This window comes from Bos taurus, chromosome 2 (genome assembly GCF_002263795.3).
Source record: "Bos taurus isolate L1 Dominette 01449 registration number 42190680 breed Hereford chromosome 2, ARS-UCD2.0, whole genome shotgun sequence".
Lineage (NCBI taxonomy): Eukaryota > Metazoa > Chordata > Mammalia > Artiodactyla > Bovidae > Bos > Bos taurus.
This window is the reverse complement of record NC_037329.1, coordinates 89268351-89513250: the sequence shown is the minus strand read 5'-3', so window position 1 is coordinate 89513250 and position 244900 is coordinate 89268351. Positions and strand designations below refer to the sequence as shown.

Genomic DNA, 244900 nt, shown 5'->3' with positions numbered 1-244900 from the left:
AGTTACTGTGAGAAATTTCTCCCTCACAAGCCAAACACTAACCTTAAATTTAGTGATCCTGATCCCATATAGAAATCTAGGTATTAACGATTTTAAAGCATTTTCAGAGAAAAGGCTTAAGAAATGCAAACCACCATAGGTTTTTTGGAATTCCTCTGTGTATTCATTTTCATCACTTTACCCTACAGTACTGCATCTGTAACGGGCAGGTTATCTACGTTGCTCTCCTGTGCAAAAAACACAAGTATGCTCCATCTTCATGCGTGATGATTTTATGTGTTTCACTAAGTTTAGAAGGAGTAACGTGAACTCTTTTTTCAAGTTGGAGGAGGGGCGGCGATCAGGATAGGCAGTTACTTTGTTCTCTCAAATTGCAGCTTGATTTCTGTTATTCAGAAGTTGTTTTCAGATAATTCGGTCTTCTTCTAATAACCTTCCATTTTCCCCTTTCAGCTTACTTCAACTTTTCACCTTAGAAACTTCACTTAACGCGGAAATGTTGCTTACCTGTGGACTCCCACTTCCTGTCTCCAGGCTCTTGCTCTCACATTTGGATTTTTAAAACCTCGGTAAAAATCTTTACAATCTAACCTCAGTGAGCGTGGGTCTCAGTCACGTAAGATTTAACTAGTTTTAAAAATGTCTCAGAACAAAAGCCCAAATCCAGACAATTCCTAATTTCGGGCTACTTGATGCAAATGGTGTAATCTTTCAGTTTAAGCGGTTGCAATCAGGACACACGCTACTTTGTACCCGCTTCCCCCACTTTTCTTCATTTCTAGTGTTCACGAACACAATTTTTAGTGAGGATGAACAAGTCTTTTCTACTCAACACAATGTTTTCTCAGAGAACAGAGAGCGGGCCAAAATGGCCGCTGACAAAGCCTTTCCTCGGTCCACCTATTGTCTCTAAGCTCCCTACCCAGCGCCTGCGCATAAGGCTCACCAGCTCAGCCCTACACGCGTGCACGCCCCGCCCCGCCCGGAGGCGGAGACGCGCTTGCCTAGTCATCTTGTTTTCCAAACGTCCAGACGCTGCGGTTGTTAGCTCCATACTGCCGTGGGAGCTTGTCGCAGCGAGCTGGTTTTTTTCCGTGGTTGTGTTGCAAGCATTGCCTCCTTAGGCTTGGACTCTTTGGCCAACACGGTAAGACGCAGGGAGAAGCGGGCTAGATGTCGGGACCCCCTTTTGTGTCTTGAGAACGCCCGTGAAGCTCTCCCACAGGCTTGTTGGCCGCCCGCAGTCTCTGGCGCGGTGATCTTTTCTTCTCCGCCGCCCGCTCCCCTCCCCTAGCTGCAGAAAGATGGTTCGCTCGTCTTCCAAGCTTTGTCCAGGCCGTCGCTGCGATTTTCTGTGTGATCCGCAACGAAGAGTTCGCTGGGCGGGCAGAGGTTCTCGAACGTTTGAGACAACGTTCAGAGGAAGAGGGGAGGGCCGAGCTCGGGCGTCCGCGGCCGCCATGTTGTCTGCGACGGCTGGCCTCGGACGGGCTCTAAGATGGCGGTGGGGTGGGGTGGGGGAAGTTGGCAATGACTTGGGTCCTGGAATGTGCCTCAGTCACGCTCTTCTGAGGATCTGTGTTCTTAAAGAAAAGAACACATTGACCCGATGTAAGGCGACTCGAGGGAAAATGGCGAGTGTCTGCCCTCAGTGGTGAAAGCAAAAGTTAGGTTTAGGAACTCAAGGAGACAGGAATAATATGGAGTAGTTGAAGGAGCCTGTGAGAAGTCGGGTGATCGGGCCTTTTAGGCGTGGTGTTCCTGCCGCCCCTTCTCGGAACAGTTGGAGCGTCTTGATTTCGACGCTTGTTTTTGTATGGAATCGAGCCCAGGTGTTAGTACGGGTATGATCGGTAGTTGATGAAAAGTCGTTTTGTATAACGTCTTTTTCAAGTTGTTAGGAATTTGTAGTTTCGGCAGGAAAGGATTTCCCTCATAGTTGAGTAATAATGACTTTTGAGCTTTGATTTAAAAGAACAATTGAAACGTCACAACTCGGATGAATTTTAGAGGACGAGTTTTATTAAAATGTTGACATGTGGGATACACCTTAACCGGGAAAACTTGTTTTTTATGTAGATGAGACACTCAAAAAGAAGTTACTGTCCTGATTGGGATGAAAAAGATTGGGATTATGGAAAATGGAAGAGCAGCAGCGGCAGTCATAAAAGAAAGAAGAGATCGCATAGCAGTGCACGGGAGAACAAGCGCTGCAGATACAATTACTCTAAAACATCTGATAGGTAAGGAGGGTTCTTAGGAAAATACTTTCATTACAATATTAACATGTCAGTTTGATTTCAGTAAAACTGGTGGGGAGTACATTTTCATTATTAAAACTAGAATTGACTTAAAATAACTGATGGATTGCCATTTTCAGCTATGGTTGTAAAATTGGAAGTCTTTTTTGGTGGGAAAAAAATTTTGATGAGTACTATTTTAAGAGATTTACTGAAAATTTGAGGATATTTGATGCTAATTCTTTTTCTAGCTATTACCTGGAAAGCAGATCCTTAAATGAGAAAGATTATCATAGTCGACGCTACATTGATGAATACAGAAATGACTACAGTCAAGGATGTGAACCTGGACATCGACATAAAGATTATGAAAGCAGATATCAGAACCATAGTAGCAAGTCCTCTGGTAGAAGTGGAAGAAGTAGTTATAAAAGCAAACACAGAATTCACGACAGCACTTCATATCATTGTTCACATGGGGTATGAGCTCTTTTAAATTTTTTGGAAATTTTATTTCCCATGTGGAACAGGAAAACTTGAAATTGTGTTTGATCATTTGAGAAAGTTCTATTTAAGATGAAGTCATCTCAGTTTTAACTTACAGGATTCTTTGTGCATTGGATAGGAAATTCCTGAAATACAGTACATGTTTAATTGTATGGTAACATTTTATTAATCATTGGCAACTAATTGTCATTCTTGTGAAATAGTGTAGATAATGTCTATTAGCTTATAGCAGGGATTACAAGATATTCTGAAAATATTTTTATGGTACTTTAAGAAATTTGATTTGCTTTGATAAATGAAAGTCTTATCTACAAGTATGGTTTTTATATTTGTATGATTGAGGATTATGCATTGCCTTTGTTCTGGCTAATCCTTTTATCACTAAAAAACAGATTTGAACATTATGGGTTGGTTATGTGTTAATTTGGAGCTCAAGCTCAGATGACATTTTAAATACTGTAGTGTTCTTGTATGCCAATTTTTTTTTCTCCCCAACATTAGAATTTTTATTTACTGTTTCGATATTTGTTTTCTTAGATTAGCTAGGAAATTATAATTTGGCCACAGTCTACTTTTGACAAGTAAATAATTACATTCTACAATTTTGCAACATTAAATTAGGACACTAGAAACTTAAGTTTTATGTTTCAGTGAATGCTACAACTAAGCATTTTTTTTTTTTTTTTAAGAAAAACAATTGTATTATGTTTTGTTACCTTGCCACTTTGAGTATCTTATCTGAAAATCTGTTCCTTGCCATGTTTTTCTCCTGTTAACATAAACTATGTGCCCTGTGAATTTCTGGGGACTGAATTTGAAATTGCTCCTGCCAACCGTTTGTGGCCTGGCGTGTATCTGAATGCCTGAATATCTCCCCGCTGAATGAATTTCGTATTCTGCCCTGAATTCACTCGGGTATATTGATTGGCTGGATGATCTTGGTGCCGCGCACTTGACGTTTCCAGAAGAGTCACCGAAGGAAAAGAACCAGGAGTGTAGAGGATGATGAGGAGGGTCACCTGATCTGTCAGAGTGGAGACGTACTAAGTGCAAGATGTATAGAATATTTTTCAACACTTATTAACTTTTCAGATAACATAATCTATTTATAGATTAAGATTTCAGGGATTTGGAAATCTTTTTTCTTTCTCTGTTTTTGTTTGTTTTGTTTTTTCCATTTCTTTTGGTGGGGGGGGTTGTGTTTTTGTTTTCTTTAGAAATTTAATGTTATACAGAACTTCCAAAACAGTAAATCAAAGTTAATGAAAGTAGCTTAAGAATGAAATTAGATCTAAAAATAGTTATATATGTTTTTTGGCAGTGTTGACCAATGAACTATCTAGTGATAAGGAAATTTGTAGCATCAACTAGAATAATCTGCATATGATAGCCTTTATTATAAGTAAACTCTTTTCATTTCTTGGTATAACTGAGTTTTATTTCTCTCTTTTAGATGAAATTGTTGATACTTTAGGTGAAGGAGCTTTTGGAAAAGTTGTGGAGTGCATTGATCATAAAGCGTAAGTTTCTTGATCTGGAATTGGACTTGGGAAGGTGAACAGTACAGAAAATACATTTAGTTTTAGGATATGATCTGACCATGAATCATTTGTTGTCATTATACCCTTTTAGCTTAGGGTTTTTTAATCTTAGATACAGGAAATGCTCAGTAAAGTTGCTAGCCCTTTGTGTTTAAGCAGTAGCTGTTTATAGTGCATGTAAGCTGCTTCTACAAGCTGAGAATAGATTTTTATTGTGTCAGAGGTATTTTTTTGTTGTCCCACTGGGCACAGTTCTGTGTTTTTTTCTAGATTAGTTTTTAGCCTTGGTTTCATGTTAGGAGTCTGGAGACTTCTTACCCCAGATATTGAACCAGTCTTCAGGAATCTGTGTTTTTAGAAAGTAACATATCTGATACTGATAACAAAAGCTAGGGCTAAAAACACTTTCTAGGTTAATGTCATGAGTTTATCCATGCCCTTCAAACAATTGATTGAAATACGGTAGAAATTTTCTTTTGTCTCTTGTTTGAGTTTCTTTCTCCTTAGGGGTGACAAAGCTTTTCTAAATGAATTATTAGGGGAGGCTTCCTGCTATTGGTTGGTAAGGTTCTAAGAACTAGCACTCTTTTATTTTACTGCCACTATTTCCCAACTTCTTTGGCAACCTGGTCCAAATGAAGATTAGGCAGTGACTGGTACTATAGGAAGAAAACTACTCCATGTATATTTGTTTTATGTCTTAATTGGAATGTCACAGTATTGTTAAATTAGAACTGTTGGTACATAGTTAAAAGACCCCCCCCAAAAAAAAAAGGTCACATGAGTTAGATGGGCTGATGAAAAAAAATTTGTCAGGCAACTTGTATCAACCCTATCGTATTTCCAGAGGTCATTTTGGTTGCTTACACTGAGTTGAAGTTGGACATATAATTAGACATAACTGTATGTCTGTAATTACATGTAATTAGACAACTGAATGCCAGACCATAAATTGGAAAAACAAAATACTGCTTCAGAATAGAAGTGGGACAGTTTGAAGAGTGGTAAAAAATGGAATTGGACATATCTTTATTTTTTTTTAATGTGGACTTAATTTTCTTAACAGGGGAGGTAGACATGTAGCAGTAAAAATAGTTAAAAATGTGGATAGATATTGTGAAGCAGCTCGCTCAGAAATACAAGTTCTGGAACACTTAAATACAACAGACCCTAGCAGTACATTGTAAGTATCAAAATAGAACTTAGGAAATGGCCTCAGGTGGATTGGAATTGTGAGAGGCTGAACTCAGTTGTTTTTTCCTATGTTTATAGCCGCTGTGTCCAGATGTTGGAGTGGTTTGAGCATCATGGTCATGTCTGCATTGTGTTTGAACTATTGGGACTTAGTACTTATGACTTTATTAAGGAAAATGGTTTTCTGCCCTTTCGACTGGATCATATCAGGAGGATGGCATACCAGATATGCAAGTCTGTGAACTGTAAGCGCTTAACATTCCAGAGTGAGACTGATTTTAATGACCAATTTGGATATTTGAAAAAAATCTAATGAACACTACTTGGTAGACTGCCTTAAGAGTAGGTAGGAGAAAGATACAGTTGCTAATAAGCTGTTGGTCAGTTTACTGCATACCATTCAGTAAATAAGTATATTGTCCAGCATATAATAACATGTTATCCTGTATAACACTGATTAGCCTTTCTGATTGCTAAAAATGATAATCTAGAACCACTGGGTTAAAAATAAAGGAATGACAAATCTCACCATCTTGACAACAGTATACTACTTCACTTTTTAAACAGTTGGTTTTCAGTGAACTAACTTTAGAAAGGTATAGTAGGTTTTAGTCCCTGATGGTTTTCTAACAGGCAATTGAATGTTGACCACTTCTTTGGACATACGAAAATCAGAGAATTTTTGTTGCAGAGCTTTGGAGTTTGATTTTTGGTTTTTATAATACAGGAACTTTTCTGTTTTCAGTTTTGCACAGTAATAAGTTGACTCACACAGACTTAAAACCTGAAAACATCTTATTTGTACAGTCTGACTACACAGAGGCATATAATCCCAAAATGGTAAGTCTTTGATATTCATACTTCGAAATTAATATTTTATGCCTCCTTAACATGCCTTCTTAACCATCATTTATGATTTTCAGAAACGTGATGAACGTACTTTAATAAATCCAGATATTAAAGTTGTAGACTTCGGAAGTGCAACATATGATGATGAACATCACAGTACATTGGTATCTACAAGACATTATAGGGCACCTGAAGTTATATTAGGTAAGAATTTCTTAACTATGCTTTGAGACCTGTTTTGAAGCCAACTTTAAAATTTACTGTTCTGGGTGTTCGTGGGACTCTTTCCATTTTAGGGTTAATATAATAAAACACATTAAGGATTTTAAATTTACTCCAAATAGTCAACTCTTTTAAGACTTTGAGAGATTTGTTAATTCTAATAGATTTCAGTTTTCACATTTATAATACATGATGGGATTTTTAAACATAATAATTTAGTGCCTGTTATATTCCATACAGTTTATGTTAGTGTTTGCATGGTATAGCTTGCTCCCATTTTACTAGCTAATAAATGGAGACTTTGACTAAAATTTTCTTCCCCAAGTCTGTTCCAAAAAAGTAAGCCTGATTTAGGGCTTGAAACCAGATGTCTCCAGAGCCGGGATTCTTAACATACTATGCTATTGTGTTATGTTTAAGCTTAGATTAAGTGATTGCTTTAGGATCTTTCCAGCTCAAATATCAAAGACAGTAAGAAATATTGAGAATTTTTTCATCAACAGTTTGCTTTTCTTTGCAGCTTTAGGATGGTCCCAGCCATGTGATGTCTGGAGTATAGGATGTATTCTTATTGAATATTACCTTGGATTTACAGTATTTCCAGTAAGTGACAATGATCTGTTTCAATAGCTTTGCCAAAGTAAATTGTCTGTTTATATGAATGGACACTTTAACACAAAGTATACGTGCATTTTAGGTAACACTTTTTCCTTTTTATGTGTAATTCTGACACTATTTCTTCCATAATTTGTTTTATTTAAAACTTTTCTAAGAATATTACAGATAATTATCTTTAAGAAATATATGGTGAATTTACTCTGTAGGCTTTTTTTTTTTTTTTTTCCGGTAAGTTATAACTTGCTATAAGTATATCTGATTTAGAGATCACATTCTTCGGTGACCTGTAATTATCCATTGACTAAAAATTGAGCAGCTCTGTTAAATAAGAGCAAAACACAATGTGCAAGTAGAGGTAGTTAATAACTTTTCTTTATTATTTTAGACGCATGATAGTAAGGAACATTTGGCAATGATGGAAAGGATTCTTGGGCCTTTACCAAAACATATGATACAGAAAACCAGGTATGTTTAAGAAAAGATGCCATCAGTCAGTCACCTTTGCTAGATGTTTTTTAAGTTTTCATTGTCAACATTATAAACATGAATGGATATCAATTTATTCTTAGGAAACGTAAATATTTCCATCATGATCGATTAGACTGGGATGAACATAGTTCTGCTGGCAGATACGTTTCAAGGCGTTGTAAACCTCTGAAGGTAAGCCTGGGTCTTTGCTTAAATGATCAAAACCTTGAGTTTCTTTCATGGTGGGTAAATAAAATAAATGGTAGTAGAAAAGGCTATTGACTGTATTTCTTCTCCTTTCAGGAATTTATGCTTTCCCAAGATGCTGAACATGAGCTTCTCTTTGACCTTATTCAGAAAATGTTGGAGTATGAACCAGCTAAAAGGATCACTCTTAAAGAAGCCTTAAAGCATCCTTTCTTTTACCCCCTTAAAAAAGCTACATAAATCTGTAATTGTACAGCTCCCTTGAGACCATATGGACTGTATCAGTCCCATTTTTAAATGTTAAGTTATTTTGTACAGCTTTTGTAAATTTCTTGCAATTTTGTATTGCTATGTTTATTTTGTTTGGATCATTTAAGTAAATAGTAAAGTAATGAATGTCCTTTTCAGTAATTAACTGTATAAAATGATTATTTAGAATAAATTTTCTTATATTTATGAAATTTATATGAAGCTGTAGAGTTCATTTTTAGCATCATATTCTGTTACTATAAGAATGGGTGTATATATCTTTCTGGAGTTTTCATTAAGTCTAGAAATGTTTGGCTTTGTTTGCATTTTAGGGATTGCCAGCATTGGAACTTACACCTTCCTTCTCTGAACCAAATGTAATGAAACCAAGTTATAGAATACCAAGAACTAGTGATTAGCCAAACAAAGAGTATACCACTTGCTTCACCCATAGGTAGCCTCTCCCCTGCTCTCCCATTATCCACGTCCCTCATGTGTTAAGCATTATAGGATATAAAGTGTTTTCATTGCTCTAAAAATCTGCTCTATTCCTCCTTAACCTTGCCCAACCACTATTTTTACTCGTTTATCTCCCAACCACTGCTATTTTTACTGTTTTGTTTAGAATGTGGAATCATTGGAATAGTTGGAATCACATACATAGTCTTTTCAAATGGGCTTTTGTAAAAAATATTTATGATAAAGACAACTATGAACCAGGCAAAGACACAGACTAAATACAAATATTTCAGAAGGAACTGGGGTAAAAATTACATAGTAATGCTGCTAAGTCTTTTTCAAGAGTTTTCAAGTTCACTTCTTTTGAGTTTGTAGCAGTGTACCTACACTGGGTGGTACCATGTAAATAGTAAAAGCTGCCATTCTCTGGTGGTTTTAGGGTACTTAACTCATTTTTCCTTTTCAGAAATCTCAGGTCCTTAAGTAGGCTAAAATCTACTCTGCTAGTGCTCTGTAAATGGAAGGAACAACGTAGCGTGGATGACAGCATATCTATTTACATGTTTACTGAAACTTTTAAGCCTGCTGTTGAGACCTGATTGCTCAGAAAAGATTCCTTTCAAAATAGTATTGTTAATTGACAATGCTTCCCAGGTGGTGCTAGTGGTAAAGAATCCACCTGCCAATGCAGTAGAAGTTTGATCCCTTGGTTGGGAAGATCCCCTGGAGGAGGGCGTGGCAACCCACTCCAGTATTCTTGCCTAGAGAATTCCATCGACAGAGGAGCCTGGTAGTCTATAGGGTCACAAAGAGTCAAGACAACATGAATCGATTTAGCACAATAGCAGAATTGACAACACAGCTAGGAGCGCTGAGGGGAAGATGGACAATGAAATTTAATGTTTTCATGCCTGCTAACAGCATCCGTTTTGCAGCCCATGTATCGAGTAATTTCAACTTAGTTCTTTTTATTATTTAAGAAGTAATAGGCTACAGCTGTCATAGTGATTCCTCTAATAGATCCTGGACAGTCAATTGGAAAAAAAACCTGTAAAAGGATTCACAATTCTGAATACTGTTAAGAACATTTGTGACTCATGGGAAGAGGTAAAAAAATCAAGAGTTAGACATTCCAATTCTGGAAGACTTTGAGGGACTCAAGACTTCAGTGGAGGAAATAACTGCAGATGTGGTGAAAATAGGGAATCAACTGGAGCCTGAAGAAGTGATTGAGTCGCTGCAGCCTCACATACAACTTGAATGGATGAGGAGGTGTTCCTTTTCAGTGAGCAGAGACTGATTTCTTGAGATGGAACGTAACTCTTGGTGGAGATGCTATTAATATAATAACAGGATATTAATATTACATAAATTTAGTTGTTGGAGTAGTAGAGTTTAAGAGGATTAATTCCAATTTTGAAAGAAGTTCTGGTAACACTGGGTAAAATACTATCTTAACTGCACTGGTTGATACAGAGAAATCCTTCATGAAAGGAAGGGTGAATTGATGTAGTAAACTTTCTTTTCTTGGTTTAAGAAATTGGCACAGCCACCTCAGTTCAGTTCAGTCACTCAGTCGTGTCCGACTCTGCGACCCCATGAATCGCAGCACACCAGGCCTCCCTGTCCATCACCATCTCCCGGAGTTCACTCAAACTCATGTCCGTCGAGTCAGTGATGCCATCCAGCCATCTCATCCTCTGTCATCCCCTTTTCCTCCTGCCAGCAATCCCTCCCAGCATCAGAGTCTTTTCCAATGAGTCAACTCTGAGGTGGCCAAAGTACTGGAGTTTCAGCTTTGGCATCATTCCTTCCAAAGAACACCCAGGGCTGATCTTTAGAATGGACTGGTTGGATCTCCTTGCACTCCAAAGGACTCTCAAGAGTCTTCTCCAACACCACAGTTCAAAGCATTAATTCTTCAGCGCTCAGCTTTCTTCACAGTCCAACTCTTGCATCCATACATGACCACTGGAAAAACCATAGCCTTGATTAGACGGACCTCTGTTGGCAAAATAATGTCTCTGCTTTTTAATGAGCTGTCTAGATTGGTCATAACTTTCCTTCCAAGGAGTAAGCGTCTTTTAACTTCATGGCTGCAGTCACCATCTGCAGTGATTTTGGAGCCCCCAAAAATAAAAGTCAGCCACTGTTTCCCCATCTATTTTCCATGAAGTGATGGGCCCAGGTGCCATAATCTTAAGTTTTCTGATTGTTGAGCTTTAAGCCAACTTTTTCACTCTCCTCTTTTACTTTCATCAAGAGGCTCTTTAGTTCTTCACTTTCTGCCATAAGGGTAGTGTCATCTGCATATCTGAGATTATTGATATTTCTCCCGGCAATCTTGATTCCAGCTTGTGCTTCATCCAGCCCAGCGTTTCTCATGATGTACTCTGCATACAAGTTAAATAAGCAAGGTGACAATATACAGCCTTATTTTTAGCAATAAAGTTATAAAATTAAGATACGTATGTTGCTTTGTAGGCATAATAATAATGAACACTTTAATAGACTATGGTGTAAACATAGTTTGTATGTGCACTGTTGGGAAACCAAAAGATTAGTGTGTGTTGCTTTATTATGGTACTCTCTTTATTGCAGTTGTCTAGACCCAAACCAGCAATATCTCCTAGGTATCCACATAGAGCAAAGACAGATCATCTTAATCCAATCCGATACTGAGCTGATTTGAAACTAGGCTTCAGTCTTTCTCAGGGCAAATCTATGTCCAGTCTACTGTGTTCTTGTTTCAATATCTTTTTTAAAAGTTGTTATTTAAAAAAATATTATTTACTTATTTTTGGCTGTTTTGGGACTTTGTTGCTGCACATGGGCTTTCTCTAGTTATGGCGAGTGAGGGTTACTCTAGTTGTGGTGCTCGGGCTTCTCATTGCGGTGGCTTCTCTTGTAGAGCACAGACTCCAGGGTGTGTGTGCTTCAGTAGTTGGCAGCTCCTGGGCTCTAAAGCAGAGGCTCAATAGTTGTGGCATAAGGACTTAGTTGCTCTGCAGCCTGTGGGAACTTCCCAGATCAGGGATCAAACCCCTATCTTCTATGTTGACAAGCAGATTTTTTAAATTTTATTTTTTATTGAAGGATAGTTGCTTTACAGAATTTTGTTTTTTGTCACGTCAACGTGAATCAGCCATAGGTATACGTATATCCCCTCCCTTTTGAACCTCCCTCCCATCTCCCTCCCCATCCCACCCCTCTAGTTTGATACAGAGCACCTGTTTGAGTTTCCTGAGCCATACAGCAAATACCTGTTGGCTATCTATTTTACATATGTAAGTTTCCATGTTACTCTTTCCATACATCTCACCTTCTTCTCCCCTCTCCCCATATCCATAAGTCTATTCTCTATGTCTGTTTTTCCACTGTTGCCTGTAAATAAATTCTTCAGTATCATTTTTCTAGATTCCGTATATATGTGTTAGAATACAATATTTATCTTTCTCTTTCTGACCTACTTCATTCTGTATAATAGGTTCTAGGTTCATTCCCCCCCTCCCCGCCCCCCGCCACCGCCCCATTAAAACTGATTCAAATATGTTCCTTTTTATGGCTGAGTAATATTCTATTCTATGCAGATGACACCACCCTTATGGCAGAAAGTGAAGAGGAACTAAAAAGCCTCTTGATGAAAGTGAAAGTGGAGAGTGAAAAAGTTGGCTTAAAGCTCAACATTCAGAAAACGAAGATCATGGCATCCGGTCCCATCACTTCATGGGAAATAGATGGGGAAACAGTGTCAGACTTTATTTTTGGGGGCTCCAAAATCACTGCAGATGGTGACTGCAGCCATGAAATTAAAAGAGGCTTACTCCTTGGAAGGAAAGTTATGACCAACCTAGATAGCATATTCAAAAGCAGACATTACTTTGCCAACAAAGGTCCGTCTAATCAAGGCTATGGTTTTTCCAGTGGTCATATATGGATGTGAGAGATGGACTGTGAAGAACGCTGAGCGCCGAAGAATTGATGCTTTTGAACTGTGGTGTTGGAGAAGACTCCTGAGAGTCCCTTGGACTGCAAAGAGATCAAACCCGTCCATTCTGAAGGAGATCAGCCCTGGGATTTCTTTGGAAGGAATGATGCTAAAGCTGAAACTCCAGTACTTTGGCCACCTCATGCGAAGAGTTGACTCATTGGAAAAGACTTTGATGCTGGGAAGGATTGCTGGCAGGAGGAGAAGGGGACGACAGAGGATGAGATGGCTGGATGGCATCACTGACTCAATGGACATGAGTCTGAGTAAACTCCGGGAGTTGGTGATGGACAGGGAGGCCTGGCGTGCTGCGATTCATGGGGTCGCAAAGAGTCGGACTCGACTGAGCGACTGAACTGAACTGAACTGAATATTCTATTGTGTATATATACTACAACTTCTTAATCCATTCATCTGTCGATGAACATCTAGGTTGCGTTCATGTTCTAGCTATTGTAAATAGTGCTGCAGTGAACATTGGGATACATGTTTGTGTCTTTTTCAGTTTTGGTTTTTTCGGGGTATATGCCTAGAAGTGGGATTGCTGGGTCATATGGTGGTTTTTATTCCTAGTTTTTAAAGGAATCTCCACGCCGTCTTCCATAGTGGCTGTATCAATTTACATTCCCACCAACAGTGCAAGAGAGTTCCCTTTTTTCCACACCCTCTCTAGCAGTTATGGTTTGTAGACTTTTTGATGATGGCCAGTCTGACTGGTGTGAGGTGATACCTCATTGTAGTTTTGGTTTGCATTTCTCTAATAATGAGTGATGTTGAGCATCTGTTTATGTGTTTGTTAGCCATCTGTATGTTTTTGCAGAAATGTCTGTTTAGGTCTTTTTCCCACTTTCTGATTGGGTTGTTTGTTTTTCTGGTATTGAGTTGTATGAGCTGCTTGTATATTTTGGAAATTAATCCTTTGTCAGTTTCATTTGCTATTATTTCCTTCCATTCCGAGGGTTGTCTTTTCACCTTGATTTGCTGTGCAAAAGCTTTTAAGTTTAATCAGGTCCCACTTGTTTACTTTTGTTTTTATTTCCCTTACTCTAGGAGGTGGGTCATAGAGGATCTTGCTTTGATTTATGTCATCGAGTGTTCTGCCTATGTTTTTCTCTAAGAGTTTTACAGTTTCTGGTCTTACATTTAGGTCTTTAATCCATTTTGAGTTTATCTTTGTGTATGGTGTTAGGAAGTGTTCTAATTTCATTCTTTTACATGTAGTTGTTTAGTTTTCCCAGCACCATTTATTGAAGAGGCTGTCTTTGCCCCATTGTATATTCTTGCCTCCTTTGCCAAAAATAAGGTCCCATATGTGCATGGGTTTATTTCAGGGCTTTCTATCTTGTTCCATTGGTCTATGTTTTTGTTTTTGTGCTAGTACCATACTGTCTTGATGACTGTAGCTTTGTAGCATAATCTGAAGTCAGGAAGGTTGATTCCTCTAGCTCCGTTCTTCTTTCTCAAGACTACTTTGGCTATTTGGGGTCTTTTGTGTTTCCATATGAATTGTAAAATTTTTTGTTCTAGTTCTGTGAAGAATGCCATTGGTAATTTGATAGGAATCACATTGAATCTGTAGATTGCATTTGGTAGTATAGTCATTTTTGCAATATTGATTCTTCCTACCCACAAACATGGACTATCTCTCCATTTATGTCATCTTTGATTTCTTTCATTAGTGTCTTATAATTTTCTGTGTACAGTTCTTTTGTCTCCTTAGATAGGTTTATTCCTAAATATTTAATTCTTTTTACTGCAATGGTGAATGGGATTGATTCCTTAATTTCTCTTTCTGATTTTCCATTGTTAATATATAGAAATGCAGGTGATTTCTGTGTATTGATTTTGTATCCTGCAACTTTGCTAAATTCACTGATTGGCTCTAGTAATTTTCTGGTACTATCTTTAGGGTTTTCTTATGTATAGTATCATGTCATCTGCAGTGAGAGCTTTTCTTCTTTTCTGATCTGGATTCTTTTTATTTCTTTTTCTTCTCTGATTGCTGTAGCTAGGATTTCCAGAACTATATTGAATAATAGTGGTGAAAATGGACACCCTTGTTTTGTTCCTGATCTTAGGGGGAATGCTTTTAATTTTTCACCATTGAGAATAATGTTTGCTGTAGGCTTATCATATATGGCCTTTACTGTGTTGAGGTAGGCTCCTTCTGTGCCCATTTTTTGAAGAGTTTTAATCATAAATGGGTGCTGAATTTTGTCAAACGCTTTTTCTGCATCTATTGAGATTTTCATATGGTTTTTTCTTTCATTTTGTTAATATGGTGTATCACATTGATTGATTTGTGTATATTGAAGAATCCTCTCATCCCTGGAATAAACCCAACTTGATCATGGTGTTTGAGCTTTTGGATATGTTGCTGAATTCTGTTTGCTAAGATTTTGTTAAGGATTTTTGCATCTATGTTCATCAGTGATATTGGCCTGTAGTTTTATTTTCTTGTGTTGTCTTTTTCTGATTTTGGTATCAGGGTGATGGTGCCTCGTAAAATGAGTTTGGAAGTGTTCCTTCCTCTGCAACTTTTTGAAAGAGTTTTAGAAGGATAGGTATTAGCTCTTCTCTAAATGTTTGATAGAATTCTCCTGTGAAGCCATCTGGTCCTGGGCTTTTGTTTTTTGTGAGATTTTTGATCACAGCTTTAATTTCAGTGCTTGTAATTGGGTTGTTCATAATTTCTGTTTCTTCCTGGTTCAGTCTTGGAAGATTGAACTTTTCTAAGAATCTGTCCACTTCTTCCAGGTTATCTATTTTATTGCCATATAGTTATTCATAATAGTCTCTTTTAATCCTTTGTATTTCTGCATTGTCATAACCTCTCCTTTTTCATTTCTAATTTTGTTGATTTGATTCTCCTCTTTTTCTTGATGAGTCTGGCTAAAAGCTTGTCAGTTTTGTTTATCTTCTCAGAGAACCAGCTTTTAGTTTTACTTTACTCTGGCTTCCCTGGTGGCTCAGAGGTTAAAGCGTCTGCCTGCATTATGGAAGACCTGGGTTTGATCCCTGGGTCAGGAAGATCCCCTGGAGAAGGAAATGGCAACCCATTCCAGTATTCTTGTCTGGAGAATCCCATGGATGGAGAAGCCTGGTGGGCTACAGTGCATGGTGTCACAAAGAGTTGGACACGACTGAGTGACTTAACTTTCTAACTTTACTCTTGTTTCTTTCATTTCTTTTTCATTTATTTCTACTCAAATCTTTATGATTTCTTTCCTTCTATTAATTTTGGGGTTTTTGGTTCTTCTTTTTCCAAAGTTGTTTTAGGTGTAAAGTTAGGTTGTCTATTCAATGTTTTCCTTGTTTCTTGAGGTAGGATTTTAGTGCTATAAACTTCCCTCTTAGAATTGCTTTTACTGCATCCCATAGGTTTTGAGTTGTTTTTTCATTGTCATTTGTTTCTAGAAAATTTTTTATTTCCCTTTTTATTTCTTCAGTAACCTGTTATTTAGAAACGTGTTGCTTAATCTCCATGTGTTTGTGTTTTTACCGTTTTTTGAAGATGCTTGATAGAATTTAAATTTACTGAGGTTTGATTTGTAACCCAAGATGTGGTCTGTCCTGGAGAATGTTCCATGTGCACTTGAGAAGAAGGTGTATTCTTCTGGCTTGGGATGGAGTGTCCTGAAGATATCAATGAGATCCATCTCATCTAATGTATCATTTAAGACTTGTGTTTCCTTATTAATTTTGTTTTGATGATCTGTCCATTGGTGTGAATGGGATGTTAAAATCTGCTATTATTGTGTTATGTCAATTTCTCCCTTTATGTCTGTTAGTGATTGTCTTATGTGTTGAGGTGCTCCTATGTTGGGTGCATAGATATGGATTGATCCCTTGATCATTATGTAGAGTTCTTCATGAGGATTGCTACTCCAGCTTTCTTTTGCTTTCCATTTGCATGGAATATATTTTTCCATCCTCTCACTTTCAGTCTGTATGTGTCTTTAGGTCTGAAGTGGGTTTCTTTTAGACAGCATATATACAGTCTTGTTTTTGTATCCATTCAGCCAGTCTGTGTCTTTTGGTTGGAGCATTTAATACATTTACATTTAAAGTAATTATTGATATATATGTTCCTATTGCCATTTCCTTAATTGTTTGGGGTTGATTTTGTATATCTTTTTCCTTCTCTTGTATTTCTTGACTATATAAATGCTTTTAACATTTGTTGTAAAGCTGGTTTGGTGGTACTGAATTCTGTTAACTTTTGCTTGTCTGAAAAGCTTTTTATTTCTCCATCAATTTGAATGAGATCCTTGCTGGGTACAGTAATCTTGGTTGTAGATTTTTCCCTTTCAGTACTTTAAATATATCCTACCATTCCCTTCTGGCCTCCAGAGTTTCTGCTGAAAGATCAGCTGTTAAACATATGGGGTTTACCTTGTATGTTATTTGTTGCTGCTCCCTTGCTGCTTTTAATATTCTTTCTTTGTGTTTAGTCTTTGTTAGTTTGATTAGAATGTGTCTTGGCGTGTTTCTCCTTGGTTTATCCTGAATGGGACTCTTTGTGCCTCTTGGACTTGACTGACTATTTCCTTTTCCATCTTGGGGAAATTTTCAACTATAATCTCTTCAAAAATTTTCTCATATACTTTCTTTCTCTCTTCTTCTTCTGGGACCCCTATGATTCAAATGTTGGTACATTTGATATTGTCCCCGAGGTCTTTGAGACTGTCCTCAGTTCTTTTAATTCTTTTTCTTTTGTTCTGCTCTTCAGAAGTTATTTTTACCATTTTATCTTCCAGCTCATTGATTTGTTCTTCTGCTTCAGATATTCTATTGATTCCTTCTAGAGTATTTTTAATTTCAGTAATTGTATTGTTCATCTTTGTATGTTTATTCTTTAATTCTTCTAGGTCTTTTTTAATTGATTCTTGCATTTTCTCCATTTTGTTTTCAAGGTTTTTGATCATCTTCACTATCATTATTCTGAATTGTTTTTCTGGTAGCTTGCCTATTCCTCTTCATTTATTTGGACTTCTGAGTTTTGTTCCTTCATTTGTGTAGTATTTCTCTGCCTTTTCATTATTTTTTTTTAACTTATTGTATTTAAAGTCTCCTTCTCCCAGGCTTCAAGGAAAGTTGAATTCTTTCCTTGAAGAAGGTTGAATTCTGTCTTCCTTTTGGTTTCTGCCCTTCTGAGGTTGGTCCAGTGGTTTTGTCAGCTTTGTATAGGGTGAGATTAGTGCTGAGTTTTTGTTTGTTTTTCTTTAAGGCTGAGTGAGGTGGTAATCCTGTCTGCTGATGATTGTGTTTGTATTTTTGTTTTGTTTGTTGTTTAGATCAGGTGTCCTGCACAGGGTGGTTGCGTGATGCCAGGGTCTTGTATTCCAGTGGTTTCCTTTGTGTGAGTTCTCACTATTTGATACTCCCTAGCGTTAGTTCTCTGGTAGTCTAGGGTCTTGGAGTCAGTGCTCCCACTCCAAAGGCTCAGGGCTTGATCTTGAGTTTTGCATGGTCCTATATATTCTTTTCCACTGGTCAGGTACTCCTGTCCACTCTCAGCTGGTGTTCTGCATGCACTTCTGTGTCTGAAGGTGTATTCCTGATGTATCCATGGAGAGAGATGTACTCCACGTCCACCTACTCCTCTGCCGTCTTGTTCTCTGGCAAGCAGATTCTTTACCACTGAGCCACCAGGGAAACCTAAAATAAATTATTAATATTTTTTCTTAATTGTTGGCTGAGTTGGGTCTTTGTTGCTATGCAAGGGCTTTCTCTAGTTGTAGTGAATGGGGGGGTACTCTAGTTGTGATGCATGGGCTTCCCATTGCAGTGACTTCTCGTTGCAGAGAATGGGCTCTAGAGTGGGCTTCAGTAATAGTGGTGAATGGATTTAGTTGCCCCTCAGCATGTGGGATCTTCCTGGAACAGGGCTCGAACCTGTGTTCCCTGCATTCTTAACCACTGGACCACCAGGGAAATCCCCAGTCTACTCTTACTTCTAAGGGTTTGTACTCAGGGAATCTCTTTTAGTTTGGTTCCCCCAACAAAATTTTTGCCTAAGACAAAAATTTGACCACAGAAAGTTTATTTGAGAGATGATGCCATCAATTATCAATTGTGGACTGGGGAAGTGGAGACAGGGAACAAAAAACAGCTAATATAACATATACTATCAAGCTGTTTTCTTGATAGTAGTTGTCAAGGAAACTACTTGTCACTGTGGGTAGTTGAAGTTTGATACCACTGAGGACCTTTGGGAACCAGTGTAGATAGAACATGTCTTAAAGTTATTCTACTTAAGGAACCAGAGATAGAAATATGTATACACCAACTCCTAACAGTGATTTAGGCTGCTCTGACTAAACATGGAGGTCAGCGAGTGGGCTTAATTCTTGGTACTTCTGGACTCTGCATTTAGACAGAGTGGGTGCTGGCTCAGGCAAAGCTCTCAGGCAAAGAAATGCAGGTGTTGGTAGGAGAAGGGGGGACCTGATATTTTTACTCTGTCCTGACACCGATTCCTCCAGATAGCGGCTGGTCATAATTCAAAACCAAACAAAAAACCTGACTGTAACAGGAGGTTGATTAGAATAAGCTATAAAGCCTACTAATTGGTGCTGAGGCCAGTATTATCACCCTCTCCTTTACCACACATTCTAGATTCACACTATGCTAGTTGAGAATGCTTGCTTCTGATGGGATGCCCATTCCTTCATCCCTTCTGAGGCAAATGAGTCCTTGCTTACCTTGCCTTCGTAAGGCCATGTTTGCTGCAGTTATGGACTTGTAATCATCAAGTCATACACCTACCAAGAGTGAGTCCTTAAAGTTCCAGACATGTTCTGCCTTGTTCTGTAGTGGCAACCCCATCTTCCGTCATAATCCAGCCCGTTTCCCTGTGATATACTAACACCTTTATTTGGCTGATGGTCAACCAACATAAAAAGTTCCAAATAATCAGGCAGCATTCAGCCCCTGACTTACGCACTGATTTATTTGCCCTGGTGCTCAAGAGTTCATAAGTATCCTTACAAGAGTTCATATATTCTTACATCAGGCCACTTTTGTCCCTAAAATATTTAATGACCAGGTATTAAATATTTTAGGGTGTGCAAAGAGCTCTGCCCACTGGAGGAATTTTTTCCCTCACCACTATATTTCAGAGCCACCTCTTGAGTCGGATTATAATGCAAGAGAGTCCATTTTCAGCTACACCAACTAGTGAGCTAACCCATCCATGACCAGCCTGCAATACCTACTTACCCCCTCCCTCCAACACCAAAACCAAGGGAGAAGAGCAGCTGCAACGTAGGTACATGATGGGAGTACCTGTACCCTCTGAACCTGCTTATAATGGATCCCGTCCATAGATTATTTTGGAAGACAGTGCTCCATGGGAACGTTCAAGCTTCTGCACAGTCTGGGCTTCCCAACTGTCACTCCGGGTTAAAGAATGGCTGAATGAGGGCTTCTCTGGCGGCTTGTTGGTAAAGAATCTGCCCACCAATGCAGGAGACATGGGTTCCATCCCTGGTCCAGGAAGATCCCACATGCCATACAGCAACTAAGCCTGGGCACCGCAACTATTGAGCTTGTGCTCTAGAACCTGCAAGCTGCAACTGCTGAAAACCGTGTACCCTAGAGCCTGTGCCACACAACAAGAGAAGCCACCACAGTGAGAAGCCTCCTCACCGCAACTACAGAGAAGCCTTTGCTCGCTGCAACTAGAGAAAGCTCATGCAAAGTAATGAAGACCCAGCACAGCAAAAATAAATGAATAAATTATTTTTTAAAAGACCGAATGACAAACATATCTTAGAAATTAGAGACAATGAATTGCTCTATGGGGTTTTAAAGACTCACCTGCCCTGGAGCCATTTGCTTCTGTTCTAAGAGCAATAAAAAAAACCAAAAACAACTTCCCTGCTGGCTCAAAAGATAAAGAGTCTGCCTGCAGTGTAGGGGACCTGGGTTCAATCCCTGTGTCAGGAGGGGACCTGGGTTCAATCCCTGTGTCAGGAAGGTCCCCTGGAGAAGGAAATGGCAACCCACTCCAATATTCTTGCCTGGAGAATTCCATGGACAGAGGAGCCTGGCGGGCTATATAGTCTATAGGGTCACAAAGAATTGGAAACGACTGAGTGACTTTCACTTACTCACTTAAGAGTAATAAAACCTCAGAACTTTCTTTTACCCAAATCAAACAGAGAGAGGGCACAGGTGTGCTCTCATCATGTATCAGCTCTGAGTTTCACGGTTCCAGGGTTCACACTTGCAGATATATCTGGCCCTCTCCCCGTCAACTTGTAGGGAGCTGCAGTGTGGGAACCAGCACAGATACTCTGTGAGTAAATGTTCTGTTCTCTAGTCCAGAGGTCTCACTGGGTGGGTGGGTGTGTGTGTGTAGAACTGTGGTGGTGTGGCAGCCTCACTGGATTATCCAGGAAGGATAATATCGCTGACTCTTCACAGTTGCAGCCTTCCTTGTTACCATCTGGTCTGTGAATGATCCAATCAGGAATCCCGTCTTGAGTGTTCCATCTTGTAGGATCATCTCTTGTCCCAGCTGCTTTAGTTTGGGATTTCCCCAGAAGCAGAAACTCTGAAACGTGATTTCAAATGCAAGTAGGCTCTTTGGGAGGTGATTCCAAAAAACACCAGTAAGAAAGTGAAGTGCGACAAGGAAGGAAAGGCAGTCGAAACAGGATGCGTCATCAAGAAGTTCCGTTGTGGATATACCTAGAACGTAACTCCTCTGTGGAAGTCTGGGGGCCAATGTAGAACATGAGCCTCAGAATATTCTCCCCAAGGGGCAATGTTGAGGACTCCTGGGGTGGGGAGACTCCGCCTTTCAGCCTGCCAAACACAGAGCAGCAGCTCACAGACAAAGCAATGCAAATGAGATGCCCACAGCTGGAAGGTAACCTCCATTCACTATGATGGAGGGAGGTCCGGGGGAAGTGGGCAGGCCACTGGTGGTGTATGCTGCAGGATCCTAAGTATCTAGGGTCCTCATGCTACGGAGGAGGCATGCTTCTGTGGTCCTCCGTGGCAGGCCTTCAACACTCTCCCCTACCCTCCTCATGCAACCACTTAAAATTCTGCTCAGCCTCTCAGCCACTGTTGGTAAATGCCTTAATATTTTGAGGTGTTCCCTCTTTGGACCTCCCTTTTCCCTTCTCAGGAATGTTAGTCCCCAAGACATCACTGATGGTAACTCCTCAGTGTTTCCAACTTATGTATTTTACATTTACATTTTATTCAGGTTTTCTAGTTGCTCTTAGTAAGAGAGTTTGTTTGGAATATGTTATCCTGCCATTGCCAGAAGCAGAAACCAACCAGCAAACAAAATACTTTATCCAAGACAGCAAAACTTGGGATTTTCACTTCCCATGTATCAATAGATTGGCAACTGAAGCATTTGTAAATCTATTGATTTACTGCCCACCATAAATGCTTGGTTTTTCTGCATCCTGTGAGATTACTCTACTGCTGGTAAGCCAGACATGGAATAACTCTTACTGGTCTGCTTTCACAAAGAACTTTGAACTGTAGGTTCTAGAAAGTCTCCCCTCATAGGGCTCAGATTCCTCTGAAACCCCTGTGTACTAACGTCTGATTCTTAATTGGTAGTATTATGTCATTATCAGTGTATCAGTGTATGACTGATAAGTTATATACATGTTGGCTTTGTCTTTTCTCTGGTAAACTGAAGGCATCCATAGATCGTATTATTTGTTAGAAACTGCTATTTTCAACTTTTATAATTTAGTACTGAAATAATACATGAACACTTCTCATTAGTAGAAGATGCAAACAGTACAAAATATAAAATAATGTAGATTAAAATAGATTAAAGTCCTGCTTCACTCGTCTTCCTCATCTTCATCCCCATCCCAGAGATGCATTTGCATCTGTACCTCAGTACACAGTGAAACAAAAATTTCATTTATTATCTATTAGGCTGTACCAAGTCTTAGTTGTGGGAACTTCAGTCTTCATTGTGGTATGCTGACTCTTAGTTGTGGCATGTGGGATCTAGTTCCCTGACCAGGGATCGCACCCAGGCTTCCTGCAGAGTCTGAGCCACTGGACTTCCAGGGAAGTTCTTATGTACAAATTTTTAAACTTTAGAAATGAGGTTGTACCTCTTGCTTTTTTTCTTATAGCAAAAGTCTTCCTGTAAGATAGGTGTGGCAGAATTTTTCCAAAAATATCTACAACAATCTCTCCCACTTCACATATTCTTTGGAACTGGTAACTGCTTCAAATAATAGAGCAGCAGTCACGCCAGGTCATAAAAGCCCATGAGGCTTCCTTCTTGTTTTCATTGAACACCAGCTCTCGGCAGCTCCCTCTTGGGGGACTACTTTTTGGAATCCAGCTCAATATATGGTGAATCTCCCATATACCTGTGCTGTCTCTACTCTTATTTGTGCTGTCACATCACAGACTACATCATTTGACATCATAAGTTCAACACTTTTATTATTGTTTATGTACTGGTATTATAATCAGATGGAGAAAAAAGAATTACAGACAAAAAATACATTTATACTTTCACATTTACCTATGTAGTGACATCTACCAACACTCTTTATTTATGTGGGTTTGAGTTACTGTCTAGTGTCCTTTCACTTCAGCCTGAAGGACTGTTCAGTACTTCTTGTAGGGCAGGTCTTCTATAACAGATTTTCTCAGTTTTTTTTCTGTGAATTTCTCAATTTTCCCTTCATTTTTGAAGCATAGATTTGCTGTCTACAGAATTCTTGATTGACATGCCTTTTTTTTTTTTTTAAGCACCTTGAATATGTCATCTCATTGCTTTCTGGCCTCTGCAGTGTCTCATGCATTCAGATGCAACCATTCCAAGCCACGTCCTTGTAGTAATCATTATGCAATAATGGCCAATAATGGCCAGTGCAGCAGGCACTCTCAAACACTTCACTTGAAGTGCTTCATCAACAATTTCATTAACTGTGATGCTATTTCATGCCATAGATTCCTAGAATTCTGTTTCTGCCAAAAAAGCTCCACAGCATGTTCAAGTACAAACCAGATCCCAAATACCCTCTTTCACAGTTTGTTTTTAAGGACCACTCCTGGTGCCAATTCTTTGCAGCCAGGAGACCAGTTTTAACAGAGATTTAATATAAAGTATTTTAAAGTAAGAACTAGGGAATTGAAAAGGCAGAGGTAGTAATTGCAAGAAGCAGCAATCCTGTCTGTGGCTGAAGGTAAAAAGGCAAGATGTTAGGATTATTAAAATTTAAAGGTTTAGAAGAGAACCCAAAGAACGAGGATTCACTTTGGGGAGGGGCACTTACTTGGGTGATACTACAGCCTTCAACTCAGAGAATGAACCCCATGGAGCTGAGGCAGATTTTTGAGAGAAAAATGCCAGCTGGCTGGTACTGGTATTTCTGAGAGTGACCGTAGTAAACCAGTGTGGAAAACTGCAGAATGGAGCCAAGTGCCTTAGCCAGGGTGAAGGGCCATTGCTGAAGGGACACTGACAGGAACAGGAAGCAAACAGGAAGCAGCAAGTCAGTCTCCTCCTTTATTATTCCAGTTTCCCTCTAAGACCCTCTATAGGCAGAGCCTAACTAGTAGCTCAAGACAGTAAAGCATCCGCCTGCAAGGCAGGAGACCCAGATTCGATCCCTGGGTTGGGAAGATCCCCTGGAGAAGGAAATGGCAACCCACTCCATTGTCGTTGCCTGGAGAATCCCATGGACAAAGGAGCCTGGCGGGCTACAGTCCATGGGGTTGCAAAGAATCAGACACAACTGAGCGACTAACACACACACATACACACACACACACACAACTGAGAACCAGATGGCATATAAAAAATGCAGTGTGCAGAGTTCCAGCCCCAACATCATGTAGGAAGAAAGGGTATGTTGAAGCTAAGAGACAACAGCTTCATAATTGGCACATTACCTCCTGACTTTTTTCCCTTATGATGATGGATCTATTTGGATTTCCTCTTTGAGTCTATTATGGCTATTTTGTTTGCTGTTTCACTTTATATTTCTAAAGAACCATTCAGGATTACATTCATCTGCATGGAATAGGATACCTGAAATAAAAATGATCTAAAGATTATCTGCAAGTAGTCCAGATGTAGGTTGTTCTGGGATATAATGTTGTTATGAACTCAGGATTTTCCTATTTTTTTGCTTTGCGATTCTCCACAAATAGTTCCTTATCTTTATGGTCCAAGAATCCTGTGTGAACTCCAGTCATCATGCCCATTTCCCAACTAGCAGGAAGGAAAAAGGGAAGGGAAAAGACATGGCCACTTTCTAAGGGCATCGTCTGTAGCTGAATCATATGGTCACTCTTACTTACAAGGGGGGCTAACAGATGTTCTATGAGCAGACATGTGTCCAGCTAAAAGTTGAGGAGTCTTAAGAATCAATACTGGGGACTACTGTAGCTCTGCTACACAGGGGTATTGTGCTAGGGATCCGCCCACTTTTGGGGAGTGGGAAGTGTGGAATTTTATTATGGTGTTCTTACCCTGTATGCCGTCAACTAGTCCATAGCCCCCCGTCATTTCTCCCCAATTTATACAGATGGTATACCCATTTTCTGCTGAATTGTGTAAGGGCAGTCAGTGGTGGCATAAATTGAGAAAGGATAGAGAAGGTGCTCTTACAGAGCCCAATAAATTCATCTATTTCCAGCTTTATTCCTTACCAGCATCCTTAAAATGAGCAGTCCTAACTTCTGAGATGTTCCTGGACCCTGCGGGGTCGATTTATTTCTCCTTGTTAGCTCTCTACTGTGCCACAAGATTAGAACAGAGAATGCTAAAACCAAGTCAGCTGGTCATCTGCTTTCCTTCTTCCAACAACTGAATATTTTTCATCTGCCATTAACTCTTCTCTTTGTGACTTCTAAAAAATATTAAAAAAATATTCACTTTTGGCTGTCCTGTGTCTTTGTTGCTGCACGTGGGCTTCCTCCACTTGCGGCAAGTGGGGGCTTACTCTCCAGTTGTGGTGCACAGGTTTCTCATTGCAGTGGCTTCTTCTGTTGTGGACATGGGCACACAAGAGTGCTGCTAAAGCAGGCAACGTGATGATGGTTGTGGAAACTTCCATTACCTTGTACCAATTCAAATCTAACAAGAGACCTCAATTCAGAGCTCTTAGTTCCCCATGAACTCCTTCCTTGCCAAACAAAAATAATAGCTGCTATTCACGTGATTATGTGACAAGTACTGCATCAAGCACCTCAATTTTCTTTAAATAGATCATTTCATTGTCAACTTCTCAACCACTTCATGAAATCAGCATCATTATCACAGTTCCTTCTTTTACAGATGCAGAAAAGAAGGCTCAGAGGTTGGATTATTTGCCCAATCATACAGCTCATAGACGAGCGTGATATCTTCATCCAAGATTGTTTCAAGAAGGCGTGCAGTTTTGATGCTGAGGGCTTACAAACCGTATTTCTTCTGGTGTGATGTTTCTTGTGGCATTAGATTATAGAAAGCCCTTGAAAGTGAACTCTCCAACTTGCTAGTACCTCAAATGTCTTTGTTTTGCACTCACCTCACTCTTGATTCGGAGAAGGCAATGGCACCCCACTCCAGTACTCTTGCCTGGAGAATCCCATGGACGGAGGAACCTGGTAGGGTGCAGTCTATGGGGTTGCAAAGAGTTGGACATGACTGAGCAACTTCACTTTCACTTTTCACTTTCATGCATTGGAGGAGGAAATGGCAACCCACTCCAGTGTTCTTGCCTGGAGAATCCCAGGGATGGGGGAGCCTGGTGGGCTGCTGTCTATGGGGTCGCACAGAGTCGGACACGACTGAAGTGACTTAGCAGCAGCAGCAGCACTCTTGATTACCTGCTCCGTTCCACAGGCCTGAATTTTGACACCCAGTCCTGCTCACCTCCATAGTCCTAAACTCAGCAAAGCATCTCTGCTGAATGAGACTCTAATCCTGGCCACATCAGTCACAGCAACCCTAACTACTGAAGAGAAATCTTGGATTAATCTTGTCAAATTCATGTAACAGAGTTAATTCTACATGTAAACATCCCCAGAAGTTCATTTTTTTATACACTCAACTTCAGTATTCTAATCTAGGAAACACCAGACTTATTCCTTCACATATTCAACTAAAATTTAATGCTTGCTGCTACTAAGCCACTTCAGTTGTGTCTGACTCTGTACGACCCCATAGACGGCAGCCCACCAGGCTCCCCTATCCCTGGGATTCTCCACGCAAGAACACTGGAGTGGGTTGCCATCTCCTTCAATGCATGAAAGTGAAAAGTGAAAGTGAAGTCGCTCTGTCACATCCGACCTTCAACGACCCCATGGACTGCAGCCTTCCAGGCTCCTCCGTCCATGGGATTTTCCAGGCAAGAGTACTGGAGTGGGGTGCCATTGCCTTCTCCGTAAGAGATGCTGATGGCTTCAATTCAGGTGATGGCTTTGGAGAGAAGTGATTTTGTAATTGGAATGGGCAGTATTTGATCTCTTAGATGTGAGAAGGAAAGAGAAGGGACCTGAAGCTTTCTGGAGAGGGTAGATGGCATTTTTTGAATGTGCACAGGTTTGGATGGGAGTTTGAAGTACATGTGAGTCAAACGAAAGCAAACATTATCTGGAGATAACTGTCTTCTGAGGGCACAAGCCTTTTGATGGTTTTTAAACACGAAGGCAAAACAGAAAGGACCAGGAAAAGGACCTAGTTTTCAACAACTCCAGCACTCAAAGGTTATTGACAACAACCAGTGCAAGTCATTGCTCTTCTTTTTACATTAGTAAGGAGTTCATGAAATTTTATTCAACTTCAAGGGTACAGGCAAGAAGCAAATTTCACAGTTAAACACAGAAATAATGCAGCAATGTAATTACTGGCTTGAACGGCTGTACTTGAGGTTGTTCAGAGTGTCAAGAACTATCTGGATTATCAGCTATCCCGTTTTCTCCATTCTTCAGCTGTTTGCCATGCCAGGATCCATTAATCCTAACTAGAATGGAAATAAAGTGTACTTACAGAGATAATATTTTATTCTTAAGATGCCAGAGAATGTAGAACACCTTTCTGAATAGAGTATTTTTCAGTCTGTATTTCCCCAATGTTTACCTCTAAGTCAACTTGAAGCACAGCCTTCAGGAGTTCAGCTTTAAAAAAAATGGTTTAAACTATTTTCATCCTAAGATATTTTAAAATGGTTATTACACTGACTGGAAATTCCCTGAAACAACTCAATTATATTTGATAACTTTGTAGCACCCCAAATTCATTATACATATTGAATGCATAGTTTGCAGACCTACACTAATACAACTATAAACATTCTAATTGTATCACAGTTTAATGAGATATTGGTCCCTCTCGATAAAGTCTACGAAGCAAAGGACTGAATAGATTTGTTGCCGCTGTCTCCTCTAGGGCACTAGAGTAGGCACAAGCAGTTGAAGCCTTTACTTAAAGGTTAATTGAGTTAATAACTTGACAGCAATTGAGTGAATTTGTAAAATATTCTCACCCTTTTTTCAATTCATTAAGAGGTGAAATTATAATCTTGGAATAAAGATAAAAGGATTATAAGTGCATTGGAAAATTAAAACGACTGGATTTGGTATGGTGGCTAATAGCCATAGTTATATAGAAAGAAAAAAAAATAGAGGGAAAGGGAGTTTGGAAATCTTTCTGATCCAAACCAAATTTCATACAATTATGCAAGATTGTGTTTAAGTACAAATCCACTGCAATTCAAGTTTTTTAGACAGAGGCCAATTATAAATTCATTATTTTGAAGTCAAAAGCACTTATTTTCTAGATTCCGCTTATATAAAGCCATCTAAAAACATATTTCTTAATAATTATATGTGAAACCATTAGGCCTCAGTAGGCTGGTGAACAGACATACTCTTTATCAATACTAGAGCACTAATATTTTACATGAAAGATCACAGCAAGGCAGTTTACTAGAATTGTCACAGAAATGCAATAGCCTGTTTAACATGGCACCTGTAAATAGCATCGGAGGAAATTTTTACAAAGGTAATTCAGTAGTCTAGGTATTAATAAAGTACACTAAAACTTTGGCATCTATGTTACATTTTCAACCAGCCAATAATAGTTCTATCAGTTCCTGCAAGCAGCTTACTTGGGTATGACTGTAGACTCACTGGTAAAATTTCAATGCCATTTATCAATGTGTTATACCTACTTTAATTAGATCATTCACCTAGGATTTTAACTGATTTTTATAGATGAGAAGGAACCTGAATGGTTCTAATTATGAATACATTTCCAAATCAAGCAAGAATCGATCAAGACGTCCAAAGCCAACGGGAAATGATTTGTCTCATGCCTGTGGCAGGAAGGGTGTAAAGCATAGCTGTTAAATGATGGTGACTGGCAGAAAACAATACTGCTTCAGGATTTGGACACACATAAAGGTATGTCTGCCAATGCAAACGTCTGCCACTAGGTGGTCCTCCCCTTAAAAAATACATTAGGGTGTGAGTTCTCAAATGGGGGCAGTGTCACTCCCAAACAGGACCTCCAAACCCCCCTTATTCTTTTCATGTAAAAAGCAGATACAATACATATACAGCATATATGTGATACTAAAATTCATTGGGGGAATTCCCTGGTGGTCCAGTGGTTAGGACTCCATGTTTTCAATGCTGAGGGCACACGTTCAAACCCTGGTTGGGGAACTGAGATCCTGCAAGCCACGTAGTATGGCCAAAAAAAATTCACTGGTGTACTGTTAAAGTTTAAAATGCTTTAGGGATAGGGTTGATGAGAAAAAAACCCTTAAAAACATTGAATTGGAAATAAATCTCAGTCATAAGCATTTCTTCTCCCCACCATCACTATGCTGTGTTAAAATATCCTGTGGCATTTGGAATTTTCTTAAGAATATAATAAATGTCTCTAGGACAATACTCCCAGAATAATTAAGAAATTTAATCAGCTCTAAGTACACATTTAATTATGGTATCTAAGAGGAGATTTATCCTTAGAAACTGACACCAAGTTAGGAAAATCAATGAACATTTATCGGATCATGATTACAAGTACAATCTTAACATCTATATTTACATATTTGAGGTTGGCACTGGCAGCTGAGACTCAAAATTGCCACTTAAAATTCAGAATGAAAATCTGCTAAGTCTTTTTAGAAAGCATTCCCTTTCTTTACACTACACTGTCATAGGTGACATCCATTTACTGTTAATATTGTAGTAAGTAAACACTACCTTGTCATTATGAAGGAAAAAACTGATCAAAGATCATAATGTAGTTTTCTGGAAAACTACATACACTTTCACTATACACAGTATATAATAAACAAGGTACACTCTGTACTGCAGCAACATGCAATGGTTTGGTTGTAGAAATGTTAATGTAATTTCTGCTACATCAGAATTCTGTGAAGTTGGGAGTCATAAGGATGAAAAGAGCAATTATTTAATGGTTACACAGTAGATACATCTGACACATAACATACAGTTACCACTAGGTATCAGCATGGAATTTACAAACAAAAACTAAAAAAAAAAAAAAAAAAGAAGACTGACCTATATAAACCTAAGTGTAAGGATGGACTTTATTTTTTAAAAAAAGTCTTTTGAGGACTACAAATTACAAAGTAAAAGCAGATCACTATGTAGAAACCTAGTGAATACATTTTGCCTGTGCATGAAAGCTTTATCAAAAGTCATTCATTTAACAACTTCACCCCCTTCACAATGGTATCAATTATAATGCTCTTCATAAGGTTATATCTTTATTTCAAACTATATTACATGTTATTCCCTCAAGATAAACTTCTAAACACAAATTCTTGGCTCATAAGAATGGCACCTTTGAAAAAGGCAATTCCCACCCAAGTCTCTTGTGGCATTATTCCAAGTTTGTTTCTTTCACCAGTCAAAAAACTTGCAAAGTGTTCACTTTCAACATGAAATCTTTCCAGCAAAAAGCGTGGCCACACTTTGTTTTCTAATGACTACATATAAAGACAGGTAGCAGCAAGAAAAGATGGAAAGTAAACAGGCAGCCATTAAAATAAATGGATCAACTGTATAGAAGAGATATTTGGCTCATGGCAATTAGAAAAACTGGCAACTAGGTTAACAGCCAGATAATTGAGTCATAAATGAACCTGTGAAGAGAATGAAGCTGGTCCACTATGACCAAGTAGGAATACATCATTATCACCTCACTTCACTCTTTACAACAAATACGCTAAGCCAACAGGCAATATTGAGTTGTATTTGGAGTCCCAGTTAGAACATGCTGATCATTTTTCTTTCAACAATTTTCTGGGTTTAGTACAGTCATTTGCTTTACTCGCACTATTTTCAGTCCTCTCTCATGAATCTAAGTGCAGGGTAAGTGTAAAATACTTTAAATGACAAGGCTTTTTCCAAGGTATATTTGAAAATGGCTTTGTGAAAAGAATATTCATTTGTTTTGTGTGGAAAGAAACAAACTGAATGCAGAAGTTTCTCAATGGGGAAAAGCTTAATTTTTCTCTTCCCACTACCTTTGCCACATACAATTTCCCAAATACCCCACTTTCAAGTTTGTTCTCCATGGCTTCATTTTAGGGAATGAAAATCAGAGAGCAGACAATTGAGCTCAAGTACATCTGGGGCTAAAAATGCCAAGAAAATGTTAACATGGAAGCAATGGTCCAGATACTCAAGATTCATGTTAATGAATTCAATTACTGTATATGATAGTTTTCATTGATGAGCAGGGCTTTGGGCATATCAAATTATCACACAAATCATTGCCTTCTGAGACATTGGATACTTTTACAGTTTAATTTGCAAACAGAATTTTTATAACAAATTATTTTTAACCAAATCATATCTTGAAAACTGTTTATATAGAAAACCCAGGGAATAAAGTGAACTGTTCATTGTGGAAGGCCTTAAATTACATTATTACAGTAGAAAATACAGGAGGTAGAAGATAACTGAAAAGACTAATGCAACATCAGATTCAAATCTATAGCTCCTGCAGCTACTTAAAACATGGTTTTAGAAACTAAATCCAACATTTCCAGTAACCATAGAAACAGTTAAAATAAAATTTGCCATGAAAGCCCTTATATCATGCTTGATATAGGGAGGTAGGAAGATGTAAGAACCAGGACACATGAGACATGACATTTTATCTACAACTCCTGTTTGCTTTACTGAGGGTGTAGTTTCAAAATTCAGTCACCTTCTTCAGCTTCAGACTCAGATTCTAGAAAAGGGGAAAAGTGCAATCAAGCATTACATGATATCAGAAAGTAAAAGTTCCATTTATTAACTTTACTTAAAAAAATTTTTATTAATAATGATCTACTCATGAGGATATCAAAAAGTATGCATCTGTGAATCTCAAAATTCATAAATATTTGGACTTCCCTGGTGGCTCAAATGATAAAGAAATCTGCAATGCAGGAAACCCGGGTTCAGTCCTGGGGTTGGGAAGATCCCCTGGAGGGCATGGCAACCCAACTCCAGTATTCTTGCCTGGAGAATTCCATGGACAGAGGAGTCTGGGAGGCTACAGCCCATGGGGTTCCAGAGTTGGACATGAGTGATTGACTAATACACACATTCTCAAAATTTTCAATTTTCCTAAGAATTTTAGTATTATGGCCAATTCATCAAAATACCTGAAGTCCAGTTTTCCTCCCCTGCCTTAAAGTAAATGAGTTTTTGGAGGTGTGTCATGAATGAACAAAAATCTGTACTTTAGGTACAAAATGGTATCTGAATGAAAGATGACATGTATGGACATATTCTTGTCCACATTAAAATAAGTTCTCAGGCTTTACCAAACAGACTGCACAAATGAAAAGACTTACCTTCTTCAGCATTTTTGAGCCACTCTACAAACTTTTTCATTTGCTCAAGGAAGACACTCTTCCCCTTGGCAACGTGTGCATCTTTATACCATTTTAGAATGGGTTCTTCACTCAGAACTTCAGCTGTAAAGAAGAGAACAACCTTTACATTTGTGGAGTATTCATACAGTACTTCCATAACTAAGGCAGAGTTAGAAACTCCCTAAGGTGCACATACCTCATTAGCAATTTTGTTTTTATTGAAATGTAGAGGAAAACCAATTATTTTTGTTGCTTACAAAAACAAATCTGTATTCAACACTCAACTAGTTTCTTCAACAAATTTTTTAAAGAAAAGTAGAAAAGATGAAATGAGAACCATATACTAAGAAACTTTTTATCAACTTGTAGAGTGATTCTCTCAACCAAAGGCAACCTGATCCCCTGGGGACATCAGACAATGTGTACAGACGCTGCTGGTTGTTGCACTGGGGAGATGTGCTACTGGTGCCTGCTGGCTGATGCCAGGGATGCTGATAAACACTCTATAATGCACGGGACAGCCATCTACAAAACAGCTTTCTGGCCCAAAACAGTAGTGTCAAGGCTGAGAAATCTTGTGATAAATGATTAGGGATATTTGATAGATAATTAAAAAGATTATTTTACGTGTGGTACTGTGATTTTACTTAAAAGTCCAGTGTTTTATCGATAAAATTAAAAGTTATTTATTAACTTTTCCAGAATTTTAAATGAGGATTTTAAAGACTTACTTCTAAATCTGGAGGAAGTAAGTGGAGGTATAGATACTTTAAGGAAACCTAACCACAAGTTGATAATCACCAAAGCACAGGGTGCTAAAAAAAAAAAAAAAATCTGGGGATGCAGGTGGGCCTCTAGGTTTAAAATATGGGAACCAAGAAAATCATTTGTCTGGGGAAGAGGACTGCAGCAGGTGAAGTCTGAGGCTCATCAAGAAGGCTTTAGAGATGTTTTAATGATAATGCACTAAAATGTATCCAATTATTTCAGACAACTCAGCCCTATGATTAGAGTGAAATACTTTAGGGTGCTGATGTTCAGAGAACTATTCATTAGAATTATTGAGTTTTCTAGGTTTTGCAATAAACATATTAACAAAATTCAAAATTTACCTTTATAAAAAAGCACCACTATTTTCTGGAAGGCTTTCATGAAATGAATGTTGTCATAGCAGTACTCCTGAATCTTCAGTAACAGAGTCAGCTCAGACTGACCTTGAGTTGTAAAGGCAGCAAGTAGAGGGCTGTATTGCTTTTAAAGGGAAAAGAGAAAAGATTTAGTCATTCAGTACAATGGATTTGTACTGAATGTACTGAATTGGGTACATTCAGTACAAACTCCTAAAAGACCACAACTCATCTTTTACAATCACTATATATTCTGTTAGTGGAAGTTTTTTGTTTTGTTTTGTTTTAAAAAGGCAGAAAAATCTCTTAAGCATTTAAATCAAAGAGGCAATACTAAACCAAGGATTCCAGATAACTCCAACTACAATCTTAATATTTTAAAGGGAAAAAAGAGAGAATCCTCCTATTTTTCAATATTCTTTCAAAAGCAAACACCAAATTATAGGTTTAAGCTACTTTTAAACATGTATTTGTTTTTATCCTGTGAGCAACAGAAAGCCCAAGTTAAGACTTTTTAAAAGATTATCACCAATATTTAATGTTATTTGTCTACTTACTGGTGGTTTACCCCCAGAAACCATAGGATTTGATAAATCCTTTTGGAAAAGTTCAGACAGTGCACTTATCCCCACTTACAAAAATAATGTTTTATCAGGCACAATTCTAATACCTTCAAGTGCTTGATGGCTTGCTCTGCTACAAGCTCCTCTTTTTTGTTCCATTCCACAGTGCTCATTACGCTGGACCACACTATTCCAATGACAACGGGTTCTGGGATGTTGTTTTTTTTCATTTCTTCCTTGACATACAAAATTATCTGCAAAGAATCCAAATTTCGTGCAGAAATAAGTATAATATTTAGTATAGAACTAAGTTTGATACTATACGTATCAAACTTACAAAAAGCATAAGACCTTTCCATGCAACTAGCAAAGACCCGGAGACCACATACAACCACATAACTTTTAAAACTAGAAGGTATAGACTTCTACTTCTAAACCTTATGTTACACATAAGCACACTACCTAAGAAAAGCCCATGATGGAAACAGAAAGGTCTGTCTATTGGCCTGCACCCTACAAAATCCCCAACTATTTGGATTTTGGGGCACATGTTAGGCACCAAATATGAAAAAGACTGAGGCAAAGCCCCAGCATAACATTCTACAGCTATTATTAAAACTCACCCTGGTGAAATACTTACATCCTTAAATGGATCACCACGGGACATCTGTTCTTGAAGTTCTTTCTGGAGTTCCTTACGAGCTCCTATGGTTTGCTGATTCCGAACATATTCTGAAAGCTCTTTCAAGCCTGCCTCAGTAAAATACTTTGTGAAGTGTTCAACGCTTTGTTTATTGGCAGGAAAAAGTTCCTGAAATGAGAATTTAATCTGGTTAAATGGTCTTCAAATCATTCAAAAAACACTTTCCCTCTTCTCACAGATTAAAAATGGGAAAGCTGCCGATCACATTTTCCTTAAGTGTTGTCAAGAAAGTGAAGAATGAAAAGTCACAAACCATCAGTCTGTTATCCATGCTCACTTTCCGAAGACTTGCAGCTACTGCATTGATATCTTTTTCATTTATCCATGATTTAAAGAGCTTTACAGCAAAAGCTGCTGAAACCCCTGTAGAAAAACAGAGCTTATTTAACAGAAGTACCTTCATGGATTTCAATGACTTTGTCTCCCCATGTCCTCTCTCTGAAGGTCCAGCACACAGGATTATTCACTTTATCCCCAAACCTACCCCTAAACCTCCCTCTGCCACTGTTTACCAACCCATTCCAATTCCTCTACTCTACCACTTGTTAGTTGTGTACTGTTAGTCAAGTTAGATTTTTATGATGTGTAAAATAAGAGTGACGATTCTTACATTTGACAGGGTTGTTCTGAGAATTACATTAAGGCATGTTAAATACTCAGTAATCAAAGCAGTAAAAAAAAAAATTAGCTTTTAAGTTACTGTACAGAACAATTTAACTATGGAAATCATAAAAGGGAACTTGTTTTTCTTTTCAGCTTGCCATTTCCCCCATTTCTCTATTCAAAATGTTCCCAAGTGTCCCAATTGGAATTAATCTCTCTGGGTTTCCACAGCATTTCTATTTTTACTTTACAATCAATCACATTTTGTCTAGACCCTGGATATTTGGTGTGTGTCTAAATGCTAAAGTTATACATTAAATGACTGAAATGAAATGAACCAATTAAATTCAAGGATACTAGTTAAAAAAACTATCACTATCACAAGTCGAATCTATACAAACTATATCCTAACTTTTATATCAGTTCATCTTTTATGCTCTTATCTACACCACTCTCAGCCAACTAGAGATTATCCATTTATGAAAGGTTGATTACCTTCTTTAACCAAATTCTCATTGTAAAGGCTATTAAGAATGGATGCATTAAGTGTTCCATTAGCCAGAAGAACACCAGTCAACATAGCCAGCTTGTTCCTTTCCGACTCTGAAAAACCCTTTAAGAACAGCAGCAGCTATAAAAGTAAATAGTCAAGGGTTAAAAGAAAGAGCAACTGTATTATATAAAGAGAAGCAGTAAAGCATATTATATTGGTTAAAACTATGGGCTCTGAGGTCTAACCACTCAAGTTTATATCTGTTATAATACTGAATAATCTTAGGCAAGTCACTTAACCTCTGGCGCAGTCTCATCTCGTTCATGTATTTTACACATGTAAATGTGTAAAATAAAACTTGCTACACAGGGCTTTTGAGAGTATTGAATGAGTTAAAATTAACTTTACCAAATTTTCTGTGCACTGATATGTATACTATCTGACTCTGACAGCAAGCATGGTAAATTTCTCTTTGTCAAGGTATTTAGCTCTGATCTGTTACTCTGACTTTTGAACAAACTCCACTTGGATTTTTACCCCTTTGCCACTTGTTTGAACACAGAACTAAGAAACAGTGTACAGCAAATTAAACTACATGATATACTCCAAACTTCATTTCAAAGACAGCCCACCTAAATATCTAAAATTATCTCAAATCCATGGCAGAATTAGGATTTAACATCCCCTTCTTTGGCCCCCAACCTTTTGTTTTCCACAAAGGATATTGCTGCTCATACCTTTTTAACTTCATCTTCAAAACCTTTCTCCAGGTATTTGTAGCGCCTGATTAACTTGTTAAAAACCTGTAAGAATTAATGAAGGAACTGAATAACTTCATATGTAGAAATGTCAGATACCCAAAAGATCTAAATCAGGGAAACTAAGACCTCTCCACAGTATCTCTAGAACAGCAAAGAAATGAGCCTTTCATTAGATGTTTAATCAGCTTAGGAAGTCTTGTCCTTTCCAAAATCCTACAATATACCAATAATGTTAACACTTTAATCACCAGCCCCAATAGACTTTTATTGCCAAAGTATCAAAGCACAAATTAATTACTGCTCAAATACAAGTCATTTACCTATCTGTAGGATATTAACAGATGATCATAAAATATAGTTCTACTTTCTGAATGACAAAGACAACAACCCTTAGGTTAGATATACTTGTATGAACTTTCAAATGAGATTTTGACTGATAAAGAAGCTAATCTGCCTATAACTCATTCAACTTTAAAAAGCTATATGTAGAGTAATTTAATGATGGAAATCATGATAGGGAACTGATTTTCCTTTTTCAGCTTGACTTTTTTCCTTAAAAAAAAAAAAAAATGAATTAATTCTAGAAAAACAAACAAGAAAAGGAAAAGTTAATTCAATTTTTTTCCTATTTTTTTTTTCTTCAATGCATTTTTAAGTTTCCAAATCATACTGTACACCAAGAACACCTCTAAACTTTCAGCTCAAATTCCTTCAACCTTCTACCACCAACCTCTTAAAAACAGACTATTCCTTAAACATTAGCCAAATGGATAACAGCTAACTGAATTATGTAAAGTTTAATTTACCTGAGCAAATGCTTGCATGGTCTCTAGGTCTTCTTGTGCTGCAAACACACAGACATCTGTACGCATCATGTCATCTGCCAGTGTACCACCTGGGGCTAAAGTATATTTCACAAAAAAAATTGCAATGACATTCATTTAAAATTAATAATTATTTCAACCTTTCTTTCTGATTTCACAGTTCCACCACTGAGCAACTGTTTGACTACATGCAAGCTATGGAAGACTCTCTAAGCCTCCATTCTTCATGTACATAAATAACAGTTCTCATTCCAGCAGGCTGGTATGAGGTTCAATACAATGTTACTGTGAAAACATTTTGGAATATTTTAGGGAGCCATGGAAATGACATTACCAGCATCAACTGAGGATATATAACTAAGTAGCACATTCTGTTAAGATATCCTGAGCTGCTGAGAGTGAAGGCAGGAGTAAATTAGCAGGGCTATGAGTAGAAATATAATGTGAGCCACATAATGTAATTCTAAATCTCCTAGCAGCCACATTAAAAATAAGAAGTGAAATTAATTTTGATATACTTTAACCCAACACATCAAAAATATTAACACTTTAGTATTCAAAGTATTATTGAGATGTCTTATTCTATTTAACATTGTCTTCAAAATCCAATGTGTACTCTCAATTTGTACTCGGCACATTCTAAGTGATTGATAATTAGCTAGTGACTAATACATAGAAGAATGCAGAATTAGGCTTCAGTTACTTGTTGTTCAATTGCTAAGCTGTGTCCAACTCCGCCACCCTATGGACTCAGGTATAGTACTGTCCTGAATTGACTCCAGGACTCTAGTGGACACCAAAATCTGTCAGTACTCAAGTCCCTTATATAAAAGGGAATGTGTGTGCTTAGTCACTCAGTTGTGTCCGACTCTTTGTGAACCAACCGACTGTAACCCACCAGGCTCCTTTGTCCCTGGGGATCCTCCAGGCCAGAATATTGGAGTGGGTTGCCATGCCCTCCTCCAGAGGATCTTCCCAACCCAAGGATAAAACCCAGGTCTCCTGCATTGCAGGCAGATTCCTTACTACCTGAGCCACCAGGGAAGCCCATGAATACTGGAGTGGGTAGCCTATCCCTTCTCCAGGGGATCTCCCCAACCCAGGAATTGAACCAGGGTTACCAGGGGCATAGTATTTGTATACAACCTGCATTTATCCTTCTGTATATTTTAACGGTCTCTAGGTTGTACGTAATATCAAATACAACGTAAATGCTAAAAAATAGTTGCTGGATACAGAAAATGCAAGTTTTACTTTTTGGAACTTTCTGCTCCTCCCCTCCCTGGAAAATTTTTGATCCACAGTTGAGTTGAATCCATGGATGTGGAACTTTGGATATGGAGGCTTGTCTGTATGAAGTATTTGGTAAGACAGAACAAGAGATACAGATTTCTTCATTAACTCAGAGTATGCAAACATGAGTTGGAAAAATCACTGATGACAGATGTTTTGGGACTTATGTATCCGACTGAAAAGTCTTCTCCAAATGTTATGGTTCTGTCATGGGTTTCAAATATAAAGCTATACAGAGCAAGGCGATCTGCAAATTTACTATAATTGGAGAAGGGAAAAAAAAAGTGAAAATCCATAGGGGGTAAAAAAAAAGAAAACAAACAGAAACAAAGCCATCCTGATTTGATATGTCTGTCAAACAGTTCATATGCTGGGTTTTACATAATCCCCATACAACACACTTCTCATAAGACCCGGACACTTACCCAGCATTCCGCCAGCCACCAGGATGTCAAAGAGTGTTTCTGCATATCGTCGGTAATCAAGTTTTGCTCCAGAAGCATCAAGAAACTTTGCTACTGCTTCCAAATCAGTACCAGTTTCAGTTAAGCCTTGAATAATGCAGTCTTGAAACTGAGTAGGGTCAAACCTCTCTTTTTCATCTGGAGGGAAAACCCCAAAACATTTAAGTTTTAAAAGGGCATGAAACCACTGCCCTATGAAGCTCTAACTACTGAGTAAGTTAACCACATTCATTACAATTTCACTTATTTCAATACCTGGAAAAAACAAACGCTACTTAATTGCCTAAGACCTGTAACACAAGCAAACACAACAGGGGACTAAATACACATCCTTTGCAAGTTGCACCTCTACGAGTGCAAGACAGGACTGCCTATCACAAGAAGTGTATGGCTTTTCTCTATTTTTTCACACAGGTCTCCTAAGTGACCTAAATGAGCTGGTGTGTTCCTACTGCTAGGAGACAATTTCCACCTGGAATGTGTCAAATTCAAGATATCTTCTATACCTCAGGTAAACTTTATTCCTGAGTGAAATTTTGTCTAAGTATGGACACCTCTTGATTTTCTTTAAATGACCATAACACTTTCTACTTAAAAAAAAAAATCACTCTAATACTTATTAAGGTAATTTCTAGAAAGTACATTTTTTGAGTATCCAATACATGACATGCAGCAGTTATGAGTAGGGGCTCTGGATTTAAACTGCCTGATTTAAACTGAGATCAGCACTTAGCTATCTGAAGTTGAGCAACTTAGTGCATTCTTCATGTCTGAATGTTCCTGAGGTAAATGGTGATTAAGAGTAGGATCCATCTCATGAAGTTGTTCTGAATATTAAACGACATAAATAAAATAGAAAGCACACTAAGCAGTGCCTTGGGTATATACCTAGCCTTTACTGTGCTGCTGTTACACACTCCAGGGTAGGGTTTGATTTCCCTATCTAGGTTAGATGATGTCTTAATTTCTACATAGCACCAGGGTGACCAAAGTTTGCCTAGGACTTTTCTTGTTTCAACACTGAAAGGCTTATGTCCTGGGAACTCTATTCAGTCCCAGGCAAATCAGGATCCAATTATCAAGAACTAAGAGACCATGAGTTATCTCAATCTGCAACTGGGAAAGTGACATATCTTCCTGATACTAACAACAATATTAAAACTACTTGATAATGTATTATACCAGATAACATATACAGGCTTTTCCATTATAGAATTGTTCTGGTTCCCAACTATTCTTCCTCTTGAGAAAATTTACTGGCCTAAAACTTAATGAATCTTCAAAGACTAGAATCAAAACACTCCTTGTTCCCTGCTGTAAGGTGGCAGGCTACAATTAGAAATTAGAAGATTATTTAATATACATCTCAAAGTGTCTGCCACTCAGGGTTGAAAAACATAATTTATAACCAGTAGCCAACCCAGTTCTTTATTTCCTAAAAGTTTCCTGTAAGATAAGGTCAATATGTACTTTTGAGCAATAACATTGAAAAGTTTAGGGGTAAAACATTAAAGCTAATAAAAAATATATCTGAGACCACATCTCATTTAACTTTATATCGTGAGTTGCTACAGTATTCAATATTCCCCAAAGTATATAATAAAACACAAGTAGTTAATGCAATTCTTGTGCTTTAAAACAAAAACCTAAGTCTGTGAGGAAATAGTTTCAAAAGACAGTGCAATGTGAACTCTGTTCCATAATTAACTTCCATGGGTTAAAGTCTGATTTTTCTCTCACAAATGTTCACATAGCTTGGATGAAACTAGTAATCACATTAGGAGTTCTCCTTTTATAAATTGACTTTTTCTCTCAACCAAAATCTTGCTTAAATGAAATTTAGCGAGTGAAAATGAAGCCCTGAAGTCCATACTTTTTTTTTCTGTTTAGAGTCACTATATGTTCACAATAAAGACCAGCTTGCTTAGATCTATGTTGATATCACAAATCTTAAAAGCAGAAGAAACAGTAAAGATATCTGACATGGCAGTCAACTACAAATTCAAGCTCCTTTCTGGCACTTTCTCTTTAAGTTTTAATACTAAGCAATAGCCTGCCAGAGGAACCAAAATATAAGTTATTCTGGAGGTCTGCAGAGAAGATATTAAAATATAAATATTTACCTCTTTTTCTGGTTTTAAAACGCTGGCCTGATAGCGTTGGCTTTTGCTGCTTTTGATTATTCATAAAAGACACCCTAAAGGGGGAAAATAAGGCCTTAAAAATATCAGTGCCATAACATCCATTTTAAAAACAAAGCATCAAACCTTGGCCTAGTCACGGATAAACTACATAGAACATACACTTTCAGCCTAGCAGTAGACCTGGGAAGGCATAAAGAATTACCTTTGCTTGATTAAATGTAAGTTCAAAACCTGCATTTCTCTCTACAATTTAAAGATGAAATGTGAAGGCCACTTTTAAATGACTTCACAGCGCCACTGCGACTAGTGGCAATTCACCCATCATAAGCACAGTCTCCTCCTTGTTCCTGTTTAAATTCGCCTTCATCTTCCACTACTCTGAGCACCACAGAGGGCTAACAGAAACGACCACCGTAATTAGCAGGTATCCAAAACATGTATGTTAATTTAAAGACGCTATCAGAAGGCTAATCCCTTCATCCGAGGGCAGCACCACCCTACCCTCAAGTCGTGCCCGGGACCGTAGCGGTGGCTTGCACCACTCCAGCCGGCAAAAGGTGGCTGAGAGCGGGCCTAGCCTCCTCCACCCCATACCTTACAAGGCAAGCCTCCTGCCGGGGCACGTGTCTCCCCATTCAACCCTTCCCGGGCCTCCAGCCCAGCGACGGATAATCCACCCCCGCCCAAGGGCTGCTCCTCGCCCGCAGCCCCTTCTCCACTGACCCCGTGGTCGGCGGTGGCGGCCGCCGCAACGAGCGGACCAAAGGCGCCGAGGCGCTTCGCGCCGGGGGCCCCGCCGCCCCGTACATCCGCCCGCCCTCCAGCGAAAGCAGCGGCGGTGGAGGCGGGCGCAGTGGTGGTGGCGGCCCCGCCGCCCCGCCCGCCGGAACCCCCACGCGTACATCACCCAACAGAGGCCGCGGCGGCTTTGTTACCCAGGCCGGGCAGGGCTGGACGAGGGCCTCCCTCGCCCACTGCCTCCGTCGGTAGAGCCGCGGGGCACACCCGCGCCCCGCGTTCCGGCCCGGGCAGCCGCCTCTCGACCTCCCCGCTGAAGCAGCCGCTCCGACCCCCGAATCCAAGCTCGAGATCTGGTCCGGCTTCATGCGGCGGCCTCCGCCCGGGCCCATCCAAATCCGGCCGCACAGGACCCACCGGCTCCCTCACCCTCTACCCAGCGACTAGGGGCCGCAATCTCGGCCCGAGATGAGCAAGCCCAGCGACTCACCGAATTTAAGGCGATGAGAAAAGAGCCAGAAACCCCGGAGGTGGCAGCAACTGCGGCGGTGTCTCCTCTGCTACCGGAACTAACGCCAGGAGGAGGAGGAGGAAAGAGGTGCCACCCCCGCCCCGGCCGGTCTCCTATCGCGAGATTTCTTCCCCCGGTGCCCTACCCACCCTTCTCCACCCCTCCTGGATCACCGCTCAGCGGCCTAGGGTGGGAAAGGAAGCGAACGTGATTTTCAAAGATTCTTTATTCTTTTATTGGGTTCCCGATTTCCCGGACTTAGACTAGACTAGCCCATCTTTCTTCCACCGCCGTGTCCTCCGGCCTCTTAGTTAGCACCTGGAGGGGGTTGGGAGAACGAATATCCCCCACCACCCCCGCCGGTGCCGAGGAAGTTGGATACGTCCGTCCCCAGTCCCTTCCGCACCGACCCTTCCACCCACTCCCCCTCCCACACCCTCCCCCTGCGCCGGAAGTTGAAGCCGGAAGTCTGGGGACGCCCAGGACGTTCGTGGGTAGGAGCGGAGTTTAGTAAGGAGGTTTTTTTCTGTCCTCTTCTCCGACTGAAGTTGGAAAGAGCTTGCACAGGCTAAGTCCGAAGCGGGGCAACGTTGCTCCGCGATGGTGGCTGGGTGGGGTCGTGTACTACCACTGCTAGGAGCGAGGAAAATCCAGGTAGGGATCAGAAGGAAGTTTGGTCCTCCGACTGCGGCCGCCATCCTTGCAGTGGTCTCCGTAGTTCCCTCCTGAGTATGATGCGCTGGAGGATTTGTTAAAACGCACTGCTGAGACTCACCTGAATCCCATCGGTGTGGAACCCAAGAATGTGCATTTCTAACAAGTTCCTTTTGATGCTTAATGCTGTCAGTCAAGGGACCATAAAGAAAGCTCAGCGCCTAAGAACTGATGCTTTTGAACTGTGTCCAGGTTTCTAACATCCACAGTGCTTTTTGCACACACTATCGAATTAGAGGATGTGTCATCAGAGAGCTGGGGAACAGTAAGATAGTGTGTGCGAAAAGCACTGTGGCAGTTACAAACCTGGACAAATAGGGACGCACAGTGTCTTCAGGATAGAGGTTTTATTTTTACTCCGTTTGTGCATTAGTTGTTTGCCTCTTCATCTGCTTCCTTAGTCTCCTACCAGTTCAGTTCAGTTGCTCAGTCCTGTCCAACTCTGTGACCCCATGGACTGCAGCATAGCATTGCCAGGCCTCCCTGTCCATCACCAGCTCCGAGAGCTTGCTCAGACTCATGTCCATCCAGTCGGTGATGCCATCCAACCATCTCATCCTCTGTCGTCCGCTTCTCGTGTCTTCAATCTTTCCCAGTATCAGGGTCTTTTCCACTGAGTCAATTCTTTGCATCAGGTGGCCAAAATATTGGAGCTTCAGTATCAGTCAGTGAATATTCAGGACTGATTTCCTTTAGGATGCACTGGTTGGATCTCCTTGCAGTTCAAGGGACTCTCAAGTCTTCTGCAACACCACAGTTCAAAAGCATCAGTTCCTCACCACTGAGCTTTCTTTATGGTCCATCTCTCACATCTGAACATGACTACTGGGAAAACTATAGTTTTGACCAGCCGGACCTTCGTTGGCAAATTAATGTCTCTGCTTTTTAATCTGCTCTCTAGGTTGGTCATAGCTTTTCTTTCAAGGAGCCAAGTGTCTTTTAATTTCATGGTTACAGTCACCATCTGCAGTGATTTTGGAGCCCAAGAAAATAGTCGGTCACTGTTTCCATTGTTTCCCACCTATTTGCCATGAAGTGATGATCTTAGTTTTTTGAATGTTCAGTTTTAAGCCAGCTTTTTCACTGTCCTTTCACTTTCATGAAGAGGCTCTTAAGTTCCTCTTCACTTTCTGCCATAAGGGTTGTGTCATCTTCGTATCTGAGGTTATTGAAATTTCTCCGGGCAATCTTGATTCCAGCTTGTGCTTCATCCAACCTGGTATTTTGCATGATGTACTCTGCATATAGGTTAAACAAGCAGGGTGACAATATACAGCCTTGATGTACTCCTTTCCCAATTTGAAACCAGTCTGTTGTTCCATGTCTGGTTCTACCTGTTGCTTCTTGGCCTGCATACAGATTTCTCAGGAGGCAGGTCAGGTGGTCTGGTATTCCCAACTCATGAAGAATTTTCAAGTTTGTTGTGATCCACAGTGACAAAGGCTTTGGTGTAGTTAATGAAGCAGGAATAGATATTTTTTTTGGAACTCTTTTGCTTTTACGATGATCCAGGGAATGTTGACAGTCTGATCTCTGGTTCCTCTGCCTTTTCAAAATCCAGCTTGAACATATGGAAGTTCTTGGTTCACGTACTGTTGAATCCTACCTTGAAGAATTTTGAGCATTACTTTGCTTGCGTGTGAGATGAGTGCAATTGTACAGTAGTTTGAACATTCTTTGGCATTGCCTTTCTCTGGGATTGGAATGAAAACTGACCTTTGGTCCTGTGGCCACTGCTGAGTTTTCCAAATTTGCTGGCATACTGAATGCAGCACTTTCACAGCATCATCTTTTAGGATTTGAAATAAAGTGAAGTCGCTCAGTCATGTCCAACTCTTTGCGACCCCGTGGACTGTAGCCCACCAGACTCCTCTGTCTATGGGATTCTCCAGGCAAGAATACTGGAGTGGGTTGCCATGCCCTCCTCCAGGGGATCTTCCCCACCCAGGGATCGAACTCGGGTCTCCTGCATTGCAGGCAGACAGTTTATACTCTGAGCCACCAGAGAAGCCCCAAGCTCAACTGGAATTCCATCCACTAACTTTGTAGTGATGTTTCCTAAGGCCCACTTGACTTTGCACTCCATGATGTCTGGCTGTAGATGGGTGATCACACCATCATGGTTACCCGGGTCATGAAGATCTTTTTTGTGTAGTTCTTCTGTGTATTCTTGCCACCTCTGTTAGGTCCATACCATTTCTGTCCTTTGTTGTGTCCCATCTTTGCATGAAATGTCTCCTGGGTATCTCTAATTTTCTTGAAGAGATCTCTAGTCTTTCCCATTCCGTTGTGTTCCTCTATATCTTTGCACTAATCACTCAGGAAAGTTTTCTTATCTCTCCTTGCTGTTCTTTGGAACTCCACATTCTGATGGGTATATCTTTCCTTTTCTCCTTTGCCTTTATCTTCTCTTCTTTTCTCAGCTATTTGTAAGGCCTCCTCAGACAACCATTTTGCCTTTTTTGCATTTCTTTTTCTTGGAGATGGTCTTGATCACTCAAAAAACAGTTTGTCCCTAAAATCACCTGTCTTGGATCCTACTTATTTTCCTTATCAAGCAGACTAAATTTTGGTAAATTAATCTGTTTTGGCTGATTTATTTTTCCTTAACAATCTGACCTTTGCCCCATGCCCCTTCCAACTTCATGGAAAATTACTTTTTTCAGGGTTCTTTCTCTAAATTATTGCCAAATACAGTGGTTCTTTCAATCTTGAGAATTTAAGGTGTTACCTGTCTCCTTAAAACCTCACTGCAATTATGACTGACTTGTATTGTTGTATGGCAGAAACCAACAGAATATTGTAAAAATTAAAAAACAAAAAAACAATTTCCCTCCAGCCCTCCTGGTTACCTCTGCATGCTCCTTTGTATTTGCTCGTTCATCTTTTTTGTGGTCACACCTTTTACCATCTTTCCTCAGATTTTCTCATGTGGCAGCATTGTACATTATCAGGGATTTAACTTTTATCTTCATTTAAAAGAGTTCCAAATTTATCTATTGAACAAATATTTGTTGAGTCCAGGCTCTGTGCCCTTTGAGGTTGAGGGAACAGCAGTGGAAAGATCTTGAGGTAGGAAAAAAATCTGACTCACTGGAGGAGCTGACAGAGGCTATTGTGACTAGCTGGTTGGAGATGAGAGAATGTGGGGAGCAGAGGGGAGTGGCAAGAGTCAGTCTTTGAAGGATAGCCCATCCTTTTTCTCAAGCCACCAATTCACCATATCCGATATCTTTACAAGAATACCAAAGTAAACCCTTGGTACTACTGATTACTTTTCTCCCAAAATCACGTTTCTCACTTCTGAAGTTCTGTTAAAAATACAACGTTTTACTAATAAAAATAATAGCTCCTTTAATACAGCAAGTGTGTGTTGTGCATTCTTCTAAGCACTTTCTTTGTGTGTGGGGCCTTTTGTTTATTTGTAAAAAAAAAAAAGCTGAAATTATGTTTTAAAGAAAGCTTTGTGAGTACCAAAGCTTTACATGATAGTTGTGTGTGTGCTCTTTTGTGTCTGACTCTCGGTGAGCCCACAGACTAGCCCACCAGGCTTCTCTATCCACGGGATTTTCCTGGCAAGAATACTGGAGTGGGTTGCCATTTCCTCCTGCAGGGGATCTTCCTGACCCAGGGATTGAACTCACATCGAACTCACATCTTCTGCATTGGCAAGCAGATTCTTTACCACTGAGTCATCTGGGAATCCCTCTTACAAGATTCTTAACCTTGATAATTGGGGTTCCAGATACGTTTGTATTGTTGTTATTGGTATCCTTGAACTGATTGAAATTCCTAGCAATATATTCTGCTCCTACTTGATAAATGCTGTGCTAATGTAACTGATGACCTTAAGGAGAGGAGGGATAAATCAGGTCTTTGAGGAAATGTCTCCTAAGACAAGGCCCAGGGCTACCTCAAGTTGGCTTTTGTTTTGTTAGTGCTATATAAAACTGTTATTCAGACTAAGTGCTCAGTTAAGAATTCTAAACTGGCTAAATTTGCAAACCCCCGCTGTTAATAATAAATGTTTTGGTAAAATATTAATAACATTCAAGACAGAATCTTATGATAAAAGTATTTTGGAACTTTTATCATTGATAGGCCAGATTGTCTTCCCTACTTTGAATGTCTTTTCAAAATATTTGATAGAATTCATTGGTGAAGCTACAAAAACAGGCTAGGGCTTTCATTTATGGGAATATTTTAGATTAGTATTTCAGTTCCTTTACTTGTTACAGGTCTGTTCAGATTTTCTCTTTCTTCATGAAGAAATCCATGACTTTTCCTGGCTGAGTTGTCAGGAAAAAGAGTTCTTATTCTTGGGCGCTGCTGTTGTCCCAGTCCATGAATGCTCCTCCTGCTGATTTCCCAACTCTGTTTAATTGGGGTTTCTGTTACTAATTTTTTACACTTCCCCCTTTTGATTAAGATCTTTCTCTGAAAGCATGGCAGATCAACAGTCAAGTTTTCCCTGAAAGTCCGTTAGATGTTCTTTAAGACCACAAACGGAGAAGGCAATGGCACCCAACTCCAGTACTCTTGCCTGGAAAATCCCATGGACGGAGGAGCCTGGTAGGCTGCAGTTCATGGGGTTGCTGGGAGTCGGGACACGACTGAGCGACTTCACTTTCACTTTTCACTTTCATGCATTGGAGAAGGAAATGGCAACCCACTCCAGTGTTCTTGCCTGGAGAATCCCAGGGACGGGGGAGCCTGGTGGGCTGCTGTCTATGGGGTCGCACAGAGTCGGACATGACTGAAGTGACTTAAGCAGTAGCAGCAGCAGCAAGACCACAAACAGACTGATCCCTTTTCACTTTAACTATTTTTAGGAATAAGACTTGTTGTTTTGAATTAGTATCTAAGAATTTACTACTGCATGCAGGAGATAAGAAAATGTTTAATTCATAACTTTTATATTAACCATTATAGTAAAATAATAAAGCTCACCCAAAACCCAACTTGCCTTTCCTTGAATGAATCCTGCTTTAGTAGAACAGTGAAAGAAAAAGAAAATCAATGGCACCCCACTCCAGTACTCTTGTCTGGAAAATCCCATGGACGGAGGAGCCTGGTAGGCTGCAGTCCTTGGTGTCGCTAAGAGTCGGGGACGACTGAGAGACTTCATTTTCACTTTTCACTTTCATGCATTGGAGAAAGAAATGGCAACCCACTCCAGTATTCTTGCCTGGAGAATCCCAGGGACAGAGGAGCCTAGTGGGCTGCCGTCTATGGGGTCGCACAGAGTTGGACACGACTGAAGTGACTTAGCAGCAGCAGTAGCAGTCTAATTTGTAAATGAATGAATATTGAAATAATACACACTATAGATTTATTTTGGAGGAGGGCATGACAATCCATTCCAGTATTCTTGCTTGGAGAAACCCATGGACAGAGGAGCCTGGCGGGCTACAGTCCATAGGGTCACACAGAACCAGACATGACTGAAGTGACTTAGCACGCACGCATGTACATGATATATTTTAAGGCCTTATGTAGTTTTTTTTTAAATTAATTTATTTGGCTGCACTGGGTCTTAGTTACAGCCTATGGAATCTTTAGTTGTGACATATGGGATCTAGTTCCCTGGCCAGGGATCGAACCCACGCCCCCTGCTTTGGGACGTGGAGTCTTAGCCACTGGACCACCAGGGAAGTCCTGAGGCCTTATGTAGTTTTAATTGTTCTGTTTGTTCTGTCGTTTTGTCTGAGACTATACAGTATGTGATTCTCTTCAGTTTATCAAGTATTGTGATTGCTTTGGTTCAGATGTGTCAATAGTGAAGTGAAAATATGCCCCTCAAAAAAAAAGTCAAGTTTTCCAGTTTCAATGGTTTTTTTGACTGTCAGTAACAAGAAGGGTCTTTCCTGGGTGTAGTATCTCATACTGGGGGGACAGTACACAGATTGGAGACCTATTGAGGTCATATTTGAGGGAGAACTCTTAAGCACATTTTAACCTTATGTCCATATGTTATCAAGATATAGATATTGGAGATTATTTGAAGTATTATGTCATCATCCAAGGTTTGGCAACAAAATTCCAACAAGCCTGATCTGTATATCTTGGGAAAACTCTCTCATTAGATGTCATCTGCTTCAATTCTGAAAAATCTTTGCTTTCAGGTCACCAGATGATAAGCAGTTTCAGTCAAGAGTTTAGTTGTTTCTTTACTGTGTCATAGGAATCTAAGAGTCTGTTCCCTTGAATTTCATAGCACAGAGGTTGGTCAATAGTACTTGAAAAGGCCTTTTCTGGTAAGATCTTCTGGAGGTATCTTTTTCAAAAGAAAAATCTCCAGGTTTTAAGGTGTGATGCTTAAGGTCTTTGTCTCCAGAGAGTGCCTGTGAAAAGATAGTTCTACCAAAGCATGGTTATTTTTGGTAGAGGCAATTAGGCCTTTGTGATATTGGAGTATCTCTCCTTTTATAAGTTGTGGGTCAAAAGAGGCAAGAGCCAAAGGCATTGGGCATCTGGTGACTTTAAGTTTATTAGTTCCAGAAGGTATGGATCTGAGATCTAGAAGGATCAACTGCAGTGCGTTTGGTCAAGGGATTTGTAGGGTTTCTACAAATTTTGTCAATTGAGTCTTAATAGTGCTGTTACTGTATATTACTAAACAAGGGGATGGAGGGTGGTTAATACAGTAAAAGTGTTGTGAAATGAACCAAATAGTGCAGCCTTGTCAAAGTACCTGAGCAGTGGGACTTCCCTGGTGGTCTAGTGGTTGAGACTGTGCTGCTACTACATGAGGCACAGGTTCCGTCCCTGGCTGGGGAACTAAGAGCCCACATGCCACACAGAACAGCGAAGGGAAAAGAAAAAAGAAATACTTGACCAGCAAAATGGGTTTCTCAATCATTGTGAAGTTTAAAACAAGTTCTCTAGGTTGGAGTACTTTTTTCAGAACTACTTTAGCCACAGAAGAGGCAATAGCCCGTTTCAAGAGAAGCCTCCAGTTCAGCATGATATGGACCATGACAAAAACATATCCATGAGATGAAGGAAATTATATGAAATCCATTAGTCAGACCTTAAATGGTCCATTAAGCAATTTAAAATGTCTAGGAACAATATGGATAAGAATCCCTGGGTTGTATTTCAGACAAGTGGAACAAGTGAGATAGGCACTTCTTGTGGCCTTGGTGGTGTTTCTGCACCAATACTGACATAAATGCCAGCATTTTGTCAGTAGACTAATGGTTTAAGTGCATGCACGATTGTTGGCCGTGGAAATTTTTAGAGTCTTCAGTAGGATTAGTTTGTTATTTGGTCAAAACTAGAGGTTTCTCTCCTTATTAAACCAATGCTTGTTGAATTTTAAATCTTGTTTTTCCTTTTTGTTGAGGCCAATCGTTGGGCTTCTGTAGTCAGTTTTTCTGTTATCATTTGGGGAAATATCCCTTTGAACCAAGTTAGAGGTTTGGTTGCTGTTGGTTCCTTTAAGAGCACCATTCCTTGTGGAAATGTCAGCAAGATGATTTCCCTTAGCTTCCAGAAAGTCAAGTTTAGAATGCTTCAGAAGCTGAATAGTAGGTAAAGTGGCAGGTAAAAGTATTGTATCCGATAATTCCTGAAACTAGGGGTCATTTTAAATTTCATTTTTGCTGGAGATACAGAAGTTGCTTCCCAACATTCCTAAATCATAAAAGTGCTTTAAAAGTATATATTCTATCAGTGTAAGTATTGGCATTTTTGCCATTGGCTAAAGTGCAAGTCTGTGTAAGAGTGTTTAATTCAACCTGTTGGGCTAATGTCATGGATAAAGATGCTGCCTCAACAACATCAAAAGGAGTTACAGTTGCATACCCAGCACATTCGCCACTGTCACCTTTCTTTTTTCACTGTACACTGTTTAATATAGCAAATATAGAAAATTAAGAAAAATAGAGAAGATATGAAAAGCACTAACTGTGGAAAATTCTGAAAGAGATGGAACTACCAGACCACCTGATCTGCCTCTTGGGAAATTTGTGTGCAGGTCAGGAAGCAACAGTTAGAACTGGACATGGAACAACAGACTGGTTCCAAATAGGAAAAGGAGTTTGTCAAGGCTGTATATTGTCACCCTGTTTATTTAACTTATATGCAGAGTACATCATGAGAAATGCTGGACTGGAAGAAACACGAACTGGAATCAAGATTGCCGGGAGAAATATCAATAACCTCAGATATGCAGATGACACCACCCTTATGGCAGAAAGTGAAGAGGAACTCAAAAGCCTCTTGATGAAAGTGAAAGTAGAGAGTGAAAAAGTTGGCTTAAAGCTCAACATTCAGAAAACGAAGATCATGGCATCCGGTCCCACCACTTCATGGGAAATAGATGGGGAAACAGTGGAAACAGTGTCAGACTTTATTTTTCTGGTCTCCAAAATCACTACAGATGGTGACTGCAGCCATGAAATTAAAAGACGCTTACTCCTTGGAAGGAAAGTTATGACCAACCTAGATAGCATATTGAAAAGCAGAGACATTACTTTGCCAACAAAGGTTCATCTAGTCAAGGCTATGGTTTTTCCTGTGGTCATGCATGGATGTGAGAGTTGGACTGTGAAGAAGGCTGAGTGCCGAAGAATTGATGCTTTTGAACTGTGGTGTTGGAGAAGGCTCTTGAGAGTCCCTTGGACTGCAAGGAGATCCAACCGGTCCATTCTGAAGGAGATCAGCCCTGGGATTTCTTTGGAAGGAATGATGCTGAAGCTGAAACTCCAGTACTTTGGCCACCTCATGCAAAGAGTTGACTCATTGGAAAAGAGTCTGATGCTGGGAGGGATTGGGGGCAGGAGGAGAAGGGGATGACAGAGGATGAGATGGCTGGATGGCATCACTGACTCGATGGACGTGAGTCTGAGTGAACTCAGGGAGTTGGTGATGGACAGGGAGGCCTGGCGTGCTGCAATTCATGGCGTCGCAAAGAGTCGGACATGACTGAGAGACTGATCTGATCTGATCTGATTAACAATTTAATGGACATATGTTCTCATAGTCAATGAACCGAAAATCCACAATCTTCTAAAAAATACATAAAACATTTACAGAAAACTGGCCATTGTTGCCTTTTAAGTAAGAACTGTCATTGAACCATGAGATGTCAATGCTACCTAAAGGTATTTCCTGCAGATCATCATGGGGAGTGTGGAGATGACCTGTCAGAAATAAGTTATGGTGAGGGTGAAGGACTTTGCCAGTGGTGGAGGGGAGAAGAATAACAGGGTTAAAGTTAGTACAAATAAACAGACGTGTGAGGAGCAATTAACAAACAGATTTCAAAGGAGGTGAATCAGTTGACTGAAAAATGTTGAATGTGATGAGAATTGAGGAGCACTTCTACTGTATGGGGTATAAAAGTAGATAAAGAGGATCCCATAATTATTTTCTCAGTGACCTTAACCAAAAGGCTGTAATGGCGCTAAGGCAAGGAGGGATATTCCCATACCACAGGGTTCTGTTTCTGGTTATAATATCTTATGAGTTAACCCTGTGTTTTGGGGTGAGTACCCCAAGGACATTCCCTTCCTTTTTATACACAAAAGGGAAAAGGTGAATCTGATCATTGGGAGGCCAAAACGGCAGGTGGGCTAATCAAACTCTTTTTTAAGGAGTTAAAAGCTATGTTGTTCGATTCTTGCCATAAAATTGGATCAGGATTGATGTGCTTTAGTGAAACATACAGAAGTTTGGCCGTAAAAGAGAAATTTAGAATCCAGTTTCAGCAATAACCAGCTAACCTGAGGAAAAACCTCACAATTGGTGCTTGTTTGGGAGTCTGGGAAACTTAGGACATCATGAAGTCTACCTGGATAGGTGTAGTCCTTATTCCGGTATCTGATGCCTTAAATATCAAACCTGGGTTTGGGCAAACTGCAGTTTTTCCTTGGTGACCTTATGTCCCTTTGAGGCTGAAAGCTTTAGCATGTGGATTCTGCCTTCCTGTGAAGAGGCTTGAGAAGGAGAACAAAGAAGCAAATCATTAACATATCACAACAAAGTGGAACCTCTAGGGAAATTATATCATCCAGAATGGCCTTCAGGATTTGTGAGAAATAAGGACTCTCAGTTAAACCCCTGAGGCATAGTGTCAGGCGACTTGGTTTTCTTCCCAGGTGAAGACAAAGTGGTATTGACTAGCTTAATCAGTCAGTGTTGATAAAGAATTTGCAAGAATTCACTATAGAAATCAGTAATAGTTGGTGGGAATGGGTATTAGTAATGTGTAAGGGTTAACCCATCTGAATGCAGAGTTCCAAAGAATAGCAAGGAGAGATAAGAAAGCCTTCCTCAGCAATCAATGCAAGGAAATAGAGGAAAACAACAGAATGGGAAAGACTAGAGATCTCTTCAAGAAAATTAGATAACAAGGGAACATTTCATACAAAGATGGGCACAGTAAAGGACAGAAATGGTATGGACCAAACAAGCAGAAGATATTAAGGAGAGGTGGCAAGAATACACAAAAGTTTACAAAAAAGATCTTAATGACTTGGATAATCACGATGATGTGATAATTCACCTAGAACCAGACATCCTGGAGTGTGAAGTCAAGTGAGCCTTAGGAAGCATCATGACAACAAAGCTAGTGGAGGCAATGAAATTCCAGTTGAGCTATTTCAAATCCTAAAAGATGATGCTGTTAAAGTGCTGCACTCAATATGCCAGCAAATTTGGAAAACTCAGCAGTGTCCACAGGACTGGAAAAGATCAGTTTTCATTCCAATCCCAAAGAAAGGCAATACCAAAGAATGTTTAAACTGCTACACAATTGCACTCATTTCACACACTAGCAAGATAATGCTCAGTATCCCTCAAGGTAGGGTTCAACAGTATGTGAATCGAGAACTTCCAGATGTTCAAGCTGGATTTAGAAAAGGCAGCAACCAGAGATCAAATTGCCAACAACTATTGGATCATCAAAAAAGCAAGAGCGTTCCAGAAAAACATCTATTTCTGCTTCATTGACTATGCTAAAGCCTTTGTGTGGATCACAGCAAACTGTGGAAAATTCTTCATGAGATGGGAATACCAGATCACCTGACCTTTCTCCTGAGAAACTTGTATGAAGATCAAGAAGCAATGGTTAGAACTGGACATGTAACTGGTTCCAAATTGGAAAAGGAGTACGTCAAGGCTGTGTATTGTCATCTTCCTTATTTAACTTATATACAGACTATATCATGCGAAATGCTAGGCTGGATAAAGCACAAGCTGGAATCAAGATTGCCAGGAGAAACATCAATAACCTCAGATATGCAGATGACACCACCCTTATGGCAGAAAGCCAAGAGGAACTAAAGAGCCTCTTGATGAAGGTGAAAGAGGAGAGTGAAAAAGCTGGCTTAAAACTGAACTTTCAAAAAACTAAGATCATGGCAACCGGTCCCATCACTTCATGGCAAATAGATGGGGAAACAATGGAAACAGTGACAGACTTTATTTTCTTGGGCTCCAAAATCACTGCAGATGGTGACTGAAGCCATGAAATTAAGACACTTGCTCCTTGAAAGAAAAGCTATGACCAACCTAGACAGCATATTAAAAAACAGAGACATTATTTTGCCAACAAAGGTCCGTCTAGTCAAAGGTATGGTTTTACCAGTAGTCATGTTTGGATGTGAGAGTTGGACTATGAAGAAGGCTGAGCACCAAAGAATTGATGCTTTTGAACTGTGGTGTTGAGAGTCTTTTGAGAGTCCCTTGAACTGCAATATCAAACTGGTAAATCCTAAAGGAAAGCAGTCCTGAATATTCATTGGTAGGACTGATACTGAACCTGAAGTTCCAATACTTTGGCCACCTGATGGAAGAGCCGACTCATTCGAAAAGACCCTGATGCTGGGAAAGATTGAAGATAGGAGGAGAAGGGGATGACAGGATAAGATGGTTGGATGGCTTCACTGACTTAGTGGACATGAGTTTGAGCAAGCTCTGGGAGATGGTGAAGGACAGGGAAGCCTGGTGTGCTGCAGTCCATTGGGGTGCAAAGAGTCGGATGTGACTGAGTGAACAACAACAACAAAAGGTTAGGAACAACAGGTGTAAAGAGATAACAATGTCGCTTATTGCTTGCATGTCCCAGACAGACCTCTACCCTCAGCCCTTAGGTTTTCTCACCAGTAAATGGGAGTGTTAGGTAGCTCAGTGGTAAAGAATCCACCTGCCAATGCAGAAGACACGGGATCTATCCCTTGTCAGGAAGATATCCTGGAGAGGGAAATGGCAACCCGCTCCAGTATTCTTGCCTGAGAAATCCCATGGACAGAGGAGCCTGGTGAGCTACAGTCCATGGAATTGCAAAGAATCTGACACAGCTTAGTGACTAGACAATAAACAAATGGGAGTGTTACAGAGACTTGCACAAAAGAAGGCCTTGAGTCTTGTAATTTTCTCTTATGGGCTCTGTGCATTGAAGAGGTTCTTTCCTTATAGAGTATTAATTAATTCTGTGAGGAGATTTTGGTGGCTCTATTTGAATCTTGATGGGAGGTATGCAGTGAATTTTGCCAATTTCAGCTGGAGATTTTGTCCATAAGGAGGATGGTAGCTCCTAATTCAATAGGGGCAAATGATCAGTGTTGCCAGAATCACTTCTAGTGCCATGAGAGATGGAGATGCCATAGAATCATTTAATACATCTGGTTGGCTGCTTTGATGACTCAAATTCTAGAATTATTTCCCCCTTTTGGGATCAAGAAATTCTGCCCATGATACTTCTCTAAGTTTCAGCCTAATAAATGGACACAGGAGGAGGAACTATGGAGAAAAGGATGTGTATGTTTCAAAGGGCCTAAATGAAGGAAATCAGTTCAGAAACAAGAATCTCTTGTGACTCAAGAGATCTCCCTGTTAGAACTCAAAGCAGGGGCTGCTTTATTGTAGTGGGGCTGAGCACTGAGAGTGTGACTCCAGTGTCAGTTAGGACTGGAAGAGATTCATCCCCAACCTGGAGAAATGTTTCTCCAAGCCAGTTCTGAGGGAGAATTGAGAAGAGCCCCTGTAGTTCCTTGGAGCCCCAACACTGAGAATTGGGAGAATGTTGGAAAGGCTGGTTAGAGGGCTGAAGGCACCAGAAGTGCTTGACTCTGTAGTTATCTTCTCCAGTGGCATAGCTCTTTGTAATAGTAGTAGAAACTAGGAGGGTTTTGGTTTTGTTTAGGGACCTTCAGTTGCTGGAGTTGAAGATTAAGAATTTTGGCAGTCTTCTCTTGAGGTGACTCATCTAAAGATCAAGAGAGTTAGTTTTCTAGATTGACTAAATCTAGTTAATGTGGACATAATTTTGCATTTCATTCTGGCCTCTTTTACTTGAAAGGTGCTGGTTCAGCCCATTAATAGAGTTAAAAGCCCCCTGGGTGGAATCAACATCTGAAGAAAAACCAGAGTTTTCTTTAAAAGTAATCTGAAGTCAATTACAATAGTCATGAACAGTTGTATCAGATTTTTCTGTGCACGTCTGAATTCTCTTCCAATCAATAGGCGTTGGAAATGTCCTAGGAACTGCTCAATGAAGTACCTTAGCGATTGCCTGTGCCTGATAATATAACGAGATAGTGGGCTGGTTTCCTGTTTGTAATCCTAGAAACCTTTCAGTTTTCATCTACTAGTGGCCTGGCCTTCATTGACAAGCATGTGAACTAGCTGATACAAGTCAGAGAAACCAGGTTGGTAAGTTTGAATGACTATAGTAAAATCCTCAGCAAATCTGTGATAGTGTTTGGTTACTTTGGGAAAATCTTTATGGCTCATGGTTCAGCGTTAGTCCAGGGAATGTAAGTAATTAAGGGTTTAGCCTCTGGATTCTCATCTGGCTTAATTTTAAAAGGATAAATTCTGATAAGTTCAGAGGAAGAGGGAGTGGAGAGAATTTCAGAGAAAAAGAGAAGTTCAGAGAAAGAATTGGTCTGGAGGAACTGAGGGCAGCAAAGGAAGGGGGAAGAAGGCATTGGAGGTGGAGCCTGAGACAAAGAAGACGAGGAAGAAGAGCCTGAGGATTTTAGAGCCATTTTTTTCTTAATTATTTGTTTATTCCTCTCAGTTAATGTTGAAATCTTATTTCGCAGAGAGGCACTTTTAGGTTCAGAAATCTCAAAATAACAATGCAAATAATCACTCCACTCAGTTCTGGAAATTTTAGAGCTATTGTAATGTAATTTGGTTTTCAGACTTCCCTGGTGATCCAATGGGTAAGACGCTATGGTCTCAATGTGGGGACCAGGGTTCGATCCCTGGTCAAGGAACTAGAACCCATAGGCTACAACTAAAGATCCTTCATGCCACAACTAAAACATATAGAGTGCAGCAACTAAGACCTGGCTCAGTCAAATAAATAAATATTAAAAATGAAACAAAACAAGAAAGAAAATTAAGTTTGGATTTCAAAACTTTCCCATGATGGCCATTGATATTCTAGTTTTTATGTTTTGGCTTCACTGCCCACCTTGCAGGATCTTAGTTTCTTGAGCCGAGATCTAATTTGGCCATGCAATAACAGTACTAACCACTGGGCTGCCAGGGAATCCCCATTATTTTAAATTGCTTTTGGTCAGGTCGGTCAGAAATATGCATGAAAAAATAACAATGGTTTTTAAACATGAAATTAGCCAGAGTTCCTCTCTAGGGTGGGGTATCCTCAAAACACTTAGATAACTGGGGTACCATTTCTCAGAAGTTTTTCTCCATAGTAAAAGAATAATTAAAAAAATTTTTTAAATTAAATATGTATTTATTGAAGTAAAGTTGATTACAATATATTAATTTCTGCTGTATAGCAAAGTGATTCGGTTATACATACACATGCTTTCTTTTTCATATTCTTTTCCATTATAATTTATCACAGTGTATTGTATCTAGTTCCCTGTGCTGTACAGTAACTGTGCAAAAGTTTGTAAGTTTGGTTAGGTCCTATTTGTTTTTTGTTTCCTTTTTCTTGGCCTTACTGAGTGGCTTGTGGGATCTCAATTCCTTGATGCCAGGGATTGAACTTGGTCCATGAAAGTGAATCCAGAATCCTACCCTTAGGCCACCAGAAAACTCCTCATTTGTTTATTTTTGTTTTTATTTCTATTGCCTTGGGAGACTGACCTCAGAAAACGTCAGTATGAATTATATCATAGAATGTTTTGTCTACGTCCTCTTCTAGGAGCTTTATGGTTGTTATGTCTTTAAGACACTTTGAGTTTATTTTTTGTGTGAGGATGTGTTCTAACTTCATTGATTTACATGTGGCTGTCCAACTTCCCAATATTACTTGCTAAAGAGACTGTCTTTTCTCCATTGTGTATCTTTGCCCCCTTTGTTGAAGATTAATTGATTGTAGGTATGTAGGTTTATTTCTGACCTCACTATTCTGTTCCATTGACCCTTATGTCTATTGTTATGCCAGTACCATGCTATTTTGATTATTGTAGCTTTGTAGTGTTCTCTGAAGTCTGGGAGGGTTATGCCTCCTGCTTTGTTCTTTTTCCTCAGGATTGCTTTTGTCTATTCTGAGTCTTTTATGGTTCGATAGAAATTTTAGGATTATTTGTTCTAGTTCTGTGAGAAATGTCAAGGGTAGTTTGATAAGGATCACATTAAATCTGTGGATTGCTTTGGGTAGTATGGCCATTTAAACAATATTAGTTCTTTCAATCCAAGAGCATATGATATCTTTCCATTTCTAAAAGAATAATTTGCAACAGCTTACAGCTCAAACAACTAATTTCAAACAGCTTAAATAGTTCAAATATCTCAACTTAATGGCTCAAACACCCTTCAGGCCTAATATTAGCCAGTTCTAAGGAAACAGGTTGGTTCCTGAGGGGCCAGACTGATGACTTCTTAGCCACTTCCCATGGAAGAGCCCCTATTCCAATGGAATAGTTATTCAGTCACTAAGTCTTGTACAGGTCTCTGCAAACCCCTGGACTGCAGCACACCAGAGTCCTCTGTCCTCCAGTATCTCCAAGAGTTCGCTCAAATTCACGTCCATTGATTCAGTGATGCTATCTAATCATCTCATCCTCTGCCGCTCCCTTCTTCTTTTGCCTTCAATCTTTCCCAGCATCAGGGTCTTTTCCAATGAGTTGGCTCTTCACATCAGGTGGCCAAGTATTGGAGCTTCAGCTTCAGCGTCAATCGTTCCAATGAGTATTCAGGGTTGATTTCCTTTAGGACTGACTGGTTTGATCTCCTTGCTATCTAAGGGACTCTCAAGAGTCTTCTCCAACACCACAGTTCAAAAGCATTAATTCTTTGATGCTGATGGCTTAATTGACAGTTTCAGTGAAACAGCTTCTGTTGCAGAAGTAATGGGCTGAAGGCTTCACATCCAGTTTCAGTTGAAAGAGTTTGATTTCAGAATCAGAATAAAGTGCCAAATGAGTACTCACATACAGAACAAGACCTTAACCAAGAATGACAAAACCTTAAAACTAATTCTGAGTTAAGTCCTGGAGAGCTTCTATTGCAAAGAGGCTAGAAGCCTGAGTCCAAAAGAAAGTCATACCTTCAAACTTAAGGGTCAGCAAGAAAAGCAGTGAGCTCACTGGGCATAATTGTGGGTAATTCACCTGTTGGCTCACCAGCCCCAGAACTGTTGAGGATCTTCTCTGGCCCCCATATGGGCTACAAAAACATTGACCTAAAACAGATAGACTGGCAGTTATTTCTCCAGCAAAAATGGATTTGTTTAGTATCAGCAAACACACTCTATTATTTAGATTTTTGAGGCTTAGGGATCCAAGAAACCTGGCATTCAATCTCTCCACATAGGAATGATGACAGGTGAAGGGGAAAACTCTTTGTTCTTGTAAAGTGTTTATTCAGAAAGTAGTTTGAGGTAACTTGCTAAGTAAGTAATATTTTGGATGACCACAATATCTACATTCTAAGTTATGCAACTTTCAAAGCATTCATTAAAAAACAAAACTGAACAAGGTTAACTGTGACAGCGTATGATATAATTGTTAGCTATTGAATTATTTAAGAAGGACTCTTTATTGCTCATTAAGTCACATCCTTTGGTATATTAAAATGCAAAGGAACTCTTTCTTGTTCAAAAGAAGAAATCTTACTGATGATGCAGATTTAAATGTTTCTGTGTTAGAAAATTATCTCAAATGTAGGTTAAACTGTTGCTTGGCATATTTACATGGCCATCTTTCTTTGATGTCTTTTTATAAAACAAATTTCACTTTTTAGAGTTCTCTGCATGTTGTAAAGTTATTTACCAAAAATAAAAAAGCAACCAAAAGAACAGCTTTACTATTATTATTATTATTAAAGTAGTAGCAGCAGCATACTACTACTCCTACTAGTACTAGTCACTACTACTGCTGCTACCACTTGGTGTGTTCTACTACTATTAACAGTGATACACTGGTCATAGTAGGCCTTACATTTACAGAGGGTGTTAATGTTTACAGAATATTTTCACATGCATTATATACTTTTCACAGAAACTTTGTAAGAAGGACTGCTTTATTTTCAAAGTAAGCTAACGATTATTAATTCTTCCAAAAGAAGGCAATGGACTACCATTGAATAAATTTAGTATCATTTTATCTGGTGAGAAAAAGTAGAAACTTTTTCTTAAGATGCATTTCAGTTTCTATCTTAAAATGCAGTATAAAACTGTCTTAGAGGATTTCCCAGGTCTTTCTGGGACAAAATATTTTTTTTATTTTAAAACATATCCTTTTCAGAACCTGACTAGTGCAGAAGGCTGTAGCCTCAGAGAATAGTACTTAATAAGGCTTACCCACAACAGAGATTCTTAGCACTTGGTAACTTGTTATAGGAAGTGTTAAAGTGAATTTCTCCATCAGTTCTCTACACCTATTTCTTTGAATTCATCTCACATTTTAAAATACATAAATGTCATGAAGAAGTTTTAGAAGCCAAGTAAAAAGGTTAAATAACAGTAAGAACTTTGATGTTTTCTAATTGAAAAGACACATGTGCCCCAATGTTCATAGCAGCACTATTTACAATCACCAAGATATAGAAGGAACCTAAGCATCCATCAATAGATGAATGGATAAAGAAGATATGAGAGGGCTTCCCTGGTTGGCTCAGTGGTAAAGAATCCATCTGCCAGTGCAGGAGACATTGGTTTGATCCCTGATCCCGGAAGATTCCGCATGCCTTGGAGTAACTAAGACTGTGCACTGAAACTCCTGAGCCAGTGCTCTAGAGCCTGGAGCCGCAACTACTGAGCCCACGAGTTACAACCACTGAAGCCCATGCACCCTAGAGCTCGTGCTCTGCAACAAGAGAAGCCATAGCAATGAGAAGCCCGGGCACTGCAACTAGAGAGCAGCCCGAGCAGCGACAAAGACCCAGCACAGCCTAAAATAAATAAATAAATAATTATTTTTTAAAAGGTATGAGAAATAAATATATATGTGTACATATACACACAATGGAATGTTAGCATATAAAAGAAAGAAGATCTGCCATTTGTTACAACATGGATGAACTTAGAGCATATTATACTTGTGAAATAAGGCAGACAAAAACAGAGGGTATTATGTTTAGTGAAATAAGGCTGAGTCTGTTATCACTCATATGTGGAATCTAAAAAATAAAATGAATTAATATAATAAAAACAGACTCACAGATACAGAGAACAAGCTAGAGGTTATCAGTTGGGAGAGCGAAGGCAGGGGAGGGGCAAGACAGGTCAGGGATTAGAAGATACAAATTAAATGTGTATAAAATAAATAAGCAACAAGGATATATAATATAGGGAAATATGGCCATTATTTTATGATAACTTTAAATAGAGTATAGCCTATAAAAATACAGAATCACTGTGTTGTATATCTGAAACTAATATAATATTGTAAATCAAGTATACTTCAATTTCTAAAAAATCATGTAAAAGTGAAGAAAAAAGGAACTTTGGTATTTAATGACATTTTGAGAATCAGTTGTTCTAGAAAGAAAGCAGAAATAACAAGTAACAGATTTGTCTATGAGAAATGTATTTGCTAGCACACATTAGGAAGGTCTCTGCTTTTTCAAGGCAGGTAAGATGTAACAACAATATGCTCTACGATCTCCATTTTTATTTCCCTTATTCAATAAATATCCAATAAATACCAGCCATATGTGTGGAGATCTGTAATGGAGATCTGAAGGCAGTAAATCGTGGTAGTTAGGGTGTGCGTTGTCCAATGAGGGACATAGGACAGGCACAATACCACTGTGAGTGTGCAGATGTCGAGGTTTGTACTGGATGCCATCAGAATACGGAGGAAGGAGAGACCAAATCCACCGTTGGGAAGGAAGGGATTCGCAAAGGATCCTGAATAGGAGGTATTTGAAGGAAGAGAATTTGGATAGATGGAGAAATACAGCCAAGAAGCAACACACGGAAAATCCTGAAAAGTGACCATAGCTGCCAGATTCTAAGAGTAGGAAGCAGCATGGTGTGTCTGGTATAGTGTGTGTGTGTGTGTGTGTGTGTGTGTGTGTGTGTGTGTGTGTCTGTGGGTATTGGGAGAAGGGTGGCAGAGATGAGGTGGGGATTGAGAAAAAGGTTGTGCTAAGAGTTTGGTCTTAATCTGTGTTCCATTTTCTGTATTTGCTTTGATATGCTTGAGAAATTTAGTATAAACTGTGATATATTTAAATATAATTAACTTTTATCTATAATTTTTTTGGTATATATACAAAATTTTATATAATCAATTTGTGTAGTAAATTTGCCTTTGAAGAATCCAAATCATGAATTTGCACTTCAAGATGAGTTCCCTGGGCGTTCTCTGGGGTCCAGTGGCTAAGACTCTTGAGTTCCCAGCGCGGGAGCCTGGGTTCAGTCCCTGGTCAGGAAACTAGATCCCACATGCTGCAACTAAAGATGCTTCATGTCCCAGTGAAGATGGAAGATCTCATGTGCCACAGCTAAGACCTGGTGAATCGGAAGAAAAAGCAAAGACTAGTTCCCTAAGTGTTCAAATAATTTTCTAAAACTCTCTCTTAAGGTTTTGTTAATTGGCATAGGGGATGTTAGAAATAAGATAATGTGGTTGTCTAGAAAGCTAACGTTGGCCATATGAAGAAGGTGGAGGGATTCAGCAGGCAGTGCTGGGAGCTCTATTGGTTCTGGGAGCCTTCTTAGAGGATGCTGTCCCTTGTCCGACTGGAAGGTAGATGATTCTGCCATCAGAGTGTTGTGCCCACTCAAAGTGAACCTGCCATGCTCGACCTATCTCAACTGGTGGAGGCTGCCAATATTTATTAAAAGAATCTGTCGAGTGCTATATTTGTCATTTCCCTAATTACTTTAGGTAAGTTTGTGATAATCTAATGCAGTGGAGATCACTGGAGATTATTAAAGAGAGTAAGCCACCAGCAGCATTTTAGAAAGACCTCTGGAAGAAAGAGGCCTGGTGGGCTGGAAGGTAAGACCCCCCCCCGCCCCATTGGATTCTATTTTAACTGAGTTGATATATGCTTTTTACAATGTGTTTTGTATACTTGCTCGTCTTCTTCATCCTGTAAATTTTTAAAGTACCTAGATTCTGGCAATATCCCTTTGGGGTGTTGTTTCAGAATAGGGTAGCTGTGGGCAGCCAGATAGGGGAATTTTGAAAAAGCTTTTTACAGGACTTCCCTGGTGGTCCAGTGGCTAAGACTCCCCTCTCCCAATGCAGAGGGCCCGGGTTCAATTCTGGTGAGGGAACTAGAACCAGGATGCCGCCACTAAATGATCTCACATGTGCAGCTAAGACCCAAATAAATAAATAAAGCTCCTTACATGGTTCTGATATGTCTACTCCTGCTTCCTCCAGGCATTTAATGGAGTGGAGAAAAGAGCTTCAGGGCAGGAGAGAGGACAGGGTTTTGATGTTGTTGTTTTGCTTATATGCACATCTTATCTCCTCACTATTTATGCATTGTGAGCAAACTTGAGAATAGGATATTGAAATAATAAGCTCTTGGAAAAGACCCTGATGCTGGGAAAGATTGAAGGCAGGAGGAGAAGGGGGTGACAGAGGATGAGATGGTTGGATGGCATCATCAAATCAATGGACATGAATTTCGGCAAACTCGGATACAGTGAAGGACAGGGAAGCCTGGTGTGCAGTCCATGGGGTCGAAAAGAGTTGGACACAACTGAGTGACTAAACAACAACAAACTTTGATTCATCTTGTCTTTGGGTAAAAATATAAAATAAATAAATAATTGTCATAATGGTGTTTGAAAGGCCTGGGGAGGGAAAAAGCAAGTACATTGCATTTTCTATGTACTAAGTTGGATAAGCCTTGGAGAACATTTATACTCCAAGCACTTTCTTGAGCCAGGCTTCCCTGGTAGCTCAGCGGTAAAGAATCTGCTTGCAGTGCAGGAGATGCAGGAGATGAGGATTTGATCCCTGAGTCAGGAAGATTCTGGAGAAGGGCATGGCAACCCACTCCAGTATTCTTACCAGGAAAATCTCATGGCCAGAGGAGCCTGGCGGGCTACGGTCCACGGAGCAGCAAAGAGTTGGCGCCAACTCAAGCGACTGATCACAGCACAGTACTTTCTTGAGCACAAGGAGCCAAGAGACTGAACAGGTGGAAGGAGATCTCACTTACATTACAGTTTCTGCTCTTGTAATATTTGTTAAAAAAGGAAGAAGCTCTTCCTTAGTTATACATTTAATGTTAATCACATTGGGCTTGTTCAAAGTTAACACAAAGTTCCTTGTATCTTCTCCCTGAAATGTAGTCATCTACTGGTTACAGTTAGTCAATAAATTATATTTGTTGTAGGATATGAAATTTATTCATTTAAATTGTAAATGAGCTGTCTTCATCAGATCCATTACTATATAAATTGCATAGGTTCTCCTGACATATAGAACAATTTCAGAGTCCTGTGTCTGTTTGTTTTTCCTTGCTAGCTATATGTCAGTGTCTAACTTTAAAAATGTTAAACCATGACTCATATCACACAATGTGTTGGGAGCAAGGTCAAAGATATAGTCAATGAGGGAGCCAAGAAGAAAATACATCTGGGAAGGAAGACATGAGGGACTGATACGGGGAAAAAAGAATGCCAGAATAAAAGGTATACAGTTAGGTTGAAAAACAAACAACTTCCAAAACAAAGCTGTTGCATGTCCTGCAGGGCAGAAACCTCCCTGAAGCCACTGGCATTATCTTTTCAGCTATACAGAATTCATTTGCACTTTGTCAGTGTTCTACTAGTTAACACCTGTATTAGTTTTCTCTTGCTGCTGTAACAAATCACCACAAACATGGTGGCTTAAAATAACACAGATTTATTATCTTACAGTTGGGAGGTCATGGGTCACAGTGGGCTTAAAATCTAAGTGTTAGTAAGGCTGTGTTCCTTCTGGAAGCTCTGAGGGTGAATCCATATCATTGCCTCTTCCAGTTTCTAGAGACGGCATACCTCAAGACCTAACTTTGGTCAGAGTGTAAACCCTAATACATAGTAGATACATGAAGTTTCATTTCCTTAGAGCAGTTCTGTCCAATATAACTTTCTGGGATGATGAATATGGTCTCTTCTGTGCTGTTCAGTATTATAACCACCAGCCACACATGGCTATTGAGTACTTGATAGGTAGCCAAGGCAGCTAGAGAACTGATTTTTAAATTTAATCAATTAAAATTAAATGCTAAGTGCTTCCTGGGTGGCACTAGTGGTAAAGAGCCCACCTGTCAATGCTGGAGACATAAGAGATGTGGGTTCCATCCCTGGGTGGGGAAGATCCCCTGGAGTAGGAAATGGCTACCCACTCCAGTATTCTTGCCTAGAAAACCCCATGGACAGAGGAGTCTGGTGGGCTACAGTCCATGCAGTTGCAGAGTTGGATACGACTGAAGTGACTTAGCTCGAACGTAGGCAAGCTCTAAATAGCCACGTGTGGCTTATAGTCACCACAAGGGCAGAGCATCCCTGGAGCATCAGGTTACTCATTAATGGGTTTGTTAGTTCTGGAGTATGACTTCAAAACATCCCACAGTATTTTTTCCCCTTATTTCCAAGTTTTGGGAAATTTTTGTTAGCATGTACAAGTAATATAAATAATGCATTCAAGAGATTAATTCAATAACAATGTAACCTGACTTCTTTGTCAAATAAATATATTTTTTTTCTTGTTACCTTCCTTAGATGAGTATCTGAGTTACACAGTATAGGTTTCACAAATACTTTCTGTTTGAGTAGAGCATATTTGCTTGCTCTTCCGTAGTCAAACATGTAAAGCATCAGTTTAAGATAGACCCTGTGGTAAAGGATGAGTAAAATATAGTCCCTGCCACCAGTAAGAATGTCTGTTGTCCAGAAAGGGAGGGCATATACATATGTAGACAAACAGATAGTGGGAGAGAAAGAAGAACCAAGTACAATAGGGAGTAAAGGAGGGAAGATCACTCTATCCCAAACTGTATCTGTTAGCCTTAGATTATTGGCGTAGTGAGGTGAATAGTGTCACTCCAAATTTATGTCTACCTGGAACCTCAGAATGTGACTTTGTTTGGAAATAGTGTCTTTGCAAATGTAATTAGTTAAGATGAGGTCATAATGGCACCCCACTCCAGTACTTTTGCCTGGAAAATCCCATGAATGGAGGAGCCTGGTAGGGTGCAGTCCATGGGGTCGCTAAGAGTCAGGCACGACTGAGTGACTTCACTTTCACTTTTCACTTTCATGCATTGGAAAAGGAAATGGCAACCCACTCCAGTGTTCTTGCCTGGAGAATCCCAGGGACGGGGAAGCCTGGTGGGCTGCCATCTATGGGGTTGCACAGAGTCGGACATGACTGAAGCGACTTAGCAGTAGCAGTAGCAGCAAATCCAGTGATTGACGTTTTAATAAGAAAACAGAGAGAGGTAGGCATAGACACACGGGGAAGAAGACTGTGTGATGATGGGGGCAGAGAGTGATGCAGCTGCAAGCCAAGGAATGCCAGGAGCCTCCAGAAGAGGCAAGGAGAGGGGCTCATCTCTAGAACCCAAGGCTTTGTCAACAGCTTGATTTCAAAATTCTAGCTTCCAGAAATGTGAGGAAATAAATATTTAAGACATTCAGTTTATGGTTATTTGTTGCAACAGCTCTAGGAAAGAACACCTTTTTTTCTTTTTTGGCCTTGTCATGCAATTTATGGGATCTTATTTCCCTGACCAGGGATTGAACCCTGGCTACAGCAGTGAAAGCACCAAGTCCTAACCACTGGACTGCCAGGGAATTCCACCCCTGCCTCCTGCCCTTTTTTTCTTTTTTTTTTAAGAAAGTAGTGCAATTGGAAAGGGTACCCTCTAGCTCACAGAGTTGAATGCTGGGCTGAAGAAGCCAGCCTTCAGATATGTAGGAATAGGGGCCCATCTGAGGATCTCAGTAAGTGGAGCTTGTGTGCTGTACGTGGCCCAGGGCCGTGAGATCCTTTACCCTTCTGTACCTCACTCCAGAGTCTGATTCTCATCGGAGAGACTCTTGACCCAGGTTATCCTGTGCCTTTCCCAGCAGCCTTCATGGTGGAGGACAGGTGACTTTCCAAAGGAAAAGACCCCCAGCAGATAAAAATGACAGATGACTACTCTGCCGATGTTTGGATAGACCTTTTTGGAAGAAGAAACTCTCCTGTTGCATGCTACTCATTTAGCAAGGGAGGGTGGATGGTTACAGATATTGAGAAAGATTGGCCTGGCAGCTCTGTGCCAAATGGTTTGGAGCAAAATTAGCAGTGATGTCGGTCAGTGTGGAGTTAAGAGAGGGTGGAGGCATCTGTCCTGCTACGGTGACTCTGCCAGGGAAACAGTGCTCTCGTTTTGCAATCCGTGGTTTCTTAATATTGACTCATTCAACCTGAGTAGGGAGACAGAAGATACCTTTATTTTCTGTCTCCAACTATTGCTGCCTTTTTTTTTTTTTTTTTTACTTTTTGGTATCTTGAAAATCAGAAGGCATAATTTTTGCTACTTGTCTACCCAGTTATGTGAGACTGATTAAGTGTTTTTCACAGTTTCCGGGGTTGAGCTGGGAGCAGACTATTTTTTCATTTACATGAGAGAAAACCCACCCAGAGAACCCAGGCTCTGAAGGCAAATATACAAATGCCTTCTGTGTACCCAGGACCCCGGGGGAAGAACTAGGAGGGTTCATAGAGTCCAGATGAGTGTCAAGGATTACAGTTTCTCACTGTTATGGGCACCAGGGTTCTTACATGGAAAAGGGGGTGGAATTGTCTAGACAGAGAAAGGGAACAGCATCTTGCTCAGTGGGTCCAGCAGGTATAATGGGCATGAGTGACTGGGCATTGTGGGACCAGCTATTTCTGAAGGAGACAAAAAAGTAAAAAGTAGCTAACAAAAATGGTTAACACTTAACACCCTGCACTTGTGTAAAAACTGGATGAGATGGTGATATTAGAATAAGTCTTTGCCCTGCACACCTTTGCATATATTTTTTTAACTGTGTGAATGTATTACTTATCCAAAAATTCTAGTTAAGTTTTAAGTTTTATCCTTTACCAAGCCTTATAGAGCTCAAGGAACTGGTTTTTAGGATGTGGTTTCAAATATGTCTTTTTAAAAAAGCACTTATATCCATGCCATCCAGATTTTAGTGCATAAACTTACATGAATAATTTTTATTCAGATTCCTCTGTTCTTGGTGCTTTATAGTTCTCAACCATGACAAATGAAAAATCCTTAGCCCTAATAGGCCAAAATTTTTTAAAAATTATGTTTATCATCATTTAAAATGACACAAATGATAAAAACACATGCATTTTTCACATTCATATTAGATTACACAGTTAAGGATTTTATTTTCAAGAGCCAAAACATTTTTTCTTTATTACTTTCAACTTATTTCACCCTGGCTACTCCCACTAAGTTCCCAGCTCTCCTGCTCCAGTGGGCAAGAGTCTTGTATCATTTATGCCCTGCCCATGACCCTTCTGCTCCTGTCTCCTTTTTCTCTGTGCTCCTGTCCCACTTCCTCCCTTGGGCTCCTGTGGCCCAGTGGGGCCTCCCACCACTGGACAGGCCTGTGGACAGCCACATCCCAGTCCCTCCAATAAGACGTGCTCATGGCCTTCAACGACCCTCAGAATAGACTACATGCCCAATCTTTGCCTTCTTTCCCCAGATACCCAGCACTCTCAGTTCAGCCTCCCCTCCTTCATTCACTCCAGGAGTCACTGCAGATGACTGTGAGCCTGATGGTATGACTTCTGGTTGACAGAACATCATTTTACCCTCTGACTTTTTGGTCAAATGAGGCCTAATTCATACGCTGGTTTCTCCTTCTCTGAAGGCCCCTAAAATGCAGGTCAGTGGAATCTGATGGATTCTGCATGTTTTAACTACAGCATAAAGGTGATTACAATTCAGGATTCTTTTCCTCTACGTTGTTTTCGTTGTAGTTCAGTCACCCAGTCGTCTCCGAATCCTTGCAACCCCATGGAGTATAGCACACCAGGCCTCCCTGTCCCTCCCATCTCTGGAAGTTTGCCCAAGTTCATGTCCATTGCATCGGTGATGCCATTCAGTCATCTCATTCTCTGTCACCCTCCTCTCCTTCTGCCCTCAATCTTTCCCAGCATCAAGGACTTTTCCAAGGAGTTGTCTGCATCAGATGAGCAAAATACTGGAGCTTCAGCTTCAGCATCAGTCCTTCCAATGAGTATTCATGGTTGATTTCTTTTAAGATTGATTGGTTTGATCTCCTTGCTTTCCAAGGGACTTTCAAGAGTCTTCTCCAGCACCACAGTTCAAAGGCATCAATTTTTTGGCATTCTACCTTCTTTATGGTCCAGCTCCATGGCACCTACTTCTATATATGGAAAACTGAGCAATTAAGCATTTCTGAAACTGATAACAGAGTGGATACTTTTTCATAACCAAGTTAAAAAAAAATAAAGGGTTTTGTGATAATATATTAAAAATGTTTTTACATTGTTTTTCCCCTCCAAATTCCAAAAGAATGTTAACCAGTTGCATAGCTGACCTACATGAGGAAAATATTCCTTTGCTGTCCAATGCTCATAGCTACTCCACAGTAAAAACAAAATGATACAAAACCTTTAGGACTTTTATGGTGTCCTTACAACTGAATCAAACACATCTCTGGGAAAACTAATCACATGTTCATCCGCTGAGAAGTATCTTTCATTGTAGAATTGTAACCTGGATTACTAGTTTAGTTAGATTGGATGGGTACACAAAGGGAAATTTTGCTTTCACAGCAATATTTACATGATATCTTCAGAAAAAATAAACGTTATGCTCCTTGCTGTGACAAGTGCAGTGTTTGATTGGTGGCCTTTAGGCTAGAAAGTCTAAGTCAACAATTTGGAAGTAATGATTCATCTTTTTAATATAATAAAACCTGAATAATATTTCTAAATTTTGTGTGTTCCACCCCCACACAACAGTACAAGAATATCAGTTTGGAGTCCAGTTAGCATTAACAAACCATCTTTTCACTTGTGAAAAACTGAAACTCCTGGGAAAAAAGAAAAGATAATAATTATAAAGGGGTACAAATCTCAACTTTGAAAAGAACAATAAGTAGTTGACAAAATGAACTGTAAGCTTCACAGATTTGAATAAGTACATTTAGGGAGTTATTTATTCTCTCTTGCCCTCCATATCTTCATTTATAAAATAAGAATCAGAGAGGTCATATAAAATGAGATCAGAGGTTTTTAAAAAAAGATTACTTATTTTTGGCTGTGCTGGATCTCCATGGCTGCTCTGGCTTTCTCTATTTGCGAAAAGTTGGGGTTGCTCTCTAATTGTGCTTGGGCTTCTCACTTCAGTGGCTTCTCTTGTTGTGGAATATGGGCCCCAAGGCAGGAAGGCTTCAGTAGTCGTGGCTCCCCGGCTGTAGAGCACAGGCTCAGTAGCTGTGACACATGGGCTTAGTTGGTCCAAGGCGGTTCCCTGACCAGGGATTAAACTCATGTCCCCTGCATTGGCAGGCGGATTCTTTTCCACTGAGCCATTAAGGAAATCTAGTTTTGATACTTTTTTAGCAGAGATTTAAAATGTTACGGGGAACACACACACATATATGATTTTAGTGTGGAATAAATTTAGTAAGGTCAATGTTCAGCACATAAAGCAAATACATATGCTACTCTGAAGAGTGCAAAAATTTGAAATTGCAGGTAAAGGAAGATAGTTAAAGACTCAGGGACTTCCCTGATGGGTCAGTGGCTAAGACTCCATGCTCCCAATGCAGGAGACCCAGGATCGATCCCTGGTCAGGGAACTAGATCTTGAATGCCACAACTAAAAGATTCTGCATGTTGCAGCTAAGACCCAGTGCAGCCAAATAAATATTGAAAATATTGGATAAGATTAAAAAAGAAACAACTATACTCCAATAAATATTAATTTTAAAAAAGGGGTTTAAAAAGGAAACTTGATTTACACACTTGTGCAATCCTAAGATATCACAGAACACAACTTGAAAACCACTGGACTAGCTGATCTTGTCATTTTGAGTAATTCTCTTTCAGCTTATTGATCTTACCTTTAAGGCAATGACAGCAGTGTTATGCTACTGTGATAGACCAGGGTTTAAATGTCTTAGGATCATCTCTTGGGATCTAAGAAAGAAAGTAAATTAAATACTAAACATCATAATACCTTTGTAATATTTCACCAGGAAAATGATATCAAATCTGTAGGTTTCGAAAGATGTTTCTGATGGGAAGCAGCAGGATTTTCCTGGGGAATGGGATTGTACCATTCCTTTCAAATGACAACTCTGAAAAGATAGGCGGTCAGTGCTGTCATCTCTGCTGATCATTACACTGCTAATTAAGAGGGTACACTCTAGTGGCTCAGACGGGAAAGAATCTGCCTGCAAGCAGAAGACCTCAGTTTGATCCCTGGCTTGAGAAGATCTCCTGGAGAAGGGAATGGCTATCCACTCCAGTATTCTTGCCTGGAGAATTCTATGGACAGAAGAGCCTGGCTGGATACAGTCCATGTGGTCACAAAGAGTTGCACGTGACTGAGCAACTGACACTTTGACTTTTTTGGATTTTTTACCTATCTTCTCTGCCTCTCAGATGTGAATCCCCAAAAGAATTATAAATCCAACGAAAAACTTTGTGGGAGGAGGATGGGAAGGGCAAATTGGTTAGGCTGACAGTTGCTTGTAGTTTACAGACCCAGACTCCTTTGCAGGGATCTGAGAAGAGCCCTGTCTACATGCCTAGCCAAGTGATTTGGCTCCAGTTAAACTCCAGCCCATTTCTCTATTCCGGGCTAGAAGCCCCAAGAATTTAACCTATTTGTCCTTCTTCCTTCTGGTCCGCAGCTCCCATCTGCAGAATTCTCTCTGCTGGGTTTGCCCCAAAGCAGAATAAACAGAATGTACATTCCCGCCTCCTCTGCATTCATGTTTTTGTTTAAAGAGTTGACTTTTAGTTACAAAAGTGTTAAAAACATAAAAAACTTTCTGTAAATAATGAAAAGTGATGAAGATTTCAGAAAGCTTGTCTCCTGATATTTATTTCACACACACACACAAAAAAAAACACAAAAAGAGGACAGAAAACCACAAACAAAAACACAGCCCAACTCCTAGCATGTCAGGATATCTTTACCAGCCCCATTCTTACTGTTTACTCTCAAACTGTATTGAAATGTAAACAGAGGGCTAGTTTGCCCTCCTGAGAGGGACTTCCCCGATTCTCTAACCTAACTGCTGCACTAGGATTTACTTGGCTGTCTTATTTAGGGTCAGCCTGTTCCACCTGGACTGGGCTGGATGCAGGACAAAGCTCCTCAGTCTCGTCTGAGGTAGATTCAGGTCAACTCTTCTGTTAAATTTTAGTCTCTCCAAAAACCTGTTTCCTATTCTTGTCACCAGACCTGGGTTCCTGGGGTACTCTTCTACTTTGGGACTCAGATCAGTACTCATTCTCTTGCTACCCCAGTCTTCTTGGGTCTCACCCACTCCCTAGCTTCTTGAGCAAGGACCCAATTTCCCTTTTTCCCTCAAGGATCTCAGCTCTGGGATGTAAACAGATCTTCGCTGGCCTTTCATGATCTTCTCTTTCACTTCTCTCTTGTTTAGGGCCATCATTCCCTTTCTCCCTCTTCCTCTTTCTCCCTGTTGGTTCTTGATAGCTATGACTAAGGCAATATATTGACTTTGGTGGTCAAGACTGATTCCACTTATAGCTAAACCTTCTGAAGTATATCTGTGCCCAGTCTCACTGGTTTCAGTGCCTAGTGTCATCAATCCAGGATTGTTCATCACCCTCATTGTGCAGGAAAGGATGAACTCAGGAGGCCTCCATTTTCCAAACGCTGCACATTCCGAAGAAAGGGTTAGCCTTTGACCAACTCCTGGGAGTAACACCCTAGCCCTTGGACTATCCTGCCTTGTAAGAGTGCCTTTGTTTACCTGAGGTCTTAATAATATCACTTGACTTCTGGAAGGGCTGGACACTGAGTGACTAAGGTCAGCTTTGCACACAACCTGTGCCTATGTGACTGATCCCTAATAAAACTCCTGGACACCAAGGCTCAGCCGAGCTTCCCTGGCTGGCAATACTTCGTGTATCTTCTTCTTCCACATTGTTGCTGGGGAAAGCAGGTGGCTCTCTGTGTGACTCCACTGGAAGAAGACACCTGAAAGCCTCACCTGGTCTCTCCTGGACTTTGCCCCATGTGCCTTTGCCTTTGAAGATGTTAATCTATACCCTTTCACTGTAATAAGCCATTACCACGAATAACAGCTTTCTGAGTTCTGTGAGTCCATCACTGAGTCATCAGAACTGAAGGTAGCCCTGGGGACTTCTGACCCAGTCATCATCATCATCAGTGTGTATTGACCATTTACCACGTGTGACAGCTGCTAAATGCTTTTCATGTGTTTTATTCAAACCTTTTAACAACGCTGTAAGGAAACTAGAGTTATTCTCTCCACGAACGTTTCCTGCCATTTTATAAAGAAATTAAATTATGAGTGGTTAAATGCATCATCAAAAGTAGGCTGGATGGCTGATTCATGTTGATGTATGGCAGAAATCAACACAATGTTGTAGAGCAATTACCCTTCAATTAAAAACAAATTAAAAAAAAAATTAGGGCTGGGATCACCACCCCAGTGCCTTTGACTCCAGGGCCATATCTTAATCACAACGCTAAGAAATTGCGTCATAACTCCTTTCCCTGACTGGGTAAGATGGCTGCCTTTTTCCTTTTTCCCATTCTGCATCCCTTATTCCCTCTCTTAATCTGAGGGATGCCTCCAGTTTTGCCAGACTAAAGGAGCAACCTTCCAGAGACCAGGTAGAATTTTTAGATGCAAAAATACATATTCACTAACAGTATCAGATCATCCCCTTCAGCAGTAAGAAAGGTCACTGTATGAAGTGTTACCACGTGTTGCCTCCTGGAACAAGCATGTTCAATGTCTTCCAAGACACCATGAGAGGCAGGGAGGAGGAGGAGGTGGTGAAGAATGGGCGAGTTCATGCCTGTCTGAATGTGTGAAGGTGTGTGTGTGTATGTGTGTGTGTGTGTGTGTGTGTGTGTATGTGTGTGTCCCACCTATCTGCCTGTGTGTGCCTCTCATGGGAGCAGGATCACAGGCTCAGTGTTCTGCGGAAGCTGTTGCAGTAGCCCAAGTCGTGCGATCTGTATCTGCGCTCTGTATCACAGAATCCATGTGACTGAGGCATGACTGTGCTGCTTTAAGGTCCTGCTGATCGTCTGTGGCTCAGCTTCCGGCAGAACAGGCTAGATACTGCATGTTTCCACACGTTGCTGGAGTAGGTTCCAAAACCATAAGGAAAGGGCATACAGGCTTGTAGGACTGGCAGTACATCTCCCCCTGCTCAGAGGAACGCAAGCCTGTGTGTGGGTAGGATATGGGGTTGAGGACTAGCATTTGGGGGCAAACCAGCTGAGAACAGTGCAAGTAAAGTAGGCTTGTCACAGCACAGGAAATGCTCACACGCCTTTCCTCTTTCATCGTCAGGAAGGGCTTCCTTTGCTGAGCTAAACAGGTGGCACTTTTAATGTTGCCAACTCTCACAGAGTGTGTGCACCTAGAAATGCAAAAGAAGCAGGGAGGGAAAATGAGACATGGGTCCTAATGAGGTAGAGGGAGAAGAGTAGGTGAAAGGAGGCTGTTTTAGGGTTTTTTTTTTTCTAGTTTTTTTCAAATCAAAGTATAAATTGATTTACAATATTTTATTAGTTTCACGTGTCCAACATAGTGATTCAATATTTTTATAGATTATACTCCATTTAAAGTTATTACAAAATAGTAACTATATTTCCCTGTGCTGTACAATATATTTTTGTTGCTTATTTATTTTATATTGGGTTGTTATTACGGGAAAACCCAAGTGAACTTTTTGGCCAACCCAATACATAGTAGCTTGTATCTTTAAAAAAAAATTTTTTGACTGTACCAGACAGCATGTGGGGTCTTTATTCCCTAATCAGGGATTGAACCCACACCTCCTGCATTTAGGATTGTGGAGTCTTAACCACTGGACCCCCAGGGAAGTCCAGTAGTTTTTTTGTATCTTTTAATTTTAATACTCCTCCCTCCTGCCCTCTCTGAACTGGTTATGTTTTAGGTTTTCAAAGTGGAGAAGGTAAAGGTCTTCAGAAAAAAGACATTTGCCAACTTTATAGAATTACAGGGCAGGACAAATTCTAGAAAGCATAATTTTTCTAATTTTTAAGATTGTGGCTTCCTTCATGTCTCTGAATCATAAAGTTGTTTTTTTAATGAAATTGTTTCTAAGGAAAGTCCTAATTTGAAAGTGTTGATTAGGCATTTTCTGTATACCTTTAAAGGAAATGTCCTCTTTTTTTCCTTGTCCTATTTTAAATGACTTTACAAAATACATTTCCCAAGAATTACAATTTTCTCTCTCCCATCACTAAAAAGGAAATTTTGTATAGGAATGATATTTCTGATGGTGTCTGTTTGAGCCAGGCTGCTCTGTTGAGCTCAGAGCAGAAACTAACACCAGCAACACTGTTCTGACCAGGAGGGAACCCCCTGAGAAAGGGCCCATGGATAAGAGCAACAATTAACTACTGTAAGCAAGGTAACCATACTCGTCATATACATTTTTTTTTGTCATACTGGTCAAAAAAATTTTTCATATGATTATTCAATTTGTAGAACTTTTTACAACAAAAATGCTCCAGGGACTTCCCTGGTGGTCCAGTGGTTAAGACTCCATGCTACCAATGCAGAGGGCATGGGTTTGATTCCTGGTCCAGGAACCAAGGTCCCTTTTGGCCGCTGGGTGCAGACGAAAGATTTTTAAAAAAAGCTCCAGGCTTCTTACCAATGCCTGCTTCTCACTGATGCTTAAAGCCAGTTATCCATGAAAGTGGCTGCTAAGTGTTAAGGGCTGTTTTTTTTTTTTTTCCTGCCCTCAGCAGGTCAGCTTGATTTAATGTGGAAAGTCTTTTTAAGCCTCTGGGAGAGGCATATTTTGAAAAAAGGTCATTAGCAGTTATGGATATTTGGTGGAGACCAGAACTGTAATATTTACGTAGTGACTTGTATTCACACAGTATTTTTACATGCATTATTTTACTTAATTCCAAAGGAAAAATACAGAATGTTTAACCATCATTTCTGTTGAAGAAGTAGCTATACACTGGTTTTTATTTACCTTGTGGTTATAAGAAAGTTATTAAAAGAAGAGATCTGGGACTTTCCAATGCTCATGTTCTAGTATACAGACCTTCCGACTGTCTCACCTTCTTACTTGTAGAACAAATTGTCTTTTGACAAAAGTATTCACAGACCAAATACAAAAAGTATCAGTATCTGTTTCTAAAAAAAATTGGTTTCATAGTACAGTGTTGTATGCCAGTGTGAATCCTTACATATGTCAACTAAAAAGCTACATTGTAGTTGGAGCAAATGTATTGGGTTGTCCAAAAATTTCGTTTGGTGACATCTCACAGAAAAACCCGAACAAACTTTTTGAAAAACCTGAAGAAACTTTTGGGCCATCTCAATAAATTCTAATGCAGGTTCAAATTTGCTCTACTGTGCCAAAAAAACTGGTCAAGAGCCAAGCTATAAGAATTTTAGGAGGCCTGCTGTGTGAATGAACAACAGTTTCTAAAGATCTAAAGCAGTAGATCTGCATTGTGATAGAGGCTAGTTGCTAGGAAACTGCTGACTGGATAAGAACTATTCAGGTTTCACCCAAAGATGTGAAGATAGAGTGGCTTGACCACATATTTCTATTTCTTTTATCTCTCTGCCATGGAAAACAACAGCTGCAGCCTTTCAGTTGTAAGTTTTTTGCTACCAGGGAGGCAAGATCAGAACTGCCCCAGGGCATTTGCACTGGCTATTCTCTGCCTGGAATACACCCTTACCAGCTTCATGCTTGTTCCTCCACTTCATTTAGGCCTCAGATCAAACATGAATACTCCAGAGAAAGCTTCTTTAATAATCTAAAATAATCTATCACATGCTAGCCGCCTACTCTTCTGTTTTGTGTGACAATATTTATCACCACCTGAAATTATTTTGTGTATTTCTTTACTTGTTGACTGTCTGGTTTTACCAATAGAATGTAGGATCCATGTGGCAGAGACTGACTATCTCAGTGTTTTTTTTAGTTCCGAGCAGTGCTTGGCACATGGAAAGGGCTGAGTAAGTATGCTAGATGAATGAATGGATTGTAGGATGAATGATCAAAGCTGGGCTTCATCTCTTACGCCTTTGACTGTAAGAAAAGGTTAAGGTTAAGTTACAAAAGTTTGTCCCATTGACACTCAGGGATAACCCAGAGTTGGGCAAGCACTTATACTTTACAGCAATTATCTTCCCTCTCTGCTATGCTGTAAACAGCTAGAGAGAGGTGCCTGTGAGTCTAGTTCACCACTATACTCCTGAACCTCAAACTGTGGAAGAAGGGAAATATCATTTAATTTCTTGAATTTAAATAAGACATGAAAGGTAAGGAGGGGGATTAGCTGAGTGAGGAAAAGCAAGAAGATGATTCCAAGCAGCAGGAAGAGCTGGTGGAGGCCTCTGTCCTTGACATGTGGAACAGACAGATGAAAGCAAGTGTAGCTGAGGTAGAGAGACAAGACGAGGTAGGGTACCTCGTGCGGCTGGAGAAGTGGGGGAGTGCTGGCCAGGCTGAACTCTGCAGGTTTATAGGCTTGGCAGGGCAACATAAACAGCTTTATCTTTATCGTAAGAGTGATGGGAAATTTCTCACCTTGTGTACATGCTAGGAGGACATGATCATGTTTGTCATACCACACATCTCTGGTGGCAGTGGGTGTAGGGAGACCAGTTACAAGGCTGCTTTGACCCAGGCTAGAGAGATGGAAGTTGGACTTAGAGTCTCTAGAAAGTAAGCTTCTTGAAGGTAGAGATCACTCTCTGTTTGATTCACTGCTGTATTCTCAGCACCTAGATTAATGCCAGGCATGTATTAGATCCTCAATAAATGTTTAATGCATGAATGACATAGTGGTTAGACATGAAGTCAATAGAAATGGAGGAAAATAAACTGACCTCATGTATACTTGAATCAATGGGAAGACAGCCCTTTTCAAATCCTTGACAAGACTTGGGTGATCCAACAGTTTCTCTGTTCTAGCCTACAGACCAGTTATGAGGTCTGTAACTGGTCTGCAACCTAGAAACCTGCAGAGTCCAGGGTGCAAAGCACTGACTCATTAGAAAAGACCCTGATGCTGGGAAAGATTGAGGGCAAGAGGAGAAGGGAGCAACACAGGATGAGATGGTTGGATGGCATCTGATGGCAGCTGACTCAATGGACATGAGTTCAAGCAAACTCAGGGAAAAAGTGAAGGACAGAGAGGCCTGGCATGCTGCAGTTCATGGGGTCACAAAAAGTTGGACATTATTTAGTGACTGAACAACAACAGGAACATGACTGATGGAAGAGATTGTTGGGGGCTCAAACTGACAGGGTGTGATGAGGGACTAGCTACTGAGTATGAGAAAGAGAAATGTTGAGCTAAGTCCAAGGTTTCCGGTTTGTGTTACTATATGGATGGAGGAATACTGACATTTCCTGGGACAGGAAGTGGCAGTAGAATCTATATTCGTGTGTTTCTTGTTCCCTTTGTTAAACTGAGAACCAGGACTTCCTCCTCGCTGTCTCTTTCAGGAGGCTCCACTCAAGTCTGGCTCTAATTGTTCTCTCTCTGCTGACCTACAGTTGAGGAGGTTTGTAGGCTAGAAGAGAGAAACCATTGGGTCACCCAAGTCTTGTCAAGAATTTGAAGAAGGCTGTATTCTCATTGATTCAGATATATGTGAGGTCAGTGGAATTGCTAGGAATATTGAGGGTTGGATAAGAATGAAAGATAAATGGTCTTTCTCAACATGTTCTAAGTAACCTTAATAACAGGAGGGTTGGTATTAAGAAGTTAAAACTTCTGCCCTGTTCCTGCCTCTAAAACTTGTTCCAGTGGCTATAAATAAAGATGATAAGTTTGGAGGATAAACAATTTTTGCCAGGTATTTTCTCTTTGGGTTTAAGCAACTATATTTTTTGAGTGACGTTGCATGGGAAAATGATCTTCTCAATCCAGATTTCTTGTGAATGCAGGCTCAACCGAGTCACTCCCCATTATACTATTCAAATATTTTAAAATATTTATATTAGGGATATCCCGATTTTGTAAAATGAGTATATAAATAGGATATATATATATACAAACCTATATGAATATGTATAACATTCACTTTGCTATACAGCAGAAACTGACAGAACATTGTAAGCAAACTAAACTACAATAAAACTTTAAATAAATAAAAAACCCTATATGATTTAAAATGTGGTTAAAAGTGTGCATATGTGTGTATTTATAAATATATATACACATAACCCAAATGGTTATGTTATGGTTATTATGGTTATTTTTGGTTAGCAGGATTAGGGCTGATTTTAACTTTAATCTTATTCTTTTCAGCATTTTCTAGTTTTTCCATAATGGACATATGTGACTTTTATGAAGATAAAAATACTTGTTATGCAAATGAGGTTTGTAATATGAAATATAGATTATAATATAAGGTGATATTTAGAATGAGTATTTTCCTGTGGTCATGTATGGATGTGAGAGTTGGACTATGAAGAAGGCTGAGCGCCAAAGAATTGATGCTTTTGAACTGTGGTGTTGGAGAAGACTCTTGTGAGTCCCTTGGACTGCAAGGAGATCCAACCAGTCCATTCTGAAGAAGATCAGCCCTGGGAGTTCTTTGGAAGGAATGATGCTAAAGCTGAAACTCCAGTACTTTGGCCACCTCATGCGAAGAGTTTACTCATTGGAAAAGACTCTGATGCTGGGAGGGATTGGGGGGGCAAGAGGAGAAGGGGACAACAGAGGATGAGATGGCTGGATGGCATCACCGACTCGATGGACGTGAGTCTGAGTGAACTCCGGGAGTTGGTGAGGGACAGGGAGGCCTGGCGTGCTGCGATTCATGGGGTCGCAAAGAGTCGGACACGACTGAGCGACTGATCTGATCTCTGATTTTAATACTCATTCTAAAATACTTATATTTTAGAAAATGAGAGGTCACTCTCACATTGACTGTGATCATTTAGTTGATGGGTGTACAAATCAGTACATGCTTTATATCCATGAAGACATTTATTAATCTTACCATGAAACCATCAGATTTGGGAGAAAATGTGGCCTCCTTACATGGGCCAGGTAGCTGACAGGCTGAGTTTCAAATGGTGAATGAAATTAAAGTGATTCACATTTTATCATTGCATGTGACGGAGTGACTGCCAGACAACTGGACTATTAAAAGCGGCCTGAAGTCTTGGAAATGAAGAAATTCATTTTCTAAAAGCTGGGACATTTGAAGGCTGAACATGTTCAACCATGCAAGAAAGGAAGATTAGTATCTTCTGTTGTGTTTTTTTGGTTACCCGAATCTGCCCCATTTCAGAAAAGGATATTTATTACTGCAAAAGGTGATGGAGGACTTCTGTTTAAGGGTCAGAAATGCTTGTGCTTTTGGGAGTGGAGGTCACATGATTCTGCAGTTTCGTGTCATTGGTGCTGTTGCGAATGGGCAGACATGGCTCTCCAGGCCTGAACAGCCCAGAGGAGTCCCTGCGGTGAAGGAGGGTGGGGTCTCTGGCCTTGACCATCTGAGCAGGGACTGGCCTGAGGCAGATGATTGGAATTCTTTCTGTGGACAGTGCAATTGGCTGAGGGTCAGCCTGAGGGGCAAAACCATCTCTGGGAGACGGAGGGAAATCCAGGATGGTCAGTATTATTGGAGTCCATGAAATGCTGAGTCAGATTTGGAGATGGGGAGAGGACTGGATCACGCAGGGGAAGGGAATGAGTAGTTATGAAACATTCCTTTAAGTAATATTCCTAAATCCTGAGTCACTTTGTTCTTTCACTCTATGGCTGGCTGTTTTAAGGAGGTCAGTTAAGTATTTGGGTTTCCTTTAATATAGTTATGAAAACACACATTTCTTTTAAGAAGTAGAGAATCAGTTCTTTTCTCTCTAGGAGGCAGTTATTACTTCTTTGGAGCCAGATGGTCTGGGCTTGAGTCTTGACCTTGGGTAAATTACTATACCTCAGTTTCCTCAATAGTAACATGAAGAAAATCATAGTAGTTACCTGATAGAGTTGTAGGAATGAGTAGTGAGATAATCTGTAAAATATCTAGTCAGTGTGAACTACCATTACTGTTGATGTAAGGAAGCTATGAGGAAATCAGTGCAGGGTGGAACCAATGACCCACCCACTACTGAGTGTCTGCCCCAGCCAGCAGGCTGGCGTTGCTGTGTGCACATGTGTATAGCAGATGGCTCCCAAATCCTCACCCCTGGGCTGGGAGGCACTGCTATGAAATGAAATGAAGTGGAGAAGCATCAGCGGGACATGAGACCACATGTTTCCTGAATAAAAGACAGACTGGGTGTACTCTGTGTTTGTACAGAGGACGTGGAAAGTGACATTATCAAATACTTCTCCTTGACCTGGGTTATTTTTTGTGTATTTGTTTTTGTTGAAGAATTGGATAGATTTGGTAGGATAGAGGGAGGGAATATTTAGAATGGTTTGGTGAAAATGGTCTGTTGTTTCATATTTAGCTATTTGTTTCTGAAGCACCATAAATTATCCTACTTAAAGATTGCCCATGGGGTGGGGTGGGAGGGAGGTTCAAGAGGGAGGGGACATATGTATACCTATGGCTGATTCATGTTGATGTATGGCAAAAACCAACACAATATTTAAAGCAATTATCCTTCAATTAAAAATAAATAAATTTAAAAACAGAAAAAAAAAAAGGTTGCCCAGATGATTAAGTTACATAACAGATAGGGAAATGCTTTTCATAAAGTTTAAATTACTACATATACTAAAAGGTATTTGTGTGATTATTTTTATCATCTTATACTTGATGAGCTTGTATCTTATAATGTGCTCTTATAATTTGATGATAATTTACCCAAGTAAATTATATATAATTTATAATATAACATATATTTTGTATCATAAATTTTTTATAATGTATATATAAGATTTATATATAATCTTATAATTTACCTGAGTAGTCTAAGATTCAAGATACAGAAAAATCACCTTTTAGGAAAATAAACAGTAATTCCATACCATTTCTGTGAACCGATCTGCACAGGCCATTCGAACCCATTCTGGAGTCGCTGGGCTCTTCACTGTGAAATCCTCAGCTATGTCTCTTTCTTTGCGAGCTGCAGCCACAGCATCAGTGATGGCAAAGAACACGGATGACCCCAGGAACATCCCAGACTCCCCCAGGCCCTGCAAGGAAGAACATTTGTTTTAGAGGCTTCTACACTAGACCATCAGCCACTGTAGGTGAAGGGCAGGTCTTTTTCACCAACTCCTAGCACAGCATCTTACATAAAATAATTTTCAATAATTGTTTGTTGACTGACTGACTGAGTGAAGCTTGCATACTCTTAGAAATTCTAGCATCACTTAAAATGTAAAAATCCTGTGTGGGTTAACTAGTTGTTCTACAGGAAAGGTAGTGTGTGTTTTTAAAAGCACATTGTGTAGTTGTAGGTTTGAATGCTTACCTTGGATGAATAGATGGTTAGTGGAGTTTGTGATGATGGCAACAAGGAGACATTAAATTCCTCTGGGACATCGCTGATGGTTGGAATTTTGTACTCATCTGGGCCTCGAGAGTACAGGACACCTTCTGGGGAATATTTCAGCTCTTCAGTGGTATAAAGGCCCATTCCCTGAATAAACGCACCTTCAATCTGAAGAGGGAAAATGCCAAGCTCTGATATTATGTGCTTTTCAGAAGGCCTTTACCGACCCCACAATGACTCTCAAAAAGAGGCATCCATCCAGGTGGGGCAGCACCTACCTGCCCAATATCGATGGCCGGATTTAGACTGCAGCAGGCATCCATGACGATGTCTGTTCTGATTTTCTGCCAAAATTAAAATTCAGTTCAGTTCAGTTGCTCAGTCATGTCTGACTCTTTGCAACCTCATGAACCGCAGCACGCCAGGCCTCCCTGTCCATCACCAACTCCTGGAGTCCACCCAAACCCATGTCCATCGAGTCAGTGATGCCATCCAACCGTCTCATCCTCTGTTGTCCCCTTCTCCTCCTGCCTTCAATCTTTCCCAGCATCAGGGTCTTTTCCAATGAGTCAGTTTTTCTCATCAGGTGGCCAAAGTATTGGAGTTGCAGCTTCAACATCAGTCCCTCCAATGAACACCCAGGACCAATTTCCTTTAGGATAGACTGGTTGGATCTCCTTGCAGTCCAAGGGACTCTCAAGAGTCTTCTCCAACACCACAGTTCAAAAGCATCAATTCTTCAGCACTCAGCTTTCTTCACAGTCCAACTCTCACATCCATATATGACCACTGGAAAAACCATAGCTTTGACTAGACGGACCTTTGTTGGCAAAGTAATGTCTCTGCTTTTGAATATGCTATCTAGGTTGGTCATAACTTTCTTTCCAAGGAGTAAGCGTCTTTTAATTTCATGGCTGCAATCACCATCTGCAGTGATTTTGGAGTCCCCAAAAATAAAGTCTGACATTGTTTCCACTGTTCCCCATCTATTTGCCATGAAGTGATGGGACTGGGATGCCATGATCTTAGTTTTCTGAATGTTGAGCTTTAAGCCAACTTTTTCACTCTCCTCTTTCACTTTCATCAAGAGGCTCTTTAGTTCTTCACTTTCTGCCATAAGGGTGGTGTCATCTGTATATCTGAGGTTACTGATATTTCTCCCGGCAATCTTGATTCCAGCTTGTGCTTCCTCCAGCCCAGCATGTCTCATGATGTGCTCTGCATGTAAGTTAAATAAGCAGGGTGACAATATACAGCCTTGATGTACTCCTTTTCCTATTTGGAACCAGTCTGTTGTTCCATGTCCAGTTCTAACTATTGCTTCCTGACTTGCATATAGGTTTCTCAAGAGGCCCTGACCCTAAAAACTTGAATTAAAAATACTATTTTAGGGTTTATTCAAATGGTTCCAATTTATTCCAGGACTCTTGCTAGTTGATTAGCACTACATGGAACCCCATCAACATTAGAGGTGGTAAGACATCTACTAAGCTCTTCAAATTTAGTGCTAGGAGGACTGTTGATGATCTCAGAAGGTCTTCCGTTTTCATAGTTTTGGTTTATCTTAAGTGACTTTAAAGTCCATGATATGTGGGTGTGTCTGGGTATCACTTAGTAAATAAATGAGCCCGATTATCCATCAGATTCTGAAGCTGGATTTGTAATTAAAATCATGAGCTCATCTAAGCCTCATAATGGTTTGCTATAGGTGGTATTGTTGCCATTTTACTGAGGAAATCATGTAGCCACAGTGGCATGTATGAATTTGGGGATTTGTAAGATCTTCCGTTTATTAAGGGTAACTGTTGAGACCAATTTACTTCCTTCCCTGAGAAACATCACACTAATCTGGCCCTTGTGTTGTGTTATTGGGCACGTGCACACAGATTGTGGAGACGCCACACAAAGCCCTGCGTGCCTGTGATCCATCTCAGGAATATCTCTGGTACTACTGATCTCAGTACTACCTTGGGATAATTGACTTTGGGGAGATATCACATCACTATATGCTTTTAAAGCATTTACTCAAGACAGTTTACTAAATTACCTAGTCAGATAGATAACTTGATATCAATAACCTCAGATATGCAGATGGCAGCTTGTACACACTTATGACAGCAAAAAGGAACTAAAGAGCCTCTTGATGAAATTGAAAGAGGAGAGTGAAAAAATGGCTTAAAACTCAACATTCAGAAAACTAAGATCATGGCATCCAGTCCCATTACTTCATGGCAAATAGATGGGAAAACAATGGAAGCAGTGGCAGACTTAATTTTTTTGGTCTCCAAAATCACTGCAGATGGTGACTGCAGCCATGAATTTAAAAGACACTTGCTCCTTGAAAGAAAAGCTATGACCAACCTGGACAGCATATTAAAAAGCAGAGACATTACTTTTCTGACAAAGGTCCATAGTCAAAGCTGTGGTTTTTCCTGTGGTCATGTATGGATGTGAGAGTTGGACCATAAAGAAAGCTGAGGGCCGAAGAATTGATGCTTTTGAACTGTGGTGTTGGAGAAGACTCTTGAGAGTCCCTTGGACTGCAAGGAGATCCAACCAGTCCATCCTAAAGGAAATCAGTCCTGAATATTCATTGAAAGGACTGATGCTGAAGCTGAAACTCCAATAATTTGGCCACCTGATGTGAAGAACTGACTCCTTGGAAAAGACCCTGATGCTGGGAAAGAGTGAAGGCAGGAGGAGAAGGGGATGACTGAGGATGAGATGGTTGGATGGCATCACCGACTCAATGAACATGAGTTTGAACAAGCTCTGGGAATTGGTGATGGACAGGCAAGCCTGGAGTGCTGCAGTCCACGGGGTTGCAAAGAGTAGGGCACGACTGAGCGACGCGACTAAACTGAACTGAAATAGATAAATTGACCTTCCTTTAGGAATAGATCCTTTTTTTCACAGAAAAAACAAAACAAAACCCCCAAACCCCACAAAACTTTGGAATGTAATTTTGTCTGAAATAGAATAAAAAATTTAATGCATTTTAGGCTGTCATGAGCAATTCTTTCTCAACTACCTCTTTTTGAGTGGAAATTTAGGATAAAGCTGAATCTCTCGACATTCCCGTGTAATTGAAAGAATCTTGTTCTTATTGTACAAGTATTACATAATGAAAGGGGGCTATTAATGTAAACACATTTTGTTGTTGTTGTCGTTCTAACTTGCCAAGAGGAAACCTGTCAAATGACTTACTTTGTGAGCTCCTGTCAGGCAGTCAATTTCAACCTCAGAACAGGCAGCTCCATAGACATAGTAGGGGAAAGGGTCTCCCTCTCCCTTCTCCCAGTCCATGAAGGCCTTGTAGCCCCTGATGGAAGAAATAAAGTCCTTTAGCTTGGGAGGGGGGTGCAAACAATATTGATTTGTTTTAAAAGTTACCAAAATTTTCATTAGCATTTTATTTGATTGATGTTGATTGTGACCGCCTTTTAAGCTCAATTAAACTGCTACCTGTGTTTGCAATCTAGCTTGTTACAGGAACCCTAACATTTGCCTCCATTTTTAAAGAGGAAATGCTTTGTGCTCAAGTTAGGATGCCAAAAAAGGAGAAACCAACAAACTATTTCACTTGCTCCGGACCTCACTGTATCTTGAGGAATTAAGATTTGAGTTTTAGATCTGCACACTGAAAACCTCAATTGATTTTATTAGGATTCCCAGAATCCGGGAAGTGACTGCTACGCTGCTAGGCCTTTTTAGTCGTGTCTGACTCTTTGTGAGGGACCCCTAGATTGTGCTAACTGAACTCATAAGGAACTGATGGTAATACAGGGCTGGTGAAAAAGGGCAGGTAATTCAATGTGTTGTTAATGGAAGATGGACCCAGCTAGAGGGCTGATCTACCCTTTTGTTGGGTAGATGAAATCAGGAATTTGGAACTCATTATGTACAGGGCATTGGGCTGGCTGTTACCTCCTTTCTTCATGAGATTTTCTGTGTGTGTGTGTGTGTGTTAGTTTGTTTCATTTGATTGTAAAACTAATGTCAATACTTCCTGCATTTGACAATCCGCTCTCCTCTGTGTGTGTGCTTCCCTGGTGGTTCAGCAGTAAAGAATCTGCCTGCAACGCAGGAGACACAGGAAATGCTGGTTGGATTCCTGGGTTGGAAAGATCTCCTGGAGGACGGCATGGCAACCCACTTCAGCATTCTTGCCTGGAGAATCTCATGGACTGAGAAACCTGGAGGGCTACTGTCCATAGGGTTGCAAAGAGTTGGACGTGACTGAAGCGACTGAGCACTCACATATGCTCCTTTTCGTGTTTTGTTTAATTAACATGCATCTACTGAGGGCCTTCACTGCCAGCCACTGCACCAATGATGAGTGGTGATCACCATCCTATCCGTCTCTCCATCTCTCTTGCTTTGTTACCAGTAATAGAGCCCATTCAAAATTTTTTCTCTTCAGCGGATACACTAACAATTTCCTTCTGATTGAGTTCAGAAGTCAAATTAAGCATCTTATCCATCTCTCTTGCCCAGAAAGGAGCTTCAAAATAGAAAGGTTTTATGATAAAGGGAAGGAGATTTGTAAAACTGAGTTGCAACTTATTTCTAATGGTATCTTCTTACTACTCATGGTAAGGAATAGTAAATAATGATTAGATGTTACAATTCATATTCGTTTATTTATTTTTACAAATTAGGGATATTTTTATTATCTACTATTTCTTTGAACATAGCTCAAAGGCCTATGTGAAATCATGGAATTTGGAGCCTAGAGGGAACCTTAAGGACCACAAAATAAAAATTTATTTTACAAATGAGGGAACTGAGGCCCAGAGTGATTTGATGGCCTCATATTTTCTTAGCCAGGTCAAGGCATTATTGTAATTTTTACCTGAAGTATCCAGTAGCTGAAAGACTGATTCTTTGTTCAAAAGCAGCTTCTATCTGCAGAATGGGCATATTTAGTCAGAATAAGATAAACATACCATCTGAGAGGGGAAAATGAAAATATTCTATACACCAAAATTGACATTTGAAAATTGTTACTGGTGCTTTGTTACCAATAATAGGACCTATCCTAATATTTTTGCTCCTCAGCTGGTATACTAACAATCTCCTTCTGACTGAGTTCAGAAATCTAAATTAAGCAAATAAAATGGAATCTTGCTGCACATCATGATATAGGGGCTTAGTTCTCAAGGTATTTACAGCTTCATTTCTAAGTGTTAGAACTCTAGCCAATGTGTGTGCCAGTGTGAGATAATTGTTTTAATGAAATAAGATATAGGACATTGTAAAGTTGGATGAAGCAAGTCATTTCCCCTGAGGCATATTCACAGTTAGGCTTTTTTGTTTTCTTCCTCCCTACTTAAAGCATCACCTTTTTATGGCTTAGGAAGGCTCAGTCTTTTCCTCTTTCTTATTTAGGAAGAGAGAGTAAGTCTCTGGTAATTCTTCACACACTTGTGTTCCTCCTCTCAGCAATGCTGTTTCCTGTGCTCTGACCCCACTAATGCCTGGGATAGTTCACAAAGCAGCCATCTCAGCCTGGTAATCCCACCCTCTCCCACATCCACCTGCTCCTAGGACTGAGTCTACATGGGGCAGCTATGCACTACCATAGCACTCTCAGCACTGGTGTGGACTACTTTCTCATTTGTAGTGACGGAGTGGAACACTTACCCATTCTTCCCAGGTACCTTCTGGATTTTTCTTAATGATGGGCTCAAGGCGTTTCAGAAGGATCTGACAAGCATTCTTAAAGGAGTAAAGAAGTGAATGCTCATTAGAGAAGACTGGAGGTTAGGATTTGAAAGAATATTGAAAGAATTTGAAAATAATTTGAAAGAATATTGGTGGATAATTGACCAGTTCAGTGAATGCTTATGAAGTGTTTGACACTGACACAGTGGGAACTCAGGGATGGTATCACACCACTCCTGACCTTGAGGAGAGTATCTTTTATAGAGAGTGCTTTCTCTTCCTCATTCATTTCCTGTGAAAATATGGGCTCAGTTGAATTTCTACTTTCAGATCCCCTTTCTAAGAATATTCATGTTCTTAATTCCTTCTCCGTTTTTTTCTAACCCTAACCTTCTTTCATATTTTTTAGCCATTACGATCAGTGGAACAAAATTATTTTCATTCAAATTTGTGCTTTTCAGTCTATAACAATGATATGCCAGTATCCCTCTGGGTCTGAAATATTGTTCAACTCTCTGTCTGTCCTTTTATCCCTCTGTCTGTTCATCCATCCACCACCAAACTACTTCAGTTAAGGCATTGGCTTTGAGTGTGAAGTGAGAAAATAAATTTGTTTTTGTAATAAGCTAGATCGACAAAGTTTCTGATTCTTGATACAGAAACCTAAAACCCTAGAAGACAAATGCATAGTTTGGGCTGACACCCACCATACACACTGAGCAGTTCTTGCTTTGTGTTTGATTCTACCTAAAATTGGATCTCATGAATTTGAGGTTTCCCAACTTGTTCTGAGCAAAATGAGTCTATTTTTTGAGTCTTGGAGATGTCTCCACAATGATAAGATGGATTTGAAAGTGGTCTCTTTTGGTAGCATAATTGCAGTGTCCTGGGAGTAAGGACATATGTCTCCCCTCAATGTCCCAGTGGAAAAAGTGGACAGTTTATAACAGAAACATGAAAAATAGATATTACTTCAAAAATATATGCAGTAAGATCTTTGAATTAAGAAATATGAAGTCATCATTCTATTCTGAATTAGTGAAGATTTATCTTTTTATACATCATTTAGTAAAATAAGTACAAAGAAAAAGGAAGTACTGAGGTAGAATTCTTACTGATGCAGAAACTTTAATTGCAGCATGTCTACCTGGCTGGGCTTCTGCTTGCCTACCTGCCTGTAAGAACTTGCTTACAGGAAACTTGCACAGGTCTGCATTATGCAGTACCCAGATTTCTTCTTTCTGTATCTCCCAGGGACAGAGACTGTTTGCCAACATCTACTCCTCCATAGAGCTGGGCCTATGGATCCCCACTGCTCTAAGTTTCCCCAGCCTCCCTTGTTGTTGGACTTTGCCTGAGGCTGTTCTGCTAATGCATGCTGAGGGGAAGTGACTTGTATTCCTCCCGGGTTTTCCCCCATGCTCTTTTCCTTCTCTGGCTCACTCCAGTGATGACACTCTGGGCAATCTTGAAAGCCACATGTTGAAGATGGAGGAACTGCCATCATTCTGGGTGCTCAAATGACCAAATATTCCTTCTGCAGTATTATACACACACAAAAAAAGAACTTTTGTTGTGTTGGAGTCATTATATTCTGGGTCTATTTGTCATCTCAGTTTGGGTCCAACTAACACACTCTCCAGGCATTTTGGTGATCCCAAGCCTACATTCTGTGACACAGATGACTTCTCTGAAGCCAACCACTGTGCCTGTATCCAGTTACGAAAACCAGAGATGTGGAGAAAGCACCCAGGGAAAGACAGACAGAAGGAAGCACCTGCACGGCTTTGCCATTGATATCTGCTCCGACGGATGCTGCTGTAGCGATTGTATTAGGCACCATGGCGGTACTTGTTTCACAGATGTGCAAGTGAGACATGGGTATTTTTAATTCACGGCTGGCCACCTATGAGAAAAAGAAATAATTTTAAACCTGGTAAGACCTTCTTTTTAAGACTTGAGTCATTCTTTTTCTTAGTTAAAATTTTATTTTTATTACATCCACAATATCCTCTAAAGCCTAACATAATGCATTTATAACAATTAAAACCACTTTTTAGTAAGACCTCATGCTAATTTTTGAAGCGTTTTCTTGGTAATATTCCACAGCAGTTCTTCAATTCAAATTTAGTGTACTTAGGATGTTAAGGATTTCCTATTTTCTAAATTTTGCATGTGTAGAGAATAGGCCAAGTTGAGATTATTCAGATTAACTTGGTGACGGTGGCAGGAAGAGAGATAGAAATTAAATTGATTGATTCAGAGTTTGGTCTTAAGTCTGTTGGTACCGGTATCAGATGAACTTGGAAGGACTGTGAGGGCCTGTCTCGCCCTAGTTCCCACCTTCAGTTCAGTGCTTTTAAAAAATATGTATTATTTCATTGTGGCACATCAGACCTTTGGTTGCAGCACGCAAACTCTTAGTAGCAGCATGTATGGAGTCTTAGCCACTGGACCACCGGGGAAGTGCCCCCAGTTTAACTTTAGCTTCCTCCTTCTTTTCTTCTGGGGCTCCCCAGGTGGTGCAGGGTTGAAGAATTCATCTGCTAATGCAGGAGATGCAAAAGACTCCAGTTCAATTCTTGGATTGGGAAGATCCTCTGGAGGAGGAAATGGCAACCCACTCCAGTATTCTTGCCTGGGAAATCCCATGGACAGAGGAGCCTGGGGGGCTACAGTCCATGGGGTCGCAAAGAGTCAGACAAGACTGAGCTCATATGTCATGTCACTCTTTTTTTCTATTTGTTTCCACCTGATTATACTCCTCTAGTGTGTGCTGTTCAGTCTTCCTTTTCTGTTATTTTCGTTCCAGTTTCTCTAGCGGACACATATGGCAATGAAGATGTTTAACCAAGAAGAAATGAGAAAGAAAGAGAGGTAAGGAAGAAAAAAACGTTATTTTGGCTGATATTATTTTTTAGTTTTTGCAAAAAGGCTTTTTCTAAATGTCTGCAGGTATGAACCTATTCATACTTGCTAATCTTCAAACTAATATTATTCAGGACTGAATTTTTCCAGAAAGATGCAAAATGAGAAAAAAAAGGGGACAATTTGATTAATTCTTGGTGATGAAAATCCAAAAGGAATTTATTGGTTCACACACCTGGGAAGGATGGAGGAGTTAGTGTCATGTATATCTGTGTCTAGGGGCTTTGTGGTCTCATTCAGTTCCCCTCACAGTCTTTCACAGTCTTTCTATGATAATGGCCATGTTATTTCCAACCGTAGATGAGTTTCATCTTTGGCACAGAATTGCCCCTAACAACTCCTGGCCTAAGCACAGTGGCTAAGCAACCACAAGGGAAAAATAGTTCCTTTCTCCTGGCATCTACACAGCACCCCAGGAAAGGATGCTGATTAGATTTGCTCGGCCATGTCTTTTTCCCAGACCGATCTCTGCAGCCAGCAGGGTTCAGGAACCATGCCTGGCCAGACCAGGGGCCTATGTCTATATCTGTGGCAGGTGTTGAGGCAAGGAGGGGGATGAGGTTAAAAGGTAACAGAATTGAGGTGTCCTTCAAAACTACATAGAGTTTGGGAGAGGTATTCCAAAGGAGCTGAGGGACTGAATGGTCAAAAGTTGCAGATGTGCACTATAACAATCTAGTAAATTATACATAAATCCCTATTAGCTCAGCTGGTAAAGAATCCGCCTGCAATGCACGAGACCCTGGTTCGATCCCCAGGTTAGAAAGATCTCCTGGAGAAAGGATAGGCTACCCACTCTAGTATTCTTGGGCTTCCCTGGTGACTCAGACAGTAAAGAATCTGCCTGCAATGCGGGACACCTGGGTTCTGAGTTCGATCCTTGAATAGGGAAGATCCTCTGGAGAAGGGAATAGCTACCCACTCCAGTATTCTTGCCTAGAAAATTCCAATGGACAGAGGAGCCTGGCATGCCACAGTCCATGGGATCGTGAAGAGTCTGAGACATGACTGACTGACTTTCAGTTTCACAGTTAAATTTATTCAATTTAAAGTATTATTTTTTCTTTCTTTTGGGGCTATGTCTTCCTACTTTGTATATATGTGTGTGTGTTACATATCTTTTAAAAATTATAGGATGATGACAGTTGATGAACTATTTGTCCCTGATGGTCAAAACAATATATTAGCCACCCAATATTATTGTCCAGACTTTAAAAATTATACATACTGGTCTCAAAATAGAAAAGTTGAGAAACCTCCCACTCTGGATAAACCTGCATGTGTACCCACAACAGTGCTGTCAATTCAGTTCAGTCGCTCAGTCATGTCCGACTCTTTGCGACCCCATGGACTGCAGCACGCCAGGCCTCCCTGTCCATCACCAACTCCTGGAGCTTGCTCAAACTCATGTCCATCGAGTCGGTGATGCCATCCAACCACCTCATCCTCTGTCGTCCCCTTCTCCTCCTGCCATCAATCTTTCCCAGCATCAGGGTCTTTTCCAAGGAGTCAGTTCTTCGCATCAGGTGGCCAAAGTACTGAGTGCTCTGCAGGCCCACCAATGGTGTTTTCACTAAGAACCACCTCCGTCCATAAACCCTGGCCAAGCTCCAGGAATGTTTGTACACGTGTTGATTTCTACCACCTCTGCCATTCTAGCTGGCATGTAAGAAGTTTTTCAACTCAATAGTCAAGATCTTAGGGTGCACGTACAGGGGGTTGTCATTAACTCTAAAATTAGTGCCAAAAGTCAGTCATGTCAACAGTGTATAGAGAGATGAATTTTATTTCCCTCACCTGCAGCATTTTGGTGTGAATACCTTGTCCCAGTTCGTTGCCTCCATGTGTGACCAATACAGACCCGTCAGTGTAAATATGAACCAGCGCAGCTGCCTAGAGAAACAACACAGAAGGTACAACTTAGTGCAAGTCAGCGTTTAGGGAGGTTCAGTGTCAGAACTGAGATGGTGAGACGCCAAGCTCACAGAGTGGCGAGGGTCAGAGAGATAGCTTTCCTGGTAGGACACTGAAGTGCTAAAGTCGCCCATAAAGAACATTCCTACTGAGCCTGGTTTCAGTGGGAGCCCCTTTGGATACCTTGGGAGTTGTGAGTATTGGTTCCAACTATTTGAAAGCCTCTTCTCCACTTCGATTCTCTGGCTGACCACTCAGCCAGCTTCTGAAACATTGCAGGTTTGCACAGATTACGTGCCAACCTGTGCTCAGCTCGGTGTGTAGAGATGAATAAGATGTGGTTCTTCCTCAAGTAGCTCACAGTGTAGTGGGAGGACAGGCTGGAGAGTGAGTCATTGTGAGCAATGTTCTGTGAGATAATGGACATGGCAGAGGGGCCCTGGGAGAGCAGATCCAGATGCTTCTGTGGAGCCTGGGAACATGCTGTGCTCATACTCAGTCACTCAGTTGCAACCCTATGGACTGTAGCCTGCTGGCTCCTCTGTCCATGGGGTTCTCCAGGCAAGAATACTGGAGTGAGTTGCTATGCCCTCTTCCAGAGCCTCTTCCCCACCCAAGGATCTAACCTGCATCTTCTGTGGCTTCTGCATTGACAGGCAGATTCCTTACCACTGAGCCCGGGAAGGGTGCCCCTAAATGACCACTGAATGGAATCAGAGGGAAGAGGGGTTCACCACTGGGTAAGGTGGGCAAAAGATCCCCACTGTGTGTCAGGGAAAACTGGCTCCTGACTACAGTATGAGGACCTTTGGGATTTGGTCTCTAGAACTTTCCCAGATTCAGCTCTGTCTTTTCCCTCCTTGTCTCCAAGCCTGACAACTGCTCCTTGCCGACCTGTGTTCTTGCTGATGTGGTTCTCTCTTCCTGGCCTCTTCCCTGGCCTTCAGACCTCCGGCCTGTTCTGTGAAAATGTCCCTGAACCCTTCTTATTCCCCCTGGGAAGGATCAGTCACCCCTCCTTGGCACTTCCTCTTATGGGGGTGCACTGGGTTGAATAGTGTCCCTGCCTATACCCCCAATTCATGTCCACCTGGAACCTCAGAATGTAACCTTGTTTGGAAACAGAGTCTGTAAAGGTGTAATTAGTCAAGATGAGGTCATACTGGATTAGAAAATGAAAAAAACGTGAAAGTGTTAGTCACTCAGTTATGTCCAACTCTTTGCAACTCCGTGGACTGTAGCCTGCCAGGCCCCTCTGTCCATGGAATTCTCCAGGCAAGAATATTGGAGTGGGTAGCCATTCCCTTCTCCAGGGGAATCTTCCCCACCCAGGGATTGAAACTGAGCTTCCCACATGGCAGGCAGATTCTTTACTGTCTGAGCCACTACAGACACCCATTCTGGATGAGGGTGGACCCTACATTCATTGAGTAGTGTCCTCATAAGAAGGTCACGTGAAGATGGAGGCAGAGACTGGAGTTCTGCAGCCACAAGCCAAGAAACTCCAGGAACCCCCAGAAGCTGGAGGAGGCAAGAAAGGAGTCTTCCCTGGAGCCTTCAGAAGGCCTTGCTGACACCTGGAGTTTGCAGTTCTAGCCCCTAGAACTGAGAGAACAAACGTGTCATTTTAAGCCACCAAGCTCGTGGTTCTTTGTTACAGCAGCCATGGGAAATGAACACTAGCATGACAGGCTCTTCTCTGAGTGTCTCTCAGAGAAGGGAGCCCTGGTCTGGCTCATCTCCGAGTGCTGTAGAGAACTCTGAGCAGGTCTGAATCACAGAGACGCTAAATGTTTATTTGTTAAACTGGACGAATGGAAATGTGGCATTTTCCTTTCCAGGAGGAGGAGGAATTGGGACTTTAATCTGTTCATGTCTGGAGATGCCCAGAGGCCCAGGGTGGCTTGGAGCAGCTCCAGAGCACTGAAGCTTGTGGGTGCTAATAATAGTACTTATTCACTGTGGGCCCATTGACTCTGAGGACAGTGCTTCTCATACCTAATTGAGAGAGTGAGTGTTCCAGCTTTGTGAGTCATCAGCTGACCTGGAATAACACACTTCAACTCCCAAGCAGATGATTCTCGGGTGCCTCAATTTAGAACTCTGTGGGGAAGCTGGAGGCCTTTCAAATGGAGACAGTCAGTGCTTGATTGAAAGCTGTTTTTTTTTTTTTGTAGCAAGATGAGAAATTTGCTTGCATGGATGATGGTAGAGAGTAGGATATGGGGGCCACACAAGTGAGAGGAGATGTAGTATAATAAAAAATAAATATGAAGCACAAGGATATATTATACAATATGGGGAATATAGCCAATATTTTATAGTAACTATAAATGGAGTGTAACTTTTCATATTGTGAATCATTATACTGTATACCTGTTAAGTATTGTGCAGCAACTATACTTCAAAAAAAAAAAAAAATAATCCCCCTCGCCCCAAAACTGTAGTCTTTGGCCCTGGTTCTTGGTACAGAACTCTTAAAACCCTTGGAATTTATTGTCTTCTATATGCTCATGGGATGATTCATGGAGGGAATCTAAATAATTTCAAAATGGGTGCTCATTACTACAAAAATCAACCACACACAGTCAGAGGGTGCCGTCTCTCAGCCTTGTCTCCCAGTCTCCAGGGAGGGGAGAGCAACTGGAGATTGAGTTCAGCCACCAATGGTCAATAATGTAATCAACCATACCTATGTAATGAATCCATTACCCTTCCTTGCCAAATGTCAGGGCTCTGGGAGCTTCTGGGTTGGTGAACACATCCACAAGCTGGAGGGGGCATGCCTGGACAGAGAGAGTATGTTCGCTTGGCCCTTGATCTTTGGGGTCTGTGCTAACTCTGGGTAGTTAGTGCCAGAACTGAATTGCTGGACACCCAGTTGGTGTCGGGGAATTGATGGAGAAAAGACAACACTTAGTGTCAGAGAGGAAAACCATACTGGCAGCTATCTAGGATCATTTATGCTCCATTGATTGATACAGTCCAGACTTGTAGATGTAACAGTTAGCCTCCTCCTGCCTCTTTGGACCTTGTGGGCTCCTGTACCCCTTTTCAAAAGTACAAATTTATTTTTTGGCTGCTGGGCATATGGTATCTTAGTTCCCCCACTGGGGATCAAACCTGGACCCCCTGCATTGGAAGCACAGAGTCTTAACCACCAGATTACAGGAATCACTTAGCCACAGGAAGTTCCTACTCCTGTTTCCTATTTGAATAGTGGGGGTTCAGTGGGGCCACTGCCCCATCTCGGCAGTTTTGCTGCTGTGGCTCTCATGCTTGCGGCTGCTGTTTTCTGCCATTGAGGTGTTTTTCTACTGTGCTGTGTTGAAAGTGCTTGCAGGTGGGGGACTGCTCACTTCTCCCAGGTGCTGGGGGAGGGGCTCAGTGGCCCAGGGAAATGTGACGCTCTCCCCAAGTCAGAGCCAAGTGTGTCCAACAGGAGGGTTACCACCCACACATACAAGCTTCACCTGATGATAGCTTGTTGCAGCAAAGCCGACTGAAAATTTCATGGGAATCACCGCAATGCCTCTTTTCTTCCAGTAGTTCTTCTTATTGAACTCTTCCACTTGCTTTCTTCTGTTGTGAAAGGAAGACACGTCCAGACATTCGTTCCAACATCTTATCAGGCTCTCAGGGTTGAACGCTTGTTTGTAGATGGCTTTATCAACTGTTCGGTACATGTTTTTCTCCCTAATCTGAAGTGAGTGAGAAATGGAATCATTAGCGGAGAAGGCAATGGCACCCTACTCCAGTACTCTTGCCTGGAGAATCCCATGGACAGAGGCTCCTGGTAGGCTGCAGTCCATGGGGTCACTAGGAGTCAGACACCACTGAGCAACTTCACTTTCACTTTCATGCATTGGAGAAGGAAATGGCAACCCACTCCAGTGTTCTTGCCTGGAGAATCCCAGGGACGGGGGAGCCTGGTGGGCTGCTATCTCTGGGGTCGCACAGAGTCGGACACGACTGAAGCGACTTAGCAGCAGCAGTTATGATAAGACAGAAAGTGATTGTGAAATAGAGATTTGAAAAGCCTCCCCACTAAAGCACTTCGGTGGGGGGAGAAGACAGGATTTTTGTTTCTTTTTCTTTGAGCTCAGTCTTTGTTTTTATAGAAATAATGAAGCATGATTTCTTCTCTTCAAGGCATCAATCAGGGTTTCTGTCTCCTTAAAGTGGAGAGTAGAGGTAGTGACTGATCTGTGAAGGGCAGTGGGATGAAGGGGCTGGAGGAGGAAGAGTATCCTTTTTTTTCACAGTTCAAAGGGTGGAGAAGAGTTAGTAGACAGTATGTTAAAGCAAGGATTTATTGTCATAACGAAGACTTGTTTTGCTAGAGAGGGAGAACAGTGTACCTACTGACAAATAGCAGATCTTTTCTAAGCCTTCCAATTGCCTTTGGAATGTGTGGTCAAATCTTTAAAAAATGTATTTAAATATGGGTGTGTCATGTCCTGGAAACTTGCAACATCTGACAAAGAAGCAGGGGAGCCCACTGAGATATGCTCAAGGTTTTTCATCATCCCCAATCACTCTAATGATAAAGGAGTTACGATTAATAGCAGTTACACTGGAATACTACCGGTTTATAGAAACAAATATTTTCATGAATGCTAACTCATTTAATTCTTGTGGGAGCTCTGTGAGGTCATATTGTCCTCATTTTGTAGATAAAGAAATGGAGCCACAATGAAGCTGCCTCTCATTGTTCAAGTGTTCCACTGGCCCAGATGACCTTTCATTCTCTGTGCTATTATTCTTCAAGGCCACCCCAGTGTCATCTTCTCCAGGAAGTTCTGCTCCATACCCCTCCACCAAGCCAGTGTGACGTTTGTCTCCTTTGTATCCACAGAACACTTTATGTGACTTCTCTTGGGATAACCATCATCTCTCTTGTTCAATATTTAGGCATTCCACTGTGCATAAGAAGTACCCCCAACAATTACAATTCACAGACCTGGTGGTCCTCCCTGTTGCATTTAAAGACAAAGAGGTTCAAAGCCATGGAGAGCCTTGCTGCAGCAGAGGGTCTCTATTGGGGGATACAGGGGATAGAAGTGGAAAAAGTAGGCTGGGATTTGCTTGGAATGCGTGAGGAGTTGGAAAAGTATTATCAACAATTATCTCACTTGTCAGTGGCTGCCTCTCTTTGGTCTGGCATATTGTACATATTATGAACACTTTAGGATCTTGCACAAAATAGTATTTTTGGAGGGCATTCTTTTGGCAGTATCTCTCACAAGTTTTCAAGTGCACCAGCAATTCCACTTCTCTAAGTTTATTGTACAGATATACACAACGAGGCAAAGATATAACCTTGGTACATTTGTACCAGTACCAATTAAATAGCAAAACTGGTTAAGAAACTGAATATGTACCAATAGTGCAGTGTCTAAATAAATTTAGATACATAATAGTACTATTCAGTCACGAAAAGGAATGAAGTAGTTCATTCTACTAGCATGGGAAGATGGCCAGGCGTACTGTCAAGTAGAAAAGGTAAGGGGCAGAATTCTGTGTTTATTATAGTCTCATTTTGAAAATAAGCATATAAGTGCAGCTATCCATCATATGTTAATGTTTATGTATGTAGAAATACAGATGGGTGGGTAAACAGAGAAAGAGCTAGGACAGTAAACACAGAACTGTTAACAATGGTCACCCTCAACCAATAGGGATGGGGATAAAAAAGAAGGATGTTTACTTTTCACTTTAATAACTTCAGTATGGCTTGAATTTTAAAAAGAGTAATTCCTTTTGTACAAATTAAAACAAGAAAGGAAGGAAATAAATTGTTGCAAAAAGAGGAAGGCCAATATGTGGAGGTGAACTCTTTTAGATAGCCCTTAATTTACCTTGAGTTCTGAGCCAGGTCTAATTTGTGTGGCTCTTCTGGGGTATTTCCTTGGGTAGCTGGTTTCCTACCTCATCTGATTCTTCAATAGCCTTGGTTATGACTTCGATTTCTACCTTACCTTTTCTGGCGGAAGGCCACATTTGGCTGCCACAGCTGTGATGCATGATTCTGTTACCAGGGTTCCTTGGGGGAAGCCAAATCCTCGAAAGGCCGTGTTGGATGGTAAATTTGTCAGGCATGCACGGCCCCGGAACCTGAGGTTGCGGATTTTATATGCATTTTCCAGCTTCAAGATAAGAAATTCTGTTACCTAAAGTAAAAGGAGATATTTACATATACCGGACAACATTTTTTCCTTGTCTCTAAAAGTCAGTTACAGTGTTGAACTGCTTGTGGAACGAGGTAAGTATTTGAAGAAACTGCTCCACAAAGACTCATATAGAAATTCTGCATTCTGTTCACAAACCAGGACAGTCCTGGTTTCTGATATACGTACCAGCTCTGAGTCATCCAACGTGCACCCTCCGTTAATGAAGCACTCGATGTCTAGAGCTTTGATTCGCCCGTTGTTCATGAATCCCACCTGTCACCAAATGATGGACATTTTACGATATGTTTGGAATTTAGTGCTAAGTTTGCTCCTCCATGGGCAGGACTGAAGACAGGCCACTCCCATTTGCTCTGTGGTGGACTACGTCTGGATAGTCTCTCGTTTTTCAGTGCTTGGCAGACAAAGACCTCCTCTGACCTGAATTTTGCTGAGCCCTTTTCTTTCACCGTGTAATTTTCTGGTTTCACAGTCAGTATGGAATTCTAAAATCCTTGCTTGTCTCCCAGCACTTAATTGCTACCCGCTTCTTCCTTGTTCTTGGAAGATTCTCCTCACTTTTTACTGATTTTCCTTCTAATTTAGTCTTTGGTTTTCCGCCTTGTGGAAAAGTCTCTGGGATTCCAGAGTGTGTCGGAAGGAATAGAAGTGCCTCTTGTTATGAGAAAGCCTTGGAGATTGGGGAATGGACACAGGAGGGACTGCCCTCATCTTACTGAACTGGTGAAGCACTTTGTCACTCTGGAAAGATGGCATGAATATGAGCTGCTGTTACTACCAGGACTCACTGAGTGCACCTCGTATTTTTCTGAAGTTGCCACTCCCTTCCTCCCACCTAGACCATTTTGTTTGCACAGCCCAGAATGAAAAGAAAAATTACCACTTCCTAATGTAGTTCCACCAAGAAAGAATTGGCCGTGGTTCCTTTGCCTTTTTGAAAACAGGGATAAATACGTCGATGGAACCATTAACCTATATGGGGCCACTTATATATTCATACTACAAGGGAAATTTTGGATAACAAATCAGAGAAGTTAGGAAATGGAGCAAAGTGTACAAGTTCAGAATTTATGGTAATTTTGACAAATGCTAGGCTGAAGTTTTCATGAAGGAAGGCTTGCTAAGCAAAGCAGTACCATAAGTGAGGGAGCAGAGGGATTCTGAAACTGTTCAGTATAAACTTTTCAAGGATTTTGGAAGGGCCTATGCACACATAGTCATCTATTATGCTAGTCTATGAATAGTTCTGAATAACCAAGCAAAACTTTGAGGATACATACACATACACATTATAATATTGGAAGCAAAATTATATTTAAAAATAAAACTTTTTTTCAAAAAGTCTGTTTTTTAAAATTATATTTTATATTACTATAATTACCAAAATATTTATAGTCTAGAACCCTCTTAATAAGTACTAGTACTAAAACAGTCTCATAACTATGGTATAATTGAAGCCTGATTTATAATCCAGCCCAAACCAAAGAACTCAACAGCTACCATAACACCAACTCCCACAATCCCAGAGGGTGCCTTCACATTGCTCTTGGGCCTAGAGGATAATAAGAGTTGTGAGTATTCATTTATTTTTTATTTGAAGGTGAAAAAAAAGGTTTAATGGCCAACTATGGTCTTTTCCTCTCTAATTATAAAAATTACTAATATCAGTGGAAGAAATAAAATTGTGCTGTGCTATGGAAAGCTGTGGTTTAGTCACAGGGAATAGAATAATTTAGTAATCTAAAGCAACAACAGAATCAGACAGAAAAATCTAGCTACGTGTATGCTGTGTGTGCTAAGTTGCTTCAGTTGTGTCTGACTCTTCGTGAAACTACAGACTATAGCCTGCCAGACTCCTCTGTTCACAGGATTCTCCAGGCAAGAATACTGGAATGGTTTGCCATGCTCTCTTTCAGGGGATCTTCCTGACCCAGCAATTGAACCTGTGTCTCCTATGTCTCCTGCAATGGCAGGTGGGTTCTTTACCACTAGCACCATCTGGGAAGCCCATGTGTATGCCATAAGCAATTCCCAAATAAAGCATGTTTGATATGGGAACAATTACATTAGATCTGTCCTAACAACTCAGCTACAAATTTGAAGTATTGTTGTCAACCAGATCCCAGCAATTATTTATCACAGTGTTTGTGCTATAGTTGCACAAAAATACAAAGGATGTAATTTGAGACAATTTTAAATTATTTCACTAGTTAGTGGATTCTTTTTCCTATTTGAAAAGAGCTTTTTGTGACACTCATAACCATTTGGTGGGACCACTTGTAAAAAATGATTTTGCAGTTAAATTGGTCAAATTATCTCCAAACATCTGTATTGTAAAATAATATTTTTATCATCAAGAAGCTTTGGTATAACAAATGTCTGAAGTTTTATTTATTTATTTATTTTTTGTCTTTGAGGAATCACTAACATAAATCCTGTTCCTTAAATAGTGTTTTTATCATTATTGGAAACTGTATTTTTTATCATTTAGCTTCTTCATAATTTTATAATAGATTTACTAAAAGCTCCTCACAAAACGTTATGAGTATTCAAATACACATTTTAATATTGTAGATGTTAAGATGATTGTTTTTAGAATTTGGCAAAATAAAAATAATAGGAAAGGGTAAAACCATTCAAATAAAATGAGGTACTTTAGTATTTTCCTCTTTAATACTTACTTTATATTTTCCAAATAATGGGTGTCTTCCCCCAGTTATTAACATATCATCTTCACGATCAAGAACAAGACGGATGGGGTGACCAGTTCTAAAGAAAACAAATTTTAGATTCGTCTTCCATCCCACCCATCCATTCATCCATCTACTCATCTACCATCCACCTACATATTTATCCATTCTCTCATTTAACTATCTACCCTCCCATCTATCCACCCTCCCACTCATATGTACAAGCATTCATTTAACCATCCACCCATCACTTATATATTCACTGAGTGCATACGGTGTGCTAGGCACTGATACGAATTGATGTATGACCAAATCACTATTACCTCTATGTTCTAGAACTCAGTGTTTGGAGATCTAGCCAAAAAAGATTAATGTCACATGTCAGTTAACTTGTGTTCTTATGCTTCCAATGTGACTCTCACCCAGATCTATTCTTTTTTCATATCCCTGCCACTAGTTACCGGAGAAGGCAATGGCACCCCACTCCAGTACTCTTGCCTGGAAAATCCCATGGACGGAGGAGCCTGGTGGGCTGCCATCCATGGGGTCGCTAAGAGTTGGACACGACTGAGCGACTTAGCAGCAGCAGCCACTAGTTACAAAGGAGAAAGAGTGTGAACATCTAGATCAAACTTAACAACACAACTGGAAAAACAAGAAGCACACAGCCTAGGAAGTCTGGGTTAGAATCTTCACTTTCAGTCATAAATCCTACTGTGTTGGCTAATTTGGGCTCTTGGGTAGCTAGGAGCTTCAGGCTTTCTGTTTACCTTGGCAGAGGTTCCCAGATTTTGAAGTGCAGAAGAATCATCTGGAGTGCTGGTGGATTCTGCAGCATCTGGGCCTAAGTGCAGATTCCTGGGCCTTACCACTAGGATTTGGGTGGGAGTGGCTCTAGACTCAACCTCTTTCTCAGTGATTCTGATGCAGGGGTCTTCAGGTACATGTTGAAAACCCACGATTCTACCAGAATTTCCTTTTTTCTTTAATGGTGAGGACCACCTGGAGCATCAGTGAAATGTAGTTTCCAGTATATCCCCCGGTCATCCTGATTCACTGGGTCTGGGGTGGGGAAGCAGGACTTTCTATGAACTTGGGAGACTCTTATTATCAATAGGTTGGGAACACTGCTCTGGGAAGTACTTAATGCACAGCAGGTATTGTAACTTAAGGCAATGGTTCTCGTACTTGGATGCACAGTGGAATTACTGGGGAATTTTTAAAATAGACTGATGCCAGGGTCAATGAGGGGTAGCCTAGGTATTGGGATTTAAATGCTCCCTAGATGATTCTAACATACAGTCATGTTTGAGAAGCCTTAAATGCACAAAGCCTGGTGGGAATACAATGAATTAATTATTCCTTGCTGAGTCCTTGGTGGGTGTGAATCGAGTTTCATTATGAAAAAACTGGGGATGCGATTCAGATTCTGCCTTCTCCCCACCTGTCATTGCAAAATGAGGCACATGTCTGAGTGCTTTGGGACCTCTGAATTACATGGAAACTGTCAAGGGAAGCGGGACCTTTGAAATTTGCAGGACAGTTGGGGCTTTGACATAGTAAAACAAGACAAGACAGCCATAAAAATGAACAAGGAATAGAAAAGTCAGCATGTGAACAGCATGAACAGTGCAGGAGCAAGACTTCTGGCTGGGGTTAGACCAGGAGCTCTGTTTGAGGATGTCTTGTGTCCACTGAACATCCATTGAATGAGCGTCGTCCCAGGAGCAGGAGACTTTTCTTTCTCACCCTGCTTTGTCTTCAGCTGGTGGTAGAAAGGAAAAGTGGGGGAGCAGCCTCTCCCTTGGCACTCCACTTGGGCAGGTGACTTGCCCCACCCCTAAATGGGTCATCTTCCATGAAGCTCAAGGATGGGGCAGTGTCAGCTCTGGAGGTGTTCAACTAATAGTACCACTTTTCCTTTATAGAGCAAATTAGCCTATTCAAACTTCTAAGTGCATTTGACTTTTCCAATAACTTTAGGAGGGTGGATAAAAGAGACAAGAGGCTGAGGTGCCCAAGGATACTCAGCTGGTGATGACAGCAGCCCAGGTGACCCTCGGGCTGCCGATATGCCCTCAGCTCTGTGCATTTCACGCCCTCCCATGTCCCTAGGTGCACTTACTTGAGAGCACCCACAGCTGCAATAGCCCCGAAGACAGCCGGTCTTCCTATCTTCCCGCCAAAACCTCCACCCACTCGCTTTACATGACAGGTGATCCTGTTGATGGGGATGTTTAAAGTGGAGGACACTGTTTTCTGTAAAAGGTAGGTAATGGGAAAGTTTTACAAGGGTAAAGTGGTAAAGAAGGTTTTTGCTTCCTAAAACACAACAGCAAAATTCATCCACCCCTACTGTTAGTAAAAACAAAGAAATAAACAGCTGAGACAGTCTGAATCTTTCAGCGTTCTACTGAGTTCATTAATGTTGCTAATCTCCATAAAACAAACTTTCCAGCAGAAAAGTGGTCTTTTCCAAAAGGGAAACTGTCAGAGTCCTGGATTCCTGTCAAAACCTGGATCCTAGCCAAATGCTTACACCTAAAGTCCCAGTAAGGTGAAAACCTGCAAACTCCTGACAATTTATTAAACAGGAAGAAATGTTTGCAACTAAAACTCGGAACACTTTATGACTGGGGAAATGATACTGTGTTATGAAGTGCTGTGTTTACTCCAAAGGTTGCCTGTAGTGATTATTTTAGGGAAAAATCAAGTACAGAAATAATTGTGTCATCCAATCACTGTCACATTTAAGCATGAAGCCAGTGAATGTTCACTTTAAATTGAAAATGGTTGTGGCTGTTCTTTCATTTACTTGACAAGACCGGAAAACATAAAAAATGGTTCCAGGGTCTTAGTTGCTCTGCTGATGTGTAATACTTAGATTCTAAGACTCTGCAGGTAAAATGGCAGCCGTTGTGAGGCTGTGGAGGCTGAAGGCCATGAGGGAACTGGAAAGTTGGGGAGGAGGTGGGGCAGATCCTGGACCTCACCTGCACGTGGGCTGGATCCTGTGTTGACACATAAATGTCCAGTTCTTTGTCCTCTGTCTTTGGAATAACAAGCACTCTCTGTGTTTCCATGTAAAAATGCTCCTGTCCTCCGACATGGACCTCTCCTGTTAAGGGCAAGTAAAGGAAAGTGCCTGAAGGTGTGTTCTGGTTGGGGAATTCAAAAGCAAGTGAGACATGGACTGGCTGGCTGGATTTGTCCTGATTGAGAAACTGATGGATCAGGTGTTTTGTCCTGTGACAACTGAGGTCATCTGTTTCAGAGACTGCGGTTCTGGATAAGAAGTTGAAAATCTCTGCTTTTGTTCTTCATTCTGTCCTTGACTAATCAAAGTCTTAGGAATTTTTTATTTATTCTATTGCTCCCTACCTGCCCCCCCTCCCCAACCCCAAGCAACACATGCACAATTTGAAAGGAAGCGAGAGAGGAGAACTTTGGTAAAATGCCACGACTTTAGGGGGTGGTCTTTCTGAAAGGAAATCACATGCTCTCCAGTCTGTTTCAGAAGAGAATTGCACAAATATTCTAGGAAACAATCCTGAGTCACTCACCTTCAACAATTTGATCAACTTTTTCAAATGCCTCCTCGATGTTTCCTTGTTCAAGTTTTTTTTCAGGGCACAGGAATGAGTTGTGTTTTATGGCATCCTGAGTGACAGGAAGAAAAAAAAGCTAATTCTTTTTGTCGTTTTCTTCCACTGGCAAATTTTTCTTACTCAAAAGCCGGCAAACTCCGACAATCGCCATCTGCTAGGACACGTGAAAGGAGTCAGGCCAGCAAAGGAGTGTGTCCTTGAGTAGCAGACTCCCCGCAGAGCCGAGATGCCATAGAAAATGCCTTCTCAGTTGCAGAGAAAACCAGCAAGGGTTAGAGAGACATTAAGATTTGAGATCTGGGGATACTATGATGGTCCAGGATAATAACTACTCATTTCTCCATTTCAATGTGGATGTCCAGGGCGCAGGTGATAGATCCAAATGCAGTAAGAGTGAGGCTCAGGGCCCTCCCCTTTTCCCCACTTCATGAATAAAAATACTTGTGTCAGACTTCATGTTGAAGGGGAGGACTCAAGTCCTAATGCACCTCTGGGGCAAGAAAACCCAACAGAGATATGGTAGGCAGTTTGTTCATTTCTTTGTGTATTTGGCATATCTCATAAGGGCTTCCTAGCCCTTTATGCTAGGGTTTTTTTTGGCAACAATATTATGAACTGACTGACACATGAATACTGGAAGCCATCCTGTCCTGCTGTTCTGTGGGTTGATCTATGGCAGTTGATTCTTGCTTAACCTTTATTTCCTTTTTTTAAAAAATTTAATTTACTTTATTCAACATAAGCACAAATATGTCTATTTGTCAAGAGTGTAGTGTTGAAGATCAACCCCCAACTAAAGAAACAAAATGCAAAGCAACTTCTCCCCCCTCCAGAAAACAGTTTTCCTCAAATTACTCACTAATTTAATAACAGAATTTTCCAAATGTTAAGAAATCTAGGATTATTACCCTGTAATGATAACACCTAATAACCTTTAGATACAGGTGTTTTCCATATTTCACAAGGACACCTGACTCTTGTATTCTTACTCCCTAATGATTTCAAGTCCGTGGCCTTTTTTGTTAATGACAATGTGAACAGTGAAAGCAGCTAATATTTATTGAGTGCATGCTTTGTGTCAAACACTGTACAATAGACAGTGTATTTACATGTATTCTCACATGAATTCTATTATTCTCTCCACTTTCCAGATGAAGAAGCTGGGCTTAAGGAGGTTAAAATAACTTTCCCAAAGTCATGCTTCAAATAAGTGATGGAGGCAGTTTTCAAGCCTGGCTGTTTTCAGAAACATCTTGCCTAATAATAAATGCTTGATTTCTCAAAGCAGTAGAAAATGAAGAATATAGCTGAAGTTTTCACTTTTTTGCTATACCAAGATCTCAGTATGTCAATCTAGTATGTGTGGAAGTATGTTTATTGTCATCTGTAAATATGTCCTAAGTTAGTATAATCTTATTATAATATATGCTATGTTTATATATAATATATGCTATAACTAGGTGCTAGCCACTGTTCTACATGCTTTCTGAATATTAACTCATTTAGTCTTACAACCTGATGAGGCAGGTTTTATTACTGTTCTCTTCTTTTTACAAAGGAGGAAACTATGGCACAGATATGTTAAGAAACTTGTCCAAGGTCACATAGCTAAGAAGTGGTGCAGCCAAGATTCAAGCCTGGCAGTTTGAATCACAGTTCTAGAACCAGTGTTTTTAGACAGAACTCTATATTGCTTCTTATATATATAGTTATGTGAATGAATGAATGGATGAATGAGCATTGGTATATATGACTGTTCTTTTACCTACTTTTCTTCACAGAAGAACTCTTTTTACTGATGGTGGAGAGTCCTATTCTGAGGGAACCCTAGATCTCTAAGTGTTCTGAGCTCCAGGATATTTCATGAGGATATCCTTTGGGTGCCATTTCCCCTCTTGAGGAAATGGGATTGGAATTGATATTTCAAAAACCCTTGTTAGGATCCTAGTACAACTCTAGAAAGGGGTGTGAGCCAAGAACAATGGCCTGAACTTCTTGCAAACCTGACAAAATGGGAATTTGGAATAGAGTTGATTTAATTTAGAAAGAACTAGAAACATGACCTTTTTAACACTCTGAATATTGAGCAAGTTGTACCTTTTAGGGACATTTTTAAAATGTTCAAATGGTTCACTAGGGCCTTTGAAAAAATTTTATTTCTTTCACAAGCAAAAATTAAGTACTCTTTTTTTTTCTATTTAATTGATATGAACTTATCTTTCATTGAATTAGAGCACACAAATGCCATAAATCTACATCTGATTTTTCTAATCTAAATTCATTATTTTTTGCTGGAAGTTGCATTTGTTTTCCATCATCTAGAACCAGAAGCGAGAATGGAAATTTCTATGGAATTCTATCATGAAGGTCCCACTGCTTTGGGGCTCCGTTTTGAAAAGATTATTACTCCTAATATCCATTCCCACCACTTTCCTCAAGTAATAGAACCCCCAGTTTCTAGTGAATACCTGGCCACCTAGAATAAAATGTATGTTTCCCAGACCCCCTTTCTAGGAGTATTGGTGTGGTACATGACTAGGTTCTAACCAAGGAGATGTAGAAAGATTATGTGCAGCTTCTGGAAAGTGTCTTTAAGGGGAGGGGATATACTCTTCATCATTGCCGCATTCTCTCTGCTGACAGAAGTGTGGACTCAAAGGTCAGTGTTCAGTAACTGTTGTGGACCGAAGTGTGATCTAGAGAATGGAAACCACGCAGGACAGAGCGACTATTAATAGATATAAGGAGCCCAGACCCTGACACTTAGAGTCACATGTAAGTTTGAAACTGACCATTTCTAGACTTTTTTGAATGTGCAGGACAAAGAAACTTCTATTTTTTTCCTGTTTCTTGGAACCAAAGCTAATTTTAATTCATGCAAGTAATGCCTTCCAGAAAAGTTGATTTTTCCAGAGTAAACCAGCGATGAAAAAGTAGTAGAACCCTGAATAAGTCTCACATTAAGAAGTTTACAAGGGACTTCTGATTCTACAACCTTATAGGAGAGCCCAGGCACTCTGCTTACCTTGATGGTGAAGATTATGGGCTCCAGCTCTTCATAAGTTATCTTTATCTTTTCAATAGCACGTTTTGCCTGTACATCTGTTTCTGCAACCACAGCACAGATGATCTGGCCCACGCAGAGTACCTGCAAAAAGTATAGGCATGAAGCCGGGGGGAAATTCTGGGTAAAAGTACTATCAGTCCAAACTTACCAGTGGCTGGTGCCTTAGTTACCATTATTGACCAAGAGTAACCAGACTGGAGTCACATCATGTGCTTGGCTAAAAAAAAATTCTTTAAACTTTTAATTTAAAAGTTAATTTAAATCATACATATGGTTTCATTAGCCATTTTACTCAATTGAATGTAAGCCTCAGAGTGGATGTGAATTTGGCTGGGACCGGAATTTGCTATGTCCTCTGTTGAGGGTGATTCATTCATGTGGGATGCCTTCATGGAGTCATTTTAAAGATAAGGGGAGTATATTTTGAACACTATGATTCCTGTGCCTCCCTCTACAGCCCCCAAACTGAAGCACTGACCCCCAGTGGGACTGTATTTGTAGATAAGGCCTTCAAAGAGGTAATGAAGGTGAAATGAGGTCCTAAGGTTGGAGCTCTAATTCAGTGTGACTGGTGTCCTTATAAGAAGACGTAGGGGGAGAAAAGGGAATTCCCTCATGGTCCAGTGATTAGGACTTCACGCTTCCACTGCAGGGTCACGGGTTCCATCCCTGGTGGGGAAACTAAAATCCTGGATGCCATGAGGCGTGGCCAAAAAAAAAGAGGTAGAAACACCAGGGAGGCTTATACACAGAGAAGAGGCCGTCTCCTATGAGGACACAGGAGAAGGGAGCCATCTTCAAACCGGCCAAAGTGACCTCAGGATAAACCTGCCAACACCTTGATCTTAGACTTCTAGCCTCTAGTAATTGTGAGAAAATACATTTTTGCTTTATAAGCTACCCATTATGTGGTATTTTGTTTTGGCAGCCTGAGAAGATAACATAGCTCCTAAGCAATAGCCAACTTCCTCATCTGGAGTTCAACCGAAAGAACAGTGGTCTATTTCATGGCTGGAGGAGAAACAGCCTGAAATGTGACAATAGTAGCTAACATCTACTGAGAGCCTTCACATGCCAAGCAATGCTGTAAACACTTCACATGTATCAGCTCATTTAAATTGCATAACAACACAATGAGTTGGGTTCCTCTGATTATTCCCATTTTACAGGTGATGATATTTTACAGGTTTCAAGACACCATTTCACAGGTGATGATACAGAGTGGCAGAGTGAGACCATGAACCAAGATAGTTTGGCTCCAAAAGCAAGTGCCCAGTGAATGATGGTAGAATTGAATTAAAGGTCAGGAATGATATGAGCAACTTTATTAAAAATGGAATATATGAAGGTCAGTGGGAGGTGGTAGGGAGAGGGTTGGTCCAGGAAGGAAGAGAGTTCAATGTAAATAATGGAGACTGGCTGTATATTGTATTCTCCTTTCTAGATTTTTTTCAAGGATTTTCCATCCTGATACATGCCAGTTCTTGCATTTATTCTTCAAATAAGAGTAAACTGACTCAACAGTACACAGTGGGAAAATGAGTATTTGTTGTTTTTCTGTAATAAATTTCCTTTTTGCAATGTTATTTCCTGATTCCAGAAGAGTAGGTCTATAAAGGCACTGAAAAGTGAAAGCGTGTCTGCTCAGTCGTGTCTGACTCTTTGTGACCAGGTCTATAGCCTGTAAGGCTCCTCTGTCCATGGGATTTTCTAGGCAAGAATACTGGAGTAGGTAGTCATTCCCTTCTCCAGGGGATCTTCCCAATCCAGGAACAGAACCCAGGTCTCCCTCATTGCAGGCAGATTCTTTACCCTTTGAGCCACCAGGGAAGCCCCACACAGAAGCATTAGAAGAGAGAGAGAGAAGCATTAGAGAGAAGCTGGAAGAACTGGCTTTCTGGCCCCTAGTGGCAGAGAGGGCTGGGAGGGCATGGAAAGCTGCCTGGAGGTGGTACCTTGGTGATCATCTGCGCCAAGTCACATGAGACAGCACGCTCTGTACCTCACCTCATCTACGGCCAACAGTTTGTCATCTTCGGTGCCATTGGTGCCTGGAATGTCCTTCGCTGTTATCACATCAACCACCCCAGGTATTTCAAGGGCCTCGGACAAATCAATTGATCTGAAAAAAGAGATATATTTGAGAAGTAGAAACCAGCAAGCTTTGAGGGAGGGAGGGATAGACCATGGATGAAAGTCAAAATATATGACAACTGGACTATAGGCCCTGACCAATCAGAGCTGAGCTGCCAGAGAGCAGGGTCCAGGAGCCTCCCTGCTGGGCCAGGGATAACACTGTAGTTGCTGGAAGGGGAGAGGAGGGGGGTGGCCATCGTGTCTGTGGCAAGGGGCATCCTAAGGACGTTTAGGACAGTGGCCATTTACCATTCAGCAATAACCTAGTTCAGGGTTTTATCACCAGCTGCATATTAGCCCTACTCAGAGTTACTCCTCTGAGCCATGCCTGAGGCTGCAGCAGGGAGATGAAAGCAAGAGCCCATAATTGTGAGTTTTTTTCTCCCTTTCATGATGATCATTTCTAGTGACATTCCTTTCCTCGTCTTAGGGCTGGTGACCTTTTAAACATTCTTTCCATTAGGTTCTTTGGGTTTATGACATTTCAAAAGAGCGGTCACATTGCTTCAGGGAATCCCCAAGTGTGCTTTAGAAAGAGTTTTTGGAAAGCTTTTCGTTTACTTACATGATTTTTGCATAGGCTCTGGTACTGGTCACTAAAGCCATGCAGAGTTCTTTATCCACCATGGGGATGTCATCACAAAACTCGGCCTCCCCGGTGGCGTGTTTGAGACCCGATAGGTGCATGACAGGGCGTCCGACTGGATCTTGGAGGGGCTGGTGAGAATCCACACTCTACAGAGAAAGACAAGAGCTTCCCTGGGAAACTTCCATCTTCAGAAGTGGCCTGGCCAATTGCCAACACTCCTGATTCAGGGTTGAGAAATCAGATGGTCACTCTCAGTCAACAAACACTGGAGTGGGTCAGATGAGCATGAGAGTTTAATGATGTAACTTGATTGGGGAGCTGTCATTTCAGCTCTGTGGCTATGCTTTAGATGGGGCCAATGTTTTAGCAAAATTGTGAAGTCAGTGAAGGGACACCCTGGCTTCTCCTTTTGGCGTCTTCTTTTCCCGAGTGGTGGCCCATATCCCTGACTTCTGGAATTCAGGGGTCTCCCTGTCCTGCTTTCTTACCTTTTTAAGGAGCAGCCTGTTTACACATAAAGCCATCATGATGATGAGGCTTGGAGTGATATAATTCCTGAGAGCGGGGCACCAAAATCTAAGCCAAAACCTGCTTATTGACAGGAGCAGGGCCTCTGGTGGGGGGGCTGGGGGGGCCAATGGCAATGGAGCCCATCCAGATCTGGTCTAAGCTGCCTTCTCTGCCCTTGCGAGTGGCAACAAAATATCCCTGGGAGTGTAGTAAGTGGAGGAAGTGTTTATTCTGGAACTCTTCTACCGGAAGATGTGTGTGGAGTATGGAGATTGGGTGGTGGGAGGGCTTGTGCTCCAGTGGAAAATTATAGATACTTTCTCCATTGTTCTTGGAGAGAAGGGATTCAGTTGCTTGCAGGCTCTCATTTTGCTGACTGGAGGTTAAGCATTTGCAATCAGGGGCTGGAGACTGACCCTTGCTACTCTCCTGCTCTGTCCTTACCCCACGCCCAGCCAAGCTACTCTTCAAACATTTGCCCAAAGAACGGCAGTTGGAAGAGACTCTCAGTTATTAGTTGGATGGTCAAGCTGCTTCAGATGACTTTGGCCTGAGGGCATCCAGCTTCAGTAGCTCGGGTCTGATCTTAGATCCAGGCTCTTCCTGCATAGGCCTGAAACAAAGGGCCAATGTCCTGGCAAAACTCAGAAAGTCAGAGGGAAATGTGCAACTCTGAAGTGCTTGCTTGTTCACACAGCTATCACTGTCTCGTAGTTTCTCGGTTTCCATTAGATTAAACTCACTGACCTGGTACCTTTGGACTCCCTGGGGAACCGTGCCCGGGAAGTCTTCTAGAGCGCTCAGGAATCGGTCTGAAATTTCAGGATAACGGCGGCTGTTCTGAGAGATGATTCAAAACAATAAAGATAAGCTGATTAGTCTATGATTCAACTGGGCTTTGATTTCTGTGAAAAGGATTTGGCGAAGGTCACCGAGAAACCATGAGTTCAGTTAGCAGGGATGATGCAAATTCACAACGCCTCCCAGACTCTCGCTTTGGCAAATGCTCCTTGCCCTCCCTCCCTTTCCACACTAGGAGGACCTGGACAGACTGGTTGAATCTGATCCTGGAGCCAAGCTAGCCCAAGGAGGGAGAGGCCCTCTGGCAGCAAGCTGGGCAGAGGCAGCAGGAGAATCAAGAAAACTAGGGGCTGGGGGAGCCATTCTAGAATGAGCTGGGGTGGTTCACTGCCCACACAAAACTCAAATTTAATTATTTTCCTCAGCTTTTCTGGGAGAGCAGTAAGACTGGGAAGGCTCTTTGGGTGTCACTGAAACATATCTAGTGTCTTGATTCGGAAATTCAAGGGTGGCAAGAGTTATTCAAGTAAATGTGGTTTGTGAGGGTCTTCGTCTTTCTTTCTTTCATTCCCCAACCAGGGATTGAACCCGTGTGCCCTGCAGAGGAAGTGTGGAGTCTTAACCATTGGATCACCAGGGAAGTCCTGTGAGAGTCTTCATCTGAATGAATAAAACCCAGACAGTTTAGGAACACGGGGCTGTTGGGGTGGGGTGTGGTTGGGGAACACGGGTGCAAGGTAGGGTGAGAGTTCTAGTCATAGTCTGGGGAGGAAAGATGGATTGAGCGGGGAAGAGAGAGAAAGAGAGAAAAAATGTTCTGTTTTGGTAACTTATTCCCGAAGTTCATAATCAGAAATTCTGAGAAGAAGCTACTTATATATTAGCATACAGGTGGTGCTCATGGTAAAGAACCCACCTGCCAACAGAGGAGACAAAAGAAACAGGGGTTCAGTCCCTGGATCAGGAAGATCCCTTGAAGGAGGGCACGGCAACCCACTCCAGTATTCCTGATATGGACAGAGGAGCCTAGGGGACTACTGTCCGTGGGGTTGCAAAGAGTCGGATGTGACTGAAGCAACTTAGCATGCACTCATAAATGTTTTGATTTTTTGAAAAATAAAATTTTATTTAACATTTCATATTGAATATAAAATCCCAAAATAGGCAAAACTAATCTACAGTGTCATTAAGCAGATCAGGGTTGCCTGGGGGCAGGGATGAGAGTGTTGAGAGCAGAGGGGCAAAAGGGCACTTTTGGGGATGATGGAAATACTTTTGTTTGAAGTGGTGGTTGCACTGGTTTACACATTTGCCGAAACCCTCTGAGTTTAAATAATAGGTGCATTTTGTTCTATGTAATTATACTTCAACAGAGTTGATTTTAAAAGAAAAACAATTGCACACGGAAGCAGGGGTCCCATCATGTTTCCCTGCTCAGGGCACTTGGTAAGCATCTGTGCACCAAAGACAGTCTGGCATCCTGAGCCTCACCCCACAGTAACCCTGAAGGGCTGAACCCAGGAAGAAGGAAAAGCTGGAACTGATAGTTTGCAAAAGGAGCGAGGAAGGTGGGAGCTTATGCTGCCAGGAGCGCATAAAAGCCAGAGCACTTACAGGCACAGGGAACGGCTTTATGAGCTTCTTCAGTTCCTGCAGAACTTGTAGGTAGAACTTGAAGAAGAAGCTGACTACCAGAGTCCTCTTGAATTCCACCCTCCCACCTGGAGCCCAGCCTGGGAGGGAGACTTCGTCCAGGAGCCGCCTGCAAGCTTCATCCAGCATCAGCTCATCCCACTGCCTGGGAGGGTTGGGGGCAGGAAGGAACCAGTGAGAAAAGGCAGTCTCCATGACCAGAGGTCTCTGTGACTAGGGGCCTGTGCTAGATGGTTCAAAGACCCCCAGGGTCTCACTTTACGAGTTGGATGGAAACTTAGAAATCACTTAAATAAGCTGTTCAGGGAAACCGAGGCCTGGGAGGCTGCACTAAGTAGCCTGGACATGCTAGAACCCAGGCATTAAATAAAGAGACCACCATGGCCAATCCCATGGTGAACTGAACAGGACTCAGACTTGGACACTGCCTTTGCTGAGAAGGAAACAGAGTGCCCCTGAGCAGCGGGAGCGATGGGGAGCGCTTGGAAGCTGCCTGGTGTGGGTTTGCCAGAGCATTGATGTGCATAGGAGCACCGGAGCTGAACACTTTCCTGGGCCATTTTCATTGTACACCTCACCCAAAGGGTGGTGCCTTATTAATCAAAGTCAAATGAGGTTAGAGTCATTTAGCAAAATTACAGAAAGAACAAGCAACGATTCTACATATAAGAGTTTCCATCTTTCCACTTTTTTTTAAATGTCAAGCTTCACCATCAGGGTACAGGGTGTGTCGCTTACCTCCCTAGGAGCTGCTGGCAGGACTTATGTGCACTGACTGTGGCAGCCCCGACCCCTCCATAGGTGATGCTCAGGTCCTCGATGATGTCTGTGCCCTCTTTGAAGAGGACTCGCATGCCGGCATTCACGTCGGGCAAGGCGTTTTGCTGGCACTGAGCCTGTCGGAAGGCTGACACGAATTCCCACTGTGGAGACAAAGACCATTTGGAGTTATTTGATATGTCAGAACTAAGAGCGAGCTTTCTGCTTCTTGGTGCCACTAATTAATCACTTAGACTCAATCAAAAGGGACGCAAAGGACACTTGGGACAATTTGGCTGCCTCTTTGTTCAAAGCGACTCTCAGTTAACAGGGTCACTGTGCGCTTTCCCGCTGGGGCCGGGATGTCTTTGCAAGGGATCCCTGTGTCATTTCCCCATGCTCTTATTTCCAGGTGCCATTTAGGCTAGTCCCCAGACCCTTTGTCCCCCATGAGGATGGAGGATCCCTCCAACACAGGTGTTTGGAAGGTGATTTGCTTAAAGTGTGAAAGAGATCCACTGGATTTCTTGCTTTGTAGATACTATCCCTTTTTCATTCTGTAAAGTTCATAAAGGTGCTGAATAGAACTTTCCAACAGTGGACTAGGGAATTTTCTAGCAGGGACAAGAGTCAGAAGGGTGATGGCTCCCCCCATGATCCTTGGCACCAGGACCACTGGTGCGGTGACTAAGTTAACAGAGATGGCCGCTGCCTTGCATGTGTTTCCATGTTTTTGGCCACCGGGGGCACTGTGTTTGGGTCGGCCTGCTTTTCTGTCTGGGTCTCTTACACTGATCCACACTGGACTGGGAACACACTTCAGAGTTTCCATTCCCAAGGAAAAAATAAATGAAGACCATACTTGGCTGAAAGCATGACTTAATATGAGACTTCCTGCATGACCCTGCTGGCTTTGGATCTCTCTGTGTATCTGTTGTGTTGCCCCTCTTGGGAAGACTGGTCTCTCAGATTCAGGTACACTTTGGGGGAGAAGCACCAGGAACAGGGAGTGAGGACAGAGGGTCCCCTCTGTAGCCGGCTGCGTGGCCATGTCTCCCCCAGAGATCATGTGTTAGGCGCTCCTGGTCTTCTGAACTGTTGGGGGTTAGCTCGAGTGGGCAGTCAGGAGGCCTAGCCCCAGCCTCTATCTCCTTGTGGGTCAGGCAGAGAAGCTCATTCCATAGCCAAAGAACTTTAATTTCCGCCTCCCAGATCTTGGACACGAGCGGGTGTGTGAGCATGACCGCAGGTTGGGCAGGCCCCACCCCACAGCTGAAACAACAACCCCAGCTCCATGCCTCCCAGAGCTGCTGGCCCGAGGGCGGCTGCGGGCCTTGGTGCCACGCCAGGCCACGAAGGACAGGAAACAGGTTTTCGGGGCAGACTTATTTTCCTTCCATCTGTTTTGAAACATCTAAAGATGACTGAACTCAGTTATAGAAAGAGAAAAACAACTCTCAAGTCTTACCTTTTGAGAGTGAGGAATATACACAGACTCCAAAATTTCTTCCGGCTTCAGGTCTGCACTTGCCAACCCAGCAAGAAAATGTTCACTTAGAGGAATCCGCCGTGTGCCTTCTGTTGAAGAAAATGACATTTCTGCACAGTTGCAACAAGGAATGCGAGATTATTCTATACTCTTAAATGTCAGCAGTGGAGAAGAAAAGGTCACCTTCCTCGCATGGAGCAGAGTGGGGGTCTGAGTGTGGTGGACCAGCCCCCAACCCGTCCTCCTCACAGGGAAGGGTGGTGGCAGCTTCGTGACATTTACTTTTTTGTTTGGTCGCTCCGTGGATCTTGTGGGATCTTAGTTCCCTGACCAGGGCTTAAACCCAGACCCCAGCACTGGAAGTACCAAGTCCTAACTCATGGACTGCTAGGGAATCCCTAGGACATGTACTCTTGTTAGCACACATGCTGTGTGAACTGGGCCTCTTCCTGTCCCCAAGGCCTACCAGACCTGTTTTCATCTTTCAGCAGAGACTGTTGAACTAAATCTAACTTGTTCAATACTATGATCAATGTTAGGGCATAGCTTAAGCTAAGGTTTGTTTCCACTATTAACAGAGCTCAGATTATTGGATTTGCTTTTTGTTCTTGCTGCTGCCGTTGGCTTCTAAACTGGATTATTGTTATTTAGTTGCCGAGCCATGTCCAACTCTTCTGCAACCCTGTGGACTGTAGCCGGGGCTTCCCTGGTAGCTCAGCTGGCAAAGAATCTGCCTGCAATGGGGGAGACCTGGGTTTGATCCCCGGGGTGGGAAGATCCCTTGGAGGAGGCCATGGCAATCCACTCCAATATTCTTGTCTGGAGAAACCCCATGGATAGAGGAGCCTTGCGGGCTACAGCCCATGGGGTCACAAGGAGTTGGACACGACTCAGCGATTAAGCACAGTGCAGGACTGTAAGCCTGACAGGCTCCTCTGTCCATAGGATTTTCCAGGCAAGGATACTGGAGTGGGTTGCCATTTCCTCCTTCAGGGTATCTTCCCAACCCAGGGATGGAACCCAAGTCTTCTGCATTGGCAGGCGGATTCTTTACCAGTGGACTCCCGGGAAGCTCTCTAAGCTGGATACCCATATCTTTAAAGCAATGTGAACAATTTACAAAACCTCCTTTCAGCCCCATTGTCACTACATGGTGGCGATAGTTAGAGCAGTCCCCTCTGGCTTTAAAAGTGGCTGTGGCTCCACGGGAAATGTGTGAGGAGACTGCAGCCCAGCAAATCTAACGTGTGTTCAGGTCCAGGAACAGCAGTGAGATGCTGATTGGAAGGTAGGTGTGGCCGAGACAGAGGAAGGTGGACCCCAGAGGGGCTCTTGTGTACCTGGGCCTCCCTCTTCGGGTGCCAGCTAGCTACTGGCCTCATTGGAGCTGGGCTGAGTGCAGATTGGAGGTGGCTTTGGCAGAGCTGGGAAAACAGAGACCTTGAGCCAAAGGTGACGACCAACATCCCAGCAGAGGAACACAGCTAGCACCGCTAGTCCTGAAGTAGAAGGCCCTGTGTCGGGGCCAGGCCGTCTTTGCTCTCCTGACGCCCCAGAGCCTTGGCATCCTCTCCCTTAGTCTTCAGGGTTCAAGATGGGGTGATTCTGGACTACAGGCCTGGTGGACCCAGCAAAACAGCTGACAGGGTCCTTCGGGGCTGAAGGATTTTCTCTCCTGGGCCCCACACAAAGCTGAATAGGAGTGTGAGGGCTTTTCCTTTGCCAGCAGGTCCCTCCCAACACTTCTCAGTTCCCACCCATCAGGGACCAGACTGTGTCAGCCAGCAATCCCCTGGGGAGGCTTATGATGCTGGTGAGATAATTCCTGGTTGGCCACACCCTGGAGTTCACATGGGGCAGTGTGACTGCTCCCTTGCACTCCAGTTTCCCGGGTCCAACTCAGCCCATTTGAGGGTATTTGATGGGGTGTGGGGGAGGGAGCGGGGGGAGAGATGGAAAGTGGGGAGTTAGAAGACCTGGGGAGGTGGCTGCTGGTGAAGAGGCGAGCACTCCTGTTGGGAAATCAAGGCAGACTGGATTCCCATCCCTCACCCCTTACTGCAAGCGACCTCAGTCGGGGGCGGGCGGCGGGGGTTGAACAAATTAGATGTGTTGTGTAAAGTATCCAGCAGAGCCTGGCACAGTCAGTGCGCACTGGATGGGAGTGTCAGCCTCTTTGGAGCAGCCAGAGCCAATGTGAGGGCTGAGCATCTCAGGGAGACAAGGGTGGAATACCCTGGAGCAGCCCTCAAGGACCGCCCTTCTTAGCCAGCATGGAAAATGTTGCTAGCCTTCCTCCTGCCCCCAGGGGCCCTACAGTGTCCCCAGCGTGTCCTCACTAGACTTGTGACTTCTTACACGGCAACTGGAGAGGGGACATGAGGAGGAGGAGGAAGTGGTCCTCTGGTCACAGAGAGGCTTCTAGTCAGCCTCTAGACAGCCCTGGCTGCCGCGGGCTGGCTGAGCTGTGGTTGGGGCTGGGTGTCGTGTGTATGTGGCGGGTGGTACAGAAGGTGCCATCCCCTGCATGAGAAGACTTCAGCCAGAATCCTGAGCTCCCCATGGTGGACTGAGAGCAAGAGACATGGGCTCTGACATAGCACCTCCTAAAACAGAGACAGAAACGCTGCAGGTGCTGTTCAAAGGGCTCTGGGTAGCTTACCTTCTGATGTCAGATTGAGGGTAGCGTTGCCCACAGCCAGAATTGGGTTCAGATCTGAGTAGCTATGTCGGCTTATAATATGACCCCCTAAAGACTAAGGAGAGAGAGTTATAGCCTTGGTCATTAGATCCCTCAAATTTGAGCCCCCCGCCCTTCCCGGCACCTGCTCACGGTCCTCCCTGGCAGGTGACAGGGTCTAGAGGAGTCTTGGCCTCCTCTGCAGATGAGACTCAGTTCAGATGCTGTGAGAGGTCCCCACCCACCCACAGCTTTGGATCGAGTGAGGAATGGATGGTAATGAGCACTGAATGGCATGTGGTGTGTTTCACCTGATGTCTCACTCCTTCATGCATATTTACTCACTCAGTCCTCACAACAGCTCAGTGAGATGAGGCCACTGTCCCCCTTTAAGAGATGAAGACACGGGGGCACAGAGGAATTATAAAACTTGATTAAGATCTCCCAGTGAGGAAGGGGCAGGACGGGGATGCAAAGGCAAGCACTGAGGTGCAGCGGCCAATTCTGAGCCACCCCTACTCAGGTGGCACAGATGGCCACGGTGCTGGCTACAAAAGTAGCCACGATGCTGCCTTGGGATCTCAGACTTATCTCATGACCTCTTGAATTGTTGGACTTCCCGGGGGCCAGGTTTGGGTGCTGGGCATCTATCACTGAGTCTCCCTTTTCCTCTTCTTGAGAGACTCCTCTTGGATCTGGTTAAGCTTATAGCATCTCAGAACATGTCAGGGAAATGACCGGCCATTCAGCTCAGTATTCTTCCCACACAGTGCCAGACTCTACAGTGACCACCCAGGTTGCGGGTGATCTGGGCTGGAACATGGGTGAGGGCACGGAACTCCCATTCCTCTATGAACAGCTTAATTTTAAAGTTCTTGTTTCCACTGAGCTGAAATCTACACCCCTGGATTCTCACTTATCGGTCATACTTCTACCCTTGGTGATCATATGAAATATATCACACCTCTTCTCAGGAGTAAGGCAGCTTTCACAATGCCCCACCACTGCTCTCTCTGTGGTGGTTTCCAACCCTTTACTCTCCTGTCACCGTCTCCTCACCAGGGTCCAGGGTATCAGACAGAACCCATGACAGGGAATCATTTGGAATCAATTGAAGAGCTTTTTCAGTAGAAACCTGTTCTCCCTCCATTCTTCGTATCCTAAGAATTTCTAATACATCATTCGGGGGTGTGTAAGGGAAGGGGTCATGTGTATTTTGAATATCTACATCTGCATTTGCCAGAGGTCAAATCAGCCGACCCTGAAGTCTGCCTCCCTGTTCTGAGCGTTATCGTCTAGCGGTGGTCTGAATAGTCTGGAGTAGGGGAGGCTACCCTCCTTGTTTTAGGTGTTTTACTTCTGCAGTCCATGGGGTTGCAAAGAGTAGGACACGACTTAGCAACAACAATGCAGCCTAAGATCAAATTAGTTTCTTTGAAGGTCTTATCATGAAATTAGCAAAACCATGACGTTCTTTTCCCACTTATATTGCTACTTAGCTATATGACTGAACTTGACTCAGAGTCTTCCTTTAAATATGTTATTAAATAATGGTTGCTATATTAAATGTATATTGTGCTGTTGTTTCAATCAGCTGAGACCCATGTGCACACTGATTCTGCCAATGCCTCTTTCAACATTTTGCTGAGATTAAGAGATAGGTGTAGCAGGCCTCGTGATGGGCCCAGAGGACATACAGCCATGTTCCGGATCTGCTGGCTGGCCAGACTCTTCAGGTGCTTCAGCAGCGCTCGGTACGTCTGGGTCTTCTCCTCCGGGAGCTCGGAGACCCTCTCAGCCAAGATGTCCTTGACCTGGGCCAGACTGCAGCCAGCACCTATTGTCAGTCCTGGAGAGCAGGAAGGACAGGAACAGCTAGCAGGAGGCAGACTCTACTAGAACGTTCCATGACCCCTTCCTGACTGACCACAGTGAAGCTATGCCAAGCTGTTTTGTGATTAAGGAGGATAAAACTGATAGCATTAAAAAAGTCAAAGGTCTTTCAATTGCCAAGGTCATTGTGTAAATCAACAATGCTTACACTGCTGATTTGACCCTCTATAGGTGGCTTCGACATTCAAAATCTTCAACACCAGTTCTAGGAGGGGGACCAGCCAATCAGAATGAATACAGTCCATACAAGGAGCTGCCTCGGGTATTACTTTGGGTGTTGTTGAGTGTGGGAGGGTGGGGTTCCCAGGGAGGGGCTAGGGAGTCAGGAGAAATGGGAGAGCATCCCGGGATCAGGGCAATACTACTTGGTTAGCCCCTGCAATAAAGCCTTTTCTCTTTGCAAAACAGAACAAAATGAAAACAAAACAAAACAAACAAAAGAAACTACTATTCGCTAATTCACTAGCTGGCAAGGAAATAACTCAGAATTTAAAAACTGTTGCAGGCTTTCCCTGCAACAGTGTATAAGAATCTGCCTGCCATTGCAGGGGACATGGGTTCCATCCCTGATCTGGGAAGATCCCACATGCTGTGGAGTAACTAAACCCCTGTGCCTCAACTACTGAGCCCATGCTGTAGAGCCCTCATGCCTAGAGCCATGCTCCACAGCAAGAAAAGCTGCTGCAATAAGAAGCCTGTGCACTGCAGCTGGAGAGTAGCCCCTACTTGTCACAACTAGACGAAAGCCTGTGCACAGCAAAGAAGACCTAGCGCAGTCAAAAGAAAAATAAATAATATCTAAAAAGAGAATGGCAAATATTTATATATAAAAAAACTGTTTCAGTCGTACTTGTGAGTATTGATATTGATAGTAGCATGGGCTCTGGGTTTCTCTGTAGTAGGGATGTAAAGGATTCAGCTCAATCTTTGAAAATGAAGAAGTCACCCAAACCATCAGGAGATGACTTAGTTGACCTTAAAAAATTAATCTTCAACTTCCCCTGGGGTTTGTGGAATGAGTCACTAACACACAGGGTATGATTTGGTCACTTCCAGGGCTGGCTTCTAACTGCTGTTAGTCTGTTTTTTTTGTTTTTCTTTAAGCAGGTTGCAGAGTGGGCTTTGATTTTTCTCTTATGGATTAACCTTGGAGAATATTTCACTCTCCCACATAACTTTATTTTCATTAATATTAAAAATGATCTCTTCGTTTCAAAGGCAAACCATTCAATATCACAGTAATCCAAGTCTATGCCCCAACTAGTAATGCTGAAGAAGAAGCTGAATGGTTCTATGAAGACCTACAAGACCTTCTAAAACTAACACCCCAAAAAGATGTCCTTTTCATTACAGGGGACTGGAATGCAAAAGTAGGAAGTCAAGAGATACCTGGAGTAACAGGCAAACTTGGCCTTGGAGTACAAAATGAAGGAGGACAAAGGCTAACAGAGTTTTGCCAAGAGAACACATTGCTCATAGAAAACATCCTCTTCCAACAACACAAGAGAAGACTCTACACATGGACATAACCAGATGGCCAATGCCAAAATCAGATTGATTATATTCTTTGCAGCCAAAGATAGAGAAGCTCTATACAGTTGGCAAAAACAAGACCGGGAGCTGACTGTGGCTCGGATCATGAACTCCTTATTGCCAAATTCAGACTTAAATTGAAGAAAGTAGGGAAAACCACTAGACCATTCAGGTATGACCTAAATCAAATCCTTTACGATTATACAGTGGAAGTGACAAATAGATTCAAGGGATTAAATCTGATAGACAGAGTGCCTGAAGAACTATGCACAGAGATTTGTGACCAAGACCATCTCCAGGAAAAAGAAATGCAAAAAGGCAAAATGGTTGTCTGAGGAGGACTTACAAATAGCTGAGAAAAAAAGAGAAGCAAAAGGCAAAGGAGAAAAGGAAAGATATACCCATTTGAATGCAGAGTTCCAAAGAATAGCAAGGAGAGATATAAGATATAGATATAAGATCTATATCTATATCTTATATAAGATATAAGATCTTATATATCTTATATATATATATCTCTATATATTATATATATATTGATCACTTATATATCTATATATATATATCAGATATAAGTGATCAATGCAAAGAAATAGAGGAAAACAATAGAATGGGAAAGACTAGAGATCTCTTCAAGAAAATTAGAAATACCAAGGGAATATTTCATGCAAAGATGGGCACAATAAAGGACAGAAATGGTATGGACCTAACAGAAGCAGAAGATATTAAGAAGAGGTGGCAAGAATACACAGAAGAACTGTAAAAAAAAAGTCTTCATGACCCAGATAACCACAATGGTGTGATCACTCATCTAGAGCCAGACATCCTGAAATGCCAAGTCAAGTGGGCCTTCATCACTACAAACAGAGCTAGTGGAGGTAATGGAATTCCAGTTGAACTATTTCAAATCCTAAAAGATGATGATCTTAAAGTGCTGCACTCAACATGCCAGCAAATCTGGAGAACGCAGCAGTGGCCACAGGACTGGAAAAGGTCAATATTCATTCCAATCCCAAAGAAAGGCAATGCCAAAGAATCCTTAAACTACTGCACAATTGCACTCATCTCACACGCTAGCAAAGTAATGCTCAAAATTCTCCAAGCCAGGCTTCAGAAATACTTGAACTGTGAACTTCCAGATGTTCAAGCTGGATTTAGAAAAGGCAGAGGAACCTGAGATCAAATTGCCAACACCCGCTGGATCATTGAAAAAGCAAGAGAGTTCCAGAAAAACATCTACTTCTGCTTTATTGACTACACCAAAGCTTCTGACTGTGTAGATCACAATAAACTGTGGAAAATTCTTAAAGAGATGGGAATATCAGACCACCTGACCTGCCTCCTGAGAAATCTGTATGCAGGTCAAGAAGCAACAGTTAGAACTAGACATGGAACAACAGACTGGTTCCAAATTGGGGAAGGAATATGTCAAGGCTGTATATTGTCACCCTGCTTATTTAACTTATATGCAGAGTACATCATGAGAAATGTTGGGCTGGATGAAGCACAAGCTGGAATCAAGATTGCCTGGAGAAATATCAATAACCTCAGATATACAGCTGTTATCACCCTTATGGCAGAAAGCAAAGAGGAACTAAAGAGCCTCTTGATGAAAGAGAAAGAGGAGAGTGAAAAAGCTGGTTTAAAATTCATCATTCAAAAACTAAGATCATGGCATCCAGTCCCATCACTTCATGGCAAATAGATGGGGAAACAATGGAAACAGTGACAGACTTTATTTTGGGGGGTTCCAAAATCACTGCACATGGTGACTGTAGCCATGAAATTAAAAGATGCTTGCTCCTTGAAAGAAAAGCTATGACTAACCTAAACAGCATATTAAAAAGCAGAGACATTACTTTGCCAACAAAGGTCTGTCTAGTCAAAGCTATGGTTTTTCCAATAGTTATGTATGGATGTGAGAGTTGGACTATAAAGAAAGCTGAGTGCCGAAGAATTGCTGCTTTTGAACTGTGGTGTTGGAGAAGACTCTTGAGTGTCCCTTGGACTGCAAGGAGATCCAACCAGTCCATTCTGAAGGAGATCAGCCCTGAATATTCTTTGATAGGACTGATGCTGAAGCTGAAACTCCAATACTTTGGCCACCTCGTGCAAAGAACTGACTCACTGGAAAAGACCCTGATGCTGGGAAAGATTGAAGACGGGAGGAGAAGGGGCCAACGGAGGATGAGGTGGTTGGATGGCATCACCAACTTGATGAACATGAGTTTGAGCAAGCTCCAGGATTTGGTGATGGACAGGGAAACCTGGAGCACTGCAGTCCATGGTACCGCAAAGAGCTGGACACGACTGAATGACTGAACTGAAAAATGTACTTGGTGCAATACTTTCCCAGTCCTACCAACATACCCACATAACTAACACCGCCTGTTGTTTCAGTGATCATAGTTAACCTAATTGATTAACAAAACTACTAGCTGCTTCTTATTATCTGTATGCTAAGCAAATCTTGAAAGTGAAAGTGTTAGTCACTCCGTCGTGTCCGACTCTTTGCGACCCCATGGACTGCAGCGCACCAGGCTACTCTGTCCATAAGATTCTCCAGGCAAGAATACTGGAGTCGATTGCCATTTCCTCCTGCAGTGGATCGCCATTTCCTCCTCCAGTGGATCTTCCCGACCAAGTGATCAAATGCGGATCTCTTGCGTTGCAGGTGGATTCTTTACCATCTGAGCCATCAGGGAAGCCCATAAGCAAATCACGCCTTAAAGTAACTATACTGCTCCTCTGCCTGGAATGTCTCTCAGCCTAGAATCCTCACCCTGTTTCTGCATCAGTATCTCATAAAAGGCACACGGGATCTGGTCCCATCGGTGATTGTCTATTGCTTCCCATCACAAGTTCCAGTAAAGCTTTAACTTCCTCAAAATCTTGCCTTCCTTTTACCTGCAGGAGCACTGGGCAGACCATGCTTATTTCCTACCATACAATTCCTCCTGTCATATAGATCCAGAGCCGTATTAGTAGGGAAGAAATTAGAGGCAAAGATTTTTATCTGGTTATGGTCAGCAGCATTACACAGTCTAGCACGACCATCTGTTGTTTGACGTAGATAGAAAAGAGAAGTTCAGGGACTTCTCTGGTGGTCCGGTTGTTAAAACTCCCTACTTTCACTGCAGGGTTTGATCCCTGGTCAGGGAACTAAGATCCTACATGTTGCGTGCCCAAAAATAATAAATAAAAAATAAAGTAATTAACTTAAATAAAAAAAAGGCAGGCAATGCAGTTCAGTCCCAGGGGAGAGTATGTCAGCTGTCTTCCCTATTGCCTAGGTCCTCATAAGTATGGGTTTCGGATTCAGGCTGAGGCGAGACAATCCATTTTAGAGACTTCTGTTTGATTCTTTCCATCGCTCACAGTAGCCCCTCACTTTGTGTCAGGCATGACACAACTGTACTGAGAAAATTCTATTTACTGAACTTCTATTCATGTTTTATTCCACCTTTGGTCACAAAACCTAGCTTGCATTTCAGTGGTGTTGAAAAGATCTTTATCTTTATATGATTCTCAGAACATGGGGTTTATTTTAACTCCATGCTTTTCAGAGTTTGAGGGTCTATGGGTTTAAGATGCACTGACTTCCTGTAGCACTTACTGTACTAAACATTTTGAAGGTGAGTGGGGGGTATATCCAGCCAAACAAGTAGGTGACATGGATTAGCACACAAAATGTAAACAAACGCAAGCTGTCACAGATATTTATTTCCTGGGGTTGCTGGTGGTGGTGGTGGGTACAGCTGGCTCCAGTGTAACCCTCCCCTACAAGTGTTCTTCACTCCTCTGGGCCTCAGGAAAAGCTTGGGCATCCTGAGAAAGGTCCCTGGAGGCTTCTAGAGGTGACTCACACTTAAAGTTTAAGGGGCCCCAAGGAAAACACATGGTTAAGATTTTAGAATCTGCCTCTATCTTGCCTGCTGAGTCTAAACTGACAAAAAGCCAGTTGGACAGCCAGTGGGTTGGGCCTGGGGGGACAGGGAATGGCAGTAAAGATGGGCGTTCTGGACTGGACATGGGAGACGTGTGCCTTGGTGACCGGCCACCAGCCAGTTTGCAGACCTTGGGCCAGATCTCTTTCCTTTTGTCCTGGCCCTGTTGGAGGAAATATAGGGGGCTTGGTGGGATGGAGAAAGTCTTCCCCCTCCTTCAAACAGAGGAGCTTATTTTCATCTATTAGGATTTGTTTGAGGACTGAGTTGTGATGCTTAAACAAGTTTGAAAATCATGGGCTAAACCATGGGCCTGGGGTGAAGATGAGGAAAAGGGTTGTCCTGTCTTGACTGTCTGCTTAAAACATTTGACAGACTTTGTTGGTGGTCCAGTGGCTAAGACTGCTCTGCCAAAGCAGGGGGCCTGGGTTTGATCCCTGGTCAGGGAACTAGGTCCCATAGGCCACAGTGATGATTGAGGATCCTGCGAGTCGTAACTAAGACCTGGTGCAGCCAAATAAATAAATGTTAAAAAAAAAGGGTACTTGATTATACCCCCAAACCACCCATTTTACTCTTCTCTCTTCCTCTTCTCTCCAACTCCAAGATTTCAGATATATCTAAGATATACACTCCCCTCATTTTCTGAGTGGTGTGTGGATGTGCTACTTAAACACAAGGCTGAAGCTGTGAGGCTGTGGTGCAAAACCAGGAAGGGTCCCTTTCCTTGCAAATGGGTGGGTCAGGGTCAGGGAAGGCAGGCTTGCTGGTCTGCAGCACAGTCTAAGTTTGGCTGATAATGGTTGAGGCCGGGAAGGTAGGACTCCGGGATGGCAGTGATACTGCCAAGGTGGGTCCCTTCTCCTGCCCACCACGGATCTCCAAAAACACGTGATGGCCTACAAGTCAGTCTGGACTAAAGCTTTCAGTTCAGCCAACCTCCCTGTTGCCCGAGTTAAGGAAATCATTATTACTACTGCATTCCAAATTCAAGTTCCTGGCTCACTCATTCATTTAGTCTTTTTTTCTTTCCATTAAGTCATTTAGTACATATACACATGTACCTTAGACAAGCACATGTATGCTAAGAGACCTGCTGGATGAGAGAAGGAGTAAAATAAAAGTCCTTTCGTTAAAGGGGTTGCTGTGCATCTTGAAGGCAAAGTCTTGGATATTTTCTTCCTGCTCTGTGGGTGCCACCTTGCCTGATGAAGAGTCTGCACTTAGTGGGCCCTTAAGGATGTTGCAAATGACCAGGGGTGCTACCCTGGGCAGGTTTCTGTCTTACTTGGCCTTTTGCCATTGCCCCTAAGAGACACATAGCATCTGAATGCCAGACACTAAGTTAAATGCCTCCTGCAAACCTGCCTCCCTCCCTGGAACTGACCATCCAACTGATAGATAGTACTTCTCTCTTGCTGTCTTCTCCTTAAACTGACACTGCAAGTTTATTGCCTTTGTGTCGCCATGCCTTTTTTTTTTTTGACTACACTGAGAGGCAGACATGTGGGGTCTTAGTCCCCAGGCCAGGGATAAAAGCTGCGCTTCCTGCATTAGAAGCGTGGTCTTAACCACTGGACCACCAAGGAAGTTCCATCATGGCTCTTTATAGGCAAGAATCCTACAGGTGACTACAAGGTCTTGAATGATATCATCCAAATACCCCATATTCTGTACAAAGCTTTTGATAGTAAAATTTCACAGTGGGAATATAATATCACATCAGAAAAATGTCAAAGAGTTGGAAACAAGTCAGACAAGATAAATGTATGATGAGGTTCTAAACTATTTAGTGTTTAGTTAGTGCAAGTGTTTAGTGCAGGGATTGGTTCATGGATATTTTACAAAGAAAACCTGGTACTCACCATCATTTGTTTTAGACACCACATTCAGCTCAGAAATCCTAGCAGGAGAGAGGAGAATTGGGTGCAAACATCCTTTAGATCTCATGGCAGGTCCTGAAAGTAAATGCAGTATATATCTTAAGAGAGGGAGAGTTAGGAAAAAGAAAATGCAATTTTTTTGGCATTGAAAGTTTCTCATTAAAATATTCAGATGCTAATTTTAAACACTGGCAATAAATGCATATATATGTGACAGCATCGGCCATACACCCTGCCAAGTAATTTTATAGCACATGTGCTTCCAGTATATGTATTTATCTATAGTCATTATGTGAATGGAGAAGGCACTGGCAACCCACTCCAGTACTCCTGCCTGGAAACTCCCATGGACGAAGGAGCCTGCTAGGCTGCAGTCCGTGAGGTCGCTAAGAGTCGGACACGACTGAGCGACTTCCCTTTCATTTTCCACTTTCATGCATTGGAGAAGGAAATGGCAACCCATTCCAGTGTTCTTGCCTGGAGAATCCCAGGGACAGGGGAGCCTGATGGGCTGCTGTCTATGGGGTCACACAGAGTCGGACACAACTGAAGCGACTTAGCAGTTAGCAGTAGCATTATGTGAATATAAAAATAGGAAATAAAATGGATGAGAGATTCTTAGAAGACTCTTAGGAGATGTGTATAGAGGTATCTGAAAGAGCCAAGACTTTGAAAACATGCCATGGCCTTGAGCAATGGAATGGAAGTGTGAACTGTGTCCTCGGCACAGGATGGAATTAGCACACTTATGTGCAACCATGTGGGCAGGTCCCAGCTCAAGAATGTTAAATGCACAAAGCAAACTGTAGAGGAGTAATACTGTGTCCATCTACTTGAGTGAAGTTCAAAAATATGCAAAACTAAGCAACACATTGCTTAGGAACTCAAATATACGGGTATAACATGTAAAAAACAGAGAAGAGATGGACCAACACCATATTCAGTCCAATGAGCACCCCTGAGCGGAAGGGGAGGTGGGGGACTATCGTCTCGGGGGGCCCATGGGGCAAACTTCTTGGTAAAGCTCTGGTTCTCAAAGTGAGGGTGGTGATAACTGGGTGTAGATTGTTAATATATCCACCGTATTTCATAAAATTCTATTTAATTTACTCAATACCTAATGGAAACAAAATTTAAAAGGACAAGGTAAATTAAATAATTAACAGTCCTTTAATACTGCTGCACACCTCAAGGGGTTACACTGCATACTTCCAGGGTCTGTGTATATTGAATTTTGGAGGCTATTTTATTATATGATAATACTATCATATTTGTATTATCTTTTAATATTATTTATGTAATGTATATATAAAAGTATATGCAGTATATTATGTTTTTTGCTCAGTTGTGTCCGACACTTTGCAACCCCATGGACTGTAGCACATCAGGCTCTTCTGTCCATGGGATTCTCCAGGCAAGAATACTGGAGTGGGTTGCTATGCCCTCCTCCAGGGAATCTTCCTGACCCAGGGATCGAACCTGGGTCTCCTGCATTGCAGGCAGATTCCTTACCATCTGAGCCACCAGGAAATATATATATATATACTAATATTTATATATAGTATACATAAAAGGTAATGTATAAATAATTATTATATAATATACAATATAAGAGTACATTTTATAATACATTATTTTACTATAACACTTTTATTAAAAACAATGATGTCTTTATCTTTAAAAAGTAGTTTTTTAGACTAGGAGACAGGAAGTCCCGTTCGGCACTGAGGCCTGGTGGTGGTGTGAGAACTGTTGTAATCACTCACCCAGTGATGTGTTGCCCAGGATGAGCGGGGCTTCTGGGTGTTTTGCTTTCAGCTCCAGGAGGTCTTTGAAGGTCCCAGGGGAGATCCAAGTAACCCTCTCTCCGTGAAAGGTCAGGGTTCGTTTTTCTGGGTTCTCTGTCATTCTCTAAGTGCAAATAACAAAGGTGTGTGCACGTGGGCACATCTGTATTCCTGGGTTATGATAGACTCCGGGTGGAGGTATGTTTCTCTAGAGAGATTTCAAAAGTTCTGGATTTCCCCTGACCAAAAAGATACTCACTATACCATTGGCTAATGCTTGAATTTCCATAATTAGATATTTATTCCTTTTAGCTTAAGACTTGTTCGTGTGTAGTGCTTTGGAGGAAAGTGACAATATGAGCTGGCATGTGTCATTGACTCTTCAGTATAGATTAACTTAGCATAATTTAGTATCATGGCCTTAAAAAATCATAATTATACTGATACTCCTAAATTAGAATCTTCAGTTTTACCTCTGAAATCCAAGCTCACATACCTGAATGAGTGCTCAGTGTCTCTTCTTAGATGTATAATAGGCATCTCAAATTTAACATGTCCAAAACTGAGTTCTTCATGCCCCATCCTCCTCCAAGCCCCCTCAGAAAGGATTCCCTAAGGGAAAAATCCCCTGCTCCTCCAGAGGTCTTCCCCTTCTCAGTAAATGGCCACTCCCCTTTCCAGCTGCCCAAAGCCCTGGAGTCAGCCTTGACTCCTTTCTCTCCCCACACACCACATCACATTCATCAGGAAATCTTGTTGGCTCTTCCAAAAGTGTATCCAGACTCCACTGGCTCCTCACCAGGCGCATGCTGGCTGCCTGGCCCAGCACCACCATCCTCAGGAGGGCACAGCTGCCCTGACGGGCTCACTGATCCTTCTCTCACCCATCCCCAGGCTATTCCTGTCCCAGCAGCCCAAACCACCCCAGATCCCACCCATTACAAGGTTAACAGGAGCGTACTCCTCTTATGTCCAACCTCTCTGATAGCTTCTCATCTGATGCAGAGTAAAAGCCAAGCAGTCTAAGTCCAGGATGGTCTGCCCCCAGCCCTGCAGCTTTCTGACTTCTCTGGTTCCCTGAGTTCCTGCCAGGCTGGCCCCTGCTCTGTCCTTGATCAGGACAGGAGTTCTCCTCTCCTTGGTATCTCTGCACTTGCTGCCCTGCTGCCTGGATTGCTCTTCCCCACCATGACCAGTTCCTTCACCTACTTCAGCACTTTCATCAAATACTACCTTTTCAGAGATGTCTTCTCTGGCCAGATATTGAAAATTGCAACCCCCTGCATCCTATCCCCCTTCACTGTTTTATTTTGTTCTCCTTATCACTTGCTGACACGCTATATAACTTATCTATTATCTGTCTATTTATCTATTTAAACTTTTTATTTTATATTAGAGTATAGCCAATTAACAATGTTGATAGTTTCAGGTACATGGCAGAGTGACTCAGCCATACACACACATGTATCCACTCTCCCCCAAACTCCCCTCCCATCCAGGCTGCCACATAACATTGAGCGGAGTTCCCTGTGCTATACAGTAGGTCCTTGTTGGTTATTCATTTAAAATATAGCAGTGTGTACATGTCCATCCCAAACTCCCTAACTATCCCTTTCCCACACACTTCCCCACTGGTAACTGTAAGTTCCTTCTCTAAGTCTGTGAGTCTGTTTCTGTATTATAAATAAATTCATTTGTATCATTTTTTAAAAGATTATTTGTATAAGGGATATCATCTATTGTCTTGTTCATTATGTGTCTCTCCAATCAAATTACAGTCTCCTTGGGGGCAGGTCCTTGGGTGAGTTTTGTTCCCTGTTGTGTATTCAGTACCTAGAACAGTGCCTGGCATGTTACTGAATGATTAGTATTTGTTGAATGTATGAATGAACATATCAGAACCCCTTCAGAAATATGTTATCGAATGGAACAACTGGATGTTAGAGAGGGAAGATAGAAATGCTGACAGAGGGAAGAACTGGGAGGCCCTGGAAGTGCCACTTGAGGTCAGTATCTGGGAAGGGCTGGAAAGATCGAGTTAGAAGTTGAGAAAAACTGGATTGATTGGGACAGTCAATAGGGATACAGTGCAGATGACGATGATGGAAGTAATAACAAAAATGGTTAAAATATAGCCTCAGTTGAGGCTTTGGGGAATGTGTACAGGGCATCAGCCAGGGCTGGGTGAGCCAGGCGGGGACAAGCATTCTGATTTGGTCAAGAATTTCTACAATTTGATAATTTCACAGGATGGAAAAAGTGGTTTTTAAAAACTGAGCTTATAACCAGTGACATTTCAATAAGCACATAAAACACCCAACTCCTCTTACCAAGAGTTCCGGGGGAAATATGAGCTCCTGGGTAGGGTCCAAGGGCTGGAACTCCTCTTTCACAAATAACTCTGTGCAAATCTTTATAAGGGCAGAAAAAGGTGGTTCCATCAGTCGGGGTCAATTGGAAACAGCATCATAATTCTTTACATTAATAAGGCAAAATGAACACAATAATAGCTCCGACTCTCCTTGTATGGAAAATAGTTCAAACCAAATAGTTTTAAATAAGAATTGTGTTGACACTAAAGAAAAGGATATCCTATGAACCAGTTCAAATAGTATCCTGCAAAATACAAAGACTGTCTATGAAAAACAATCAGAGGTCAATTAGTTTGGGAAATCCTCTTCACTGTGTCCGAGCCACTACTCCCTCATCTGTCAAGTTAAGATTCAAAATGCGAAAAGCTCTGAGAAGTCCTGTAATTTAAGTAAAACACGACTCTGAACATATATGCTCTTGTGTAAGCACATACACACACCCCACTTGCTTTAATAACACTAGTTGGCATTTATGGAGTGCTTACATTCCATGTGCTTTCTACACATATTAATAATTTACTTAATCCTCCCCAACAATTGTACAAAGAAAGTAAATTGCCATCTCTATTTCATCTATTAGGAAACCAAAGCACAGTGAAAAGTTACCCAAACTGCAATCCTCTCTAAATTAAGTCTGTTTTAGTTTTGGAAACACTTATTCTCAAGACATTTTCTAAAGAGTAAGGCAAATCAGGAGAGAACTGTGGGGTGTGGGGCTGGAAGGATATATAATGGGGAAACCCATGGAAGATGGGCTGGCCGAGCACGGCGGTGGGTGGGGCTGGTGGGGTGGGGGAGACAGATTTGAGTTCATTATCAGCTCTGCCACAACTTGGCTCTCGGACCCTCTCAATAGAAATGTACTCAATCTTTCTAAAGATTAAATAGAAATAATACCTATTTTAAAAAACTGAAGTATAGTTGATTTACAATGTTATACCAATCTCTGCTGTACAGCAAAGTGACTCAGTTTTACACGTATTTACATTCTTTTTAAAATATTCTTTTCCATTATGGTTTATCCTAGGGAATTAGATATAGTTCCCTGTGCTATACAGTGGGACCTTGTTGTCTATGCATTCTAAATGTAACAGTCTGTAAATACCAACCCCAAATTCCCAGTGAAATAAGGACTATTTTGAAGGGTAATTGTGACATGTAGATGAAATGACCTGACATTTGTCCAACACTCCCCTGCTTTTCCCTCTGTCTCTGTAAGGTCTTCCCAGATTCTGGAAGGAAAACTTGCATTATTCCTTGTGTAGGTCCTTAGTAGGATCCCAGACTGAGACATACCTGCCAGCATCTGAAGGACCAGTTTTTGCCTTAGCTGGAATTAGAAGTGTAGGCAGTACCTGGGGGCAATAATGTGGTGTGTATCTATAACCTAGAAGTAAGATAGTGTCTGAGAATTAAAATGGAAAACAATGGATCTGAGCTGAGGAATTAAAATTCCCCTGAACAGGAGCTAGGCCAAGACTTCACAGTTACCCCATGGAAGACAGTAGCACAGCTTCAAGAGATGGGAGTGTCATGGGGCAGACATGTGCCATCTAGTAGGTCTACCTGATGGGTGGAGAGGGGTCTTCCCTGCTGTTCCCCTTATGATTATCAATGGCTCTGCACCCATGCTCACCAAGCAATCTTCCCCTTATATTGTGACATCCTGTGCGTGCTTTCCTACAGCAAAGGATGTGGCTCAGTGCCCATAAGATCCACCTTAAAATTGTGTTTCTCTTTATAAATGAATATTGCGGCACAGTCCAGTTTAAATATGTTCTTTTGAGTTTGGTTAGAGTGATTCAGGTGGTTGCCAGAGCCCAGTCATGTGTGCTGTGTGCTTAGTCACTCAGTTGTGTCTGACTCTTTGTGATCCCATGGATTAGCCCGCCAGGCTCCTCTGTCCATGGGGATTCTCCAGGTAAGTGGAGTTGCCATGCCCTCCTCCCAACCCAGGGATCAAACCCAGATCTCCCATATTGCAGGCAGATTCTTTACCACTGAGCTACCAGGGACAGATTGAATTCCGGAGGCTACAAAATCCAGACTTTAGAATATTTTTAGCCCTCCAGGGGGCACTGATCCTCCGTGAAGTGGTTGTCCGTGGTGTAGCCTGCCTTCCTGAGGAACACCCCTCTCTTCCATTGCACAGCTTCCCCGGACAGAAATAAAGTGACAGGGGAGGCCAAGAATGGAAATAAGGTAGGTGTTAAGGGTAAAAACAAAACCAGCAGGGAATGACGGGCTCAGTTTTGTGTAAGGGCAGCTCTGTTCGTTTAGCTTTCCATGTCTACAGGGAGCAGACTCTATTTTTCCTGTCTTCTCACTAGGAATTTTCTCTAAATAATTCCTGTAAGAACTTGGCAGTGGGTCTTTTTTGGGAAACTAGCATCTGTCAGAGAGCAAAGCCAGAGACTGGGGTGTTTCAGGCTGGATGTCCCAGCTGTGGGGGCCGTGAACTCGCTGTCTGAGTGTGGACGGGCTCCCCAGCCTCCCTGAAGCAGCAGTGCCCTCTCTCTGCAGAGGGGGAGACAGTGCGAGAAGACAGGGCGGCAGGAGCCGGGTTAGGCAAGGACAGGACTCGCAGAGCTGGGGCAAGTCTTTGTTCTCTGACCTAAACCGGCTTAGGTTTTACTGTTTCAACCTTCCAGAGAGTGAAGAGGGAAATCAGAGCACGAGCTTTCAATCACCTCTTTACCCTGCTCCCAAATGGAAAGTGCTTTATTCATGCCTCCACTTTGGACGTTTGTAGAAGCAGAGAATGACCATCAGAGCACACAAGCACAGTTTCAGTACTGTTGGTGTTAAGTGATACTCTTGGGGAGAAGACAAAGCAAAGGGACTCACGTCACTTTTCCTGCCAAGCGAGGAAGAATCATTTTCTCCCAGATCCAGGCAGCATTTTCCTGTTCCTTTCTGTTGACAGCCATTTGACTCCTAGGACAGTGAAATGCCTTGAGATGAAAAACTTAAAAACAGATATCTATTTAAAAAAGATGAAATTTTGAGTACACTCGCTTTCCTGGAGTATAATTATGTTAGCTTGTGCTATACAACAACAACGTGAATCAACTCAATTATACATATACATATATCTCTTCCCTCTTGAGCCTCCCTCTCACCACCTGCCTCTCCTATGAAAAACTTTCTGACATGTAAATCAGTGTGTGCCTTAAAGGGCTTGGCAATTTAAATGAGGCTCCAAGCTTTTTAAGTCGCTTTCGGTGGTTTCTATTGGAATAGGGATAATCAGAAGATCTTTCCTTTTTGCTTTATTTTAAAAATATGATTCAGATACATAATATATAATATAGATAAATAATATAGATAGAATATATAATATATTCACAATATGTAATAAATAGCATAAACAATAATAAAGAATATGAAGAAATATAAAAGAAACTATCATTACTGATAAACATTTTTATATAATATATATTTGTACTATATTTATAGTTAGTACAATATGCCTTTTATTTTGACTTTTTGTTCATTTATTTACTGTCATTAAAGTCTTTAAAATATATTTTTGTTGATGGCATATTAATCTATCTTCTGGCTATTCCATAAATATATTTGTAAAATTTGCCATTGATGTATACTTAATTTTTTCCCTATATTTTATAACTACAAATAACATAAACACTTCGTTCATTGCAGGTATAGTTTTGTGTACATCTGTGAATTTTTTTTAAGGTGAATTCCTAGTTGTAGAATCACTTGATAAGATGTTTTTCAGAGCAATAACCATTGCTAGTATCCATTCTCTGCAAGATTTGACAACATTGACTATTATCATTTATATAGGGACCTAAAAAAGAGAAAATAAAAAGAAAGACAAAGAAAGAAAGCAGTTTTGGAGCCAGGTCTCCCCACCATCTGCAATCTGTATGGCACTGACTGGGAATGAAAGGACAATCAGTGAATTTTAAAGCCGGTTTCCATTCGCTGGTTCTTTCATTTCCCATTTCTCCAACCTTACTTCTTGTATTTTATTCCTCAAATAGTCTCTCCTAAGTCTCTAGTAAAATACTTTCTTCCAGATACTTGAATTCGTTGTCTCTGCACAAATGTCTCAGGCTGGCAGCTTCCTAGTTGTGCCCAAGAAGCAAAACCAGCTGAGCCAAACCAGTAGCACTTCCTCTCTCACTCAAAACTCTGAGCTCTCATGACAGACCATGAGTGAGTGGTAACAGAGGAAGCCAGTCTCCGCTTGCTTAGCAGATAAGAGCCTTGGGTATTCCTGCTTTGGGACTCGCTTCCTTTCACCCGTTAAGGTTCCTGGGGCCTGTTGGCTGCACAGTGGGTCTCTGACTACAATTTTTCCTTTACCCCCAAAGGCTGTGCTTGGAAAGGTGGATAACATCCATGTTCCAGAGGGAGAGAGGTTGCCTTTAACTTCCTTCATTTGTATTTCACAAGTGTTTTTCCGTTTACACCAGTAATTTGATGGCTTTACAAGCCATACATTTTATTTCTCAGCTTGTCAACCACTGGCTCCCCCGTGTGGCAATAGAAGATGGGACAGGCATGGGGGATGGGCCTGGCTCTGGGGAGCGGGACACACCTGCTGGTTCATTTCTAGGCCCTTGTCCACTCTTCATGGAGCTGAGGCAAGAGCACAGATGGAGGCCCTGGCCTGGGGCTTGCTGCTCTTCCCTCCTCACCCTGGCTCTAGGTCTGTACTGTGAAGGGCCTCACACACCTGTAAACCAGCCTGCAAATCCAGATTCTGTCTACTTCCTCCCCGAATAGCCAGTGTTTGGCTTCTGGTGCACATGCTGGCTGTTATGATCTTCTCGAGGAAGATGGACTGGGGGAAGAGGCCTGTTCCTGGGAATGGGGTCAAGACCATGTCTGGAGCATAGTCCAGAAAAGGGTGAAGGCTTGAAGTGAACAAGTCACTTTGGCCCTGTGGCCTCCTGAGATTGGCTGTAAGGGGACCGGAGAGGGGTTCTCTGAAGTTTGGGATCCTCCTTGCTTGGGTCTAAGGGTGGTACTGCCTATGTCCTTCCTGCCCTCTGCAGAGGGTGATCAGATGTGTTTGATCTCCCTGGCAAACACTATTTGTAGTGTCGAGGGCATCCTCGATACAGTAGTAAATACGTGCTGAGTTTTAAGTGAGTCTTGAGTTCAAGACTTTGCTACGTGCCTTCAATTTCTCATTTGATTTTCACAGCAGCCCAGTGAGGTGTCACTATTTGGTGGGGGAATCTCTCTGCACTCTGGTAGTTGGGGTGAAGTTTGGATTCTACTATGCCATTTTGGCTTCTTTATTTGCTCACACTTTCCCAGCTGGTCTGGATTCCTGGCACTAACCTTGCCTCCCCCAGGCAAACTCCGTGTCTTTGCTTGTCTCCTTGGGTTTGCTGGAGACCTCCTCCCTGTCCTGTCCCGATGCCTTGCTGAAATCGTCATGGAAGATGTCTAGCTGGCTGGCTAGATCACCTGGCTTTCTGGTGGTGTGATGTCGAGGGTGAAAAGTAGTATAACACCCACCCTTCCCTCAACAAAGAGCTCAGACTCCTGTGAGTTAGATGGAGCTATTGATAACTCAGTCAGTCTTCCTTACGATCTATTTGCATGGTCTAAAAACGCGACTCCTGTGTTCCCAGACTAGACCGTCTGTCACCGTCATTCTTGCTCTGTGGGTGCCCCCGCAGCCCCCTACTCACCAAACAAAAGGTCTTCCCGCTTGCGAGAATTGGCCGATATCCAGTGCAGCGGCACAGGTTACCTAATCAGAGAAAAAGCAAAGTTATCAGTATGTTTTATTTTTAGTGATTTTTACTTTATTTTTCTTTAGAAAGTTGAAGACAGGTGTTTGTTTTTGAGGATATTTGAATATCTGCTAGGCTGTTCACTGCTTTTTCCTTCCTCTTAGATAATACCCTTCCCGTCACCTCAATTCTAGTTTTATTCTGTTTGAAAGAAGACGATAGTCTATCTGGTGAGCTCAGTTGCATCCATCTATTAAATTATTCATTCATTCAACGTGTATCTGTTGACAACAACTATATTTCAGATACTATGTAAGATGTAAGTGATCCTAAAACAGGAAAATATGCATTGTTTCTAAGGCTGTATATGAGCGAGGTATCATGCCTTGACAGCTTGTTAGTAGAGCCCCTCAGTGGACATTAGGTCACTGCTTCAGAATTTCCTAGGGTATTTGTTTAAAATGCAAATCTCTGGCCTTTCTCCAATTCTAAATCAGAATGTCTGGGGACAAGCCCAGGAATCTGCGTTTAAGAGGTCTGTGGTGATTCTATTGCATGGGAAAGTACGAGAGCCTCAGGTTTCCAAGGGATGAAGGTGCGGGGGAGGCTGCGGTGGAGGAAGGTTAGTGTGGAATCGAGGTCATCTGGAGAGGCTTCACAAAGAAGCTCATGCTGAAGGATGAGAAAGAAATGGATTGATGGAGAGCACGGGAGGGGCACTCGGGGTTCACGGAACAGTGCAGGCAAAAGTGGAAACGTGCAGAGGATGGAGGGCTGAGAGGAGACTGGCCAGTAGGGAGTCACACAGCTGAGGAGGAAGAATGAGTTCGGGAGGCCAGCTGTTGGGCTTCTCTGAATGCCGGGGGAAGGCGGGTGGGTGTGGTCATGTGAGGGATGAGGACTTGTTGAAGGACCTCACGTAGTGGAAGGACCTAAGGAAGGCAGGATTTTAGATGACTTGTTTGGATGTCCTGTAACGGAGCAGAGAGAGTAAAGGAAGTCCACTATAACTGGAAGACTAGGAGAGTGTGTGGGGCTTAGACTTCAGGCCTCAAACTAAGGATTTATGTGTCTAACAGATGTATTATTTAGTGATGGTTGATGACCCAGTGTGAGGTTTGTTGAGAGGAAGCAGAAGATGCTGTGTATGTGAATACACGCGTGCATGCGTGCATGCACAGTTGCGTCCAACTCTTTGTGACCCCATAGACTGTAGCCCTCCAGGCTTCTTTGTCCATGGAATTTCCCAAGAATATTGGAGTGGGTTGCCATTTCCTACCCCAAAGGATCTTCCTGACCCCAGGATCAAACCTGCGTCTCTTCCATTGGCAGGTGGGTATTTACCACTAGCGCCACCTGGGAAACCCATGAGGTTTCCTGCAAAAAGGATATGTCTATGAACTCCTCTTTAGTAACTTAAACCCATTGTAAATTTGAAAAGATCCTTTCAATATGTGAAGAGCTGTGTTATGGGTTGAATCGTGTCCCCAGAGATGTGCTAAGATATCTTTGGAACCTGTGAATGTGACCTTATTTGAAATTCTGCAGAGCTGCAGATGTAATCAGGTGAAGAGGAAGCCCTACTCATCTTAGGGTAGGCCTTAATCCAGTGGCTGGACTAGAAAAAGAGGGAAATCTGGACATAGATACACAGGGGAGAAGGCCATAAGTAGATGGAAGAAGAGATTGGAGTGATGAATCTGTAAATCAAGGAGGGCCAGGACTGCTGTCAGCCACTAGAAGCTGGAAAGACGAAAGGAAAAGTCTCTTCTAGGGCCTTGATTTCAGACTCTTTGCCTCCAGAACCATAAGAGAAGAAATTCCTGTTGTTTTCTTTTCCCAAGTTTGTGGTGCTTTGTTATGACAGCCCAAATGAAGGCAGCCAGGTAAAGTCACTGGGTAGGGAAGAGAAAGCAGGGTGTTAAGATGGGGGTGTGGGCCACTTGTTTGCGGAGCAAGTGCTTTGGTGAGCAGCTGCTAAGCTTGACATTCTCTGCTCCTGGTGAAAACAGTTACTTCAGAAACAATTGAGGGGGTCCCTGAGTGGGGCTGGGGTGGCATGGTAGGGGGAAGCACAGCGTGACACATGCCCCCGCCTAGCCTCAGGTCAGACCTACCCCCCAGGGCTTCCAGCAGTTGCTCCTCAGAGGGCTGTGGGTGGTTCCTCAGCAGCGTGTACATGGACATCACCATCCCAGGGGTGCAGAAGCCGCACTGGGTACCGTGGCTCTTGGCAATCCTCTCCTGGAAGGACACAGGCATGGTCACAGGCCCTGACTTCCCACTGTCACCTCCTCCCACCAGGGTCCACGTCAAGAGTCTCCCTTGTCACAGTGGGACCTCCTCCCTGAGCAGTGCACCCTCACCTCGGGCAGAGTCGGCCAGCATCCCCTTTCCTTGGCTGCTCCCAGGGGAGGTGAGCCGGCAGCCGTGTCCTAGCATTACAGTTGCTTTTCAAGCTCAAATGTCCAGATCCTTCTAACAGGAAATTATTGGTGCACAACCTCCATTCCCAGAGTGAGAATTCTCCAGAAATCAGTAATGACAAGGAATGTGTGTGTAATTAAAAAACAGTTTTATCGAGCACCTCCACGTCTTTCCCGGCTTGGTTCTGAGCAGGGGTCACGTCTTTCTGAGTAACTGAGAGACCCTCCACTATGGAGCTTATATTACTCTCTTCTCCAAATTCTTCTGTGTGGATCAAAAGGAGCTCTGCTTTCCAAGGTCCAAGATTCGGGTCTGTGTTCTAGGTCCTGGCTGTTTAGAGTGCAGTCGGGTCTGTGTTCTAGGTCCTGGCTGTTTAGAGTGCAGTCGGGTCTGTGTTCTAGGTCCTGGCTGTTTAGAGTGCAGTCGGGTCTGTGTTCTAGGTCCTGGCTGTTTAGAGTGCAGTCGGGTCTGTGTTCTAGGTCCTGGCTATTTAGAGTGCAGTCGGGTCTGTGTTCTAGGTCCTGGCTATTTAGAGTGCAGTCCGTGGACTGGCGGTGTTGTTGTTGGTCCCACCTGTGATCTTGTAGGAAATGTGGAACCTCAGGTCTCTGTTTTAAACCTTCTGAATCAGGATCTGCATTTTTAGAAAGCTCCTGGCTGATTGGTTTTTAGGCATATTAAAGCTTGAGAAGGCTTGCTCTGGATGCAGATCTTAGTGTAATCCTAGGATTTGGGCTTATCGGTCTCGGGGTAAGCATCCTCTCTGACATTCTCAGAGACTCTAGTAAACTCTGCTGGGTCTTTTGCCTTTGCTGACATTCCTGGAATTGATTCTTATGATTAAATTCAGTTGACTCCTGCCTGGTCGTACTTGCAGCGTTAGTGTGTCTGAATGTATGACTTCCCGAACCCCTGTGCCGATGACTGAGAGATTGGTGTGTTTCTGCCCATACGTGTCACAGTACTCTTAAAACTCCATACCAGAGGGAATAAACTTAAACTTTACCCTGTCATCCTCAAGATATTTTATTCTATGCATAGTACCCTCTGTGTAATATTTATTCTGCATTGCAGTCTAATATGCATTAATTAATATTTTGATCATGCTGTTACTATTCAAGCAGACAAAATAAGAAGAAAGATGATCAGCTAATGAAATATGGATGTATTTCTAGCTTTGTTTTAAGTCATTTAACAGATATTATTATCTGGATCAGGGTGTATCTAAAGCTTCTACTTTCTGGACCACAACGTAGAAGCCCTAGGAGGCACAGTCAACACAGCTTTGATTACAAAGATAGGGTTAAGAAGTGAGAAAATTGGGATGTGCTCTTACCTGCACGGGGTGAAGCCTGGTTTTCATGCTTCCAACACCTTCCACAGTGGTGACAGCAGCCCCATACAGAGAGCAGATGGGCACCAGGCAGGCGGTGACAGAGAAGTGTCTTAATGTGAGAAGCACAGGGAAAATCAACAGGAGTAACACAGTTCTGCCTGGTGGGAATGTGGGAACGAAGAAGCGTAGCAGAACCCCTCCCCTCAACCAGCCTGTCATTCAGTCTAGAGGGGGGCGAACTGGAGAGGTGACCAGGAGGGAGAATGAGAGTCCTCTCTGCTGACTCTCTATCATCTGTAATAATTGGGGTTCTTAGGGGGAATATGGGCATTCTGAACCTCAGAAACCCTTTCCAAGCCCAGAACAGACCCAGCTGGATTTGGATGCAGTGGGTATGGACTTGTCTCATCAGGAATAATTTGGATGTCAATTATTACTCATTACAGCATTGATCCCATAACAGGCAAAAGGCCCACCTTGTCTTTTAACCATATTTGAGAATTTTTTTGACTGTTTATCTTAAACTCTGTATAAGGTTATTTAGAAAAGTTGGAAAGCCTGTGTCCTGAGGCCATTTTTTGCAATCTTGGGCCAGCAGATTTGGGAGCAGTCCAAGTACTGGAATCCGGCCCTTAATGAAATGCTGAAATCATGGGCCGGGTTCAGTTCAACAGTAAAAACAGCCAGAAAATGTGGGCCTGAGTTCTTGTTCTATGGCTTACTAATTGTATGACTGAACAAGTCACTTCATCTTTCTGAACCTCAATTTCCTCACCTGTCAAATGAATGTTTGGCCTAAATTGGAGTTTCTTTTTTTTTTTGGCCACACCACACAGCATGAGGGATCTGCAGCATGCCAGATCTTCCTCCAACAGGGATCAAACCTGTGTCCCTTGCAGTGGAAGCACAGAGTCTTAACTGCTAGATCACCAGGGAGGTCCCTAAGTTGGGGTTTCTTAACTGGGATGCATCAATGGGCCTTGGGAGATCCATGGCCCCCTGGAAACTGTGTAAAACATTATTAGTTTCTTTTTGTGATTAATTTTGATTGGAGTATAGTTGTTTTACAGTGTTGTGCATTAGTAGTTTTTGTAAAAGCACAAGCTTTTATCAGATTTTCAGAGAGGTCTAAGACCTAGAGAGAGTTAGAATCACAAAGCTGGAAGGCCTTTGAGATCGTCCTCAGCTGTGAGAGGAGATTGCGAGCCTGACCTCCGGGCATCTGTGTGGATACCTTATCTCCTGGGACGTGGGGTCTCGCTTAGACACCATCACGGTGCAGGCACCGCAGCCTCCTCTTCCGCAGGCGTACTTGGTTCCGGTGAGGCGCACTGGGAGGGCCGGTCAAGGAAAGCCTCCTGGTGGACATGTCGCCGCCATTAGAGCTTCCTCCCTAGGGTGTTGCTAGTGAGGAAAGTCTCCTTCGTGGAGTGAGATGCAGGTCTGAGAAGACATTTCCCTGCCTCCAAGCCTCAGTTAAGACCAGTCTGTGTCTTACTAGCTGTGTGACGCTGCACACACAAACCTCTCCCTACCTGTTTCCTCACTAGCAATGAGGGAAAAGCACTATCTACTTGATCTTCACAGGCTTATCATAAGCATCTTGTCAGATAACAGAAGTAAAAGCCCTTAGAAAAATCCTATTTCATTATAGGTAGTCTTCTGGGTTCCAATTAATGTAATTGGAAGAGAAGTACTTATTTTTATCAGGTTAATGTATTGCTAGATCTTCTCAGTTATTTGTATTGCATTTGAAACCCAGTCAGTGAGCCTTCAGAGAAACTCGCATCCTTATTTTCGTGCCCCACCTGGAGTACCTTTCTGCTCCCTCTTGGTCCAGGTCCAATCCCAAGGCCCAGCCTCTGCTCCTCTCTTAAGTCATCTTTCTCCCTGATTGTGGTTCATTTCCACATAGTTTATGGATTGGATAAACTAGTAATTAACTAGACTGGCTAAGAAGACTTTGGAATCACTGGCTTTTTAAAAAAAAGCCATATGGCTTGTTCATCTAAATTAAGTCATAACCAGAAATGCTTATCAGAGAGTATGTGAATGAGTTGGAGTGGGCTGAGTGTACCTGGAGAGCTTGGGCTCCCTTTTAGATGGAGGATGACAGACAAGCCCCACTCAGCTCTAAGCAAGATTGCTGCCAGGTAAGAATGACTGTTTTTCATGAGAAACTCCTATTTCTTTTTTTAATGAGATTTCCTAATTTTCAAACATTTGACAGTGAGTGATAACCATGTGGGCTTTTAAACAAAACTTGTAATGTCTCTTTTTAAAAAATTTGGCTTCTTCGAAAGATCCACTAGATTTATCAATTAAAATGTGTTAGCCATTATGAAAATCTAAATTTCAGAATATAGAAAGTTGAGGGAAAACCTCTTGTGAGAAAATAGATGTTGAGAAAGGTAATCTTCTCCTATGACACGTGCTCTCCCTAAATCTGGAGAATTTGGTTTTCCTCCAGGGTAAGGTACCTGCAAAACAAACCTCTCTTATATAACCACCCTCTTGGGAAGCTGGAAGGCCCTTAAAGGAATAATTAGTGCTGAAGGAAAGAGCTTAGCTTCTATTTCATGGCTATTAAATCAAGATATAAGAAACTCTGGGGAGACTTCATCCTTTTCAAATAGCTCAATTAACTTAATATCCTTAGAACCATTGCCAAGAGCAAAAAGAGAATGAGGGCCAAGGGGCTTGGCTGTTTGCAGATAGGGAAGTTTGATTAATTTTCATAATCACAGCTAGCCTAAGCTTTAAGGCAAACACAGACCTGGCCAAGACTCTGGCCAAAAGGATCCAGTTCTTTCTTAGGAAGCTCAAGAGAGTGACTTCTGGGTCTGCATTCCTTTCAATCACCTGCATTGGAAACAGAGAGGAGACTATTATGGGGATTGAATGGATGACCCAGTGAGACTCAGGAGACATAGAGACAAAAACTTGATCTCGGGGTTGGGAAGATCCCCTGAAGGAGGGCATGGCAACCCACTCCAGTATTCTTGCCTGGAGAATCCCATGGACAGAGGAGACTGGTGGGCTACAGTCCAAGAGGTCACAAAGAGTCAGACACAACTGAAGTGACCTAGCACACATGCACATATCAACTAATTCTGTATAATGGAAACTGAACAGAAAAATTAAGTTCATAAATAGAAAAATAAAGAATGCTCCACTTCTTATCCTCCTGAATTTGAGAATCAAAATACATTGCTAGAATAGAGTGCTTCTGGTGTATTGGGCCCAGCGCTGAGGTCCTCTATAAGCATTTTAGAGGTTTCTAATCAATGAAAGAAGCATCTCTCTTTCGATCTCTACAATAGTCATAAAGACGGGCACCCTGAGACTCAGGGAAGTGAAGTGACTTGTAGAAGGTTGTGCAGTAAACGGTGGAGCTGGATTGGAACCCAGGCCAGGTGACATGAGGCACGTGTCTTTACCCCCAGTGCTCTATCACCTCTCCCACTCCCTGGTGGAATGTAGAACAGGCCGAAGTAGACTGGTTCCCAGTCTCTGGCTTCTTGTCCCTGATTGGAGGGGGTCTCAACCCAAACAGGTCACATGTGCTTCCCTCAGGCTAGAAGTTTCCTGCTGACTCTGCAAACTGTGGTGGTGATACCCAACACTTACCTTCCTCCCGTTCACAAAGAAAACCAGCTCATCCGATCTCGACGGGCAAGGCATTGCGCCTGGAGATGAAGTTTCGCCTTACAGCTCTAGGGGGAGTGCTCTCTGGAGCCAGCCTTAGAAACGAGCAGACAAGATTTAGGTCCAAGCAACTGAAATCTCTCCTGGTGTGGAAGCAGACAGTGTGGAGCCCCAGGGAGCAGAGCAAGGGGGTGGAGACTACCTGGCTTCATGGCCTTTTAAGTCGAGGGCATCTCTGTGGCCCAGCCTCCCAACTCTGCCTCACTTGGCCTTCCACCAATCCTGGCTTCCCCCAGGCTTGGGCTGGAAGGCATGCTTCCAGCCCATGCCTCTTCTTGCATCCTTGGAAGTTGGAGGGCTTCACTGTGAAAACTATAAACAACTGTCTAAACTCAAAGCCCCTCTGCGTGCTAACTCAGCTCCAGGAACAAGTCCTGGATGGATTTTCTCCTCTGAGAGAGCTAGCAGTGGGCTTTCTGAGACCTCCCACTTTCCCCAACCTTTTTCTAATTCTAGCTGCAGAAATGTCTCCTCATAGGGAATCATGTGAACCAGTCCAGTCTGTGCCCTGACATGGAGGTGTGGGATATCTCATCCACTTAGCTCCTTGATGCCCTTCCTCTCCACCTACAGGATTATTCCACTGGAAAAGAGTGTCTAGTTTAGTCAGCCACTCAACAGATAAATAAACTGGGGCCCAGATAGGTGATGGCATTCCCTGGTGGCCCAGATGGTAAAGAATCTGCCCTGCAATGCAGGAGACCTGGGTTTGATCCCTGGATTAGGAAGATCCCTTGGAAAAGGGAATGGCTTACCCACTCCAGTATTCTTGCCTGGAGAATTCCACGAACAGAGGAGCCTAGTAGGCTGTAGTCGATGGGGTTGCAAAGAGTTGGACATGACCAAGCCACTGAACTCAAGTGACATCAGTAACTCAGGGTCATGCAAGAGTAAATGGCAAAATGGGAACTAAAACCAAGCTCTCTGGCTTAAAACATCTGACAGATTCATTACTTAAAAAAAAAATATCCTTTTTGATCTGTTTGAAGAACTCCAGTTAGATATCTATGGATAAAATCAAGCAGTTCTTATTCTTTCAATGAAATGAATGCCCAGGGTTGGCCTCATGGATGGATGAAGCAGGTCCTTCGTGCCTGTGTGGTCTGGTTTCAGGAGAGAAGGCAAGACCTCTCTGTTCGCTAGCCCTTCCTGGCTCACCGATGTTATCAACCCCTTGTCTTAAGGTGAACTCAATGTGTGCCGATGCCTCAGGCCAGGGATAGTGAAGACCTGGCAACCTCCTGACCTGGCTGATTGAGGAAGATCCTTTTTCCCACTTCCTGGTGGCTCAGCAGTAGAGTCTGCCTGCCATGCAGGAGCTGCAGGAAACACAGGTTTGATCCCTGGGTTGGTAAGATCGCCCGGAGGAGGGCATGGCAACCCACTCCAGTATTCTTGGCTGGAGAATCCTATGGACAGAGAAGCCTGGCAGGCTACAGTCCATGGGGTCACAAAGAGTCAGATATGACTGAAGTGACTTAGCACGCATGCATGCTCTTTCCCAGTTGATCTGGATGTGGCTTCAGATTCTTTCCAGCAGAGCTAGTCCAGAAAACACTTCCTGGTTGAAGGGAGCTGACAGCTTCCAACTGTCTTCACAGCTCTAATTCCTGGGTCGCAGGCATGCCTGCTTCATACACCTGTGGAGACAAGTGTTCACACCCATGTGTACGTGTATGGGTATGTATGTGGTGTTTCACATGTGTTAGAAAGTTGTTGAATAAATGCACAACAGGGCCATGGGAGAAGTTGGAGATCACACTGCGAACTAGGTAAGACCTTCAGGTCAGCCCTTTTTAAAAAATAATTTTATTTATTGATTTATTTTGATTGTGCTGGGTCTTTGTTGCCATGAGGGCTTTTTTGTGGGCTACTCTGTAGTTGCGGTGCTCAGGTTTCTTATTGCAGCGGCTTCTCTTGTTGTGGGGCATGCACTCTAGGGAGTTCAGGCTTCAGTAACTGCAGCATGTGGGCTCAGTAGCTGGGGCTCCCAGGGTCTAGAGCACAGACTCAGTAATTGTGGTGCATGGGCTTAGTTGCTCCACAGCATGCGGGATCTTCCCGGATCAGGGATTGAACCCTTGTCTCCTGCATTGGCAGGTGAATTCTTTACCACTGAGCCACCAAGGAAGCCCCCAGGTCAGCCTTTTTGATCCTGACATTTTCTGCTACAAATACCCCAGTAGCCCTCTGAGGCCTGGAGCCTATGGAGCATAAGGTCCAAACTCCTCAGCCTAGTGTCCAAAGCCTTCTACCATCTGTCCTTGTTTCAGGCTTCAGACTCTCTTTCTCTTCAGAAAAGTCTCCTGCTCCAGCCAAACTATCCCCTCATCATCATTCCTCCGCTTAACCTTGGCATTTCTCTCTTGGGAAGCTTCCAGTGGTCCCCACTGCACTTAGCAAAACCTCACAGGCTTTCTGAGGAGGCCCGTGGGACGGGCCCATACCCTCTCTGAGACCAGCTTCACCGCTTCCTCCCTTGGTTGTCGTCTCTGCTACACTGGCCTTCCCCTGCTTCTTGAACGTACGGAGTTCTTTCCTGTCCTAGGCTTTGGTGCGTGTGACCCTTTCCACCTCGACTCCTCTTCTCTCTGATGTTGGCCTGGCAGTGCCTTCTTGCTACTTGGGTCTGAGCTCTTACCTGAACTTCTCGTCTGAAGGAGCACTCTCCTAACCACTGTTTCATATTCTTCATGGTACTTCATCCACTAACGTGGATGCTTCTTTACCTGTTATTTGCTTTCTCCACTGGAAGGTGAGCTCCCTGAGGGCACCACTGTCTCTCGGGCCTGGAATGGTGCTGACCACAGAGTAATTGCCTATTGAACAACTGTTGAGTGACTGAAGAAGGCACTTCTATGTCTGTAGGGACAGCAACCCTGCTCCTGCCTCCCTGTGATTGTTTGTCTTCCTACCCTCCCCCTTCTCTGTTTATCATCAAGAAGAGAAGCAAACCTCCCTTCTCTCCTTTCTCTCAATTCCTTTAAAATCATCTGCATTTCCAACCCATTGCTTCTTTACTTTCCACTGAATAAACTGGGAACCAGGAAACTAGTCTCTAATCTGTTACTAATAGTCTGTTGTCTTATTAGTGTCTGTATCTCATTTTTCCAATTATGTAATACTCTCCTGGAGGTTAAATAGCTGGCTGTGTTCCCCACGATGCTCAGCATGGATGATGACTTGTTCATTGCAGGGCTTCGTCAATGCCTGACTGATTACTCCAGATACTTTAACTGAAGGAGGCGTCAGTGATCATTCATTCATTTGGGTTGGTCAAAAAGTTCATTTGGGTTTTTCATAACATTTATGGAAAATCCCGAACAAAGTGTTTGGCCAACCCAGTATTAAGCACAATGGGGAACAAGATCTACTGGTTTTCCTTCTCCAGAGACTTTATGGTTCATATGAGAAACAATTTACACGTAACTGAAATCAACCATTGTGAGAAGCATAGAACAGGGAGATTAGCTTTGTTTGGGGAGAGGAATCAGAGAAGGCCTCCCTGAGGAAGGGACTAGGAGCTGATTCCATGAGAAATGGGAATGGAGCGGAGCAAAGAGAGGGAAAGGGGCATGTGGAGAAGCCCTTCCTCTGGCTGCTTCCGCTGAGGGCAAGACTGACACAGGCATTGTTATGGGTCCACAGTGGGTTCACTATCTTACCCTGTCCTTGTCATTTGTTATTTTTTGGCCTGGACTTCTAGCAGTAGAAGCATGGAGTCCTCACCACTGGATTGTTAGGGAATTCCCTTACTCTGCTCTTTAAAACAGGGTAGCCAGTGCTTGCAAAGAGCACATGGTTCCCATTTACAGGAGCATGGCCACTGCCAACAAAAAGCATGTTGCTTGAACATATTTATAAGAACGCTTCCCTGGTGGTTCAATGGCTAAGACTCTGCACATCCGGTGCAGGGGGCCGGGGTTCGATCCCTGGTTGGGGAACTAGATCCCATCTGCTGCAAATAAGAGTTTGCATGCTGCAACTAAAGATCCTGCATGCCACATGAATCAACAAATAATTTTAAAAAGGAACAAGTATTCATAAAAAAATATTTATAGGAATAACTCCTTCAGCATCAACAGAAGGCACAAGCATTAAATGGAGAAGATCAGTGTTAGAATACTGAAGTCAGATTACAGTGTTAGAGTTGGAAGGTCTAATTTCTTTGGATTAAGCAACCAAATTCATTAATTTCTGGGAATCTGGAAACCTATCTTGAAATGCTTTAGAGAAGTATTTTTCCAAACATGTTTCAGCCGGGGAAAGTTTTGTTTGAATGATATCCTGAGAAGTGTAAACAAATTTTAAAAAGTCACTGTGTAGCCTGGAGGGCTGGGGTGAGGCCTAAAGTCCTCACATTTTCTCTCCTTCAGAAGCTCTTGGGGCTCTGGGGAGCTGAGTCAAAAGATCACTCAGGGCAGAGTGACCAAAGGCTGTTCCCCGTAGAAAGGCAAGAGGATGTCTGCCAAGTTTTTCTGATTCTCAGATCTTATTCAAAACAGTGGGGGGAAAAGCAACCACTGATTTTTTTTTTAATTTAATGAAAGGGGGAGATTGAATTTCATTACTTTCAAATAGATTGTTCTTGTGAGTGAGAAAAGTGCCACGTCTATTGACCCAGGTACTTGTATGTTTGTTATAAAAAAAGGTCTTAGGAGTTAACATCAAAGAATTCCTGTTACCCAATGAAAGGATTACTGTTGGAAATGATACTGCCCTCCCCAACAATTCAAACACACCTGTTTCTGGGGAAAAAGCTGTAACAAGTGTTGCCTGCTGATGTATATGGGAAAGTACTGGCCACTACTTTTGGGGTGTCCCTTCTGTGTGAGCTCTTTGAAACCCAGAGATGGAACATGGGCAAGCAGACTGACAGTGGTCACTTTGAAGACCCCCTAGGTTGGTCATTAAATGACCTTGGATTGGTCATTACATGTCCATATTCCAGACCCCCCCCATTCTCAGCCTGTTTGGCTGTGAGACCCCTTCTCTGCCCCTCCCAGCTAGGCTTGTGGGAAGTAAGGCCTGGGGCTGTGTGGGGGAGGAGTGCTAGGCTGGGGAAGAACCTGGAAATCTTTATCTTGAAGACCATGAATCTGGAGGACAGCTGGTCCTCTGGGTTGTGGGTGAAGCATGGAGAGGATATTTGACTTTGGTGTGAATAGGAGATCAGGGGCCACATGGGCTGTCTGAGCCCTTCCTTCCCATGTGTCTGGGCAATTATGAGGGGAATCAAGGGGCTGTAGGGCTGTGTGGCCTCCTCTAGTCTCCTAAGCAGGGCACTGGCCCTGCTTCTGTCCTACCAGCCCATGGGGTGGATCAGGAACATGTTGGCTTCTAAAATCTGTTGCCTCTTAGGTATCCCAGTAACTAGGTGGGAGCCCAGTGAGCTGACAAATAAAATTTTAAGGAGGCCAGTTGGGGACTGAGCTGCGTGCATTTCCCAATTGTGATCTTATTTGGAAACAGTGTCTTCATAGATGTAATTAAATGAAGATGGGTCACACTGGACTAGGGTGGGCTCTAAATCCAGTGACTGGTGTCCTTATAAGGAGAGGTAGATTTGGAGACAGACATACAGGGAGGGAAACAGACGTCTGAGGATGAAGGCAGAGACTGATGTGTCCTTAGGCCAGGGAACACTGAGGACCGCAGGCAGCCACCACAACCTAGAGAGGCAAGAAAGACTGTCTCTCAGCATTCAGGGGAAGAATGGCCCTTTTGACACTGTGATTTCAGACTTACAGCCTTCAGAACAGTGAGAAGATGAATATCTGTTGTTTTAAGCCAGCCAGTGTACGGTATTTTGTTAGAGCAGCCCTTGGGAATTCATACATACCCGAGAGTTAGAGAGAGGATCATTCAAAACAGAACATACTATTGTCATCTCCAATGGACTAAGACAACCCCTGCCCTCAAGACTTTCTCAAGGGAAAAAACCAACCAACCAACTAACAATTCAGTCGATGGAGGCAGATTGGAGCGATGTGTCTACAAGCCAGGGAACACCAAGGAATGCTGGCAGCCACCACCAGCTTGGGAGAGACAAGGAAACCCACATTAGTGACTTGGAAAACAAAGTGCAATACATAAACCCGAGCACAGAGTAAAGACATGCAGAAGAAGCAATCGTAAAGAAAGAAATGAGACCTGGAGCCTAGATGGGAGAGATAAAGCCTGAAGAACAGGACAGCTAAAGGAGTAAAAGGAAGAGGTGGAGGAGAAGCAACCATGAACACTTGAAGACACTTTCTGTGAGCTGAGAGAGATCTGAGTCTAGAGATTGGACATTCTCCTCAAGTTCCACGCTAGGTTAAAGAAAAAGACACACACCTGACATCCGCTGACAGCATCTTGGAACTCTGAGGATAAAAAGAATTTCTTACAAGGTATTAGGTTGAAAGAAATCAGTTGATAAAGAATCCTCCTGCAGTGCAGGAGACCCTGGTTCAATTCCTGGGTTGGGAAGATCCCCTGGAGAAAGGAACGGCTACTAACGCCAGTATTCTGGCCTGGAGAATTCCATGGACTCTATAGTCCATGGGGTCACGAAGAGTCAGACACGACAGAGCGACTTTCACTGCACTTCAGGTTGAAAGATCAAGTTTTCTATGAAGGAAAAAGACTCAGTCTGGCATCGAAGTGCTTGCTGCCACATTGGACGCTAGAGGGCAGGAGACTAGCAGCTGTAGGTTGGTTTCTGAGAGGAGAGAAGGGCACTGGAGACCCTGTTGGTGGAAATAAGTATTCCTGCCTGGGTAACAACCGCCTTACCTGAGGAGAAGGATCACACAAAAAATAACCCTGATAAGAAAGGTGAAGGGGAGTGCAAGTCTGAATAATAAAAACATAGGACATTAATTATATAACTTGTTATTTATTATATGTATAAATAAATAGAAAAATTGAACACTTGAAACAATTATAAGGCACAAATGAAATGGATTACCATTTTAAAATGATGACTAGAAATTTGATGAGAAAAATTACCCCAAACCTAGCATATACTATTTATATGTACATGCCACATGTATATGTATACGTATATATATACACTAAGATATATATAGATATACAGGGCTTCTGAAGTGGCACTAGTAGTAAAGAACCTGCCTGCCAATACAGGAGACATAAAAGATATAGTTTTGATCCCTGGGCTGGGCAGATCCCCTGAAGAAGGGAATGGCAACCCGCTCCAGTATTCTTGCCTGGAGAGTCTCCATGGACAGAGGAGCCTGGTGGGCTACATACAGTCCATGAAGTTGCAAAGAGTCAGACATGACTGAAGTGACTTAGCATGCATACATGTATATATGTATGTATTTATATATGTGTGTAAGTGTGTGTACTAAGAAACATGTTTAAAGTGAAAAAGGAAATGATTAAATATAGATGGGTGAAAGACATATCAGGCAAATGTTAACAACAAAATTTGTCTTTTCTTATTAATATAATACTTCTGCTCTTATACCTGTCAACCAGGGCTCAGAGTTGTAGAGCTCTGCAGGAAATTGTACCTTCTTGAACACTTCTACCCAGTCATTTACTGATTCAGAGCAAATTAATTTTCTTGACTTAGTATCAATTTCTAGATAATAAAATTTAGGTTAGAGTTTTAAAAAGGCTTCCCTGTGGCTCAGCGGTAAAGAATTCACCGCAATGCAGGAGACCTGGATTCAATCCCTGGGTCGGGAAGATCCCCTGGAGAAGGAAATGGCAACTCACTCCAGTATTCTTGCTTGGAAAATCCCATGGACAGAGGAGCCTGGCAGGCTACAATGGGGTGGCAATAGAAGCAGACAAGACTTAGTGGCTACACAACAACAATGAGTTTTCAAACCTCATATTTTTTCCCTGAGGTTTTATTTGTAATGAATAACATCATCTGGTACAGTGTGATAATAACTGAATTTAATCAAATTCAACTGAATAAGTAAGGAAAGCATATAGCAAACAAATGATATGAAATTTCTGGGGCAAGTACTGACTTAAAATATTGAAATGTTATATATACATAAATTGTGTATTTCTTTGAAGGTAGAATTTGATTCAGTTCAGTCACTCAGTCGTGTCTGACTCTTTGTGACCCCATGAACTGCAGCACGCCAGGCTTCCCTGGCCATCTCCAACTCCTGGAGCCTAGTCAAACTCATGTCCATCGTGTTGGTGATGCCATCAAACCATCTCATCCTCTGTTGTCCCCTTCTCCTCCCATCTTCAATCTTCCCAGCATCAGGGTCTTTTCCAAAGAGTTGGTTCTTCATATTAGGTACCCAAAGTATTGGAGTTTCAGCTTCAGCATCAGTCCTTCCAATGACTATTCAGGACTGATTTCCTTTAGGATGGACTGGTTGGATCTCCTTGCAGTCCAAGGGACTCTCAAGAGTCTTCTCCAACACCACAGTTCAAAAGTATCAGAATTATTCTTTTTTGTAAAGGTAATTAATCCAATGTATAACTGTGAGTTACAACGTACACCTATGTAGAATTTGCATGTTAATAAACTCATGAATCAGGGAGGATCACTTTGGGAGATGTGTGTGGTAGACTGGAGGTGAGATTCTCAGTTCCCCTTCCTGGAAGGACCTGCCACCCGGCTGTAGGGAGTGTTGTTGGAGTGTGGTCTCCAGCTGTCAGTGCCCTCAGGGTCTCCTTAGAGCAGAGGAGTTTCTTTGTTCAAGGTTAAGCTTTTCCAGGGCAGGCCTGTAGTCAGTGAACCAGTCACTAGGAGATATACAGGCCTGTCCATTTCAGCCTGAGCAGGACTGCTCCATGGGTCAGTGCTCGGTCCAGGGCTCCCTGCTAGGGTCCTGATGCTTAGAGGGACCTGTATCAGTTAGACTTCTCCCTCTGCCCAGTTCTGCTTCCTCAGCCTTTCCTTCCCAGGCTGTTGTTCAGTCGTTCAGTCGTGTCTGACTCTTCGTGACCCCATGGACTGCAGCACGCCAGGCCTCCCTGTCCTTCACCATCTCCCAGAGTTTGCTCAAACTCATGTCCATCAAGTCGGTGATGCCATCCAACCATCTCATCTTCTTTCGTCCTCTTCTCCTCCAGCCTTCAATCTTTCCCAGTGTCAGGGTCTTTTCTAATAAGTCAGCTCTTCACATCAGTTGGCCAAAGTATTGAGCCCTAAGAAACATCGCGCTCCCTAAACTCTGTCTCAGCACTTTCTTTCAGAAAAGTCAACTTGTGATCCCCTGGCTCTGATAGTGTTAAGAATATGGCTAATTTACACCATAAAAAGTATAAAGCGAGGAGGAGTTAAAGATCTTCCCTTGAAAGAAACAATGTAGATATCCAAGCATTCTTATATCCAAGCATTTACTCTCTCCCTCTTTTTGACCTCCCCCATTTCTAAAAGCCAAGATCATGCCCGGTGCTGCAGGGTCAAGATACTGAAATGAAATCAAATCCTTCCCAGCCACTATTCACTCAATTCCATTTCTCTAGTATTTTGTAAGGTTGCACAAAACTGTTCTATCATAAACTTTCGGTCCAGGAGAAGTAAGACAGTTGGGCCCTGTGTGTCTTTTAAGTTGAAAGGAAAAAGGCAGCAAGCATAGTGTCTGCCACATAATATTATTTCTGTTCTGACAAACTTTTATTGAGCTTACAGTTAAGCAGTAGTAAAGGTAAGTTTCTATGAGTGACAAGCACTAGCAGCTTTGCCCAGAATTAATAATGATCATGTACTCTATCACTCAGAGTATGCTTGACTGTTTACTGAGTCCTCTGGCTGAAAGCTTGTATTTTACATTTCTCATACAACTATCACTGTAATAACATCTAAAATTAGACACAAAATAACAGATATTCATCTAAATTAGTAATATAGATTGTTTATAATATAAACTGTCAAATTTTAAAGGCATCAATATAGCAATCTTATATTTGAAACTTGCTATCCATTAAACTGTACTATTTTTATAAATTCTTCCTCCCCAACTCTAGTTCTTCTACTTAACTAAATACTACTGAAGTGATCAGATTTATTTTGTAAAAATCCAGTTTCTGTTATCAGAAGTCTTGTTCACACAGTCTAGGAAGTATAACACTCTTAAAATTATGTTTGTGATGAATGTGTCTTTCCTATTTTACTGCTAGAAAAATATATCAGCTACCTTATTTTTACTGTTCTGCCTGGGACAATGAGTTTTTGTGGGCTGGGTTCCAGGTAATTTAGATTACTAGGTGAATTAATGGAGAAGGCAATGGCACCCCACTCCAGTACTCTTGCCTGGAAAATCCCATGGACCGAGGAGCCTGGTAGGCTGCAGTCCATGGGGTCGCTAAGAGTCGGGCACGACTGAGCGACTTCACTTTCACTTTTCACTTTCATGCATTGGAGAGGGAAATGGCAACCCACTCCAGTGTTCTTGCCTGGAGAATCCCAGGGACAGAGGAGCCTAGTGGGCTGCTGTCTATGGGGTCACACAGAGTCAGACACGACTGAAGTGACTTAGCAGGTGAATTAAAAGACAGTTAAAAACACATGTACACACACATACACACACACCCCTACTCCTCACAGAATAAGAGGCTGACTGGTGAGCCTTTCCTTTCTATTTGCCAACCTTCTCTTCTTCCAGTCTAGTTTTACACACACACAAAGAGTTGCTACAAACTTATTCTTCCACCACAAAATTACTATTAATAAATGCAGAGCTTTTTTTTTTATTGGAATATAATTGCTTTACAATGTTGTGTTGGTTCTGTTGTACAGCAAGATGAATCAGCTATGTGTATACGTATATCCTGTCCCTCTTGAGCCTCCCTCCCAGCACCCCCATCCCATCCCTCCAGGTCACCACAGAGCATTGAGTTGAGCTCTGTGTGCTATACAGCAGCCTCCCACTAGCTAGCCATTTTACACATGATATTGTATATAGGTCAATGCTACTGTCTCAATTCATCCCACCCTCTCCTTCCATCCATGTCCATTCTCTACGTAAACGCAGAGCTTTAATACCTAGCACACAGATCCCAACAAATGATTTAGTTTATTCGTGTTTTCAAACTTCACAGGAGACTGAACATCTTCTCTGGCATAAGACTACATTTCCTCAGGAAAATGCAATGTAAAATAGCTAAGAAATAACTGAAAGAGAACCCTGAGGATTTTGTGGCCCTTTGATGGCAAAAGGAAGGGGGCTCTGATTTCACCTTTTAGACACTAAGCCAAAAGAAGGGACACCAGGGTGATCTGAGAGAGCCGTTTTCCTCTGTGCTGTTTCCCAGGTAAGGAAGACATGGTGCCATGTGCGTGGCTCATGGCAGACGAGGACCCGCTGGAGGCTCTGGATAGTTTGCCTCTCTGAGCCCCATCTACATGGGCTGCATGGGAGGAATGGCAGAAACCAAGGATTGTGCTGGGCTTTCAAGTTGGAGATCATGAGCAGGTTTCAAGCATCTCTTCCAACTCTGCCTTCAGAGACCTCTTGTCTGTGGTTTGGAGTTGGCTGACGTGGGGTATTTACAACGTGGGAATTGGCAAATAAAACAAATCATTGATTTTTCGAGAGGGACTGGCTACTACCAGCACACCATTGGCTTCGGGGAATCCCAAGAGTTTTGGGGGTGAATGATTTTGGGGGTGAGCAAACTTGTGTAGAACAAAGTACGAGCAGTCTCTATTGAGTTGTTGGGTAATGAAAACTCCACCACTGTTGAAAATTCTCATGCTGTTGATATTCATGATAATACAAATGAAGAGAAGAATTTTTGACTCTAAACTTCCTTATACATTTTGGTGAAAATGTGAATCCTAAAACATAATCATACAGTGGTCTAAACCACAGAGAATAATGAAAAGATGCTAAAATTACCCTCGAAAATTTGGGGGCCAACCTACATTTTGCTTGGGTTTGAAAAATTTAAGGTCAAACATGTATTCTTGCAATTTTTGAGGAAAAGACGTTTTCTGAGGATTAAGACACATGGATGGACCAAGGTGTAAATGTTGATGGATCATCTCTGGGAATCTAAAGAAGATCAAAAGAAAAAATTATTAATAAAATATTATTATATGAAATAAGTTGTAATTCAGAAGACAAATTTTTTTTTTAAAAGAAAAGTCAATATCCATTTTATTCTTATCAAAATTAGATAATTTTCATATTTCTTTCAATCCTTGAGTTTTAAATCTCCTTATTCTCATATACTTCTTATGTTTGGGATAAGATGCATCTTATTTAGAAGCCCTGTAATTTCAAAGGCATGAAGTGCAATCTAATTCTTAAAAAGGTTTTAATTGGAGGATAATTGCTTTACAATGTTGTGTTGGTTTTTGCTATATAGCAACATGAATCAGCTGTAAGTATGCATGTATCTCCTCCATCTTGAGGCAATCTAATTTTACACCAGAGACTCATGTAGGGCTGCAGTAAGCAGTTCAGTATAGAAACAGTCTCTGATGATAGTTGTAGATGTATTTTTAGCAGCTGGAAAATGGACCTATGATCTATTAGTGTGTGATTACAGGGCATATCAAAGTGTGCCCAGTGACTTGATGTGCATGCATGCTAAGTCACTTCAGTCGTGTCTGATTCTCTGCGACCCTATGGACTGTAACTTGCTAGTCTCTGTCCATGGGATTCTCCAGGCAAGAATACTGGCGTGTTGCCATGCCCTCCTCCAGGGGATCTTCCCAACCCAGGGATGGAAGCCGTGCCTCTTGAGTCTCTTGCACTGGCAGGCAGGCTCTTCACCACTAGTGCCACCTGGGAAGCCCTGTGACTTGATAGTTTCGTTTAAATTATTTTTATTAGTTTGCTTAACAGATATTTTCAGAATAATTGACCAGATCTGATGTCTATTTAATCTAATTTAGTTATTAAGGCAATGAAAATAGCACATCAATTTCATCTTACAAAATGTTTAAAGTAACCTAGCATGTCCATTTGATATGAGCACTGGGTCAGTTGTGTGCTTTTATTTCGCATCTGAAACTTTAAACCATCATTTGAAGAGGGTCGCTCACTTTGCAGCTGTATTTGCAGTTTGAAGCATATAAGAAGTAGTAAGTGAAGCCAGAATGAGAATTTTCAATGGAAAAGATGAACTTGCCCTGTAATTTTTACATGGTTGTCAGATCCATACCAAGAACCTGAAAGTTCACATAAGGGGTGATTCTAACAGGGAGCTCTCCTCACCAGCCTTACCATGTCAGTGAACTGATCCACACAAGTCATTCTAATCAATTCAGGGGTTGCTGGGCTACTCAGGGTGAAAGTCTTGGTCAGCCCCCTCTCTCTGCGGGCAGCAGCCACGGCATCATATATGGCGAACAACACGGAGGATCCCAGGAACATTCCAGCCTCACCTAACCCCTGAGAAGGAGGGTAAAAGGCTATCAGAATTGCATGGTTCTTTTAAGACTAATTTATGTACACACGCACACACACACATACACACTCACTCTTCCTGACTTTACAACCCTCTGAATGTATTGCATCAGAATTACCAGAATCGAATTCCCACCCTACCCCGCTGCTTCCCACCCTCCCCACTCCCGCCATCACTCCCCCACCTGCTGATTTGTGTGTGGGGGGTCCTCCTCAGAGTGGCTCCTGGAAATGTCCCAGGGGCATCAGGACAGTGGACAGCTAAAATGTGTTTCTCCCTGCCCCCCACCGCACCTCCCCCCACCCAGGTAAAGTTCTGGAGACAGAAGCCCTCAGGGCCCTCTAGGATATTCCAACTGCAGCTCCAGAGTATTTTTACTGAACTCAAGACCACAACAAAACAACAATAATATTTGTAGCTGAGCTTGAAAGACAGTGAGATGGTTGCCCTGGAGGGGGTACTGTGGAAGTCTTTGTATGTGTTAACTTCCTTGACTGTGTGTTGGGTGCTTTTGAATGAATGATGTGGTGGCATTACATGCTGAATAATTCAGCAATGCTTCTTTTTACTAATTTTTCTTCTTTCTTTCTTCAGCATGTTCTGGTCCTTGGTCTGTGTCCAGGGCCTTAGTGGAGAGATGGGTCCAAGGGCCCAAGCAGATAAAGGCTATCCCAGTCTGTGGTGTTCTCTCTGAAGCAAATGTAGGGGAGAAAGGGAGAGGAGGAGCTGGCAGAAGGAGGGTTTTCCTCTGAGGAGAGGGGAGGCAGGGAGAGCAGGCAGTAGACCGGGCAGAGAGGTGGCTAGGTCCTGAGGGCCCGGGCTGTGCCCTGTGTCAGGATGGTCTTTAGCGATGTCCCTGGTCAATGTCTGGCGAAGTGGAGGTAGAGATCATTTGGACAGGAAGTCTCACCTTCCTCCCAACCTGACCTACTCCTAATAAAGAAAGCAAATTCTCTGAAAGCCTGAGGTTAAAGTTGCCATCTGTCTGGCCAGATGTGGTCAGAGAACAGAACTTCCATTGGAGAAGTTGTGTGTTTTCTACACGTGTTTGAGGACCTTGACCTAAGTCTTTATGAGCCAGTGAGAGCTCGTTGGCTCTATGGAGCCTGGGGTCAACACCTCCTGTATTTGTGGCATTAACACCTCAGAGTAAACTGTCAGTGAGAAGCTTGTGTGAAAGTTTATCCTGACTTGGGGAGAGCGAGGGGAGAGGCAGTGTAGATAAGAAAGACTTGAGTCTGGAGGGCATGGAAAGGTTGCAGAAAAGAAGGTCCAGGGCCAGTGAAATATGTCTACTTCAGTTTAATCTCATGGTGGCACTTAGCCTAATGACCCAAGATGTCTGCTTACTCCTTGGCCCTTCTTGTCTGATTCAAACTCATTTTATAATCTCTCCTGAGAGCAACTGAACAACAGCCCGAGAGTGAATACTCTACTTGGGCTTCTGAAGTCAGTGAATGTTTGCTTTTTTTCCCTTCTTTTGGGATTTGCAATTGCAAGGGTTAAGTGAATTCACGGGACTGCTTATATTTCTTTTTCTAAAAAAATTATTTTTATTTATTTGGCTGGGCTGGACCTTAGTCATGGTCCACAGGATCTTTAGTTGTAGCATGTGAATCCTCCCAGTTGCTGCATCGGGGATCTGGTTCCCTGACCAGGGGTCAAACCCTGGCTCCCTGCATTGGGAGCACAGAGTCTTAGCCACAGGCCCACCAGGGAAGTCCCTATTTTACTATTTATTGACAGAGTAGGTTGTTATGGGATGAATTGTGCCTCCTCAAATTCAGATGCTGAAGTCTTAACCCTGACTACCTCAGACTGTGACCATATTTGGAGATAAGGTCTTTAGAGAGATAATTAAGTTTAAGATAATTAAATCTAAGATAATTATGTTTAAGATAATTAAGGAATGAGGTTTTTGGGGTAGACCCCAATCCAGTATGACTGGTGTCCTTTTAAGAAAAAAAATGTTATGACACAGAGACACATTTAGTATATGATAAACCCATGATCATATAAAGGCACGGGGAGAAGGTGTACATCTGCCAGCCAAATAGAGGCTTCAAAACAAATTACACCTTCATCTTGGACCCCAACGTCCAGAACCGTGAGAAAATGTATCTCCATTGTTTAAGCAACCCAGTCTGTAGTGTTTTGTTAAGGCAGCCCTAACAAACTCACATAGAGGTCTTGGGTTCTTACCTTGGACGAGTAGATGGCGATGGGATTTTGGGAATGCACCAAAGTGACATTGAACTCTTCAGGTATTTCAGTGACGGTGGGGATTTTGTAGTCATCTGGACCTCGAGAGTAAAGCACGCCTTCTGGAGAGTATTTCAGCTCTTCTATGGTATAGAATCCCATGCCTTGGACAAATGCTCCTTCAATCTACCAGCAAAAATTCCAGTTCGTAAGTATGTGATATTGGTTGAATAAGTGTTTCAATGTGACTGAAAATGGAGCTCTGCACTATAGTAAGCCACTCTTGAAGGCACTGTGGTAGCTTTATGAATGGTCCCCAGGATCTGGAGCCTGCCATCCAGAGGTAGCCTGGTCTCATTCCCAGCTCTTCTCACCAGAGACCCCACCCTCCAGGGACCTGACACTTCTCAAATTCTGGGTAACGTGCCAAATCCACCAGATTCATTCAGATCTCCAAGTCTTGATGGTTTTTGTGTGTGTGTATATTTTTTTGGCCACGCTCATGAGGCTTTGGGATCTTAGTTTCCCAACCAGGAATTGAACCCAGGTCAGGAGAGTGAAAGCACCAAGTTCTAACCACTGGACCACCAGGAATTCCCAGGACCTCCAAGTCTTTGTAAAGCAGTTTACTCTCTTCATTGTTCACCACTCCGCTTGTCCACCTGGCAAATGCCTATTCATCCTCCAAGTCCAGTCAAAGAACAACTGCCTCTTTGGAGACTTTTGGGTCCTCCAACCATCCAAGTCCATCCTGGGTGGACTTAGGAACTGCCTCATCCAGGTTCACAGCATCTTGAACAAGTTACCCTATCAAGGTGGGATCAGAGGGCATTTTTTCTGTATACTCTCTGTTCTGGTTTTGCTCTTGCTTCACTCTCACTAGCTTGTAAGTACACCGGGGCCTGACCTTCCTGTATTCTGTCTTATTCATGGTGCCTGGTACATGGATTTTCAGTAAAATGTCTGTTGAATTACTTGTAAAAGAAGCTACTCTCTTAACTTGTCCCACCTTCTCCCCCTCTCAGGTTCACAAGTCTGTTCTCTGTGTCTGCCTCTCTATTCCTGCCCTCCAAAGAGGTTTATCAGTACCATTTTTCTAGATTCCATATATATGGGTGAACATATGATATTTGTTTTTCTCTTTCAGACTTACTTCACTCTGTATAACAGACTACTCTAGGTTCAATGAATTGAGAGAGTAGCATTGAAACAGACATTACTGTATGTAAAGTAGGTATCTAAAGGGAAGTTGTTGTATAACACAGAACACCCAACCTGGTATTCTGTGACAACCTGGAGGGGTGGGATAGGGTGGGGGTGGAAGAGAGGCTCAAGAGGGAGGGGGATGTATGTATACTTATGGCTGATCCACCTTGTTGTACGGCGGAAATCAACACAACATTGTACAGCAATTGTCCTCCAATTAAAAAAAAGCAGTTAAAAGCAATTAAAAAAAATAAAGAAGCTAACATTAAAGGAACATGAACTAGAATAAATGGAACCATGACATTGTATTTATTATAATTTCTGCACTTCATTATTTCCTTTTATAAATTACTATGGAGAGTAGATCAGTGTTAAACAAGGTGGGCTGGAAGAAATATTTTTATTAAATTAAATATTTTAAAATTAAAGCCATGCTGTGTCCTGTTTACAAATGACTGTGTTCTTAGGAAAAGGAAGGTCTCGTTTAAAAGGAGTATTTTCCTGGAGGTTAAAAATTGAAGTAGAGTTTGCATTTTATTGAAATGTAAAATTACAGAATAAGATAAACAAATTTAAACACTAAATTTGAATATTTCCAAATGCTTGTCCCTAAGGAAAAGATCAAATTCCAAGAGTTGCAGTTTAACCCACTTGTGGTTTTCTTTCCTTTTCCAATGGAAAAAATGCAAGATTTTCCTGATCATGACCTCTCCCTTTTTGCCTCTGCTTAAGCAATGAAGAGGCAGGAATGAGCTGGGAGGAAGGGAAGAAAAGGGAATGGGAGGTGGGGCTTGTGGTTCCTAAGCCTTACCCGCTTGCAGTGAATTTCAGGTTAAAAGTGCTTTTGTACTATGAAGTAAACTATAAGCAAGGTGAAAAGACAACCTTCAGGACGGGAGAAAATAATAGCAAATGAAGCAACTGACAAAGAATTAATCTCAAAGATGTACAAACAGCTCATGCAGCTTAATTCCAAATGGGCCAAAGAACTAAACATAACATTTCTCCAAAGAAGACATACAGATGGCTAACAAACACATGAAAAAATGTGCAACATCACTCATTATCAGAGAAATGCAAATCAAAACCACAATGAGATACCATCTCACGCCGGTCAGAATGGCTGCTATACAAAAGTCTACAAACAATAAATGCTGGAGAGGGTGTGGAGAAAAGAGAACCCTCTTACACTGTTGGTGGGAATGCAAATTAGTACAGCCACTATGGAGAACAGTGTGGAGATTCCTTAAAAAACTGGAAATAGAACTGCCATATAACCCAGCAATCCCACTGCTGGGCATACACACCAAGGAAACCAGAATTGAAAGAGACACGTGTACCCCAATGTTCATTGCAGCACTGTTTATAATAGCCAGGACATGGAAGCAACCTAGATGTCCATCAGCAGACGAGTGGATAAGAAAGCTGTGGTACATATACACAATGGAGTATTACTCAGCCATTAAAAAGAATACATTTGAATCAGTTCTAATGAGGTGGGTGAAACTGGAGCCTATTATACAGAGTGAAGTAAGTCAGAAAGAGAAACACCAATGCAGTATATTAACATATATACATGGAATTTAGAAAGGTGGTAATGACAACCGTATATGTGAGACAGCAAAAAAGATACAAAGAACAGACTTTTGGACTCTGTGGAAGAAGGCGAGGGTGGGATGATTTAAGAGAATAGCACTGAAATATGTATATTACCATATGTGAAATAGATGACCAGTCCAGGTTCGATGCATGAAATGGCACTCAAAGCCGACGCACTGGGACAACCCAGAGGGATGGGATGGGGAGGGGAGTGGGAGGGGGTTTGGGATGGGGGACACATGTACAGAAGTGGCTGATTCATGTCAATGTGTGGCAAAAACCACCACAATATTGTAAAGTAATTAGCCTCCAATTATAATAAATAATTAAAAAAAAAAGTGGGGAATCCAGTCCCAGCCTAGCAAAGTTATGATGGAGCTAGTCTGGGCCTGGGTGGGCCAGGGATCCTCATTTCCAATAAACTCTACAGATCTTCTGTTGCAGACTCTGAGGATCACATTTTGAGAAATACCGAGTGGCCCATCTGTTCCTTATAAAGTACATCAATCTATACAAACCAGGACTATATAAACCTAGGACTTAGGACAGCGGGAAGCTGTTTGCATACTAAAGCACCACAGGTCTGTCGGGTGTGAAGCCAAGCTGCTCAGCGGGTGTAGACTGTTCCTCAGGTGTGGAATGGCACTAGCTGACTCCCTGTCACGGGGCTGATCGGTAGGTTTCAGGTGGGCTGATGCTGCTGGTTTGTGGGAACCCACTGTGAGTTAGAGGCTAGAAAAAAAGCAAAGTATGCCAACAGCTGGAAAGGTTTTAACTCTAAATTTAAAAAGCCTTTGGTCATGTTCATTTTATTTGTGAGATAAAAATCAGAAATTCAGCAAGAGGGGAAAAACTTTAAGCATTTCTTTTTCCCTTCTATTTTGCTACATTGTGGTCTACTTAAAACCAATATTACTATGAATACTGTTGTAACTTTCTATTAGGTATTTATATAATGTTCCCTAATTATGAACATATTAATGTCCACTGAGGACTCAGATCATGAACTCCTTATTGCAAAATTCAGACTTAAATTGAAGAAAGTAGCAAAGACTACTAGACCATTCAGGTGTAACCTAAATCAAATCCCTTATGATTATACAGTGGAAGGGACAAATAGATTCAAGGGATTAGATCCGATAGAATGCCTGAAGAACTACAGACGGAGGTTCATAACATTGTACAGGAGACGGTGATCAAAACTATCCCCAAGAAAAAGAAATGCAAAGGCAAAGTGGTTGTCTGAGGAGGCCTTACATATAGCTGAGAAAAAGAGAAGCTAAAGGCAAAGGAGAAAAGGAAAGATATATCCATCTGAATGCAGACTTCCAAAGAATAGCAAGGAGAGATAAGAAAGTCTTCTTAAGTGATCAATGCAAAGAAATAGAGGAAAATAACAGAATGGGAAAGACTAGAGATGTCTTCAGGGAGAAGGAAATGGCAACCCACTCCAGTATTCTTGCCTGGAGAATTCCGTGGACAGAGGAGCCTGGTGGGCTGCTGTCTATGGGGTCGCACAGAGTCAGACACGACTGAAGCGACTTAGCAGCAGCAGAGATCTCTTCAAGAAAATTAGAGTTACCAAGGGAACATTTCATGCAAAGACGGGCACAATTAAGGACAGAAACAGTATGGACCTAACAGAAGCAGAAGATATTAAGAAGAGGTGGCAAGAATATACAGAAGAACTATACAAAAAAGATCTTAATGACCCAGATAACCATGATGGTGTGATCACTCACCTAGAACCAGACATCCTGGAATGCAAAGTCAAGTGGGCCTTAAGAAGCATTGCTATGAACAAAGCTAGTAGAGGTAATGGAACTCCTACTAAGCTGTTTCAAATCCTAAAAGATGATGCTGTGAAAGTGCTGCACTCAATATGCCAGCAAATCTGGAAAACTCAGCAGTGGCCACAGGACTGGAAAAGGTCAGTATTCATCCCAATTCCAAAGAAAGGCAATGTCAAAGAATGTTTAAACTACCACACAATTGCACTCATCTCACATGCTAGCAAAGTAATGCTCAAAATTCTCCAAGCTAGGCTGCAACAGTACATGAACCAAAAACTTCTAGATGTTCAAGCTGGATTTGGAAAAGGCAGAGAAACCAGAGATCAAATTGCCAACTTCTTTTGGATCATCAAAAAAGCAAGAGAATTCCAGAAAAACATTTACTTCTTGAAACTGTGTGGATCACAACAAACTGGAAAATTCTTCAAAAGATGGGAATACCACACCACCTCACCTGCCTTGGAAATATGTATGCAGATCAAGAAGCAACAGTTAAAATTGGACATGGAACAATGGACTGGTTCCAAATTGGGAAAGAAGTATGTTAAGACTGTATACTGTACCTTTCTTATTTGACTTATATGCAGACTACATCATGAGAAATGCCAGGCTGGATGAAGCACAAGCTGGAATCAAGATTGCTGGGAGAAATATCAATAACCTCAGATATGCAGATGACACCACCTTTAGGACAGAAAGTGAAGAGGAACTAAAGAGCCTCTTGATGAAAGTGAAAGAGGAAAGGGAAAAAGCTGGCTTAAAACTCAACATTCAAAAAGCAAAGATCATGGCATCTGGTCCCATCACTTCATGGAAACAATGGAAACAGTGACAGACTCTTGAAGTTGGTGACTGCAGCCATGAAAGTAAAAGACACTTTCTCCTTGGAAGAAAAGCTATGACCAACCTAGACAGCATATTAAAAAGCAGAGATACTACTTTGCTGACAAAGGTCCATATAATCAAAGCTACGGTTTTTCTAGTAGTCATGTATGGATGTGAGAGTTGGACCATAAAGAAAGCTGAGCGCTGAAGAATTGATCCTTTTGAACTGTGATGATGGATAAGACTCTTGAGAGTCCCTTGGACTGCAAGGAGATCAAGCCAGTCTATCCTAAAGGAAATCAGTCCTGAATATTCATCAGAAAGACTGATGCTGAAGCTGAAACTCCAATACACTGGCCACCTGATGTGAAGAACTGACTCATTTGAAAAGACCCTGATGCTGGGAAAGATTGAAGACAGGAGGAGAAGGGGATGACAGAGGATGAGATGGTTGGATGGCATCACCAACTTGATGGACATTAGTTTGATGGACATGAGTTTGAGCAAGCTCTGGGAGTAGGTGATGGACAGGGAAGCCTGGTGTGCTGCAGTCCATGGGGTCACGAAGAGTCGGACACAACTGAGCAACTAAACTGAATGGAACTGAGGCTAAATCAGAAAGCTAAATTAGAAATCATACATATTCCTGCCATAAAGGCAACCACTGAAGAAAAGACAACTTTTCCTTGAATATTCTTCCAATATCTTATCTATTTGTGTGTGCAGTGTATACTATATATTGTAGAATTCTTGTGTCAGGCATAAACAACATTTAGAGGACTCTGGGAAAGAATTTTCTAGAGGGAACTGACCAAAAGCCCCTGTGGCGGCAGTTCGGGTATCACGCACCTGTCCAATGTCCACAGCTGGGTTTATGCTGAAAGCAGCATCCATGAAGATGTCAGTCCTAAGGAGCTGAAAACACATGAGAGAAAATGCACAATGGGAAACACTGTTTACTTAAAATAGATCTGGACTCCAATTATGTATCTGTCCCTGGTGCTTCCACTGGGAGAACATTTACAGCACAGAAAACAATGTTTGTGAAGATGGTGAACACAAACGCCGCTCTTTACCTTATGAGCCCCTGTGAGACAGTCGACTTCAACCTCGGAACAGGATGCTCCATAAACAAAATATGGGAAAGCGTTACCTTCCCCCTTCTTCCAGTCCATATTTGTCTGGTAGCCTCTGAGAAGAGAAGTCAGGAGTGAAAAGAAAAGGCATTTTCCCCACTAGTGGACTGAACGCCCGCTGAGCTCTGGGTCCTGGAGATGAAGAGAGCACCCACCCTGTGGCTGATGCTTCTCTTCCCATTTCCTGAGAGTGGGGTGGTAGTGATCAGAGTTGCAAGAGAACCACCGCAGACGTGGGGAGAAGGTCCACTGGTGTCCCACCCCTGCCCTCCACTGCACAGTTGCTGGGATGGTCAGAGTGGCATGTACGGAGCTATGGCGTCCCTTCTGGTTGGTTAATAGCATGGCGGACCCTGGGAGTCCTTGGTCCTCCCCCACCTCCCTTCGCACCCCATGACCCAGGGCTGAGGGTTGACAAGGGGCCCAGAAGAGCTCCAGGGCTCTCAGGGCACTTGGTCAGATAGCTGAGTGCACACCATCCTTGCCTAAGTGTAATCTAAGCCAAAACAAGAATGTCCTTTACTTGAAATATCCAGTAGTGGAGAGACTGATGGATTCTTTGTAGGCTTCTGAAATCTGGAAGAGATGATTGGTTACAAAGAAATAAAAGTTTGGGGAAAGCAAGAGAAAGGCCTTCCATGAGGGGCTTGCTTCCTCTAGTTTGCACTGAGCTCTGTATCTAGGTTCCCCTGGAGTGAGATTCACGGCCATACAAGCCACAGGTCAGGCTTTCCAAGGGAGGCGCTTAAAGGCAGCTGCTGGCTGTACTCCAGGACTCTCTATTTTTTGAGATTGTAGTATGAAGTTTATTATTTTTTCACCCTTTTTGGCTTTTTTTTTAAATTTTATTTTATTTTTAAACTTTACAAATTGTATTAGTTTTGCCAAATATCAAAATGAATCTGCTACAGGTATACATGTGTTCCCCATCCTGAACCCTCCTCCCTCCTCCCTCCCCATACCATCCCTCTGGGTCGTCCCAGTGCACTAGCCCCAAGCATCCAGTATCATGCATCGAACCTGGACTGGCAACTCGTTTCATACATGATAGTATACATGTTTCAATGCCATTCTCCCAAATCTTCCCACCCTCTCCCTCTGCAACAGAGTCCATAAGACTGTTCTATGCATCAGTGTCTCTTTTTGGCTTTTTAAATTAGAAAACGGGCTAGGCCGCATTCATGCACTTATGTACATTAGGTATGCACACAGGTATGTATATCTATTTTTATACACACATATATGTATATGTGTATATGCATGTATGTATTCTTTTTTTTTTCATGTATGTATTCTTACCCTGACTTTTTCCCAAATAATTTGAATGGCTGTCTCAGTGTATTATGTCAGCTTCCCTGCTGGAATAAACTGGGTGGGGCTGGGAATAATTCTACTAATGGCTATAATAATAAAAACAAAATAATTAATCATTATATTAATTAAATATAGCTTATTATATTTAATATAATTATATTAATTAAATAATTATTATAAAGTTATTAAAATAGAATAATCTTTTGATATTAGGACTGCTGTTATCTCTGTTGCTCTGGTGAGAAAACCGAGGCCTTGAGGCACCAGGGCACAGGCCCAGGGGGCCTGGGCAGTGACAGGGCAGCGCAGCAATACTGGGTGTGTTTCTGTTTAGACCCTCTGCTGTCATCAGGGCTTCCTTGGTGGCTCAGATGGTAAAGAATCTGACTGCAAGGCAGGAAACCTGGGTTCCATCTCTGGGTAGGGAAGATCCCTTGGAGAAGGAAATAGCAACTCACTCCAGTATTCTGGCCTGGAGAATTCCATGGACAGAGGAACCTGGTGGGCTACAGTCCATGGGGTTACAAAGAGTTAGACACAACTGAGTGACTAACACTTATTACATATGCTGTCATCATGCTCTGTGTGAGACTGGGCTCTGAAATAAAGTCACATTGCAGGGAACACAGACATCTCTCTTACTCTTTTGGAAAAGCAGAAGTAATGTTAAGAAATGTTTTGTTCTTGAAAGGGCACCACAAATTGGTCCATGTACGCAGGATTTGACCCACCTGGGTGTATCTGCCCTTTTCCGGGCAAGGGTGATAAAGAAAACACTTACCCACGCCTCCCACGTTCCCCTGGGGTTTTTCCTGATGACTGGCTCAAGACGGGCCTTAAGAATTTGGCAGGCATTCTAAAAAGAAATATTTGAAATATCAGAAATGAAGGCCTCAGGGAACAGCAAAATACTTAAATCAATTCAAATATAGATGATCAGTTTTGTGAACCTGCTTCCTAGTCCTCTGGGCAGGGCTTCTTAAATGTGAGTCACGGATGGAACCCCTCTAAGGGAGATAGACATCCTGTGGCTCCTGAGGTGTTGACTGAAAATTATTTTTATTATCATCTTGTTTAAATATGTGTTAACATAAAGTTAGATAAAGTCTGTTTATAGTTATAGCTCTTTGATAACTCTAAAGCAAAAACAAAACGACAAAGCATGCAAACCAATCTATAGACCAATAAAATTCTGAATAACATTAATTTAGTGGGTTGCTGATGTTGTTTTCCTGAAGCCTAACTGCTGCTTGGAATGAAGAACGGTCTGGAGTGCTGAGGCATACATACTTCGGAGTTGATGTGCCTAGCGTGTGCCAATTGATGGATCAATTTTCTCTCTTATTTAAATTGCTATGGATTTTTATTTTGCACTTTGTACTTTGCCATCATTTGCTATTCACTGGGCAAGGAAACATCATTCATGTATCAAGTCCATCTCTGCTATTGTCACCTTGACACAAAGTATACTTCTTGGTCCCAAATGTGGACAAAGAGATCTCTTGGCAACACTCCACTTATAAAGTGGTCATTCTGATGATGCAAAACATGCCTGCTTTAATTTTCAAAGATTTTCATTGAAATGAAGATAAAAATTATTGAGATGAAATCTCAGACCCTTAAGATTACCCCTACTGATCCCCAGGTGTTGGTGGGCCTCAGCTTGGCTTCCACTCAATTCAAATACAAATCTATTTACTTGTCTGCCCTTAGTTACTCCTCTCAGACTCAGACCCCCCCCCCACCCCACACACACCCTCTCTTGGTTTCTATTTCTTCTATTCTGTCTTCTTGTCTTTGGGAAATGGCCTCTCGCTTCTCATGTATCAGGGAGATCCTTGTTTTCATAAATCCGCCTTTGCTGGCTCATTGGATTTTTCAATACTGACCTCATTACCAACAGGTACCTTCTATAAGGGTGCCACATTCAAGACAAACTTGAGTCAGAGTTCCCGCCTGTCTGAAGCTCAGCTGTTCTTCCCCTTACTGGCACCCTGACCACATGCTCCTGTGCAAAGCTTTACACTCAACAGTGCGAGGGGCTCCTGAGGTAAGTTTTCCCTTAAGAAAGTGAGATGTTGTAGAGAATTTTGCCATCTTGTATAACCTCCTGAATGCCTTTTCTTCCTACATAGGATTCTCTCACTTTACGTTCTCCGATAAGGTCACCTCCTCCTATTGAAGCTCCAAATGTCAGATACTAATGTTTATGGCTTCCTTTGCATTATAGAAAAATTTGAAATACACCAAAGTAAGGACGGTAGTACAATATTCTCCACTTACAACCTTATCCAGCTTTGACAGTGAGCAGGTACAGCCCGCCTCCGCCCTCAATTCTCTGTCTCACCTCTCCTGCCTGCCTCCTACTCTGCTTCCTCCTAGCTGTTCAGGTACCAGGCTCAGGGTCAGCACCTGCCTGACTTCCCTGCCGCCTAAGATGGCACCCTCAACACTTCCACTTGCTCTTTTCATAACTTCCTGATTCATGACACCTGACATTGCCTTTCTTTTTTTCTTTCTTTCTTATTATTTAATAATTTGTTGTTTACTGACAGGATGTTAAAAGGCTTTGCTAACTCATTTTAGGCTAAGGACCCACAAGAATGAGACTGGTAGCTGACAAACAGCCCCTCATTCCAAATCGAGGTGCTCTACCTCCTATGCAGGTCATGCAGAGAAAGGGTGGCTGCACACACACTCCCTCACCCGCCTCAGTGGGATCAGAGGGCTGAAGCCAGGAGACTAGAAACTTGTAATGAGGGAGAGGGTGTCACAAGGAGAAGGATGTTGGTGCCCTGGGGTCTCCGTCTCTTCAGGGAGGAGGGGCAGGCAGAGCTTTCCTCATGCTGAGCCCAGGGAGAGGTGCTTCAGAGTTACTCCAAGACCTTGATATGCATTCCCCAGAGCTCGGGTCCCTGAAGACCGGAGTCTGCTTCTGAATCAAGTCTGCAGGTAAGAGGCTGCCGGTGGCAGGCTGGGGCCCTGGAGAGCCAGCTCTGGGAGGCAACATCCCCCCATTCACCACCAGTCCCCAGAGGTACACATGTTCTGGGTGGTGTCTGTGCTGTCGATGCCGCCCTGGGTGATATTTTTTTTCTCTGTATTTAACCATTCCATTTTAAGACAAAATTCAGAAGACAAAATCAAAATGAAAGCAGTCTTCTCTGCTTGCTGCTTTCTATGCTTTGTGGTATTTAATACTTCGTCAATCTCTACTTCTGTAGGCCTAAATGTACTAATGTGTATTGATTTACCTCATCCTCTTACTGATGCTTTTAATTTGAAATTATTCAGGACTTCTCTGCAAGGCATTTTTTTCTTTTTTATAGCTATTTCCTATACTTTACTCCCATATAAATGACTTGAGATTTAAAAAAGAATTCTGGGGTTCTGAAATTAACAACTTCACTTTCCTCAGCCAACGGACAGCCTATGTACACAGGGCTAGAGCCACTGTCTCCTTTGCAGCCAATGAAGCCCCAGCTTCTGCTCCACGTGGTTCTTTTGAAAATCTGGTATGATGGTTGGCTGACAAAGAGTCTAGAGCCTTGGGAAGCTGTGAACCTCAAAAGCTCTTCGTAATTAACCCACCATGGAAACCCACTGCAAAGCTGTGGGAGGCCTGATGGCAACTGGGTGACCAAATTCTCCTCCTTTCCTCCCAAGTAGCTCTCTCTGGATCTGCCAGACACAGCTCTGTCCAAATCAGACAGCGGAAGCCAGTGTGTAGGAAGGCTTCGTTTTGAGATCTCCTACATTTTTAGACTTCAGGTGAAGGATTTTATTTTGTCTCAAAGGTGGCCCAGCAATATCCACATAGTTCTATTAATAAACGAAGTTTCCATGTTGTAAGCTGTACTTTGCCCACTGATTTTTGAAAGCAATCTTATTCTTGTATGTATTTTTTGGTGACTCTATAACTGTTATGACATAATTTCTGTTGCCCTGCCTCCCAGCTCTGGCTAACCTCTAATCTCTAGATTTAAAAGGACCCCCTGTATCAGAGCTTCCCTTGTGGCTCAGCTGGTAAAGAATCCGTCTATAGTGCGGGAGACCTGGGTTCGATCCCTGGGTTGGGAAGATCCCCTGGAGAAACGAAAGGCTACCCACTCCAGTATTCTGGCCTGGAGAATTCCATGGGCTGTATAGGCCATGGGGTCACAAAGAGTCAGACACAACTGAGTGACTTTCACTTTTACTTTCCTGTATCAGAGCTTCCTGAAAGTGGGGAGGCCCCTCAGTAGAAAGAGGAGGCAGCTGGCCTGGGGCTCAGGGTGGGGCTGGGGCAGGTCACAAGTGGCTAAAGCCATAGAGAGGCATGGCCCAGGTTAAAGCTGCCTGGAAGGGGCTCTCTAGGGAGCTCACGATGGCACCCACGAGGGGAGGAATCAGACGTGGCACAGTCAGATTACTCTGATGCCAGCCAAGTAAGACCTGTTCTGCCTCTCACCTCTGTGCTCGCTCTTCCTTGGACTTTATAAGGGTCTGAAATGTAGGTGAGGAGGATGGTGGCAGGGGGAGAAAGGGTAGGGAGAGAAATGGAGAGAAGCCATGCCTGCCCCTTTACGCCTGCAGGCCCAAGCTGGGAAGTAGCAAAGACAGTGGAATTTGAAGTACATTTTGGAATTTTGGATTGGACATTTAAATTACTGAAATGAGATAAAAGAGACCAATGGGGGACTTTCCTGGTGGCCCAGTGGTTAGGACTCTGTGCTTCTACTGAAAGGGCATATGGGTTCAATCCCTAGTTGAAATAAGATCTTGCATGCCATGTGGCAAGGCCCCCCAAAATGGATTTTAAGTGATCTTAGAGTTATTAGAACAATTAGAGGTAGACTTGCCTGGAGAATCCCAGGGACAGGGGAGCCTGGTGGGCTGCCGTCTGTGGGGTCGCACAGAGTCGGACACTACTGAAGCGACTTAGCAGCAGCAGCGGCAGCAGAGGTAGATTTTATTCAAGGGAGAGAAGCCCACAGAGGGAGCTGGAACCACTTGGAGTCTTGGTTCTGCCAGTGATTAGCTGAGAGATCTAGAACCACCTGCTTGACCCCTCTTGGCCTCAGTTTCATGTTCCATAAAAGAAGGGATGGGACAAGGTCCCTTCCAGCACGGTCACCTGGGTGACTGAGAAATGAAAAAAAAAGTCACCTGCACAGCCTTCCCGTTGATGTCTGTCCCCATTGAGCCAGCTGTGAAGGTCGCATTGGAAACCGTGGTAGTGTTCGTCTCAGACAGGTGTATATACGACTCAGGGATGTTCAGTTCACGACTCGCCACCTGTCAGGAGCAGAAGAAAAATACTGTTTATTTCATTGACTTTACCCTCCCCACAAGTTAAAAACCTTTTAATTCTTTTTTGAACTGAGTATAAAACCTGGCTACCCTGTACTGATGAACATTTAAGGGAACATTGGTGATTTCATATGTTGATTATATAATTCAGAAGATTTTAAATGGCACTGTGAAGCATACGCGGTTTTCTTTGTGGCCAACCGAAGAATCTGTTTGTGTTTTCTTTTATGCCTCTTTCACAGTAGCTGCACAGCAGTACAGTCACTCTAGGACATCTAGTTTAGGACAGCATATGCAGACAAGGTTGAGGTCCAGCTACGCTCTTCCACAGTGGAGAAAAGGAATACATATCTCACCTGGATCATTTTGGTGTGAAGACCTTGTCCTAGTTCACAGCCACTGTGACTCACCAAGACGGAGCCATCGAGATAGATGTGGACAAGAGCAGCAGCCTGGGGATAATAATTATAATACCAGTTTGGACGCTGATGTGGCCAAATGTTGCCATGAGTTTAGCTGAGGTTACCCGACGAATGGCTTTGCTTCAGTGAGCCAACCTCTCATTGTTTATACTGGAGAGGAAAGCCTTTACAGATAGCTACAGACAAGCCCTGTCAATAAGCCCCAGACTTGCAAACACAAGTGCAGAGGCATGCAGTGTGGCTCAGCCACACTCCCACAAGTGTCCTGCCCACTGCAGGCATTGTGTGGTTGGCTTGCGTGTTGCCTCTCCAAAGCCCCAACCTGCACAAAACTCTATTGTTTGTTCCTCCTTAAACAGGAAGATTAATTTGAAAACAAATGGAACTTGGATAGGTCAATTTCCAGGCACAACCTGCCCTGGATACTAGAGGAGCTGGAAGAAAGTCAGGATGTTGTAATAATTTCCAAATGCTACTGACCTTAAGAATCATGGTTGGGGAGTGGTGTGGGTCCCATTATGGAAATTCCAATTCAGTAGAAGGTTGAACTTGGAGTTCAAATACCCATTTTTAAAGAAACTCCCAGGTGATTTGGATAATTGGCCATGTTTGGGATACAAAATGCCTCATGCAGTGGCAGCAGAGCCATCATCATTTTGTAAGTGAGAATTTAATTTAGAAAAGCAATATAATTTACCACATTAAGTTAATGTTACTGTTCTGAACATTATTGGCATTTATCAGTACTGTTTTTATTAATTTTCCAAATTTGTATTTTATAAAGGCATAAGAGCTATAAGAAGCTTATTATTTGTTCTGTGGTTACACACAGTTAAAAATATTAAAAAAAATAAGCACCCATTGACAGTCCACAAGAATACATTTGTTTTCCTTTAAAGGAGAACTGTTATTCTGGCTTGAGAAATACTACCTGGGGGAAAGACTGAACATCTGCTCCAAACTCTCCTGACCTTCCCTCCCTCCTTCTTACTTGCCTTTCTACCTTGTTAGTAGACTCTGAGGAAGAGTGTATATTAAAGCTAGTTTTAATAAAAGACAGCTTGGCCAAAACTCATTCACACCAGTAAGGGCACCTGTCTTTGTATGGGTTTGGGTATGAGAATATTTCAGAGATTGATGGGAATAGAAGCCAAAAAAAAAAAAAAATCAGAAATAAGAACTCTGCGAAAAACTGTTTAAGATGGAATTAAAAAGGAGGCATAGTAGTCACTGAGCCTCAGTATAGAAATTCCAAGTTCTGTATGGATAGGAGAGCTCTATTCTCGTGTGTTTTTGAAATCTCTTACTTTCAAATGACTATGGCCACTGAGAAATTAGAAAAGAGAGGAAGGGATCTTTATTTCCTCCAGTTCTCTCATGGATTTGAAATTTGATGCCATACTACAATAATCACTTTTGGGGCCCAGTCCAAGGCCTAACCCCCTGAGCTGGACTTTATCTGTTGATTGTTTCTAAGGTCCCTGGGACTGCATTGCCCCAGGTCTGCTCCAATACCTGTGGTTTCCAACGTTTGCCTAAATCCACTGTGTTTCCTGCTATAGGAAAGTGCCCCATTTCTTTTTCTCCCTGGAGGGGGCCATCCCTCCTCACACATGATTGTGAGAGACAATCATGTCTCTCTGCCAGAGACGCCCGCCTTGACCTCACCTGATTGTAGAAGGCTGTGGGCATCCCAACTGTAAATTTCATGGGGACCGCAGCAAGCCCCCTCTTCTTCCAGTAGTTCTTTTTGTTAAATTCCTCGGCAGCCAGTTTCCTAGCAGAGAAGGAAGATTTCTCCAGACATTCTTTCCAGCATCTTCTCAAGGGCTCAGGATTAAATGTCTGCTTATGGGCTGTTCTGCTAGTTCTCTTATACATGTTTATTTCTTTAACCTGAAAGACAGGGAAATAAAGTGAATTTCAAGGCTATATGTTTATTGTTGGCGTGAGGCTAGCATTTTTGCTATATACCTGATATGAAGAAAGTCTTTCTGAAAAACAAAACAATTATTGAAATGGCTATGGATATGTAAGTACAAACATACATGTATAAACTTAACAATAATAACAATAGAAACCACTATTGAACACTTCATATGCTCCAGGTTGTAGGTTAAGTGCATTTCCTCAGTTAACTTTACCACTCTGAACAATAGTAGGTACTGTTATTATGAACTCTGTCCCAAGATTTGTTTGTGCTGAGACAAAATTCTCCTGATCCCACAGCCTTTTACTCATACACAGTTTTTCTTTATTCTTAATCATTCTCAGATTAATTCCTCAAAATCTTGAACTGTGCTAGAATGCTTGTATACATGGCCATAATACTCCACTTTCTCTATTCATGCCCTTGGATGCTTCATACCAACTCTGGGATTGGCCATGAGACTTCTTTGGCCAATGGGACAATATAAGCAGAGACTTGAAAAGTGTTTGTGCATTAGAGCTTGCCACATTCTTGCTACTCATTCTCTGAGCCACCTTGAGAACTGATCTGGGCTAGCCTCCTCAAGGGTGAGAAACTGCGTGAAGCAAAGACAGCCTTCCCAGCTGAGACATCCCCTAGACTAATCAGCCCAAGGACCACTAACATGCCAGCTTAGACCATCTTTTAGACTATAAAACTCTAGTTGAGCTGGTCTAGACCAGAAGAGCTACCCAGCTGATCCACAAAATCAGAAGTGCTATTTGTTGTTTTGGTTAATAAGTTTTATGATTGACTTGGTACACAGGAATGAAACCACGTCTCCTGCACTGGCAGGCGGGTTCTTTAGCACCAGACACCTCAAGACTGGAAGCTGACATCATCTATTAATATACATAGATATTCAACTTATATTTGAGCCAGCGATGTCGGAATTTTGTTAGGGTGTTCTGACTGATGACTTACCTGTTCAGGGGTTAAGTCACACTGAGAAGCCACAGCAGTTATATAAGCTTCACCGACCACTATGCCCTGGGGGAAGCCAAATCCTCGGAAAGCAGTGTTGGATGGCAAATTTGTTTTGCAAGGTCTACCCCGACACCGGAAATTAGGAATATAATATGCATTTTCACTTCTCAGCACCATGAACTCCATCACCTGAGTTAAAGCAGAACAACACAAACCTTCATATCTATCAAGTATTCAAAACCACTTATCCAAATGTCATCTCTAACTCAAATGCTTCACAGAATTTGTCTAATTTGTATGATGATTATTCATAAGAAGAACAGTGCAATGGTAACTTAAGGGAAAGGTGTATTTCTTATTTACCAACTCAGACTCATCAGGACTGCATCCGCCATTGATATAATATTCAATATCAGCAGCTTTGATCACACCATTGTTCATGAATCCAATCTGCAAAGTGATAGAACAAGTAAATCGTTTTCTCAATAGTCCTTTACAACCAGACCATGCTGTACACAAACACATCTGATCACAGCTGTCGATCTGTACCCAGCTTATGCTCATGGTTTGATGTGAAAGTCACCAGAGGAACACTGAAGATGGTGCCCAAGTAGACCATGAACCCAATAGGAAATTCTGATTAGTTTTAGGCGCATCCCAATGTCCTTTCAAGTGGCACAGAACTTAGTAAATTGTCTGTACTATACGTTGGTTATCACTGGACAGTGTTTTAAGCAGTCCCCTGAAATTGTTGCTGTCACTCACTTTGTATTTTCCGAGCAGTGGGTGGCGGCCAGCAGTTATCAACATGTCATCACCACGTTCCAGAATGAACCGTATTGGGCGGCCAGTCCTGTAGGAGATGACTCTGTTAACCTGCTGATGTTTCATGATGGGGGGGCGGGGGGATGCACTAAAATAAAGAAGGCTTAAGATAATCCAGTTTTGTGGTTTCTCAATGCGGGGTTGGGGGTAGTTGCAGGCCTTAACATTCTGAAAATTTGTGCGGGTATTAAAATGTGGGAAAAGAACCCCTATTACTGTAATCATTTTGGTTTAGTCACATCTGAGAATTCAGATATTGAAATAACATATTATTTAGTTATGTTTCCTTCCTTTTTATTTCTTTTTATGTTACATCAAGGAATTGTATGATTATTTTGCAATTATATGTTAACCAGGTTATACTATTATTAATTTCATCTAGGGACATTAAAAGGGGGATAATATATTTGTTATAAGTGGGATGTGGAGGCTGAAAGGGTTGAGAAACAATCGTTTGTCAACCTCCCCTGGCTGCATTCAGAATTTTCATGTTTCAGACTCTTCATGTTTCAGACTCTTCCTTCTTCAAGTGCCTAGTGAACACTCCTCCCGCTTCTGCGGGAGTGCTCCCAAGGCCTACACACCTGTACTTACTGGATAGTCTTCTCTATTGTTGGGAAGTGCCAACAAGCTGGAACATTCATAGTCTTTCTTTTTGGAGCAGTAACCAGGGGTAAATTAGGTTTATCCTGAATATACTTAGTGAAATTTAGTAGTTACAAGGTTAATTCACAGAAGTTGGGGTTATTCCTGGAGTCTGGTTATTCCATCCAGAACATGCAGAGGCTAAGAGAACATTCCCAGGCAGCAACAGACCTGATTTATTTCATGAAAAAACATGCCCCTCATTAGGCTGGGATTTTGACCCTCCCTCCACTCAGCCAACCTCAGCTTGATATATTTTAATGATTTGAAACATAAACATTTAAACGAGTGAAAGTCAATGCAACTCATAAAAGTAACCCCAAGTTACATCTGTGCAGTGAGTCAAAATTTATAGTGATTACATTTATTTCACACAACCACCTTGGGAAACAGGTAGCTATTACTTTCACTACTTTACTGGTGAGGAAACCAAGGTGACTTGCCCAAGATGACCCCGTGAATGAGTGGGCAGAGCAGGGCTTACACCCAGGCCCTCTGGCTCTAGGTCCAGTGTTTCTGCAGCCACTTGTTAACCACACCCTTTGGAAATGAAGGGCCATGAGCAGTGGGATGAAAGCTGGGGTGTGGGGCTGGGGGGACAGAGGTGGCGTCTGCCCTGCCGCCACTGTAACTCTTACTTTTTGGCAGCCACGGCACTGACAGCTCCTAGCAGAGCAGGCTTGCTCACTTTCCCCCCGAATGCTCCTCCAGCTCTTTTCGTGTGACAGGCGATTCTGTTCCTTGGGATGCTTAGTGCTGCAGCCACATATTCCTGAAAGAGGTAAGTTCCCAAAGTCACATAAGTGCAACTTACTGGTTTATTGTACATCACTCATGTACTTCCTCTCTACCTAGTAAGAGAAATTCAGTAATTGAGCAAAAACAACATTCACATAATTATGCAACCATCTTTGTAATCTAATTTTAGAATATTTTAAGCATCTCCAAAGAACACTTATATCTATTAAGAGTCACTCCTAATGAAAATATTTGTTGTTATTTAGTTGCTAAGTCATGTCCGACTCTTTTGCAACCTCATGGATTATAGTCAGCCAGGCTCCTCTGTCCCTGGAAAATTTTCCAGGCAAACATACTGGAGTGGGTTGCCATTTCCTTCTCCAGGGGATCTTCCTGATTCAGGGATCAAATCCGCATCTCCTGCATTGGTAGGTGGGTTCTTTATCACTGAGCCACCTGGGAAGTCCACTTTGGACAGATACTTAGTTGTGAAATTGCTGGGTTATATGATCACTGTATCTTTAACATCTTGAGAAACGGCCAAGCTGTTTCCAAAGTGGCTCTGCCATTTTTCATGTTCTGTTGTGCGAATAAATGTTCTAATTTCTCCACATTCTCACTTGTTACTGTTTGTCCTCTGTTTGTCTAGTGAACTGCTATTATTGTGTTTTTCATTTGCATTTTTCTAGTGGGCTTCCCTGGTGGCTCAGACAGTAAAGAACTTGCCTGCAATGCAGAAGACCTGGGTTCGATCCCTGGGTTGGGAAAATCCCCTGGAGAAGGGCATAGCAACCCAGTTTAGTATTCTAGTCTGGAGAATCCCATGGACAGAGGAGCCTGGTGGGCTACAGTCCATGGGGTCACAAAGAGTCAGACACGACTGAGCGACTATGCACACACAGTGATTTAATGATGCTGAGCTTCTCAGGTGGCACCAGTGATAAAAAAAAAAACCAGCCTGCCAATGCAGGAAATGTTAAGAGATGCGGGTTCAAGCCCTGGGTCAGTAAGATCCGCTGGAGAAGGGTATGGCAACTCATTCCAGTATTTTTGCCTGGAGAATCCCATTGACAGAGGAACCTTGCGAGCTACAACAGTCCATAGGTTCCCAAAGAGTTGGACATGACTGAAGTGACTTACGTGCACACACACACACACACACTCACACAAGGCTTGTGGGATCTTAGTTTCCCAACCAGGAATTGAACCCAAGGAGCCTGGTGGGTTGCAGTCCATAGGGTTGCACAGAGTTGGACATGACTGAAGAGACTTAATATTCAGGCACGCATGAGCATCTTTTCATGTGCTTATTAGTCATTCATAGACTTTCTTTGGAGAAATATCTATTCAAATTCTTTACTGGGCCTGCCTTTGATGCTGCCCAGGTTATGGGCTTTGGGCTGTGAGTACCCAGTGCCCCCATTATCCCTGGGAAATGCCTGCTGTCATGACTGATTGCACCTCAGAAGGTGTTGATGGAAAATAACTATGGACCTTGGGACATACATATTATTCCTCTGGACCCCAGAGTGACATACGGTCTTCCAAAAGAGATCTCAGGGGTGATCTTTATCAAATTCCTCGATTTACAGAAGATATTGATATCCAGCTGCTTGTCAGAGATCATGTAGCAGATTAGCATCAAAGCCTATATTTCCATCTCTGTCCACTCCAAAATTTGCAACAGTGGAGGCCACAGCTACATCTCAGCTCAGCATCAGCATCTTCTCAAGGGCTCTGGATTAAGTATCTGCTGATAGGCTGTTTTGCTAGTTCTGTTATACATGTTTATTTCTTTGAATGGCAGCTGGGAGCTTCTTCCACCTACTGAGGCTCGCCATCCTTCAGGACCTCAAGCTACCCACTCACTGTGCTCCACCAGGAAGCCCCCAGCTCCTTCCTTCAGTGAGGCTGGCATTACTCCCCCTCCCAGAAGAACTGGCCAAGTATCCCCTATGCCCTCCACTGCTTTAGGACCTACAGCTCCACTTTTCAGAAGAGGGGAATGTCAGAGGATTTTCTTTACTTGCCTCAGTGAGGTTAAATCTCAACCACCAGAACAGGATTGGAATTCACATGCTGCTGCGCTGGGCTGAAAATGTCTTGAAGATGCAATCACTTTACCCATATGCCACCGATTTATAAAAACATTCACACAGAGATGCAACTCAGAAGAACCACAAAGGGAAATGTAAATGCAATATTAAGGCTTTGACCTCCCTGAGATTAGGTTTTACACTATAAGTTGTTAGAAGGGAAAGATAGACTCTGCTCTCTGTTTTGGGAAGGCAGCACAGTTTTCAGATCTCTGAAAGGTCTGCCCTTTAAGGAAAATATCTGCCCCGTTTCCTTCATTCTGGACTTCTGCTAATAGCAAGTGTGCAGGGAGTGTAGGCATCAAAAGGCCCCTAGAGTGGAAAGCCTGGTTGTAAGGGCCTCTGTCACACAGCCGTTTGGAGCCTCGTTTTCCAAAAACACTCTGTTACCTGCACATGGGTCTGAAACTGTGTCCCAAGGTGTAGCACCATTTCTTTATCTTCCTCTTGGGGGATAGCCAGGATAGTTTGTGTTTCCATGTAAAAATGTTCCTGTCCTTCCACATGGACCTTACCTATAAAGCATAAACACAGGACAAGGTTTACTTGAAAGTTCCAACCTGGGGACTCTTGGTGGTGTTTACTTTGTAAAGAACACGTTGCTTCAGTTTATAGAGTTTGACGTTGCATCATTTGGTTAAACCATATTTTCCATTTATCTTCATTGTGCCTCACCAGCTGCCTGATTCTGGCTGGCTCATTCCCCTCTCTTGGCCTGTCCAGTGGGTGGTGAGATCTGTGATGTGTTGGACTTGAGTACATAGGCCAATATGACCACATTTCTTAGCTCTGTTATATCCTCACTCAGTGAGTTTGGCCAAATTAGTAAATCCTCATTTCCTCATCTGGAAAATTGGAGGCAATAAGAGTATGTACCCTAATTAGGTGATGTCAGGATTATTGGGTCACAAAGAGGGTACCTACTGTAAAACCAGCCTGCTCTTGTTGATTTAGCTGAGATTTTTGGCTTGTTCAGTACATCCTTATTTTATTTATTTATTTATTTATTTTTCCGTTTTTTAAAAAAAATTTTATTTTATTTTTAAACTTTACAATATTGTATTAGTTTTGCCAAATACCGAAATGAATCCGCCACAGGTATACCTGTGTTCCCCATCTTGAACCCTCTTCCCTCCTCCCTCCCCATACCATCCCTCTGGGTCGTCCCTGTGCACCAGCCCCAAGCATCCAGTATCGTGCATCAAACCTGGACTGGCGACTCGTTTCATACATGATATTATACATGTTTCAGTGCCATTCTCCCAAATCTCCCCACCCTCTCCCTCTCCCACAGAGTCCATAAGACTGATCTATACATCAGTGTCTCTTTTGCTGTCTCGTACACAGGGTTATTGTTACCATCTTTCTAAATTCCATATGTATGCATTAGTATACTGTATTGGTGTTTTTCTTTCTGGCTCACATCCTTATTATTATTATTTTTAAAGCTTTTATTTCATTTTGGAGCATAGCCAATTAACAATGTTGTGATGGTTTCAGGTGAACAGCAAAGGGACTCAGTCATACATATACATCTATCTATTCTCCCCCAAACGCTCCTCCCATCCAGGCTGCCACATAACATTGAGGAGACTTTCCTGTGTTATACCGTAGGTCCTTGTTGGTTATCCATTTTAAATATAGCAGTGTGTACATGTCCATCTCAAACTCCCTAACTATCCATTCTCCCCATCCTTCCCTCCTGGCAACCTTGTTTGTTTTCTAAGTTTGTGAATCTGTATCTGTTTTGTAAATAAGTTCCTCATCCTTATTATTTTGTAGGTTGTACTAGAGACGCATTTAGCCCTTATTTAAGTATTTGAAAGGTAGTATATTTAATTTAAAACTAACCAAAGGAAACCTGCGCAGTTAAAAATAAGTGAATTGCTTTGCCAGAAAACAAAGGATTTCATAAAATAAAATTGGAAGAATAAAAAAAAAAAAAAAAGGAAAAAAAAAAACAAAGGATTTCTTGAATTACTTCTTGGGATAATAGAATGCGAGCCATGTAAAAAGGCACCCTTTCCCCTACAAAAAAAGTTTGCTTTCAGCATGTATATACTGATTTTAATCTAAATTCAAATTTATTTAATAATTAAACAGTTTTTACATATGATAGATATTATTCTGAGGCCTAGAACTTTATAGATAATAAATTTATGCAATCTCTGTACCAATCCTATGAGGCAGGTATTATTAGGAATTTGAGACATAGAAAGGTTTAGTAAGCTTCCCAAGGTCACACAGCCAGTAAAGAGCAGAGCTGGGATCCAAACCCAGGCAGCCTGACCCCAGGATCCATGCTCTAAACTATTACATTATATTCTCAATAACTCCTAGTTGTGTTGTTTTTCAGTTGCTTAGTCGTATCCGACTCTTTGTGACCCCATGGACTGGAGCAGGCTGCCGGAAGCCGGCATATTGCATATTGAGTGCATATTGCATATTGAGTGCAGCACTTTCCACAGCATCATCTTTCAGGATCTGGAATAGCTCAACTGGAATTCTATCACTGCCGGGAGCCAGCGTGAGGAACTCCGCCCATGACAAAGGTCATGAGGAAGGAGGCTCGGCATACACAAAGGCGGGATCGAGCTTCAGGAGTCCCCCTGGAAATTCTCGAGCATTTACACCCAAAACCAGAGTCTGCCTACTTTCTGCTTTGTGCCTTCACCTACACCTCTGACTTTACGGGGGGCTGTCCCCCACTACCTCTCTGAAAAAAGAGTTAGCTTACAGCTCCAGTTAATAATTCCTGGGTGTGACAGTGTTTCAACCTACAAACTCCTTTGGAAATCCTCTAGCCTGCCTGAATAGGTTTTTCTGGTCACATGTGATTGTTCAGAGCCTCCCAACTGTGAGAGGCAGGAGATGTTCTAAACTGTCTAAACACAGATTCTTTTGAGTAGTTAAAAGATTGATTAGAAATTGTATTGGTGAAGGGATTTTCACTTGTTGGGCCAATGTTTGCTGCTAAGTTTCTATATCCCTTACCTGCTGTGTCCCTGGCAGTGTATTGATTAATATAATTGGTGTAAGTAGTAGCTTTAATGTTTGTAACCTGGGACCCTTGAGTTAATTTTTTCTTGTTATAGCCCACCACACCTTTGCTCTGTAGGAATGCAACTTTATCTAATGCTTTTGGAGGGTGGCTCCTGACCAATCACCTTTAGAGAAAAATAAGTTTTCTGAAGAAAAGGTCTTAAAATGTTAACAGGCCTCCGGGCCAGAAGATGATGCAAATCACCTAAGCTTTTGCATATGATAAGTTTGCAGGAAGAAAGCCTGGCTTGCTGCAAGACTCTACCCCTTCCCCCATTATCCTCTATGCATAACTTAAGGTATAAAAACTACTTTGGAAAATAAAGTGCGGGCCTTGTTCACCGAAACTTGGTCTCACCATGTCGTTCTTTCTCTTACCTTCTGGCTGAATTATTCAGCCTCTTTTCTCCACTGAATTTCCTCACTGAGCTATCCTTATTTCAGCCTCTTTTCTCCACTGAATTTCCTCACTGAGCTATCCTTATTTCAGCCTCTTTTCTCCACTGAATTTCCTCACTGAGCTATCCTCATTCTATTACTCTTTATATCCTTAATTAACGTTTAATTAAGCAATTGTTTTCTGATCTTCGCCTACACCGTCTCTCCTTCGAATACCCTGGATCAGCCGGGGCTGGTCCCCGGCAGCAGGCCAGGCTTCCCTTCCTTCACTATCTCCTGGAGTTTGCTCAAATTCATGTCCATTGAGTCAGTGAAGTCATCCAACCATCTCATCCTCTGTCATCCCCTTCTCCTCTTGCCCTCAATCTTTCCCAGCATCAGGGTCTTTTCCAATGAGTCGGCTCTTATCATCAGGTGGCCAAAGAATGGGAGCTTCACCTTCAGCATCAGTCCTTCCAATGAATATTCAGGGTTGACTTCCTTTAGGATTGACTGGTTTGATCTCCTTGGAGTCCAAGGGACTCTCAAGAGTCTTCAATTTTTCGTCATTTCTGCCCAAATTTTAAATTCCCTTTGTCTTTCAAACTTCCCACTTGAACTCCCACTATGGCCAGAATCCTGAATGACAAATAGCTACCTAGCATCTTGTCATTCTGTTATCCTCAGTGAGAACAGAAATTCAAAGAAAATATACTACTATGGTTAACAGCAAGGGCCTAGGGCTCAGCCAATTCTGGGCTCCAGTCCTGGTTCTACTGCTAACGGGTTATGAGATCTCAACCAGTTACTTAACTTTTCAAAGCCTCAGTTTCATCATCTGTAAAATGCAACTACTGATATGTTCTTTCTTAGCAGTGTTCTACTTACATATTAAATAGTAAGCAGTAATACTTAGGAACTTAAACTAGACTTAATAATAATATTACTCATTTCTTAGGGTTGTTGTCAGGATTAAATAACATAAAACATGTAAAATGCTTGGCATGGTGCCTGGCACAATGAGTACCTGATAAATGTTAACTGATATTATTATCATAACTAAATAACCATTAGCTTAAATTTATAGTCTTTGTAAAATCTCATTTAGTTTCTTCTATAAAATATATTATGGAGTAATGAGTGTTTGACACAAGAGTAGATGCTGTCAAATCTCTGAGCATCTTTCTTAGCTTTCCTGCTTGTATTTAACTATTCTTCTGAGGTAGTAAATTGTTTTTATGATTGGGAATTAGTCTACATTTTCTGCTTAAACAGAATGATGCTGGGAAACAAGCATTCTGAAGGCATTTCAGTAAAAAATATAGCACTTGCCATTCCACTTATTTAGAAGTAGGTAAAAATTACTGTAAAAATCACTATTTTCTCTTACTTAAGACTTGTAGCAATTCTCTTAGTAAAGACAACTGCAGCTTTCAACTCTGGCTACAAATTAGACTCACCCACATGGAGATCTTTTATAAAATACAGATGCTCTCTGACCTTATACTCCAAGGTTCTGATTTCACAAGTCTGAGGTGGGATCTGGATATTTGTATTTTAAAAAACTGTACTAAGTCTTACCCAGTGCAGCAATTCAAAACAAGCAAGCAAGCAAGCAAACAATATAGTATCAAGATTAGGAAAGATAAATAAAACTGTTAAGAAACAACTTTATACACAGAAAATTCAAGAGACTCTGTAAGACTATTAAAATAGTGAGGGAATTTAGTGAAACTCCTGGCTATAAGATCAATATACAAAAACCAACTGTCTTTATATACTAGACATAAATAAGTAGAAAATTAAATAAAAATATAACTTACAATAGCATTACAATAACATTATAAAGTATCAAGTACTAGAAAGAAATATTAAGAAGGGTGTACAAGAACTAAACTAAAAAGACTGATGATAATAAACAAACAATGGAACTTTTACAATTGTTATTAGGAATAAAATAGGAAAAACATTTTTTAATGTTTGGCACTAACTAAAAGTAAAAGATATTAAAACACTATTATTTGGCATTTTTACTGCTGAGTATATTTTATTGAAAATGAGTGCTTATGCTTACCACAGACATGTATAATAACAGTGTTTACAGGAACTATTCATAAAAGCCCCAAGTTGAAAAAACTCAAATGCATATCAATGGTAGAATAGATAAATAAGTTATGGGTATAATTACAGATATAATGGATATATAAATATTTATACCACGAAATACTCCTGAATAATGAAAAAGAATTATGGATCTATGCAACAACATGGATGAGCCCTCCATACACAATATTGAATAAAAAAAGTAGGCACAAAAGTTATACTATAAGGTTCCATTTATATGAAGGTCAAGAGGTAAAACTAATCTACAGTGGTAAAGGTTAGAATAAAATCTTTGGGGACTTTCTTGGTGGTCCAGTGGTTAAGAATCTACCTGCCAATTCAGGCAGCACTGGTTTGATCCCTGGTTTGGGAAGATTCCATGTGCTGAGGGGCAACTAAGCCCATATGCCACGACTACTGAGGGCTGAGAGCCCTAGAACCCATGCTCTTCAATAAAAGAAGCCTGCACACTCCAACTAGAGAAAGCCCTTGCACAGCAACAAAGACTCAGCACGGCCAAATAAGTAAAATTAAAACAAAAATCTTTGGGAGGTTTACTAACTGAGAAGGGGCACAAGGAAGCTTTCAGGGTGCTGGAAATATTCTATATCTTGGTGTGGGTAGTATTTACATAGGCCTATTGTTGTTCTTATTTGGTCACTAAGTTGTGTCCAGTTCTTTGCGACCCCATGGACTGTAGCACGCCAGGCTTCCCTGTCCTTCACTATCTCCCGGAGTTTGCTCAGATTCATGTCCACTGAGTTGATGATGTTATCTAACCATCCCATCCATAGACTTATACATATGTAAAATTTCATTGAGCTTAGTAAGTTTATTATTTGTGCATTTAAAATTGTGATTCAAAAATCACACTAGGGTTGAGAAACTCTGCCTGAGAGCTCTAGTATTTCTCAAGCCAGATGACTCAATTAAGTCTTCAACTGCAAAGGCTTTACCTTTTTGGCTCAAGGTCACTTACCTTCAATGATTTGGTCAACATATTTAAAGGCTTGCTCTACATCTCCTTGCTCAATTTTTTTCTCAGCAGAAAGAAATGAATTGTGCTCTAGGGCTTGCTGCAGACCAAAACAAACAAGAAAAAGGTGTTGTTTTTTTAAAAGCATTCTAATAAGCCATTCACCCACCATCAAAACCCCAGGCTCCTGCTCAATCAGATCTTCACACACAAAGACAATCCAAGCAGTAAGGAGAGACAGCAGATGCTGTGTTGAAATGGATTACAGGCATTGGTATTGCCTTAGTTTCGTTCAGGGCTCTGAGGAAGACCTGAGAGGGAGACAAGGATAGATATATACAATGTGGTCCTACAGGGAGGGCCTGAGGCAGTTTGGTGTTAAGGTGCCAACTTTGTGGTGAGGGGGGCAAATAACAGAATAAAGAGAGGACAAGAGGAGGAGGTTGGTGGGGCCAGGAACGCTCAGGGGTGACGTTGTGTAGGTGATGAAAGTTAGGTGCTGAATTGAATGGGATTAGGACAGCTAGAGAAGAGAGGGAGAATCATTTACAGTCAAAAGCGCCTCATGAAGCAATAGTTTGAGGTTGAAACCAAGCTGAGGGGCCAAAATGAGAACAAGCCAACTGGAAGGGTGGGGATTTTCTATCAAGAAACAGTAGATTGGACTAGAAAGGTGCCTTGAGGTTGGATTAAGAAAGATCCTGAGGACTTACCTGGCGGTCCTGGTTGGGAGACTGCCTGCCAATGCAGGGGACATGGATTCAATCCCTGATCTGGGCAGATTCCACAAGCCACAGGGCGACTGAGCCCATGCACCACAGCTACTGAGCCCACATGCCGCCATGACTGAGCCCATGCACTGCAGCTACTGAAGCCTGCATGCCCTAGAGCGCGTGCTCTGCAACAAGAGTAGCCCCTGTTCGCCACAACTAGAGAAAGCTTGTGCACAGCAATGAAGACCAGAAGAGCCCCCCACCCCCACCACAAGATCCTGAGTTCCATACTAAGAACTTCATCTAAGGGGATGTTGCTGTGTGGAAGAAGTGATCTGATGAACTTTGAGGCTTAGAAAGTTAATGTGATGGACAGATAGGTTGAAACAGAGTACAAAACTCCTTTTAAAGCAGTTATGATAATTAATCTGACAACAGGTGATGAGGATCTGGCCAAACCATGAGATGGGAGACAAAATGAGAATAGAAAGAAAGGGACAGAATTAAGAGGCATTCAGAGGATAATTGGGAAATACTTGACCTCGGTAACCATTGGGAAGAACAGAGGAGAATCACAGAAAATGATGGAGACTGCCTCCCATTGGCTGGGATTCACATTGCTTATGGACTCATCTATCCTTCCATCACACATGTTTATTGAGCACCTACTATGGGTTTAGTGCTTCACTAGGCACTGGGGTTATAAAGCACTGAGAATATGTTCTTGTCCTTGTTAACAAAAACAGCTGAAACAAAATGACAGCTAACATTTATTGAATGGGTCCCATGTCCCAAGTGCTGTTCCAGGCATTTGAATTCTTCCATTTAAACCTCACAGTGAAAAAGAAAAAAATAAAAAAATAAACCTCACAGTGACCTTTTGGTGTAGGTACTTTCATGGTTCCCATCTTACAGTAGAGGAAACTGAGGTATGAGGAGTTGAAACAACTTGTCAATGCTTTCATTGCTATTAAGGTCCCACTAGACAATAGAGTCTGGAGAAGGCAATGGCACCCCACTCCAGTACTCTTGCCTGGAAAATCCCATGGACAGAGGAGCCTGGTGGGCTGCAGTCCATGCGGTCGCTAAGAGTCGAACACGACTGAGCGACTTCCCTTTCACTTTTCATTTTCATGCATTGGAGAAGGAAATGGCAACCCACTCCAGTGTTCTTGCCTGCAGAATCCCAGGGATGGGGGAGCCTGGTGGGCTGCCGTCTCTGGGGTTGCACAGAGTCGGACACGACTGAAGTGACTTAGCAGCAGCAGACAATAGAGTCAGACTGTCAGTCAGAGTACTATCTCCAGGGCTTGTGTTTAAGCAGGAAGTAGGCAGGGAGACAGAGGACCCAAGCTGTAATATAGTAAATGTTACAACTGTTCTGAGTTTCACATGCTCTGGATTTCCCAATGACTAGTTTTGTATGTGAGGTTGTAGAACATCCCCCTGGTATCCCTTATCTGTATTCTGTGGCCATGCCTTAGCAAGAGATCAAGGGAGGAGAAATGGACACAAGAAGGGAGAGAGCTCCAGGCAGGAAAATTCTCTGTATTATGTTTCGAGGTGCAGATTGCTGGAGCCTTCTCTCTAAAACTATGGACAGCTCTAAACCCAGTATAGGTGAGCCCTAAATTGTTTTGTGACCCCATGGGTTGAATTCTGTCAAAATTATACCACCCTAGTCATTCTAGAAGACATGGAATGGCCTGCGTACCTCTATTGTTATAATCCTGGGCTCTAGGTCTTCATAAACAATCCTCACTTTTTTAGCAGCTTCTTTTGCATGAGCATAGGTATCAGCAGCCACAGTGCAGACGATCTGACCCACGCAAATTACCTGGCAAAAAGCCACATGTTGTATTATTTTCAACCTATGAGAATAAATCTAAAACAGTAACTTGAATGGGGTTCAGGGGATACATAGGTTGGAGGAAGAATTTAAGGACCTGGCCTGTGACTGTCTTCAGCCACATTCCTTCCCACTCCCATATCACAGCCAGTAATCCGGTTGTCCTGAAATAATGCTGGTTCCTTTAATGTCCTATGCTCTGTATTGCTTCTACCACTTGATGGTTTTTTAGAAGCCTTCCCTGAGAAGGCTTATGGCTTTTAACAGAATCTCAAAAGGGTCCACCATTCAAGAGAGAATTTGAGGGGGAGTCACTGGTTCCCTGCAGGTCTTTGTGATGTGAACATGGGCCCATGACCAATAATCATTTTGGCATTTCCAGCAAAGCATTTGAATGATAAGCGGCACACAAATCACACACCTCATTTTGTGCGTAGAAAATCTCTCCCTGATAGCTATTATCTCCTGGAACATCCTCTGCTGTTATCACATCAACAACACCAGGAAGGGCCAGGGCTGCTGAAGTATCAATTAATCTAGGAAGGAAATTTTGAAAGCACACACTGAAGTTACAGAGGTAAGCTCAGGGTAATACAAGTGATTCCTAAACACCAGGAAAAATTGGTGACCACATAACAAGTCATGGGCAGTATTCCATGTGGAAAGTGCCAGCAGTTAGTAGGTGTTCTTACTTTTGGTCATAGATTTTTTTTTTCTTAACTATATTTAAAAAATGACTGATTCCCATCCAAAAGAGGAAATTATTCTTATTTGACCCAAATATATAATAAATTTTCAATTCTAATATGAAATTGTGAATGCATTCCAGTAACTTATAGGGATGTTTTGTTTTCTTACATTATCTTTGCATGAGCTCTGGTGCTGGTGACTACAGCCAGGAAGAGTTCTTGGGAGATGGGGGGCATGTCATCAACAAACACAGCTTCCCCTGTGGTGTGTTTAATGGCTGACTGGTGCATGACTGGGTGGCCAACTGGATCTTGTGGGGGTTGGTGGGGATCCACGCACTGTTCACGAACAAAGCAAGTTATTTTATTACCAGGCATCCTCAAGCACTGAAACCTGGGAATATATATATAGCTTGGTATATATAGATAGATATATATCTATATCTATCTATATATATATATATATAGATATAGCTTGGCTTACCTCAAAGTCAAAAAAAACTATAAGCAATTGGGTATCCATATCTGTGAGTCAACATTAATAAAGATCCATACAATAAAGGATAAATTCTGATTACAACCACCCCCTCACCCCAAAAAAGGAAGACTTTTTTAATTTGCCCTCAAAGACTCTACAACCTTGTTGAAGTATCAGAATACACAGTAACACATTAACATAATGTGATCAACTTTGTATAGCAATAAAGAACAGTTGACATCAACTAATTTGGTGCAAGAAATATACACAAATTTCTGGGAGATTTAGGATGATTATAAGAAAGCAGGGGCTTCCCTCATAACTCAGTTGGTAAAGAATTTGCCTGCAGTGCAGGAGACCCTGGTTTGATTCCTGGGATGGGAAGATCCTCTGGAAAAGGGATAGGCTACCCACTCCAGTATTCTTGGGCTTCCCGTGTGGCTCAGCTGATAAAGAATCCACCTGCAATGCAGGAGACCTGGGTTTGATCCCTGGGTTGGGAAGATCCTCTGGAGAAGGGAAAGGCTACCCACTCCAGTATTCTGGCCTGGAGAATTCCATGGACTGTATAGTCCATGGAGTCACAAAGAGTCAGACAGGACTGAGAAACTTTCAATTATAAGAAAGCTGGGAAGTCTCTATAGAAGCAGTAAATGCTAAGTCAGAGTTTAAAGAAAGGACAGACACTGGCCAAGAAAAGGAGGAAATTTTAAGCAGCAAAACTGAAAATAGAAGGTAAAGGAGATACAAAATCTAATTCTTTGTGTAGCCTTTAGTAAAAGCATAGAAGCTAAACCAAGAAAGCCATGTGTGGGTGACAATGTTACCCATCAACTGGCTTTAGCAGACTTTGTCTGTACAAGTAATAAAAATAAAAAATAAGTTCTTGAAAAGAAGGAAGATATATGCATAATGGCATACACTTACATGCACAGACAGATTAAAAAGCAAAACACCCCAGCCACCAACCTGGAACATCTGAATGCCTTGGGGTGTTTCTATAGGGAAATCTTCTAGCGCACTCACGAACTTTTCTGGAATATCAGGAAACTTGTGGGGGTCCTGAAAAGAAGATTTTTTTCACATTTAATTTTATAATCTGAGTGACTAACTTGGAAAAACACATGTCAGAAATAGGCTATTCTATTTATTCTTCCAGACATGAGATACCAGTTCTGCTGGGAGAGAGCCCTGAGCTTTGAATTCCCTGGGCTAGCACTGTTGTTTGAAGAAGTACATAATAAAATACTAATAATGGTTATGTACAGGTATATGGGATTATAGATGATTTTCTCTTCCTTTTTGTCTTATTCATATTTTTAAAATATTAAAATAGGTCTTACTTTAAGGAAAATATTATAGTTTGCTCACTGAAGGCTCTTCACTACTATAAATCAACTTGACACTGCATATTAGCCTCTGTCATACAAATTATAAAGCAAATGGAATAACAAGGTCATCCATCCCCTTCTCAGCTCAGGAGTGAAGGAGGGTGAGGGAAGGAGAGAAACAAAAAGGGTGAGGAGGAAGCTGTTGGAGGCGGGGAAGCGCCACTGGAAGGCCCCACCCTCGACACGCTCTGTGTATTATTAAAACCAGGCCATGGAGGCCCTTCATGTGCAGGCTCATGTCCAGGAGGCCAGGGGGCCCAGAGACCCAGAGAAGTAGTCCTTACCATTTTGTTCAGCCCTCGCCTCACTTTGAGGTAGAATTTGAAGAGTAAGCTGATGATGAGGGTTCGCCTATACTCTACCATGCCACCTTCAGCGTCTGGAGGGATGTAAATCTCATCCAGAACCAATCGGCAAGCATCACTCAGCATCTGGTCGTTCCATTTCCTAGCAGGAAAGAGTGTGAACATTTCACAGAAGAGGCAGAGACAAACACTAATCCAGCAGAGTACGAAAAGATGGAGAGCAGTATGTATCCGTCTTTGAAGTCTACACAAAAGACTCTCAAATCCCTCACTAGCTTTCTTTAGAATCTGGGGCAGTGGCTCCCAAATTTTCTTACAAAGTCCTCCTTTCAAAAATATTATTGAAAAAATTTTAATTTTTAATTGAGGTGTAATTGACATGACATTATGTGAGTTTCAGGGGTACAACGTAATGATTTGATATTTATATATATTGTGAAATTATCACCACAATAAGTCTAGTTAATATTCGTCACCATATGTTGTTACAAATTTTTTTTCTTAGGACAAGAGCGTTTAAGATCTAGTTTTGTTTTTAGCCATTTTCAAATATACAATATAGTATTATTATGTATAGTCACCATGCTGTACATTACATCCCAATGACATTTATTTTGTAACTAGAAATGTGTACTTTTTTAACCCCATCCATCCATTTTGCACTCCATCCTCCACCCCACCACATCTATGCAGCCACCGAACTGTTCTCTGTATCTACAAGCTCAGTTTTTGCTTTGTTTTAGATTCCACATATAAGATCGTACAGTATTTGTTTTTCTCTGCATCATACTTAGCATAATGCCCTCAAAGTCCATCTATGTTGCCACAGATGGCAAGGTTTCCTTCTTTTATTATAATGGAATAATATTCCATTATATATATATATATATATATATCCTTTATACATTGATCATCAATGACCACTTAGGTTGCTGCCATTATCTCGGCTATTGTAAATAATGCTGCAAGCCGCATGGAATTGCTTATGTATTTTGAGTAGATGTTTCCATCTTCTTTGTAGGATCATATGGTAGTCCTATTTTTAATTTTTTGAGGAACCTCTATACTGTTTTCTACAGTGGCTGCACCAATTTGTATTCCCACCAACAGTGCATAAGGGTTTCCTATTCTCCATTCATGTTATTTCTTGTCTTTTATATAATACTCATTCTAACACGTGAGATGATAGTTCATGGTGGTTTTGACTTGCATTGTGATTAGTGATGTTGAGTATCTTTTCATACACTTGTTGGCCATCTGTATGTCTTCTTTGGAAAAATGTCCATTCAAATCCTCTGCCTATTTTTTAATCAGATGGTTTTTATTATTTTTAATGTCATGGCCTGGGAATGTTGATTTACCTCAAATAGCTTGGATGAAAAAAGTACTCAAATCAAGCTTCCCAGGATCTGGGACTTTGTTTTGTTCGTGGCTGTGTCTCCAACAATGACACCACACCTGCCCAAGCGCATGCATGCTCAGTTGCTCAGTCGTGTTTGACTCTGTGACGCCATGGACTGTAGCCCACAAGCTCCTCTGTCCATGGAATTTTCCAGGCAAGAATACTGGAGTGGGTTGCCATTTCCTCTTCTAGGGGATCTTCCTGACTAAAGACTAGTAAATGACTGAATTATTGATGATACTTGCAACATTTTTCATGGCTGAAAGTTATTATATAAGTGCTTTGCGAACACTTATTTTAGTTATTTCAGTATCAGAAAAAACTTGCTTTAAGTTCTAATTGTTGACAAAAAACATGATGGGTGGGTGAAAATTACTATAAAATTACTGGTTAGAAGAACTTCAAAAATTTGCTGTCCAAATGCTAGAAATAATGCAAATGACAGGAGGAAGGCCAATTCATCTTTTGGACTATTTCATCTTCTTTAAGCTCTTTAAGGACATTTTCAGTTGTCTTAGGACACAGTATTAGAAACATTTACTTATTTTTCAGGTTAATTTGTAGTGGAATTTTGGAGATACTATCTTCTTAGATTATCTTAGATTAATTTGTGAATTATTATTATAGAAACTACAACAAAAGAATCATTGTATCTTGAAGGTGGTTGGTTTTTGGGTGATTTTTATTTTCTTTGTACTTTTCTGCAGTGATTAAATTTTCAACACATTATATGCATGTGTATATATATATGTATATTATGATCAGAAAAAATTTTCCAAGTGCTATTTTCATTGAAATATTAAAATGGCAAGGCCTGGGTTGCATGCTTCAGATGTGTTATGACATACCTCCCAATGAGCTGCTGGCAGGTTTTGCTTGCAGACACAACAGTGGGGCCAACACTTCCGTAGAACATCTGAAGTTCCTTGATGGTGTCTGTGCCATCCTCAAACTTCACGCTCATCCCAGCATTGACAATGGCAAAGGCGTTCTCCTGACGCTGGGCTATCCGGAGTCCTGACACAAAGTGCCACTAGAGACAGAAAAACAACGTGTAGTGCTTAGCTTCACTGTCTGATGTACAGCAACAATGACGTTTGGTATTGATCCTGAAAAAGATCTTGTGAATGATATAAGTTCTCACACAGGCGTGGTTATGGAGTATGGAACTGACTGTGGAGTATATACTGCCCGTGTGCTTTGTATTTATTGTTATGTATTACATTAAGTATTAATTATTCTGTATTATATTATGTGTTAATATCTAATCCTCACAACAACTCTGCTCACGTCCACTTTCCCGATGAGGAAACTGCGAGGCTGGGTCGCCTGCACAAGGTCACACAGGAAGCGGCAGTGCCGGCTCTGGGGTCTGTGCTCATCTACCCTCCTCTGTGAATCCATGTGTGGCCTTGGGCAGGGGACTTAAACTGTTCCAGTTTTACTTCTCTTTAAAACGACAAGGTTTAATTTGATCAGATGGCACCTTGGTGACTGCTGAGAGGGCTGAGTGGAGGATGAGGAGGTGGGGTGCCTCTCACAGGGAACTTCCTCACTTCCACTTGTAGCAGTTTTAGTTTGGTGTTCTATGTAAATCTCATCTGAATAAAGAATTCTACTGTAGGAAAAAACCTTGGAACCCACAGGACAAACAGTCTCCAAAGTGCTTGCCAAGTTTAAATCTGTCATTCTAGGTTGAGTTTCATTACTAGTTTGAAACATTGGAGCCACAAAGCGTGAAAGCCTCTTTGCGTGGCCAGCATCTTGGTAGGGGGCAGGGGAGAGATTAGACCCTACCATCATGGACCCTGACAAGAAGCACACATTTTTGATCTAGAAAGTAAGGTGATAAAGAAGTGTTTGAGAGACACTGGTTTTTCCTGCTGTACTGCACTGACTGGTGGGGACTTGCCTCTCATTCCTCATCACCTTCCCTTGCCTGAACTATTGCATTAGCCTCCTAACTGGCCATTCGACTTTTAGGCTATCCTCCAATCAACTTATCCTCTATCTTTCTAGTGATCAATGTTTCTCAAAAGCGCCTTTCATTAAGATTGGATCTTCTTTAAAGCCTTCAGAGGTGACTGTTTGCTAGGACCCATACAGACTCCTTAACAGAGCAATAGATATGCTTGGTGATGGAGCCCCAACCTCCTTTCCAGACTCATCTCTCAGGTTGCTCCACACAACCTGCCCAGCCATCTGGCCTTCAGCCTGCCATGCCCCCCAGCCCCCATCCCCGTGAGACTATTAACTCTTTGACTATTTGTTTCATAGAATAAAAAAAAGTTGAATGATTATGTGGCAGCCTGGATGGGAGGGGAGTCTGCGGGAGAATGGATATATGTTTGCGTATGGCTAAGTCCCTTTACTATTCACCTGAAACTATCACAACATTGTTAATTAGTTATACCCCAGTACAAAACTAAAAAAAAGATTTTAAATTAAATAAAAATCCTGGAAAGACCACCCCCTTCTCTACACTGACCTATGCTGATCTCAACTGCCTTCCTTCATGGTTAACAACACCAGGGCAGGGTTCTCCCCATCACCGAAACTACCTCAATTCTTTGTCCGCTCATTTCCTGTCTGAGATTAGTTTTTTCCTATTTCAAGCCCTTCCCCATAGGTGTAGAGACCTTTAAAGACTGAACGCTGTGTCTTGTAGTCTTCGGAGTTTAGCACTGTGCCAGGCATGTAAAGTAGTAGATAGTTAATAAATAGAAAATTGTACTTAAAATATCTGGTTAATAAATATCTGGTTGACTTGGTAGTAAATTTATGGTAATGAACTTTCAGTTTACCAGAAACTTGCTGTAGTCAACAGACTATTACTCAATCTTGGCTAAGTTTCATCTTTGTCTGAAACTCCCAGTTCAGCTCTTCACACAAAGGGCTCTCTTTTTTACAGGGCTAATGTTCCCTGCAGGCAGAGAGATAAGGCTCATGGAAATGTTTTCATTTCTTTTAAAATCAAAAGGAAAAATGAATATAATGATAATGAATATATAACACTGAAGGTAGCCTGGATCATATATATCTTTATACTGACACAGTCATATATATTTTTTACTTTATCTTTTATGGAGGAAAGGACTAACAGAAGGCAAAGCACCCAGGGCCCCTGAGTTCATACCGTGGCTCTGATAAGAAAGCAAATCCGATGGTCACCTGGGAATGCACCCCTCCTGTGAGCAGCCCCAAAGGCGCCCTGCAGCAGCTGGTTGGAAAGGAGAGGACACCTCTCCCTCGGAAGCCCATATGTGGCCTGCTGCTCAGGGTGAAGCTGGGCTTCCCTGGGGTGGGCGGCGGGTCAGGGAGCCCTTACCTGAGTAGAGTGCGGAATATACACAGATAACACAGTCTCTTCTGACTTGAGGTTGGCTTCAGGTGACTTCTCAAGGAAACGGCCATCTAAAGGAATCTGCCGTTTTCCTTCTATTAGAGAAAATGACCTTGATTAGGATGAAGTTATCAAATTGGAGAATATGCCCAAAGGGACAGATATGATGCACTGGTGGAAAGAGAGTGCAGTTGGGAGCCAGAGATGTGGGTTCTTTGTCTAGCTCCCGGGCTGGGTTGGCTGAGGCAGGTCCTGGAACCTTGGGCTTCTGGTTTCTCATGCATGATGGCAGGGTTGGACCCAGTACACTAACATGTCCTTTCTTGTTCTTATTGCCCATTGTACACCACTCACAACATTTGGGCTTTGAAGAACTTTAAAGCTATTTGGAAACTACCTAGTACAAAGTGAAAGTGAAGTCGCTCAGTCGTGGTTGCAAAGAGTAAGGCCTAGTATAAAGGAGGTTCACAAATGGGTAATGGGTACACTGGTTCCAGTGTATTTCATAGATGGGAAAACTGAGGCCCTGAGTCAAGAAAGGATAGATGACCTGTCCAAAGAGATAGAGATGGGATGAATGGCAGGGGTGGGATGCCTGATATATACTTTCCCCCCCTTAAACAGTTTACCATACTCTCTCTTTTGCTCCACCATAGTTTTAAAAATCTGATTTTAATCAAAGAGAAGGTATCTTATATCAATAGACCTGTGAATAACACACATTTGTCTTTATTTTTATTTCTTTAAGTTTAAATCATTTTCCCTTGGCAAAGTTTAAGCTATCTTTGACTAAAGAGAGAAGAAATGAGTAATATGCCCCACAAATTTGATTTTGTTTAAAATGAAAAGTACTATAAGGAAAAATTTCACCTTTATGAAACTGTGAAATAAAATATGCCATAAAACTTTAAAATCACATACATACACCTCATTAAATTTTCCTTTATCTGCCTTGATAGTACAATTTGGACTACGCATAAATACAGCCAACTAGTTCAGAAAAACTGTCAGGAGCAGTAACTTATGTGATCTACAAGATATAGAACATATGGAAAACAAGGTGATTGATCTCAGTTTCATCCTTATGTTTGAGGTAATGTAGATACAACCAGATATATTTGGTGAGTCTAAGTGAGATATATTTGGGTTCCTTGTTCATAGTTTGCAAAGGAGCTACGTAACTGATGTGATAATTATAAAATCAAATGCTTAAAGCTTGGTCTCTTACCTTTAGATATCAGATTGATGGTAGCATTTCCTGCTGCTAAGATGGGATTCAGGTCAGAATAGTTAGGCCTGCTCACCACATGCCCGCCTAAAGTCTAGATTAAAAAGAAAAGATGGCATTTTTAAAGCTACACTCAGTCATTTGAAAAATAAGGAATTATGTATACAGGGATCTTGTGTAAGCTTTAAAAATTCTCTTCTTTGTTTCAGAGAAAGATCTGGCAAACTTGAGGGGGGGGGGGGCGTGCAGCTAAATACAGTCAGACAACACAGTGTGCATGAGTCCCACTCCTCTGACGCCAATTCGAACTTATAGCTTGAGAAAATATTGCCTTTCCATGTGCCATGAGGAAAAAAACCTCTTTCAGAACTGACCCTAGCACGTGTCCAATAACATGGCGAAGTGAGGAGAATGGAGCCTGAGGAAACTCTAAATTCAGATATGCACTGTGCTGCTGTCAATACAATTCTCATTGTCCCAAAACCGTCTCTAAAGCCGCTCTGACACAGTCTTATCTCATATGACACTAGAGAACATACCGCCATGTTCCTAATCTGGGCTCCAGCAAGTGTTCTCAGGTGCTTCAGGAGAGCGTGGTAGGTCTTGGTCTTCTCCTTTGGTTGTTCAGAAACAATAAAACGTAAGGCATCATTCAACTGGGCCAGGCTGTATCCTGCGCCTATCGTCACCCCTGAAAGTAAGGTATGGAATTTAAACTTAAAGTGGAAGGTAACAAGATGCATGGGCTGCTTGGAAACACTCTTTCAAATATATCTTCTCTTTTCATATAAACTTAGAAGGACAGAAACAAAGATAAAGATATTTTGGCAATTTGCTTTATTCTCAAATATTAAGTACCAAAGATTTTTCTCTTTCATGTACACAGTTGTATCTGCCTTAGATTTTAGGACACCTCAACCATAGATATCTGAAACTCACTACTCTGTTTATTCCCAGTGTAGTGCTGTCCTGAATAGACGGATCAAGTGTGAAAATTTCAACCAAGATCCTGTAAGATTTTTACAAGATCATTACACTTGAGTGGAAGTTGACTTCCAAATCTGCATTGCTCATTTGCCCTTTTTCCAAACCATCTCTTCCTGTTGTTCCTTCATCATAACAAGAAGAGACACCTGCTGGAAACTTGGCTTAGTTCTATCTGCCTGTGAGCTTACAGGGAGTGTTTTGAGTAGTGATGTCTTCTACTTCATGCATTCTCAATGGGGGCAATACTGCCACCAAGGCAGTGAAAAAAATCTTATTCTTTTTATTTATAAAGCCCTGATACCCATACAGATATATGGTCTATCTGTGATGTTAAAATTTTATGGAGGATGATGAGAGAAAAAACGTCCATCACTCCTTAGAGTGAGAAATGATGAAAAGGTTGAGAAATACTGACTTAATTTTCCAGGTTCTAACATCCAGTCCCTCCATCTCTACCACACCCTAACCACATCCCTTCCTTCTAGCCCTTCTCCATACAGCCTGACCTTTCCTTGCTCCATCTCCTTCTGTGGCTCCATTAATATGGACTTTCCAACAAGAAAAAAAATAAGAAAAGAATGAGCAGACTAAGATGGGAAGATCAGAGGGGAAAGCAGATAATTCTCCATTTGATTTCTATTTACGTATCTGAGATTTACTCAGACGTATGATTTTTATCAAGACCATCCCCAAGAAAAAGAAATGCAAAAAAGCAAAATGGCTGTCTGAGGAGGCCTTACAAATGGCTGTGAAAAGAAGAGAAGTGAAAAGCAAAGGAGAAAAGGAAAGATACTCCCATTTGAATGCAGAGTTCCAAAGAATAGCAAGGAGAGATAAGAAAGCCTTCTCAGTGATTAATGCAAAGAAATAGAGGAAAACAATAGAATGGGAAGGACTATAGGTCTATTCAAGAAAATGAGAGATACCAAGGGAACATTTCATGCAAAGATGGGCTCCATAAAGGACAGAAATGGTATGGACCTAACAGAAGCAGAAGATATTAAGAAGAGGTGGCAACAATACACAGAAGAACTGCACAGAAAAGGTCTTCGCGACCCAGATAATCGCAATGGTGTGATCACTCACACTCACCTAGAGAATGGTATGGACCTAACAGAAGCAGAAGATATTAAGAAGAGGTGGCAAGAATACACAGAAGAACTGTACAGAAAAGGTCTTCACGACCCAGATAATCGCAATGGTGTGATCACTCACACTCACCTAGAGCCAGACATCCTGGAATGTGAAGTCAAGTGGGCCTTAGGAAGCATCACTATGAACAAAGCTAGTGGAGGTGATGGAATTCCAGTTGAGCTATTTCAAATCCTGAAAGATGATGCTGTGAAAGTGCTGCACTCAATATGTCAGCAAATTTGGAAAACTCAGCAGTGGCCACAGGACTAGAAAAGGTCAGTTTTCATTCCAATCCCAAAGAAAGGCGATGCCAAAGAATGCTCAAACTACTGCACAATTGCACTCATCTCACACGCTAGTAAAGTAATGCTCAAAATTCTCCAAGCTAGGCTTCAGCAATATGTGAACTGTGAACTTCCTGATGTTCAAGCTCATTTTAGAAAAGGCAGAAGAACCAGAGATCAAATTGCCAACATCCACTGGATCATGGAAAAAGCAAGAGAGTTCCAGAAAAACATCTATTTCTGCTTTATTGACTATGCCAAAGCCTTTGACTGTGTGGATCACAATAAACTGTGGAAAATTCTGAAAGAGATGGGAATACCAGACCACCTGACCTGCTTTTGAGAAACCTATATGCAGGTCAGGAAGCAACAGTTAGAACTGGACATGGAACAACAGACTGGTTCCAAATAGGAAAAGGAGTATGTGAAGGCTGTATATTGTCACCCTGCTTATTTAACTTCTATGCAGAGTACATCATGAGAAACGCTGGGCTGGAAGAAGCACAAGCTGGAATCAAGATTGCTGGGAGAAACATCAATAACCTCAGATATGCATATGATACCACCCTCATGGCAGAAAGTAAAGAAGAACTAAAGAGCCTCTTCATGAACGTGAAAGAGGAGAGTGAAAAAGTTGGCTTAAAGCTCAACATTCAGAAAACTAAGATCATGGCATCTGGTCCCATCACTTCATGGCAAATAGATGGGAGACAGTGGGAACAGTGGCTGACTTTATTTTTCTGGACTCCAAAATCACTGCAGATGGTGATTGCAGCTGTGAAATTAAAAGATGCTTAATCCTTGGAAGGAAAGTTATGACCTACCTAGACAGCATATTAAAAAGCAGAGACATTTCTTTGTCAACAAAGGTCCATCTAGTAAAGGCTAAGATTTTTCCAGTAGTCATGTATGGATGTGAGAGTTGGATATAAAGGAAGCTGAGTGCTGAAGAATTGATGCTTTTGAACTGTGGTGTTGGAGAAGACTCTTGAGAGTCTCTTGTACTGCAAGGAGATCCGGCCAGTCCGTTCTAAAGGAGATCAGTCTTGAATGTTCATTGGAAGGACATGTTGAAGCTGAAACTCCAATACTTTGGCCACCTGATGTGAAGAGCTGACTCATTTGATAAGACCCTGATGCCGGGGAAGATTGAGGGCAGGAGGAGAAGGAATGACAGAAGATGAGATGGTTGGATGGCATCACCGACTCAATGGACATGGGTTTAGGTAGACTCTGGGAGCTGGTGATGAACAGGGAGGCCTGGCATGCTGCGGTTCATGGGGTCGCCAAGAGTCGGACACGACTGAGCAACTGAACTGAACTGATGATTTTTATCCATTCACATGCTGAGTTTGGATAGTAGACAGTGGTACACGTGTCTCAGATAGCCTTATTTGGTGCATGATGAAGAAGGAATACTTGACTTGGAGTAAGAAGACTTAGGATCTAGTCCTGACTTGGCCATGTGTTAGCCGTGTGAAGTTCAGCAGTTACTTAAGCCTTTTGATCCTGTATGTTCTTTAGGAGAATGGGGATTTCAAGACAACCTGCTCTGTCTACCTCCCAGGGTTGTCATGAGAATCAAAACAAATAAGAGATGTGAGAACCCTTAGTAAATTGTGAAGACTGTAAAAATAAATAAGGTTGTTGTTTATAGTTAAATTTTCAAATCTTATGGCCCAGATCTTTTCTCTTTTTGGTGAGTGTGCATGTATATAGGATATGCCTCAAGCAAATTTGTGAATCAGGGAGTAATCAGGGAGTAGGCAAGAACCTTTCCTACTGGCCAAATAATGTCTTGCTGCTGCTGCTGCTAAGTCACTTTAGTAGTGTCCGACTCTGTGTGACCCCATAGACGGCAGCGCACCAGGCTCCCCGTCCCTGGGATTCTCCAGGCAAGAACACTGCAGTGGGTTGCCATTTCCTTCTCCAATAATGTCTTAAGTTTTCTTATTCAGTCACTCTCTCTATACTTGGCTGAGCTGTGTGCCATCCTCCTGCCATTATGGCTTCTATGACAATGTAGTCCATGGTGACACAGCTGGGTAGGCAGTTTGATAAAGCTCATAGAAGACTCACATAGGTGCTCAATAAATATTTCTGAAAGAGTAAATGAGGTCAGCTATTCTATGAAGATCTCAAATTAGTCCAGTTTTTGTAATTGATTAACAGCCCACTAGCAATGGCACCCCACTCCAGTACTCTTGCCTGGAAAATCCCATGGACAGAGGAGCCTGGTAGGCTATGGTCCATGGGGTCGAGAAGAGTTGGACACGACTGAGCGACTTCACTTTCACTTTTCACTTTCATGCATTGGAGAAGGAAATGGCAACCCACTCCATTGTTCTTGCCTGGAGAATCCCAGGGATGGGGAGCCTAGTGGGCTGTTGTCTATGGGGTCGCACAGAGTTGGACACGACTGAAGCGACTTAGCAGCAGCAGCAGCCAATGGTTACATCTTATTTGAAAAAAAAAAAAAAAGGTACGTACCATCATCTGTGCTATCCACGAAATATAGTTCTTGAAGCCCAAGTGGAGATATAAAAACCGGATGGAATTCATCTCTGAATTTAATGCTGGGTCCTTAAGGAGAAAAATATGTAAAACAATTAGAAAAGAAAGACAGTGATGTGTGGCTTGCTGATAATTCAAAGTGGAAATTACACAGCAACTCACTTGCAAAAGGAAACAACACAACATTCTAAAGGATCATAGGCACTCACTAATAAAAGTAAATTGCATTTGTGCAGAGTTTTAAAAGAGACACGTTTGACTTACCCCCAATCTAGACTAAAAAAACATGCCCCTAGACCACCTACCCACTGCAGTGTTCCCCATGATGATGGGGGCTTCAGGGAAACTGGTTTTCAGCTCCAGAAGGTCATTCAAGTTTACAGGAGTGATCCAGGTGGTCCTCTTCCCTCGGAACGTCAGCCTCCTTTTGTTCGGGTCTTCTGCCATTCTCTACAGGGAAGCAAAGCCAATAGACTTCCAAATAATGCTCTGGGTGTCTAAGTAGCCTGCTGTTTATTTTAGCTTTTTGAGACAACCTAACTTCTGGGTATCAGGAGAAGGTGGCCTTGTTTGAAGCTACCTAGATTGAGAAGATGTGTCTTAGCACCACGGAATAACTCTCATAATAGGTGTCTGGACATCAATAGCTGCATATAGAGTAGAGCAAACTCTGCATTTGTGAAGTGACTACACAGAGAGGAGGCAGCATGGCAGCTTGAAGGTATCTTAGCCTGGAATTAAAGGGCTAGGCTTCTTGCTCTAATTCTGCCGTAATGGTGACTCAGAGGGGCCCCTCCTTTGGAGATTAGATTCTTTGGAAATTAGATTCTTCGGTAGGACAGAAATTGCTTATTAGCAATATTATCCTTGGGTAAAAAAATCCCTTAAATCATTCATCTGGTAGAGTATAAATGGATACTTTTACAACTTTGTACATATATATAATATTAAAATATATATCAAATATACTGCTGCTGCTACTGCTAAGTCACTTCAGTTGTGTCCAACTCTGTGCGACCCCATAGACAGCTCACCAGGCTCTGCCGTCCTTGGGATTCTCCAGGCAAGAACACTGGAGTGGGTTGCCATTTCCTTCTCCAATGCATGAAAGTGAAAAGTAAAAGTGAAGTCGTTCAGTCGTGTCCGACTCTGTGCAACCCCATAGACGGCAGCCCACCAGGCTCCCCCGTCCTTGGGATTCGCCAGGCAAGAACACTGGAGTGGGTTGCCATTTCCTTCTCCAATGCATGAAAATGCATTGAAAAGTGAAAGTGAAGTCGCTCAATTGTGTCCAACTCTTAGTGACCCCATGGACTGCAGCCTACCAGGCTCCTCCATCCATGGGATTTTCAAGGCAAGAGTACTGGAGTGGGGTGCCGTTGCCTTCTCTGATCAAATATACTAATATATTTAAAATATCTATCTTTATCTACATATCTACATGTACAAATAATCATTAAACACGAGGTGTGTCCAGGTTCTCACGCTTTGAGGGGTGTGTGTGTGAGACAGGCGGGGACCTGGGACCTTTTGCTCGAATACTGTAATGCTTGCCCCTTGAGTAAGGAGTTATCTCTCCTTGAGTAACAAAATACAAGGAAACTGCATGGGTCAAAAATAACTACGTGCATGCGCAACTGAGGCAAATTCTGAACAAATAATACAAAGAGACCCAAAAACCCAGCTGCCGCTTTTGAAGAGCCCAGAGAAAAAGCAGGGTACTGCGCACACCCCCTGCACACGACATCACCTAAGGGGTGGGCAAACCACTTAAACCATCCCTTCGGGTTGACCCCTGGACACACCCCTACCCTCACACCATATAAGGAACAAGCTCATCACCCCCTCAGGGAGCAAGCAAGCAGAGAGGGGACCTGTTGTGTGTTTTGACTCCCCCATGCTGCAGCAGGGGCCCTAGTAAAGGTTTACCTGAATTTCTTGTCTGGCCTCTGATAGGTTTCTACTGATTAAGGAGGCCAAGAACCCTGGTTGGTAACATAGGGACTGAAGCCTTCTGAGAAGCCAGTAGAATCATAGCCTTCACCTCATGCTCTCTTCAGGACAGAGGCATGGAATAGAAAGATGGGCATATCACACTATTTGTGTTATTCTCTCTCTCTCCCCACTGAGTTGAGAACACAGAGGTTAAGAGTAGGAATAATGAAATCCCATTATAATAAGTATCATCTGATTTTTACTTTACTAGTTTTACAAAATGTCTTTGACGCATCTCACTGTGTAGCTGTGTGATCTTGGTTAAGTCACCTACACTCTCTGAGCTCAGGATCTTCAATGGAGGGGTGGACCCAAGCACCCCTGTGGTCCCGGCAGCACCGCTTTCCTAAGCTGTCTGTTTTATACTATTCACAGTGGAGCTGAACATGTTTCTAAAAATGGGTTATCATGTTGGACACACTTCCAACTTTTAGGATCTAAAACTCAGTAGTCTCATAGTATAAGGCAAAATGCTTAAACCACATCATGTTATAAGACAACAAAAGTAAAGTATCTTACTATCAGTTCAGGAGGGAATATAGGTTCCTGGGTTGGATCGAAGGGCTGGAATTCATCTTCGTTGTACAGCTTGGTACACATCTCAACAAAACAAAACACAAATGGAACTTCAGAGATGCTGAGAGATGTACAGGAGTCTCTCAGTGTGAAACTTCAGAGTCAGAGCCTGCATCTGACATTCTGTATATAAAATAGAAGCCCCAGAGCCACAGGGCAGCCCTGGCAGAATTCCTCCCTGCCTCAGCGGACACTGATGGTTTCCCTGGCAGATCTGCTGGGCTCTGGGCTTCCTCTTTTGGTGTCAGGAATTAGATTTTAACTTCTGTCTGGGTCTCAGGTATCACTGGCAGGTGTTTATCTGCCATAGGCATGAAGACATGTCCCTGCTTTCATCCCTTGTAGTGCTTGCTGGGGGGGTGACAGAGTGGGTAAGCCCAGATTAAGGCACAGAAATTTGTAGTGCTTCTGAAGGAAAATAGTCTTCTGTGGTGACTAGCCTCATGAAAGTCTGTGCACGTATGCTCAGTCATGTCCGACTCTGTGCAACCCCATAGATTGTAGCCCACCAGGTTCCTCTGTCCATGGAATTTTCTAGGCAAGAATACTGGAGTGGGTTGCCATTTCCTCCTCCAGGGGATCTTCCTGACCCAGGGACTGAACCCACGTCTCTTACGTCTCCTGCACTGCAGGCGGATTCTTTTACCACTGTGCCACCTGGGAAGCCCCTCATGAAAGTCATGGGCTTGCTAATCTGGGGGACTTGTAAAAGCTGTTTATGCCTTGAATTCACTAACTTTACATTTTATTCACTGAAAAGACTAGAATAATAAATTTGGATTGATGTGGGCATGTTTCAGTCAATTCCAACTTAAGTAGAATAATAGATACTTACTTTTTCCTGTCTACTTGTGAAAGACTTCTCTTCTTGATCCATGCAACATTTTCCTGATCCTTTCATTTGACAAACAGTTGATTCCTTAGGAAGTAATACAGTTTATAACAAATCCATTGGTTGATTTTTAAACACAAACCTGAGCACCCAGCAGTGCCCAGGCCCCAGAGGAGCTATGGAAGAAGTAACAGAGCCCATCCTGGCCCTCAGTGAAGCGAAAGTCACTCAGCCGTGTCTGACTCTTTGCGAACCTATGGACTGCAGTCCATGGAATTCTCCAGGCCAGAATATTGGAGTGGGTAGCTCTTCCCTTCTTCAGGGGATCTTCCCAACCCAGGGATTGAACCCAGGTCTTCCACATTGCAGGCAGATTCTTTACCAGCTGAGCCACAAGGGAAGCCCAAGAATACTGGAGTAGGTAGCCTATCCCTTCCCCAGGGGGTCTTCCCAACCTAGGAATTGAACTGGGGCCTCCTACACTGTAGGCAGATTCTATACCATCTTAGCTACCAGGGAAGCTCAGGGACTCTGTAATGGAGTGGGACAGAGTATAAGCTATTCCATAACTGAAGGATCAGACAAAATGCATGGAGTGTGCAACCATGTTCCTGCTAGGGTCTTATAAATGGTTCTGCTTGAGTTTCAGGGGAAGATGAAGGCGGTTAGAGGAAGGTGGGTCAGTCAGCTAAGGCTTCCTACTGGAAGTGAGGTCAAAGGAGTATAGTTACAAGGTGGTAATTAGAAAGACAAACAGCTGGCTTTTCATCAGAAGGGTGATGCATGTGTATTTTTTAATGAAGTCCTGGGAAGACAAACTGCCTTTAAGATGTCCTGTATATAAATATAAATAGACTGAAAAACCTGAGTTTCTTTGAATGTTTTTGGAGCTATTCCGAAGTATTTGGAGAACGCAAGTCCCAAAACATTTTGCCTTAATTTTCAGGACATTTCATGTAGAGTCAAAGTAGTGTTTTTGGCCTGAATTCACCTGTCAGTTCCTGCAACTCTCAAACAAATCATCATTCCTGTTTGCCGTTTTCACATGTAGACACAGCCTAAGGGTCTGTGGTGGTCTGGAGACCTATGGTTTGGCTTTATACGTGGAGTCAAAGAGACCTGGGTTCTAGTTCCTGCTTTAACACATACTAGCTGGATTGAATTCGTTAAATTAGGAAAATAAAACCCGCCCCAAGAGGTCAGATTTAAATATGTGACAGGTGTGCGCAGTATCTGACACACAGGAAGCACTGCAGGAATGGTGGTGGGTATTTTCACTCATAAGGTAACTGTCCAGAGTTGAGAAGGGATTTGGACTTTGTGACAACATCATGCACAATAAAGGGACCAACTAGTGGCTGAATGTGGGGACCCTGAGTGAGTGTGACAAAATGTCTACTTTTGTATGTATTTATACAGCACAACATAAAAAATATCTTACTCAGGATTTAAAATAAACTAGCCTGTAGTTTGGAAATTTTTTTGAAATTCTTTGTTTCTGGTCTACACAAAGATTTCTTTTAGATGTTTTAGTATTTGGAATGAACTTGCAGCCTTTGAGTTGGTTTTGGTCAATCAAAATTATATAAAAATAATTTTTTACATAAAAATGGGTGATGAAAAACACAACTGAATACTTGTCATGATGATGTCTAGTCTTGATATTTAACTTTATGAAAACTAAATCTATCTCAAGACATCACCCCCCTCCAGGCCATATACTAAATCATTCTTTTACAGCTTCCTTCAACCTATTTGATTCTTTGATCTCTCAGTTTGGAAGCTGATTTGGATTTCTTTCTCACTGCCTCCTTTATCATCTAGAGGTTATGATTCTGGCAATCCTCTTCCTGAAAGTTATCATTTTGGGCCCATATCTACCACACTGGTTTAGGTCCTCATTCCCTCATTCACGGGATATTGCACTAGTCCTTGCCCTCATCCCCATCCTCTCTTTCCAGGCTTATTTTTCTTATAGACAGGTGCCAAGAATTTTGAAATATTGTTCTTGTGTGACTTCTAGCTTGAGAATAAACAATGACTATATAGTAGGTATCAGCTTTGAGCCTAAATTCCTTAATGCTTCAGCCACATCAATTTCTTAGTTGAACTTTGGACATCCTTTCTTTTTTTCTACTTCCATACATTTTCTTACTGGAAATTTTTTAATGGCCTCTCTTTACCCATCCGTTAATATCACTTCCTTTAAGACCTGGCTCATAACTCTCATTCTCCAATAAGTCTCCTCTGTATCTTCCCTCCCCACTCATTGATTCTGTTTAATCCGTATTCCTCTAAAATTTATTTACAAGGTAGAGAGGCTATGCTGGTGTGCTGTGCTGCACTCAGTCGTGTCTGACTCTTTGTGACTCAATGGACTATAGCACACCAGGTCCTCTGTCCATGGGATTTTCCTGGCAAGAACACTGCAGTTAGTAGCCATTTTTCTACTCCAGGGGGTCTTCCCAACCTAGGGATGGAGCCCAAGTCTCCTAAATCTCCTGCATTGGTAGGCAGATGCCTTACCACTGTGCCACCTGGGAAGCCCGCTAGAGAGGATATATTGAGCTTTTAATATCTTGCTTTTCAACTATGTGTTTATTGTTTTTTAATCTATATATTTAATTTTCTTCTATAGGCTTTGCATTTCTTGAAGTCATGGACCACATACTTTACTTCTAAAGACAGTGCCTAATTTAGGGCTGTAAACAAGATAGATATTAAAGATTTATTTTTAAAAACAACAATAGTGGCATTTAATAACTTTCAGTGGATAGAAAGCACAACATTTTAGAGATAACTGAATGCAATAGACAGTTTTACACAAAGGATTTTTAATATGTTAAATTAACTGAAAAAATATTTTTTATCATTACTTACCGCACAGAAAGTTTTTCCACTTTCTACAATTGGTCGGTATCCAGTACAGCGGCACAAATTACCTGAAGAAGAAATTGGTGTTTAAGGAATGATAGAGATATATTGCATAGTTGTGCTTTTTTTCATTGGAATAGCTATATTAGTAGTTTTTCGGTTTCTACTTTTTGTTTCTCAAACCAGCAAAATGGTTCTTTGAAACAGAAATGCCCTTCAAAAATTAGAATATACTTGTGATTACAGTTTTATCCTGAAATATCACAGAGATCTCTATAGTTTTTTCCCTTCCTACCTTATTTCCCACCCCTGTGCTAACTCATGTAACATGTGACCACCGTCCCCCATAACATCTCACACGGGCCCCTTTGTTAAGCTTCTCTCATGTAGTCTCTTCTGCCTCAAAGGTCCTCTTGGGGAGATTGTGTCCATTTATCAGGGCCACAGCCCCCCTCCTCCATGGAATCTGCTCTAACACCCCAGCCAGAGCCGTACATTCATTGTCTGGATCCTTCCCCAGGTCTATCGCTGACCATGTTGGAGTAGGGTCATTTATGTGCATGCTTCATTTCCTTCATTGGCTCTTAAGCTCATGGAGAAAGCAAAGACAGTCTTAGATGTTCTTGAATCCTCCCAGTACAGCATAGTAGGTGTTCAATAAGGACCTGGTATTGTTTTAATTAGTCATTTCAAAATATGGTAGAAACAGTGATGAAACCACTGTCCTTTAAAAAAAGTATATTCACAGCCATTAAAAAGAATACATTTGAATCAGTTCTAATGAGGTGGATGAAACTGGAGCCTATTATACAGAGTGAAGTAAGCCAGAAAGAAAAACACCAATACAGTATACTAACGCATATATATGGAATTTAGAAAGATGGTAACAATAACCCTGTATACAAGACAGCAAAAGAGACACTGATGTATAGAACAGTCTTTTGGACTCTGTGGGAGAGGGAGAGGGTGGGATGATTTGGGAGAATGACATTGAAACATGTATAATATTGTATATGAAACGAGTCACCAGTCCAGGTTCGATGCATGATACTGGATGCTTGGGGCTGGTGCACTGGGACGACCCAGAGGGATGGTATGGGGAGGGAAGAGGGAGGAGGGTTCAGGATGGGGAACACATGTATACCTGTGGCGGATTCATGTTGCAAAACCAATACAATATTGTAAAGTTTAAAAAATAAAATAAAATATTAAAAAAAATTTAAAAAGTATATTCAAATTTGAAGCCAGTATAAATGATATTTATAAAGAGGTTTTAGTAATATGGGAAAATTCTTATGTTGTATAGTTAAAAATTGTATATGTACTATGCAATTGCATACATGATAGTCACAAGTATTTAAAATAAGCCTTACAAAAACTATGTACAGAAGAGACTGAAAGAGAAGCATCTTGACTGTGGTTGTCTTCTAGTAGCAGGAATATGAATGAGTTTTTCCTTATCTTTTCATTTTTTTTTCATTTTTCATAATAGAAATACATCATTTTTATGTTAAAAATAAATTTAAGATTATTATGTTCAAATACAGTTTAAAAATTTCAGAAGCAATGTATATATGTGAACTGGGCAGCTTTAGTTAGCTAGAAGCAAAGTGTTATTTGGAAACTTGTTGCCAGTGAGTCATGTGGAAAAACTGGATAATAGGTTTACTTCTCTTTTTTTATTTGAGCAAAAATTGTTTAGAAAGAAACTACATGCACAAGGATGGATTTAGATTCCATATTTTATCTTTCCTTTTGCTTAAGAAGAAAGAATACAGGAGTTTGTGAGTTATAAATCTCTCTTTGGCATAGAAAAAAGGAGTTGAAATACCTAGAACATAGCTGTAGGGCATGAGATTGAACTATTTAAGAGGCAAAGGACAATTTCTCATTGATAAACAGCGAGAAAGCATTAAAAGCTAGATAGAGCTATATCAAAGCTTTCAGTTTTGTTTGCCACATAATCAGAAGCGCTAGTAAAAGCCCACCAAGGGAAACTAATAGCACCCATTACAGAAAATTTTCTGATTCTAAGGGAGAAAAATATGGAAATTCAAAATTTTTCTTTTCTTAGTCTTGAAGAAAAAAACAAGATTAAATGAAGTGGTCATTTGTATCAGCTGATCATTATAGAAGGTATGTGTCATGTCTAATTGCATTCCTTTTGAGTTTTTATTTGATCAGTTTTCTTAAAACATGAACATAAAGGTTATCAGTGTGCCTAGCATTTATAATTCTAGAAAGAGATCAAGTAAATGAAGTGTGAAACAAAAAATACTCTCGAAGTTATCCTTGCCTAGAATAAAGTTATCTTTATAATTTAGCCAAACTTTACAGCCGTCTCCTGGTGGTTAAGTGAGTTATAGGCATAGAATCTGGGAGGAAATAATTCATGTTTATAAGGCTGTCTGTGCGTATTCAAAGACACATACAAAAAGTAAGGCAAATCACAAGAACTTTACTTTTCAAAGCTCTAAATATCTCGTTAGTGTGGGTTATTTTATAAAACAAAGATTATCTATTATTCAAATTTATTCAGGTTTAGTTAAAATTATAATTGAAACCATTGGCCAAAATTCTTATAATACTTAATGAGAAACTGAAAAATGTTGAATGTAGAAGTTGATGAGAGATAAGGGAAAATATTAGTGAATATTTATATTCTAGTTATCATGCAACTTAAGTTGAAATTTTACTTTGTTTTAGTCTGTATCTTTTCATCATAAAACTGAATTTTTGTGTAGGTTTGTTTACCGAAAGGGACAGAGAGTTTTCTTACAACGTTTCGAGGTTTTCTTCCACAGCTTTCTTCAAAGAACTAGTAACTGCTTACCTTGAACCTAGTATGTTAATTGAAGGAAACTACATTTGATAAAATGCTTTTTTTTGGTACTAAATTCACTTAAATTCGATAGCTCTTTTGTCATAGGAGATTGAGTTGCTCACCAAGCTTATCTGTGATAACTAATTCCTGTTTATGGGCTTCTTGATCTTGTAATGAACCCAACCAGAACAGAAAAAGGTAAAGTTTCTGAAATCTATTCTCTTTGTAAAATTAATTTTAGTAAGTAAAGTTAATGAATGATTCTAACAGAATGATTTAAAAATAAACCAAAAAATCTCATTCTTGTACACTACCCAGATTTCCACATTTGGAAACTATTGTATTAAAAATGTTAGAAACAGTCTGTTTGAATGCTTTTGCAGAGTGACTACAGGCTCCATTAAAGGAGAAAGGTTTGTAATGAAACAGTATTGCCCCAATTCTTGGCACCAATGCTGACCAATGAGGGCGGCCCTTCCTAGAGAGGACTGAGGTCAAGATGAGGGCTAATGAGGCCTACTTGTTGACCAGGTGCCTGGAACCCCAAAGCTTCTCTCCACCAGCTGGGGCCTTCTTCCCTCCTTCCTTGGGCACCTCCCTCTAGAAGTCCTGCCTGCTGAGGGCTGAGAAATCTTACCTCCAAGAGCTTCGGTTATCTGCTCAGGGGTGGGCTCCGGGTGGTTCCTCAGCAGCGTGTAGATGGACATCACCATTCCTGGGCTGCAGAAGCCACACTGTGTCCCATGACACTTGGCAAGTCTTTCCTGGGGAAAAATGGTACATTACTTCTACTTTAAACCTCCCATTTCCCTTCCTTGTATACCAGATAGGAGCAAAGCTTATATATTTAGCTTTCTAGAGATAACTGCAGGGTGAAAAATGTCATTCTGGAAGAATATTTCTATTTCTTGAAATCATGTTTCGCCTACCCACTCAAGAAAAGCCTATTGGCATGTATTAAGTTATTTTACTCTCTAGACTCTCTGGTTTCTTTTCCTGTGAAATAAGAATATAGTTTAAGTAGTGAGTAAAATGCTTTGAAGTCATGTTCATGTGGGTTTAGGTCCTTCCTGTATTCATTAATTGTGGGTCTCTGGATGATTTATTTTACTTTATTCCTTTCTTCATCTTTTTCACTTCCTTTTAAAAAGACTTTTTTTTTTTTTTAATTGGAGTATAATTGCTTTTGGGGCTTCCTTGGTGGCTCAGTGGTAAAGAATCTGTCAATGCAGGAGATGCATTTTGATCCTTGGGTCAGGAATATTCCCCGGAGAAGTAAATGGCAACTTGCTCCAGTATCCTTGGCTGGGAAATCCTATGGACAGAGGATCCTGGGGCGCTGCAGTCCACAGGATAGCAAAAGAGTTGGACACAGCTTAGTGACTAAACAACATTATATTGCTTTACAATGTTGTGTTATTAATAGTTTGTGCTGTGCAACAACGTGAGTCAGTATACATACATCCCCTCCCTCATATGCCTCTCTCCCAACCCACCCCACATCCCATCACTCTAGGTCACCACAGAGATGCAGCTGAGCTCCCTGTCTTATACAGCAGCTTCCCACTAGTTATCTACTTTACACATTGTTGTCATTTTAGTTGCTAAATCATGTCCAACTCCTTTGTAATCCCATGGACAGAGGAGCCTGGCAGGCTCCACATGGTGGTGTATATATGTCAATAATATTCTCTCAATTCATCCTACCCTCTCCTTCCCACCCTGTGTCCACAAGTTATTCCCATCTTTTAAATTAGAATAATAATGGTATCTATGGCACAAGATAACTGAGAATAAATAAATGAGTATATACAATCATTTAACAGTCTCTGGCAAGTAAGTTTTATCTTCTTCATTTATATTCTGTAATGTTTTATGGATTAAATGACAATCTATATACATGCTTTGAAAATTGTGAAGTATAATTTAGTAGTGTTGTACCATTTACATAATTTATGCACTTTCAACTTTATGCATTTAAATATAACAAAACAATAAAAAAAAGAGAGTGCAAAACAGAAACAGAATGCGAAATGACAATTTACTTTGTCCATTCTATACAAAGACCCCATCCATGAATGAATGGGAAACATGACTCTGTGGGTCCCACTGTGTGTCTCTGTCCCATGTCTTTCTCAATGAGTTGAGGATACTTCAGTTCACTGGCCTGAATGTGATTCATATGTTTTTAAATAAACATTTTTCAAACAGCATGACCCTTAAGATGGAAGCCAAATACTTCATCTGTGGTTCAACTGAAAGGAAAGACATTGTTCTAGTGCTAGAGGAAAATATGGCTGTGTTGGGTTTACTGCTAGAAGGCAAGTTGTTTCAGATGTGTCATATAGACAGACACAGCACATGTGCTGGTAAATATTTAACAACTGGATCTCTGGGAAGACAGTCCTTATTTGTAGCTTCTACTATTTTTGGTAATATAAATATTTCCATGGAGGCTGAGGTTAAACTTCTGATGTGATGTCATTGAATGTGGATACACTTACAAGGTACTTCCACTGTGTAGCTACAATAGACATAAATGTCCTCAAAAGCATAGGTGATAGAAAAATGTAGTAAAATGATTGGGATACAGTAAAAGTTACTATTTATTAACTTTGTTTTTAATATCATTTACCTACTTTTAAGTTTGTATAGTTTAGTTTTTAGTAACAGCTGTGCTTAAAGCCTGGCTCACAAAATCCCTAACATTTACCAAGCGGCTCTCAGTTCAGTTCAGTTCAGTCGCTCAGTCATGTCCGACTCTTTTTGACCCCATGAACCACAGCACACCAGGCCTCCCTGTCCATCACCAACTCCTGGAGATTACCCAAACTTATGTCCATTGAGTCGGTGATGCCATCCAACCATCTCATCCTCTGTTGTCGGCGTCTCCTCCTGCCCTTAATCTTTCCCAGAAGTAATCCAAGTCTATGCCCCAACCAGTAACACTGAAGAAGCTGAAGTTAAACGGTTCTATGAAGACCTACAAGACCTTTTAGAACTAACACCCAAAAAAGTTGTCCTTTTCATTATAGGGGACTGGAATGCAAAAGTAGGAAGTCAATAAACACCTGGAGTAACAGGCAAATTTGGCCTTGGAGTACAGAATGAAGCAGGGCAAAGGCTAATAGAGTTTTGCCAAGAGAACACACTGGTCATAGCAATCACCCTCTTCCAACAACACAAGAGAAGCGGCTCTCACATGCCAGTAAAAGCCTGTTTGGGACACTCCTGAACTATCAAGTATTGTCAGAATTTGGGAGGAAGAAATCTGATAAGCTGCAGCATTAGGTTGTTTCCATAACTGTTAAGATGGTGAGCCAAGTGTGGAGTAAGAGCTTAATAAGGTCAAAAAGTCATTAAGTTTACAGTTGAAAGACAAGCACTACCAAAAGTGCTCATAAATGCAACATATCAACAGAGGAAGCTCTGTGCCTCCATGTTCTAACACAACCTTCTAGGGGAAGAAATTTCCAAGGAGATTACAGCAATCCATAATTTTCTTTCTACACCCTGCTTTTAAAACTTAACCTCCGAAGAAACTCTTGTTCAATAGTACATAAAAGTAATATTGCAGTTTCTTTTAAAAAGTCCCCTGAACATAGTATCAATAAATACTTCGTCATTTTAGTTCTGCTTTATTGTAGCATGGTGTTCAGCTTCTCATGAGACATTTGGGGAGTATTTGTATACAAGATTAGCTTCTTATTCACAGTTTAGTAATTTTGAAATGTGGTAGACAAGTAGTATCTTCTATAAACTTCTAGTTTCCTATCTCATTTTCTTCTCTTATCAGACTGGGTTGTCCTTGTTTTAGTTTAGGGCAAGGATGAGACTGAGAAGTTAAGATATATTAAAATTATGAAGATGAAGAAATCTCGGTTTATACACAAATCTCTCTCTCTTTTTAAAAAATTTTATTTTATTTTGGGCATCTTATTTTGGGATCTTAGTTCCCCCATCAGAGATGGAACCTATGCCCCCTTCAGTGGAAGACTACAGAATCTTAACCACTGGCCCACCATGGAAGTCCCTATACACCAATCTCTGAAAAGATCCCTAGCTATGAAGCACTAAATCCCACAAAATGAGAATTTAAAAGCACAAAAAAATCTCAAAATTGATGACCTAACTGGAGTCCATTAGATTATGGAGGGTGCCGATACCAGTGCTGGGTCCCCACCACATTGTACTCTTACCTGCACGGGGTGAATCCTAGTTTTGATGCTTCCTACACCTTCCACAGTGGTGACAGCAGCCCCATGCAGAGAGCAGATGGGCACCAGGCACGCTGTAACTGGATAATGGCTGTGATGGGATTTTGTAAAGAGAACACATTGGAATCACACTCAGGGGGTAACATAATTCAGGGAGTTATTTCTAGAAAGGGTCTTGAGACTATATTTCCCTGAGAACAGAGAACACTAGATAAAAAACCATAACTTTTTGGAAGTGTTCAAGAAAGGACTTAACATATGGCTGGAGTAGAATGGTAGAGAGAAATGGAAAAAAAGAAAAATGAGTTTTGTGTAGAACCTCCAAGAGACCCTCATTTTTTGTTTATTTTTCTTATTCAGAGAAAAAAGGCTTTTTCTCATCATAAAATGATATACTGACTCATGTAAACCATCATGGGATAATTTACCCCAGTGATTCTCAACTGTGGGAAGTTTCTAAACATACAAAAGCTCTGGTTGCATGCTAGCCTAATTATTATTATTAATTTTTGGTCATGCCACATAGTATGTGGGATCTTAGTTCCCTGGCTAGGGATCAAACCCTGGCCCCCTACATTGGAAGCACAGAGTCTTAACCACTGGACTGCCAGCGAAGTCCAAGGTTAGCCTAATTAAACCAGAATCTTTGGGATGCAATCACTCCATTACTTTTCAAAGCTCCTTAGCTGATTCCAGTGTATGGGCAAGTATGAAAGCCATGGGTTTATGCCCCTGTCTTGACCATCTCTCTCACACTAGAGTCTCTATTATTGACACAGCAGATGTGGTTTCATCAGATTCTCATCCCACTGGTTGGGAATGGGGTCCAGGCTTCATTAGTCCAGTTTAGTTTCTCGGAAGAGTGCTTGGTATACAGAGCAAAAGTGAACCCTGGGTTATTGTGCATTTTTTTTTTTTTTTGTCCTCCAGCTGCCCTCCTCCATTAAGTTTAGTTTCTCTTAATGTTATCTCCCTCTTCCTTTTCTCTCAATTTTCCCAGGGCTCATTGCTTTCCCGTCTTAGCCTTATGCCTCATCCAGGAAATAGAGGCATATTCTCCTGTCACTGCCCAGCCCACACTTACTCATCTCTAGCTACAGTCAGCCTCACCCCCAGTCCAAGCCTGGAGGGTGAGGACACCCCACCCCTCCTCCTCCCCTGTGCCCTGAATCCTTTCTATTCTTGTCTTCCCAAGGACTTGCTTCATTATCAATTGCCCTTCTAACTTCTTCCTTTCTAGGGTCTCATTTCTCTAAATTCCCTTGAATTTAGAAGTTCAAGTGTTTTTTTGTGCTAACAATAAATCCCCAGGCCAATGTCTCTCTCCAGCCCATCTTTCTCCCCTTCTTAGTCAAGTTTCTTCAAAAGCTATCTATGCCTTCCTGGCCCTCCAGTCACTCCTGCGTATCTGTACCTCATCTTCCAGCCCCACAAGTCTGCTGACAGTGCTCTGGGAGCAATCTAATGGCTCTGAGCCATGTCCTGGTGTTTCATACTATTGCACTTCTACCACCTTGGAACTTTCTCTTCTGGATGCCCCTCCTTCATCCCTGGCTACCCCCTCTTGGTCTCCTTTGGGGGGTGTCTTTCTTTGCCCATCTCCCTGTCTCTTGTTCTGCAGTGTCCTGAGCTTGGAAGCTCTCCTGTGATTCCCGCTACATTCTAAATGACTATGGTTGAAAACCTGCTTTTACCACTAACTGGTCCTCATAACCTTGACAAGTTAGTTAACCCTCTTTGCCTCCATTCCCTCTTTTTTCAATATGAGTGACAGTTGAGTCTGTCTTAAAGTTGTTTTGGGGACTAAATATGATAACATGATGTAAACTATTTTGAACAGTGCCTAGCATTCAATAAACATTAGCTATTTCTATTGTCATTGTTAGTATCTATGTTGATAACTTTCAACAAATTAGTTCCAGATGAGACCTCTCCTCTGAGTAGTAGACCTGTCTATGTAGATACCTGTGGACAATTCCTCTCGCATGTCCCATAGTAATTGCTGTGCTATTCATCCAAAGCTAAACTCACCCCTTTCCTTTCTTTTGCTTCTCCTCTTCCTAATTTGTGAACAGCATAACCCAGAGACTTAAGACAAAAAACTTCGGAATCATGCTTGACAACTCTGCTACCGCATGCAATCAGTGAGCAAATTTACACTTTAGGTCAAGGTGACGTTAGCTCAGTCACACAGCATGATGGGAGGTCTCAGCCCTTCAAGGGAATAACTTTCGTAATGTATGTTGACCTAAACCTTCTTCCAGGACAATGCATCACTTCTTTGTGTGTAAACCCATTCTTGCCTGGCCCTCAGTCTGAGATCTGCTCAAAAGCAAAGTAAATATCTGTACAGCAAGAGACAGAGTGGCCCTGAGAGACTGGAATCCAGGACAGATACACCCTGATGGGAAGAAAGTCCATAGGAAAGATCTGGAGCATGGGAAGTCACAGGAGAGTAGGTCCAGAGGCCATGTGAGTGCAATGGACACCTTGAGAGAGGAGAGGGGACACAGGGACAGGAAGTGGAGGTTCTGCATTCTTTTCAGAAGTGCTTGGGCCAATGCAAAGGATACTGGATCTTCTTGGTCTTTGGGTCGTATCTGGACACCATGACAGTGCAGGCACCGCAGCCTCCGCTCCCACAGCTGTATTTGGTGCCGGTGAGGTGGACTGGAAGGAAGGGGGTCAAGGAAAAGAAGGACCCAGGCTGCTATGCTTTCTATACTTTTCTTCCTCAGATACTGATAACAAGTGAGTCATTTTCTGGAGAAAAGATTCCCTGCTTAAGAGAGCTGTTCCACTTTTTGCACATAAGTGAGCTAATTGATGACAGGTGAGAAGATATCCCTACACACCTACATCACAGGGCTTTATCTGAAATCCCCGATGCATTTGTGAATGTGGCATTTTCTTGATTTTAGAAAGACAGTATGGTAGCTCTCCAGTGGGGTGAGGGCAGCACCTTATAATCAAAAGCTCATGCTTCTAAAGTGAGTTCTCTGGATATTCACACTGAGTGGGACAGGTGAAGACTACAAAGAGCCTCATGCCAGTTAGATGATAGTCTTCATCCACATGAATAGGGAAAAGCCTGTTGAATTCAGAGTTGGGGACAATGGATTCTACACTCATATTGTTGCTGTGGAGGTGCTGGGAGGTGGTGCATATGTAAAACTTAGAAACCCCCACCAGGAAGTTTAACTTTTCCTGGTTCAGCAATGTAATGCTTTTATTTTCTTATAGGATTACAAGATTAGAGAATATGAATTGATAACTTGGTTCCTGAACCAGTAATATCAACAAACTCTTTCGTACCTCTTCCCTGTAAGATACTGGCATGTTTCCACAAAGAAAGAACAAATAATGTATGTGATCCCTTTGCTTCAGGTGCTATTAGAGTCTACTAGAATTTGCTTGGGACCTTTCCAGGTGAGGTTTAAGAAAGATTTCATGGGTGCATATTATCATTGGCTTGGGTGGAGGCTGAGAATAATTTCATCTTAGAAATTTCTGCCCATGAAGAGGTAATAACAGGTCAGGACACCGCAGAGTAGGAAGCTGAGATTCTCTGCAGAGGTTCAGAGTGGGTGGCACCCCACTTCCTCTGTTCCCTCGTCTGAGCCCACTCAGGCAAGTCAAGCTTGCTTTCTTCAGGCAGAGTCTCATGGGTGATGCCTTAGAGTGTTCCATTGACCTGAATGGAAAAGTCAGAGAAACCCCTTCTCTTTGCCTTTGGTGACCTGATATTTTCAAGCAAAGGAATCCAGGAGCCGTCTGACTCAAAGAAGAGTCAAATTTTGACTGTTCACTCTGTCAGACCTTAAAGCAGCTCTCTGCTTCTTGTGTTAACATTGCCTTGAGTGAAAAGTGAAAGGTTGATTCAACCAGCTGCTTTGCCCTCTGGTTACCACACAAGTAGTTTGATGCCTCCTTCCTCCAGTCCCACCAGAAGTGCCTGATTCAGGCAGTTTCTTCCATGTTCTGTTGACTCATCCTAAAGCTCTTTGCTAGGTAGGGTGACCAGACAAAATATAGGACACCCAGTTAAATCTGAATTTCAGATAAAAAATGAATTATATTTTAGTGTAAGTATGTCCCATGCATTCAAATTCAAATTTACCTGGGCATACTATATTTCTATATGCTAAAGCTGACAACCCCACATAAGTCAAATACAAACAATAATATATCAGAAGTTTATTTTTTGGTCCTTTAAGAAAAGAGCTTTCTCAGGGCACCAAGGTATACAACACTATGGGCATATACAGAAGTTACCCTGAGACTAAATGCTCACGGCCAGCGTGTGCAGTTGACCCTGGAATTTCCACTGACCTCTGGTCATTCATCAGTGAGTGATTGTGTCTTGCATGCCAAACTTGACTCTTTGCCTCAAGGATCTCACTCCTCATTCATCTCTTGCTATACCTCCCCCCAAAGCTGTACATCCATTGGAATAAACTGCTTTGGGTTCCTCTAAAGCAATATATTCTCTTGCCTCTGCACCACCCCATCCCCCCCACACCACCACCAAGTATACCCTTTTCCCCAAGAATTCCCCTTTCCCAGCAACTCCTACACAACCCTTCTCTCTCCCTTCCTTCTTCAAGCCTGGTGGGAGTGCCCTGTCCATGTTCCCATAACATGGCACTCATCACACCTGCTATCTCTCTCTTCATTCTCTAGACTGAGGGCGGAGGCTGTGTCTTCTAGCTTACTTCTGCACACGTGGTGCTTGGTAAAATTCATCTACTGAATGACGAGTTGTTTCAAGAACTGCAAGAAGTGATAGGGCTGGGTATGTGAAGAGTGAGGGAAAATGAGGATAAGCGTTTCCAGTTTTATCCTAGAGCCAGGATCTCACAGTTGCATTAAAGCAACTCCCTAATGACACATCCTTGCCGGGATCCAGCACGGGAGTTCCCACCCATGACAAGGTCATGCAGGAGAGCCCTGACGGGCAAGGCGAGTCAGGGCTCAAGGGCTCCATCCCTGGTCTGCCTGAGTGTCTACCCCAAAACCAGAATCTGTCTGTTTTACCATTTCACGACTTTCACCAACTCTTCTGACATTAACGGGGGGCTATCCCCTACCACCTTTCTCTGAAGAAAATCAATTTAGAGCTCTAGTTAATAAATCTTCTGGGCATAATAGGAGTGTTTCAATTCAAACCCCTCTGATGACTTTCTAGCTTGCCTGACAGGTTTGTTCAGATTCACAGCCTCCCAACCACGTGAGGCATGGGAAGCTTAAGATATTCTAACAATGCAGAGCTTCTCAGAGAGTTAAAATTGTTAGAAAAGAACTAGTAGAGGATTTCTTTGTTGAGCTAATGCTTGCTGCCAAGTTTCCATATCCCTTACCTGTTGTGTCCCTGGGAGTGTATTGATTAATATAGTTGGTGTATAGAAATGTAAGTAATAGCTTTAATGTTTGTAACCTTGGACCCTTGAGTTAATTCTTTTCTTGTTATAGCCCACCACACTTTTGCCCTATAGGAATGCAACTTTATCTAATGCTTTCGGAGGGTGGCACCTGACTTTAGAATAATCACCTTTAGAGAAAAATAAGTTTTCTGAAGAAAGGGTCATAGAAGGTTAACAGAAGATGATGTAAATCACCTAAAACTTTTGCATATGATAAGTTTGCAGAAAGAAGGCCTGGCTTCGATAAGGATCAAGGACTGCTGACCTTGCATGACTCTACCCCTTCCCCCATTATCCTCTATGCACAACTTACGGTATAAAAACTATTTTGGAAAATAAAGTGCAGGCCTTGCTCACGGAAGCTTGGTCTCCCCATGTCGTTCTTTCTCTTTCCTTTTCCTATTCAGGCTGATTCCATGGAGCACAGGGGCTCTCTGCGTTCACTTTCCTGCCTGGGCTTCTAAGACCCACTCGAGAAGGTGCCTAAGGTGGGGCACCTTCCGCGATTCAAGAGGGCGCCTGCGGCCTACGTGAACAGAGCAAGTCCAGTGCTGGGGCCTTATTGGCTTTCTGCGTAAACCAAGGAATATCAGCTTCTTTTCTCTCCTCTATTTTCTCAACTGCAAAATTCTTTCCTTATCTCTTTCTCTATTTCTATCCTTTTCGCCAATGCCATCCTCCCAAGGGAATCCCTGGCTCCAACTGGGGCTGGACCCTGGCACATCCTCTTTAATCCATGTAGCTGTGGGACATCAACTCTTGCTGGTGCAGTATCTTGCTTTTACAGGTCAGATTGCTTAACAGCAGGCCAGGATCTGTCATGCAGAAGGAGAGGTAACATGAGGTTGCGCCCCAGCAGGTCTGGGCAGCGTAGGTGAGTTGCCATTTCTTTCTCCAGGGGATCTTCCCGATCCAGGGATCAAACCCAGGTCTCCTGAACTGCAAGCAGACTCTTTACTGTGTGAGCCACCAGGGGAATGGGAGGCTGGGGATGATTCTGTCTAGGGCTCTATCAGCCTTGCTTACCTGGGAGCCCATGAATTTTCAGCTTGTTCCTAATATAGAGCTTCTTCACTTTGGGAGTCTAGAGAAAGCTTGGTAAAGTGTGGCACAGATGTAGATAGGTAAGAAAAGGGAAGTGATAGGGTATGCTGACTAACACAGATTTTAAAGCTGGGTAAATGGGAGGTGGCAAAACCAAGGAGGAAGGATTTGGCCTGTTTGGTTTTTTTGTTTTGTTTCAACTGTAATCCCAATTCCCTGAATAGTGAGTGCAATGGGGACACTGGGGGGCTATACTGGCTAGAGTAGTAGAATAATGGGGGTAGGAAACCAGGTTGAAATGTTAAATAGTGAGAGATGGAGTCAGCAGAGAAATGAGACATTAGGTACACACAGTTATTAGATAAGTCTGGCAAGGAAAGGTCAGGGAGAAAGGAAGTCATGCTTCATGTTTTTAGATGTGCGTGTTGGGAGGCCAAGAGCCAGAAGCAGAAGGAAACGAAGATTCTGGAGAGAGGATTGTCTGGCACACCACTGATTCCTCAGAGCTTAATACAGTGCCTTGTTCTTAGTAGACACTGACTAAGTATACTTATTTTTAACTTATAATTTGTCGATTTACAGGATCTCAGTTCTGTGACAAGGGATTGAACCCAAGCTATGTCAGTGAAAGCCTGGAATTCTAACCACTAGGTACTAGGAAACTCTGCCCAAAAAACCTCCAAATTATTTTGAAACAATTGTAGTTTCATAAGAAGTTGCAAAAATAGTACAGACTGCCCTATGGACCTGTTCCCTAGTTTCCCCCAATGCTGACATCCCGCAGAACTACAGTGCAACACCAAAACCGGGAAACTGACACGGGTATCATACCGAAGACAGATAACCAGAGGCTAGAGTTTCTTCAGATTTTGCCTCTTATGCATGCTCTCATACTATGTGGTATACTCAGCTCTATGCAACTGTATCTCATAGATCTGTGTAACCACTGCCACAGTCACTCTCTTGTGCTTTTACAGTTACACTCAAGCCCAAGAAATTCTTTTTGAATATTTACTGAAGGTGCAGGAGGAGTGAGATGTGAAAAAGGGTCCAGATCAGAAGTGAAGAGCTGGAGTGCATTAGTTATACAATGGAATTTTGAAATATGCTTATAAAACCTTGTTTTCTCTGATAAGGATTATTAAAAGGCATAGATGACAAGTCAATGAAATGCGCTTGTGGGAAGGTACACACATTGTCATTGTCAGTGGCACATACCCTTGAGCAAGTGGCTGGAGATATTTAATCTTTTGGTTGGCTTGCCGTGTTGGATTTTAATTCCCCAACCAGGGATTGAACCCATGCCCCCAGACATTGAAGTCTTAATCACTGGATCACTGGGGAAGTTCCTGGCTCGACATTTTCACATTCACACTGCTGAATATAAAATCATCATCAAGGTGACCATGGGGGCTCAAAAGTCAAAAAGTTATTTCCAACGTTAGCACACTCATGGTTCACTGGATGATCATTTTGGTTTTGCCCAGGCAAAAAATACAATGAATATAGCACATATCTGTCACTTTTAAATGCATTCTCTGAACTCCAACTAGACTGTGCAAATTGAATACAAGGTTATTTATCTAGAGCAAATACAAAAGGAAGAATGACTTCTTTTAGAAGTCTTAGCATGTTTTCTTTTTACCACCAAAGCCAGATTTATTACAGTAAAATAAAAGGATACGGATTTTCCTCAAGTAGAATAGTAGATATACTTCAGGATCAGCATTCTTCTCTATGACCTACATTGTGAAATAAGAAGGGATTTTAGGAAGATAATACCAGCATGTTATGGGAATCCTATCTGTTGTTTTGGGGGCATGTTTTGAAAGGTGCTGTCTTTACAAGGACCAAAAACAACAAAAGAAGCCTTTTCTAACACTGGAACTAGAATTCTGGAGAAATAATGGCAGGCTGTTTCACTGTCTCTGAACTTTCTCATATATGTGACAACTGTAAGTTCTGGCTTATTTTTTCCTTAGAGTTACTCGGAAAGGATCCAGATAGGGAAACAGATTCCAAAATTGACTCAGGATAACTCAGCCACATGAAGTCATGAAATAGCTTAGCTAGAGAAGATTCTCTAAAGGAGTCATAGGAGAGTATGTTATGAGGGAGCCTCTTCTGTCCCCACTAGCTCCCCTTGCCCACTGAAACGGAGGTGCCTGGGTGAAGGAAGAGCTTAAGGGAACAGGAATCTCCCCTCTGCCTGTCACATGGCGCTCCAGGCTGCTAATCCCAATAGATTGAAGCCTGCACATGAGATAAAGTTATCTGTCCTCCCTGACTCAGGCAGATCTCTGCTGGGTACAGTCAGGCAAGATTAGAGAGGAGAATTGGAGCGGAACCCATCAGGAAGAGGTGCAACACTGAGACTAGAGACACAGGACCTTATTCCACTAAACGTATTTTTGATCACCCCAGAAAAAGTAACAAACCACATTGTTTTTCATAACTGCCTCCTATTTTCAAGTCTCCTTTTGAGCCCTCAGAAGATTCACTCAGCCACAGATGAGCTCAGTGCTCCCCATTCAGAATCTCAGCGTGCAGAGCAGGCTGAGTGAAATGTCACCGCAGAAGCAAAGCATTACACCTAGACTGCTTTAACACCTTAACTGTGTGGCTACAGAAATTATTTCCAAGGTGGAAACAAGATGAAGGTCGGGAGTGATGGCCTGCAAGCCAGGACCACTGTCCCTTCCTCCTGTGTGCCCTTATATTGAGGAGACGCAGCCTGCTGACACTATTTTGTGCTATAAAGACATCGATGTTCCTGATGCAACATTCCAGGTCAATGTTTCTCAACCATTCTAATTGCCGGATCATTGCTACACTTGATTTAGTGTTGTCTTCATTCAAGATACTGCTCCAAGCCCAAAGTAGCAGGCCAGGATGCTTTAGCCTCAAGGTTCATGGATCAGCCTGAAAGTATTTATTAGGGCAAAATAAGATCCTCCTTTGCTATTATTATCCCCAATGTCATATACTCCTTCTATTAAAACAGTGTTGTTGGGAGGGTGCCAGGTGTGCCCTGCCCCCAGCCCACCATGACCATGCTGTCTCACCTGCTGAAAGACCACCAGGCCAAGCAGAACAAATGCAAAAAGCTGCGGCCGAAGAGGCGAGAGGCCATCACTCCAGCCACCTGCCTGACAGAAGTTTTGGTGGATCACCTCAATGTGGGTGTGGCCCAGGCCAACAGGAGCCAGAGAAAGCTGGACAACAAGGTGAAGACCCTACAGATTCAGGCTGCCCAGTCTGCCAAGAGTACAGGTCAGTGGCTTGGGATGGTGGAGAACTTCAACCAGGTACAAATCAGGAATGTGCAGAACTGGGCTCAGAAAATCGAGCTGGACATGTGCACCATCACCACCATGCTGAAGTACATCTACAAAGGGCAGTGGCAGTCGGCCCCCTCCTAGCCCAGTTGCCCTCCCTTCCCTCACTCCTCCTACCTGCCCCGGTGGGCAGGAGGGAGGCTGATAGCCCATGAATAAAACACAAGCCTCCAAAGTAAAAAAATAAATAAAATAAAATAGTATTGCTAAACTCAAGCAGAGCTAACATCCATGTAATGGGAGGATGACATAGTTTTTAATGCCTGGGTCAGAATTCACTACCATTGTAATTTAACAAATAAAATGAGAGTTCCTTATTGATTCCAAAAGAAAAGAACAAACACTCCCAAGCTTTAATAATTTCGCACTAAAGCCTAAACTAACGACCCATGGTCAAGTTCATACTACTACATATGACTTGAAAAAGACAGAAAAGAGAGTTTAAATAAATAAGAAACAGTATTAGTGAAAGAAAATCAGCTTGGTTTTTATCTCTGACATATGAAAATTCATATTAATCATATCATAAACTTACCTTTCTTCCATTCACAAAAAAAATCAACTCATCAGAATTGGAAAGAGAAGGCATTATGCCAGAAAAAATACCTCCACCAAGATAGAGGGTTATTTTTTTCTTGGAGAGCAGATATGTTAGGGCAAAAACCTGGATGCTTATCAGCCTTGGGGAAGCCCGGGCTGCCAAAGCAGGAAGAGAAGAGGTGATTTATAGCCATCCTGGCAGACATGAAGCACCAACCAGAGCTCCCGGCCCGCCCAGCCCACAAGTGTGCCCTTCTCCTCCCTTCCCATGTCAGTCAGATCAGTGATTTTGCCAGTCCCCTTTGGAATCCAAGACTGGTTTTACTGGGGGAAGGTGTTTAACATCAGGAATGAAAAAAATAAAAGAGAGTTTTAAATAGACTATTATTGTTTTTTTAACTAACTACACCATCGATTAATTCAATGCTATTAAAACTCATGACACTTTCTTAGGTTTTTCTACAGTTAAAAGGCAAAAGGAGATTTCACTATGTACATACCTTCATAACTTCTTTATAGAGACTTCATAAAAATGTGTCCTTAACTGCATTAAGCAAACTGCAAGTATATTCTCTTAATCTTTTTTTTCATACTCACTTTCTTCTCTGAATTTGAGGGTTAAGACATCGAACTACTTAAAACCAGAAACATGTACAGAAGCTTACTATGGGCTGGAGACCCTTTTCAGGACTCCCTTAGTCCTACAGCAGCTTGATAAAGTGTTGTCATCTTCTCTTTAGAGATGTAGAAACCGCAGCACAGAGACATCAGGCAATTTGTCCAATGTCACACAGGCAATGATGGGAGAGTTGCTCCAGAGTCCGTGTCTTTGACCTTCTTTCTGTGCTCTAGATGGAAGGAAATGAAGCTGGAGAGGTGGCCAGTGGCCAGAGTCTGGGCCAGAGCATGGAGGGAGGCTTGGCAGGCATGATGAAGGTTTTGCTGAACTGTCTAAATATGATGGGAAGCCACTGGAAGGCTTTTAGTAGGGGTGACAGGGTCTAGGTTTTTTTTTTTTTTTCTTTAATTTTTTAAATTTAAATTTATTTATTTTAATTAGAGGCTAATTACTTTACAATATTGTATTGGTTTTGCCATACATCAACATGAATCCGCCATGGGTGTACACGTGTTCCCAATCCTGAACCCCCCTCCCACCACCCTCCGCATACCATCCCTCTGGGTCATTCCAGTGCACCAGCCCCAAGCATCCTGTATCCTGCATTGAACCTGGACTGGCGATTCATTTCTTATATTATATTATACATGTTTCAATGCCATTCTCCCAAATCACCGCCCCCTGCCACCGCCTCCCCACAGAGTCCAAAAGACTATTCTATGCCTCTGTGTCTCTTTTGCTGTCTTGCATACAGGGTTATTGTTACCATCTTCCTAAATTCCATATATATGTGTTAGTATACTGTATTGGTGTTTTTCTTTCTGGCTTACTTCACTCTGTATAATCAGCTCCAGTTTCATCCACCTCATTAGAACTGATTCAAATGTATTCTTTTTAATGGCTGAGTAATACTCCATTGTGTATATGTACCACAGCTTTCTTATCCATTCATCTGCTGATGGACATCTAGGTTGCTTCCATGTCCTGGCTATTATAAACAGTGCTGCTGATGAACATTGGGGTACACGTGTCTTTTTCAATTCTGATTTCCTCAGTGTGTATGCCCAGCAGTGGGATTGCTGGGTTATATGGCAGTTCTATTTCCAGTTTTTAAAGGAATTTCCACACTGTTCTCCATAGTGGCTGTACTAGTTTGCATTCCCACCAACAGTGTAAGAGGGTTCCCTTTCCTCCACATCCTTTCCAGCATTTATTACTTGTAGACTTTTGGATAGCAGCCATTCTGACCGGCGTGAGATGGTACCTCATAGTGGTTTTGATTTGCATTTCTCTGATAATGAGTGATGTTGAGCATCTTTTCATGTGTTTGTTAGCCATCTGTATGTCTTCTTTGGAGAAATGTCTGTTTAGTTCTTTGGCCCATTTTTTGATTGGGTTATTCATTTTTCTGGAATTGAGCTGCAGGAGTTGCTGTATATTTTTGAGATTAGTTGTTTGTCAGTTGCTTCATTTGCTATTATTTTCTCCCATTCTGAAGGCTGTCTTTTCACCTTGCTGATAGTTTCTTTTGTTGTGCAGAAGCTTTTAATTTTAATTAGGTCCCATTTGTTTATTTTTGTTTTTATTTCCAATATTCTGGGAGGTGAGTCATAGAGGATCCTACTGTGATTTATGTCGGAGAGTGTTTTGCCTATGTTCTCCTCTAGGAGTTTTATAGTTTCTGGTCTTATGTTTAGATCTTTAATCTATTTTGAGTTTATTTTTGTGTATGGTGTTAGAAAGTGGTCTAGTTTCATTCTTTTACAAGTGGTTGACCAGTTTTCCCAGCACCACTTGTTAAAGAGATTGTCTTTAATCCATTGTATATTCTTGCCTCCTTTGTCAAAGATAAGATGTCCATAGGTGCGTGGATTTATCTCTGGGCTTTCTATTTTGTTCCATTGATCAATATTTCTGTCTTTGTGCCAGTACCATACTGTCTTGATGACTGTGGCTTTGTAGTAGAGCCTGAAGTCAGGCAGGTTGATTCCTCCAGTTCCATTCTTCTTTCTCAAGATTGCTTTGGCTATTCGAGGTTTTTTAGTATTTCCATACAAATTGTGAAATTATTTATTCTAGCTCTGTGAAAAATACCGTTGGTAGCTTGATAGGGATTGCATTGAATCTATAAATTGCTTTGGGTAGTATACTCATTTTCACTATATTGATTCTTCCCATCCATGAACATGGTATGTTTCTCCATCTATTAGTGTCCTCTTTGATTTCTTTCACCAGTGTTTTATAGTTTTCTATATATAGGTCTTTAGTTTCTTTAGGTAGATATATCCCTAAGTATTTTATTCTTTTTGTTGCAATGGTAAATGGGATTGTTTCCTTAATTTCTCTTTCTATTTTCTCATTATTATTGTATAGGAATGCAAGGGATTTCTGTGTGTTGATTTTATATCCTGCAACTTTACTATATTCATTGATTAGCTCTAGTAATTTTCTGGTGGAGTCTTCAGGGTTTTCTATGTAGACGATCATGTCATCTGCAAACAGTGAGAGTTTTACTTCTTCTTTTCCAATTTGGATTCTTTTTATCTCTTTTTCTGCTCTGATTGCTGTGGCCAAAACTGCCAAAACTATGTTGAATAGTAGTGGTGAAAGTGGGCACCCTTGTCTTGTTCCTGACTTTAGGGGAAATGCTTTCAATTATTCACCATTGAGGATAATGTTTGCTGTGGGTTTGTCATATATAGCTTTTATTATGTTGAGGTATGTTCCTTCTATTCCTGCTTTCTGGAGAGTTTTTATCATAAATGGATGTTGGATTTTGTCAAAGGCTTTCTCTGCATCTATTGAGATAATCATATGGTTTTTATTTTTCAGTTTGTTAATGTGGTGTATTACATTGATTGATTTGTGGATATTGAAGAATCCTTGCATCCCTGGGATAAAGCCCACTTGATCATGGTGTATGATCTTTTTAATGTGTTGTTGGATTCTGATTGCTAGAATTTTGTTAAGGATTTTTGCATCTATGTTCATCAGTGATACTGGCCTGTAGTTTTCTTTTTTGTGGCATGTTTGTCAAGTTTTGGTATTAGAGTGATGGTGGCCTCATAGGATAAGTTTGGAGGTTTACCTTCCTCTGCAATTTTCTGGAAGGGTTTGAGTAGTATAGGTGTTAGCTCTTCTCTAAATTTTTGGTAGAATTCAGTTGTGAAGCCATCTGGACCTGGGCTTTTGTTTGCTGGAAGATTACTGATTACAGTTTCAATTTCTGTGCCTGTGATGGGTCTGTTAAGATTTTCTACTTCTTCCTGGTTCAGTTTTGGAAAGTTGTACTTTTCTAAGAATTTGTCCATTTCTTCCACCTTGTCCATTTTATTGGCATGTAATTGCTGATAGTAGTCTCTTATGATCCTTTGTATTTGTGTGTTGTCTGTTGTGATCTCTCCATTTTCATTTCTAATTTTATTGATTTGATTTTTCTCCCTTTGTTTCTTGATGAGTCTAGCTAATGGTTTGTCAATTTTATTTATCCTTTCAAAGAACCAGCTTTTGGCTCTGTTGATTTTTGCTATGGTCTCCTTTCTTTCTTTTACATTCATTTCTGCCTTAATTTTAAAGATGTCTTTCCTTCTACTAACCCTGGGGTTCTCTTTTTTTTATTTTATTTTATTTTTAAACTTTACATAATTGTATTAGTTTTGCCAAATATCAAAATGAATCTGCCACAGGTATACATGTGTTCCCCATCCTGAACCCTCCTCCCTCCTCCCTCCCCATACCATCCCTCTGGGTCGTCCCAGTGCACCAGCCCCAAGCATCCAGTATCGTGCATCGAACCTGGACTGGCAACTCATTTCTTACATGATATTTTACATGTTTCAATGTCATTCTCCCAAATCTTCCCACCCTCTCCCTCTCCCACAGAGTCCATAAGACTGTTCTATACATCAGTGTCTCTTTTGCTGTCTCGTACACCGGGTTATTGTTACCATCTTTCTAAATTCCATATATATGCATTAGTATACTGTATTTATGTTTTTCCTTCTGGCTTACTTCACTCTGTATAATAGGCTCCAGTTTCATCCACCTCATTAGAACTGATTCAAATGTATTCTTTTTAATGGCTGAGTAATACTCCATTGTGTATACGTACCACAGCTTTCTTATCCATTCATCTGCTGATGGACATCTAGGTTGCTTCCATGTCCTGGCTATTATAAACAGTGCTGCGATGAACATTGGGGTACACGTGTCTCTTTCCCTTCTGGTTTCCTCAGTGTGTATGCCCAGCAGTGGGATTGCTGGATCATAAGGCAGTTCTATTTCCAGTTTTTTAAGGAATCTCCACACTGTTCTCCATAGTGGCTGTACTAGTTTGCATTCCCACCAACAGTGTAAGAGGGTTCCCTTTTCTCCACACCCTCTCCAGCATTTATTATTTGTAGACTTTTGGATCTCAGCCATTCTGACTGGTGTGAAATGGTACCTCATAGTGGTTTTGATTTGCATTTCTCTGATAATGAGTGATGTTGAGCATCTTTTCATGTGTTTGTTAGCCATCTGTATGTCTTCTTTGGAGAAATGTCTATTTAGTTCTTTGGCCCATTTTTTGATTGGGTCGTTTATTTTTCTGGAGTTGAGCTGTAGGAGTTGCTTGTATATTTTTGAGATTAGTTGTTTGTCAGTTGCTTCATTTGCTATTATTTTCTCCCATTCTGAAGGCTGTCTTTTCACCTTGCTGATAGTTTCCTTTGATGTGCAGAAGCTTTTAAGGTTAATTAGGTCCCATTTGTTTATTTTTGATTTTATTTCCAATATTCTGGGAGGTGGGTCATAGAGGATCCTGCTGTGATGTATGTCAGAGAGTGTTTTGCCTATGTTCTCCTCTAGGAGTTTTATAGTTTCTGGTCTTATGTTTAGATCTTTAATTCATTTTGAGTTTATTTTTGTGTATGGTGTTAGAAAGTGGTCTAGTTTCATTCTTTTACAAGTGGTTGACCAGTTTTCCCAGCACCACTTGTTAAAGAGATTGTCTTTAATCCATTGTATATTCTTGCCTCCTTTGTCAAAGATAAGGTGTCCATATGTGTGTGGATTTATCTCTGGGCTTTCTATTTTGTTCCATTGATCTATATTTCTGTCTTTGTGCCAGTACCATACTGTCTTGATAACTGTGGCTTTGTAGTAGAGCCTGAAGTCAGGTAGGTTGATTCCTCCAGTTCCATTCTTCTTTCTCAAGATAGCTTTGGCTATTCGAGGTTTTTTGTATTTCCATACAAATTGTGAAATTATTTGTTCTAGCTCTGTGAAGAATACTGTTGGTAGCTTGATAGGGATTGCATTGAATCTATAAATTGCTTTGGGTAGTATACTCATTTTCACTATATTGATTCTTCCCATCCATGAACATGGTATGTTTCTCCATCTATTAGTGTCCTCTTTGATTTCTTTCACCAGTGTTTTATAGTTTTCTATATATAGGTCTTTCGTTTCTTTAGGTAGATATATTCCTAAGTATTTTATTCTTTCCGTTGCAATGGTGAATGGAATTGTTTCCTTAATTTCTCTTTCTGTTTTCTCATTATTAGTGTATAGGAATGCAAGGGATTTCTGTGTGTTGATTTTATATCCTGCAACTTTACTATAGTCATTGATTATTTCTAGTAATTTTCTGGTGGAATCTTTAGGGTTTTCTATGTAGAGGATCATGTCATCTGCAAATAGTGAGAGTTTTACTTCTTCTTTTCCAGTTTGGATTCCTTTTATTTCTTTTTCTGCTCTGATTGCTGTGGCCAGAACTTCCAAAACTATGTTGAATAGTAATGGTGAAAGTGGGCACCCTTGTCTTGTTCCTGACTTTAGAGGAAATGCTTTCAATTTTTCACCATTGAGGATAATGTTTGCTGTGGGTTTGTCATATATAACTTTTATTATGTTGAGGTATGTTCCTTCTATTCCTGCTTTCTGGAGAGTTTTTTTTTATCATAAATGGATGTTGAATTTTGTCAAAGGCTTTCTCTGCATCTATTGAGATAATCATATGGTTTTTTTTTTTCAATTTGTTAATGTGGTGTATTACATTGATTGATTTGTGGATATTGAAGAATCCTTGCATCCCTGGGATAAAGCCCACTTGATCATGGTGTATGATCTTTTTAATGTGTTGTTGGATTCTGATTGCTAGAATTTTGTTAAGGATTTTTGCATCTATGTTCATCAGTGATATTGGCCTGTAGTTTTCTTTTTTTGTGGGATCTTGTCAGGTTTTGGTATTAGGGTGATGGTGGTCTCATAGAATGAGTTTGGAAGTTTACCTTCCTCTGCAATTTTTTGGAAGAGTTTGAGCAGGATAGGTGTTAGCTCTTCTCTAAATTTTTGGTAGAATTCAGCTGTGAAGCCGTCTGGACCGGGGCCTTTGTTTGCTGGAAGATTTTTGATTACAGTTTCAGTTTCTGTGCTTGTGATGGGTCTGTTAAGATTTTCTATTTCTTCCTTAACCCTGGGGTTCTTCATTTTCTAGTTGCTTTAGGTGTAGAGTTAGGTTATTTATTTGACTTTTTTCTTGTTTCTTGAGGTATGCCTGTATTGCTATGAACTTTCCCCTTAGCACTGCTTTTACAGTGTCCCATAGGTTTTGGGTTGTTGTGTTTTCATTTTCATTCATTTCTATGCATATTTTGATTTCTTTTTTGATTTCTTCTGTGGTTTATTGGTTATTCAGCAGCGTGTTGTTCAGCCTCCATATGTTGGAATTTTTTAATAGTTTTTCTCCTGTAATTGAGATCTAATCTTACTGCATTGTGGTCAGAAAAGGTTCTTGTAATGATTTCAATTTTTTTGAATTTTCCAAGGCTAGATTTATGGCCCAGGATGTGATCTATCCTGGAGAAGGTTCTGTGCGCACTTGAGAAAAAGGTAAAATTCATTGTTTTGGGGTGAAATGTCCTATAGATATCAATTAGGTCTAACTGGTCTATTGTATCATTTAAAGTTTGTGTTTCCTTGTTAATTTTCTGTTTAGTTGATCTATCCATAGGTGTGAGTGGGGTATTAAAGTCTCCCACTATTATTGTGTTATTGTTAATTTCCCCTTTCATACGTGTTAGCATTTGTCTTACATATTGTGGTGCTCCTATGTTGGGTGCAAATATATTTATAATTGTTATATCTTCTTCTTGAATTGATCCTTTGATCATTATGTAGTGTCCTTCTTTGTCTCTTTTCACAGCCTTTGTTTTAAAGTCTATTTTATCTGATATGAGTATTGCTACTCCTGCTTTCTTTTGATCTCTATTTGTGTGGAATATCTTTTTCCAGCCCTTCACTTTCAGTCTGTATGTGTCCCCTGTTTTGAGGTGGGTCTCTTGTAGACAGCGTATATAGGAGTCTTGTTTTTGTATCCATCCAGCCAGTCTTTGTCTTTTGGTTGGGGCATTCGAACCATTTACATTTAAGGTAATTATTGATAAGTATGATCCCTTTGCCATTTGCTTTATTGTTTTGGATTCGAGTTTATACACTGTTTTTGTGTCTCCTGTCTAGAGAATATCCTTTAGCATTTGTTGGAGAGCTACTTTAGTGGTGCTGAATTCTCTCAGCTTTTGCTTGTCTGTAAAGCTTTTGATTTCTCCCTCATATTTGAATGAGATCCTTGCTGGGTACCGTAATCTGGGCTGTAGGTTATTTTCTTTCATCACTTTAAATATGTCTTGCCATTCCCTCCTGGCCTGAAGAGTTTCTGTTGAAAGATCAGCTGTTATCCTTATGGGAATCCTCTTGTGTGTTATTTGTTGTTTTTTCCTTGCTGCTTTTAATATTTGTTCTTTGTGTTTGAACTTTGTTAATTTGATTAATATGTGTCTTGGGGTGTTTTGCCTTGGGTTTATCCTGTTTGGGACTCTCTGGGTTTCTTGGACTTGGGTGATTATTTCCTTCCCCATTTTAGAGAAGTTTTCAACTATTATCTCCTTAAGTATTTTCTCATGGTCTTTCTTTTTGTCTTCTTTTTCTGGGACTCCTGTGATTCGAATGTTGGAGCATTTAATATTGTCCTGGAGGTCTCTGAGATTGTCCTCATTTCTTTTAATTCATTTTTCTTTTTTCCTCTCTGATTCATTTATTTCTACCATTCTATCTTCTACTTTTCTAATCCTATCTTCTGCCTCCACTATTCTACTATTTGTTGCCTCCGGAGTGTTTTTGATCTCATTTATTGCATTATTCGTTATATATTGACTCTTTTTTTTATTTATTCTAGGTCCTTGTTAAACCTTTCTTGCATTTTCTCAATCCTTGTCTCCAGGCTATTTGTTTGTGATTCCATTTTTATTTCAAGATTTTGGATCATTTTCACTATCATTATTTGGAATTCTTTATCAGGTAGATTCCCTATCTCTTCCTCTTTTGTTTGGTTTGGTGGGCATTTATCCTGTTCCTTTACCTGCTGGGTATTCCTCTGTCTCTTCATATTGTTTATATTGCTGAGTTTGGGGTGGCCTTTCTGTATTCTGGCAGTTGGTGGAGTTCTCTTTATTATGGAGTTTCCTCACTGTGGGTGGGGTTGTATCAGTGGCTTGTCAAGGTTTCTTGGTTAAGGAAGCTTGTGTTGGTGTTCTGGTGGGTGGAGCTGGATTTCTTCTCTCTGGAGTGCAATGAAGTGTCTAGTAACGAGGTATGAGATGTCAATGGTTTTGGAGTAACTTTGGGCAGCCTGTATATTGAAGCTCAGGGCTGTGTTCCTGTGTTGCTGGAGAATTTGCATGGTATGTCTTGCTCTGGAACTTGTTGGCCCTTGGGTGGTGCTTGGTTTCAGTGTAGGTATAGAGGCGTTTGATGAGCTCCTATCAATTAATGTTCCCTGGAGTCAGGAGTTCTCTGATGTTCTCAGGATTTGGACTTCAGCCTCCTGCTTCTGGTTTTCAGTTTTATTTTTACAGTAGTCTCAAGACTTCTCCTTCTATACAGCGCCTTTGATAAAACATCTAGGTTAAAGATGAAAAGTTTCTCCACAGTGAGGGACACCCAGAGAGGTTCACAGAGTTACATGGAGAAGAAAAGAGGGAGGGGGGAGTTAGAGGTGACCCGAATGAGATGAGGTGGAATCAAAAGAGGAGAGAGCAAGCGAGCCAGTAATCACTTCCTTATGTGCACTCCACAGTCTGGACCGCTCAGAGATGTTCATGGAGTTATACAGAGAAGAGAAGGGGGAGGAAGGAGACAGAGGTGGCCAGGAGGATAAAAGGGGGGAATCAAAAGGAGAGAGACAGATCCAGACAGTAATCAGTTCCCTAAGTGTTCTCCACCGTCTGGAACACACAGAGATTCAGAGAGTTGGGTAGAGAAGAGAAGGGGGAGGGAGGAGACAGAGGCGACCTGGTGGAAAAAAGGAGAGTCCAAAGGGGGAGAGAGCAGTCAGGCCAGTAATCTCACTCCCAAGTAAAAATGGGTACTGAAGATTGGGTTCTTAAAGGTACAAAATTGATAACAAATACCAAAAAGCAAAGATTAAAATTCTAGAGTAGAGGTTGGAGTTTCAAAATACAATATTAAAGAAAAGAAGAAGAAGAAAAAAACAAAGTCACAAAAATTATTTTTAAAAAATATATATGAAATTTGCTTTAAAAAAATAGTCTTTTTTTTGAAGAGTAATAGTAGGTTATAAAAATGAAAATTAAAGGAGTAATAGAGGACTTAAAAATTAAAAAAAAGTTAAAGAAAAAAAAAAGAATGATCGTAAAAATAGTAAAAATATATCTAGGACTTTCTCTGGTGTTGTTGTGGGCAGTGTGGGGTCAGTTCATTTTCGGATAGTTCCTTGGTCCAGCTTATATTTCTCAAGATCTATATGCCCCCTTCCTATGTAGTCGGTACTAACTACAGGGTTTTAATCTATTGCAGTGTCACTTTCAAGGCGGTTCCCTCAGTTTTAGCTTCTTATGTTTGCTGGTCTCTTCAGTGTCTGATTTCCACCCTGACACAAGGGGGGCGGTGGTGGACACTTTTTTGGGGGGGGGGGGCGGTGCTCACTTGTTCAGTCACACTGTGGGGAGGGAGGGAGGCTGCAAACAAATAACACTGGCATGTGCTTGCAGTGTCTCAGCCACACTGGGCCTGCCCCCGCTCATGGCGCGTACACCCTCCCTGCCCACACAGCTCAGGCTCTAGGTTGCTCCGCTGGGAACCATCCGAGGTGGGCCCTGGGCTGCATGCACCTCCTAGGTCTAAGCCACTCAGATTCAGGCACTCGGGCAGTCTTTAGAGGCACAGACTCCGTTGGGCCTGCGTTTTGTGCCCTTCCCAGCTCTGAGCAGCTTGGGTGATGAGGTGTTTGGCGAGTGCAGTCACTGAGACTTATTGCCTCTCCTGTCCCTGCTGCTTGGTTTTCTGGGTGTACAACCAGCGCACCTTCTCAGGCGGATGATGACTGTCCAGAACCCCAAGAAGTCTTAGTTAGCAAAGAAGCCTGCTTGCAGTTAGGTAGATAATGTCTCTCTGGGGCTGCGATTGCCCCCTTCCAGCTCTGGCTGCCTGTCACTGGAGGGGGATTGTCTGAAGCCGGCTAGTTCTGTTCAGCCCTTTGTTCTGTGTGCAGGCCTGGTGGTGTCTTAGGGCTTTTCGCGTGGTAGCTATCCCACAGTCTGGTTTGCTAGGCCAAATCAGTTCGCTCTGATTACCCTCGGGGCATTCAGGCCCGATCCTTACTCTAAGCAATGCAGCCCACGCCTCCCTGCCCAGCCCCCACTTGCTAGTGGCGGGTGCAGGTATCTGTGTTGCTTCTCCGCTGGGGGAGTTATGGTTGGGCTCGTATTCTGTGGGTTTTAATTATTTACTTATTTTTCTCCCTATTATGTTGCTTTCTGTGCTTCCAAGACTTGCCACAGACTCGACAGTGAGAGTGTTTCCTGGTGTTTGGAAACTTCTCTCTTTTTAAGACTCCTTTCCCGGAATGGAGCTCTGTCCCTACCTCTTTTGTCTCTTTTTTTGTCTTTTATATTTTTCCTACCTCCTTTCAAAGACAATGGGCTGCTTTTCTGGGTGCCTGATGTCCTCTGCCAGCATTCAGAAGTTGTTTTGTGGAATTTACTCAGCGTTTAAATGTTCTTTTGATGAATTTGTGGGGGAGAAAGTGGTCTCCCTGTCCTAGTCCTCTGCCATCTTAGGACCACCTACCAGGGTCTAGGTTTTAAAAAGGTTGCTAGGCTGTTTGCAGAGAATGAAGGGTCGGGACAAGGGGAGAGAGAAGAGAGATAATTCGAAGTTATGATAGTGGCTCAGCCAAGGGATGATGACGCTTGGTCTAGGGTGCCAGTGGGGGGGTTGGGGGGCAGCACTAAGAAGGCCCCAGATGTGCTGACAAATTGGATGTGAGGTGTGTGTGTGTGTGTGTTGTATATGTGGGGGGTGGAGTCAAAAATTTCTCTGAGGCTTTTAGGCTGAGCAGGTGACTGGGGCTATCTTACATGTCAAGTTCTATTTGGATAGTAAAAGTTTGGGAACCTAAAAAAACACACAAATGGAGATGGTGAGTAGGCTGTTGAATATTCAAAGTCCCTCACCCCCTTGCTTCCTGTCTTGAGGAAAGGGAAGGCTCCAGGTTTGGGGCAGAATTTCCCTACAAAGACTCCAGTCTTTCTTCAAGCCCCAAGTTCTTACCTCACCAACTGGCAGCAGGCTACCTACTTCCCTGCCTCATCACCTCCATGGTTCCTATTCACATCCCTCTGCATGCTGCTTATCAAACAGGGATTTGAAGGATGAATAGAAGAACAAATAAAGGACATTTCAGCAGAGGGAACTACTGTGTAAAGTCAAGGAAGTTTGAAATTATTATGTTTCAGAGATTTACAAGTAGTTTATTTTATTCTTGTGTATGAATTGCATGAGATTGAGTGAGAAGAACATGAGTATCAAATAAGCTGATTCATTTATTAAAAAATATTTGTGTGCCTGACAAGATCATTGTTCTCCTGGATCTCAAATGTGTGTGTGAACTGTAAAGTACTGGATAAAATGCCATGTATTTCTAATATGATGGGATAACAAACAACTAGAGAAATAAGTTAACTTCAAGAAATGAATGGTAAGCAATATGATAAAGACGGGAGGGGTGGTGATACAAACAGACTTAAAAGACTAACTTAGTTTTGGGTAGTTAGCACTAGGGTGCTTTCTTGAATTGAGTCCAAAAAGCCAACCCACTGAGAGAAGGCACAAGAAAAAGAGTCCCATGTGACCTCAAGGAAGAAATTAATTTGTCATGTTGAAAAGCAGAAAGAAGGCCAGCATGGGTGTGTGCAGAGAGCAGGAGGAAGATGGCATAAGAGAAGGTCAGAAAGATGACATGGCCAGGGGGAGAAGTTTGTACATTTCTATGTGGGAAGGGATACCATTGAGAGTTTTGAGCTGGGATATAATACGGTTTATATTAGATCATTCCACTGTATAGAGAAATGAGTTATTACTGCTAAGAGGGCAGCATGGAGACCATATCTGAAGCTATTGATGGGGCTGATGGAGGATCAGACTAGGGTGTAGGGTGGTGGCATCAGAGATGGACAGACAAGGACAGAATTGGTATGAATTCCGGAGGCAGAATCTACTGGATAGATGAGATATGGGTGGGGGTAAAGGAGAGGTCTCAAAGATCAGTCCTAGGTTTCCGGCTTGAGCAGCTGGGTGAACCATGGGGCCATTTGCTGAGATAGCAGGACTGGGTTTGTAACACTGGGGAGGAGGGCAAGGGAGCCAAGAGTCTTTTCTTGGGTCTGTTCAATGTGAGCCGCTTCTTTGACTTGCAAGTGCACATGTCCGTTGGGTACAGAAATCTAGAAGTCAGAGGACTCATCCAGACTGGAGACTATCAGCTCATGGATGATAAACACAAGCTACATGGGAACTGTAGAGTATTTCTATTGCAGCAGGAAATATCAGCTGACATGCTTCCCCCTTGCCACTCCTTTTCCCACTTTCAGGTGTTGGGGAGGCCATGCCACACTCCCAGGCTTCCGAGTGGGCTTCTCACATCAGGAAGCAAAGACAAACGCAGAAATGCCAGGAACAAAGACAGGGATGTCAAGGAAAGTGTCCTTTCCTAATGCCACTGGCTCAAATCTTCTACAGGGACTTTGTACTGCTGGGTTTCCTCTCTGTGGGACCGAGTTTTTGCTGCCAGCTGGAACAGTGCTTGAGATAGAATTTAAATGTATATACATATGTATTTTTTGAGTAAGTGAGTATATAAAATATATTACAGTTGTGTAATAGCTAACCTTTGTTCAGTATTCAAGTATATGCTGAATGAAAAGCTTCCCTGTATTAGTTCATTTAATCTTTGTGATAAACTTTAAGGTAGGAATAGTTTCCATTTTACAAATGAGGATCTGAGGCACCCAAAGAAAGACAGTTAACATGCTTTGTACAGGTGAGTCTGTGCCCTATGAAATTCCTACTTATAATTTCACATGTTTTGGTTTCCCTGGAAGGCTGGTACCACTTTACCCTAACAAAGTAACACAGTTTTCACTGCCTGTGAAATAGAAACTACTGGAGCTTTTAAATGCCAGGGCAATTTACCCCCTAGCTTTTATTCATCAAAATTTTAAGAACTGTAGGGGCATCTGACAGCAGGTGCATTCCAGCCCCTGGCTGGGTTGGCTTAGTTTCACCACTGATGGAGCATGGTAGGAAGACCCAGACTCAGCCTCCTGAGATGTATTGGGAAGTCTAGGTCCAGGCTATTCTGCCATCTTTTTCAAGCAAACGGAGCTGCAGTGTCTGCCTGGTGAGTAGAAATTTGCATATATAGAACACCAACTGTTCTTAAAGATTTAATAGCACAGAGTCACTCCCAGAGCCTACTTAAGCTTGTAATAATACAGAGATGTGGTTTCTCCCATCATGTGAAAACAGGCAGTTACACATTGGAGTTAGTTATTTCTTAAGCTCTTGCCTTATCAGAAGGCATGGATCTTGTTTAGTCAAAGATGTAAGACTATGGCCTACTTATCCTCCCTGGAAATGCAGGTCATGTTGGGAGCTGGGCTGCATCACAGGCCTGGAAACTTCATCATGGAACCCCTCTCTGGAGTTTGAAAGCACCAGCTGTTGAAACACACATGTGCCACTTGTCCAAGTGCAACAACTCAAACACCCAGACAGAAACCGATAAGCCAGACTAGGGTCAGATAGGTGGGTTTGCTGTAAGGGCAGTCAGTTGCAGGGCTTGACAGAATTAGGAAGGAACAGTCTTTCTGGATGTGTTGTGACGAGTTACAGATTTTAATTAACATTCTCCAAGAGACACAAAGACTGGAAAACACATTATTTTTGGCTACTAGACTATTTTTATTTCTTGGCCACACAGCACACGACATGTAGAATCTTAGCTCCTCTTCAGTTCAGTTCAGTTGCTCAGTTGTGTCCGACTCTTTGCAACCCCATGAACTGTAGCATGCCAGGCCCCCCTGCCCATCACCAACTCCCGGAGTCTACCCAAACCCATGTCCATCGAGTCAGTGATGCCATCCAGCCATCTCATCCTCTGTTGTCCCCTTCTCCTCCTGCCCCCAATCCTTCCCAGCATCAGGGTCTTTTCAAATGAGTCAACTCTTCACATGAGGTGGCCAAAGTATTGGAGTTTCAGCTTCAGCATCAGTCCTTCCAGTGAACACCCAGGACTGATCTCCTTTAGGATGGACTGGTTGGATCTCCTTGCAGGCCAAGGGACTCTCAAGAGTCTTCTCCAACACCGCAGTTCAAAAGCATAAATTCTTCGGCGCTCAGCTTTCTTCACCATCC

At 41.7% G+C, this 244900-nt stretch overlaps 5 protein-coding genes and 1 long non-coding RNA gene across 11 annotated transcripts; 3 read left to right on the top strand and 3 right to left on the bottom strand.

Annotated features, from left to right (window-relative positions):
• The first annotated feature begins 1052 nt into the window (after positions 1-1052).
• CLK1 (CDC like kinase 1) lies at positions 1053-8311 on the top strand. Of its 3 annotated transcripts, XM_005202667.5 has the most exons (13): positions 1053-1147; positions 2080-2243; positions 2492-2720; positions 3713-3803; positions 4201-4267; positions 5355-5471; positions 5561-5727; positions 6228-6322; positions 6406-6535; positions 7074-7156; positions 7557-7636; positions 7741-7831; positions 7943-8311. In XM_005202667.5, the coding sequence occupies exons 2-13, from the start codon at positions 2080-2082 to the stop codon at positions 8084-8086; spliced, it is 1458 nt and encodes a 485-aa protein (XP_005202724.1). In that variant the 5' UTR covers positions 1053-1147; the 3' UTR covers positions 8087-8311.
• Positions 8312-27282: 18971 nt separating this feature from the next.
• On the bottom strand, positions 27283-42728 carry BZW1 (basic leucine zipper and W2 domains 1). 3 transcript variants are annotated; one of them, NM_001206613.2, is made up of 12 exons: positions 42599-42728; positions 41350-41423; positions 39188-39364; positions 37452-37546; positions 36622-36687; positions 35887-36022; positions 35042-35151; positions 34726-34896; positions 34193-34339; positions 33508-33646; positions 32375-32497; positions 27283-31764 (listed from the first exon to the last, which is right to left on the bottom strand). In NM_001206613.2, the coding sequence occupies exons 2-12, from the start codon at positions 41411-41413 to the stop codon at positions 31733-31735; spliced, it is 1260 nt and encodes a 419-aa protein (NP_001193542.1). In that variant the 5' UTR covers positions 41414-41423; positions 42599-42728; the 3' UTR covers positions 27283-31732. The 3 variants fall into 3 exon arrangements, with proteins under 3 accessions (NP_001193542.1, XP_059748302.1, XP_024855583.1); XM_059892319.1 differs by having other exon boundaries at positions 30092-31764; positions 42094-42679; XM_024999815.2 differs by lacking the exons at positions 37452-37546; positions 41350-41423; positions 42599-42728 and having other exon boundaries at positions 30092-31764; positions 39182-39265.
• Positions 42729-68996: 26268 nt separating this feature from the next.
• AOX2 (aldehyde oxidase 2) lies at positions 68997-146855 on the bottom strand. 2 transcript variants are annotated; one of them, XM_059875094.1, is made up of 36 exons: positions 146635-146855; positions 145809-145866; positions 144239-144335; positions 143005-143113; positions 141359-141485; positions 139197-139258; positions 136366-136455; positions 133477-133557; positions 131126-131270; positions 129342-129434; positions 121801-121952; positions 120086-120179; positions 117403-117509; positions 115914-116098; positions 115143-115320; positions 113469-113561; positions 112188-112357; positions 111494-111608; positions 109445-109567; positions 106375-106471; positions 105805-105929; positions 104937-105070; positions 102803-102890; positions 100290-100376; positions 99912-100103; positions 97404-97631; positions 93814-93909; positions 90866-90994; positions 89068-89142; positions 88277-88329; positions 86629-86743; positions 83700-83765; positions 83401-83589; positions 82952-83119; positions 71823-71898; positions 68997-70787 (listed from the first exon to the last, which is right to left on the bottom strand). In XM_059875094.1, the coding sequence occupies exons 1-35, from the start codon at positions 146686-146688 to the stop codon at positions 71845-71847; spliced, it is 4029 nt and encodes a 1342-aa protein (XP_059731077.1). In that variant the 5' UTR covers positions 146689-146855; the 3' UTR covers positions 68997-70787; positions 71823-71844. The 2 variants fall into 2 exon arrangements, with proteins under 2 accessions (XP_059731077.1, NP_001268847.1); NM_001281918.1 differs by lacking the exon at positions 68997-70787 and having other exon boundaries at positions 71845-71898; positions 146635-146688.
• Positions 77300-83240, top strand: LOC112442951 (uncharacterized). Its single transcript, XR_003031170.2, has 2 exons — positions 77300-77597; positions 82977-83240. It is a non-coding gene; the product is annotated as an uncharacterized lncRNA (long non-coding RNA).
• Positions 146856-158642: 11787 nt separating the features above from the next.
• Positions 158643-229576, bottom strand: AOX4 (aldehyde oxidase 4). The gene is made up of 35 exons (NM_001281919.1): positions 229523-229576; positions 227334-227391; positions 221756-221852; positions 219165-219273; positions 215603-215729; positions 212148-212209; positions 209271-209354; positions 208379-208459; positions 206170-206314; positions 205841-205933; positions 201485-201636; positions 200946-201039; positions 199703-199812; positions 197223-197407; positions 194952-195114; positions 194246-194338; positions 192968-193137; positions 192531-192645; positions 191975-192097; positions 189551-189647; positions 183439-183563; positions 180853-180986; positions 179510-179597; positions 179108-179194; positions 178742-178933; positions 177517-177744; positions 175783-175878; positions 175283-175411; positions 170916-170990; positions 169344-169396; positions 168761-168875; positions 168534-168599; positions 162262-162447; positions 159876-160043; positions 158643-158696 (listed from the first exon to the last, which is right to left on the bottom strand). Exons 1-35 carry the CDS (start codon positions 229574-229576, stop codon positions 158643-158645), a joined length of 4008 nt encoding a protein of 1335 aa, NP_001268848.1.
• LOC107131349 (biogenesis of lysosome-related organelles complex 1 subunit 1-like) lies at positions 228651-229533 on the top strand. Its single transcript, XM_059878765.1, has one exon. The coding sequence runs from the start codon at positions 228697-228699 to the stop codon at positions 229069-229071; it is 375 nt and encodes a 124-aa protein (XP_059734748.1). The 5' UTR covers positions 228651-228696; the 3' UTR covers positions 229072-229533.
• Positions 229577-244900: the final 15324 nt, after the last annotated feature.

Bases quoted from the DNA above. Each gene is read 5' to 3' on its own strand.
- LOC107131349 (XM_059878765.1), top strand. From the start codon at position 228,697: ATGACCATGCTGTCTCACCTGCTGAAAGACCACCAGGCCAAGCAGAAC.
- BZW1 (XM_059892319.1), bottom strand. From the start codon at position 42,500: ATGGGCCCGGGCGGAGGCCGCCGCATGAAGCCGGACCAGATCTCGAGC. The intron at 39,365-41,349 runs GTAAATATTTAT...TTTTCCCTCCAG, and splicing joins TTTTAAAACCAGAAAAAGAG to ATGAAAAAGAGAGGTTTGAC. The intron at 34,897-35,041 runs GTTTGTGACTTT...TTCTCATTTCAG, and splicing joins GCATGGATAACAGACTGATG to GAACTTTTTCCTGCCAATAA.
- AOX4 (NM_001281919.1), bottom strand. From the start codon at position 229,576: ATGCCTTCTCTTTCCAATTCTGATGAGTTGATTTTTTTTGTGAATGGA. The intron at 206,315-208,378 runs GTAAGATACTTT...GCTTCCCTGTAG, and splicing joins TATTCCCTCCTGAACTGATA to AGAATGGCAGAAGACCCGAA. The intron at 201,637-205,840 runs GTACGTACCTTT...CCTTACTTTCAG, and splicing joins CGTGGATAGCACAGATGATG to GGGTGACGATAGGCGCAGGA.
- AOX2 (XM_059875094.1), bottom strand. From the start codon at position 146,688: ATGCCTTGCCCGTCGAGATCGGATGAGCTGGTTTTCTTTGTGAACGGG. The intron at 115,321-115,913 runs GTAAGCGACACA...CAACCCTCCCAG, and splicing joins TGCCAGCAGCTCCTAGGGAG to GCAGTGGGATGAGCTGATGC. The intron at 90,995-93,813 runs GTGAGGGAAATA...TTTTTCTCATAG, and splicing joins TTCACACCAAAATGCTGCAG to GTGGCCAGCCGTGAATTAAA.
- CLK1 (XM_005202667.5), top strand. From the start codon at position 2,080: ATGAGACACTCAAAAAGAAGTTACTGTCCTGATTGGGATGAAAAAGAT. The intron at 5,472-5,560 runs GTAAGTATCAAA...CTATGTTTATAG, and splicing joins ACAGACCCTAGCAGTACATT to CCGCTGTGTCCAGATGTTGG. The intron at 7,637-7,740 runs GTATGTTTAAGA...ATTTATTCTTAG, and splicing joins CATATGATACAGAAAACCAG to GAAACGTAAATATTTCCATC.